At 44.6% G+C, this 288,358-nt stretch overlaps 7 protein-coding genes across 8 annotated transcripts; 4 read left to right on the top strand and 3 right to left on the bottom strand.

Moving 5' to 3' along the window:
• Positions 1 to 58,703: 58,703 nt before the first annotated feature.
• IL20RB (interleukin 20 receptor subunit beta) lies at positions 58,704 to 72,081 on the top strand (the record flags this gene model as incomplete). Its single annotated transcript, XM_084270950.1, has 7 exons — positions 58,704 to 58,761; positions 64,152 to 64,278; positions 64,993 to 65,183; positions 67,893 to 68,017; positions 70,773 to 70,923; positions 71,231 to 71,376; positions 71,956 to 72,081. The coding sequence occupies 7 exons, from the start codon at positions 58,704 to 58,706 to the stop codon at positions 72,079 to 72,081; spliced, it is 924 nt and encodes a 307-aa protein (XP_084127076.1).
• A 13,756-nt stretch (positions 72,082 to 85,837) lies between these two features.
• GSG1L (GSG1 like) lies at positions 85,838 to 143,542 on the top strand (the record flags this gene model as incomplete). Its single annotated transcript, XM_084270949.1, has 6 exons — positions 85,838 to 86,138; positions 104,775 to 104,822; positions 120,615 to 120,767; positions 125,099 to 125,210; positions 129,737 to 129,904; positions 143,119 to 143,542. The coding sequence occupies 6 exons, from the start codon at positions 85,838 to 85,840 to the stop codon at positions 143,540 to 143,542; spliced, it is 1,206 nt and encodes a 401-aa protein (XP_084127075.1).
• A 9,064-nt stretch (positions 143,543 to 152,606) lies between these two features.
• Positions 152,607 to 210,533, bottom strand: KATNIP (katanin interacting protein; the record flags this gene model as incomplete). The annotated part of the gene is made up of 25 exons (XM_084270970.1): positions 152,607 to 152,848; positions 154,243 to 154,331; positions 156,648 to 156,808; positions 157,451 to 157,552; positions 160,056 to 160,195; positions 162,038 to 162,148; positions 163,072 to 163,136; positions 163,456 to 163,613; positions 167,912 to 168,077; positions 170,547 to 170,724; positions 174,244 to 174,307; positions 178,167 to 178,375; positions 178,971 to 179,705; positions 184,028 to 184,925; positions 189,460 to 189,600; positions 193,484 to 193,690; positions 194,046 to 194,160; positions 194,611 to 194,723; positions 196,735 to 196,898; positions 199,007 to 199,156; positions 200,460 to 200,721; positions 202,726 to 202,860; positions 205,662 to 205,744; positions 208,662 to 208,825; positions 210,472 to 210,533. The coding sequence occupies 25 exons, from the start codon at positions 210,531 to 210,533 to the stop codon at positions 152,793 to 152,795; spliced, it is 4,728 nt and encodes a 1,575-aa protein (XP_084127096.1). The 3' UTR covers positions 152,607 to 152,792.
• Positions 210,534 to 211,490: 957 nt separating this feature from the next.
• On the top strand, positions 211,491 to 253,741 carry GTF3C1 (general transcription factor IIIC subunit 1; the record flags this gene model as incomplete). Its single annotated transcript, XM_084270774.1, has 37 exons — positions 211,491 to 211,711; positions 212,902 to 213,111; positions 213,270 to 213,446; positions 214,550 to 214,693; positions 215,256 to 215,352; positions 215,833 to 215,956; positions 220,302 to 220,460; positions 221,096 to 221,211; positions 222,325 to 222,649; positions 224,403 to 224,614; positions 225,308 to 225,447; positions 227,335 to 227,488; positions 228,452 to 228,555; positions 228,780 to 228,964; positions 229,324 to 229,599; positions 229,839 to 229,984; positions 230,369 to 230,466; positions 231,954 to 232,050; positions 232,821 to 232,998; positions 234,184 to 234,319; positions 235,088 to 235,223; positions 237,153 to 237,234; positions 237,856 to 238,041; positions 238,544 to 238,701; positions 238,827 to 238,969; positions 239,160 to 239,241; positions 240,399 to 240,511; positions 241,444 to 241,506; positions 242,020 to 242,113; positions 242,959 to 243,131; positions 243,438 to 243,722; positions 245,572 to 245,825; positions 247,198 to 247,484; positions 247,969 to 248,626; positions 250,098 to 250,137; positions 250,866 to 251,058; positions 253,520 to 253,741. The coding sequence occupies 37 exons, from the start codon at positions 211,491 to 211,493 to the stop codon at positions 253,739 to 253,741; spliced, it is 6,468 nt and encodes a 2,155-aa protein (XP_084126900.1).
• Positions 253,742 to 253,812: 71 nt separating this feature from the next.
• On the bottom strand, positions 253,813 to 254,829 carry POLR3K (RNA polymerase III subunit K). The gene is made up of 3 exons (XM_084270779.1): positions 254,707 to 254,829; positions 254,520 to 254,607; positions 253,813 to 254,439 (listed from the first exon to the last, which is right to left on the bottom strand). Exons 1-3 carry the CDS (start codon positions 254,815 to 254,817, stop codon positions 254,312 to 254,314), a joined length of 327 nt encoding a protein of 108 aa, XP_084126905.1. The 5' UTR covers positions 254,818 to 254,829; the 3' UTR covers positions 253,813 to 254,311.
• A 10-nt stretch (positions 254,830 to 254,839) lies between these two features.
• Positions 254,840 to 257,203, top strand: SNRNP25 (small nuclear ribonucleoprotein U11/U12 subunit 25). 2 transcript variants are annotated; one of them, XM_084270777.1, is made up of 6 exons: positions 254,840 to 254,965; positions 255,054 to 255,144; positions 255,313 to 255,418; positions 255,529 to 255,603; positions 255,772 to 255,834; positions 257,009 to 257,203. In XM_084270777.1, the coding sequence occupies exons 1-5, from the start codon at positions 254,858 to 254,860 to the stop codon at positions 255,824 to 255,826; spliced, it is 435 nt and encodes a 144-aa protein (XP_084126903.1). In that variant the 5' UTR covers positions 254,840 to 254,857; the 3' UTR covers positions 255,827 to 255,834; positions 257,009 to 257,203. The 2 variants fall into 2 exon arrangements, with proteins under 2 accessions (XP_084126903.1, XP_084126902.1); XM_084270776.1 differs by having other exon boundaries at positions 256,905 to 257,203.
• Positions 257,204 to 257,329: 126 nt separating this feature from the next.
• On the bottom strand, positions 257,330 to 276,030 carry RHBDF1 (rhomboid 5 homolog 1; the record flags this gene model as incomplete). The annotated part of the gene is made up of 17 exons (XM_084270775.1): positions 257,330 to 258,079; positions 258,842 to 258,995; positions 259,224 to 259,324; positions 259,793 to 259,868; positions 260,530 to 260,624; positions 260,998 to 261,061; positions 261,446 to 261,546; positions 261,653 to 261,814; positions 262,409 to 262,483; positions 263,286 to 263,397; positions 264,006 to 264,257; positions 265,325 to 265,485; positions 265,637 to 265,759; positions 266,463 to 266,669; positions 268,363 to 268,576; positions 273,741 to 273,871; positions 275,911 to 276,030. 17 exons carry the CDS (start codon positions 276,028 to 276,030, stop codon positions 257,660 to 257,662), a joined length of 2,568 nt encoding a protein of 855 aa, XP_084126901.1. The 3' UTR covers positions 257,330 to 257,659.
• Between the last annotated feature and the right edge of the window lie 12,328 nt (positions 276,031 to 288,358).

The following is a 288,358-nucleotide window of genomic DNA, read 5'->3' as shown; positions in this document are numbered from 1 at the left end:
GATTGTGATTCAAATGCAACATCAGTTTTTCAGAAGTTTACCTATGTTAAGATTTTCCCCAAAGCTAAATAGCTAGGAGGACTCAACTTTAGATATCAAGATGGAAGAAAACCTGCAAGCAGCATTGACAGAAAACCTTTATAAAGCTAATATTCACAGGCACCACCCCCTGCAAATACCACTCACATCAGCCACTACTCCAAATATTTTCTTTGACTTCTCATTTTTCAGTGTTTTTGTTCTCATTACAGACTGTGTTAAGACAGCTGACCCTCACCTTTCTGCTTTACTCAGTATTCATCTTTAGCATCCTTTAGTGCGAAAACTTTTAGCAGGTACAGGTACGTGTTAGATCAGTTCCGTAAGCCTGCAGAGCACTGGGCAAAACACTCAGCATTTCTTTTTCAGATTTTCTCCCATTATGTTCTCATGGATGTTTTCAGGAAGACAGCTTGCACTCAAATCTGAGAAATAAATGCAATGCTGTAGACGACAAAACAGACTGGACTGTGCAAAAGGAATAAAGATATGGCACTCAAAAAACCCCACTATAAATGACTCTGTAGTGGTTTTACTGGTTTGATCAAAACAAGCAATCTAGTACCCAGAGGAAAAGAAAAACAAACCATTCTTGTTCTCTCCCCCTTCACCACAAAGTATGAGCTCTCGCCTCGTAGCTAAGTGAAGGAATAGGTGGCAGGGATTCATGGTTGTACAGACCTTCCCTAGTTTCTGTTTAGCTCTCTGAATAACTGCACTCCCACAGCCGGGATCCCTCATGTCAGGCGTGTGCTCCACGTCACCAGTAACGTTTTCAGAAAGGACCAAGTTGTGGAAGTGCCTCCTCACTGCTGGTCCAGAGAATCAGGGTCTGACTCAGTTTTCATGTGACGCCCTACTGACAGAGAGAAAGGTTTTAGGATTTGACGCAAGTATTCATCCTGAATGCATCTGAGAGGGTTTGCAACATATTGCTCTGCCATCAGCTACACGTTTTCTCTGGTTCCTTGATTTTGTTTCCCTGTCTAAATCCCATCCACTGGAAGAAAACAAAATCTTGACTGTTTATGACTTTTTTTTTGTTTAGTCATTCAGTTACTCTGTAGACAAATTATAAATTAGCCTGATGATTTAGGCAGAAAAACTCTACAGAATTTTTACCTGCATGTAACACAGAGAGTATCTTTGATCAAGGTTTATAAGCAAAGAAGCAATGGGATGGATGCCAGCTCCTTAAAGAAAAATCAATGCATTCTGGGAGAGAGCATCTGGAGGATTAGCCTTTTGATTTAACAAAGCATCCCTCACTCAGGGACTTAGGTCTGTTTGAAGCTTGCAGATCTTATATCACACTTCAAAGTTAAGACTCAGCTTAACTGTTTCGCTACACAGAAGTCCTAGAAAAGCATTTTTGCATTTGTAACCCAGGAAAACAAAGTCAGAAGAGTCAACACCCTTCAGATCTTCTGTTTTATGTCCAGATCCAACTGAATTATTTACTCTTTCCATACAACACAGAATGCTTTCACAGTAAAAAAGCTCACAGAATTAAAATATTTCCCTGCACCAACAGTATTAAAGTACTTTGTTAACTAAAAGTCATTTGCCAATATTGAAATGGCTAGTGCTTGCTTTCCAGTGGTTTGACTGGAACCTTGCGTGTAATCCTACTTTTCTAAGGCATCCACAGAAGCACTCACTGTCCCTTTTCTTTCCAGAAGGGCACCAACTTGATGTGGCACTGAGGAAGCATAAAGGGAACAAAATTACGTAACATCCACTGAAACCTTGGTGTTAAATTCCCTTCCACTGGGGCTGTCGAAAAAAAGCAATTTTTATTGAGCTATGGAATCCAATAAAACTCCAACACTGCAAAGGCTCTGGGACTGCCTTAAGTAATAACGTATGACTAGCAAGTCAGGTCTTACACCATATAGGCTAATATGTATAATTTTTTTTCTTTTCAATCTAGACTTTAACTTATCTTTTCTTCAGGTAAAAAATAGAAAGATTATTACCTAATTAGAAATCAAAACCATGTCTTACTATCAAGGGCAATAAGGCGCTCAGATACACCTGAAGATCTGGAGCAGCCAAACTTCCCCTGAGATTTAAACCTTTAAACCTTACATATCAAAATCGCTTTTGAAAAGATGGCTGAAGTTTACAAAAGGTACAGATTTTATGGTTTTATTCTGTAAGTGAAACACAAAATACATTATTGTTAACTGTTGGCTTATAAAAAACCCCAACCATTTTATCTCCTCTCACCAAATACAAAGCCTACATACTGTCTCTGAATACTTTTACAGAAGGACTAATTTATGGAGACAGACTGAGTGGCTTACAACTACTTGTGTCAGACTGTTTCTGATGAAACACAGCAACTTTCCTGTGCTCTCTGTCAATAATACCTGTAACAACTGGACTTCTTGCTGCTGACTTAAAGTACTTCTGCTACAAAAAATTACATGACCAAGTTACATAGTAATGAGTATGCCCCTAAAAAAAAAAAAAAAAAGACTCAATTTCAGCAGCTATGCAGAGCAACAAGGGCTGGAAAATAGTCCTGGTAGGAATCTACCAAAATGGCAAAACCCATTCATCCCATTTTCTCAGCAACAACAGTTTCTAAGAGAAGAAAGAAATGTTATTGATGGCTTTTTGAGGAATTCCAAATTAAGTTGTTTTAGTACCTTCTCCACTGTGACACCACACTAAGTACCTGGGAAGCATGAAATAGGGAACTGTATTACACTGAACTGTTCCTGAAGTTCAGTGTTAGAGTGTTAGAGAAGTTTGCATGGTGCAGGATCACACAGCCAGGCAGATTTGGCTCACATCAGCCTCATCCATGTCTGAGTTCTACGTCTAACAGAACTCCTGCACTGACAACTCAGACCCTTCAGTAAAAGGCCACAACTTTCTGTAGTCATTCATGACATTTAGTCACCATTTCATTCTGATTTTAGTCTTTTTAATATTTTTTCTCCTGAGGCATGAGTTCCTTCACCTCTTTGAGAGAAATGATCTGCCAAGGGCACCCAGGGCTCTTAGATAAGGCCCCAGCACAGTGCTTGTGTTTTACACCTACCCCTCCATTCCATTCTACTTGACTTTTTCCAGTACCATGCAGAGCAAAAAGCAATTTCAGATACTGTAACTCAGGAGGGAGTAATGTGAAGCAGCATGCAGCTCTAGCAAAGTTAAAAGGGATATTAATTCTGATCTTAGAAATCCCAGTCTTTTGACAGTTTTGACTTCTGGATGAGTATGCCTTGAGCTTGGTGTTTATTGAATACATCTTAATAGAACCAGAGTGCCAGCGGAAAATACTACCTCTCTCTTCACTGAGCTAATTGGGAGGTGATAAACTCAAGCTATTATCACAACGCTTGGGCTTGTGCTAATTACATTGCTCAGAACTAAGCAACTTATAACAGGAGAGCCAAAGAAGCACTGCTTAAGAATAGTGTCTTCAGCTGAAAATGAAATTTCGAGACTAAATAGGAGCCTCCAGTGTTTCTTTCTTGTCCAGAATAGGTGAGAGCCAGACTCAGACCTTTTTTCAGCCTGCCACAAGTTCAATTATTTATGTGATGCATGACAATTCCAGCACAAGAAAGCAAAATCAACAATAGCCAATTTGGTGGCACGGCTTGGTGTAGAGATGTGTTCCAGTACCTCATAGGAATCAAATGACACACTAAACATGCAAGTTCAAGTTACTGACTAGTCTGAAACACACCTGTCTTTTTTTTTTTTATTATTTTGGAGGAATACTGGCAGTAACATTTATTACTACTACAAACTGAAACAAATCTGGAAGCTTAGCATTCATTAGCAACTGTATTCTAGCCAGCCCAAATTTCTAGGATCTCCACAGCCTTAAACCAGAAGACCTGTGAGAACTGGGATGGAAGCATTCACTGATTACTTCCACATACTGGAGGTTTTAATTGGAATAATTAAGGATTATTCAGTAAATTTTTCACTGAGACAGGACAAGTTATGTCACAGAACAGCCTGTGGCTCCACCACTCAGCAACACCACCTCTGTCTAAGTTCAAGCAGACTTCAGGGGGAAAGAAGAATTATTTTATTTTTACAGAATAGAAACCCATTTCCCATCTAACTTAAGTGTCAAATTTGACATTCAGAAATCAGTAGACACTCTTGCTTATTTAATCCCAAGTGATTTGGCAGCATATGCTCACTCTCCTGATCACCACTCCAAAAATTGTTTTAAGAGCTGAAGATTTACAGTGGCAGATCCTGCCCACGTATTTTAAGAAAGTCAGGCAGCAGAATACAGTTCAAACAATCACAGCAGGAAAGACAGCAACACAGAAAAAATACTAGGATTCTTTAAAAGGCACGCTTTTCCAAAACCAAGAAGCATTAGGTGTTTTAAAGGCAATTTATGCATTGTGATGGATCCAAGTGAAACCTGCACTACCACAGTGTATTCAAAAGCCACTCTCACACGTATTTGTAACTACAAATATTGTGTACTCTGGATATACTAAGCGTGGTAGTGTTACTTGGATTACCATACTGCTGAAGTTCCAGTATTTAGAGGTTAGGGAGAAGTTCATTTTTCTCTTTCCATGTATTTTTAAGAGTTGTCATTAGAATCACAGAACTTCTAAGAGCAATACAACATAGCAGACGTTATTTCAGCTAACTCAACAACATCAGAAGCATTTGCTAAGTGCCAGTTACATGTCCAAGAGGACACCAACCAAGCAAATAAGCATCAACCAGGCTACCCTGGAAATGGAGTTTATCCAACATGCATTCCAGGTAAGGCCACTGAAGTTTCAGGCATGAACGGATTAGATTAGCAATTGTATTTCCATGAGGCGATGAACCATTTGTGACTTCTCATAATTAAATTCCTTTCAAGCCACCATATCTTTGAATTCCTTTTACAAGTCTCAGGGAGTCATCTTTCTAATGTAGCAGACATCCATTAAGACACACTCCATAGTGAAAACAAGTGGTTAATGCTTAAAGCCATTAGTTGATGAAATATTCTTGAAATAGGGATCACAATTCAAGTCTATTCTCTACTTCTGTTGCCCACTATGAACCAAGAGAAAAATCATGCTACACCTTCTTTCCTTTCACCCTATGTCCCTTCCTTTCTTTGCTGCAAAGCCATGCAGATTAAATCAGAAATGTTGCACACTCATATCCCCTCAACCAAATGATAGCCTCACCTTCGGCCTGCTGATTAGAGTAGCCATGTGTGTCTAGATAAGACTGCCTCAGTGACACCCTTCAGAATGGTATTTTATCTCAAGTCTTCATATGGTCACAAGATTTTCCTTCTCTCCCCTTCTCAAGGTAAAAAACTCTGAAACAGCCTACTGATTAGAACTCCATGAACTCTGTGATACGGATGAACAAATGATTCTGGCTATAATTTTTTCTGGTTTTATATCCTAGAATCAGAGAATCTTTAAGGTTGGAAAAGACCTCTAAGATCATCAAGTCCAACCGTCTGTCCAACACCATAATGTCAACTAAACTGTGTCCTGGAGTGCCACATCCACACATTTTTTATAACCCCTCCAGGGATGGTGATTCCACCACCCTTCTGGGCAGCCTGGTCCAGTGCCTGACCATTCTCAGTGAAGAGATTTTTTCCTATTATCCAACCTAAACCTCCCTTGACACAACTTGAGACCATTTCCTCTCATCTTTTTTTGATGTATATACAAGCCCATTACCAAGAATATCACAACTATAGGCAGCTCCTTCTGTACTTCAGAATGAAAGACGATTTTCACCCCAGGAAAACATTGACTGTAGGGTAAGTTGAGTGCAACCCCAAAATGTACCAAAGTGCTTCTAAAGGAAGTCAGTGTTACCAGTGTGTTGCTAGCACAAAGAGTTTTGCTCTAACTGGGTGTACTGGTTTGATAATGAAGATGGAGGCAAAGAAAATAGTTGTTTTCTGTTTCTAATCACACTAGGACTCATTGCAGCAGAACAGGAGTTTCCTTCTGCTTACGTAGGCTCAAATGCAGCCCAAGCAAAAATGTCTGACTTAATAACTAGAACTTAGCTTGAGACAGGTTTAACGAATGTAAAATGTAAGAACTGCACAGAGGATATAGAGCACCTCACATAAAGAAGATTGTTTGGTTAGATGCAGCAGCTTCATTCCAGGATGCTTCACGGCACTGAAAAAACACATACGGAAACCTTGAATGCTGTTAGTTATAAAGCAAGATGAGATGATGGCTTGCCTCTATGGCGTGCTGGCATCATGTACATGCAATAGAACTTAACAGTCACTAATACAGTCAGTAGTGTCTGTTACTGCTTAATTATTACCTTTATATTGACTAATTAAGCAGCACTTGAAATGCAGGTGTAGCATAGTAAGATAGTTGCTATGAATTTTGTGCAGGTGAAATACAGTTAAGTTCAGCTTCTAGATCACAGTACAGAGCATTACATGAGCAGCAATTACTTTTTGGATCACACATTCTCTGTCATAGCACTTCAATCACATTTAATTATTTGGTAGTTGCATACCAATGAGTCAAAGCACGATTTATGATGTTGAAAATATATTTCTATACGTACTTTAACATTTTCCAGTTCTTTTGTACTAGACATGTAAAATTTGGGCTTTTGCAGCATTTACTGAAACACTTACGCTTGTTTCTGTTTAGCTATCTGTAGACCCATGCCCTAAAAACACCCTTAATTCAATATCCAAGTTCAACACATTCAGCATTAGTCATAATTTATCATGATCTGTAACTGAAAAAATACTAGGTGTTAACAACATGCCTAGTTTTGTACAGAAAAATTAAACAAGAATCAACACCCAGCACAGCTTAGAAGCCAGTGACACTCAGAAACCAGCACCTTCCCAGTGCTACACCACACAACAGAAACTCTTAACATCGTTAGCTCTATGAAGATGTGTTCATAGGAGGATCTCTTCGCATCACTGCAAAGTAGCAGTAGTAAGTATAACACAAATAAATGAGCCCAAGAATGCTTCTTTCAATTATTTACTCAAATGAGCAACAATGGATGTAGAAAAGCAACAGGAATCTCACTGGTGATTCGATCTGAGGTGCCTGTTGCCGTACAAGACCCATGTTTAATTTCTGAGGGAATATTTCAGACCCCACCCCTGAATGGAGATTATGTAACAAGGACCTAACCTGACTGTCCTATTCAACAGCAGAAAAGAACCCTAAAGAATATTGAATCCAGAGGGTTTATTTGCACTGAGTTTTGAAAGGAAGTACGGTCACGTCACTCAAAGAAAAAATAAATTGTGCTTCATACTGGAACATTTGCTTAATAACATGGTGAATGTCAGCTAAAGATTTCTGCTGCAATATTAAACCCATGAAAAGAAAACAGTAAATCTCTGAGCATTTTGACTCTGTGATGAAACTATACAGACTGAAAAATAAAAATTCCAAAAGCAAAGCTGATTCACCGTATGGCAACTGCAGTGATATTACACACAGCTTAATTGGGCAGCCATCAGCCTTCCACTTAGCAGTGGATGACCTTAACATTCCAGGAAGACAGAATATCCATGAGAGCCAAATCTGCTTTGAGCCTCGAGAAAGAGCATTTGAACCACACTAACCAAATCAGATTCGATGTTGCTTTTATTTTTCTGGCCCACAAGGAAGTTTCAGTGCCACTGAATACACACCATTTTCCAAAGCAGCATTTTGATAAATTGCTTCTGCTAAGAATGCTGCAGTTGCTTTCCAGAAATCAGCTCTTCTGCGTTTTGCCTCCCCAGGGAGCAAACTACAGCAAAGGGCAGGATGTTGATGACAATGCCTGTCATTCCACATGCAGCATTGACCTTAATTTTCCAAGGCTTGAATGTTAGATCTGATAAGCCAATAACTCTCAGTTTATAAATCTGGACCATTTATGCTGTCTTGTAGGTTGAAAAAAAAAACCTGGATTCAAAGAACTGATCAAAGATGTTATTAATCTCCAGTTATCTCTGAATAATAGGTCAAACTCACAAGCATGTTCACTTTCATGGCGTCTGCTGAATGCCAATCTTAGCAAAGAGATCCAAACAGCATCAAGCACACAGTCATTGATTTGCAGTCTTGTTTTCCAACAGCACAGGTTGCTACCTAGATTCTACAGGCTCCATCAACTACAAAATTATGAATTTGGTATTTGTATATGATCGAGAAACCATTAATACACATATATGGACATTGTTAGACACCTGAGTATTAAGCTGGCTTCACAGATGAGGAAATATTGAAAGTAGGTGGCATCCCTGTGATCATCTCCTGTCTCCTGCAATGATTCCTGTACCTGTGTGAGCACACTACACTCAGTATCCACCTCATTCAGTCAAGTGATTTTTAGCACATAAAATGGTCTCTTGTTGACTTAATAAGTAACTACAGATTAATTTTAACTTGCTAAGAGATGCACACTAAACCTGAAGCAGTCGTGGTCTTAGACAGGAGACATTGTTCAATGTAACAAAGAGAACATCCCTCTCAGCAAAAACCTGCAGGGACTTGGACATGAAGACCAAAAGGTCCAGAAAGCAACCACTTAGCACAGTAAGTGGTTTTGTAACTACGGTTTGAATGCCAGATGCAATTGCATTGCTCTTTAAATGGTGGAGTGCCAGAAATCACCTCACCAGGAGCCTGTGTAAGTTTACCAGCACACAGAGTCAAATCCCTCTCCGTGTCTCTCCGTGTCGTTTTTCTCATGCACTAAACAGATGCATACGGGATTCAAGATACAATTCTTTGGAATTGTATTCTGAAGCTGCAGCTTTAGACTGTTATATTACCTTCCTCACCATGCTCATGACCCCAGGAGGCAAAACGTGATTCTGTTGCAGTGTACATGAGATCCTCTCGACGCTTCAGCAAGGCGATGAAACAGAACCGGATCACATCCACCCTGCTTTGAGGTATGTCTTCAGTACCACTGATTTAAGTGGAACTTACACAGTAGTGAAAAGCATGTGCAAGTGCTTTCCTAGACCAAATCAAAGCCTCAGTTTGAAGAAGGCTGTCCTTAGTGTTTTGATCTTGACAGGCTGGAGAGATGGGCCATGAGAACTGCATGAAGATGATCTTTGAGGTCCCTTCCAACCCAAAGCATTCTGTGATTCTATGATTCTAAGAGTATTCCCTTCTCATTGCAACCTTACAAACGTGCCCTCATTAGATATGGAGAGCAAAGTTAAACAATGTGACCATGTGGAAAAACAAAAGAAAGCAAGAAAAACAACTTAGAAGTGTTACTGTAAGTAGCACAGAAACAGAAAACAAACATAAATTAGCAACAACAGCAGCAACTATAGGAATTATTTACAGTTTAAAACTTTCCAGAGCCTCTGGGAACAATGGGGGGGGGGGTGTTCTAAATACATTTCCTTTTAGTATTCCAAAAGTACAGAAATATTCAGAACAGGGTAGGGCAATATCTGTAAGCAAGGTGCTATTGTGGAAGACCTGGAGAGAACAACTGCAGAAGCTGTGCTTGGCTCACTGCAGGAGGGGACCACAGCTCACAGCTTTAACCTCTCACTGCAACACACAGCATGACCAAATTGGCAGAAGATGGGCAACCGCAATCTAAGGAGTTATGTTTCTTCATTTTACCCAATTTATCCTTTCTTTTATTTTTTTAAAAGGCTTCTACCTACATTTTATTCCAAGAATAGCTTTTTCAAAGGGCTTTGTTTTTATTTGTACAGCATATTCATTTTTCCTTTGATAAATGGAAGTGTTGCACTTGTACAGCAGATTCTTCTAAAAAAATGTGAAGAGGTTAGCCACTTTGTTCCTCAAAAATCTGCTATTACTGTGAATTATTTTTAAAAATGCTGATTGGTGGAGCCTTCTTTTCTGAAGATGAGGCCTCTGCATAGTGAACCCAGTAAAGGTTGCGTGCAGGTAGACTGCTGTCTACAAGATCAGGCACAGAATGGTAATTCACTGTTGAATGAATTATGTCAAGATTGTCTTGCTACAATAGCTCCAAGTATTTAATGGTGCTTTTCAAACCATCAAAATCTTTTATAAGTAACAAAGGAAGAACAAAATTAAGGACTTTCATACCTAATGGTGAATCTTCATCTCTGTAAGAACAAAACATTTGTCTTCAAAGAACATTTAAAGTAGCAACAACAGCATTTTAGCAGTTGTCCTCACTGCCTTCTGAAAAAAAGGAATGAAGTCACCTTTCTAGAAAGTGCCTCAAACATTCCTCAAGTTTCTAAAACTATTATGGAAGACCACAGAAATGACCTGCTCCTACCAGCTGCACTGTGCATCCTGCGTTTTGCTGAAACAGGAGGTGAGACTGCAGCGCTGTGAGCTCATCTGCCTGGGAAGCCAGAACTTGGAAGGTTATTAATGAAGATGACACACAAAATCATCTCTCACAGCAAAGCTTGATCTGGCAATCCATTTAAAGCTGCCATTGATTTAAAATAATTTTCTTTCAAGCAAGTGTGAACGCTTCTAAATTTCCGGTTTTTAAATCAAGACGCTCAAAACATTTTGGTTTATTCTTGAAATTCCATACTGCTGAAGGGATGGAAGTATTTCAGAAACTCAGCTTTACTGAAAAGTCAGCTTTTAATTTACACTCTTTTGTAGCAGCTCACATTCCTCTTTGCCGTCTTAAAGATAAATGTGTCACTAAAATATCACCCAAACAGCTTAAAACGTAGAAGGGAACAGAAAAACTGAATTCTAAAATTACAACTCCTAAAATATCATGATTGAAGGCAGATTCATGATTTGAGAAGAGCTTTACTTATGGTATTTAAAACTTGGAGTTGGTAATCCAAGAGTAGCTTTGTCATAAATCCTACATGTTTGTTAGAAGATTTAAAGAGTTTTCCATATATATGCACCACACACACATACACACACTCTCTCTCTCTAACACTTGTCTCATATTAATTGCAGAATTTCTTGCATTTCTTCATGTTAAACTGTTGGTATGTTTTGTAATGCTTAAGGTGAGATACGGCAGTTCAGTCCCTACAGATACAACTGTCCTGATTCCTACAGAAACCAATTATGGCTTTTTTCTTCCACAAAACGTGTAGCCCAAAGAACATGACAAATGGTTGAAATAACAGCTTTAGGATTATTTACTTTCTTTATTCTTCAAAACATGTAGTGTTGGATACTTTCCTACTGCAGTTTCCAGCACTGGCACTGGAAAGTTAAAATATCTATCTGCCTTATTTTCAGAAATACTAAAGCAGAAGAAAGCAAACTGACACTAACAATATAACTACAACAAGCTCTAAGTTCAGCTTCCTTTATCACTCAAGGAGATGAAAACATATGCATCTTGCAGATGAACCTGCCACCGAGGCAAGCAAGGCAGTGCTCTAATCAGCTTTTTCTTTCCAGCTACCACAGTCTCGGAGATGAAAACCAAAACCCTGGAGAACTGTGCTGGCTACTGCATACCTTGTATGCCCTGCTAAAAAGGGAGACAAAAGGGCAGGGGAACACTGAGAAGAAGCAAGCAGGAATGAAGACTTAGTCATAGGGGATTCCTAAATACCAAGACTCTAAAAACAACTTCAGGAAGGACAGTCAGGCTAAAGCATTGATTTGTTCCCTAACCGAAGGCAATGTGATAATGGCCTCAGCACTTCGGGTTTCAAAGATCCTCATGTTATTTTGGGCTATGACCTATCTCTGTATATGCACGGTGAGATGTCTTTCACCAGCGTTCAGCTCCACTGTGAGTTGCTCTCAACTTCTCAGGTCAGCACCCTCCAACAGCATCCAGGATTGCATCTGAACTTATAAGATACTGGGACACAGAACTTACTGAGAGAGTTGGAGTTTTCAGCCTGGAGAAGGCTCCAGGGAGATCCTAGAGTGGCCTGACAGTCCCTGAAGGGGCCTGCAAGGAAGCCGGGGAGGGATGTTTTAGAAGGGTGTGTAGTGATAGGATAAGGGGAAATGGTTTTAAATTGAAAGGGGATAGATTTAGATTGGGTGTTAGGAAGAAATTCTTCACTCCGAGGGTGGTGAGGCCCTGGCACAGGTTGCCCAGGGAAGTGGTGGCTGCCCCCTCCCTGGAGGTGTTCAAGCCCTTGAGCAGCCTGGGCTGGTGAGAGGTGTCCCTGCCCATGGCAGGGGGTTGGGACTTGATGATCCCCTCCAAGCCTGGTCATTCTGTGATTCTGTGATAAAGCTCCTTTGCAAAGAGCACCTGCCCACAAACAGAGTTTGCATGTACAGATACATGTCAAAGTCAGCAATAACAACTCAGTCACCTGCAGCTTCCCAGTATTCCAGGGAACTACTTGTTTATCCAACCCACCTTTAGGACTTGTTGGGAAATGTTTACTTGGAAATATCTCATCATATCCTGCTTCAGGTCACTCCTTATGCTGTACAGTGCCTGGCCATATTCTACAAGGCACCTGACATGCAACAAGGAGTAAAGGACATGGCACCCTGAAGTGATGATTTCTTCCCCCAGATATCCTGTTCCAACTACAGGTACCCTAACCAAATAAAGAACTTGGAGAACAGCTGTTGACATCTCTCTGTAGGTTACAAACATTGTTCCTGCTCCAGCACAGCAACATTTTACACTGGCTGGATGAGAGACAGGTCATTGAAGTGTTTTAAGGACAATTCCACTCAGTCTGCATGGCTTCTCAATTTCATCCTTCCTCCAGCATCTGTAATTTTTGCAAGATCTTTGCATAAAACCTGAGAGGTTTTAAGTACTCATCAGCTCCTGCTGCTCCCCCTCCACCCAAAAGCATAGTATCAACTCTGACACTGCAGTAATTTGCGCAGTAACTATTTGCAAACCAGAGCAAAGATTGTGCCTCCAGGTGAGGAATGAACAGCAGGAACAGATGAAATCTTCAAGATCCCATTTTCATGCAAATACCCCACACAGCAAAGGAAAAAAAAAAAAGAAAAAAAAAAACCAACCACAATTTGTTTAATTAAATATTTGGGTCAGTTCCACAGGAGATGTCAAGGCTCTTTTAAGGCTAGTACACCTTTACTCCAGCCTTAGGGTGTGTAACATGCATAAAGACCAGATCCTGCCTCAGGTCTTGGGAGATTTAGGAGCATCCCAACATCATCTAAGATGTTTTTACCATCTCCTTCAGTTTAAGTGAAATCAGAATGTGTTTAGTTAGTGTTATACAGACAGCAGCCACCTCCCTTAGGCCTAAACTAAAAGAAATTAGTTACTGTGTTTGCAAATCAAACGCTGCTGCAGTCATACAGAAAAATTCATTTTGATGGTGGGGGAGTCTGCCTGGCCTTCAGAGGGCTTCCTGGTCCTGAATGCAGACAAAGATTGTATTGAATATGACCCCAAGTCACCTTCAAGCTGGAGCTTACAAATAAGCCCTTCGGAAGAAACCAGGCTTTATTATCAGTAATAATAAACACACTTCTCAAATTTACATAAAGCCTTTCATCACAGAAACTCCTGATGCTTTTCAAACTTTAATTAAGTTCTAGTTGAACCAAATGGAGACATGCATGTTAAAGTGTAATTGTTGTCGTTTATAAAATGGATAATCCTAGAATATGACAATTACTTGTTTTATGTGATACAACCAATTCTTGATAAAATATGCTAAGAAAGCCACTTTGGGAGCCAGGGGACCCTTGACTGAATTAATGTAAGTACAGCTAAATGCAAGGAAATTTTAACTTCTTTCCAAGTTAAAGATGTAGGAGGAAAACTGACACACAAAGGGAGAAAACAAAAAATTAGTTGATGCAGCTGTATTTTTTTCTTTGATTCCTAAAAAATAATGGGTCTCAGGACACTAGACACCAAAGCATTGGCTCCCACGATCCATCTGCATAACAGCATCCAAGGCCAACAAGGTAGGCAAAACCATGAAACTCTAGACACAACAAACACTAAAACATTGTGATGAGTACCAAATATTTTGAACATTGTGGAAGACAGAGCTAGGCTGTTAAACAGAACCTGACATCACTCTCCAGTGAGACACAGTCTTAGCAGGTCCCATCCTCTCTTGCTATGACTTTAATGACTGATTTTGTTGGGTTTTAATAGGAGCACAAAGACTACCTTTAGATTCTGAGGAATAAACCTGAAGACCAGTGAAGTACCTTGGGAGCTTCATGACAATTCCCTGCATTAGTTCCTTCTCTTCTTGACACCTTTGAGAAAAGCAGATTGTTTCCAGTGTTTATTCCCTTACTTTTTATCCATATACCCCCCACCAACCAACTTCATCTCTTCAGCTGAGAGGCTTTACTTCAGTAGAATAAAATTCCTTTGCTAGACGAAAGCAATGAAGTCCCAGCCCCCTGCCTCCAAATCCCCTTTAGAGACTCTGTAAATAATAACACGTCTTCATAAAGAAGACTATTCAGATGATTTTATGTAACGTTATTACAGATGAAACTTTTTGACACTTGAAACTGTTGGGACACTTTTTTCACACTTGAAGCACTTCACACCAGAAGGAATTACTTGGCTCAAAGGTACTATATAGTAAGTGCGTATTTAGGTGATGCTTTGATTGCTTGTTTTTCTGAGGAGAATGGGCTAGATACTGAAGTCTACGAATTTCAGCATCATCCAAGACAGCTGCTATTACCTGACAGCAAACCTCACTGACTTCAGATTCACAGCAAGGGTTACCCACATCTCCATTTCTCTGAAACCATTCTCTGTCCTGTTGCTGACTAAATGGACACCGTGCTAACAGTGTATTAGAACAGCCTTATGACAAATGGCCTCTCTCCCACCTGCCCCCAGGAACCACGCTCTGCATCCCCAGACGTATCCTGCTCCCAACAGATGAGCATACAGAATCAAATTTCTAAAGTTCAAATTAGAGGCCCAGAAAGAAAAAAATAGTGAATTTTCAGAGTTCTGTAGAAAACATGCACTTTCTTGAGATGACAGGTGACAGTTCTTACACCCTGAAAGTCATTGTTTTCTTCAGACAATTCCTTACCCCAAGGAGTAAGGAGTAGGGTCAGTAATTTAAAGAGCTAAAAGCTTTTGTTTAGAGGTTTGGTTTTGTTTAAAGCATCCTTGCTAAGAGTAATCCACACTGCCCCCCGGAGAACAGCTTTAGCAGCTACCTTAAACACAGTTATGGACATTAAGTCCTGAGACACAAAGCAGTAGATTAAGAATCTTAGAAAGTAATCTTTGGGGCAAAATTCACTTGTCAACGGATAACAAGGTTTAATTCAGTTTAGACTTCTTGGATCTATTATATAATGGGGGAGGGGGAGATCACCATTCAGCATATTTTAAGGGTAGGAAGTGGCTGCCCGTTGCTGCACTGATTTAAGACAATGAGGGAAATCAAAATACAGGTCAGGGCTACGTAACAGAATGACCACTGACAACTGATGGTGGGTTACAGAAAATAAGCATGGTCCAACTTGAAGTGATTTTTGAATGAAGCTTTGGCATTCCATACACAAAACCAATTATTTGTGATATACATCAACCACTCGGGAGTACTAACATATGTATCCAGATTGGTTTAACTGCACAGGCACACAGCACACTTTAAATACAATTAAAACCAATCACATAGGAGAAAAACAAGGGAGCAAAGTCATTCCAATTAAGATCCTTCTACAGCTACATCCCACAAGGACCTGCTCTTCCATTAATATTATTCAGTGATTTTATCAATGAACTGGGGAAAGTGAGTTAGGTATAAATCAAGTCACTGGTAATTTTCAGACAACTTAAAAGAAATTAAACAGCAGTGATAAACTCTGGGCTTCTCTGACAGAAATGAGCTTCCATACGGACAAACACAGAATCGTTCGTGACAAAAGCAGGATAAGGACAGAGTTCTGCTCAGCAGCAGCGTCCCAACAGTTCAGGGTCCCATCTCCAGTTGGTAAATGAATCTGAAATCCAAGGCAGAGCAGTACCTGAACCACTGAAATATTAACAGGGGACCATCCAGCAGAATCAGCTTCCTTCAACGGTGCTGAACTTACAGAGGGCCCGAAAGAGTGGAAATAAATTATTGCAGATGAAGGGGACAGATGTCCAGGATAGAAATCAAAGTACATGGACACAGTTACTTGGGTGATGACTTTATTCCCATCATAGGAATCAGTAAGATCTTGTGCAACAGATCTATGCAGGGATGGACAGTTGGGAAATTCCCACTACAAGAAAGTTTTTTGAGGTGGTTTCCAGTTGGTTGGGGTTTTGGTGGGGAATTTTTTCCAGGGGGGTTTCTTCTTTTCATTTGGCTTAGGTTTTTTGTTTGCTTGCTTTTAACAGTGAGAATAATTAGCTTCTGCAAGAAATTTATCTGAGGGGATTTGATAAATTGTCTCTGACTTGAGGCATTTAATCAACAGAGGTTGCTTTTTAAAAATGATGTGTTCTGGCTCAAAGAGAAGTTATGGTTTTAACAGAAATCAGGGTCTGACAGTCAGTTCTGGCCTTGAAATCTAATAGTAGTCAGATATTAGTGGCCAAGAGCAACATGCCTTTGTGTAACATGCTTATTGTCACATATCCAAAAACTATTGTGCCTGAAACATTTGAAAAACAACCTGTAGTGGGAGGACGAAATTTTGTTCTGCTGCTTTTCCAAGAATCAGTCTTTTTTTAAGTCCAATGCAGCTGCTTTCTACAATGTCATTATTTATTTTAAATTAGGTAAAAAGTGATTAATTGCTCAAGCAGCATTCTTTCCATTTTATATAGACCCTTTTAATTCACAGACAGTTTCGTTTCTAAACACAACAGTCAATGATTTTGCCCTCTGGAGACAGCGCAAATATTAGGCTTTTCAGCTGAAATATATATTTAAGTTAAAGCAAAAACCTCTCAGCATCTGAGTAGTTATTTCACCCATCTATTACTGATCAGAATGCTTACGTTCCATTTAGTTATGGCCCAACTCAAGGAACTAACAATCTCAGTCTGGTGACAGTTTGGAATTGTATATACTAAATCCTTCTTTGGGGTTTTTTTTTGTGATTAGCCTTCATTTTTTGGAAAAGAATAGTCACTTAACACACCATGTGTTGAGCACACACTCCATCTCAAGCAGGAAAACAAACATTCACACTCTGACAGAAGTTTCTATACATTGTATCAATTCAATAACAGAAGGCGGTTTCAAAGCACACACATAATTAAATAAGAAGTGGTTGTGCAGACTGTCTCACTGTGCCTTTCTTCCACCCTTCCTCACGGTACTTCAGCTGGGGTCTGTTTCTCCCCCACCATTCTAATTCTGTACAAGCAAAAAGCCCATCAGCACCAGCTACAGCTGCTCTTCCTATGAGCCTTACTCAGCTCCAACACAATTTTTTTACCCTGATTAACCACAAAAATACTATTATCAGAGCTTACCAGGAGCCAACAAATACCACTTATTCTTGCTAAGACTCTAAAGAAGGCTGGCCTCTCACAAAGCAGTGACTTTGGGTGTCAAAACATGGGCACTAGAATAACGAATATAAAATACTTGGATTTTTTTTGACCCACACAAAGCATGTAAGTAGTGCTTACTGAATAGGAGGGCAAAAGAAAGCAACTGTGACCCACGGTGCTGTGGACAAGTACAAATTTATTGGATGAAATTCAATGTTTTGAACAAGTTTGTACAAGTTTTACTCTTCCATGTGTTCACCTTAGGCTATGCATCTTTATATAGCATTTGCACTGCTAGGGCTTAGCCCCAGTTCAGAGCAATTAATGTTGAACAGAAAGCGTTAAATCAGATTTCAATATCAAAAAATATCAGTAAGAAAGATGCAACTGGCCTTAAAAATCACCAGTCTTTACCAGAGTGGTATTTGACAATCCATCACGTTTCTGACCTTCAGATCTTCCCACAATGGTCCATGCTATACAGCCCTCCAATATCTGCAGTCACTCTGACTTCCAGCAAACGCAGAAAGGAGGATTTTGACTGGCTGTGAGCTGACATGTGTTATTCGAAATTCTCATCTCAAGGAAAACTTGAAATACTGCTTTACTCAAATCCCCAATCATTAAGTTCAGAAGAAGGACACCGAATGGGTAACGCTTCTCCTCTGCAACAGGAGTTCACCACACTATTCATTGACACTCACAATAATAGAAATTATATGAAAACGTTAAAATTGTTGACAAGATCTCCTTACTACCAAAGGTAACCAAGACCATGGAATAATTGGAGGTGCTGCAGAAATACAGAGCTACGTATGTATATGTTGTTAATGACTGAGCCTATGCTGTCTTTGCTCAGCTCTTCAAGGTCATTATGACCTTGGGAAAACATAAAGCCCTTTATGTCTATGCCAGCGATGGCTGATTCTATGGTGTCCCTGCTCAATTATTAAAGGCCATGATGACTCTGCACAATTCTTGCTGGCCTTCAAGCAACAACGCTGAGCAAGTAATACACCACAGATACTCAACTTTGCTCTCCCTCAGCAGCCTTTACTGCCTTACAGCAATGAAGAAGAATAACTAAAGGTTTCAGACGTTATCTTGGAGTCACAGCTTGGGGATCTAAACAGCAGAGGCCTGGAACCCCAGCAGCTAGAGCATGTACCTCGGACAAGGACATGCTCCTTTCCCTTCATTGTCTGACTTGCCTGACTAGTTACCAACTGGTTAAAGATTTTCATTTTTTTAATGATGTGAAGGACCAGAGTTGTGTTATTTCCTAGGGATCTAAACTACCTGTCATACACAGTAACATCTGCAGCACAATGGTCCACAACACAGTGCACACTTCCCCACAAGTACCCAAGACAGCGCAGAAACACAAGCGTCCTGTAGCACCATCATCAGCCGCAACTCTGTGGGATGGCTGGTGTAGTGTGGCTGAAATGCACTGTACTGTAAACATGCAGAAAGAAATAACAGGTAAATGAAAGACAGTTTTATAAGAATTATTGGGCTTTTGAAATCTTTTTTTACTTTCAACAAGTTTTGCTTTTAGGAAAACAAAAAAGCATCCTTTCCAAGGACTGCAGCTAACATGACCTCTCCTGCCACTTCTCATTGATTGGTAAATCTTTGATGGACCCTCATTATTTCTCAGTACAAGTAAAATGAAAATTACATCATTATCTACCACTGTCAGTCACTGACAGTATGTTAAGTTCCGCAACTGTTGCTTTTCCTGTACCGAGCTATTCGAAGATTCCTGCTGGTAACCAGCTTGCTTCACAACTGTTGACAAAGTAGAGTCTGCTTTAATAATGGCTTAGGATCCCAGAAGGGTTCAGGACACAAGACAACTATCAAAAGTAGATGATCTGTATTCTTGGTTTCAAGAGTAAGTTCCTTTCTAGTCTAGAGAAGACTGAGTAACTCCTAGGGCTGTTTAAGAACTGCACAGCAGACAAAGCACTAGAGGACATTAAGTGCATTCTCTGGGGAGAAACAACCTGGGTGGCAGCACTCCTTAGTAGTAATGCACTCACAAATGAGCCTGAGCATCAAGTACCCCACAGGAAGGGGAAGGCTGGTGAAGCACCGTGCTGCTTCCATGTTCAATTTCTGTATAGCTTCTATGGCACATTCCCCATTGTTTCAGTCCAGGTTAATGATAGACTGCAGACATTAAAAAAAAATCCAAAACATCCAGAAAGTAAATCATTTATTCACATCCAAATCATAAAGACTTGAAATAAAAATATTTTCATAATGACCGGGGGATTATTCAACACACACCAACCTGTATGGGGTTACAGAAGGAACAAGACAGTAGTAAATAAAAGCAAAGCATAAATACCTTAGTATCTCTACTAACTCAACTCTGTAGACCAGAAATTTCTTCTTTAGCACTTCTTTAGATTTTAATGCATTTTCATTGTAATTTCAATCAAAAGTAATATTCCTGTTGCTCTACAAAAGTTATAGCATTAGGTGATTGATTACTCAAATTGAGACAGAAATGCCCCATGAATGTTCCCTATCAGTGAAATTAAACTCCCCATGGGTCAGTAAAAAGGGCTAATGCTGCCCTCAGTTGCAATGGTGTGTTAAAAATGGGCAGTCATTCCCTGAATAAAATTACATTTTCCCTTTGTGAAAAACATCAGGCAGCCCACATGAAGCCTTTAGTTTTGTACACTTACCCCCTGCCACCTAGTGATCTGTCCTAATAACTACAGTAAAAAATTTGAAAGTTAGGTCATCCATAAGGGTCTATTTCTGATGCCTTTCATTGTCTCAACCAACTCCTTCTTGCTCAAGTCTAAGACACTGTTTGCTGATGTGGACATTAACCAGCAGAAGGTTAACAGGAGGATGAATCCGTTTCAGAGAGAACATTTGCCACAGACTTACTCTTGGACTCAGAATCAAGTCCACACCATTATTTGCAGATCAATTATCCACACCTTTGCACAAGGCTCCATTACTAGCATTTAGCAAATGTTCCTGTCGAAGTAACACCACCAGCAGCCACTCATGTCAACACTACCACTGACTTCTAAAGAATTCTTATCTCCTTTCTTTCAGTTTCTAAAGACAAATAATTATGTCTCTGTCCTGGATCAGGGAATTTGATTGCACTCCACGTCAAAACAACAAAAACATTCATTCCACCATATAACAAAGTTTGCCTAATAAGTCACTAGACTGAATCTTTAAGTTATTCTCTAAACTAGGACCCAGAAGTAGTCAAGTGAGGAATGGCAAATATAGATGTCATGCTATGCCAAGCATTTCAAATCTATGACGTCCTCCTAGAGGAGGTTCATTCCCTTCCATGACTTCTGAGGACAAAATAGATTAGATTAATAGATTAAAAAATAGAATAGATTAATTAAATAAATAGATTTAAACAATATTGGAGGAGGGGGGCACACCTAAACCACAGTCTTGACAGTAGAGTGCTTTGATCTGCTTAGGACCCTAAAATTCAGAAGTCAGCACCTTAAATTGGACTGTCAACCCAGTATGGACCCGCCAACCCAGGCTCTCCCTCTCTAAACATGATTCCTCTTCAAAGTAATACTCATAAATATGATAAATAGCACAAAGCCATGTACACACAAGTCTTCTTAATAAACCAATTCAAAGGAGCAAAGAAATTCCCTAAAGCAAAGAAATCTGCACGAGAAACAGCATTCACAGGGTGAAGCTGCATAGCAACACACAGCAAGGTCGAACTTCGAGGCTTCAGATCCACACAGAGTTGACTCCATGCAGATGCATGTATTTAATAACACTCGAGTTATTTAGCCAAAAGTTACTTTTCATACAACCTGAGCTAAACATGAACTGTAAATGTGCATTTCCTTTGGCTAGATTAACATCATGTTCATATTCAAGGCCTCCTTATCTCATTGCTATTTACCTCATGTACCACTCAGACACACCAATGAAGGCACATGCTAAAGCTTCTGCAGTGAATCCAGACGTGGGGTTCAGTTCTGATATCCTCACCTGATCTTTACACAGCCTTAATTCAATGCAGTGAACCCAGACCTGTCCCTCACAGGAGGGAACTGTACCTCAAACTGAATCTTTGTTCTCAATGTCTCATGCAGGCAGTGATGAGTGTGGGGCAAAGCATGCTAAAAATTTAATCTGAGATGAAAGGTAGCTTCCCCATATTTCAACTGACCCAAAATTCCCAATGAATTACTCCCTGCTGGTAAAGATTAAGTATTTTTAAGGAGTGGATCTCCCAGCACTTTTCAAAGAAGCAGTGACAAGATTCAATTTGTTCCATATGCAAAGCTGAGGACATCACAGAGCACACCACATCCTCCCATCCACACTGTAAGTATTAAGTCTGGGTATTCAGAAGGCTGGATTTGCCACGTGTTATGAGTTCTGTGTCATCGGTTCTGAAGAACTGATCAGCAAAATCAGTTTTCTCCTGCTAAGAAGGTATGAAAGATCAAGTTCTCATATACTTCTCTCAAATTTTCTTTTAGAGTTGCAACTTGTCCTCATGTGCTTCTACACTTTCCTCTTTCCCAAGTCTTCACAAAAGCATTTTTTACAAAAATTCAAACCAGCCCTTTACTGCCCAACTGCTTGAAGTCCTTCTGGAAGTTCTTCAGAGGGATAAAAGTTCCTGCACAGGTGACGTTACAGATGAAGACATGGGTAAGACTGCCAGATGCTATCTGAACACTGGCAAAGTCAAAACTAACCCAGGAATTTGGTCTTATTCCTTAAATTTTGCACTAATGTTTAAGGGAGGATAAAAGCACAGTTTGTAACTAAGCAGCCATGAATGAACACAGAAATGGTTCATTGCTGGTTAAAGAGAGACCAAACAAGACTCTGGGTACAAGGATACATGGATTACACTCCTCATGATCATAACTCATGGATAAATCATAACCTGATAAGCTAGGCAAGGGAAGAACATGTCTACCAGTCCAGAAAAACAAATCATCACTTGCAAGCTTTCCTCATCATATGCTTTGTATTTCATCAAATACTATTTTACACTAAATTATTTATTATCAGTGTGTGCTGGAGCATTGATAGGGTGTAGAGTGACACTCAACCATAGGACACCACGTAGCTGACAGTCACCATCATCCTCCAGGCATACCAGAGGTGTGCTGAATTCCAGAGAGACTGTGCCTAAATACTTCTCATGAAACAGAGTGACTCACCAGCTCTCCCAAATGCTAATTTCCCACCATCTGTACCAAATGAGAAATTTTTAAGTTGAACTTCACTACAAAGATTGCATTCCATTCCATTTGAACCAAATCCCTCGTTCTGATGCTACGCCGAAAAGAAACATTAGAGAGGCAAGAATTGCATGGCCTCAGCCTCTGTGATTCACACCTGCTGTGAGCGGCTTCCTCGCTATAAATGAAAGCAATAAAAAGAGAAGTCAAGAAGCAAATTATTTTAAGTGATGTCTAAATTAACAATTACAGCTTTACCCCGGGTTACTACATTACCTACTCGTACTAAGGGAAAGAATCCCTCCAGATACCAGACTAGCTGTTGGCAAACACAGACAGCCCTCCATCCCCATGGCAAACCGAAGAGCTCTGTCCAGTAAAGCCAGTGGCAGAGATGTCCTTCTGCACTGCAGCTGCTGTTACAATTACAGTGTCAGGTAAATGCCCAGAAGCATTATGCATCCTTTCACAGGCAAAAAATCTAGATGGTGTTTGCACTGTCTCATAACACGCGACAGCAAGAGGAGCCCTGAGTTATGTCAGATGTCCTACAGAGACTTCATTCTTCTGAACCCAAGAATGGATGTTGAATCAGGCAAATAGCAGTGGAATAAAGAAATAGCATACTTACTGTGCTGATTTTTTATTACTAGTTCAAAAATGAGTCAAAACCTGTACTTTTTTTTTTTAAATGTCCTTCTTTAAAACAGAAGGCATAATGGGCTATTAGGAAATGTTCCTCCAATGCATGCATTGATTACCCATACCACTATGCCCATTATAATAAAGAGTCTTCTAAGCACAGAAACGAAGCCATTCAGTGTTTCCTAAGGGCACACAGTCCATCTTTTCCAGCAGCTCACTCTCTACAAGGCGAGAGACACTTACAGGGATTGTTGAACAAGTTTTTATTGTTTTTAGAAAGGGTTTTATGGTAACAGAATTTCAAGTGTCACACAATGTATTTCTCATAATGTCTCCAGCTCAAATATACTGCTCTAAATGGGAAAAAAAAGAAATACTGGAACTTTATACAAAGTGTAGTGCAACATCCCAAGCAGGGGTCGGTCCACTGAGGTGAGTGGGAAAAGTAGTTTTTGCTGAGCTTTCATGGATTTTGAATCAAACTCAGCTTGATTTAAGAATTATGATGGAACTATTATTATTTTTATACAAGCTCTCTAAGAATAGCTTTTGGGGAGAGACAAACAGTAAAATAATTGCTCAGTATCACATCTGCTTTGTTAATATTTTTAGCAACCCCCTGATGGAAAGTCAGAATACAGTGTTGGAGCAGATATACACAGGACCTCAAACGGACAAAAAAAGGGCAGGTACCCATCATCACAGAACTTTCCTGTAGTGGTAGAAACCTAGTAAGGGAATAAAGCAAGCCTCAGAACTGGGGCAGTGCCCAGTGATTCAGGTATTCATCGTTCTAGTACATTCTACATTCAAAAACTGATCCCTCAAAAGACAAAGTAAACTTACTCAAGGCTTATTTCTCAATAACATCCTAATTTAATATTATAGTAAGATGTACTATCAAAAGCACTTTTACCCCAATCCATAGTGGTATTCAGTTATTGCTGCTTATCGTGAAGTTGAACAGATTTAAACCCTTGTGCTTTCAGGGAGAAAAAGAAATAACAAGAAACCAAACCAAGATGATTTGACCAACTTGCTTGTGCATCTTTGGAGGGATGAATCTCTACCAGAACACAAGTGCTACTTTGGTATCTGGAAGTTAAGAAGAACACGTCCTCATAAGCACCAGAAACTCAAAACGTGGATGCCTACTGGAATGTAACTGTATGAGGGTACACGGACTGGTAAAAGTGATTTTTGCTCGTAGGAACTGACACTCCAAACATGATTTAAATACCTTTGTGAGTCAGGAAGACTGCTGCATTTACAGATGACCTTCCACCAGAATGAACTGAGTAAACGACCTTTCGAATGATATAAAAAGGTAAATCCTACCAAAATGTGGAGCATCTGCTTGACTCCTCATTTGAAGAGGAACAATTCAGAAAATTAATCCCAAGGGAGGAAGGAAAAAATACATTTCAGAAAACTTCTAGATAGAACATGTACCCTAAAACTACCAGCAGCCGTTCAATGGATTCTGGAAGCTATTCTCTCAGCACAGCCAGACCCAAGACACTGCTCCAGCCAACCCACCACACCAGCCCCTTCTGCCTGAGGAAGGCTGCTGATGTCCAGGAGGAAAAGTACCTGGCCCAAACTGCACCTGGAGAGGAAAAGCTTCAGCTGCCTGGGAACCCATGTTTGCCCCCTACCCCTCGCTCCTCCCTGGGCTTTCTGCTCTGCACAGGGCCCGGCTGAGGGGCACAGCACCTGACCACTTAGGAGCCCCTGACAAAGTTACCCTTTGGTATGTCCACAGGCTCTTCACAGCTCTTGTTTGTGAATCTCAAGGGATGCCATCTCTCACCAGCCCGCATCTCGAACCAGCAGTTCCGCTCTCTCCCTGGCGGCTCCCCCCAGCTGCACAACAGCATCCCGCAACACAAACCCAGTTCAAAGTCTGCACGGACAGACCGACCAACAACCCGAGATGCTCAACGTACCAACTGCTACCCATTTCTAAAGAGACTAAAGGACCTGAAAAACAAGCTTTAGCAGGTAATATTCCTTCTCTTGTGACATCCCCCCAGCACAAAAAAAGTCCCTTCTCCGGCAGACAGGCAGTTTGCGGGCGCTGGCCGCGGGACCAGGTGAAGATGCTCAGTCCCGCACCGAAGAGCGTGTGGCCAAGGCAAGAAACTAAAGAGTAACAACAGCTTTACAACCTCGGCGAGGCTGGGCGCGGGAGCGAGCCCGTCCTACACCACCTGCTGCCCCTCTGTGAACTTGAGGGTGGCCGGTAACTCCGGGGGGACGGGGCCCTCCCCCTCCCCTCCAGCCCCCACTTACACTTCTACCTCCGTCGGGCAGGGGCTCCTCTCCGCCCAGACCAGGCGCTGCTGCTTCTGCCACGGCTCCTCCGTCCTTCCCCATGGTTCCTCCTTCATCCCCCAGCTTCAACCTCTTCCCCTCGGGTTGGGAATCATCCACGTCCTCCCGCCTCACCTTCCCGTCCCTGCCTCGCTGCTTCGCCGCGTCTCCCGGGCCGCCGCGGGGGTCTGACATCGTTAAAGCGTCACGCACTTCCGAGCCCGAGGAAGCCGCCTTTCCGAGGGGGACCCGGCTGCCCAGAGCCCCGACGCGCTCTCTCTCCCCGCCCCGATGCGCGCTCTCCCCTCCCCGAGCTCCCCGCGGCGGTCCGAAGCCTCCGCAGGAGCTGCCGGTCGCGCCGGCGTTTCTCTGCCGCCCTCTCCCGCTCGCCGCCCGCACCGGCCGGCACCGTGCGCGGGTCCTCCGCCCCGCGGCCCCGCCGCCGCCCCGGGCCATCCCCCGCCCCACCGCTCACTCCCGGCCCCGCTGCTCGACCCGGAGCCGCGGAGCGCTGGCTGCGCCTCCTGCCAATCCCCGGGGGTTGGCTGCGCGCCGTGGCCGCTCTCGGGACCCCCCCAAACCGCAGCGGCTGCTTCAGCTCCCAACAGCTTCCTTCCTCCCCAATTACTTCATGATACTGGTTTGGGGCTTGGGGGGAGGCTGTCTATTTTTTCCTCTTCCTTTTCCTAACGGGCTCCCTGACTATAATTAGTTCCCGTTTTCTTAGGGATTAGTTCCGCACCAACATGCGGAAGAACTTTCACACAGTGAGGGCGACAGAGCCCTGGAATAGGCTGCCCGGGGAGGTGTGGAGTCTCCATCTCTGGAGATACTCCAGTCCCGTCTGGACACCAACCTGTGCAATACGAGCTGGGGAGCTGCTTTGGCAGGGAGTTGGACCCTTCCAACCCATATGATTCTATGATTCTCTTCCAAAGCTGTTTCCCACATTCTCACATCAATTTTGCACACCGTGTTCTGGCCCCACAGTTGTGGGAATGAGATTACATTGAGATTAGGAGAACCCAGCGTAACAGTTTGATCTCTCTCAGCCAGTTTATGGGAAACACAACCCATAAAGCCAAAGGGTTGGTGTCATACCTGGAAGTGAGGCCTTTTTTTTTTAATTTTCTTTGTTTTATTTTTGGTTGTGTGGTGTTTTTTTTAAGTAGCTGTAACCTGGAGTTTTCCCATACAAGCTACAATATGGTGCTTTGGCTTGTTCCTCCAATACCCAAGGCAATATGGAGTTAGAAAAAGACAGACATAATCTGAGTTCTGTTTTCTCCTGCTTAAGTGCTTGTAGATTTAAGTGAGGGTAAGTAAACACCCACAAAGGCCTCTGCAAATATCTGGAGATGCTCCAGTCAGGGCTTTAGGAATTAGAGACAGAGTCTGTTGTGGATGAAGGTACTTGACCAGACTGCCCAGTAATTCCAGTGCTCGGCAAGGTACGTCTTCCAAGAATCTGTCAGAGCTGGGAGTTAATCACTATCCCAGTGCTGATTTCCCTGATATTGTGGAGCAGGCTTTAGTTTGAGCAGGTAACATTAAGTTAACTATTCAAGAATGAGCAAAGAGCAGAGGAATTTTAACAGGTATCATTCATCCCAGACACCCCAACTACACCTGCGGAAGTGTAAGGGAACAGCCCTGATGGAGAAAGACATGCAAGGCTGGGGCCATCCAGAGCTGGGGCCATCAAACACTATCATAAAATATCTTGCCATGAAGATGTGGGCATGTGCCTTGCTAACTTGCAGCCATTAATACCTCCAGAGCTGGACAAACATATCCCAAGTGGGATCAACAGAGGAAAAATAAAACTACTAGGCTTTTAAATGGTGCTGGATGAACACATGCATTGTAACCTGCAGTGGTGTAGTGCTCCTGGCCTTCTCTTCCGGCCTTCTCTTCCAAATCATGTCTACTTGTGATTAACCACCTCCAGAAGCAACCTGCTTGGTTGATGATTTTGATCTTCTTCAATATCTACAGGAAATTGGCAGCAAGAGGACAGCCAGGCAGCTACTGCAGGAGTTTCACTCTAGGTGGGCACAGGAGAGGACTAACACAGCTCATGCACCGCTTGTCAGATCCATGAGTTCTACACACATACAGCTCAGGAGGAAAGGAAAGCTTAAAACACTGCTCAGTGCCCTCATCGACAGCAGCAGTGAGCAACAACTGGGATTTAGTACAGAAATTACACGCCCTCTACAGAACTGCTGACTTACAAACAGCCTTCACCCCTCTTTCCCTGCTTCCCCAAGCCCTCCCCTCCATCCTTTTCCACCTTTCCCTCTGGCTTGGAGCTCTTGGAAGAATTCTGCAACTATTCTGATCATCTCTCCCATACTAGAAGGTGCAGCCCAAAACAGCAAGAGCAAAGACCACAAAACCCCGAGTCTGTCTTCTTCCTTGTGCTCATTCACCAGTTGCACCTGCTTATTCCATCCCACTTGTCCCACCACATCCTTTAATCCTGTTTTCTATCTCTGCTTAGTTTATTCTTTCTATACACTCCCCCACCTTACCTAAAATACCAAGTGACAGAAATAATCCTGAAACTAAAACGCTGTTTTAACACCCATACAGCTCAGGCTTGTTTGTACAGCAAACCCCATTAGTTTTGGTTGGAACAGTTTTCCATCCAAAAGCTTTGATTTCACAGAATCCAAGTGCTTCACAAGAACTTGCCAGCTCTACCAGTATTTTATTGGCCTTTGAAGTGGAAGCAGAGAGCTACACAGGCTGTTGCCATGCCCAGTCCAGCCCCATCCCTGCCAGTGCACTTGCCAGGCAGCTGCCTGGCTCCTTGCATCCTTGTGTCTCCAGGCTGTCTTGGTCATAGGCAGGGTCTGCCTCTTCCAAATTAAAACCCAGAGTGCTCAGTACTTTGCTTTTGAAATATTGCTTCTATAAATTTTCATTTCTTCAAACCCAGAGACAGACAGCATGCTTTGATTTGTGATCCGAACCAAACATTTTTGAATTGTCAACATTTTCCTGCAAAGAAAAGCAGAAATGGCAAGGCAAGAAATAACCCCCCCAACTTCCTCTCCCCAAATACCAATTTTCAGGCCTTTGCTGTGTTACTGAGCACACAAATAGTGTAGGGCCAGAAGAGTTAGGTGTTACATTTTGTGTTTCTACAGCATGTGGCACTAAAAGGGTCCCCAATGTCAGGCAGTTCTCCAGTCCATCAGCCTGTAAGTTTAAACTTGGAGGAGCAGGCTTTATGCATGGCACTCCCTTCAGGAACAGGGTACAAATCTTGTGGATCACTCTTCACTTTATCCTCTTCTGAAATGTACAACCTGGGAGAAGAGGCAGTGCTACAGATGAGTCTTTTGACAGAAGTCACTTTTTACCTAATGAGCATTTTCACATTTTAAGTCCCATGTTGGCTCCTTACAGAACCCTTCACAAAACTGATCATGACCCAAGTAGAGCAATTAGCCCAAGCCACTAAAATCAAAGAGGCCATTAGCCAAGAAGGTGTGCCAAACTGAGCAACAAAGTTCTTTGAGTCCTTGGGAATTCCCACACAACCTGTTTCCAAGGCATTTCTGCTTGGAATCATTGCTAAAAATATGCGATAATACCATCAGCAAAAGAGAATAGCCAGACTTCCTGAGGTATGAGATGCAATACCATTCTCAGCAGTCTGTCAGGCTCTAGTCAGCATGTTTTCTTGGACTGTAAGGTATGCTAAGGATAACATGCAGGCACATTGAGCATCCTAGGGCCCTGTATTGAGGTGGCAGTGCTCAACCTGAGTAAGATACAAATGCATCCTGGGACAGGGGTTACCAAAAGTCACCACAGAATTCCCTCTGATCTTTGTCTCTCCCATGTTTACCTTGTCACAGAGGTGTCCTGTCTAACAGAGAGGAAAACACAACATCAGTGCTGTCCTGGAACCGAACGGGGAGCAGTAACTGGGAGGGACACAGGGGATAGAGGTACAGCTCTGTTCACCTATGCTCTGGATACCTGTGCACATGGTGTACCTAGGCAAAGAGACTTCATTTCCACCTGTTGTGCAACAGCAAAGCGTGCTGAGCCATGATGCAGCTGGCAAGCCTGGCCTCCACCAAGTGCTACCCAGGGTCCGGGAACAGACAGAGGCTTGAGCTGTTGGAAAGGGAAAGGAACCCTGCTGCCTGAGTCTCACAGCACTCAGATGTAAAGGTTTAATTTATTGTACCCATCCTACAAATAAGCACTTGAATTATTGAGGACATTTGTTTCAATTCAGGGAGGGAACTTCACCTCCTGGAGAGTGCCAGGGCAGCGCCTGTGCATTACTGGCATCCTACGTAATCTCTCAGAGTTTAAACTTGGCAATGATCCCTTTATTTGGCTCTTCTAGGAACACAATACCCATATTGAATTTCATCCAAGAGATGATGTTGTGACCCAGCCGTGCTCCCCCAGCAAGCAGGCAGGTTCAGTGGGCGAGGAGTTAGGCTGTTCCCAAGTGTCTGCGCAATTCAGCTCAACCCGTTCCCAACCACCACAACAGCCATTTGCTACATGCATAGACTTTAGTGTCTTAATGAGTAAAGTGATGGGAGTTACCTCAGAATGACATCAGAGCTCTCCGATGTGTGATTTAAGGGAATACCTGGTGCATTCCCGTAGCTCGCCTTAGTTTGCAAGCCAGTGTAAGATTGATGAAAAGCCCTCTAATGTATCCCTTCTTCACTGTGAAAACACAGGCTCTGTAAGTCTGTTCATGGTGCAAGAAAACATAAAATGCCTGTCCTGCCCGTCCTGCTGGTGAAAGGCAATATAATCAGCAGGAAAAGCCCGGATCGCTTTCCATAGATGCTCTGACAAAAAGAAAAGGAACAACAGACAAGTTACCCACTTGTAAAATTACCTTACCAGGACGAAAATGGAATTGAAAGTTTACCTTAATCAGGTAATTTGGAACATCTTATTGCCACGAGGACAGGTTATTTTTTAATAAGTCTTAATATGAACCAATAAGTACGGAAAATTAATATTTCATTTATTTTGCTGCTGCTTCCAAGTTAAACTCTGCATCTCACCCTTGTGATTACTTCTAAAAGCTTATAAATATTTCACTGTTCTTTATTATTGTTTTATGTTCTCTGACAAACATTGGAGGCACCGACTCCATTGTTTATAGCACATGGTTTATGGCTTCAGGTTTCCCTATAAACACACTCTGTGCTATGAACAGAGAGAGAAATAGCCTTTTTACATGGGCCCTTCTGTACCGCCTATATTTCAAAACATAATTGCTAGCAACATGTCATCACATAAACCAAAGTAATATCTTTATCTAGAACTGTTGAGACTTTTGGGTTTCTAGGGGTATGAGCACAGAGCTTCACAAAGTTCTTCACAAAGTACTGTAACAGGCTATAGGAGCTGGCAAGGGCCTCTGCAGCTCCCCTGAGTGTTTGGACCTAGATTGGTGACACCATGTGGACCTTCAAAGTAGCCCTTTGGAGGTGACATGTAATAAATAAGATTTGGCACAAAGCAGAACTGCGGAAATTCTCCTTCCCACCAGCAGCACTGTGATACATCATCCCTGCATGCTGTGTGTACCTAACAGCAGGACCGCCGCTGAGGAAGAACCCTTGGATGCAAGTTACATCTATGATGGCCATACCAAAAACCATAATAGGACATGTTGCTGACTACTACATCCTTCAAAACCAATCAGACATCAAAATACACCCATGAAATTCTACCACAAATGTGTTAGGACTCCAGTAAGCATGAACAATCCATGGCTACCCAGCCAATGGAAAGGTTTGCTCCTCCAGTCTAGGTTCAAATTTGTTTTGACCATCTGCCTTGGAGGGTCAGAAACCGCCCAATGTTTACACCCAAAGCTACAAGTTGCATTCTGCACAGGGTAACACACCTGTTCCCATTCCAGCTGCCACCATACCTGGGTGATGACAGGACAACGTCCTACTTGCAGGATCACAGAATCAGAGAATGTTAGGGGTTGGAAGGGACCTTGAAAGATAATCTAGTCTGCCCCCAAATTCCCCACCCCTCCCACCCCTCGCCACCCTCACCCCCCACCATCCCTAGACATGTTCTAAGTCACACAGGAACATGTCCAGGTAGGTTTGAATGTCTCCAGAGAAGGAGACTCCTCAACCTCTCTGGACAGTCTGTCCCAGGGCTCTGTCACCCTCACAAGGAAAAAGTTTGTCCTTCTGTCTGGTTTCACACCTGCTGAGTGCAAAGCAGATGATGCCATCGTCAGCATTATTCTCCCTCCCATGTCTGTAACCCTTGCAAACCAGAGCAAGTTTCTAAAGAGAAGCTATTGAAGAGAAGCTATTACTACAGGCTTTATATACACAACCTATCACATTTAAAATCACATAGAATGCCTCAGAATCTCAGCTCTTTCCTATCTTTTCTTTAAAGAGAATCTTAAATGGGCAGCAAGTAACAAATGACTACTGAAGTCTGCAAGCACTACAGGGGAAAATAACAAATCTTAAAACCAGTATCTTTCGTTATGGAAAAAATGTTGTGTAGCATAAAGGTTTAAAAAAAAGGTTATAAGTAGCAATTGTTTCAAAAGCTCAGAATCATAAAAGTCAGGGGAGAAAATATTATGCAGTGGTGAACAAAATCTTACAGCTACCAGGACAAACCCGTATTCCAGCGGCATCCGGGACTCTCACAGATCAGAAGGTCAGAATCCCTTTCAGCACAACCACACCCGTAAACCCAGTGCCTGGATTTAGTCTCCCAGGGGCCAGGCTGGGTTACCCAGCACCATCCTGTGTTGGTGCAGCATGCATCAACACCATCGTTTTCTCCCCACCTCCATCTCCCCCAGCAAAACCTACACAATCCAAGGGACGGAACTACACACAAAGCCTGAAAACACTGCCCCCGACTAATTCGAACCCATACACAAATGGAAGACTCCTAAGCAGATAACAAACAGCTTATGATTTCTCTCATGCTGCTTCAAGTCCTCTGGAGGAAAGCTTTTCTTAGTCATTTGCGCCAGCCGAAGTGCTTTGATGTCAGCTTACTGAAAGGACCCTGGCTGCGATGGAATACTGCTACACAGTCACATTAAACACACCTAAACACAACGTTAGCTTTCAGTTTATGTGCCCTTCAGCTGTAGTAGCTCCCTCATGACAATAGTATTTTGAAGCAGTTGTACTACTTATTTGAAAACAAAGAGAGCAGACGTGCGTTGGGAGCCTGAGAAGCCTCTCTGGCATTCTCATTTATGTTTGTGCTGGCTACTCCTGTGCTTTGGGTGTGTGCTTAGCACTGGACAAGGGCACAGGAGACTTTCAGGGTTGGATAAAGGCTTCCTAATGTGGAAGGAGCTTGGTCCTGGGTACATCAGAAAGCCAGCAGTTCAAGTTTCAGAGTAACCTTCGTATGGCAGCTGTAATGACATGTCTGCTGAGGGTGGCTTTCATCAGTTCTGTGCAGATCAGTCAAAGCTACTGAAAACATTTTCATACAGGTTTAGTTCTTGAATGATGCTGACAGCGTTTGCTAGGCATGCTGAAGGGTGCTCAGGGCTAAGGTCAGCTGCTGCCCATGGCTAGCTTGGTAGGGCAAACACAACCAGCTGAAAAACTTAAGTCTATGACATATCAGCTGCCCAAGATGATTAGAGTAAAATACTATTTGCACTGTTGCACAAGACTTGTTCATGGCATTAAAATACATAATGCATGGTTATTTCAAAAGGTATACTGTATATTACCTCACTATATATGAAAGCAACAAGAAATTGAAGTAATTTAAACCCTCTTTGTATACTTAGAAGTGTGTTTATTTATATTTTAAAAGGCATTAAGCCCTCTTAAAAGGGCCAGGTTTTAGTTTAACAGCTTTAAAATTTAATATTTGGATTAGGAGCTCCTGTTAGAGCATTTTCAGCAGACCACAAACATTAAGACCCACTCAGCTTGCATTCTGGATTGCAGTGAAAAGTTTGAAGCTGGTTCACGCTTTTCTTCAGCAAGCTCTTGCTGCTAGGAAAATCGAATTACCACAAAACCTGCCCAAATCCAATTCAAGGAAAGCAGTACTGGTTTTCTATATGTAACAGGGAGAAAGTTCCAGCACTGCCATGCTACAAAGCTGCTCGACGCAACATCCCTTCAGCAGGATTCATGCAGACCTCAGCAACAGCTGACATATTGAACACACTCTGCAACACAAGCTCTTGATGACAGCAGTCTCAGAGATGGACAATCTAGGATAGATCATCCAGGAGATCCTTTGGGATAGAGACACTGGGCAAAAGGTACCTCAGCCACAGAACGCTGAGTAATGGTACCTGTTGGTCACAGAGCTTGCCACTTTCAAATGCTCTCACTTAAAGAAGAAATATTATGCTAAATGTTCTGTAAACATTAGAGGGAACTATTTGTAATGGAAAAATTTCTGGAATCTCTCTATGATCTTGACAAAGCATTGGGCCTTGCTCAGAATCCCAATCCAGGACCCAGCAGGGGCAGGAGGCTGTGCTATGCAATGAGTTAGTGCTCTCAGGGCCCTGATGATTCCCCTCTGGAGGCAAACCAGGGAGGATGGGAGAAAGGAGGACAAGGATATATTTACATCTAGTTTATAGACTTCAGGGGTTTTTTTTATAATAATATAACCAGTACAAGATGCTTCCTTCAGCATCTTTGATCATAAAATAAACGCCCTCCACTGAAACTCCTGGTAGATAGTGTAGTTAATATTACATATCTGCTTGTCTGACCAAAAGACTAAGCCTCAGGCAAGAGGACAACTAAGTTTTCCTTTCTTCACCCTTTTCTCTTCCCACATGTTTCAGACTGACTTCCAACTAAGCATCCCCTACCCCAACCAAGCAAGTACAAACCAAGAAAGAGAAAATACCTAAAGGCCCTTTCTTCCACTTGAGCATCCTTGTAAATTTTGAGTAAGCGGAATAAGTAGGAACAAAAATACACACCAGCAGACATCAGCCTCGTGAACCTCCTCTTTCTAAATGTTAAAAATCTAGTTCAGTCCGTTTCTTTTTTGAAAAAAAAAAAAAAAACGAAAAAACAAACATCAAAAAAACACAGAAAAATTCTTTAGAGCAACCTGTAATGTCTACATCTGCAAGGACACTGAAATCTCCTTTCCGGGTTGAAACGTCAGGTTTTCCTACACAGTGCTACTAAGAAAACTATTTTCCACAAGTTGGTTTTTTTTTTTTCTTTTTCCTTAAATGTCTCTGGTTTGAAGTGTTTTCCATCCCACCACCTGTGTTGGGAGGCTGAATAACGCACTGGCAGTTCTGAAGCCTTAACTTCATTCATCATGAGGTTTCATGCTAGGACCAGACTTCAGAGTTTTGTCAGCAACAGCTGCCATGTGTGGAAATACGCTTATTTGTAGTACCAAGGCATGTGTCTGAAGGAGCTCAGACTTAGAACACTCCCTTTGCTCTCTCCAACTTGGCCCTTGAACAAAAAATTCTCTTTGCAACTCTTGGGTATGTCCCAAAGTCAGGGGCAGGGCAATGACAAAGCAGCGGGCTGGGAGCGGGGAGCTGCCAAATCCAGCCAAGCAGCTTGAAAAACGCAGCAATTGGCTCGCACTAAATTCGTCGTGGGGGTTTTGTTCCTCTTCCCAGTGCTATTCCAGTTTACAATAAGATCTTGATCAGTGAAGTCAAGAGGAACATTATCAGTGATTTCAGAGATAGTCAGCTCAAAAGGTATCATTAGCATCATAATACTGGAAACCTACTTGCTAAAGGAGCAGGAGAAGACACAAAGGCAGGAATCAGATGGCTGGAAGGGGCGAGGGAGCTGCTCCAACATTCTGCCACCATTCAGGCACCCTGGCTGTCATCTGAATATTCTTCCAGTCCACACAGCATCTTCATCTTGCAGCCTCTGCTGTGCTCAGGGCTTCCTCATCTCTCTCCTTCAGCACAGCCTTATTAAACCCTCCCTGGAAAGCTTTGTTCTGCTCACACACTTGGTAGCTCTCGCTTTGCTTCCATAGCACATCCTTTTTCTTTGTGTCTTTCTGAGGGAGCGGTGTCATGCTTCACTCTTTAAAAAAGCTTACTGCAGCAGATTCTTGATCATAGCTAGGACCAACAAATACCACCATATTGTAAGATCAGTGGAGCAATGTTTGGGGTTTTTTGTCTGTACTGCAGACACACTACTGTCAGAACCACACATGTAAATGTCCAGATAAACAGAGAACCAAGCGAGTAGCTCAAAGAGTCTGAAATAAAGGTTTAGGTCAACCTGGAAGCAACAGAAGTAGAAATAACTGAGCCACAGCATTCGTCCATCAAAGAGGATAACAATCTCCTCATCGTAGCCAAAGGAAGAAAATAAAATGTAACTCTGGGTGTCTATTACTACCTGAGCCACAAAGGAGACCATGATCCAAAGCAGGAGGTGAAGCGTACCGCCTTCAAGGCAATCAAGTTATTGTCACAGATACTCCAGTGGAAATAAAGCCTGTGATCCCAACTGGTTTTCAGCAAGTTCATTTTCCTGCAAGTGTCAGCCCTGAAAGGAAGGCATCCCATTTCTTCAGTCATGAGGCAAAAATAAGCTCTCTCTGCCTTTTGTGAGGGTCTCGGGATTGATGAGGGTTCAGCTTTACACGAGATTGAAAGGTATGTCATGGTCAATCAAAGCCTTTTATGACACAATTCTAGAAACTGTCAGTGTTAGCTAGGTTATTTGCCTCCTCTGTTCCTGTTAGAAACAGCAAAGGCTGCTACTAGCTCTGTTTACGTGTTATATCAGGTGCCCAAGTGCTGCATGAGCAAGTTACATTAGAGCAAGCAGAAGTTTCAAGGAAGTATTACAGGCGGTCTCCAATCTAAGGAATGCAGTACAGATTTTGGAGCCACAACTCATGCCTGACTTCTTGCCATTATGCAAAGCAGGCTGTGGGTTTGTAGTTTTAAACCTTCCTGAGGACAACAGAAGGGATTAATGCGTTTCTGCCTGTAACAGCCTCAAAATGAGACCCATATTTCAGGTAAAAGACTCCTAACCCCTTAAGTGTCCATTGTTCATTCTTAGTATCACTTATTTCATTGATGTGTTATGCTCAGAATGTAGCTGTGCTGAAATAAATATTTTTAACACACTGAAGAGACCAATCCTGGAATCAAAGACATTTCCCATCTCACACTGCTTTCCCCTCTCATTCCAGCACTGGACCTGTGTAGCCCCTAACCTTCACTTAGTGCCCTCAGCTTCCAGACTCTGTTTTTCTAAGCAACAGAACTATAATCTCTTACATGCATCTTTATGGAAATAGAACCATAGAAACACAGAACATGTTAGGTTGGAAGGGACCTTCAAAGTCCATCTAGTCCTATCCCCTGCAGTGAGCAGGGACATCTTCACTACATCAGGTCACTCAGAGCCCTATCGAGCCTGACCTTGAATGTCTCCAGGGATGGGGCCTCCACCACTTCTCTGGGCAAACTGTGCCAGGGATCTAGCACCCTCAGAGTGAAGAACTTTTTCATAACACCCAACCTAAATCTTCCCTTTTCTAGTTTAAAATTATCCCTAGTGCTATCACTCCATGCCCTCAGAACAGTTCTTTCCCAGCTTCCCTATGGGCACCTTTCAGGGACACGAAGGTCGCTATAAGGTCCCCCCAGAGCCTGCTCTTCTCCAGGCTGAAATAAAACAGCGTAGCATCCTCTACAGAGCAGGACCAAGGGAAACAGTGCCTTATTTGTTCTCCCAAAAGCAAGAAGGGGAAAAAAAAAAGCCTGCTGTACTTCCACAGGCCTGTCAGCCGCACTACAGGGAGCATTTGTAACACACCAGCTGCATGTGGTGCACCGATAACAAGGAGCTGGAGAAACCACCAGGCTAGTTCGACTGCTCCCCTCCACTCTTTGGTGGAGACATGGGGAGAGATGGGCCCCATCTGTGGAAAAGGAGGAGACCCTTTGCTGGATGGAGCCCCTTTGCTGGCTGATTGGCTGATGTGGCAAATCATGCCTTAAACTAATGAACCAGTGTGGCAGACTCCAAAGCCCTCACTTGTGTGCTCAGAAGTGATGGGATAGATGAGCACAGCTGCCAGAGTAGTGACTGATGTCCCCCCAGAAGAACCCTTCCCAGTGCTCTGAGCAGCCACAGTGTCCAGGTTTCGCAGTGCAGAAGGATGCGTTGCTGGCCCGTGCCAGCATGCTCTGCAGTGAGGGCAGTCACACTTAGTGTATTTTTATTGGGCCTGAATTATCTGTTTAAAAGCAAGGTATAGCCTCTGCATCTCACAGTTTTAAAGGCCTCCCCTTTATCAACAGTGCTTTAACAGCTGTACCTTTGTGGTACGAACCACACAAGGAAGTAATTAAATGCCACAGAATTTGAAGTCCTGGAGGAAAGCCAGTAAATTTAATAATAATGCTGACTTCTACAGCAGCTAGAATAACACACACACAGCATTAGCTGCGATGCTTTGATTGAGCATTTCTGCACCACCTAGGCAAGCCATTAAGTTTAGGTATTGAGCTGAAAGCTATTATTCAAAATCTGTTAATGGAGAATGAATGCTCCACATTCCAGCTTTGACAAATAGGGTTTTTCATTAAAGTATTTCATACAAATATAACATATAAGTGCTTAAAGAGACAGATCCTGCCATACTTGCTCTCATTATATAACACCTTGCCTGATGAAAAACATCTGTTCTGAGAGACTATAGATGCATATAGCCACTGTAACTTAACTCTGCCTCCAGCATCGCAGAGGATGTGGCCCAGCAGATCTGCCAAGCCAGATGAAAAGATTTCGATATCATGTGCTGGTGGTTCAAGTCATTAAAATCCATCTCAATATCACAGTTGTGTACAAATACAGTTCACCAAATTATACTACAATGTATTCACTTCTGGATAATTTTTGTGAATTCCTGGTTGTATTTTTATCTATGATTTTCTTACATTCTTATATAGTAGTCTTTGCTTGGAACTCTTTCAATGCCTGTTTTTGTGCATCAATAGAAAATGGACCCTTGAAACCCCCCTACAGTTATTCTAGATGTTTGTATGTAGAAAAACTGAGATATAAGATAAAGAGCTGACCTTCCAGTCACTCCAGGCAAATACCAAGGCGAAGCACAGAATCTAAGTCTCAAACCACAGTTTTCTACATACACAACGAAGTACTATGTGAGCTTATATTAAATAAATACTAAATTTTATCTCCCTATCAAATGTTTTCATAGGTCTGCTGCTTTTCCCCCATTTTAAACATTATTTTATTATAGATACTCATAAGTATTACAACCTTGAATGATGCCATTTTAAGACATTTTGATTTAAAACAAAAAACATGGAAAAAGGTTGTTTAAAAGGAGCCTTTGAGGTTGCCTAATCCCATCTCTCACTTAAAGAAGAACTATTTCAGTAGTCAATATCATATCACCCTGTCATGAGAAGAGATTTCTGAAGTTTTGCAAGAGTGGAAAATGGTGACTATCCAGAAGTTCAAGTCCTTCCACTACAAAAAGTGTACTTTTCTTTTAGCTCGTGGCATTAAATCATTGTCTTGCAGTCCTTTTCCAGAGCACAGTAAAAAATAACAACAAAGCAGTTAGTGGTCCCTCTCCCAGAGCACAATGCCAGCTGCTGAGATTTTTACCAGGGAAAAACAAGTGAAAAATAATGAAAGGCCATCAGGTAGTTGCTGAACCTAGCCAGCATTAGGGCTAAGAAAAAGCTCAGCCAGAGAGCTTGAAAGCTAGCCTGTTGATTTAGAGCTTGTTTACCTAGCAGTAACAGCATCCGTTTGTATGGAAGATGCACTTTGGTCAATAAGCACAAATACTTAAACCACAAATTGGGCTAAAGGGATTTCTTCAGAAGAAACAATTAAAGACTTAATGTGTAATACCTTGACTAAATAATCACAGAGGGGAACAATAACCTTCTTGAAATACATGGAGGATGAACACACCAAGGAGGGAGATGACTCTTCAGGGACTAAGCTAATAGGATTAAAATTTAGAGTGTCAGAGACTTTAATAGCGTAACCTATTAGGCCATGGAATAATTGGTATCACCAGAGCAAAGAGGCATTTTATTAATACTGTATAGACCAAGTATTCACAGTGAGACTGGAGAAAAGCAGTGAGACCTCAAGGTTTTTTGTAGCATCATTTTTAAACAGACCTATGAAGTCTATTAAGGGTTTCTTTTATATATTTAGAATAATTATTTTGAAATAAGTGGTAAGGTTTTCAAATGATAGTAAGAGAAGATTTTTTTCTACCAATCCTTCTATAGGAAACTACTATTTCAGCAGAATGTTTTCCTTGCTCCAGTTCATAGTCTTTAGGCAAAGAAACTTTGGCCCTTGAAGGCAACTATAGTTTCCTCCCACTCAAAAGCTAAACTTCAAGCTTCATCAAACTCTGGCAGCATCCCCTTTCATTTCTCAACAAACAGTAACATCTGCATCATTTCCAGCACATATCCAGCTCCGTACAGGGCTGGTAATGCTAAACTGACTTTTGTTAAGATCAACATCTTTGCTGCTACATGAAACTTCGCAACTGAGAGATTCCAGTAAGATGAAGCAGAGTTGAGGCTTGAATTCCTAGCTCCAGGGGACATATCGATTGTTCCACACTCAAATTCTACTCCTAATATATAGATGCCCTGCATGAGATTTATATACCTCAAATTCAGGCAAACTAAATAAAGTTATCTGTTCTCATCACACTCGATTAAACTCAGTACACAATTTACCCAAATCAATAGTTAATTAAAAAGGGGTGGCAATTTCTACATACTAAATTAGCTCATATCTAGCATTCTACATACCCTGTTCCAGGTTGTCCTGGTTCTGGCCAGGCCAGAGTTAACCTCCCCAGCCAGCCCAGGTGAGCTGAGTCAGCCTGGGCTGTTTTCACACCACCTGACATCACTTCCCCATAAAAGGGGCTGCTTGGGGAAGAGTAGGGGCTGGTTGCCTCTAGAGCAGTCTGAGTGTGGTTGGGGTTTTGGGTCAGGTAGGTCATTCTGTCAGTTGGTCTGTTCTTGCCGTTGGGCAGTGCTCTGTAATCTTTGGGTCAGTAAGGTACTCTGTGTTAGCACTGGGTGTGGGTGTAACTGGCTGTTGTTGTTCTATGTTCACAGTGGGTGATTTTTGTCAGTGAACTGTCCTTATCCTAACCCATGGAGGCTCTGTCTGTCCTGTGGGAGTGAATGAGTGGCATGTGGTGCTCAACCACCACACAGATATGCATATGCTAGAAGAAAGCTAGTTCTCTTGGAAGCAAGTTATCTATTACACTTTATTAGGCTGCCAAAGAAAACCCCAAAAACCTCAAACCCCACAGAAAACTGTTTAATAATGCTGAATTTGGAAAAACAGATCACTGCTGGTTATATCAAGACTGACCATAGGAGGGCATTGCAAACTTCTGCAAGGCTTGGCAAGCCTACACCAAGTAAACATGAGACTGTAAAAAAACTCCAAACCACCAACAAAACCAAAACCAACAACAACAAAAGGGGGGAAAAAAACCCTTCACCAAAGTGTAAACTTCTGTCCAGTTTGCTGCCATCTGTTGGTTTCCTACAGAACATGGATATGGTAGGGATTTTATGAGCCAAAATAAGACTCTGGTGTACAGCCTGGATGTATGATAGAGATAAGAAAAGCTGCCCTGAAGCCTTTCTCTGTGTAGCAGGTTCTTGGTAGACTCAGGAGCTGCTCTTTAGGTCTTAAAAACATGAGAATTCAAGACTTTTCTGGTTTTTGCTGCATCTGAAATCCAAGTACAATGCAGCCAGCTATGAGAACTTGGCAGTAGCAGAATGCTTTCATCTGCTGCTTGATGATGGCATCTGCTGCTGCTGACATTATCGATGCCATCAAATAGGATTTTTTGCAACTTTCTTGGTTTTTTTTATATATATGTGTTTGTGAAGCTAAAGAAAATATTTATCATGTATACCCATCTGGAGCTGGCAGATGTGGGGTAGAACTTGTTGTTTGTATTATGCTGATGTAACTTGCTTCAAAACATACAGTCACAGAATGTTAGGAGTTGGAAGGGACCCTAACAGGTCACCTAGTCCTGCGCTCTGCCAGAGCAGGATCACCCAGACTAAATCACACAGGAACACACCCAGGAAGCATTTGAGAAGGAGACTTCACAACCTTTCTGGGCAGCCTGTCCTAGGGCTCTGTCACCCTCACAGTCAAAAAGTTTCTCCTTATATTCACATGGAACTTCCTCTGCTCCAACTCACACCCGTACCGTCCCTGAGCAGAGCCTGGCTCCGGCCTCCTGACTCTTGCCCTTTACATATTTATAAGCATTAATAAGTCTCCTCTTCTCCAGGCTAAAGAGCCCCAGCTCCCTCAGCCTCTTCTCATAAAGAAGGTGTTCCTTCATCTCAGTGGCCCTGCACTGGACTCTTTCAAGGAGTCCTTCTGGAGCTGAGGGGCCCATAATGACACTATGAAATCAGTAGGCATCTTGGGCTTGGATATGCTACCTACCCCATGGGTGTCTCATGCCCAATGAAGCTTCAGGAATGTTTGTAATTCAAAAACAAATGCCCTCTGCTTCCTTCAGTATGTCATCTAATATGAAGAAGGGCAACACCTGAGTAAGACAAAGGAATGAAAGCAAAGGGCAGGACTGTTCCCATGTTACCTCCATCAACATGTTTCCTGATAAGGAAGTACAAAATCAGTGGAGTTTATGTACTCTGCAAAAATCCTGAGCTGTTAGGTTCCTGCACAATCCTTCACTGCAAACAAATATTTAGATTGGAACATGTGTAAAGGTGCACCTGAAATATGCCCTATTTACAGCCCAGAAATGACCTAGCAGCCTTCTTCACAGAAGGTTTTGTAGCTCTCCTTACAATGCCCCTCTTCAAACTAAAGCTCTGCTCAGTGTTTCAGTATTTTTTCTCTTGAGGAGGGAGTGTTTTAGTGTGGGGGGCAGGTTTCTTGTTTGTTGATTATTTGGGTTTGTTTTTACCTGTACCTAGGGTGCAGCATATAGCCCCTTCAATCTGTTCTTGACTATTTACAACATCTCGAGCCAAGTCTGGCTTCGTTCCCCTACAAACCAACAGTGCTGTGACTAATTCCCAACAGATGTTCCCCCAGCTTAGCTACTCCTCCAAAGAAGCATCCTTTTTCATGGGGCCTTTTCCAGTCTTTGCACGTACTCACCAGTCACATCCCCTGGTGTGGTATCTCCCCCACAGCACATAGGTACCGTGTTACTCTGGGAGCAGGCTTGACTTGGACACTTTTCTGCCGTGATCTCTTGCAATCTTGAGACAAGAAAGGGAAGGAAATCATGGTTGGAACAATATGATTTTTATTCCCTTCGCTTATACCAGCAATGCTACCAGTCATCCCAGAGCCAGATGTTATAACGTGGTGCTGTCTGCTCTCACTCACATTTGTGCACCTTTGGATTACGTATTTCTCTGATACATTCATGAAATCTCTTTAAGGTATCAAGGACCATGTTTTGCATCAAAGTGCAGGAAATAAGCAAGAGGAATTCTTTTGTTTCTCTCTCTCTTTGAATTGATCTTGCATGGTAAGGACAAGGAGAAAGTGGCAGACTGATTTGTCTAGGCAGATTGGTAATAGTTTGAGTTTCTGCAGTTTTTCTTGCAATATGAACCCTTGTTTCACAAACACACTTCACAATGCATTTCTATTTGTTTTGTGTTGCTTTGGTTTTAAATTGCCATGGCAGGTGTATTTGTAGATGCATAGATAAAAGTATTTCAACACTGAATTGAAAAGAAAAATATTTAATTGCTCTGAGGTAAATGTACTTCTAAAATTAAGGAATGTAAAACAATATAGACAACCATCTGCTATTAAACTGTGACATCCATAAGCTATAATTTTTTTTCATGTCACTGAAAGGACATAAGGAATTAATACTAAAAATAGTTCATTTAATGGTTATTTCTCATTTCTTTTTGCCTTTGCTTGAAGAAAGACTTTAATTATTAAAGTTATCCCAAATAAATTCACACACCATTTTGACCATCAGGAAAAATTCTCTCAAGGGAGCATCACTCAGCTATCGTGAAGCTGTTGCACTTGTGAGTGGGGAGGGTTTGTAAGAAACTTGCACTGATCTGAAACCTTCACATGGCAAAGCAGGGAAATGCTGTTACATGGCCTGGTGGCAATTTGTATGAGAGCTTAAACCTTACATTGGTCAGAGCCTTTAGCAATGTTTATCCCCCCCTCACGTAACTGGGAATGGAGGCACAGAGTGAGAGAAGTTCACAGTAAGGACAGGAACAGATCTGTTTCCCAAAGCTAACTTTAATATTTTATACTTACTTAAATAGAAGAATTCTTAGCCTGTTTCCAAAGTCAAGATTTAACATATGGTTGAGTTGCTTTCATTGTTTTTCATTGCTTCTTTCTTGCTTCTTTCTCCACCTTCCAGCACTGCCAGAGATCCCTCAGATTCTTTGGGGGGGGGGGGGTGGGGTGTTCCTTTGAAAGCCTTAATTCTCCAAAGAACTGATAGGAAACAGAAAGATGGGGAGACAATAGAGGATCTTACTTTTCCTCTTCCTGTGCTGATTTATAGTGCCTGGAGGACAGTTACATGATGCAAATTATCACTGATGGGAATTATGGGTCTGTAGTCTTCCACAAGCTTGGGAGTTTAATGCTTAGCATATATTTTATCATAAGTTCAGGTGCTTATTTTTTATTACTCCATGTTTTCCCTTGACATCAAAGCTCAGATAATGCAAATCTAGAAAAACAAGTAGATAATGATGGCTTACCTCAGTTTTACAGACTAACTACCATAAAGTGTATACACCCCATAGTGGAAAAGGGAATGTGCAGATAGCAGAGAAATGTAACAATTCTCTCATGATAAGCCAAGGGAAGGAGGAATACTTTTCCCAGTAGCAGCAAAATAAAGCAACCCAATGAAGTGTTTGATCATTACAAAACAGGCTTAAATTTTTTTACCAATGAATGTGTAGCCTCAACTAGCTCCACTGAAACTAAAACCCTCTTTTCAAAACGCTCAGTTCTGTCAGATTCTTTCTGACTGTGTGTAAACCCATCAGACATGACATAGAAATCCTGCCATTCCCTCCATTTCCTAGGTGAATGCTCTTGGAGTTGAGATTATTAGAGACCAAGGCATCTCAAAGGTGGTCTTGGGAACAGCAAGAGAAGCCTGCCAGAGGGAAGGGACCCAAGGGATTCAGCACAGTAGCACAACTGAGTCAGTTGCTGCAATGACATGTTTAAAGAAAATGAGGTTTCCCAATGCTTCACAAGGTCACCTAACAGCGAGTATGAATAATCCTAAGGAAGAGACTAATTATTTGTTCAGACTGTGTCTCTGGGCACCTGAAACAAGTAGCTTGACACCTAGCTTAAATGACTGCAAATCCCCAAATTCCAGCCCCAGAGTTTGTTGGCCACGAGATGCTCTCGCTGAAGTGTCATGTGCCCAGGAACAGTTAGATACAGGGAATTTCTTACAGTAATTTAAACAGTTTGACTCAAGGAGACATGTAGTTCCTTTGATCATCCTCATACACCTTTTAGTCTAAAATGTACTGAAACGGTGTTTGAGACAGATTACCATGGCTTAGCGGACAAATGGCGCTATGGAAGAAGTCCTACAGGAGTGCTGTGTTTGTGTAGCTACTGTGAATGGTGAAAGAAAGAAAAACATTTTGGCAGAAGGTCGTGTGAACAGAACAGTAGCAAAACACAAATTGAACTGTACAACCCTGTACTGGCGTGGGTGGGAAGGGCCCTCAGACTGCCCTCATGCCCCGTGCCATGGGCAGGGACAACCTCCACCAGCCCAGAGTGTCCCAAGCCCCATCCAACCCAGCCTTGAACCCTTCCAGGGGCAGCCCCAGCTGCTCTGGGCACCCTGTGCCAGGGTGTCCCCCATCCCTGGGAAGGATTTCTGCCTCTCAGCCCCTCTCCAGCTGCCCTCCTGCAGCTGAAGGCCGTTCCTCTGGGCCTGGACCTCCCTGCCCTTGGCACCAGCCCCGCTCCTGCTTTCAAATACAACTCACAAATCTTAGGTCTTGATTTTAGAGGCTTATGCCAGCATTGCTATACAAGGCTCATCTTAAAAATGGGGGTTTACCATCTGCTACAAGTAACCTCCAGCCTTCTCAGGACAACCCTTTTCCACAACACATTACTAACTCTCAGTGACATGCCACCTTTTGCTGCCATTTGCTCTATTTTTATCAGGGAATCAAGCTTTCCAATCAAAATGGCAAATGTAATTCCTCTGCTCCAATGCAAATCATTAGATAAGGAAATGGCACTGACCTCTCAGCGTGTTTTGGGATGACTTTACTTTTGAGAAGCAGGATTGTTGTGTCCAGAGCCATACATGTGTATCTATCAATGGAATTATTCTGCTCCAGGAGGCCTTACATAACAGAATAATCAAAATATTTCTAGGTGAAGAAAAGGGAACTACACACCATAATTTATGGAGAAGCAGCAAGTTTGTTTCATCACTGTAAATTTTTTAAGTCATTACATGTCTTGCGATCCGCTGAGCAAACCTATTTGCATAACTAGGTTTTAAATGCAAATCAGAAAGAATTTTACTAAGTGGATGATTTGTACAATACAGCCTCTAGGTCTCTTGCAGAATTACTTTGATGAGGGAATGTTTCTTTAATTACGCTGAAGGCCGATTACCCCATTACAGCCACATTGTTTTGTGGATTGCATATAATTTTGCTGTTTCCGAAGATTCCCTGCCATAATTCTGAAGGAAATGCAAACAGCAAGCAGACACTTGAGACGCATTAGGCAAGAGATGAAGATGCTTTAGTGAATTCAATTTAAGCTGCAACATTAAAGTGATTTTGTTGAATAAAACATAATGCAATAATGAGCCTGTGTATGTCAACTCCGCAGAGAAGATAATAGCTGGAGAGCTAGATTCCCTTTCCTCTTTTCTAGACTCTTCTTACACTCATTAGTCAGAGACAACGCTGCAAACAGAAACCTGCCCTAGCCCCTGCTTTATTTCAGTGTAAGTATATTCCCTACAGTTGTGTTTCACAGTTGAATAAAGTGTTAAAGAAATTAGTTGTCTGCTTCACAGCAGCACTAATGAGATTGCACACTAATATTTTTTTACCCATTTATAGCTGATGTTAAAGATAACATGATGTAGAGATCGCTCTTGATCACTTGGTGATGTTTGCCTCTATAGAGAAGGAATATTTACAATTTTATGCAATTACAGGATAATAATAATCTCAGTTATACTCTGCAAAGTTTTTCCTCAGTCTACTTCTGACATCTTTCTCTCTATAGATAACAACACTGAATGTGACAAGGCCATGAGCCTGTTGTGTCCAGAGTCAGGGTTACTCATGACACTGATGAGCGCTGACGTTTGGAGCTCATGGGTTCTTACCTCTTGGAGGTGCTCAACTCCTTGATGGCTTACAAGGAGGATTACATACAACTTGATTACATACAAGCAGGTCTTTTGTGGCTGCAGAAACTCATCTTGACCAGAAACAAACAATAAAAAGTTAATATTAAATAAACCAAAACCCAACAGGGTTCTTTACTTTAGCTTCCACCAGACCTGTTCTAATTTCTGTAGAGAGTTAACCTGCCACTCCAGCTAAGTACAGCTCAGCTGTCAGGTTTTTCTCTTAAGATCTACCAAAATATCTGTAGTCTGGTTTGCAGATGGAGAGGTGACTCCCAACATTTGTATCTGCACAGTTTTTCAGTTATTTCTCCCTTGGGCTTCATGGTATTAGAACAACTGCTTGCTTTGGTGACACAGCCCCCCCTTGCCCCAGGTTCTATGATTGTAGTGTCCTGGCAGCATTTCAGCTTTAAGGAAACTCCTTTCAGGTATTCATGGAGCCATCATCTTATACAGAAAAGAAAGGTAATAAATCAAAATCTCAGCCATTTATCATTTAGAGGAGTGCCTTACCTTGTAAATTCAAGTTGCTTTAATGGATTTGCACCATTTTATTTAGTCTTCATTGAATGATGAATCGCTCGGAACAGTCAAGCTTTACATCACTACGTACATGAATCAAAGGAAAAACCAAGAATGAAATGTTTCATAAAGCAGCAACAGGAGGCAAAGTAAAGCATTGTTTGTAGGGAAAAGGAGGCAGGCAACCTTTTGTGTTTGTTTGAATTTAGGTATTCAAAAATACTGTGCCTTTGGAAGGTAATACAAGTCTTTCAGTTTGGAAGTTGAGGGCACCCCAGGGGTCTCTGGCACATGTGTTGTGACAGAGCAGAATTATCTGTTCACCTTTGGGGTAAGGTCAATGAATTTGGTTCCACTGGAGATATGAACAGTGTCTTTCCCACTGCTGTAGTATGGTAGCCAGACACATTCAAACCTGTTCCCACATTCCTGTAAAAAGTGTGCAGGGACTCTGGGGCAGCATTGATTACAGAAGAGCTTTAGTCCTGATGAAAGCTGTCCTTGCAGTCTTCTTTGCTCTTATCTCCAGTTCCATTCTCCTCTCAAGCCTCTGTTCTTTGTTGTGTGGGTCTGCAGAGTTCAATTTTAAAAAAATTAAAAGGAATCATTTAAATTCTGAGTTACTGAAAACAACTTTTAAACTTAGATGGGGCAATAGGAGAAAGATTATGGATTCCAGGTTGTGTTCATTAAAAAAAAATGAAGGACAACACAAATTATTCGTGCCAGTAAGTGAAGCTTGTAGGAAATACAAATGATAGCAGATATGTTAATTCAGTAGAGGGATAAATGAGTGAGTCTGCATTCTCCTGTCTCTGTACCTTACTGCTCAATCCTTAATGGTGAACTGATGCTAGATTGTGGAGTCAGTTTGAAAACATCAGTTCCCTTATCTTGAGTCAGAAGCATACTACATTTTCAAAGGGTAAAGAAAGAAGAAACCATTTTCCCACAGATGTGTTTAGCATGGGAAAGTTAACTCTAAACTACTGACTCTGTCATCAGATGCAGGCTGAGAGAATTGGGGTGGTTCAGCCTGGAGAAAAGAAGGCTCAGGGAGACCTCTGAGCCCCTATCAGTCCCTGGAGTGACCTACAGGAAAGCTGGGAAGGACTGTTTGTAAGGTCATGGAGCTATAGGATGAGATATGATGGTTTTACTACAGCAGGGCATGTTTAGATGAGACCTTAGGCAGAAGATCTTCACACTGAGGGTGGTGAGACACTGGCACATGTTTACCATAGAGGTGGTGGAGGTCCCATCCTTGGAGACATTCAAGGTCAGGCTTGATGAAGCTCAGAGCAACATGATCTAGTTATAGGTGTTCCTGCTCACTGCAGGGAGTGGGACTAGATGGCCTTTGAAGGTCCCTTCCAACCTAACACATCCTATGATTCTATCATCTCCTATGTTTGTTACCTCAGATGGTAGCAGAAGGGAAACTTCAGCAATGGCATAATAATGGCTCAAGGCCTGGGCATTAACCCCTTTGTAATGAAACATTGGAAGTGTCACTCTGTTTCCTGCCCTGTATTGGGTTTTGTCCCCTGACTCTCTCTTAGTTACCTGTTCTGAAACTCCTCCTCATGTTCTTGGCCTCCAGAACAGTGAATTTGTGCTTATCACACACACAGTGGCTACAGCTGTATTCAGAAACTGTATCTGGACATAGAGATGGCTCAGTAGCTGCAGGACAGGACAGCTATGCAATCCATAATTAACTTTTTGTTTGTGTGTGACCGTTGTTAGTTGGGTTGCTCCTGAACTTGATTTGTTGTGGTAGCCCCAGGTCAAGGATTATGGCTTGACCTGTGGTAACTGATGGTGTAGATCTAGTGGGGAGTTACAAGGTCATGTTTTTTCCATCTTCTAGCTGTGCAACTGACTGATCTAATAGTGCCTTTTATCTCATACATGCCCTTGCTTCATTTTATCATTTCTCCAATACTCATGACAGTTCTGAACTGCTCTCCAGAATCTTTGCAGCTTTACTGAACATTTCTGATATTGAAGTTCTGACAGATAGACCAGAAATGAAATGCGATGATATGCAGTATTTTTGAGTGGGCATCCTTCTGACGAAAGAAATACAGAATGGAATCTGTACTGATAAAGTAACATCAGCACCCTGGAGTACTTTCTCACAACATCCACAAATCTGCATTTTTTGAGCTTTCTCCTGATTCATTCACCCTACTGAAAATGCAGTAGCGATGGCATCAGTGTGCGTGCGTCACTGAAGCTTTTGTGTGCTTTGCTGTTCCCCCAGTGTTTCAAACTGTCAATTATTCATCAGTAACAAAAGAATTAAGCTGTTGTTGAGATTTTAAAATCTAATGTTAAAGTACAACCACACCACCACCCCCCCTCCCCCCCCAAAACAAAACCAAAAAATAGAAACCCTGCTTCCAAAAGGAACCTGTCACATCTAGGAAGGTGAAAAATAAGCTGCAGTTTGTTAAATAATATGGGGTTTTGTCAAGGTGAACCTTCAAACTAGGGAGATCCAGTGGTTGTCAGCGTTCTACAGCAGTGTGCAGGACTTGGCAGAATATAAAGGATGTTTAGAGACTTTTTAGGCATTCTTTTTTTGTTGGGGCGATGTTTGTAATTTTTTTTGTCCCTGGCTGATGCCACAGTAGGTGGTGTAAAAAGATGGGTAAATAATTTATAAAAGAACTCAGTAGTCATCAAACAGCATTGCTCTGATGATGTAGTCTGCATCAAGGCCTTGGATAATAGATTACAGTGGAAGACACTGGAAGGTTACATTTTGGTCTGTGGTTTTTATTGCAATTCTAGAAGTCTGGGCACTTTAAACATCTGAAGATGCAAAAAGGAGTTTTCTAACTAAAAGCATTTTGAAGATCTATAGATTCACCAAGTCCTTAAAACAACGAACCTTATGATGAAGTAAGACCACTGAATTTATATATAGTTTTAGCAGGTTCACCTAGATATCACCTGAGGCCTTTCATGAGAAAGATGCACATTCTGTTTCCAAGTCACTATAATCTGTGGATAAGTGTTTATTCATAATGGGCAGGATTATATTTTTGTTAATCCACGTTAACAGCCGAATTTGAAAAGGTAAATCAAATATCAAGGTGGTTTCAGTTCTGCATCTCCACAGTGGAGTTTCAGAGAACCAAGTGCTGCTGTTGTTCAGCACAGTAAAAATGTGGGTTTTGCTTTTTGAGCATCGAATGCAATGGAGCTGAGATGAGAGTCTGGCTGCGCATAAAACATCTGTTGGAAGAAAAGCTGAAGCTGCCTGGAGGGGGAGGTTCATGGGAGCTGCCTCTGTGGTTCTTTCCGTTGTGAATGCCAGGAAGAGGTGTGCCACAATCAAAGGCAGTAGTTCAGGACTGAGATAAGTTCAGCATAAGATGACCCTAGAAATCATAAAATGTTAGATTCTATATCTAACCTAAGTTTACTGAGTGGTTGGCTGTTCAAAAGTTTCTCTGTGCCAGCACTGTTCCCTGCTCCTTCAGAGAAGAAAATGTGATGTGTTTATTAACAATTCAGAGCCTCTGAGGCTATTTTGAAATAGACTGATGATCTGTGAAAGCTGACACTTTGGCCCTTACAGAGTCAGGCTTTGCTCAGAGTTAAGTTAAGGTTGCCTCAACTTTTTTCTCCCATGAAAATGTTAAGAAAAATGGCAGGTTCCTTGAGCAGAAGCATGAGACACAAATATATTTTAAATTTGTTGAGATTATTTCCGCTGACTTGAAGAAAATAATTCAATATATTTTGCCTACTCTCATTCACTTTCTCTTGCTCACAGGTGGTAGTAATAAGAAGCCACAAAGTTTACACCAAGAGTATGTTAACTGTTTCCAAAGTATGTCCTTGTAGCACAGGGTTCAAACAGAGGGTAGTGTACTCTGTCTCCCTTATTCTTCCTATTCCAATTCTCCAATTTTTTTAATCCAAAGGGATTATTCTCACTGGTCACAGCTATGCTGTCTGACATATTTCTTTTATTCCTGAAGACATTTTTAGCAGAAACAGGATTCTCTTCTTTAAAAATTCTTACAGTCTCATCCTCGGTCCCAATGGCAGGCTAAGAAGTGTTCTCTGATTTTACTTCCATGTTTAGCTGCTGATACCCAACCATCAGACCAAACACTGAACTTTGACAATAATGGAAGGTCTCTCTTCTAGACCTACAAGTGTGAAGAAGAGTCAGACAGCCATAGGCACTCTTGGGCATCCGTCCAGTATGGATGATGCTACAGACTTCTACAGGCAGTTACCAGGACCATGTAGAGATGGCTTCAGGGCTTTTCTTTCTAAATTACTTCATAAAATAACAATCCCTTCTCACCCATGGAATGCCAGTATATATCGTGTATTGTATGTAATCTTGAAATGTATACCACTTTTATCTTCTGAAAATCAGAGAAGCAAATCTCTCTTTATGAGCACATTTTGTGGTTGCAGAAGGCATTCAAGTGCCATCGTGCTGCATATAATAGGAGACTTGAGAATAAAAGAATTAGTATTAGTGAGCTCACAATGATTTCTTTAGCCACAGGCTGTAACCTTGTATGTGGAAGAATTTCTCCCTAGAGTGACTCCACTGCAACTCCACTGAATTTGGCTTGGTTTGTAAAGGAGAGTGGAAGATCATGCTTTGGAAATGACAGTAATTGGAGATGAACTTCAGAAAAAAAAAATGCTATTCCCATGCTTGTGTCCTGAGAAACAAAAGGTTCATAAAAGAGATGAGTAAGAAAAGAAAGATGGCTTATAGTAAGAATTATCCCTTAGCCGAATGGTTGCAATTTGGCCTCTACACCTGCATAAGTATTTCAAAGCATGTTTACTTCTTTCCAGTTAACTCAGTTTTTCTTAAAATACTTCTATATTCCATTTCTTCTAACCTTCAGACACCGTTAATTCCTTACTTCTGGAAAATCTTAGATGAAATTAATGAAAAGCAATTTCTATATACACAGCAAAACCCTGGAACATCCTACCCTAAAGAAGGTATCTTTGATGTTAATTGTAGCTCTCTTGTGTCTTTTGCAAGACGCACCATGCTTGGGATTCTTGGACCAGTCTGAATTATTTAAACATTCATCCAACCCAGAGACACTTTTTTCAAAGAGGAAAAGATTAATCCTCACTAGCATATACACTGGGTTCATTCCCAAAATCAAGACTCCTGGATTATCTTTCAGCACTGAATTGCTGGATGTATCTCAGAGATTTCCCTATTTTTTTCCTTACATGAGGTGCCTTATATTGCATCTGTTACTTCTACTGAATTCTCTAAAAATAAATAATACTTTAGGTCTGCTGTAGTTATGATTCTTGAAAACGTACCAGAAATCAAGGGGGGTTAAGGAGAGAAAAAAGCTGTTTTTTAAAAAATCTTGTGGACGAGGTTATCAAAGTGCCTGTTTTTGTAAAACTAATATCTTAGCTGGATTAGCTGGGAATAGGTGTCATGGAGAAGTAACAGAAATACATTCACAAGCGCGTCTTAGAGCTTCCAGAGGTATTTTTGTCTTAAAAAGACAAGTTATCTTTGACAAAATAAGGTGCCTGCAGACATTTTGTGGAGCAACAGTGACATTTAGTGGCCACTGTAGCAATTCTTAAAGCCTCTTGACCTCAGGAACATTTAGCATAGACTGTCACCCTCTCTGAGATTCACATTTAATTTCCCCTTCCTTTTGTCCCCATTCGTTTGTAAAAGGGTAAAGAGCTGTTTTCCATAGGAGATTGACAGCCATTTTAACAACATATTTTTTTCTTTTGGGGGTCTTCCTTGAAAGTCATCTCTTCTGCATATTGTGATAAACCAGCAACAATTAAATAAATTCCAACCAGCCAGAGAATTAGACCAAAGCAGTGCATTGTGCAAATCAAGTCCCAACCCCCTGTCATGGGCAGGGACACCTCTCACCAGCCCAGGCTGTTCAAGGCCCCATCCAACCCAGCCTTGAACACCTCCAGGGAGGGGGCATCCACCACTTCTCTGGGCACCCTGTGCCAGGGGCTCACCAGCCCCATAGGGAAGAATTTTTCCCTAACATCCAATCTAAATCTACCCCCTGAATTGGTTCAGCCTGATGCTTAGCCTGTCCCCAAGCAGCCATCCCTTCTTCCCAGCCATCTCCTTCCCTTATATACCGAGTACGACATCAGATGGTATTGAATATTCCTTTAGCCAGCTTGGTTAAGCTGCCCTGGCTTTCTCCCCATTTCTTGTGAAAATAAACTCTATCCCAGCCAAAATCCAGGACAACTAATTATGGGAAAACAGGACATGGCTACCTCTTCCCAAGTCTATTTATTTCATAGAGCACTGAATTCCATATTTTCCCACTCAGAGTAATATTTGCCATTAGTGTCCCAGTTTGGAGAAAGCTTCATGTTACCTGTATGCTAAGACCATGAGTGGCTTTTAAAGAATGGCACTGCAGTATTTCCAGTCACATGCTAAAGTTCTCCTTCAAGACTCCTGAATTTAAAGGGCTATTCCAGGGATGTATTGTCTGTCCTGGCCAAACTTCTTCCCCATAAAGAGCTTGGAAAATGTTTTACAGTTTTAACCACAGCCAGGAGTTTCTTTCAGGTAGCACTATAATTTCTCTTTGAAGAACTTAAAATTGTGTTTTAATATAGTGTTTCTCCCTCCAGTCATTTATTTCTTCCCACCAGCCTTGTTCCCAACTTGTAAAAAACAGTGGTTGCTGATGTGCCACAAGTGCAGTGTAGAGACACCTGATCCAGCCAGGTGAATGCAGCTCACTGACCAGTCTGTCTGTAAATGTCTTTCTGGGTTTTGAGCTGTACTTCCTTACTTTTAGAATAGTAGCAAATAATGGAACCTTTTTCCTCACATTTTGCATCACTGCTGATTTCCTCTGTTTTACAAACTCTGAATGATCATTGTTGCAAATTAGTTTGGCAAATGTCATGACCTGTTTTAGAATTCTCCTGTTCAGTCAAGCTCCTTGGAAGCAGAACTACACTCTCAGGCCCTGGGGCAGGCAATATTTCCTTCTCCCTGGTAGTGGCAGCTTTTTCCTCATGAACTGCAATAAAAGTTGTTAAAATTCTTTGGCAAATTCCAGAGTTTCTCAAGTTTCTCAGTATATCTTAGACTTTCTTTTGCTGGTCTTAATTTGCATGCCAAGTCTACCCAAGTATTAATTAATCAGTTTATTGGCAGTTCATTTTAGGAGTCCTTATGTGTATCAAACATACCAAAAGCCCAAGTCTGTTTATATATTCTGCCAATTTCCTTTGTATTCAGCTCTCCATTATTTCCTGGCACAGTTAAGCTAGTGGCTGACTTGAAACAACATGTCAAGGGCTGTATAGTCTATTTTTTTTTCTGGATGGAGATTTTGAGTATCATTGAAATTATATTAGTTCAAATCCAATGCAGCAGAATCCCATTTCTGTTGATGGTGATGCTGATCATAACCAGTGCTAAACTGACCATCCAAATAGTTTTGAAACATTTTGTATTGAGTTGTGTGACCAAAATAATTCAGAATACAGCCAAAAAAGCAACTGTTGGGAATTACCTGTAATTTCTTACTGATCCAGTTCCAGTTCCAACTGACTTCTACTTATTTGTGAATTATTAATCTTTTTCTTCATGTTTTTTTTTCCTAGCACCTTAAGTTGTTAATTAAGTTCAGTGCTCTGTTTTCTGATGAAATATTAGGTTGTTTGTCCAAGACCACATATCTGCAAGTGAGAAAAGACCTGAACTGATTTCTACATCCAGGCTTACTGATGTAACTGCTGGTCTGAATGACTTGAAAGACAAAAACAAACCAGAGTTTTTCAGACAAAAGTTTATCTTCAGAAACACGTGCTTAATAATGTCAGAATATTTCACAGAAACATGAATGTAACCATAACCCTACAGTGCGTTAAGCTGGAAGGGACCTTTAAAGCTCATCTAGTCCAACCCCCCTGCAGTGAGCAGGGACATCTTCACTGGATTAGGTCACTCAGAGCCCCATCAAGCCCAATCTTGAATGTGTCCAGGGATGGGGCCTCCATCATCTCTCTGGGCAACCTGTGCCGGGGATCTCCCATTGAAGGGATCTCATATTGCAAAACTTTCTCCTAATACCCAACCTAAATCTCCCCTTTTCTAGTCTAAAACCATTACCCCTTGTCCTATCGCTCCACACCCTCAGGAAAAATTCTTCCCAGCTTTCTCGTAGGCACCTTTTAGGGACAAGAAGGTCGCTATAATGTCCCCCCAGAGCCTTCTCTTCTCCAGGCTGAACCAGCCCAGCTCTCTCAGCCTGGTTTCACAGGCTGGCTTCTCCAGCCCTTGGATCGTTTTTGTGACCCTCCTCTGGACCCATTCCAACAGGTCCATGTCCTTCTTGTGCTGAGGGCTCCAAAGCTGGACACAGCACTGCAGGTGAGGTTTCCCCAGAGCAGAGGGGCAGAATCCTCTCTCTCAATCTACTGGCAACACTAGTGATGCAGCCCAGGATGCAGTTGCCTTTCTGGGCTGCAGATGCACATTGGTGGCATGATGAAGAAAAAACATCTAACCATTTGCTTCATCAGCTCAGAATGACTTGTAAAACTGATAAAATTCTAAAAGCAGAACACTAAATCAAAAGAGCACTTCTATCTCTTTCCAGCCCAATATTTACATACAGAGTTTCAAAATAAAGGAAAAACCCAGAAGGTATTTTGCCACCTTGATTCTGTTGTTGTTGCAATGCCTTCTATTCCCAGCCTCCTGTGGTGCACAACTTCACCCTGTATATGAATTACCTTCAGCTTCCACCTCAAGTGTTCATTAGATGCCTCAAAAATACCTTCCCATGCCTATGTTGTGCCTTTTGTGGCTATAATCAAGAAGGAAATACAGTACAACATTATTAAAAATTTTATTTTAGTCTTGTGGATAACTCAGGGCAGTTGCAACCATTATTTTCCCAGCAGGCTCACTCTGCCTCTTTTATTGCTCGTAACTGATTCACTCTGAGATGGGGCTGTGTTTATTTTCCCCACCTTTCACGAGGAGGCTGACCAGCTCCCAGGCAATGAGAAATCTCAGGAAAGGAAAACTTGTAGTCATGTACCTGATTCCAATAAATTTCTTGCAAACTGCATGCAAACTCTTTTTCTGTGCATCTGTTTTAGTAATAAAGTGAATGGTGTGAGGCATAATTCATTACCGATCATGTGGGCTTTTTAGACCCTTCTCAGCTCATGTCTGAATCACTGTGTATATATCCACACATTTATGGCACCACAAGCTATAAACCAGGGAAGAATCAGATGTACTACCCAGGCCTAACTTAATGATAGCTCAAAACTCAGGATTGCCTTATTTGCACCTTCTTGATACAAAAAGAGAACAGATTATTTTCACTAGATGATTAAATTTTGCCTTTCTTCTTATTTTGCTTCCCAGAAAAAGCGTATTATCTCATTGCTATTACTGTCAAACCCATCCATGTTTTCCTCTTGGGCATCGCATGCATTTCACAGTGATAATGAGGTCACTCACCACAATACCCACCTTTTGGTTGTCACCACAGACAAATGATAAAAATAGTAGAAGATTGGGATAATGAAGAGCAAGAAGATAAAAGTTTGCCTGAAAGCTATGAAATACTTTCAGAGAACATTCTCCCATGGAGGGAAAACACTTCCAAGATTGGGAAACATACAGAAGCATATACTTTTTTCAGTGTGTTCCAAGGATGGAGGGAAGGTGGAAAAGGAATGATAAAAGGGATGAAGGAAGGGAGGTGGGAATGAGGAAGAAGGGGGTGGAAGAAAAGAGGACAGAGAAGGGAGGGAGGAGAAAATGAAAGGGAAACTAAGGAAGTAAAGGAAGGAGGAAATAAAAGAAAGGTAAGGAAGAGAGAGGATGGAAGGAAGGAGCAAACTTTGCTGTGTAGCTGCTTGTGCTGATCCTGCATGTCCAAAAGTCTGGAGACCTGTGATTAATGGAATAGCTTGCTTTCCCCAGAAGATATGGGTTAATTGTGTTTTAACAGATTACTGTCGCTCACCACTCAAAACAGTAGGCATGTATTTCCTATTAAAAGATACCAGAAAGGATTTTGTAAAGAAACAAAAGCTCTTTCTAGGGTGACAAACTGTAAGGAGTTAAGAACTGTTAGAGGGTGGGTTTTAATACATTCATCAGAGCTAAAACCGTTCGGTAGGATTTGGCTCTCCCCCCCGTTATCTATACATCTAGAATTTAATTTAAACAACTTTCTGCAGAACATCAACATTTCTACCTAAATTTTGTCTCTAAAGAAACCAGCCCCACTGGCACAAAGCAGCCTTGGAGCCAGCAGGCTGTTTGGGTTCCTGAGGAGGTCTCAGAGCCACATACACCTGAAAAGCCTGCCTTTGCTTGAGAGATGGAGAGCAATGGGCCTTGGAAGATGAGAACACCTTGGTGTAAATGTGCCTGCACCGAGTCCAATGTGAAAACAGAATGTCATCCTGGGTACACAGCCAACACAGCTGCCATAAAAATAGTATTTGAAGATAAATTGGAGCACATAACTCCCTTCTGCCAGCCCAGAGGCGCAGTGCTTCAGCAGTCCTTGGTGCAAGGTCCATGGTTACAGACATGCCTCAATAATACCAGGGAACATTCCTGATGCTTGGAAACATTTCCTAATTTGGGGTCCGAGCAGAAAAATGAGCATTTACAGCTATATAAACTACATGGAAATACCCAACGCTTCCTCCTTAGAATGCCTTTCTTTAACATGTATAATTGCTAATTAGGTGAAACAGAGTTATGTCATCTAGCCAAGCAGTTGCACAGACCTGTAAAGAAATGCTGGCACCACATTACCGGGCACTCCCTGTAACTACACCCTGACAAACAACGTACGTACGTCTCTGGCACTGGCGCAGACAGGTGGAGAAGTGGCACTTGCAATATTCCCCTGGAGTCACCACCTTGCCCGCACCATGGCTGGCTCACACAGGGCTCCCTGTCTAGGAAGGGAACCTTCTGAGCCGCGTAGCAGGGCCTGAACATGGGAAAAGGCGACAAGCAAAATGTCTCTAAAGCTCGTCTGCTTCTTCCTCTGCACTCTGATTGCACCAAATCTCACAGGTAAATGGCTAAAATATTTTCACTTGGCTTAAGTCAGGAGACGCAGAGCTTCTGAGAAACAAAAACTCTTTAGTCCTTTTGATAAATAGGTCTCTGCAAAAGTTAAGCCTAAGTGTGTGAGGTCAGGTGATCTTGAATTTTAATTCTTTGTCTAAAAGTAACACTAGAATAAGGAAATGAAAAAGACAATCCATAAATTCTAAATTCTGCAAGTCATTTCCGAAATCTAAAGGGGAGGTTTGGTTTGAAGGAAATTACCTTGCTAACACTGTGTTTGTCTCTGCTGTTCTGCTCTTCTGTGAGAAGCTGAGCTTTCAAGTCCTCTTTCAATGATGATCTCTGAGCACACGGTGTGCCTTGCCTGTGGAGTGGGTGCAGGGTCAGAGAGGAAGGATACAAAGTAGCTCAAAAGTTGTTGACTGAGGGTCTCCTTTACCCTGAGAGGAAGTCATGCTATTTGTACCAGAGTTTGCTCAGTTCTGTCTCTCTAACTGTGCCATCCTAGCTCCTGAATTCACGTTGTGTCTTGCTCCAGTTTGTTCTCTGCCTCAGAAAGAATAAATTTATAGCCTCTCTGGCCAGAAAAACACTTTGGATCATTATTTATAGTTCTTAGTTGCTAGGTATGGAAACCACTGACTCAGCGTCAAGTCGTATAAACTCTGACAGTTTACCCTGTGGAATAGGGAAGATCACAACAAATGTGGTTTTTTAAAGATGATAAAACTGGGCAACTAATATTTAGAGAAATTTGGTTTTTACTGGTTTTTTGTTTAAGACCTGACTACTTGTGTGATGTTTCTGCACAGGAGCCATGTCGCCTGTGTGTGTAGTGAGTGGCAGCCTCGCTCAGCGACATACTCATCCAATTCTGTCTTCCACACTGTGAGAGATAGTAGGGGAGAAAGGTGGATAACTTAGACTGTCCCCCCCCGTTCTCTTGGCCTTGACCTGAAAAATGAAAAGGTGTGTTCTACTCTCCTTTTAGAGCAAAGAAAGTTTTTTGGTTTAATGTTTATGTCTGAATCTATGCCCATGGTTACACAGAGCAGAGACACCAGGTTGGAAGACAGTGTGGTTCCTGTTTGGCCCAGGCTTTGTATCCTGGGTGCTGGACAGAAAAACAGGCAAGGGGAATATGTACCAGGGTCTTGCCTTTTGCAGTTGGTAATTGAAGGTGGAGATGTTCTCACAGACTTCGGGTTGGAGTTAGAGCTGAAGAGATTGTTCAGCGTAATTGATTATTGTGGTTTAAAACACTATGTTATTAGGAGCTAAAGATGTATGGCATTCATTTTCACCATTAACTTTACAGAGAAATTTCTTTAGCTTTTTGGGGTGTTGTAGAAATTGCTCTATTTTCTTGTCACTGATATTCAGAGTTCCCTTGTCAGGTTCCCCTCCACTGAAATGTCCTCAAATGCAGAGAGGCAGACCATGCTGAAAGTTACTAGAAGCTCAAAGATACCAGAAGACATTGTTGTCCTCCAGATTAGAAAAAGGAGATTGAATGGTACAGTGCTTAGAAGGTAAAAGCCAGTGCTTATTAGCACAGCAGTAAGGAAGGATTTCTCAGCTGTGTATATAGAAGTTTAAGAGACATGCCAGAAAACACACAGATGAGGGAAAGCACCTCTGAACACTGTGTAGCACTAACTCGGGAGTTACTGATTCTTCTTGTGTCTGTTGAGACCCTGAAAGGAGAGGCTATTGTGAATAATAAGGAAATGTTAGTAGTATTTTTTCAGAGTTCACTTATATGTAATGGTGATAGTAGTGATGGAGTAACAGCAAGTAATGATGGTAGTAGTAGCTATGAAATACCATTTTGTTCTATATTCACAGAGAAAGAAGGGAATCAAAATCTATCCTGGAGCAATGGAATTTTGTCTGGGTTTATTTAAGGCATTTTAAACTGAAGAGGAAGGCAGACAAGTGTTCTGGGCCTGATATTAAAATATTGTGGGTTTGGGGTTTTTTTAATTGTAGATTCTTTGACACAAAGAGGAGAAAATTGTTAAACAAGAGAAGTCATAATCATTCTGAATGGAAATCTATTCTCTGTGTAACATCTGAAGGGGAACAGAGTGCCAATAGGGCAGGATGCAAAAATGCTATTTATAGAGAAAATCTGGACATGGTTTTCTTTGGCATGACTGGAGATGGTAGGGTAAGTCAGTACCCTGGCTGGAAAGACTGCAGTTCAGCTTTTTTAGTTAGGCTATTAGCATACTGCTTGTGAATCCAAGATCAAATAGAAGTGGTACGGAGCCCCAGGCTAACAGCATCCTGCATCCAGTTGTCTCTTGCACTTTGTATGATTCTTGTTTCTTTGCCCTTCAAAACACACAGACCAGAGTTAATCGAGTATCTCAGCACCAAAACAACACACTTCACTGTTTACACTTGACATGTTCCCCCTTTATATTACCTAGAATTGTCCTTTCTCCCAGTGTTAAATACGTATTTGCTGACAATTGTTTTGTGGGTTGTTGCGACAGATGGCTTGAAGAAACCATGAATCTAATTCATTTGGATATGATAAGGGATATGTTACATCTAGATCAACAGGGTTTTAGAAAAGCATGAACCTCTCTTCCATACCACAGCTTTCTGCATGGCTCTGGGTCCCAGGCAGAAAGCAGGGAAGTGCGTCATCATTCTGTCGCCCAGGGACGCGTTTAACGTGTGTGCCAGATGAGATGGTCTCAGGTCTTTGCTTTATGCCTTCTTGATCCAGTCCTGAGGGCTGCCCACTGTGCTTGCAGTAGGGCACGATGATACAGTTACAGTTATCTCTGTACATGCAACCAAGTGAGACAGGCTAAAACTGAATCATGAGTTTCACTTTGGTGTATTTGTTATTTAATTATTTACCCTTACAAACACAAAATCATACAATTTTTATATGAAACAGCTGTACACATAAGTACATATATATATATACATATAAAGTATATGTGTGTGTATATATATACACACACATGCCCACACAGATATCTTTGATTATGAAAAGTAAGGAATATCTTTCTCCAGGGATGCTGTTCCCTTTATCTGAAGGCTGATGTCCAGACCAGTAGGAACTATGTGTCTGTAATGCTATACCCTATCACCACCACCTTACCTGCAGTGCTGGAGACTGAATTTTTTTACACTAAGGTGCAAATACTCCACAAATACACTGAATTAATAGCTGCTGGGTGCTATGGCTTTGCCACAGAAGGCATGTGGCCCTGTAAAAATCAGCAAATATGCTTTGTAGATAACAGATATGAGTATTAGGTTTTTACAGAGCTCCTTTTTCTGGGAAAAGAGTTCTTAGGAATAGCAGATTTTCTGCCCATCCCAAATCTATTAATACCAAGTAGAAGCTTAAATCAGTCAGCATTTCTATAGACTGTTGTTAGGCCCAGAGTTTTTCCTCATGAAAGGCAGAAAGAAGCCTTAGTGCCTGTATACAAACTTTTGTGGTTCAGCTGAAGTGAGGGGACAGGTCTCACCATGCCAACAGAAGTGTCACTGGTTTTGCCAGCAAAACAGGAAAACAGCATCCTAAATTAAGGAAATGAAGATTGGTCTCAATCAGGTACAAAATAATCTTTGGGCCATTAAAAGAGATGTAGTCTAGCTCAGAACTTCTTTTCTTGTCTTTCTAGACAGTTTAATAAGATAGGGTTCAGTACTGTTCAACACAAGACCATATATGTCCAAAAAGGCCTAAAGTCAAGGACTTAAAAAGTTAGGAAACACTCCAGTGCAGTTCACCCCTGTTCAGACCTGGAACATCATTGTGTGCGTGAGTCATGCGGAAAAACTAGATCATGTAACTGAAGTTTGTTATGAAATTCGCACACTGAGGTCTGCCAACTCCCCAAATCAACGTGGGAACAGAGAGAACAAGGAGAAGTAGTAGCTAACAGTCTAAATGTTGAGAAGCACGGAAGATACAAGAGTATCTTCTCACAACAATGGGTGGTTGAGATGCAGAGTGAAGGTTAATAAAGACTTTTTTGTTTTTAAAGAAAGGCAAAAAGTGCCTTGACAGTGTTATGGACTCCCAACTGGACAGAAGCAATGGACCTGCCATTATGGCAGACAGTGACTCTCCTGATATCTAAATGGAAGAAAGCTTCTCATCCCAGAGATATCTGACTTGTAGTTTAAGGGATGGCCAAGCATTGTGTCAAGGGATCCCTACAACTTATGCCAAAAAATTGCAGGAGTTGGCATCACAGTTCTCCACGTTATTAGTGATTTTATAAAGACATGAATACAGGGAATGTTCTATGGGCAGAACAATGACTGGTGTTGTTCCAATACTTTAAAAGAATATCACCATGAAAACATTGCTCAGGGACTTCTCGACCTGGTTTTGATCCTGGGTAGAACAACTGACATTAACTGGTTAACATAGCTTAAAAGAAGACACACTCTTTCAACAACAGTTAAAGACCAATGGAAGATAGGCCTTTTTAAGTGAACTAGATGTAATGAAAAACAATACTTAGGAAATAATCTTCAGATAATGTAGATATATTGTGATAGAACAGTTACCTTGTTTCTGGGAAGGTGTTGAAATGACCACTGCAGTGCTGAGTTGGTTGAAACCACTCCCTCTATTTCCCCCTCCCAGTGGCTCCTTGGGATCCATTCCCTGCTGAGCAGAGAGAACATGATTTTCTTGGAATGTAGCAGAACAGCAATAAGTCTGTTCCCATCTCGTAGTGTGGGATGTGCCCATGGGGAATCCTGCCTTCTGTGCTCTGGTCCAAACACTGCTAAGGATTTTGCATTAACACAGCACATGATAAGACTATTTACACTGTAGGTATTGTCCCAGATTTATGGTTTGATAATCTCAGAGTAATGTAAGAACTTCATTTATAGCCTATTGTATAGTTTATTCCACTAAGAAGTACTTGACTACAAGCTCATTATTAGAATCCTGCAACATGAAAAAAAGCCATACCAGAGCTAGGATGTCCCATTCCATCAAGCTTGGAAAGAAACTGCAGATTTCTAACCATGAAATCCATTGGAATGCTCTGGAGAGTGCAATAAAGTATCTGTTACTTGATTCATTAAGTCTAATTGGATGGCTTTATAAAAGCTTGGCCCTTTCTCACTGTTTTACTGATACAGTGAAAAACTCTGAAATAACGAACACGTGTGTGTGCCTTTCTGTGAGTGGTGCCAGTGGAACTGCTGTGTCGTTTGCCTCTTGGTTGTCATTTCTTCTTCTCTGTAAAACACTTTCAAACACTGAAGTGACAGTGGTGAACTGCAGAGTGTGTATTTCTGATGCAAAACAGTTTTGAACTGTTCTTCTAAGGTTTTTTTCCTTGTACATTCATATATCTTTTTTCTTTTCTTTTCTCTGGGAATTTTAGGTGAAGATGCTTCTTTGCCAGCACCTCAGAATATCTCTATTCTTTCTACCAACATGAAACACTACTTAACTTGGAGTCCAGTGTCCATCCAGGGTGAAACTGTGAGATACTCTGTTGAGTTTCAGGGGTAACTTCTGTTTTTTTCTTCTTTGCTCTTTGAACACTGCTTACTTAGACTTGACATCCCACAGTCTCAGTGTATTGAGCACTACTCAGTTTACAGGCATATGAGAATTTCGATACTCTTGCACTGTTGATCATAAATGGAGGAAAAAAATCCTTCTGCTCCAATTATGAGACTGACTGCAGGTTAATAGATACCCGAGTAATCCAAGTCATGCAATTAAGCACAAAAAACTGCCTCTGTAGGAAGAAATAAAAAGTTAGGGAAATTATCAGCATTTTATTTAGAAGAGGGAAGAGAAGACATTTGAGATCTATTCATTGTTGATTCTTTAAACGTTTAACACAATTTACAGGAGTTTTCTGATATACCTTGAGCTATGACTTGTATCAGAGCATGGCTTTAGGAATGCTGGTTTGCCAGGGATGATCAAGTCAGGTGAGTGGGCAGAATTTGTTGCATCAACACTGCGTTGGCCATCTCCACCTCCTACAATACCATGTTACAGTTGGCTCATGAACAAGCTGGCTCTGGGAGATTTTCTCTAGATAAGATCTGAAGCACACCCATACTGGTTTGATATGCTCTGGGTATTCCAGCCCCAGTGTATCCCAGTACTGGTTTTACCTGGAAAGAACCAGCTAGCAGCTGTAGCCCCTGTCACAGATGTATCTCCTATTAGACTGTGGCCTGTCTGCTTTCTTTTCCTCTCCTCAGGGAGTATGAACGAGAGTATGCCAACGAGAGCTGGATTCCCACCTATGAATGTTCCCTCATCACCGCCACTGTGTGTAACATCACAGAGGATATCTCAGCCACTGTGGCCTATAACTTGCGTGTCAGGGCAGATGTTGGGGCCAGAAGATCAGCGTGGGGCACCCTCAACGGTTTCTTCAATCGCATCACAAGTGAGTCCTGCTATTTGGCTTAAGCTAATTGGTTGTGCTAATTTCCTGGAGCTCAGTGCTGAGGGAGTGCTCACGAGCATGTTTGTGTTCTGTGCGTGTCACGCAAAGCCCAGGTAGGCACCTCCCACTTCTCAGCTACTCGCACGCCAGGTTGGGATGTCTCATCCTCACTGTGTTCTTGGTCCTGAGGCAGGGACAAATTTACCAGGGCTTGAATTTTAAGGGCTTCAGAGATAGGTAAGAAGTCTCCAAACATTTCTTTTGGACAGTTGGCCACTCTTTCCCCTGATTTTGAAGAGTTCTGATTGATCAGGGGTGTGCTCAATGCTCCATCTAATCTATGTCATCTAGTCACTTCCAAGGGTCCAGAACTTGATCCTACAGAAGGACTTATGCTAGAAAACAGCCACATCATCCTCCATGTGCCTCATGCTGTCCTGGACATCCCATTCCTTTCCTGACATGATTCCCTCCTCCCATGTTGTCAGATGAATGAAGTCATCTCAGAAGAGCAAAGAAAAATGGAAACTGTGGCATTGCTGCCATCCCAGCAATGCAGGGAATTTTCTCCATATTCTTTCACCTTCTGCAACACTTGAGACCCAGGGACCATGTTGCAACCTAAAATTAGACTATTTCCACTGTTTGCCTGGAATCATTATCTCTGTTCTCTGCCATGTATTCAACTGCCTTCAGCAATAAAAACTGTGGTAGAAAACTTCTGTGGAGGTCAATATGAGAGGTCAGCTCTGGGATGGGCAGCAGTCAGCAGTTTTAGCCAAGGAACAAACTGCCTGTCCAATACCAGAGTTGACCTGATCTTAAACCTTCATCAGTCATTCGAAGTTGTCTACTACTTCAAGAGTCATCAGTCCTCGCTCAGACAGCAGCAAGTGACAGCAGCACCACGAGAAGTGCCACCTAAGTCAATGAGTGTGCCTCTTGATGTGGAAGTGTTTTCTACATAGTGCTTTAGATGAAAGATTCCTCCTGAGAGTTGAGCCACAGACCACGCTGTCAGGCAGAGTTAAAGGGAGCATATTCCTTAGCTTGACCCTCTTCGTGAAGAAAAGCAGCAACTTTCTTGTGATATGGTAATTGACAGCTTGGTCCTGGGTCTTAGAGACCTCAGCACAATCCTCTGGCCACACTGAAAGTTCAGAGGATGCAGCATGCAGTAGGCAGCAGTGTGAACACACTTACACAGACAAATGTTTAACGGAGAAAGAAAAGTCACTCTAAGTTCTGGTCCTTCTGCATTTTTACTACACAGTGTCTCTTGTCTCTGCTTTCACACCTCCGAAGAAACCTGGTGTTGAATCTGAGTTAAGGGATTCAAAGCAACCCGCAGCTTCTGAGTGTGGTTCATAGACTGCCAGGGCATCAGCAGACCCCAGAGTATATCTAGACTAAAAAACCTCCGGTGTCAAAGCTTTATGTGTACACATACAGTAAGATAAGACATGGAAAACACTTTTAAAAGATCTTCCTAAAATTAACAACTTAGGCAGTCTAATTTCTTCATTTATCAAAATGCAGATAGTTGGTACCCAGTTAGATAGTTGTGTGCCAGCACAGGGATAAATATAAATGGTCCTGTTTGCTTAGCAGTTGTATCTTGTAATGTCTGCTCATATTTGGTTTTAACCTCCAAATTATGTGGTTGGTTTGGTTTGGTTTGGTTTGGTTTTTGTGGCATCATGTTAAGAAGATTCTCAGTTTTTAATTTCAAAGTATAAAGTACCTTTCCATGCTGCCCATTTCTGGCACGCTCATCATGAACAGACTTGGATTTATGTTTTCATATTGCTCAGTATAGTTGGCAATTCACTGGACATAAGGGTTCATTTAAGAACATCTCGCCTGTATGTTCCCCTTCCTGAAAGCAAGGAGGCTGAAACCAGTTCCAGTGACAGCAGTGTGGTAAATACCAGCACAGATAAGGGATGTAAATGTGACCTCTGCGCTGCCTCTGTTCTCAGCTCACAGAGCTACAGCGGGGCGTTTCCTCCAGGCTTCACTGATTCGGATCGGGTCACTAATATTCATCACAGCAGAACCCCAGATCAAACCCAGCTTTGAATATCAAAGTAAGCATGAAGCAAATCAGATTTACTTGCATGCATTTACAAAAACTTGAGTCACAGCAGGTCATCAGCCCAAGTCTATCTCAAATCACGTAGATAATAAGAGAAAATCAGGATTCATGCGAACTGCCAGAGTTATCCTGAGGCTTGTATTGCTTTTTCCTTCACCTTTGAATATCTGCCAAAATTCCCATGGAGAAGCAGTGGCTTCACAGCTCCTGCTCTGGATGGCGATGCCTGGGGGCAGAAGAACTGGCCTAATCTGGTGTCTCAACTTCTGGTAACCCAGCTGGTTCTGCTGCTGCTGAGGACTCTCAGGCCAGACACATCCTCCCCCAGGCAAAACACAAAACCTTTCAAGTTCTGTGCAACTCAGCTATTGCCAAGCTCCTGTTTGCAACACCAGTCATGGTCCTCCTCCTGCTGAAGGTCTGCTGCAGCACCTAGGTATAGTGGGAGTAGGGCAGAGGCAAGTTTCTGCTCCACTGAATCAAGCAGCTGTTACTCCAGATCAGTGTTACTGTGCTCACGCCGGCTGCTTCTCCTCCTCTCCTTTCTGGGAATGGGAAGACAGTTTGTAAGGTTACCTCTGATGTGACTGTGGTGCTCTCTCTGTTGGCAGCTTCCCTGACCCCACCTCTGATGAAGGTCATAGCAGATGGGTATCATTTACTAGTGGAGCTGGAAGACATGGGGCCTGCCTTTCAGTTCTGTGTTCTCTATTGGAAGAAGGGCCAGGAGAGTAGGGTGAGTTTTTACCCTGGGGTTTGGGGCAAAACCAGAAAGCACACGTACTTAGAGCAAATGCATGCCCAGGACCTGACTGCCAAGCTCCTGCCACAAGGCTGGAGGGCCACCCTGGAGTCAGCGTGCCATGTTCTCCTACACAACCTGTGGATTACTTTTACCCGTGGAGAAGCTTGTCTGTTCTTTCCACATTTCTTCCTCTGGCAAGAGGAATCAGGGGAATCCCCTCAGGGACCTTAACTGTGGAAAGAAACCACATTCTTTCCACAGGAGTCAGGAACTGAAGGTGTTTATGCTTACCACCTTTTCTGAACATCATTTGGCTCACTTAGACCAAGATCAAGGTATCACACTGAGGTGTTGACAAAGTTCTCTCAAGAGCTTCATGTAAAACTGACTCAGCTGAGGGCATCACTTACACATGATAACACTGAAGCAGTGACAATTTGTGGTCCATTTGGGTATTTCTGCTTTCACTAGACATCAATTTTGTCCTTTTTCTCCATAGCACTACAGAACATAAGAGCATGAAAGCAGCAATAGAAAGTCAGACCAGTATATTCTCTCATCCAGTGGTCAATGGAGATGACCAAGTTAGATAATAAGGAGAGGGCCTGTGTGTAATTAAGTTGAGATTATTTTCTGAAACTTCTGGGACACAGCTGGAGGAAATTCCTGAGCCAGAACTGCTATCAGTATTCATTGATGAATTTCTGTTCAAGCCATGTAAACCTTAAAACGTGCAGCTTCCTGTAGGCAGTTCTGCAGCTGAACTGCTGCACAGGCCGAATCGTGGTTTCTTTTCCCAGCAATTGTTAGATGTGTGACTACCACAGAGCTGACTATTCATGACACCTAAACCCAAGTTCCTGTTTCTGGTGGAGGATGCTCGACTTAAGATCAAGTCATTGACTGCAAAATTGAAAGGGAAAAATTCTCAGGAGCATCATTTCCTAAGTACCTGTGTTGAATTTCATTTGTGGGTTTATTACAATGCCCTCCTGCAGTTCTTCACATTTGGCTCTCATCCTTTTCAGTATCATTAGCATGCATCAGTTTTCTTTTTTTCTTCCAGAAGCTCTGTGGTGATATTGTGGTGTACACAGATCTGCATGGGTCTCCACCACGGCCACTCTGAGAAAGAATTAGGAATTTAACCATACAAAAGTCTTCCTTTTATCAGGAAGCAGCAGGAGCAGGGCTGCCCACTGTGAGCAGGCAAGCCAGGAGCCAAGATGCCCTCCCCAGGGAAGCACAGACCCATGGGGTCTGACCACAGTGGGCAGAGCCAGGTACCAGAGCCAGGTACAGAGCTCATCACCAGCCAAGACACAGGATGAATCAGGCCCAGGGTCTGTACAGGGACACCAGCCAGGAGCAGAAAGGACATGGGACCAGAGACAGGGGTGGAGGACAAGGCTGGATGTATCTAACAAGAGGCCATCCAGAACACATGCTACACACAATGTAGGTCCAAGGTCCATCCTGGAGGCAGGTCTGGAGACAGGCATACCTCCAGCATAGCTCATACTGGGACTGAAGGTCCTGGGCAGAGCTTAAATGGAGCTCCTGGGCCATGAACAGGAGGATGAAGACAGGGGGCCAGGCAGGGCTGGTCAGTGCCATTGTAGCCTGCTTAGTACCCTCAGAGCTCCAATGACTTTCTATCCCATGGCTGTTAGCTTAACAGGTTTTTGAAACAGATCTTCTTGACTACTATTGGAAATCCAAGTAAACAAGATCAGCCTTGTCTATGAGCTTTCTGACACCTTAGAATAATGTTGGGTTTTATCTGATTACTTTAATGAAACATTAACTCTTCTTCAGTATATTGTCTTAATCACCTAAACATTAACCCCAAACCTCAGAATAGCTGATGGCCGTGGTTCAACCCCAGCTGGCAATAAAGCACCACCCAGCCCCTCAGTCGTTCCTCCCACCCCGGTGGGATGGAGAGGACAATCAGAAGAGTAAAAATGAAAAACTCATGGGTTGAGATAAAGACAGTTTAATAGGTGAAGCAAAAGCTATGCCCACAAGCCAAGCAATCTGAGGACTTCATTCCCACTTCCCATGGCAGGCAGGTGCTCAGCCAGGAGCCCACTTGCAGGTGGGATGGGGTGAGGAGCAGGAAAGCCCTCTGCTCTGTGTGAGTGCTGCTCTGCAGGGATGAAAACATCCCTGTGTGACCAGCATGGTTCCCAGCACAAACCCAAGCCACAGCCCACACAAGCTACGGTGAGAACATGAACTCTGTCCTAGCCAAATCCAGCACATTCCTACCAACTGGACTGTCGCAAGTGCCAGGTTGCTGGTCAGTACATGTACAGTTCTCTGCTGGGAACCTCATTTTTTTTAAAATAATCATCACGTTTGACATGTCTGATCTGAGGTTTTTGCAAGAAGTTACACACCCCAGGTGGCCATTGACCTGATTTTGTCCTTGAAATCTTTTAAAATGAATGCCCCTTGAGATCACATTTCTGTGGAGAAGGATATTTTGATGGAGAAGGACTTGCCCTGCCAGGACACCTTCACTGGCTTCTTAGAGGGTCTGTGTGTGTGTGTGATGCTGGATGCTGCTCAGATCTCATCCTGCACTCCATTGTTCTTCCTCATGTGCTGCTTTTCTCCCCCACTTCCCTTGTTGACACAATCCTCCCACTCCTTCCTTTTCTCCTAGTACAGTCTGTTAGGACTCTTGCCCTCAGCAAGGTCCTTGCCCCATGTTCTGATGTTCTCTCTCCTGTGGCAGATGCAACAGAAAGTGGTGAAAGAGGCCAGTTCTGTGGTTCACCTGGACACCATGGAGGCAGGACCTGATTATTGTGTAAAAGCTCAGACATATGTTGTGGCAATCAACAGAAGCAGCAACTTCAGCGAGACACAGTGTGTGAGGGTACAAGGTAACATCCAGCTTTCCTTCCCGCTTCCCTCATGGAGTCATGCCCAAGAAGAACAGCGTGCAGCTCTTCTTTCTGTCTCCAGCCAATATCTGCTGTCTTGTTTGCAAATGTGCTCCCCATTTGTTCCCTGGGAGAGGTGAAAAAAGAAAGACTCGGGTGTGCAGCTCCTGCGCTGGCACTGGTGTCCTTCTCTGGAGTGTGCCAACCCAGCACCTCACCAGGATGGGTGCAGAGGGTGCAGGCTGACTGCTGAGTGCCTTGTCCTCACCATCTCTCTGAGAGGTTTTGCTGCTTCTGTTATTCCCAGGTGGCAGATCCTTGTGGCTGGTCACTGCCCTCATCTCCTCTGCTGGCTTTGCTGTGGCTGCTTTGACCCTGCCCTTCCTTACCTGGAAAACAAGGAAAATCTTGCAGTATTCCTGCTGCCCTGTTGCTGTCCTGCCAGAAACACTGGTAACATTTTTTACTGGGATTTAATGATTTTTAGGGTGCTGGGTGTTCACAGGAACATGGGGCAGGCAGGAAAAAATGGACACATGCATAGGAAGCCTTGCTCATTCCAGTGGGCTGAGCTGAGCTGCAGCGTCAAGCAGCCCACCCCCATGAGTTGGCTGCCACCACCTTTGGCTTAGTGCCTGGGACAGGGTTGATGCTCCTGGTGCTTGTGGGGAAGCAGCTTGGGAGGGATGGACAGACCCTGCCTGCCCAGCTGCTCCCTGCCTAGAGCAGCTGTGGCTTCAGCAATGCTGCTTCATGTCCCTTCGTACCAGCACTGAGCTTCTCGGCTCTGTGGTAAGGAGAAACCAGCCATCAGAAGCAGCCTCTTTCCTTGCTCACTTAGGAGAAGTACTTTAAATGTGCTGCCCTGTTCATGCAAGGGTGCAGGTGGCAGCTTTCAGGACTGTGGGTTCTTGAGCACCAGGACCTGGGTAGTTGTGGCAGGAAGGAGACAGGAAAGGTTTGTGGGGCAAAGTAGTGGGCAGAGTGGCTCCTCAGCTGGAGGGTGTTTGAGTGAGTGTGTTTGTTTTGCAGAAAGTATCAGATCCCCCAACCCAGCTCATACTGTGCAGCAGTGAAGAAGCTGAGCGATGCGATCTGATGGTGCGTGTGATGCCCTCAGAAGAGGTTCTCCGACTGTGGATTCAAGAAACACTTTAGACCACCCTGGAGAAAACCAGCCTGTGAGAGCAGATCCAAGCAGGGCTGGCACACTGTGCCCCAGCCACCTTCCTCAGAGGGCCAAGCAGTAACGTGGTTTCCTTTGTGTCCAGAAGCTGCTGCAAACCAAAGGTGGTGTGTATGATGAGCATGTGGCCTGGTCTGCTCCTCTTCATAGTGTCATCATCCCTCTGCACACAAAGCAAGGGAAGATCACAGGTGATGATTCTTGCCCTTCACATCCATAGCCACGACTAGATTTAGCTCGTTCCCTTTATGTCTGTCAGCTACATTGATGGTTGCAGGGCAGAGCCCACTACCTTTCAGTCACTGGGATTTCACCAGAGGAATAAGCATAGAGCCCAGTCCCTCAGTTCCAAACCACTTCAGTTTCAGCACTTTAAAAATAATTTAACCAGCCAGTAAAGAGCTTCTTAGGTGGCTAAACCAGCTGGAAAAGGATCATTTTTAGGGCTGCAGGCCTTAACCTGTGGTCACGCTCATTGACAAGGAGGTTGACAGAGACTGGGCACATTATAACGTTCTGCATGTGGCAAATGACAATGTGTGGTGCCATCAAAACTTACAGACAGCACCATGAGGGCTGTCCAGCACTTAGTAGGGAGTGATGTGAGAAACAGCCAGGCTTCAAGGTTGGAGGGAGCATTGGGGACCTTTTGGGAAGCAGAGCTTTGCAAGACCAGCAGCATCACTAGTACTATGTAGGTCCAAGACTGCCTAGGCAAGGGTGTCAAAAAATACAAGAGCTGGATATGGATGAAGGAAATCTAGGATCATTAGGGGAAAAAAACAATTAAGGGGTGAATTGTTTATATGAGAGGGTATCAAAGTGGAGAACGGTAAGGAAAGGACAGCGAAAGGTAGGCTTCAGAAGTGGGAAAAGGGGAAAAAAAGCTGTGCAAATGATGTGGTGAGGATGCCTGCTGGGCACCCTTGTGGTTCAGCACCACACCTGAAGCAGGACATATTGACTACATCACACAAGGCAAACCTGCTTCTGCTGTCTGGAGGCCCAGAGTGAGGGGCAGCTGGAGTGGTTATCGTGGCTAGCAGAGAAATATCAGGATAGATCATAGAATCAGAGAATCATTGAAAAGATGCCTAACATTAAGTCCAATTGTCTGTCCAATACCACCATGTCAACTAAACCATGCCCTGGAGTGCCATGTCACAGGTATAGTGACACCTCACCTCTCTGGGCAGCCTGGTCCAGTGCCTGACTTTTGATGAAGAAATGTTTTGTAATATCCAATCTAAACCTCCCCTGATGCAACTTGAGACCATTTCCTCTCATCCTATTGCTAGTTACCTGGGAGAAGAGACCAACCCCCACCTTGCTACACCCTCCTTTCAGGGAGTTGTAGAGAATGATCAGGTCTGCCCTCAGCCTCCTCTTCTCCAGGATAAACAACCCTAGTTCCTTCAGCCACTCCTCATCAGACTCATGCTCCAAATTGTTCATCAGCCTCATTGCCCTTCTGGGACACGCTCCAGAGATGCTTCTGGATGGGCTCACTCCAGATGTCTCAAGCACCCCAGCACTACCATGTCAGCGGCCATTCCAGGCCTGATCTTCCAGATATCTTGTCATCATCTTAAGGAAGGAAATTGCAAAAGATGAAGAGGAATTCCTGCTAAATACAAGTAAAATAGTGCTGTCCTGTGTCCTTCGCAGTCATGGCTGAAGAACAGCAGTTTGCTACCTGCGGAGCAGCACTTGCATTAGCAGGGCACGAAAAGACTTTGGGCTGAAAAGCTTCTTTTTATTATTTTTTTTTTTTTTAAAGAGCTATCGGTGGATGTAATGAAATGTAAGCCATCCTCTCTGAAAGAATGCTCCCCAATTTAACTCTCGCAATCTCACATCGGGCCATCGGGTGGCAACAAAGCGCCGCGGAAAAGGCAGCAGTGAGTCAGCCCCACGCTACCCCGTGCTCGGGCGGCCCCTGGCTGGCACCTCGCTTCGGGTCGTAGCCCCCGTTGGTGGTTTTAGTTCTGTCGGGACAATATCGGATACAGTGCTTTGGCGTTACTGTTAATTACACAGCCCAAAAATCTGTGCAAGCCCCAGTGCTGAACACTCAGGGCTGAGTTTTGCCGTCATTGATGACCAAGAAATGCCTACCTGCAAACACCTGTATGGTGGTGGGCCCCAAAAGGAGAAGGTTCGGGAGCAAGGAGAAGGGCATGTGCATGGGCTGACGTGACAAGCACTGAGGGGCTGGGCAGGTCTCACACATAGCTCCCCGTTTCAGAGGCCTTGGTGGTAAAGCTGACTGAGAGGGCTCTTTGCCTCCTGTTTGTCCTTCCTTTGTTCAACATCCATTGTGATGAGTGTGGTGTCATGGTACAGGACTTGTTCATCCCACGCGTATAGGTCTGAAGGGCGTTAGCAGTGCCTCTGATCTCTTCCCCCGATGCTGTTGCATTATGACAGTACCAGCAATTGTTTAGAGATAAAAAAAGAAAAGGGGAGGTGGGGGGTGCTTGCTAATTGGAATGTGAAGGGCTTTAAAAATATTTAGTTTCCAGCTGCATATTAGGCATATGTTTATTTCCCACTTCCAATAATAGATTTTATGCCCTTCCTCTTTGCCAACAAAGTGGTTGAATGGTTGAACAAAACTGCCCAGACAATGTTAACCAGAAACACCTGAATAAAGTTCTTATACAAGGGAGATGGAAAGGAATTGTTTAAGTGCCGCTGACAGCAAGACCATGTTATATTTCTATCAGGATATTCCATTTTGTATCTGTAGAGACTTGAAGCCTTCCAGTTCCTAAAGGGGCCTATGAGAAAGCTGGGGAGGGACTTTTTAGAAGGGCCTCGAGTGACAGGATGAGGGAGAATGGTTTAAATTGAAAGGAATAGATTTAGATTGGGTGTTAGGAAGAAATTCTTCACTCCAAGGGTGGTAAAGCCATGGCACAGGTTGCCCAGGGAAGTGGTGGCTGCCCGCTCCCTGGAGGTGTTCAAGGCCAGGTTGGATGGGGCTTTGAGCAGCCTGGGCTGGTGAGAGGTGTCCCTGCCCATGCCAGGGGGTTGGGACTTGATAATCTTTAAAGTCCCTTCCAGCCCTGGCCATTCCATGATTCTGTGATTCCATGAATTTGAGGTACTGATGGGAAGTCCCTGGAAAGCTGCTCATTTTGACGTACGTGCTGCATTTTGTGAAGCCTGAAAACTGTGGTACAGAGCATGAGCAGTTCCTGTGCATGTCCATAGACCTGTAGCGGGGTGCCACTGATGCAGGCAGCTGCCATCGGTCATTCTCTTGGGTCCATTTCCGTGCACTGTGAGAGTTAATCGTGCCTTAGCAGTCATGGCAACCGTAGCCTTTGATACCTGATTTTGCTCCCACAGCTGAGATACCACATTTCAAAGAAACACCAGGCGAGTAATTGGAGTGAAGAGCAGCAGGCGCTGGGTAACTTTGCTCAGTTTCTTTCTGGTGATGTGGCAGTGAGTGGCTCCCTTTCTTTTGAAATACACTTTTTTGCTTTCCTCAAATAAGGTTGCACGAAAATGAAACACAAACCTCTGGGTGAGTTTTGATTCTATGCTGTGTGAAACCTGTGGGATATGATTCCCAAAAAAGCCCCAACTTCCTCCCAAAGACTGTAAGAACAGAAGAAATGCTGATAAGACTGGTTTTCAAAGAAAAGGATTATTTGATCTATTAAATGCAGACCAGTATAAAGACTATTGATTGCACAAACATTGAAGAAGAGTTATGTGATATTACTGGGTGGACAAGAGAGCAAGGAATTCAATTATCTGTTCCATGACACTAACTGAATAGCCTGAATTTTCCTGTGAGATATATTTCCTTAGATGTATAGTAGTGTTTACAGGTTTTTAAGGGCTGATATTAATACACAGTGCAGCGTTTCCCTGTCTAATCAAACTGAGATATCTAACATGATAAATTACCATTTTAAGTATTGTTTTGTCTGCATTATCACAGTATGTTGTTAAGTTTTTCCCCTTGCAAAGTTAAGAAGTAACCCAAATCACTGCTCTGACTACAAATCGATGCCATTTCTTGTGAAGGTGGTACTGTGTCCTGCAAATGAAGGGCTACAAAGATAACAGACATCTAAACCACTCCAGATAAAGATGTTTATTGTTTAAGGAGTTTATGTAGAGATTATTCTGTTGCTATTAAAGCACAGAACTGCAGAAACAGAAGATTACTCAGTTCAGGTCTCTTGTGGTCTTCTCAATAAACAGAACTATAAAAAAATTTAAGAAATTACTAAATCGAGGTATAAAAGGAATTAAAAGATGGCAAGGTTAAGTGAAATTGCCCAAGTAAATACTGTACATGGAGCCTTAATTCGGTTTCACTCAGCATATGAGCTGTAATTTAGCTGTTCCTATAGAAATGGCTATTTCTGAGGAGCTTAATGTGCATGATTCGCTTGGGATCAGAGAGAAACCTTCGTTAGCAGCCAAGGACATGCTGCCACGTGTTCCTGCCCTGCAGCCATCCTGCTCCTCCACAGCCCTCAGTCCCAGCGTGGGGTTTGGCAGGAGCTCGCACTTGCTGTAGAGATCTTCAGCACTGGAGCAGAATAAAGAGGAAATGCCAGCCTGAACTTCCCTGATGCAGCTGCATTTAACCATGTGAACGGCTCTGCCCACGCCGGGTTTGGTGTGCCACCCCAGTGTCTGTCATTCCTCTCCATGACCCCAGGAGGAAAGCCATTGCAATGGCCAATGCAAGTCTTCAGGGGTGAGGCTGGTGGGGCAGGACCAGGACATCAAGGCACATGGGAGGGCACATGGAGTGGCAGTAGGGCTCTGGCAAGGACCAAGGGCCAGGCCTGGAGGTCGGGGCAGCTCCTGGTAAGGGTTTTCATAGTCCTCTCCCACAGCAGTCTGGTTCCAGGTGACATGGGTGCACCACACTAGAGTTGTCCTTGGGCACAGCCCCTCCAGTCACTGACCCCAGCGGGTTTATAAACCTCCTTGACAAGCAAGCTGAAGGACCTGTGTCTTCATTATTCCTTGGGACATTAACAGCATTTGATTTTTTTTTCAGTTTCTGTGGATCAAGAGCATGAGGCTTATTTAAAGACATAGCAGAGGCTTAAAATAAATGCATTCCACCTGTCAAAAAAGGCTTTGGGAAGAGCAGAGAAATGTTGGCATGGTGGAATCGCAAGGTGACAAATGATAGTACAAGCAATACGGCATCCTTCAAAAACTTGCAGTCATGTCCAAACGAGAAAAAAAGGAGGGATCACAATTTCTGTCTGGTTAAATGTAAACAAACGATAAATCAGGACAAAAAGAACTTGAGATACAACTTCCTATCCCTAACTGGGATACTTGCCAGGGAGTCTACAGGGCCAACAGATGATCGTGTAGCAAAGGAACACTTAGGGAAGTTAGAGCAATCGCAGAAAAACAAACTAAACTTGTAACAAGTTGCTTATTGTGAAGGAGATCACGAAGGTTCTCATGCTGAATCTTTATGCCTGGAAGCACAGAATTACCTTCCACAAGCAGATGTGCTTGGAGTGTCTGTTCATTAGGAAGAAAATGGATTAATTATTCCAATATTCAGCCTGGAGTTCCTCCTGCAGGTGGGTGGGAGATGTGAATGCTAGCTGTGCTGCACAGCTTCTCATATGATTCCAGGATAATCCAGTCTGGAAGAGCCCTCAGGAGGTCTCTAGCCCAACCTCTTGCTCCAGGCAGGGTCAGCTCTTGGGTCAAACCAGGCTTTATCCAGTATGGGATTGGAAATCTCCAAAACCAGACACTGCACAACCTCGCTCAACAGCCTGTTCACCTTCCTGATGGTCCTCAAGGTGAAAAAAAAATCTCCTTAAGTCTGGACAGAAACACTCTGCATAACACTGAACTTGTCTAGGTTTGAAGTTGTCTTGGAGTAGGGGGGTTGGATCAAAACACCTCCAGACAGCCCTTCCAACCACAAATACTCTACAATTCACATCTGACAGAACTCTTTTAACTGTGTGCTTTGTATCTGTATCATATTATGCACTCCATTTTGTGTTATGGGTGTTGCATTAACATATGCAGAATAACAGATATCTGTGAAACCTGAATGGTTTGGAGACTCCCAGTAGAGCACACAGTGAAAAAATGGGGATCTCTTCAAAGATGCACACAGCCTCCGAGGCCAATTGGAGAGGTGAACTGTTCCCTACCCAAGACCTTGCAGGAAACAGAATAAAAAGGACTTTTCCCCATTCAAAACTCAGTTGAGGAAGGGGTTAGATAGAGTAAATATTCATGATCAGCTGTGAGCATGGAAATGCCACCCCAAGTTCCCAAGCTGAGCAGGCAGTCCTTATGCTACCGCTGACCTTTTTGCCTCCTGCAACTTCATTCCCATCTAAGTTCCCAGAAGATTTATCTAATTTTCCCTTTGAACAATTGCTCTTTCATTTTGCCCCCCTGCTGAGGCCAAAGAGTTCATGTAGTCCAGTGAAAGTGGCCTTTGATACAAACCAGCTGCAGCTCTCTACACTCCTTAACATATTCTGGTCTTCAAACCAACTACCTACTTTTTAGATGTATAATCCCTATCTGTTCACTGCTGTACTTTCATTCTGCTAAATAGTGTGCTGCCCGCCCTCCAGGTTGCTCATCTATCTCATCCCTCCTGCTGCTATCCGGACAGGCTGATGGCTAACATTTTCCCTCTGTTTGCCAAGTCCTGGCCTTGACTCCCTCTTCTGCCATCTGGTACAACTTCATTGTTAATTTTGACATTGTTCCCATCAGTCTGATGAGTTCTGTGCTACCTCAAATGTCCTGTGGTTCAAAGGATGTCTCTCACCATCACTGTGTGACATTATGGGATAGAGTTACCCAGGCCTTCTCAGGTTCTCATATTGCCCATGCAGGCTGGCATTTTCTTAGTGACTTCTGCATAATCATTCATTTTCCTTCCAACACACTGTGAAATATTGTCCCCTGCCAGGCACAAGCTTTCTGTGCTCCATCTTGTCATCTGCCTGTTGACCTTTTCTCTTCCACTTGGAATGGCTGGAATGGTTATACAATTACCTATCTTTGCCATGAAGAGATACCTTTTCCTCACTGTTCTGCTGTTACTACCAATCTCTTGGTTTTTCCTTTCGTTGCTGTGTCTTCTACTGTCTTCCCAGGGGAAAAGACTTCTGCTCAAATTGAGGTTTGCTACCAAAATGTTTAAAATCTGCTTGCTGTATGTATGAATTTGCTATGTTCTGTAGTTTCTGTCTCAACATAGACTGAATGCAGTATCTTGCAAAATTCAGCTTCAGCTTCTAGAGCCAACCTGACCATACGGCCTTTTGCGGCTGCCAAACTTTGCACTCACCTTCAGGATCACTACCCTGCTTCCATTTGTCTTCAAGCCAGCAGCACTACTTGGGATCACGAGCACAGCCCAGGGCCTCTTGATCCGTTGGCTTGGACTACACAATCGGTGACAGAATGTGTGCTCCTCTCTGCACATCATACTGGTGCCATCCAAAAGCCATCCCTGTACATACACAGCCTCTTCCTGCTCCATTCTCACCTGCTTTCCCCAAATGCTTTTCATACAGGGTACGATCTCTGCAGAGAATATACAGAAACATGAACCCCAGGATATGATCTCTGCAGAGAATATACAGAAACATGAACCCCAGGATACAGATCTTGCTTAAACAAATCTGCCTGGCTACCCCTGTTTGAACTAAAATCTCATGGTCTAATCCTACCATTCAGAATGCCTGGGCATATGGATGAATCCCAATTATGGGAATAAAATACATGGACATGCAAGTTAGCAACATTATTCATCACAAAGATGTCAGGGAATATACAGAGCTTACAACTTTTCCAGGCAGAAACTGAAAACTACAATCATTTAAATATTCTAGCTTCTGTCTTTCAAAATATATTGAAAAAGTCTTTAAGAACAAAAAAAGAAAAAAAAGAAGGGCAAGGTGATACCTGTGAGGATTTACAATGCTATTTCAGAGTCTGAGTCTATGCTGAGGAAGAAGTCAAATTTTCATTGAATCCATCTCAAATTTAGTTATTTTTATTACAATGTTTCTGACATTTATACAATTTCAAAAGATTTTGATCAACTATTGTGGCATCAGTGTAACCATGGGAAATGTTTCAAAAAATGGGAGTGATATAAATGAATTCATCGTAGATATTGGGTCAGACACCTCCAAGGGCACAGTGGGATATGACAATACCTAACTTTATATGAACATGGCTGGGCTATAGAAGGACAGGTTTGCGTGATGGGCCCTTTAACATTTCTCAGCGTTGCTATGTTTATTGTGGCTACCTTTGTTTGGGGACTACAAATACTGAAAGGCTTGCACATTGCCATTAAGGCAGGGGTGCGCAAGAATGGTTCAAGTGCGGTGATAAATAACATGAATTCTGCTTCTACAGTTCTTAAGAGAACCTGCAACTTCTGGTAATAATGTCAGTGTATCTGAGCAATGTTAGCCTTTACAAAATTTATGAATATTAATTAATCTTTCATCTTAATCCAACCCAACAGTGTGCACTTTGATTGTGAGGAAATAGTTCTTGTAACTACATGACAGAACAGTTTCTAATTCAGGGTCATACATAGGATACTGTTATGTTTTATCACAGAATCTCCTGAGCTGGAAGGGACCCATAAGGATCATTGAGTCCAACTCCTGGCTCCACACAGGACCCGCCAAATCAATTATTCACTCCCAGAATAAGCAGACGTGTAAATGGCCTATTGGGAATGGTCCCAGGAATATCTTATGTGCTCTCCCATGACCTTTTGGACTGCCTTTTCAGGCAACATCACCAGTCAACTCTTCTAGACATGATTTACAACACAGCTCAGGCTTGCCACTTCTTTTCATCTCCCTTCCTCTCCATCAGCTGCTGGAAGAATTAAATGCAGATAGCAGATCAGTACAAATTTCTCAGCATCCCAGTCCTGTTCCAAATATATGGACAACACAATTTTTACGCAGAAGCCAGTGCTGAATGATTAATCTAATTTGGTTTGGGACAGACTGCAAATCAGAGACCCTAATTATTATCAGGAGGAGGAATGCCTACAGACCTGCCCTTTGAATGGCATGGTCTTGGCATCCAAGGAAAGATGGACAACACTGACAACTCACTTAAACCAGCTACTCTGCAGGATACTTCACAATGTCTTGTCTACTAAGCAGTGACACTAGGCCAAGGAAATTGTAGCTTTATTTAGAGGCTGGAGCAGTCTGGGCCTGAAGGTCTACACCCCACTCTGGGGCAGTTGGTGAGGAACTGAAGCCCCGTGGGAAAGGATTCACTTTGGAGAAGTTTGTGAAGGACTGTTTGCCGTGGGTGGCACCCCGGGGTGCAGCAGGGGAAGGGGGTGAGGAATGCCACCCCCACCCTCCCCCCTGCTAAGAAGGAAAGCAGCTGAGAAGCGGAGTGATAGAACGTCTTTGGTGGGCATCTGGGCTCCAGCAAGGGTCAAACCACCACAACAGGGAAAGGAGAATCAACAATTTGTTTTATGGCCTTCCTTTCTGTCAAGACTCCTAAAGGTCTTTGCCACAGCACTCAGAAACCATTGTTTGCCTGGTCAGTTAAGGAACAGGAAAAATTTCCCGAGCCATTTTCTTGTCCTTGATGCAATGCCCACAAACAAATGAAAGTCTCACTTCAAAAGTTAAACTGAAGTCCAGCTTTTCATATGGTATCAATATACAGCCCACCTTCAAATATGCCCCAGTAGGACTGTCCATTTGTGGCAGGCTTTAATTTCTGTTAAAAAATCAGCAATATCCCTCAGATCAACAGGATTGAGCCGGTGGGCTCGAAGTGCTAAGCATCACTGCTGAACATAGACCACTTTGGGTCAGAGTTCTGAGAGAAAAGTGAAAAATAAGATGAACACAGCAAAAGGAAGCCTAGATATGGAATGGAAAGAAGTCAAACTGCGTGTAGTTTGCCAATACACACAGGAGTGGTCTGGAGGAAGTATGAAGAGCATTTCCATCCTAACCTTCAAATGGAAAAGTCTGTCCTGTTGAATAAACAAAAATATACAGAAAATGAGATTTGGAACCATTTACAAGACTAATTAATTGAAGAAATGGATTCTGTAGCTCTGTGATGCTGAGAAAAAGCAAAGATGAGCCACTAGAAGGGGTCCAACCCAAGGTGGAAGGAGAAACTGGGAATCCCAGTCCAGTGACAACAGAAAAAGGCAATACAAACTCAGGAGGAAGCCTAGGACAGACCTGTAAGAAATGAGAACTTAAAGAAAATCTATAGGATTTTAAAAATATTGATTCAATAACTGCATATAATTCCATGCAGTTGGCACTGCTGGTATCGAATTAACAACCAGGCTAAGCCCAACCTCCCCCCCTGCCATCACCAGGGAACCCAAAATGCTTCTCATTTTAGTGAATGCTGCATCTGGTTGCCACTAGTGAAAACCACAGCCTGATTGAAAGGGTTCCTTTGCAAATGCTATCATTATTTTAAATCCTCTGGGTCAAATTCTTTTTGTACTTGAGTAAATACTGAGTAATAACAATTTACACTGATCCTGTAAGAAATAGTAAAGGAAAAGGGATTTAGCTACCACTCAGGAAGGTAGTTTTTCTCACAACATCGGAGAAAAGCTATTGCTGAAAAAGGGATTTTAAAGGTTCTTGTAGCCACAATATGAAACCTACTTCTCTATAGCATTCAAACCCTTCTGCTTTACTATTAAAGATAATACCATGTAAATACAACTTAATCCAGGCATCTGAACCGCCTTCTGCAACATATGTATGATCTTTCCATTTTTATACACAACAAATCTGATAAACAGAGATTATATAAAAAGAAATCGTTGGAGCATTACAGCATGACTATAGCACAGGCGAGTTTCCTTCTTTTAAGTAATCCCAACATATACAGCCAGAGGAGTCTAATAATTAGAAAAAGCCTCACTTTGGTTAATAAAAGGAAAAAATGCAAGTTAAAAACATTCCCTGACGTTGAGCACACTTTACCTTGTGCTGCATATTTTTAAATGCTTAAGATCCTGAAAGTTCTATATCACAAAAGGAACCTAATATCTGCTTTATTGGTTTTTTTAATATACTACCATCCTCTCTGTTCTCGACATCCCTGCCAGCCTGGAAACCAAGAATAAAGAAGATAAGGAGGAACAGAAATAGAAATATCTGTTAGGATTAGGAGTAAAAACAGAATCTTGAAAGTATTTTGGAGCGAATTATCACAGATAACCAAACTCTGAGATGCTCAAATCTCAGGGAGATGGGCACAGGGAGAAACATAATGTGCAGAACTTGGGGCTGGGGCCAGAAAACACAAGCCACAGAGCAGTAGGTAGAAAAGATATGTGAGAAAAGACTGTAAAGACCTGTATTCACACCTGGGAAAGTGTGATGATTCAGAGGCTGACAGCCACTCGAAAGATAATCCTGAAGAAGAGTGCTGGTGTAAAAGGGTGCCTTGTGAAGGCATTCTGTCATAGTTCAAATCCCGTGGTTTATTCCCCATAGCAGGTAACTAAGCCTGAGGAACACAGGGACATACAAATGCATTTCTGAGTGGAATGTCCTGCAACATAGAAATAATGGAAGCAATAATAATCCTGTGGTGCTCTAAACAGCTATCATCTGGATTTCTTGCATACAGAGAAAACCAACATAATAATGCTGAATATTTGGCTTCAAGATGAAATGCTGAAAGGCTTGGGCCATGGAGAGGCGGGGTGTGATTCCCGTGGGATGAGGAAGACTCTGCACAGAGGCACTGCGCTAGCACAGGCCACTTCAAAAAGCTGGCACCGAGGAGGTAAGTAGCCGTCTGGTACAGGCTGGAGTGAGCAAAAGGAGGGGCACTTGGTTAGGGAAGTATCAGCAGTACAAAGCTACATCACAGGTGATTCTATGATTCTGTGATCACTAATCTTGCAGAGCTGCCATCACACAGAGCAGCATTTTCCAGTAGCTTTCTAGTTTGTTTATAAACCACGGTGGCTAAAGACAAGTCTGCCTGTATAAATGATGGAAAATCTCATAAACAATTGGAACCAGGTGTGTAGGGCAGGCACCAAGAGGCAGAATAGAGAATCCTGCAGCCACCTGTGAATGGGCATCAGAGAGCAGGAATGGGTCTCTGAAGTCTTGTGTGCTGGTTTTCTCAGAAGAACCTCTGCCTGGTCTTTCCTGGCTTTCTTCAAGTTGCTGGAGAAGCTACCACCAATTTCACATGGTGCAGGATGAGCTTCACATGAATCAAAGTGCTGACTAAACAGAGGTCAGGGTGTGAGATGAGAACATGTCCTGTCCATTAGTCTGAGCCTGTGTGGCTGCATGGCTGTTTCCAGGGCTTGCTGGAAACCCATTGCTGGACTGCTCTGAGAGGACACAAGCATCCCCAAGGCCCTTGCAGGGCATCCAGGAAAGGCTGGAAGGAAACTTCACTCACTCCAAAGCCCAGGCAACTTCTTCCCCATGGAAAATTGCATTCATCTAATAAGGCCACAGAACTGTTGTGTGACAAATGTGGCCAACCTCAGTGCTTGAGTACAAAGTCTTACAAATACTACCACCATCAGGTGCCCTGATCTTCTCACAGTACTCAGAGGTCACCAGGTAGCTCTGAGCCATGTGGAAAGAGGTCAGAATCTCTACAAGTCAGCCAACAAACAAGATAGGATGATACACTTCTCTCTGGAAATGGGATATTTTGCAGTGCCCCGAGGTCTCACAGCATTGCCTTCTGGTGAGTAAAGCCAGGATTTGCTCTAATTGTCTCAGTCTGTATAAACCAGGACCTACAAAATGTCCCACAGACCCACATCAAACAGAACATCCGCATGGGCTGTGTCTGGAAATGAAAACCTGAGCAAGGGGATCCACTTGGTCTTGTGGGAGACATGGGTTTGTCTCACTGCACACTTCCAAATCTGAATTCCTCGGGGGCTTGCTCTGACTGACAGAGAATTACACCAGTACTCTGCGAGCAGAATCGGACCCCCGACATACTACTCACTAGCTCAGCACAGACAAGCTGAAGCATCGCTCCATCCCTCCTCCTGGACAAGTCTCTGCCCCCTGGTATATGGAAAATGTATTTCACAGCTCCAAATAATGATTCTTTCTGGGAGTAATAAGTGACGCCTCCCCCCAGTCCGACTCGGCCATCGGCGCGCCGCAGTGGTCCCCGAGGTCTGACGAGGACGGTGGCAGCAGGCAGCAGCTGTCCCTGCCGCCCGCCTCCCGCTGAGTTCCTCCTGCCTCCCTCTCCCGGAGCAGAGGACAGCGAGTCCCGCAGCCTGCAGGTGTCTCCCAGTGGAGGAGGCTGCGGAGCCCCTTGGGATCATGTGTGGTACCGGAGCAGATGTTCACTCGCTCTTGGTGCTCTCTGTGATACAGACCCTCTCCGATCCTGCCCGCGCACTGAAGCACACTGGCTACGAGAGGACGGCCGCACTCCCGCGCCTGCAGCTGCTCCTCTAACGTACAAAGGCAGGATTTCAAGTGAGGAGAAGAATGGGAGTCTGGCTGCAGCGTTTCCTTCGTGGCTACAACAATAGATTGGAAGAAGCCAAGAGTTTTGATGCCTGGAAAACTGGATTCTGAATCGTGAGAGGCTTTGAACCTCCCCCCCCCTCCTCCCCCCCAAATAAAACAAACCCCTCTGACTTCTTCTCTCAGCAGGAGGGGGAGGGAGGGCGGATTTACCATGAAGACAAATCGAAGATGCAGAGCCCTGCTAGCAGTGAGTCTGAACCTGATGGCTCTCCTCTTCTCTACAACAGCTTTTATCACGACCCACTGGTGTGAGGGCACACAGAGGGTCCCTAAGCCGAGCTGTGGGAAAGAGAAGAAGACAAACTGCCTCAACTACAGCGGGAATGAGACTGCAAACGAGACAAACCAGAATGTGGTTCATTACAGCTGGGAGACGGGAGATGACCGCTTCCTTTTCAGGTATTTCCACACTGGGATCTGGTACTCCTGTGAGGAAAATATCAATGCTGCTGGTAAGTATAAAACAACTTCCTTCCAGCTCGTGTTGCTTTGTGTTTGGCTCAGTGTGATAAACACACAGGCAAGCTGTTCTGTGCTGTATCTTAAAGCAGATTCGCCCTGCAGAGAGAGGCAGGATTTTAACAGTTCTCTGTTGAAAAGCAACCTGTTTCCAGCGAGAGCAAGGATTTGCTTGTTTACCTGCTGCCTGATGCAGGATCTGTGCTCTAAAGGCGGCCGAACCTCCAACAGGCAATACGTGCTGCCCTCCGGGGCACTGCAGCCAGGGACTGGGCAGCACTCCCCTGCCTGCGAGCTGCTCCCTGGAGCGCACAAGCGGCGGTGGATGGTAGCTGTTAAGGATGTTCTGATACATAATTATAACTGCCCCTGAAATAACCCCCTGGGCAGCAGTCTTTGTGGCAGGGAAAGCACAAAGGTCACCGTTTTTATCAGGCTGTAGCCCAGACTTCCTCTCTTCTGTCAGTCCTTAAGTAAATGACCACCCACCAGCCCTTCCTGGTGGCTGGACTCTATGTTTATTGAAGCGGAGTAGAGAAATGGCAGTTAAAGGGCACGACTGGGCACAAGAAAGCTCATTTCTGTTCCCCACTCAGCCATTTACTTGCTGAGAACCACTCAAGAAGACATCCCTCCAGCTTATCAGTGCATTCATTTCCTCTGCTGTGCCCTGGCACTCGCTGAGAAATAAACCACTGGAAGGTGGAGGGAAGGAAGCGGCCATGGGACTGATTTAAGTCTCAACAGATGCAAACCGACAGCCCCTTCTCCCAGAGCTGTCTGGCAGAACTAACATCCAAACTGCTTTTGAAAGAGTTTTTTTTCTGGATTATGTGTCTGGAAAATAAAGTTTAGAAATGCAACACAGTGTGAGAAGGATGATGATGGCTCGTGGATGCTGGTTGCTGCTTGCCGGGCTGTTTCCATGCTCTCCTGCCATCACCCAAGGAGTAGACTCAGGAGTTGGTTCTTCACCACTGTTGGAGGCAAGGGACATTTTCCTACATGTTGTGTCTCTGAGGACACAACCTCCCTCATAATGGAAAGTTTATGGGGCCTTAGTAAAACTGTGCTGTAGGAACGTAATACAAAGTGTGGCATACTGGCAGAGCAGCTCACAGTTCATCTCACCCTGAGGTGCCCTGTATACTCACCCAGATTTTTGAGGATGGTGTTTCAAGAGCTGTTTGATCATTAAAACTTAGTTTAATGTATGAAAAGGAAAGTTTGTGAACTCCAGCTTCAGGACTGGCATAAACAACTCCATGCTGAAGGGAGTAACACCTAAGAAACCCATTACAGGTGTTACATTAGGGGAAAAGTATAGGAAAAAGATGCTGTGTCTGGTCTGGAAATTAACTTAGGCCACAGCAGCCCGAGTGAGCAGCTTGAGACACTCTGACTCTTTGAGCATCTTAGCTGGGATTGGGATAATGAAGCATGCCCACATTTCTGGCAGAGATTGAAAGCTTTCCAAGCCAAGATTTATGTGTGAGAAAACTTGTAACTGTGTGACTCTAGCCCACTCAGAAAACTGAGTTATCTGTGGGAGAAGAGAAATACAGTGATCTATTCTGTACTGGGTAAACAAAGCTGTGCTGTAGTGGGTGATTTCAGGAGATAGCTGGGAGCCAGCTTTAGAAAGTTATGGTGAAAACAGGAGAGAGAGGATTGTTTCTCCCTTCCCCACACATGCCACAGCAGCCACATGTGTGTTTCCTTTTATTTCAGTCACTAACTCAGTGAAAAGTCCTCAGCAGTCAGCAGACCAACCATTAGAAAGAGCCCGGCCAGGTACAGGGATATATTGGCTCAGACAGCTGCCCCGTCCAGTATTTACCACGGGTTTCTTCTGGTGAGGACAGGAATGGTGTAGTGCACATGGGTGTAAGTTTGTCCCAGAGTGCCAATGTAAGATAAGCATGAAAGGTCTTCATTCAGATTTACTGGTTAGCGACAGTGAGCTGTCAGGATGTTGTCATGGCCTTTGTCAGCCTGGCCGGTGACCGTTTTGTCTGAGCTCCGGGGCACATACACCCACAAAGCTCAATATATCTGCAGGTAATCAATGCCTTGTGCTCCTCAGCCTTCCCACAGCACGCCAACTGACCGCAGTCCTGTAGGTATTACAAGACACACAGTCATCATGCTGTTAAAAAACACCCTTGGATAGCAGGAGAACATCAAGAAAACACCACTAAGCCCACAAATCCCCATCTTGAATGCTCTCCACACTTTCAGTAACACCTTTCTGAAAGGTTTAGCAACAGCACACTGGAAAGGACTGCAACAACAGCCTTCCTCCGGCTAAAGTCCTTCCACTCCAAAGCCCCAGACCTCTGCCAGCCAAACATTTGGCCACAGCCTACGGTCAGCACCATTCCCACAGCTCCTGACCCGTCCCTAATTCCTCACTGCTGATGTATGAATCCCACCAGGAACAAACCAATGCCAGTAATAGTCCACAGTTGTGATGCTGTCAAAACACTCCAGAGACTCCAGACATTCCCCATATGCTTCAGCTAGCCACGGGACTTTTGATTTCTGTCTCCCTACAGTCACAGCATTGTCAAAACCTTCTGCTCCCTGCACTGGTGCAGCTGGAACCCAGCAGATCGTGCCGTGCAGACACAACCGGACCGGTTCCCAGGAGGACGATACTGCGAGGGACGGGATGGCAGGGCTCCCAGCTGGCTGAAGGGCTGGCTCTCAGTCACACCTTGAAACAACATTTAGGCTGCCATCAAACAAAATTTTGGAGTGTCTTCTCCTCCCATCATTTCTCTGAAATGCCCATTTAGATTCCAGAGGCAGAGGTGCAAGAAGCATGCCGTGCACTCTCTGTATAGAGCCTGGTGAAGCAGGCCTTCATCCTGCTGCAGGTTTCTAGTTTTCACTGACATCTCTAACAGAGATTGAGTGCTGTGATTATTTCTGAAATAATTTGTGAATCTAGAGTTTATTTTTATCCAGTATGTCTAGGACAGCTAAAGAATCTGGAAAGCATTTAGTATCTGAAAAATATAACTGTGAATCCCCTCTGGGAACAGAGGGACTGGAGCATACATATTTCATTGGTGGGTTAGTCCTGTAATTATCTAGCACAATCTCCGAACTCAAAAGTATGCTGAATCCCAGCCTACCAGAAAGAGGATGAAGTCTTTTGTTTCAGAGTGGGTTATGTAGATATGGCACTCCAGGACATGGCACTAACATGGTGGTGTTGGACAGGTGGTTGGACTTGATGATGTTAGACATCTTTTCCAACTTTAAAGGTTCTCTGATCTGTGATTCTAAGCTAATGCATGCCCTGTGAGCTTGCATTGTCCTGTTGCACACTCACACCCTGCACAGGATGCTTGGTGCCTCCTTCTGGGCCATGAATCCCTTGGCTGTGCCCAGGTGTCTTAAAGCTGAGTTCTTTATCATTTTATGTTTTTTTACTATGACTTTGAGTACTTATTTCACAGACTTATAGGTCTGTGCTTGTGTCAGTACTCACAAGTACCTCACAAGATACCAGACAAGTGATGTGCTGATAGCAGCAGCTGACAGATTCCGTGACTGAAGAACATACATGCCGTGAAAAAATGAACACTTGGAGTAGACAAGGCAGCATACCTTATCCTAACAGGTAGAGGAGTTTGAGAGCTGCAAGGCAATGGCAAGTTAACTGATGCTGCTCAATACAGTGTTTGCTTTGATTTTAATAGAAACAAAGCCATGATCTCAGATCTTGTTTTAGTTGGTCATGAACAGACAATTTCAGTAATAACATCTGAATTCAGAGGGAAAAGCAGCTGCCTAGGTGCCTTCTAATATATGTCTCATTAAATAAACAAGAAGCCTTTCCATGTTCCAGGCTCAACAATGGTCAGGGATGGGAATGTGTAGGCTTGTTTTGTCTTCTGGGAATGAGACTTTTAGGGCAAGTGGTCTGTAGCTCCTTGTCTGCTCTGTACCACGTATTCCTCAGTAGTCTTTGAGGGATACATAGTAGAGTGAAACTTACATGGTCTGTAAGGATGCATCAAAATGGGCTATAAATATGGACATTAAACGCACATTTGAGAGGGAGCCAGGGAACAAGAGAGGTGGATCCTGCAGAAATGAGTAAAACTGTAGCACATAACAACAAGAACTTGCCATACACATACAGACCCGGAGCAGTACCGCATCGCCCTTCTCCCCTGCCACCCTGTGTTAATAAGCATACGTGATTCACCATAGGCGGTGGTCCAGAGAGAGGGACCAGGGACAAGCACCTCGTGAGTGTATAATTAAAAGCAAGAGGAATTGGGAATTCTTGCTGGATTATGAGAAATATAATATAATTGGCATGACTGAAACCTGGTGGGTTTGTTCGCATGACTGGAATGTTAAAATTGCCAGCTATAAATTGTTTAGGAAGGAAAGAACGGTAAAAGAAATTGAGGAGGTAGAGCTCTATATTAAAGATAAAATTTCCAGCGACAGAGGAACTGAACCCCGGGGGCCTGGATAATCTGCATCTGAGGATGTCGAAATAATTGGCACATGAAAATGCAGGTTTTGTAGCAAGAATCTCCATGTTGCTGTATCCAAATAAGACTGGAAACAAATGATGCAGGCCACTTGACCCAGCAGCCTTAGGACAGTTTTCAGGGAAAGCTGAAAAAAGTTGCCTGGAGGCATGGCAACAAACAGGCTTTGTCAAAAGTCAGGTTTTGTTAAAGGTAAATCTTTTGACAAGATGAGTCACTTCTTAGACAATGTTAATGCATTAGACCCAGTCTCTGCGGCTTTACAAAAAAAATATTTAATGGAATGTCCCACTGAAAATATTTTACAGAAGAACTACAGAGAGAGGTAAGAGTGGTAATGATGTAGTGAGAGATGTAGACATCCTTCCTGGCTTGGGAATGCTGAGCCTCTTCAGGCCGGGATGAAGGCACACTGTACAGAGACCTATGGTGTTGGTGGGGATCAGCCAGGAATGACAGAGATCAGACAAGAAGTATCATCGACTGCTTCTGTGAGTTAAGAACAAGGCATGGCAGACAAAAAGAAATACTCCTTCCTGCAGAAGGAACAACATTCCCCTGCCAGGGAATGTTGTGAAGGCCAAAACTGGGGGTCACGTGGATACAGGGAGAAAACATCCATTCCTGTTACTCATGATGATTTGAGAGCAACTTCAGAACATGAAGTCCCCAAACTACTGATGCAGTAATGCTATCACAAGGGAGGTACATGAGCAGCATCATCCTACATCCACCCCTTTGTTCTTCCCTAAATATCTAGTATTGGATGACAATACAATATGCGGAAGAACTTCTTCACGGTGAGGGTGAGGGAGCCCTGGGACAGGATGCCCAGGGGGGTGTGGAGTCTCTTTCTCTGGAGATATTCCAGACCTGTCTGGACACCAACCTGTGTGACCTGTCCTAGGGACCCTGCTTTGGCAGAGGGTTGGACTCGGTGATCTCTGGAGGTCCCTTCCAACCCCTACGATTCCGTGCATATGGGAATACAAAGATAATGAAGAAGATAGACCTTCTCCTTGAGTTGGGGGTGCAGAGTTTATTATTCATTATGATGGGGATGAATAGAGAGATTGTAAACTGTTAAAGAACAGTTACTTGCTGCGGCAAGTAACATCACCAGGGAAATTACCACGATGGAGATCAGATATTTCTAGTTGTCCTCAAATTTGGTTTTGGGACTGATTCTGTTATTGCTGAGATAAGCAGTGTAGGAAAAAGAACTAGGAATACAAATCATGTCACCTAATTAATTAAAAAAAAAAAAGCAAGGTGAATCCCACAGCAAACCTGTGGACATCAGCAAATGCAGGTATCCATGCCTAAACTAATCAACATCATCATTACAGACAGTAGAGAGCAGTGAGCACTTCCTGGGGAGATTAAATTCCTCCTCATATGGAATGAACTGAGCTCTAGGATTATGTGTTTTCCTCACTGGCCAAAAAGGAATCTAAGAAGTTGCCTTTTCTAACACAAAGTCTTAATTTGAAGAGAATAATCCTACTTTAAATGCATTCCTTGCATACACTGTGATCCAAAGCCTGGGAATACTGGTATTACAGAGGTGAGATTTTTCTTCATAACTAAAAATGTGACTGAGCCGGTCTGATTGGGTTGTAAGAAGAGTACTAAAATAATTAAAACAACAACAAAAAAAGTAAACTAGAAGCACCAAATGCTAAGTCATAAGATTCTGTGGTGTCATGAGCAAAAGATAAGAAACAAGTTGTGGGCCAGTCAGTGTTTGACTGTGTAGTGATTGTGAGCTGCAGAGTGCTGTGCTGTAAAGGGAAAGTGTTACTCCAGGGAAGAGTCAGCGCCATTGTGCGAGGCAGAGGTAACACCAGAGTGTTTTGTTGATGCCATCATGCATGGTTGTGGTAAGAAAAAGGGGGAGGTGAAAGAGATCCAGAGTGGGCTTTCCAAGGTAGTTAAGGAAAAGAATGATTCTTCAAGGAAAGAAAAGAAAAAATGGTCCTTTTCAGTATAACAAATTGAAGCTCTAGAGGGGATATGATGGTATGTTATATAGGTATGGATAAATATCAAGAAAATAATTTAAGTAACTTGTCATTGAGGAAAAAACTGAAAATTCAAGGCGGGGTTCCCAGAAAGCACCTCTGGACCTCACCCCTGGAGAGGGCAGTGTGAAACCCACGGCTGAAGTGGGTACTTCTTCGGTTCACACACGGGCTGTATTTGGAAAGAGGAAAGTTCCTGGTCTGAGGGAGCTTGGAGCGAGTCCTGCATAGCTGATGTGGTGGTATCTTAAGGAGGTCTGAAAGGAGCCATTGTGGTTTGACTGCCTTGCTCGCACCCTGTCTATACTTTTACGTGATTTTGGTGCTTCAGGGGTGCCACTGGCCACCAGCGGGAGCCAAGGAAAAAGTAGTTCCTGACTCGATGCCTATCTCATTTTCTGGAGGGTTTTATGCCTTCTCTAAAGCATCAGAAATTGGCTACAGGTGGAGACAGTATGTGAGGAGGTTGCTTTGCTGCCGTTGACATTATTACAGCTTCTCAGTATCTAATTGGTATGTCTGCTCATGCACTGAACATTAAACCGATGATCTAATTTGGGATCAGAAAAGAAGTCTCCCTCAGGCTAGATAACAGGGATAGTAACATTTTTTTGCCTTCCTTTACAACACAGGAAGGGTCCATTTCAGAAAAGCACTTGTGAATTCCTCCTAACAAATCCCTGGATTTGTTAGACCTGGCCATAGGAATTTAAGCTACATGACAAAGAGTGTTCAGCTCTGTTCATGTTCTTCATGATGTCTCCTGCTCTCTTCCTGTGGTATGCCATAGCTGTGGTTTCTGTGGCAGTGGTTGCATATTCCAGACCTTCGGATTTTTATAGGTTGTTTGGGATATTTTCTGCCTGCCATGCACTGGTAATTTTGGATTTTAGGTCCTCCCAAACCTGCTAGACAGACTACCTGTATGAACATCTATCATCTAAAACTCCTAGAGGCTGAGGGACTAGGCAGTGAAATGCTCCTTATTTCATAAGTTACTCTCTATCTCATGAGCAAAATCTGTGTTGTTTTTCTCTTTGGATGTGTCTAACCTCAGCCATTTAACCCAGTCGTTTTAAAGGAGGTATCTGACAGATCCTTGTAAATGGAATAAACACCGAAGTACTGGAAGGCACAGACCCTGTATTTCAAAGAGAACCAAGGTGCTTACCCTGCTGGCAGCTAGTGCAAAATATGAGCAGATGCTACAGAAATAAATATGGGATGGAATATCAATCATCAGGGTATCCCCAAGGTTTCTAAATTATACCAAACTCAATCCTGATTTTAAAACTTTCCTTATGTGGGACGAACAGAACTGGCTTCCTGACAGACCTCAAAATGGGGACTTACCAGGGAATAGGCTGCAAGACCCTCTGTTAGTCGTGGTGTAATGTTATTCACTGTTCTTGCTGGTAAACAAAATGGTAATATAAATCTATGCTGATCTGACTTACAAAAGACACAAGGACTAGAGAAAGCAGTAAATAGAGAGAAGCAGCAGCTCTTTTTTCTATAGAATGACACGGCTTGCAGAACGGTCACAGGCAAACAAAATTCACTTTAAAGTGAATTCCCCTTGCATTTGGCTGGGATTAATCAGGGAAAGGGACAAACTATGGCCACAATCTGGGAGATTCACTGGGAAACAGAGCCACTCCATCATGCCTAGACTCTCTACATTTGGAGACACCAAAAAGCAGATCACAGAATCATCCAGCCTGATTTCACTGCATCACCTAGCCAAGCAACAGTAAAAAGGACTGTATGGCAAAGGTACAAGCTTGGAAATCAGGTTCACAGAAAAAAATGCAAGCACAACTTTTCTTCACTTGATTTTAACACCTGGAGATCCATTTGCAGTATACTGCATGTGAATGTCTTACCACCCATCTTGCTAACCTCCTTTAAAATCTGTGGCTGAAAGGTTGAGGTTATGTCAGTTTCCATACTTTGAGTCAGGTGTGACTGCCTAGAAAAACAGGACACCTCAATCCAAAAAGCAACCAGGCATCTATTGGTAGGGAAGGTGGGGACAAGTTTCTGGAGTGTGTTTTAAGAAGGCAGCTTAAACTGCAATGGCCAAGAAGAATAGAGAGTGGGCAGATGGGTGATCCAGGAAAGGAATACTGTTATGGTGCTGACAGTGGAGAAGTACAGGGTGATGTGGACCTCTGGCATCCATGGTCCCTGCACCTCCAGCAACCCCTTTGCCTCTTACCTACAGGCACTTGCACATCTTTCAAGCTGCAGCCTCAGGACCTGTGTTCACAGCAACATGCCATCCCATCAGATCAGTGCTCTGTCTCAAGTCCGTCTTCCCCTCCATTTTGGCAGATGTCAGCTTTTGATGTTTTGATTTTCTGGAGTGATCCCATCCATGAAAAGGAGTTTCCTTCTTTGCTGTCAGTGACTTTCTGCCTGCCCTGCTTATGGAGCTCTGGAGTGAGGGCACAGATCCAATGCATCATCTGGAGAGAAGTGCTGGCATGGTTAAAAGATAATCCACATTCATCCACAGCTAATAACTGTAAAAGTGGGACCTCCTGAACCAGGTTTCTTCTACAACCAGGGCTTTAGGGTCTTACTGCTTACTTATTCCTTTGATCTTTGTTTATCACCAGCCTGAATAGAACTGCTACTGCAGTCATGTGGGAGACTGGAGAAGGCACGTCAGACTTCATACAATGAGGCATATCTATCAGCTACATCTTCTGTGAAGAGCATTGTTTGCAGCCTTTCACAGTTTCCTCTAGAGACCTCACTGTCCCACAGATACTGGACCCCCAATAACTAGTTTATTTTGGCATATTTACATTAGCACAGAGTAAGCACAGTGTGGTAGACGGTTGCTCTGGGATGACCAGATGAAAACCCTCATCTTCCCATTCCATGCTTTGAAATGCTTAAAGCAACTCAGAATACTGATTTATTGTTTTCCAGATTACAAAGTTAGGTCTAATTTGACACCAGAACCATCGAAAGCCTCTCTCAGCACCATTGTTTCCTTGATTCTCCCAATCATTTAAAAATCTGAGCTATTTTCCAGCTCTTCAAATGATAGATGTGTGTACACATCTGTCAGGTCTTACCAAGATAATCAGATGAGTCTTGTGACTTGGCCGTGTTTCAATTAGACATGATTTGAGAGCAGCCTGTGGAGATGTTTGCTTTCAGATGCTGTGCAGGATTTTTCACATCAGGGAGAGTTTTGGTGCAGAAAACGCAGTTGCCATGGCACGTAGTCCCTGTTAGCACAAACACACTGGGGTATTCCCTGCTCTGCCCGCACCCTCTGCCCCCTGCACAGCTATCTACTGCTCCAGTGAACCAAAGGGGAAGCTCCAGAGTGTGGATGATACCTCTCTGATAAAATGATTACAATTTCTCTGTGAATACATCAATTGAAGGGCAAAAAAACCCGTGCCTGAAATAAAATACTGGGAAGCTTTAAGGTTTTCTGCTTTAAAAGGTAGAAAGTTTTAAGAGCTTGAGTTTGCTGAGAGAACAGTAGTATAGCATTCAGATTTTAAAACAACCCCAAAAGGGGGAAAAACTGTGAGTTATCTCAGCAGAGGCTGAGAAACAGAGCAAATTCTTGTGTTACTTGGAAGTAAGAGAAATGTAGATGGGCAGCAGCCATGAATGGCAGCTGTCAGAGTGAGCGAAAGCAATTGTTTTCCTAGTCCACAACATATTTTAGTGTAATTCTGAGTGAACTGGTTTATTTTCCACAAAAAATATCAGTCAAATAAAATCAACATGGTCAACTGGAAAATCTTGACTTTGCAGATGAATACTTGATTTTTTATTAGGAAAAAAATCAATTAAATACTCTGTCTGCAATCAGTTTAATCAAAAGCAGAATATTTCACTTGTTAATTAACCTGATACAACTCCATTTGAGAGAGCTCATTAAACTTGTATTTTCTTGAATGTAGTACTTTATTTCACTGTGTGTTGCAGTCCTCATCCTTGTCTAGGCTGGGATCCCTTGAGGGTTATACCTTTTTTTAGACACATACAATGATTTTACTCTCAGTAGATGATGTGGGATCTCATCAGAATCACATGACTCCAGATATAATTGGAGAGATAAAGATTTGTTAGGGCCTATTGGGAAAAAAAAGGGGACCTTGTCTTTCGTAGGCTGGGAGCCAGAGTGTTGCTAAAAGGGAATGCTGTTTAAGTGAAATTTAATCATTCGAATTTCCATCAGAACTGTACTTTTGAACTCATAACATTTTACATAGAGCAAGTGAATACAGACAGCTTTCTCTTTTTTTTTTTCTTTCAAGATGAAAACCAGAGTTGTAACAGAGATCCTTCTTTCAGTCAGGTCTATCAGATTTCTTTTAAGTCAAATAAGCTAGAATATTTTGAAGCTGTGAGGTTGGAAGACATACAAACTAGGATTTTTCAGAGTTGTTGCTATTTTGCTGCCCTGGTTATTAATGAGGCATTTATCAGTGGCCCAGAGAAGAAAGAACATAGGAACATAAAGCCAGTAAGTATGATCCAGGACATCAGGTTCAGGTCCTTGCTATTGCAACAACCATGTTATAATCTTAGAATAGAATCATAGCATTATTTAAGTTGGAAAAGACCAAGATCATTGAGTCCAACCATTAACCCAGCACTGCCAAGTCCAGCCACCAAACCATGTCCCCAGGCACCACATGCACACATCTTTTAAATCTCTGCAGGGATGGTGACTCCACCACTCCCCTGGGCAGCCTGTTCCACTGACTGACAACCCTTTGGGTGAAGACATTTTTCCTAATATCCCTAAACCTCACTGCTGCAACTTGAGGCCATTTCCTTTTGTCCAGTCATTTGTTACCTGGGAGAATTTACTGACTCCCCCTGTCTGCACCCTCCTTTCAGGCAGCTGTAGAGAGCAATTAGATCTCCCCTCAGCCTCCTCTTCTCCAGGCTGATCCACCCCAGTGCCATCAGCTGCTCCCCATCAGACTTGTGCTCCAGACCATTCACCAGCTTTGCTGCCCTTCTCTGGACCCACTCCAGCACCTCCATGTCCTTCTTGTAGTGAGGGGCCCAAACCTGAATGCAGCACTTGAAGTGCAGCCTCACCAGTGCCCACTACAGAGGATGGTCCCTGCCCTGGTCCTTCTGGCCACACTATTGCTAACACAAGCCAGGATACCATAGGCTGCCTTGGCCACCTGGGCACATTGCTGGCTCATACCAACACCCCCAGGTCCTTTTCTGCAGGGAAGCTCTCCAGCCACTCTTCCCCCAGCCTGTAGCATTGCCTGGGGCTGTTGTGACTGAGCCTTGTTGAGCCTTATTGACAGTTGCCTCAGCCCATGGATTCAGCCTGTCCAAATCCCTCCACAAAGTCTTCCTACCCTCCAGCAGATCAACATTCCTGCTCAACTTGTTGTCTGCAAATTTACCAGGGGTGCACTCCATCCCATTCTCCAGATCACTGATAAAGACACTACCCAGACCTGGCCCCAGTACTGAACCCTGTGGAACACCACTTGAGACCAGGCACCAACTGGATTTAGCTCCATTCACCCCAACTCTTTGGGCTCAGCCATCCAGGCAGTTTTTTACCCAAAGAAGAGTACAACGTCCAAGCTGAGAGCAGCCAGTTTCTCCAGGAGAATGCTGTGGGAAACGGTGTCCAAGGCTTTAATAAAGTCAAGGTAGACAACATCCACAGCCTTTCCCTCATCCACTAAGTGAGCCACCTTGTCATAGCAGGAGATCAGGTTGGTCAAGCAGGACCTGTGCTGACTGGGCCTGATGGCCTGATTGTCCTGTATGCGCCACATGACGGCACTCAACCTGGTCTGCTCTGTAACAATGTGAATATTTAGAAAGCCTGCACTTTTTTGACGTGTTCTCTGCACTCGTCCTGACTTCCAGGCTAAGCCACCAGTATATTCAGATATACTCTGGACAAATCCAGCCACTGTTGCACAGTCTGGGGTCCTGAAGACAGCAGCAAACATACCATACACTTTATGCAATGGGTGGAAGAAGCAATAGAATAGATGTGGGTGTCCCAAAAGCCTGAAGTCAGAGTGATTCCAGTGTCCACGGCGAGTTTGGAAGTACATCTGTGTGCTATAGCTTAGACACACCTAGGTCTGCCTTTCCAGCTGCCCTGCACAGAGCTCTAGTTGCTCCTGAGTGTCTCCCACAGACCCACAGAAGAATGTCAGCCTGCGGCCACTTTGGGAGCTGCAGCCAGGCACCTCTGATCTGTCGCAATGCAGTGTCAGTGTGCACACAGCAAGGTGTGCAGACCATAAGGGGGAGAGCAGCCCAGAGCCCTGGAGCCAGCGTATTGTGCAGACCTGGTGGTTCTATGGGACCTGTTCCTATTAGTTCTCTGGCAGCATTGGATCTGGGGGATGTGGAAAAGCCACTTCTCTTTCTTAGCTTTTCCTTTCAAATTATTGTCCAGGCTAGGGAGGTAGAGATGTCTCTGAACTCTGCCTGGGGAATAAGCATTTGCCTCCAACACAGAGTCCCTGCTGTCCAAAGCACATGAGATGCTCTGAAGTAGAACCTTTCAGTGGAGAAGGTAAGAGAGCAGCCCCACTCCCTCCATGTGCCAGAGCAAGGGGGACTGGTCTGGGTATCTGAGGTGACAGGACACGTAGTGACCCCTCTGCCACGTGCCACTTCGTGGCAGCGGTGTCCTGCAGTGCCTCCTTCCCATCCCTCCAGCAGTCCTGCTCTTTACCAGCTCATTCCCTTCCCGTAGAAGGCAGCTCTGCCAGCACAGCCCCTTCCCACACCGCCTTCTACTTTTTCCTGAAATGATTTGATTTTGCAGACATGACAAGTTCGTGCCACAGACTTGGAGGGGTTGGAAAGCTCAGGACTTCCCACATTGTGAGCAGCAGAAGGAAAAGAAAGGACATGGGCCTCATGCTGGAAGCAAGACAGAGAAATCATTTTGTTATGCAACCACAACTTTCTCCCTGTGTCCCTGGGACTGATGCAGTGATAAGATCCACATCTTCCTCTAGACTGGTTCTGACAAACTCGCAGAAGCTCAAAGCTTCTTCCATAGAAACTCCTGAGGAGCTGGAAACACTTGACCACAGCTGCAGAGTCTCGAAACCAGAAAACTCTCATTGAACCTGTCCGAGGAAATGCTCTGTGTGCTCCAGGGAGCTGTGCCCAGGGCACTTTCAGACACAGGGAATTTCTCCTTCCTTGCTGGTTTGCTGATGATGTCCTTCCCCATTCAGGCTCGGCACATGTTCAAGGTTCAAATGCACACACGTGTGTGCAAGCATAAATGACAGTAATGTGGCTGGCCACACAGACCAAGTTAGAGAGAGCTGTGCCTTTGCCAGCACCTACAGACACAACATCATCACTCCCATCAACACGCTCACTCCTCTGGTTGAGCAGGTCTGAAGATCAGTAGTGACACTTTCACACTCCTTCCCTGCGTGCACACACACATCACAGAAGTGGTCCCTCAGATATTATCATGGGCACTAAGTCCCATACCATGACCTTTACCTAGCCACCAGCCCAGACCTTGGGTCTTTCCAGATGTGTCTCTTCCCACTCTCTGCTGGTTCAGTTTGAAGTTCCCTAGTGAATCACAAACGCACCAGGACATGCACATATGCAGGATTAGCTCAATTAGGATTAATTAGCAAAAAACATACTCAAATTTGTGGCTGATAGCCAGACCTACAGGCCCCCATGACCCACTCCCTCTTCTCAGGAAGTCCAGCAGAGACACAGCTGAGCCCATGCTGAGCCCATGGGTCAATACATTCACAAGGGCTTGCCAGAGGTGTGATGTTGCACCTGGCCCTTGGGAAGCCATAGAAGAAGCCAAGTGCTTTGCTCTTGTTGATGTTTAGGTGGTTGTTCTGTCCTCTCTCCTCACCTGCAGCAACAACCCAACACTGCTGAGCTCCAGAGAGCTTCACGTGCACTGTATGTGGCCACTGCTCCTCTATGGAAGCAGCAAACATTCATGCCAGGTCACACCTCTTCCTTCTATGGGAGTTATGTGCAGGAGAGATCACTCCTTGGCTTTCTGTTCTGTCAGAATCACTGCCGCAACTGGGTGAAGGCAGGACTATCTGGGGGATGAATCCTAGACACTGTTCTTGTTGCTTCTCTAAACAGCCTGTTCTGTATTCTCTAAAGGCTCTCCAGGAGCCTGGTTATGAGGAGAAGATGCATCTGGAAAAGGGCAGCACAGCAGGATAAACTCTGCCAAGTCTAAAATTAAACTTAAGAGGGCTTAAGAGATCAGTTATACAAGATACCCAAAAATAACTTAGAATAAATCCTAAGAGGAACAGTGAAAGCACTGCTGACATCTTCAGTTCTCAGTGAGATGCATGTCTGCATGTTGAAGTATGAATGTGGTCTATAAATACCACCAGTTGTTACCATTGAAAATAGAGGAGGGGTTTCCAGTGCTCCAGCAACAGGGACAATGAAGGGAAGTCCTTCATCAGGAACTGCTTGTGCAGTTCCTACTACAACCTCTAGCAGTAAGCCAGGTGCACTTTAGACATCAGCCACTGAAAGTGACCTCCCTCCATACTTATCTTATTCTCTGTCTCCAGTGTACGATTACTTGTGCTATGGCTCCAAAAGGCCTTTTTCCAGACACTTCACCATCTTCTGTCCAGATTATTTAAACTGGAGACCTCAGCCAGCTCTCCTGGGAGAGATGGTGTTCTGGACAAGCTGATCTGAGGGAAGACAAGGATGCTGCAAATAGCCTGCGATCACCCTCTGTATATCTGTAGAGAACGAACCTGCAGCCAAACACTGTGGTACCATCAGCTTCCTCGGAAGCCACGTGTGTCAGAAAGACTGTGTACCATGCTGTCTACCTGAAGGCAGCATGTGTCTGCAGCTCTCAGGGTGTCCTGTGCATTTTCTGCAGTAGCAAATGCTATTCCCCTTTGACTGTCTCAGGATAACATGCAAAGAGTCAGATATCTGTTAAAGATTTCCAGTAATATGGCTTCAGATCCACTTCAACCACAGGTGAGAGATGACTCAGTGCTAGTCAGTTAGCTTGAAGTCAGGGGAAGATAGATGTGCAATGAAAGTAAAAGCTTACATCTGAACAGAAGCCCACACAGCACAACTACAGGCTGGGCAGAGAATGGATGGAGAGCAGCCCTGAGGAGAAGGACTTGGGGGTGCTGATAGATAACAAGCTCAACATGAGCTGGCAGTGTGCACTTTCAGCCCAGAAGGCCAACTGTGCCCTGAGCCACATCAAGAACAGAGTGGCCAGCAGGTTGCGTGAGGGCATTCTGCCCCTCTATTCTGCTCTCATGAGACCCCACGTGCAGTGCTGCATCCAGCTCTGGGGTCCCCAGCACAGGAAAGACATGGAACTGCTGCAGTCAGTCCAGAGGAGGCCACAAAGATGATCAAGGGGCTGGAGTACCTCTCCTCTGAAGACAGGCTGCGAGAGTTGGGCTTGTTCAGCCTGGAGAAGGCTCCAGGGTGACCTAATTGCAGTGTGCCAATACTTAAAGGGGTCCTACAGGAAAGAGGGAGAGGGGCTGTTCACCAGGGAACGTAGTGATAGGACAAGGAGCAATGGCTTCAAGCTGAAAGAGGGCAGGGTTAAGTTAGATGTTAGGAAGAAATTCTTTACTCTGAGGCTGAGAAGGCACTGTCACAGGGTGCTCAGAGAGGCTGTGGAAGCCCCATCCCTGGAAGTGTTCAAGGTCAGGTTGGATGGGGCTTTGGGCAACCTGGTCTAGTGAGGGTGTCCCTGCCCATGGCAGGGGGTTGGAACTAGACGAACTTTAAGGTCCCTTCCAACTCAGAGCATTTTGTGAGTCTATGATTCTATGAAAATCCAAACTACCAATCCATGTGGCTAAAAAGAAAAGTGCTCCTTAATCAGCTTATACCAAGTTCAGATCTAAGGGTCACTGTCCCCATATTCGCTTGACTTTATGTCAATGCATTTCTGACATTCCTCATGCCCTAAAACTCAGTGTCTGGGTGAGAGTGATTCCTACTGACAGCACAGTATCTTTCATAGTCTACCTATTTAGCTTGGTCAGGCACCTAAAGTACACCCTGTGTGAAAAGACGTTGAGAGAGATGGGCTTGTTCACATCACTTTCAATAGAGGAAGGATGACTGCAAAGTTGACAGAGCAGCTAGAGTGGTCCAGGTTGGGCAAGGGTGGTGCAGCCCTGGGGCCAGAGCAGAGGAGAAACTCCATCCTTGGAGTCTCTAAAGAGTGGGCATCATCATCCTCGATGTATTTCAAGATTTGGCTAGGCAAAGTCACTGCTGGCCTGGTCGGGCATTAGCCATAGTCCTGCTCTGAACAGGAGACTGGACAACAGACCTGCAAGGCACCATCAACACAACGTTTCTGAGGTGATGTGATACCTGGAAAGATACTATTCCAGGTATCTTTCAGTCTGTCTGTCCTGAACCTTAATAACTTTCACATCTGGCATTCCTTCCACTCAGATATGGACTGCCCTACCTACCCCTTGTTAACAGAGCTGGCACTCTGATAAGTCGTGTCACTTCCACTCAATGACTGTCCTCTGGATTCACAGAGCAGAAGTCCTTCCCCCTGCTATGGAGATATTGAAATGTTCATTTCAATGTCAAGTGAATCTTTGGTTTTATAGCAACTTACACAGTCAGACTATAGACTATGGACACAACCCTTTTTAGCATACTTGGCATAGGTTTAAAGCTGCAAAAAGTAAGCAAAATGTGGTAATTATAGCATTACAATAATAGATTGTTATTTCAGCACAACTATCATTTGAATGGTTGCTTTTATCTTAATCTTTCCCCCCAAAATCCCCATAAAGATCAACATTTTATATTGGTTTGTACATATAATTAATTACAACTCAGAAAAAATTACACATGGACTACAACATCACTACAGCATTTCACTGTTTATTCTTTTTTAATGGCTCACATTTCCTAAATCAGTCTTTGCACTGTGCAATTAAAATTTAGCAAAATGAATAAAAATACCTAGTCCTGAAGCTGACTGTGCATCAATTAAAGTCTTAGAGGGCAAAATGGATTCTTCCATTAGCTCTGGCAGGCATGCTGTGCTCCAGTTCCTGGAGGTGGACAGGCTGTTGGTGACCTTAGAATGTTGTGTGTGGATGGAAACATGTACAATTGGTGGATGGATGCATCTAGAGCAGAGGAATTATTTTATAATCTCTGATTATATTATTTTATATTATTATATAAAATATAATTTTTAATAAAATATAATAAAATAATATAATAATATTATTATATTATTTTATAATCTCTGATTGCCTGAAGAAGTAAAAAGAAAGGTCAAAACATCCACCCTTAAGACACATTTCCTGCTCTGAAGCAATAATGCTGCTCAAGAATGCCTGCAAAAACGGAGGTGGAGTCCTAAAGAGAGAAAATTTAATTTACAATGATAAATGGATGCAGCAGCCACGAAGCAGAGGGAATGTCACAGGGTGTGATGGTCAAGGCATTTGCCTGCTTTTATAAACTTTTTTTTTAAATGCTATCAATTGCTTAGCTTGCTTTGTGCTTCAGGTTTTGTCTGTCCTAGTCATACATGTCATAAATGTCTATTGAGACATCTGTGCCCATGGCAATGCTTCCTGGCACTGGGAGGTTTGGTCAGACCCTGGTGGGGCACAGGCAGTGTCCTGGTGATAAGAAGGAGGAGGGTGAATGTGTAGTTGAAGTAGGCCTGTGCTTTCCCAGTGCTCCTCCAGCTGGAGTGCAACACTGTTCCCAGGCTTGGGAAAGAGCAGAACTGACCCAACAGGGACCCGACCATCAGCAAGAGGGGTTTTTTGTCATTAACTGTATTTCCTGCTCCTGATCAAGGGACATTAATCCTCAGGGAGAGTCCAGCCATGTGAGCATAGTGCCTTTGTTCCAGGCTGGAGGTGCAGGAGAAGGTCTGCTCGCCATGTCAGACAACCTGTAGTGCCATAGAGTCTCAGGTGGGAGCGGTGGCAGGATCACCAGTCAGAAAGAGGAGGCAGAGGAAAATCTATCAACTTCTGTCTCCTAAAATAATCCTTTTCTTTTAAAGGTGAAAAATGTCGAAGTTTTATTGACCTTGCCCCGGCTTCTGAGAAAGGTAAGACAATACAGTCAAGGCTCCTTTCCATTGTACAAATTGCATCCGTGTTGTTTCTTGTCGTACTTCAGGGCCAGGGGAAACATTACTCCCTAAGCAGACAAGACCTACGTGTCATGCAGATTACATACAGCCAGGTGAAACAAATGCCAAGGGTTTAAGACAGCTGTTCGCTCAGTTTATGCAGATGTGTCATTTCTCTGATGCATTTTCTCCTCACTTAGATGATTTTTTTTCAAGAAAGTGAAGATTTATATTGCACTACAGACATTTCCCTTCTTCCTTGAGTGAGGAAGGACATGCTACGTGGTTTCCTCAGGCCATGAAGACATTTTTGGTCAGAAAACTGCAGTCACAGTACCAAACATCTCTCTGCAAGAGGGAATCATGTAGATGCTTGTTTGTTTGATTCACCTTCACAAAAAAAGTAATGAATAACTTCAAGAGGCAGGCTGCAAAGGGCCTTCCTTCCTCTCATACTGGAGTTGTAAATTCTCAATAGCAATTCAACCCGTATTTCAAAACACTATTTATCAGGAAAATAATGGGTAGAGTTCAATTAGCAAACTGGGCAGCTGAGCCCATCCCACTCCCTGCTCAAGACAAGAGCATTGTTGTGCAGAGTTCTTCATGCTGATGTGGGCTCTGGAGAACCCACAGGACAGGTGAAAATGCGTGTTTGCCCAAAGAAGCCATAGATTGTGTGCCTTCGCCAGGTCTGACAGAGAGGCAGTATGTGGTGTGAGGAGCCGTTGTTCTTAGTTTGTCTAAGCTGCTGATCAGCTGGACAAATTGAAAGACAAGGGCAATTACCATTAATAAAGCAATGGGGTAGTTCAGTGAGAAAAGTAGCAACAGAGACAGCCTGTGAAATCCATTGTGTGTAAACCTGAATAAATGATGCACGTCGGGGCAGAGCAATCCTGGGATTACTGACACTAATGGGCTCTGGGCTGGATCTCACACACAGAGTGCACCTTGGGGCACCACCGTTCATATGGAATCACTAGCTCAATACTCTGCAGCGCTCAACCAGCCAACGATCAGCTAGAAAGCATGAGGAAAGGACTTGAGAACAGAGCAGAGACCATCCTGTTGCACGAGGACTGTATGTATCTGAGAGCTTCGATTTATATAAAATACAGTGTAGTAATTTGTCCTTTTTAGTCCAGTGCACAGAATGGCCCACAGATTCTGTACGAGGATGAGACTGAGAGTCTTGAGCCCAAAGGAGACACACATGACAGGAGAAATGATGGACATTGATAAAGATGAAAGAGGAACTGAAAGGCAACCTGGGGTAGTTCGCTGCCTTTCCCAGTGCAAGGACTAGTGGGCTTTGCATGGTGCCTTCAGCAGACAGACTCAAAACAAGCCCAATGTTTCTGTTGTAAAGGCAACGGGATGTTTCTGTGCTTTAACCATTTTCCATGAAAGTTCATTGCGGTGCATAATGCCTGGTTGCATCACCCACACACTTTCCAAAACAGCATTCAGTGCTTTACATTAAGTATTTCTCCTGGTTGTGTGAAATGCTGTCAGCAATTTTTTTAAAAAATTGAATTTTAGAGTTGCTGCATGATGTCAGTGTGTGTGTGTTTCTAGACTATTCCGTTTTCCTCCAACAGGAAGAAAGGTTCTTTTGGTCTGGTGGCATAAAGAAACTTTTAACAGTTTCTGAAGTCTTGCCATGGAGTTGTATGTCATATTGACAGAGAGAGAGAGGATGCTCAGTCAGAGCTGAGAAGTGCTGACCTTCTGACTCAGAGACAACTCTGGGTCAAGTTGGACACTGCAACATAGTTGATCTGAATTTTTCACCATCAGCCTTGTACTGTGCTGAGATACCTTCATCATATGCAAAGGAAAATTGTCTGCCAGCGATGCCCAACTTACTTTCAGGGCAGAATTTAACTTCTCTTTTCCAGATAGAAAGTACTTCCTACTCCTTTAATTTCTTCATCCCCTCACTCAATATTGACTTTAATGGTCATAGGCTTGTCAAGTGCTCAGTTACACCCAGTGATGGGACAGATTCTTGATTCTTCTTCCAAATAAATGATATATGATAAAATACACTGAAATAAAAAGTAGAGCTCAGTTATACAAATATATTGTGGTTTTCTCTGTCCATTGTGTAACTGGGAATTTTTGGACTAAACTTGTCTGCACAGCAAGACTTCAGCTTACCCAGTTCCTGTGCACATTCTTAGCATCGCCTACCACTAAAAAGTGGTTCAAGTTTTCCATTATCTAAAACCTCTTCATGTGTACATGTTCTGTTACTGCAACTGAGCACTCAGGCTTTCTAACGTTTTGCTTTCAGTTCTTTTTCCCTGATCCAAAGACAACCTCTATCTAACCAACTTCCAAGCTAAATACAGGCTGTTGAAATACCTCTGAGCACGTATCTTCTACTTTTAAGGCATGCTAAAAGGAACTCTGAGAACAAGTTGTGTTCTCCTCTGGAGTCCCTCACCAATTAGCAGCAAGTCAGTATAAAACCTCTGCATAGTACTAAAAAAACTTCTTGGCATAGAAAAGGTAATCACTGAAACATTCACAGTAAAATAAATCATCTATGGTACCAACATTCTTACTTCAAATCTTGCATTCATAAATGAAAAGGTTTCTTATTCTTACTGTAAAAAAGGAATAACTTAAGCTTGAGCTTCCTATCTTTAATCAATTTGTGTTGATCTCTAGTGTAGCTGGATATTATATTTCTGACCAGCTCTTATACCCTTTCCATATATCACACCAATGACATCCACTAAAAGGAGGCAGCGAAATTTGGGGCAAACAGACCCACAGTGTGGTATAAATAAGCATTTCCAACCCACACTAGGAGAGCTCTTCCCTGCATTTAAGGCAGCTGCCAACAATCTGTCAGTACCTTGTAAGCCTAACATTGAATTTATTAGCTATTGCTGGTTGCTAGTGCCAAATCTGCTTAACAAAATCAGCTTGGTGATGGTAGATAATAACTAGGAAAAAATAAATAAATTCTGTGTCCACAAATATTTCTTATGACAGTTTCCATTTGTTATCAATAAAGAATGACAGGGCAATAGCTGGCTACGTTGGCCAGGACTTTTAATGAGCTCTCACAGAGCAGATGTTGTTGGGTCCCGTGAAGTGTGCTGTTTTCTAACTTTCATTACAAGTATTTCCAAAAGGAGTTGGAAGGGAACTGCCACAGTAGGCTGGTCCTGATCTTTCAGTTCTGGATTGTTTCTGGGATCTTCTTCATAAAACATAATCTGAGGTTTGTTCCTGCTGAGTATTTTGTTGACTGAAGGGGAAAAGGGAAACCTGTTTAGTGAGGGACACTTAATGCACTACACTGTGAAGTACATGTGGTTTTCAGCTACTTGGTCCATTTGTGAATGCAGCTTGCAGCCATTCCTCCCTGTGCTGTTGAAAACCTTGCTACATCAGCTTTCTGTCAAGCTTCTGGATGCACTGCCCAGTGGACACACTCTGCTGCCTTCCTCCTCTCATCACATGGCTTGGGTTCACCTTCTAGCTCCCCTTTCCTATTACTTAAAATCTGTGCCTGAGAGGACATCCAAGCATCCTTCTGCAAATGCATAGCTGTCAACTATCAACCACAGTGACACAGAGACCTGCAAGATGAAGAGTCATCACCAGCCAAACTCCCTGTGCAAGTGGAGGCTGGGATATACACAATGGAGATCAGTTGGAGGTGAACCATTTGTGCTGGAAGGACTTTGCTGGGGAAGAACAAGGTCTTGAAGGAAATGTGGTGCCCCATGAGTTTTGGGGATGCTGCTCACTGGGGCTGTAGCTTAGGCACTTTCCAAACACCTGCAGTGACTGCAGCATTTGCTGAAATGAGGTGCTCCAGCCTGAGGAGTCCTGCTGGGAGGTTGCTTCAGGAGCAGGCTCAAAAGTCAGCATTGGCTCAAAGTTTAGAGATGGCCACACCAACATAGGGCAGGATTCACAGGACAAGCTCCTTCGAAGTAGGACACAATCTGGTCTAAGTTACTCCAGTGCTCTTCAGGACCCCACTTGCTTCAGCAGTGCTATCTCTGGAACAATTCCCACAGTGAAGGGCAAAGCAGTCGGTCATCAGCCACTGCCTGCAGCGCATTGCTTTCTGCTCATAACGTAAGCAAGCTTTTGGAGACCGTGGAGGTTAAAGCAAGGCAAAACCTTGCAGAAGGAAAATTTTCATTGCCAGTGAGCATTTAACAGTCCAAAATGTTACAGGGGACTTTTAAAATCAGATACGGTACTGGCAGAGGTCGGAGACACCTTCTGCTTGTCCTTTACACAGCCCATGATGATGCAGACTGTAGAGATGAAGCAATAAAAATTCTGTGTTGTTGAAAAAGGAGCTGGCAAAACCAAGGTAGCACATGGCAAACAGCAAATAAACAAATAAAGTCTCACCTAAACACAGCATGGAAAAAGAGGAAGCTGAGCCAAATCTATACGTGCTTCTAAGTCAGCACTACAACAGCAATTAATGAGAAGAGAAACTAGATGCCTGATTTTAATGGATCCTGACATAATAGGTGTACCAGAAATTTGATGGGAGAAAGATAATTAGTGGGACAATAATGTCTTGATACTGATTACAGTGAAAGACAAAGCAGATGTCGTGTAGTAAAGCTGAATCAGAATAACAAGGTAATGTCATTAATGAGCAACACAATCTCCATGGATGATGCCATGCTCACATAAAAAATACAGATTTATATCAGCAATCACCCACAGGGGTGGCTTACAGTAGAGAGGTTAAACTTGATCTCAGAAAAGATACAAGGACAGAAACCAGAGCAGCAGGAGCAGACTTCAAAACGCCATGCACAGACTGAGAAAATGCCACGCTTGGTATGATGTAGAGACTCGAATCTGAATAACCTTCCTGAGCATGGAGAAATTACTTGGGAAACCTGTAACTCTTGACTTATTCCTGAGTGGTGTGGGGACTTGGTTCAAAATATTAGTAAGAGATACCCCACGACTGTGAGTCACACAGACAAATTCAGCATCACTTCAGAAGCAATAAAAAGTTTTTTTTTAAAGTAGTGAAGTGGGGAACACAAGAAAAACAAGAGCTGATTAAAAGAAATTAAAAGGTTCTGCCAAAAGGACAAATGGAGCGTGAAAAATTTAGATACTAGTTATACTACAGGCATCTAAACTACTCACAAATCTCTCAGTCTGAGAGTCCGAGTGACTGAAAGTGGCAGATAATACTGTGTTGATAAACGCGAAGTGGTGAACATGAAGAGTAATCCTACCTTTACATATAGAGTGGTGGATTCTGAATTAGCTTTTACCCCTCAGGATAAAGTTCTTGGAGCGATGACAGACACTTCTATGAAAACATTAATTCACTGCTCTGCAGAGATTAAGAAAAGATGAAAAGAACTATCAGGATCATCGTAGGAAATCAAGAGCAAAACAAAAAAGTCACCATGCCACCAGATGTATTCACCACGAGCCCACCCGCAGCACTCTGTGGGCACACCTCATCCCTCCCTTGCCAGCCCTACCTCAAAAATGCTATGATAAAATTTAAAGCAATAGAGAGGAGGGTTTGGCAGTTAATGGTCAAAGACAGGGAATACTTTCTTTGTATGAGAAGGGCAACACGGAACAGATTTCAAGCTGGAAAGGAGACAAATGAAACTCATAATAGCCAAGTTAAGAAAACAAACCGCCTTCTTTGTCTACTGGGTAGCTGTTCCTGAGAAGAAGAGGAGGATAGATTTTTCTATAAGGACCACTTAAAGACCTGCATCCAGAGAAAAGAAATGTAACTGGGTCTCCCACAAGAATCGTACACTTTCCAAACCAGTCCCCAGTGTCCCCTTGAACATTATTCTTAATATATCTGCAATCAGGTATATACATACCCACACAGACAAGTCCTTGTGCACTTGTATTAGCAGAGTTATGATTAAGTGTGCAGGGGAAAAAAAAAAGTGTTACTAACATTTTATCTCTGTTTTCTTACACATTTATTATGAATCACTGGAGTTATTTTTACAAGCTAGTCAGATATACAAAGATGAAGCCATGCTTAATAGCAGAACTCAAGCTAAGTTCCTAATTCCTGAAAGGAAGCAACAGCCTTGCTTTTCATGCTGGTGATGCCGAAGGCATGGAGAGCACTGGTTCTCTGCTGTGGGGGAAGCTAGCCACGAAGCCTGAACATAATTAATTTCTCAGCCCAGTGCTGAGGATGGAAGTCCACCAGACACTGCACTGTAGCTCTATTTCCAAATATATCTATTAAGTCATATAGGATAGTCATGCTTTAGAATGTTTTTCATGCTTTCTACCATGCTGCTCCACTGTTTTCACACCAGGAAAACAAGAATACAGGCCTAAAGATACACCACAGCCTGCTTGGTGCCATTTCACAGGATAAAGTTCAGAACCAGGCTCAGTGTCAGAGAAAACATCATCATATAGAAGAGAATCATTTTATTTAGCCCATTGCTCCACCCCATCTTTTGAAATAAAGAAACCAGTGAAGAACTAAAGTGAAAGAGGACCAAAGCAGCTTGTATTTCTTCTCTCACCTAAGCAGCTTCTGGATTTATCAGACGGTGTCTCACATTTTGCAGGCTGTCTGGGTGGTGGCCCTTTACATATCTTCAATTCCTTCAGTGTTTTACAATAACAGATAGTTTTAGGTATCTCTGAGGGCTTTTACATTCATGAAGCTTACATAGTTTTGGAAGAATGTCTCTCATAGCTTTGTGGTCTCCTTCTCCCAGTTTTTTTACGCCACAGCACAAGAGGAGCAGGCAGATGGTCTGATATTATGAGACTGCATTAACCAACAGATGGGCTGACTGCTCAGAACTGAGTCCCTACGCCAGCCACAACAGCATGCTCAATGTTTATTTGTTTCACCATTTTTTATTGATCACTCCAGTATTTCTGGCTAGTAATTCCCAGCATAGGAGCAGCAGACACAAGCAAAGGTCTAAAACCATCAGAATGCCTCTGGAAGAGAAAGCATGAGATTTGCATGGCCCATTGAAGTGCAATTTAATGATTCCCCAAGCAAGATGCACAGCATTTCTCAGTGTGTACCTGTCTGGATCCCTTTTCCTCTCTTTTCCTGCACTGAATGTGAAGAGGAGAGATTAAAGTGAGATCCAGGTGTCAGTGGATAAGTCTGGAGAAGCAGAGCAATGATAGCCTGAGACAAGAAACACAGGGACAGCAAATATAGACCAGGAGGAACCAAGCACATGGAACCAAAAATGCAGAGAAAATGCCATTCTATGTAGATAAAGAGAATATCTTAAAAATCATTACTGCAAGAACAACAAACACCCATTTGGTCTACAGAGCACTCACCATAAAAAATTGGCACCTCCTATGTGTTTTGCAGCTGCCAGTATGCTCACACCATCATGCTACTAGCACTGGAATTGAGTATCAAAGAGAGAATTTCCCTTGGTGTTGCAGACCACAGGCTATGGATGGTCAGCATCTTTCTGAGAACTAATCTCCATAAAGAGTAGGGAAGTGCAAGAGGACCATTACATTCACTCTTTCCGCAGCAACCTCTGCTCCCTTTCGCAGAAGGGGACAGGGGCTGACCCCAGTCTTTCAGTCTAAGATACGTTCTGGGTCCCTCACACACTGTTTAGGTCTAACACAGTGTCTCATGGAGAGGACTGAGAGTTTCATCATCAAAAGCCAAACCCGGAAGAAGGAACCATTCCCATTCAGCACACAGGTGCTCCCCCTGCCATCACCAGTGCAAGAGTTATGTTCATAAACCAGGACATACAGACCTGAGGCTGTCAAAGGCAAGCAAGCTTAACTTCTTGTTGCTGGTAACATGAACAAGGGTGACAGCTCCTCCATCTTCCTGGCAGCTGCAGCTTGCATGCAGAGCAAGAAGAATAATGAAATATTTTTGCACAAAGAAGGAGCAACACCTGCACCGTGGCTTCCTCCACCACCCACAACAAGCTTGGCCCTCACGCACAGTTATTTCCCTCCCATGTTGGATGACATCTGCCTGGTTGACTGTCACAGCCTCTTGTGGTTCCCCATGTTGTTCAGCAGTTCATGATCTTGGGGACAATGACTGTCAACCATGAGCTAATGGGAGCCCTTTCTTCCCCAACAGCATTGGTGTCTAAGGCTATCAGCAATGCCAATGAGGAGGTAATAAGGGTGCACACCGTCCAGGACAGTGTTCTTGGACACTAATATCTCTTCAGCAGCTCAGCAATGCAGCACCTGGCTTGTCCTTTGAGTGCAGTGCTCTGAACGGTGCGATAATCTCAATAGTTACTTAGGAGTACACATTGCTCAGCTCCATTGTTTCCAGCATAGCAAGGGCTTTTGTTTAACAACAAAGTGTGATGTAGAAAAAAAACCCCAAAGCCTCTACTTGCCTCTAGTCAGAATTTCTCAGCTTGATCAAGGTTGAATTGATGGAGACTTGACTTGAGATGATGTCTCATCATAGCTTAGACATCATAGCTTAGACAGCTCCTTGTAACGTGAAGTTACAAGGAACCTGGCAAGTACAAACCTCTTCAAGATCTCTTTGGCTCTCTGCACCATTATCCACTCTGATTATTTGCTCAGAGACAGCACAGCATGGTATGACATTCAAATGAAGCTGCTTTGGTCAGATCCATCATTGGCCAGGAGGACAGTTCTGCTGTTAGAAAGGCTAGTAGGCAGCAACCCCAGACCATCTGCAGCAGTGGGTGTTTCTAAGGAGTATGAAACCACCCAGAGGCATTCTGAATATGAGTTTATCCCAATTAAGAAGCTAATTTTCTGTCTGAAAGGGTCCTCAGAAATAAAAACAGACTCTGGACAATCGCTTGTTGGTCACTGCTCAGGGAATGCTGGGCTTTCAGCAGGCAGTGTCAGATACCTTGGCAGGTAATGCATTCAGTTATGGTTCTTTGCTATGTTTTCCAAGCCACTAGCCAAAATGCATGACTAACATATTCATGCACACAATTCCTGCCTGAGCTGCACATAACATAGTTAACATGACTCAGCAAACTCCTTCAGGAATAGCAATAGGATTTTCCCAGAAGAGATCCTTCACGAGCAAACAGCTCATGTTTATGGATTAAAAATGCTTTGAACTCTAACAGCAATTTCTCTGTTGGCCACCTCTTCAGTGTTGCCTTGAGAACATGCACTAATATTGGATCTTTGACAGTCATTTTGATGACCTGACCAGCCTGGAGGAGCAGCCAGGAGGGGATTTCAATATCGTTATTTCATCTGGAGATAGAACCTCACAATCTGGCATCAGAAACTCTTGGAATACTAAGCTGGCACCAAAAAAAATAACTTTTCTGATTTGCCAACAAATTTACAATCCTACATATTTAGCATAAACCTCCATGGTTGCATGTGACTGTAGGTGGTAGGAGGTATAGATGTGTATTTCAACTTTCCAGAACTGGTTTGTTGGCTGTATTAATCTCAGAAACACAGTAGAAATTGGAATTATGAAACACTGTGGTTCTAGAAACAGCAGCAAATGCTTGTTTATCATCCTTCTCATAACCTCATTCAGGTGTTCTTGGTATTTCAGTCTGAATGGCTAATGAATCTGAGAACAACTTTACTAATGCAGCAAGAATTGTCTTTGCATGTGATGGTGAAAGAGGAAATAAGCATGTGTCAGGAATCCCTTTACATTCTTGAGGCCAGTTTAACCAGAGCCCTCTCAACAGAAACATTGGAGTTAGCAGCTGTTGCTTTTTTTGGACAGGAAATTGCAGTGGATTTGAACAAAGAATACTTGATGTTTTGATATGCATTTTGCTCAGGGTATTCTGAATGGTCCTTACTTTTTTGTACTCCAAAGAAAAATGCCAGATGCAAACCAACAGTAACAGCAGCAACCCCAGCTTCAGATTTATAATTAATTAGATATCAAACAGTGAAAATCAACACAAAACTCCTGGAAGTCATTAATCAAAATGTACTTTGGGTTCCTCAATCAGGAACTTGCCAAAAGAAATGCGGCATGATGCCTCAAGTTCTTCTAAGCAGAACTTCCACGACTCCTCAGATTTCCTGTTTCAAAGGGAAGTCACCACTGGAGATTTCTGACAATAGTGTCTCCATTTACATTGCCTTCCCTGGTGACCAAGGCTGGTCAAGTTTTATGAAGAACTTTTGAGCCCTGGGACTCATTGTAGGCTGAGGTAAAGCTTCCTTACCTCACTGTCAAAAAAAAGATTCAGTTTGTCTCATTAATTCAGAATTGCCTGCAACATCCTTTTGTGTCTCTGGCAGATGCCCTTAACACCATCACCAGCTTTGCAGAAACCCACTCAGTATCCACGAATCTTCTTTCACAATGTTGATGCTGCCCTCCACTGTCTGACAGAAATGCAAGGGACTCATCTTGTTAGATGGTTCGTGATGTCCTTGAGTTCCTAAAATTTCAGCAATCATGTGGGTAACAGTTATCTTTTCAGCCACAATGAAGAGTTCATTCACTTCACATTCATTTCTCTAGCATGTAGCAGTACTGATGGCTGAGTCCATGAGGAGGTGGCACCAATGCTTTTCACTACCAACTCCACAGGGAAAACAATCCTTGAACGCACTGTTGAGGAAATAACAACAGCTCAGAGACATATAGTTCAGCGATGTCCCGGCTAGTTCACTGACCTTCTTACACAATCAGAAGCTCTGGACAATGACAGAAGCAGAGATGAAAAATAAGCTTTCAGCTGGTCTGTGTTTTCACATTTTAGGCAGAGCTGGTGATCATACAGAGTACGATCTGTCTTGAGATCGGAGGATATGAAGGTGATAGGACTCTGTCTGAGGTAGGACTCCCATATGTAAGCTGACTTACGTGACATTTTCCAGTGAATCCCAGCTTTACCACCTTGAGTTCTCGGACAGCAGCTCAGCCTGTACTTCCAGTGCTTGCACTTCCTCAAGATGGTGACTCCTTTACCTTCAGGAGCAGCACCACAGTCTGTGACGTTCAGCTTCAAAGCAATCCCCCCTGGGATACACAGCACAATACCTGTGGGGAAGGAGCAAAGATCCAAAGCAGCCCACAACAAGCAAAAGCATCTCTGTTGTTATCAGGAACACTGTCAAGGGCGTGACAGACTGGTGTAAAAGCTGGCAGGATAAGGCTTGTGTGAATAGCAGCGTTGATAGTATCAAGGTTAGCGAGTCATCAAGATCCTTGTGCCCATCTACCTGCAGCTGCTCAGACACCAGGCTGGGAGATACAGGTCAGTAAGTAAAACACGATGTGCAACAGAGACATGGCAGAACAGCAAGGCAAATCACTGTCAGCTCCTAGCCAGGACAAAAAATGAACATGCAAACCTAACACCTTTTTACTAATCTACAAAAAGCCCATAAGACATACAGAGGACTTGACAACTGGCACCTTCTATATTATTTTTGGGAATCCTGGAAAGAATGACCACATATGTGTGTCTTGGTGCTTGCATGCTGGACAGACTCCTTGTACATACTCCTGCTTGTGAGAATGTGTGCACAGGAGTGTAAGAGAAATTGGTTTTGATTTAATTTTGCTTTAAAGCAAAGATTCTCCTTTCCTAGGAGGTCTCACATGGCCACCACGATGCTGCAGCATTATTTCCTACAAGGTGAGCTGGGATGACACACCTTCTGACAAATGCTGCACAGAGTGAGGAGGAGGCAGGTCAGAACCTGGAATCTGTCTGCATTAACAAAGAATGCCCTTGGCATAACAGGCACATCCCAGCTGAGCTCCGTGCACAGACCCACAGCACTTTCTTTTCACATGTAACAGACAGTCTGATGAACAGGCAAGGGAGAAAAGACAAACAGCGTGAAAACAACAAAAAAAATGAGGCAAAGCTGGTGATTTATAAGAATACAGGTGCTCAGATACAGGCCATCAAGGTAGGACTCTCCAAATTAATCAAGTGCTGACTCTTCTGAAGAAGAGGATTTTTCAGAAAAGACGAGTTAGGCCAGACAGACCTCTGGAGCAGAGGACACAGGCTGGTGGGAGCTCACACAGACAGAAACGGTGACAGCAGAGAAGATAGGGAATGGGATAACTCCTCTGGAGAGCTTCTTCCCTGTCACCTGGAATGACTGAGGTCTTCTCAAGAGAAGGAGCTCTCTGCTTTGCAGGAAGGAGGCTGTTAGAGATTGTAAGTGGAAGTAAATGATGCCAAGTGACTGCCTCATGAATCTCATGTTGAGAGAAGAGCAGTGGGAGATCACTTCACCATCAGCACAGAACAGAAAGACACTGTCTCCTGAATTAATAACCTGAATCAACTATTCTGCTTCTGGCAGCCACAGGAAGATGACAAATCCCAATATGTCTTGCATTTTCTGGATGTTATTATTTCAGATTAAATTCAAAATCAAAACGAGCAGGACAGGACATAGGGAAAACTATGAAAGCACTGCACGTGTGACTCCCCCATACATTAAAAGTATTTCAAAAAGACACAAAGCAGATATTCAGTGTGCACCATGAAATAAGACATACGAGTTAGACACAGAATTCATTTGCAGATAGTAACAGGGCCCAAAAAAGGAAGAAAAAAGTTAACTATGCCTTGCCTGGGGAACTCACCCAGTCTTTGTGTCTCATTGGCGAAAGGTTTCACAGCACAAAACTCACATCTCATTGAGCTGTTCATCAGGGCCATAGCTCAACTCTGTTTCTACTCCAGTTATCCCTACCTCATACATCTTCCTCCTCCAGCACATTAAATCTAGCAACTGTGCAATTAAAAAAATCAGCCCCTGCTGAAAGCACGCCCATTAGATCCACCAACACATCCAGTGGAGGTTTGAATGTCTGCAAGGACAGAGATCCCACAGCCAAAGCAGAACCCTCTTCCAGTGTTTGACAACCTTTTTGCTTAGTGTGGTCTGTAATTTCTGACATTGCAAATTCTGTCTTACCTGACCCCTGTTCAGCTCTGAGAGTCTGACTCTTATATCTATATGCTTTTGTTAGGTAACTGTAGACAGCAAGACCTTTGCCTTCTCTCTAGAGCATGAGGAGGCAATGCTCTCCCCACCTCACCTTGTACTTCATGTGCTTCAGCCCCCTGGCATTGCCTCACTGCCCTCCATGCCCTTACAGCTCTTCAAATTACAACAAGCTTTCTCCAGCATATCAGGTTTGAAGACCTTCTTGCAAGGTTATCCTGTTGGCAAACCCACTACCGTCCCATTCGACCAGGTGGATCCCATTCCTCTCAGCAGTCCTTGCTCTTCCAAGAGGACCCGTTGGTTAGAGAAGCCAAAGCTCTCCCTGTGGCACCAGCCACACAGTCAGGCACTCCTTCCTCCTGTTCATCTCTCTTTTGCCAGCGGGATAGAGAACATGTCCTCCACCCTCACCCCCCCAGCCCTCCTGTCACTCTGAATGTGCAGAAGGCTGCCTCTAGCAGTATCTCCCCATCTGCCTTCTAGACTCATTAACCTGGAACCTCCTACAGAGACTTATGTGCATCTCTTCAGGGTCCCACTATTTCTCAAGCACACTGTAGTCGTGTCCACAGCTTCTAGTGCTGGTTCATGGGAGGGCAGTAGATACAACTGGGACACAGATGATGTACATCAACTGGACATCCAAGCCATTGTCCCCTGGTCTGTAAGCACATCCAGGATAACACTCCCTCAGGAGCAGAATCCAGTGTTTGTCCTTGTTAAGTTTCATACCATTGCTGGTTTCCATGCACTCAAATCTACCAAGGCCTCTCTAAGGCCCCTCTGCTCTCAAGACACTCAGTGTCTCCTCCTAGTTCAGAATCATCTGCAAACTTCATCAGTGTGCACTCAACTCCTGTGTCTGGGTCACTGATAAAAACATTCAGGAGAACTGGCCCTAAAATGGAGCCCTGGGGACCACCACTGGTCAGCAGCCAGATGTTACCCCACTGACCACAACTCTGACCCTGCAGCCAGTTGTTCACCCAAAGCAGCAGAGGACAGTGCTACGCCACTGCTGCCACCACTACAGCACTGCTCTTGGGTGTAGGTACCAGCAGTGAGTCTCCTCAAGAGTTGAAAGAGGGTATAACTAACCGGGCAGATAGGCTGTATATTGCTCTTTCAAATTTGGGCTGAGAAATTTATGAATTGGGACGCTCTGTTTTCTCAATTTGTATGTCAGGTTTACATAGTCTAATTCTCTTGTTATAGAAACTTCTGTTTGTGAGAAAATGAGGCAAAATTCCTTCTTAACCCTGCTGTGTCACAGAACAACACCCTTGCTGTCTCTCACTCGTATTTCTTTTTGAAGAGTCTGCTGATTGCTCTGATAACAAATTGGCTAATGGGGTGAGATAAACCGCTGTGTGCTGCTCACAGAGGCAATATTACACAGAAAGCCACCATGAGGATTCAAAGGGTTTATTACTGTGGTATTGTCGTAAAGTGTTGGATATGGTACTAAGAACTAATAGCAGGTATTAATTAGTTGTGACGAAACAGCCAAATTCCCAGACACAATGTGAGCTGTGGCCATCCTGGTCACCAAGAGGACACTCAAATATTTGATAAAAGTGAGACTTCATATCTGTTTTGATAAGCTCAACTGTAGGCATTATCACACATACGTTCTTAGCACGAGGAGTGAATGTATTAATGTAAGTGAAGCCTGTGGCAGTCTCTATGGTTACAGCTAACAATTTCTAATATAAGCCATTGTCTTCAGATCCTTAACTTTCAATGTTTCAACTGCTTAGGCTGAAATTTTCCATCACGGCTCATTGTTTCCAGGTGAACACTCCTGCAATCAGGTTAGCAAATGTACCGAAGGATTCAGCAGGTTCTCCTGCTGAAACGGCGATCGGCCGTCTGGCAGGGACTCAGTGTTATTATCATCTGCTACCATCCTCTCACATTTATCCCATGGCTTGGTGACTTGAAAAGGCTCCGCAGATCCTGCTAGAGGCTGTGTGCTGAAAATTCCAAATGTAACTTCTACAGCGGAGGGTTCAGCTGCCCCCTCCCAAACGCTGCCAGAACCTCTTACCTGTGCACCACCCCGAGTCCTGCAGAACGTGCGAGTCAGGCGAGGTGCATCTGCTCTGCCCTCACCGGGGAGGCTGTACCCAGGGGCTGAGAAAGCAGAAGGCAGCCTGAGTTTTGTAGCTGTAGCTCTTGGTCTGAGTACGCTGTAAATAGCTGGTTCCACCCCACAGGTACTCTGGCAGGTTTTGTGTACAGTCTGTGCAGGGGATCCAGAGACTCCAGGTCAGAACAGTCGTTCTGCAGGACACGGGTTTCTGTGATAAAAGGGTTTGTAATAGCAGCCCCCAGCACAAGAACTTTAAATCCTGGACCAAAAACATTTTCTTTGAACAGTCTTGTGAAAAAGAAGCATGCGAGCCTGTTCATCTCCCACCAGCCCATGTGTATAAGGTAATAGGTGCCATCTCCACGTGTAAGCTGTGCCCATCTAAACCACACCATGGGGAGGGAATATGGATTCTGCATCCTGTGTTTTGGGTCCCAGGGTCTTTGTGCCAGAGAGGTCCTGTACCCAAGCCAGGATCTTAGGAAACAGCTCCCCGTTTCTGCAGTATCTTTACCACCCTGATGTTCTTTGTAGCCTCATCCACTACCTGTTCTACTTTTCAGTCTTTGGGTGGTGGTTTCCTAAATTTAAACTTTCTGACTACCCAATTACTTCTAAATGTTCCTGATTTCCTACTTTTTTTTTTTTTTAACCAACTTTACCTCTTATTATTTACCAAACAAGTGACCAGCTGCTGCTCTTGTGCATTGCAGGTGTCCTGTGGTTATCAGTAGTATCCGAGGTGTTATACATCATGCTGTTAGTCGTCGGATTCAGCCTTATGTGCCTCGAGCTCTTTCATTCAAGCAGTGTGATAGATGGGCTCAAGTTAAATGCCTTTGCTGCTGTCTTCACTGTGCTTTCAGGTATGAACCTTCCCTTTCCCTTTTGCCAGAGGGGCCACAACAAAAAAAGAAAAAATTCTAAAACTGAAAGAATAAAAACTGAGGACTACAAGTTTTTATCCCCCTTTAGCAACTGCATATTTCAATACAATTTTTTGTTCCTTTGGACCAAGGGCTGCACGACAAATTTGCCTCTTCCCAGGGAGAAGTGAAAATATGGTCCTGATCTCACAACAGCAACACAGTAACTAGCCTTCCCCCCCAGCCCACACTGTCATTGCCAGTGCCATAGCCTGAGCCTCTGTTTTCAGCATCATCACACTGATAAACCAACAGAAAATGAAAAACATGCAGCCTTCAAAATTCTTGTTTTAATCATAAGAGTCGATGGAGGCTTTATACTTCAAACTAAAGAAAGAAGCCCAACTTTTTCTTTAGCAAAATTGAGACTGAAAAGGGTTCTGGTAGCCTCACTTAGGAGCAACCCCACCAGTTATTTGGGGACATGTGTATCTCTCAACAACCATTTCAGGCTGTTTTCATGCTCGGCCTGTACTTGGAGCCCTTCAGCGAATGAACTTGAAGAATCCTCTTCTCCAAAAGAAGTTATCAAACCTAACCATGCAACTAAGTGTCCCTGCACTCCTGTGCTGGCTGAAAACTCCCCTTCCCAGGATTTATCCAAGCAGCCAGCCGCAGCTGCCTTTTCTGAGCACTCCTGCACCAGCCTCTTTGCAGAAGGAACTTCTGCAATAAAAGTGCTTTTTATTCTGCTGTATTTCAAGCTGAATGAGATTATAACAGCGGTGTACATTTCTGTGAAGGAGTTTCTATCTTCAGGGATAGCTTTGTATTTGTAAAATACAGTTAGTGGTATAAAACTCAGATCAGAAGTGGAGTAAAATACAGTTTGTGGTATAAAACTCAGATCAGATTTGGAGTAAAATACAGTTAGTGGTATAAAACTCAGATCAGAAGTGGAGCTGAAAGGACCAAAAAAAAAAAAAAAAAAAGGTAAAAACTTCCAAAGCATATTTCTCAGCTTTGGATGCAATTCAGATTTAAAAAAAACCAAAAAACCAAACAAACAAAAAAAAACCCAAACCCAAAACCCCAAACCAACCAGAGTCCAATTTTCAGAATCAAACTATGTGGAACTCTTCAGCATTCAAACAGTTATTTCCATGCTGCTTCTCTTCATCATTAACTGCAGGTTTAAGTTTTGTAAGAGTTATGAAGTTTTCTTTCCTACACATCTTTCTATTTTTATTTTTCCTTCAATTTTTATAAGTACATTGCCATGATGTTCCAAACCTAAACTTGAACATTTTACAGAGAAAAAGGATAGAAAAATAGGAAGAAGCAAAAAAAACCCCAAACCCCACCCCCAAAACACTGCTGGCTGTTTTTTTTCAGTGACAGATCTCAGAGGAAAGAAGAAAAGCATATTTATTTAATCCTATCATAGTTATAATGACACAGCTTTACAGAAATCAGATAAAAAAGAGATTTTTGCCTTGGAGCAACACACCTCCATTCACACTAGAATTCCCTCCTAAAAGTGCAATGGGATCTTCATATTCTCAAAGCTCAACATCTAAAGGTTAGGAAAAATTATCCTAACAGTGTGGCCACTTAATGCTATTTCTGAACTGCTTATGAGTCATTAAACACCCCCCTAACACTGACATTTTGGTGTTCCTCTTAACCTTATATAAATTAAACAACTTATATGCACCTCATGTAATATTTATAATAAAGCATTTTAATTCATGTGATAACTTCCATAAATAATATTTTTAGTAAAGATATCTGAAAATGCTTTAAAGTATGTTCTCTCTACCACACTTAGTTCCCCAAGCTCTCCTAGAAATAGCTCTGGTCCCGCAAGGCTGATGATCTCAAGCCAGCTAAGAACAGTCAGTGTTTCTGCATCCCCATCCACTCCAATCACTCCAGTCCACCATATAATCATAGAATCACAGGGTTGGAAAGGACTTCAAGAGCTCATTGGGTCCAACCCCCCCTGCCAAAGCAGGGTCCCTAGCTCATATTGCACAGACAGGCATCCAGACGGGTCTTGAATCTCTCCAGAGATAATAATAATCAGGATGTTTAACCTGTAAGTGCTCACTGCCCTGGGCCCCAGGGTGGGCATCCAGGCCTCTTTGTCCAGCCTTAGGAAGCCAGCTGGAGGACAAGATGATGTCATAAATACAGCATTTGCTGTATTCAGGCAGGTCATTTTATCCACCATGTGACCAGTAAGCATACAGATCAGGTACTGTAGGGTATTGCCATGGAGCACTTGGCAAAGTGTAACTAAAATAGACAAAACCGCAAGTGTCTGAAGCAGCAGGATGAAAGAAAGTCTCCTCCTGCTTTGTGATAGCTTATCCATGGCACAATGCCCCTGACAGCACAGCCAGGTACGTGTCCGCCCCCGGCCCTCCCCGCCATGAGGCAGATAAAGCAATAAATGCCACGTTTTCACTGTGGTCGCTGTGCTACAGCAGGACGTGCTGATGACCTCCTACTCACCCGTATCAGTGGACTGTCATCCTGAGCCTCCCACGCAGCCACAGGGCTGAGCGTAGCTGAAACCCTGATAAGGTTTTGCACGGCAGAAGGGAGCGGGATGGCCTTGCTGAAGCTAGTCCTGGTGCGGCAAGTGTGCCGGCAGCTCCGAGGGACTAGGCCATGTGTCAGGGCAGCCTGCAGTAATTCGTTAAGGTTGGAACGTTACTGACAGTACGGGAACAGCAAGGCCCAAGGTTTAAGATCAACCCCGTAGCTGTCAGCTGGAGAGAAACCCAATGATTTAAAAAGTACAGCAAGCTCGGGGTGATTCTGGAAACTAAATACAGCCAGAAACAGGCAAGGTGTGTACCAGTTTGCTGTGCTCCCATTAGGCCGCCCACCCTGCTGAAATATCATTCCTTCGGATGTGAATTGCTCTTTCCACCTCCTGACTTTCCAGTGTGTCACACCAACATGAAGCAGCTGAGCAAATCACTGCAGCTTCTTGTAATAAAATGTCTTCTTTCAGCCTCTGCAGCTGTTTGTATCAAATATGACATTTCTCTTGCTGAAGGTCCTGCTTAACGTACCCACAACACAAACATGACATTCCCTGACTTCCCTCCCCCACAATTGCCTTGAATCATCCATATGTCTGACTAACAAAGTGCTTTAGGCTCTGAAAGTAAGCAGGAAAGAAGAGCCAAAATTTGGGTCTGGGGAGGGAAAATCAGGATCTTCCACATGGAGGAAGTGCAACCATGGAAAAAAGCAGATGGTCAGAGATAATGATGACTTTGGTGAGGAGCAGAGTGCAACGTAGAGGACCGCCCTGCACCCCATGATGGAGGAACATCAGCACTTCAAAGTGCCTGGGACTGTCATTGCAGCACAGGGGGCTTGTGACATCCGCAGGCCTGAGATGTATTTGGAAAGTGATGACCCTGCCCCACAGTTTGCTGCCTGAACCCGTGTTGTCCCTGAGCTCTGCTGGGAGCATGTCCCTGCGCTGCCTAGGTACTAAAGCAGACACATCCCAGACTAAAGTTCTCCAAGCATCAGAGCTGCTACTGGCCACCCCTTCTTGAAAAGTGGATTTTGATTTTCCTCAGAGAGATGTTTAAATGCAGAAATATGGGTTGGCCAGCTAAGTGGCAGTGCAAACTCAGTGATCTAACTACAGCCCTGTTCTTTCACATCAATGAGTCAACTCTCTAACACGTGGCCTGATCTTCACCCAGTTGTATTTACCTCAGCAGAGTATCACAGTATCACTAAAGCAAGCATCAACACTGAACCTTTGAAAGTATTCCTGTGGCATCCTCTCACCACACATCATAAGGAATACAGAGTTCATGTAACTTCCTTCTGCAACTTCCCAGTGTTTTATAAGTGCTGAGATTTATAAAACTTAGCAGCTGTTCAGATAAAACCTCACTGTTTGGCATTGACACGCTCCATCTTGCATTGCCTACAGAAGCCTCTCTCCTTATTCTCTTACCTGAGGCCTGTCTGTGATGGGCTAAGTGAGATAACTTGTGGGTGGCTTCCCCCTGTTTTTAGGCAGCAAGATGCTAACTGTGCAACATTTTCTTCAACGGTTTTCTTTCTTTAACTCTTCTCTTAATTGAGAATTCAGTATGATGTAAAATAATGAGCTCTCAGTCACACCTTTCCCCTGCCCATGCAGCTCCCTCCTCCACAGTAGAATAGAAGGCATAGAAGTGCAACAGAGACTTTTTTTGAGCTTACAAAGCACTTCAGCAGTATCTATCTCACGAATTATAGAAGATGTTAGCACAAAAACTCCTGTTATAATCCCTGCTTCTCAGGTCTCTTGGGGATGGTGGCACACATGATGTATACTCAAGTTTTCCAAGTGACAGTCAGCCTTGGGCCAGAGGACTGGCGACCGCACTCGTGGGACTATGGATGGTCCTTCTGGTAAGTGTCACCACCGGTTCATATCTTTTAATTTTTTAATTGTTTCATCGGTCTGTTGGGAGATTGTACATATCATCTCACATTTGCAGGAACATGTATGTGAATTTCCAGCTGCCAAAATGCTGGAAGCAAAAACCCACCATGGCCATACAATGGCTGAGGTGCTAGGGGATGTCTATCAGTGACTGTGCAGCAGCAGCTGCACCTATCAGCAGGTACTCAGCATTTGTAAATAAACAGCAGCCACAATTACCAACACAGATTGAGCACTCTCATTAAAGTTCAATTTAGGTACATAATTGCCATGGCATTTCAGAGACTTTTAGCTTTTTTGTTGTTGTTGGTTTTAATTAATGTCTCAGTTGAACCTTACAGTGCAACTTAACACAGCTGCAGAGGAAGGCATAGTGCTCCTGGCACTGTGCTACTTCCCTGTGGATCATGGTGAGAAGTCTTGGGAAAGGTATTTTGGAGACTGTTTGGGGTTTCTGGGGGCATTTAAGTTTAGATTTTTACCTTTCCCATTTATCTTCTAAAAAAAAATCCACATAAAAATAATTTGGCCAAGATGATACATCAATTGTGTTGTATTGCTTACAAGTTTTAAGCAGCTTAGCAAAAACAGGAGGCTGTGAAGAATAAAAATACCTGCTAACATTCACATCTCTCCCAGAGGCATCAGCCTCTTCGGATGACTAGGGAAAATACTTTCCTTTTTTTCATTTAAAGATAGCATATTATTTTAATTCCATCCCAAAGCAGAAACAACATCCTTTGCTAACACCAATAAACAAACACAAATACTTCTTATGCACAGCACCGCAGGAGGTTATTAGTCTTTCTTGCTCCCCTCACTATACTGTGTGTCATGGAAGGAGTTATTAACATTTTAGTAACGTGTTGCAAAATATAAATCTTATTATATTTAAAATAGAGCTGATTTTGTATACCAATAACAAATATTTGTTGCATAGGATGATGAACTTATAAACCTAATGGATTAATATATGTATATAAATACTACTATTTTGCAATAATAATTTATGTAGATATTTAAATAATAATGCATAAGCTCTATTAATTTGTCTTCAGTAATCTATAATTTACTGCAATACTCAAAATTCAGAACGCTGTTAAGTGTCTAGCATGATAAAGCACCCATCAGATTATTCTCCTTCACCTTGTGCAAGACCAGAATCCCCTTGTCTCACCACAGGCATCAGAGGTCCGTGGGTCCCATCGGGCACTATGAGCCCGCCTCAGGCCCACTCATCCTGCCCATGCTGCGATGGCAGCTCACAGCGCTGCTGTCTGACCTGTCCAAGCCTTTGTTCCAGAGCTGACATGGCAATCCCTGCCTGCAGCTCTTTCCATCAGCTGGGGTGCAGTGGGCTTTGGTTAAAGACTGGGACTGAGCTTGTGTTGAGCCCCACTGTGGCGGATGCTGGTGATACCCAAGAGCAGGCCAACACTCAGGAGTGATCTCAGGCCCTTCCCATGTTCCTGAAGTGGGACCTCTGCTCCATCCTGTCCAGTGACTGCTGGTTCACCCCAGTGAAAGCTGAGCTTGGCTGAATCTATTGCTCTTATAGACCAACTTCTCGCATTTGATACTCTCCCCCTCCCCTAATACCTGCTCGTGCAGGGCACTGGGCAAGGTGCAAGCATCAGCTCAGTCACAGCTCCCCTGGGACAGACATGAGCCACAGCAGCCTATTCACAGCAGCCTGAGGAAGGTCATGGGGTTCCTGATGCCATAGTGAAGACTGGTAGCAGATCTGGCAAAGGTGGCTCTGGCAGTCAAACAGCAACAACAAGGATTCTTCCTTCCAGCTAACGCTGCACCACCACTGCTGTGCTGACTGAAGAATGACCACCTTCCCTGGCACCACTTAGCCTTCAACCCCTACTTGAAGAAGGATTAAAAACAGTCTGGCAGAGTTTGGGAATCTGTAGGAATTTCTTTCTGCTCCATCTGGGTCCTGGTGATGGCCCAAAGCAGGAGCTTTAAATACACCTGAGCCAGTAGTGCAAACTTCAGGTGGCTTATAGCCTTCTGTAAAAAGTACGACCACAGAGCCCTGCGAGACACCCCATGAGAGCACAGAGTTGTACCCCTGCTGAAGTGCAAGGACAGCCAGAGCTTCCCCATGGCCAAGAGCTGAAGGGCATGGGTGAAGATCTAGACCATCATTTGTTTCCCAAGTGCCAGTGAGAAAACTATTTTTTTCTGTGGCTCTATTTTCCCTCTACTGACTGGGAATGATAAACTGAGGAAAGGCTGCTTGTGTTCTCAGATTCCCCAGGATTCAAAACATACGTCTCAGTCCCCGTTCCCAAGTTGTTGGCAAAGCCAGGAGTAGGCCAGGGGATTCTCCAGGCAGGGTGTTTTTACAGCCCTGAGCATCACTGAATGTTCAATCTCAGCCCCTCTAGAAAGCAACTACAAAAGCCTGAGTCATTTGAGCCACAGAGGAACCTGAGAGCTCAGCTGCCAGAGGTGGTACACGTACTGTCCCATCACATCTGGGGCACAGCTGGCACAGAGGGTCATTGCTGTGAAAGAGATCTGCACCTAAGGTAGGATGCAGCTCTTGCAGGTAGGAGACCTGCTCTTTACACCTGAGAATAAGGAGCATTTATCCGAGGCCCACAAAAACTAAACCGTATCGATTGGAATTTAGCAGACACTGGGGGTCGTCATCCTGTATTTCTGCCTTTCACCCCTCCAGCTTTTCAGAATTAATGATCAGAAACTATCAGAGACTTCCAAGAGGAATTTTTCTCCACATGTCATTCCCCAGGCGCCAGATGGGCCTGGTGAAGCATGAGGTCTCTGCTGGCTTCTTCCTCAATATGGCTTCAGAGTCCGTCTGGAAAGGTTCGGAGCGGTTAGAGGCTTCCCTCCCACTCCGTGTAGGCAGTCATTTCCCAGGCTTCCCTCTGCCTGGACACATGTAGCACAAGTTTCCTTCCCACTTCTCCACCCAACCACAGGCAACCTCAGGGAACTTCATCACACCAGGCTCACTGCGCTTCCCTCTCATTCAACCGCATCTGGCAAACACGCTTGAAAATGGCTAGGAAGGGGCTGCCTCCACGCTCTTCATCGCCATGGGAGTCCCTAAAGGACTTGTTATGCACTGAAATTTGAAATCACTGAAATGAGCCATTTCTATTTACTAGAACCATTTTTTCCCTGGATTTTTCAGTCCATGACTATGTGTTCTTTTTCAAGCTTTGTCTAATTTGAAATGAGAAACTGTTTCCCTGTGTGCAGATCCTCTGCAGAATGGGAAAACAGCTCATGCTGAGGGCTCTGTCGGTAACGTGTATTTATAAGGTAACGCTGCCACAGCTGTATTCCTTCTGCTCTGCATAATTTACATCGATGTTCAGTTTGCTTGTGGGAAAGGTGAGAGGAAGGAAAGCATGTAGCTGGCACAGGGGATTAAGTTAGTCTGAGTTAGGAAACCACTGTGAACTCTATGGACCTGGAGCTGACGGGCAGAACATGAAGTCCAGCAGAGCCTGGACACAGACGAGCTCTGCAGACAAAAGGAGGGATTCGGTGCCTTTTGTTTGAGACCCATTTCATGCTCAAAAAGCATCTAACCTCCCTGAGGCCATGAGGTCCCCCCCAACCACATCGGAACTCGAGATCAGTGAAGTAAAGGCTGTAGGAGATGTGCATGGAAGGCAGAAGACACCCAGGAGGGAAACCCAGTCTGAGCAGGGAGCAGAACTACTCCCAGCTGGGCTCTGATTGCCCGGAGCCCCAGGACAACACTTGCTGCTGTTCCAGCTGGGCAGTGGGGAAGTCACTGTTTTACTTCCACGTCCCATCTCCCTCTGTCTCCCCATGGTCCTGGTCGGTACTTGTAGGTGTCCTGCCACTGGCTGACCAATGTGGGTTAACCCTGCCCGCACACTTGGGGCACTGCCCTCAGATTGAATCCCTCCACAGAATGGAAGGGCTGTCTTCTACTCTGGTCAGGCTCTCAGAGACCAGACATGGGCCAGGAATGCTAGAAACAGCCATGAAAAAAAGGCAATGCAGTAGTCTGATGAAGGCATTAAGAAAAAGGGTAGAAACCAACTCTGTGGTAGCATTGTGCAGTCTCTAATGGATGCTGGAGAACTTCCACTGCTCCAAAAGCCATGCTCCCTGGGGCATTACTCCTTCCATTACTGCTCTCTAAATTTTAGCACTTGTCTGCAAGGCTCTGGAACATTTCAAAGGGAAATCAGGAGGCATTCGACTCTTGTGCTGGAGTGCTCAGAGTGTTCCTGTGGGCACTCTGCCGCACGGTTCTCCATGGCGTGGAAGCTGTGCCCAGCCCCTAGCCCAGCGCCCTGCCTGCATGCCTGAGCATGTGTCACTGAGGTAAGGTGAGGGTAACGGGTTTGTCACCACTGACTTACCTGCCTAGCCGCATCCGGGGTGTGTGTGTCTCTTGGCGTCAGAAATATAACATGAGCTGCTGTCTTAACCCAGCTCTGTCTGCTGGTTTCTCTCTCCACAGTCTGGCATGGGGCTCTTTCACCTGCTGCATGGCGGCCTCCGTTACTACCTTGAACTCTTACACTAAGACTGTCATTGAGTTCAGACACAAGCGCAAAATCTTTGAGCAGGGCTTTCGAGAAGAGCAGAACTTCCTAGACCAGGAAGCCATCAAGTACTTCAGAGAAAGGTCAGTGCAGTCAGTCGCTCGAGCAGTGGAGGTTTTCATGGACTCTGCTCGTCTCAGAAAATCCAGGCTCTCACCCATTTCAGCACGAGTGGGTGAAGCCTCTGAGATACTTGGAGATGTGTGTCGAAGACAAACACAAAAGATCCTACTTGGTTTGTTTCTCTTAAGTTTTGTGATGTCCCAGCCCCTGCCTTTTCTCATGCACTCATTAAAACACAAGACTGACAAGTCCTTACAGTGTGCATCTGATTCATAGGAGGCCATAAGAAGCTGTCCTGCCAATGCAAGCTGGTTTTCCCTCTCTGGAAAGGTAAAACTGTGGGCATATCACAAATATCACAGCCACATTTTCTCAGCAGGTGTAATAGGCACTTCCCAACACTCCTGACAGCTGCTGAGACATTTTCCAGCCTCCCTTAGGCCACTTTGGAGTTGCCATCTTCCATAATCACATGCCTACAACCCACCCTAGGCTCCTCCACGCAATCCATCCTCCTGAGCTCCTCCACACAAACATAGCACATACATCATATTGCACTGCAATGTTTCTCTGCAGAAACACCCACATGATGCCACCCACGCTGCTACCAGGGTCTGACTGATTCTAAGTCCTGTCTGAGCCCTGAAGGCCCAGAGATGCTCCTTCACTCTGCCTACAGACATAGCCCATTACTGCACTGTCCACCCAGCACACTGCTGACCTCATGCGCTCTGGGCTGGGATACTTGCTGCCCTCATCCTTCTGTAAGGCTTCACATAACACTGCAGAAACATGAAGGACACACTGATATGGACCTCACACAGCTGTGAAGGTGTGATGGGCCCCATAATGTACCTTCATTGAATGAGGAGCTGATAAATGCTGAGAATCCTCACCAAAAACCTGTTGTTGGAAGAAATGTAAGGATATTTAGGTGACAGAAAACATAAGGAGGATGCATTCTTGTTCTTCTGACCAATGCAGCAGTTTCTCAGTGATAGAGTGGTTGGGAAGGTCTGAGGAGTCAGAAGATTAAAAATGATCAGGCACTTCAGTAGCGAAGAGAGGAGCTCTACTGAGCAGAAAGAACTAGAGACATTCCATGTTTATTACCTTGTGCAGGTGATCCAATCTTAACTAACACTCTCTGGTTTTCACTCTGCCTTCCAGCCTGGGAGGATGAGCAAAATCATTCAGAGGACAATGATTTTCCTAATTTTGCATTGAGAGATTACAGTGATTTTTGTTAATCGTTGCCTGAAAAAACCCAATCCCCGTGCAGGGGAGGTGGTCAGCATGGGCCTCGTGTCAGTGAGGGAAAACGGTACTGAAGTGAGAACTGCAGGTGAGAGACCAGCAGAACTGTAAGACCAGGGTATGCCAAGCTACACCAGGAAATATAACCTGATAAAGTACCACTGCTGCCCTTTCTGGGACAGTAAACAGTAAAAAGCCATGAGTGGCATAGAAGACAGTAACCCTCGTTATCTCACACCCGTACTGTGAGGACTTTGAGTCCTCTTGCAGTTGCATATTACACAGTTCCCCCCACCCCGTGCTTTACACACATGTGAACCAACTCCACCTGAGGCTTTATGATCAAACTCGTGTTGGACTTGTTTCATCCTGGGACCTTCACCCAACACACTGGGTGGACAGGTGAAGGGCCTAAAGGATGACAACAAGCCGAATGCGGCATCAAGCCTTCCTCAGGTCTTGCTCTTGCCAACACGACTGGCAGGACATTGAACACGCACATGCCCAAGACAGGTAACAAGTCCCACCTTGGCCAGTACAAACCAATGTGGTTTTTATGTCTTCTTTTACACAGATCATTCAAAACAAGCTCAGTTCTAGGCAGCATGCCTGCAGAAGGCCTGCCTCTTGTGCCTGCCCTGGTCAGAGCCACCCTGACCAGGCCACAGACACAACACGTTGTCTCTACTACTCGCTTTATGACTGGACTGTATATTCTGTTCTGTCCTTCCAGCTTCCTTTCTCATTTTGTCTTCGTGTGAACAATTAGCTTATCCCTCACCCCCTCCAATCCCCCTCACACACACTTGGCCCAGGCAGCTCAAGCCTGCAGTGTTCCCAAACTTCACCATCACGACTTTCTTTTTTCACATCACGTTATTTTAATTATTGTAGCTGAATACATAATAAGAAGCCCAGAGACAGTGTTACCATGGGATCACTCCAGAGACGTAAAGCTGTGCAGCATGACATGTTTTCTGTTTGTTTTTAAGCTAGTATTTGCATGGTCAGCTTCGCTATTGTGACCTGAGAATGCTCTGAGACTGAGGGGCTTCCAGGGATCATCAGTCAGCAGCAGTGTGTTGCTAGGTGCCACGGGTGCCAGCAGTCCCAGCAAGCACACCTCCCCTCCCTCCAACCTTCCTCTGCACAAACAACAGAATTCAGATTCTCCCTCCCGTGCATATACCCAGGGATACTTCACATTCCCTCCCACTCCTACACCTCCATGTTCCTTTTCATATCTCATAAATAAAGCCCTCCAGCCTTTCTTCCTTCCAGTTACTTTGCACATCTCGCTGCCCTCCTCTCTGCATGCTCCTCTGTCTCAGCACGCATCCGGCACCCACCATACACACTCATCTACCTCTGTGCAGAACAGACCGAGTGCAACAGGCAGGTTTCTAAGTGAAATACATTTCTAGTGAAATTTAAAGCTTCCTCATTATTCTCCACAGCTGCAGTTTATCTCCTGGGAGGCAGGGAAGAAAAGTCTTAGCCCCATTTCTTCTGATAAAAGTGTTTAGTTGGGATATACTTCAACAGGGCCCTGCTCCCAGATAAGAAATTTCCTTTATGAAAAATACTGACATTGAAATACTGCTAATCTTGCAAGTACTTTGTCAAACATAATATCCCTGTATCTCATTTAGTTTTAATCACACATAGCTGCATATAACAACAGAAAATGTACTGGGTACCTATTAGATGAAAGAGTTGAAATGTTCCCTTGAGAGCTCTCAATGCAAAAAGTGTGCCCCATGTTCAGCACCCACTGCAGGAGACACCAGGGATGAGTCAAATCAGTACATGGCTTGTGGCCCTGACCCCCTCCCTCCCACCAGCACACCCCTTCCCCTCCCCATGCACCTCAGTTCTCCATTACCATTGCTTGTTAACTAGTCCCTACACCCTAAGAACTGCCTCAGCTCTGAAGAGCACAGGAAAGACCTTGAGCACCCACATGAATATGTGTGTACAGCCTGAATGCTGCTCCACAGCCTGTTTTCACCCTACCCCAGACAGTGCTCAGTGATCCAACCCTGAGTGCACACATAGCACGACGGAGATGCAGAGCACGCTCACGCAGAGACAGGCGCGTCCTCTGACCCCTGCCGCTGCAGGGACAGACCTGGAGGTCTCTCAACAGCAGAGCGTCTCACTGGTTCTGTCACTAGGAAAACATCTCAACAGCTGCTTACAAGTCACAGATTCATGGTGTTGTACTCAACAATTGTCCCCTTCCCAGGCCTGGTTATTTTGAAAACTCCAGACCGGATAGACCCTGCAGTTCATGCTACAAAATGAAGAGATAGTGTAGCCCTTCAGATATAAAACATATGAGTAATGCTAAGCAGAACAAGTACATGATAGAGGGTTGGAGGTATTATTCATGCAATGTGTTCTATAAAATTATCAGTAGAGTTACCTGCAACATGTCACTTCTCAGTCTTCATCCTTTTATTGTCTGTACTCCCTTTCCCTCCAGCTTTCCTTTAAACTGAATATGTGTCTATAACTTCTGCTCATCTTTGCCAGTGTGTTAGTTTACTAGGTGTCAATTCAGCATAAGTATTTCTCTTTCTTTCCACTCTGTTTTATATGAATGCTCTTGCCCCATATTATCTTGATCATGGTCTGTTGTCTTCAGTCCATCCCAGCTAGCCAAGGAGGAACCCTCCACACACCTTTCTTCTTCCTTTGCTCTGAGGATCCTTCCAGACAAGCCAAAGGGATGGGGACTCTGTGCTCTTCCCTGTAGTCTGATGCATGTGACAGTCAGCTGAAGGACTGTCAATGTGCCAGGACCTTCTCCTACCATCTTCCAAGAGTGGTCCTGGGACCACTGTCCCTCTGCCACTGCCTGCTGCAACTGAGCCCAGAGCAGGGTCTTGCCATGCCATCTCACATGTTGCCATCTCACCCTGCACAAGTGTACCTGTAAGGCCATGAGAAAATAATGCCCACAAGGAGGGTCTGGGGTGGCCCTTCCAGCACAGCACTAACGTCAGATTGTTAGAGCTTCACCTTTCTTAGTGGAACACCTAACAGATTTGCAGCTGTCTGGTTTGGGGCTGCTAAAAGGCAGTGAGAGGAAGGCAAGATGGGAATTAGATGTAGCTGTTGTTGCAGCTTTGCCCATGTGGCTGTGCAATAATAAGGACACAGTCACAAGGTTTGCACTCATTTAGACAACCAGCTACAGCAATGCAATCACCACATCCACTGTGGCAAGGGGCAGTGCGGCTAGGTTATTTACATGGAGTGTCTTTCCCATGCTCGTCCCCCTTGCTCTCCATTATTTCTATACCAAAATATTCCCCTTTCAGCCACTCACCACCACCTTTCCTGGCTCCCAAAGCTCTTGTGGACTTTGCTTTCAGATGAAGAACCAAAACCCTTCCTCTCTGCTTCTTCGATACACTGGGGGAAAGGCAGAAGGTTGTTAGAGGGGGTGGATGGCGACCCTGGGCCAATTGTCACAGCTGCTGGAACAAGGAGGATGGTGGCTCTGGGGAGGAAGCTCTGGGGCACAGGAATGTAGAGGCTTACACAGAGAGTGTGTATGGATTGAGGCTTGGGGTCAGGGATAGGGGGTCTGAAAGTGTAGAAATGTAATCCAGGTGAGCTCTTCTTCTCCCCTCTGCAAAACCAGCCCAGCACCAGGCAGATGCTGCAGGTGAAATTCCCGAACGAGCTGCGTTCAGACTGACGTTGATACCAGTGCAGACAAAAACGTCTCTGCAGGGATAGAAAATGTGTTTTTGAGGTGCCAGGAGCAGTGTGAAACAGGCAGCAGGCCCAAAGCTATTGCAGAGGTAGTAAATCAGGGCTACTCCCAACGCTGTGAGAATCAGAACTTCCAAATCATCATTCCCATGTGCTATTTTTTCCCTTTTACATTTCTCTAATGCATCTTGATCACAGTTTTCTTTCTCTAACCCCATTGTACTCATATAAGGTGTTGTGCAGATCATATCAATGCTTTCCAAAGACATGCCAACCTTTTGCTCTGATTTTCTCCTTGGTCACTGAGATACCCGAGCAGGTTTTGAGCTGTTGACCTGTAGCACCTCCCATTTACAGAGCCAGTATCTTTTCATATGGACATCAGTAAGAATTCCAGAGCTGACTACCCAGCTTTCATCAGCACACAAGGATGTGTAACGTTCTGCCTTGGATTTATTCTGTACTTTATTCTGCAGCACAGGGAGGTTTATCTGCAGAGCTGTTCCTTCTGGAAAATTACACGGACTGGCACTTAAATGCACTAGCAACACACCCACTTGCAACACACATGTTCTGTACAATGCTGTTAGTCCCCGACGCTTAGATTCATCCTGAAGAGTGAAAGAGTGGGAGAGACGCAGCCCTGAGCCCCTCATTTCTATTCCCCATGGCCTCTTTACTTGAGCTTTCCCCCTGAGAGGGGCAAAGCCAGTGGAACCGAGTCCGTTACGATCTCCATAGTGGGCCTGGCTGGCTATAGATGGAGGAGCCCAGGTATGTTGTACTCTTATTGATTCTGACCCTCCCATTTCTGTACATTTGGGAGCAGCCTTTGTTTCTGTTAAAGGTGCTACTTCTATATTCTCTTTTCCAGGACTGAGGAGGAGAGGGCTGAGGCTGGGGACCTGAGGTTACAGTGCCTCCATAGCTGCTCCCCAAATAGTAAGTGACCATGGCTCAAATGTGTCCGATACACAATGGCTTGTACCGTCCCCACGCTGGCTCCTCGGGGTTAAGAATAAGGTTTGGAGTAGGAAGCTATGGAAATGGAGGTTTGTAACTCTCTCAGACAGCGTTGCCCAAACGATAATCAACGAGCATACGAACAGTACACAAATTCCCCAGGATTCAATTGAGGATGTGCACATATCCTGTAATTTTGTGTTACCTCAAGAATCTGTGACTTCACAGTAGTTTAAAAATATGCTCTAATTTACACCTGTATAACTTTCGTTATTACTACCTTTTTTTGTCTATATTTATCACCAATTCCTGATGATGCATGCTGTTGAATATAAAAATGATTGAAAGCAGCTCTGGTAGACAGTAACGTTCGTATAATTAATGCCATTTCTTGCACGTCTATTAGTCCTTACTCAGAAAATTGCTGTGCTCTTTTATTCAGCGTTTGCAAAAAATCTTACTTTAAGTGATGGGAATCAGTAGTTCAATGTATGGAGCAATATTGGAGCATGGCTCCTGCCCTGCTTGGAGCACTCTACCTTCCCTTTACTCTCCAAGAAAGATAGGAGCTGTTTCTTGCATCTAATTTTTTTGCCAAGAAAGCAAACAATTCTTCATTCAGCAGGAGGGAGATCTGGGAAAGTGACTTGCTGACTCTGTGCTATTAAAATTTGGAAACGTCACAGCATTTTGCTGCCTCTGTCTTGCTGAGATGCACACCTCAGCCAATACTCAAGGAATCTTGGTGTCCATCACCCTAATAACTGAGGACACTGATGAGACTTGCTGGCAGAGCTCTCCAGCCTCATGTCACCACAGGCACGGCAGCACTGTCACTGCACTCCAGCTTGGTTTGTCATCAGCTCACTCAGTAACTCCTGCTCCTTGGCAATGCCACAATATTATGGACCTTTGCACCAGCAGATCCCCATCCTTCACTTTCACAGACCTGAAAGTGCATGAAATTGATCTGGGTTGTATTTCCCAAGAAAATTCCCTACTGCCAAGCTCCAGGCCAGTGCTCGAATGTGCTGAGTTCATCATGAAGATCGTCTGAAGGTCTTTCTTTCAAAGAACAAATATCAGTTCTTGACATTAAGTGTTCTAAGGAATAGAAACAAGGCTCTATCAGTTCTGTGCCAAGCCCTAACCAGTACCTCAATGCAAAGGACACATAGCTTACCTCCAGAGATGTGTCGACAGGTCTATAGAATCAAACTGCCAATGAGAGGTCAGGTGTGAGGTCAAACAACAGTGGCCACTCTTCAATATCCCATCAGCTGTGGGTGTACATCAGTTGGTTACCTACTGGAATGAAAGCAGATCAATTTTAATAGAGTGACATGAGCAAAGCTCTGCTCTCAGTTCACAGTTTACTTATGCAAGCTTCAGAATCTTCATTAGTCATGCTCGTTAGGGAGGGAAACACAGGTTACTGCTGCTCAGGATGGCACAAACCCTCGCAACCTTCAAGGGAAAATCTCCTCCCTAGAAGAAGCCCTGTCCCACACCAACTCCTACCTGGCCTCAGAGGATTCTCCTTAATGCTGTTTCTATCACATGCTCCCACCCGTCCCTGTCCCATTGCCCATTTCTAGTCACAGTAATTACAGTATTTGCTCTGCATGATGTGCACCACCAGGTGTTGGAGCTGCATTGTGGTAGGGATAGGGCACAGCCCACATGAGAAAGTCACAAAGCAGCCTGGACTCAGCCCTGCTATCACTGCAGCTCTGTGCAGTCCCCCACATAGCAGGAGCAGTTACCCGGAGTTTGTTTCAAAACTGACTGATGACCATCCCTTTCCACCTCACTGTGACACTGTCTGCCGTGGGGCCTTACGCCCTGCCAGGGCCCCAGGCTCCTTCATTAGCAAGGCTAAACTGTCCATGTTGGAACGTAGCTTCAAATTATAAATGTCAGCAGCAGCTTGATTCCAGAGGAGTCTTGATCCAATACTTGCTCTTGATAACTCTGCATTACACCATCTAATGTCCATCACTAAACTCTAGTTTTCCTTTAAGAAGTTTAGCCTTGCCGGAGCTGGGCCAAGAGCAGCACCAGGGAGCTCGAGCTATAAACTGGCATCTTCTTCCCTCACTGAGCTGCCTTCCTGTGCAAACATATGGCACTGGCCCCGTGTATCTAATATCCCCAGTCACATTTTGTTCATACCAAACGGCTTTTACATTGCAGAGCCCTGAACTCCTGTAATAACCTATTTGCTGACTTTTTGTGACCTTGAAGGTCTCAGTTTGTTCACTCAGGAGTGCAGGGCTGGGAGATCTCAATGCACCAGTGTTGCTACACAAAAACGATAAGAGGTTTTACGTCAGGATTTGTTGTTGCTGTTGTTGTTGTACAGCTCTTTATCACCAACAAATTCTCACTGTTATTAGGCTCCAGACAGCAGTTGTACCTGATTTCAGACATCTGCATGCTCATGCCTCTTCCACCTTCTCCTCCGGTCTTCTCCCACCACTGGGCATTAATTTGATGAGCCCACTGCTTACCTCAACGTATCTGGGACCCATGGGGAATGATGGGAGAGGTACAGATGGTAGATGTTTAACAAGGGGTAAGAGAGAGGTAGGAAAGATGTCACAAAGGACAAGGAGGGACAGGTATGGTGGTAAAGACAGAGAGGAGACAAGTAGCTCAGAAATGCCAAGCAGGAACCAGCACGTTCATACTGCCTGCAGCTGAGCCATGGTTGTTAGCCAAGGCAGATACACCAGGGGCCAGGATACAGCTTTTCCTGAAGAAAACGGAAAGACTATTAAAAATTAATTCAGCATTAAAAAAATAAAATTACAGTCACTGTTTTGGCAGTGTGGGCATTCTAGGTGGGTCACCTGATGAAGAGGAGGCCCTAAAAAAATAATTTTATTCTCATGTGATCACCCTGCAGGCATTTCCCATGGGCCCATCCCACAGCTCTTCTACCATCCTCCCACCCCTGGCTGTCTACAGCAGGGTTTATGCAACCAGCCCCTCAGCACTTCATTGCACAGCATATTGTCCTTTATTCTTTTCCTGTTCAAACAAGATTATCAGAACAACTCTAGATTTAACACATGGTGGAAACGATTCATTAAAAAAAGGAATATCCACTGGGTTCTTTCCCTGCCCTTAAGTGCCACCGAAGGGAAAGCAGTGTTGGATTTGCAGGCAACTTTCAAATGTCTCCAAATCCAGTGCTACTAAAAGCCTATTGCACAAGCTCAGCTGGAGAGGGCACGGCACAGACGGCAGACAAGGTCACTCTGACAACGGGGAACGTGCTTTATATGCTGAGCAGCACCGGGCTGGAAGGAGGCAGACAACAAGGGCTTGACGCATGTGAAGTGTCGCTCAAAGTTGAGTCAAGGTTTCTCCTTGTGGAGATTCCTGACAGCTGCCATCACCTCCCTGTTTCATGTCAGCGGTGATTGCAACTCCAGCTCTTGCAATTCCTCCTGCAATTTATTCCGTTCATGGTGATTCACTACACAAAACTGAGGGGGGTGTGTGTGTGTGTGGAAATCCACTCTGATAAAGCCCATGGTTACAGATCTAAGACACAGCCTGCCTACGTTGGAAGCAAGGAGAATTTCATTCCTGTCTTCAGGCAAACCCTTGCCCACCAGGAAACTCCAAAGTTACAGGTCTCGGTTCTGTCCTCATTCACCTCTGCTCAAATCCAGGCTGACGTTTGGCTCTAACAAGCTTCAGATTGCTCCTTAAACACCCAGCTCCTGAGATAAGTGTAACAATGAACATACACTCAGCACTGAGCACTGCAGCCAATGAAAACTAAAGGGTAGGAAAGAAAAGGAAAAGCAAGTGATAGCTTGTAATACTTCTTTGTTTCCTCCAGCACACAGGTGAATTGGAAATGTTTCTTACATAAATTTCAGCGAGGTTAGTTATGAAACATGTTTTATGTCACTCTTTTAAATAGCATCTTTCAATAAACGTTCCATCTCCTACAGCTAACCCTGGATTTATGCAAAAAACCCCAGCAAACCACCCCTCACAAAACCCCCAACCGCATCCAACACTGCTAAGGATGCAAAGTGAAGTATTTCAGCTTGCACGAACACCCAAGTAGCCTTTCAGTCACCCTGCCTGTTGTATCTCCCCCAGGATGTAGGTAGGGATTGTTTGTTCACTTAATGCTCAGATAGTTTTAGACTGTAAGGTGTTCGCAGACAAATACATGTATTTTGAACAAGGAAGATACAACGTGCACTTTGGTTTGGGCTGCCTTAAAATGGGGTTTGCTCTTGTCAGAAGATGTTTTTTATTATTACAATTTCCTACAGAAACACAAATTTACTGAATGTGAGGTTTTGTAGAGAAAATTAAGGAACGCCTGCGTTTCAGTTGGCACTTAAATAAGGGGTAATTCTGATTAGTATTCATGGTGCTAGAAGATCACTTCTTCCCACTCCTCCTGGAGCAGTCCCTGAATCACCAGACAGCTCTGACCCCATCTGCCTTGTCCCTGCGGCATGGGGATGCGCTCCTTTGGCCAGAAGGTCTGGCTTGAGGCCCTCACAACTTCGCTGGGTTTCTTAGCTCCTCCTTGCCCACTTGAGCTCTGAACATCTCCAAGGATGGAGATCCCAACTCTTGGCCTCTGTCCCAGTCTTGGAGCACCCCTCAGGGTGAAAAAGCTTTTCCTTGTATCTAGTTGGCAATCCTTGTCTTTCATCTAGCTCAGGCAGCTCACAAAACGAGGCACTGCTGGGGAAGAGTGCTCCATCTGACATGTGTGCTCTTGTTTTCTCTCCTGCCTTTCACATAACTCATTTTATGCTTCTTTTTTGGCTCTGTTTATATGCAGTAGCTCTGTTACTGTCTGCTTTTCCAATTATAAAAACTCTAAATTTGATTTCAACCTGATAATTACACTGTGACCTAGCAAAGGCCTTAATTAACCCTACTGAAGCCAACAGGAGGGAGGCGTGCTCTTTAGGACCTTAAAAATTTGGCACATAATTGCACCCTACACGGAGAAACATGCTGAGAGGTGAAGTGAGTATGTGGCTAATTCAAGCCACTGGTACTGACAGGACTTTGTGCGCTTGGATGCTGCATAACCATCAGACCAGGGTTCTCTGCTGTCTGCCACTGCAAGAGGAATACGAATATACCAGATGCCCAAGAAGACTCAGTTGAGCACTGGTATTGCTACAAAAGTTTGTCATGTCCTTTGGCTGTTAGACATCCCGAACCATGATCTGCACAGTGGGTATGTCTGCTATCCCCTTCAAGGTCAGAGGATTTCTAACTGCCCTTGCTACCCATCAGGTAATTCCAGTCTACAGGGGCACATCTTCCTCTCTGGACATCAGTCTTGCCAAACTAAGGAAAATTTAGCCATAGGGAACAAACACACACACACACACACCCCACACACACCCACACACCCCTAAAAAATGCCATCCCAAAACACCCAAAAAAACAACCAACAAAAAAAAAAGGAAGAGAAAGCATTGGGATCTCAAAAACCACATGAAACAATATTTAGGAGCAGTGGTCTGGCATCCCACACAGTTGGCATCCCCAACCTCAAATAGCTGGTCAGCCCCGCACACAGTCTATCCTGAGCTGTATTAAAGAAACGTCCTATACTGTCACTGCAGGAACAGTGATGTCATTCTGTGCTGCCCTTCCGTTCTTAACTCTCCTGTTTATTCATCCCATAACTCACCGGGTACACGGGCAGAGCCACAGGAAGATGAAAGCGTGTGGGTCCATGGTGAAGGCAGCTCTTCACACTTTGCAGGGATGATCAAGGGCAGATGCTGAGGTGACCTACAAGCCAGGTTTTATCCATTGGCATCTGACTGGAATTTGTCACAGTCAATACACCAGCAGCTTTCTTCCCTTCCTGTCCTTCCCCAGCACCAAAACCTTGGTTCTTGCAGAGCAGTGTGACATCTGGAAAGGAGAACACTGACGTGCCAGTGACTGTCACACTGATGATAGCTGACCAAGGCTCAGTTGGCACCAGGGAGGAACCAGTCCTGAATTTATGTGCCTTGTTCTCAAAACACTTTGTTCTTGGTCATGAGAAGTGGAGGGTTTATACAGGGAAGCAAATCAGCCCATGGGGAAATGCAGTTATGGGAAATGGGCTTAAAATCGTCCCAAAATTGTGTTATAAGCCTTTAACCCAGTCCAAAAGTGTGTGTTTGTCTTTCCTTAGGGCTTCACAACACCCAGCTCTAAATGTCACTAGCACGCAGAGGAACAGGAGTGACCATAATGCTCAGAAAATATCCCCATTCGCTATGTCAAGCTCTTCCAGCGACACATCAAGCAGCTCTTCACTTTCATCAGAACTGACCAGCCAGATCTCCATGGTTCAGGATCAAACCCTGCTGGACATTGCCTCCATCGCTAGATTGGCCCCAGGAGAATCACCAAGCCCTCAAACTTATCAAAGAGAGAAAAATTTAGCACTGTCATGTTCCAACCCACTCGGAGCAAGGACTACTCCAGCATCTTGCCCAGCCAGCCCCAGGCTCAGCCTAACACCCAGCTCAGCCAAGCCACAGCAATACTCTGACTCCTCTCCAGTCAGCCCAGGGATCGACGCAGCTTCCTTCTATGCCTTTTGTCCTCACACAGCACAAAACGTACAAGCTTCAGCATCAGATCACACACTGACCCCAACCAGGAAAAGCACAAGGCCTCCAGCAACAATGACTCCTGAAGATAGTTCCCAGTCTCCTGGCTGTTCTAAGACTGGATTAAAGAATACAGGAAAGGGTTTTGAATCGGATCCGGAAGATCCTGATCATGACAGGTACGTATCTGGGCCATACACGTGTGTGTTCTCAAATGGGCATAAGAGCCCCTCATAAAAAAATAAATCATTAAATATCTTTTACAATGTAAATGTTCCCTGTGCTTGTTTTCCAGTAACTACCCTATGCACCCACTAAACCCTGTTACCCAAGAAGCAAAACACCCTGTTTTCCATGCATGCATTTAGCCCTCCAGAGCTTATGGCAGGACTGTCCCTGTCCAGGTCCTCAACCTTAGCCTCCCCACAAGGCGGCTTCAGGGGGCTTCATTTCCCTTCCAGTGGGAAAGCACACCTCTGCCTGTGCTAGCAGAGAGAAACTCCGCTCTTCCTGGAAGCCTGAGGGATAAGAGCTGGGGATAGCGGGCAGTGGCACAGCCGGCAGCTCCCTTCCCAAACCTGCGGGCCCCAGGCACGCCGGGCTGACTTCACCCTCTGAACCCCTGAGCCCCACACTGTGTCTGCCGCTTCTTTCCTTGGCAGGTTTGTAACCGCGAAGGAATTCCAAGCCATGGAGAAAGAACTAGAGGATGTGAAAGAAGAACTGAAATGCCTGAAGTGGAAAGTGAGACACATCGGTGAGACTGTGCAGCCCCTGGCCGAGGACAGCAAGCGCTACAACGGCTACACCCTGACGGAGCTCAAGGCCATGGTGCAGTTTGAAGACGACCCTTACAAGGCTGCACACAAGATCCTAACCGCGCTCTTCAGCGACGTCTACTTGCTACAGCACTCAGTCGCTGAACAGGCCTGCAACTCCCGATCTCTGCCCAAGCCCAACATCGACCCAGAGCTGTACACGGTGTACTGTGACATTCTGAAAAGCATATTCCCTGGGATTAGCAGCCAGACCTTGAGGGAAGAGACCCAACACGTGCAGAGAAGCATCCAGAAAGAAGTGCAATAGCACCAGAGCCCACAAGACGTGCTGCAAAGTCTCCAGTGAGGTTAGAGGACTGAACTATGGGTATGTACCGCTGGTTGAGTCTGTCCCTGTTAGGTACCAACTGTCTGCAAAGGTACTGGTGAGCTATGAGCCCTTCATGCCACTCGCCCGGTGAGACAGATGGGAAGGTGTTCTCCGTACTTCCCACATTTTAGAAAAAAATTGCCCTCTTAGTGTCTCTTTCTATCTTTGGATGTTTCCTTGTCTCCAGCAACTACAAAACGCTGGCAGAAGAATCCAGGGAAGGCATTGTGTGTCCAAGCAATGGCCTTCCCCAGCCCCAAGCAGACCGACCAACCAACCAGCATCTGGGTAGTTTCTATTTTCTAGAGTATACCATTCATTAAATGACATTACTTGTTAGAAAAATTGTGCCTGTTCTTTTTTCTTACTTATTTTTATCTAAAACTGCTTTGAACGTCAAATCAATCCATGATCCAAACTTGAGCACACACAGGAATGGGACCTGGGCATGCAGCAAACCAGGTTTCCCTCCCTACCCTCCTGCATCTTAGGTTACAGGGGAAGAAAACCAGGGCACAGAGCCACAGAAAACTGGTCAGCGCGTTTCCATGGCCAGTAACTGGGGGCCAGGGCATAAGAGTGGGCAACATGCCCCTAAATCATCCCCACCCCATTCAGAGTCACTGACCTGGTCTCAGTATGACAAACGCAGCAAAGCCCAGAGCAGGTTTGAGGGGGGTCAGAGGGGGTCTGTCTGGCACACAGAGGGGTCTGTTTGGCACACAGGGGAGTCTATCCGGCACCCTGCTGCTGCTCCCTGCCAGGTCGCAGAGCATGGCAAGGGGAGTGAAAGGTGGGCTGGGAATTCACTCTTCCCTTCCCAGCATGAGGATACAATGTGCTTCTTAAGGGTATTCCAAAAACATCAGGAAGAGGGGAAAGAATACTAAAAAGAGAATTAATACTAAAAGCATCTGGATGTCAACTGGTCCAAGCACTCTCATCAGGCAGTATTCTAGGAAAAGAAACCAAATAATAAAATCTATGCAGCAAAAACTAAACAACACGGTGCAACAAACATCAGACAATAGCAGCCACACAAGGAACCTGTCCTGAGATCATTTGTGGATGCGATCCACAGGATCCAATGTGATCCACAGGACAATCTGGGGAGTTTTCTCCTCCCAGAAGCACTGTGCTGGGAGAGCATCCAGACAGGAGCTAATCAGCCTGTAGAAACCTCATTTACACCCACAGCAGAGGATAAGGAAGATGAAGGGCAAAGTTTCTGTGGCAGTTTCAGAGGGCCCTTTGCTATGGTTGGATCCATGTGCATAGCCAATTCCTTTTTCAGACTTCTCATTAGTATCTCCAATGCATAATTGCAGTCAAAACCAGTCTCTGAATCACACATTTTATGACCTTATTCTTACCCCTTCCTACTGTTAATAACAATATTGCTGCATAATATGAATGTTTTCTGCAAAACAGCTCCACCAGCCCTGCTGGTTTACAGCTTAAAATATAGCAGAATGTGTCTGAGGCAACTGTCAACATCTTCATATTAATTATCCGCATCATCTGGACATCATCGTCTGAGTCCCAAGTGTTTGGGCAGTACCATTAATTACCATTAACCCCTCCCCCATTCCTCCTACCTGGATTCCTGCTCCTCCTGATGTGTTCTCTATACATTTATATACCGAGTTCCTCTTGTGTGCTCCAATTCAACTTGACTTCAGTAATTCTCACATTACATCTACAATCTTTTGTTTCCCAAGGTGAAAAAGCCTCCGGAGACCCTTTTCCATTTCCATATCCATACGCCTCTATAGGTGACTCCTTTTTCTCTGGGAGCCAGAGCCCTTCCCTATGGACTGCTCCTGCCCTGGGAGTCCAAACGAGTGTCCAACAACTCGTCCCCCAACACTTCTCAAACCATGAGCAGATGGCCAAGGTGCAGATCTCCCTGGAGCCCTAATGCTACTCCCCCCAGAAAAAGAGTGACAGTGGGGGATCCCACAGCACTTCAGACCAGGACAGAGTACACAATGGTCTGCCCAAGTACTGCACTGAGTAAGGCAGCCCTTAGCTCCACGCAGATGTAGTGTGGTGAGTAGATTTTCTCAATGCCCTGGAGAGTGATTAAAATACATATCAATGTCTTGCTGGGTCAGTGGGTTTTGATCAGATCTCCTATTTTGTGTTAATATTCAGACATGTTACCATCCCAGAGAGATGAATAATAGGAGCTATTTCATTTCTCTGACAATGTTAAACATAATGAAAAGTCTTACTATCATTCCACATCCTTCTCCATGAATTCTGGCCACAGACAGATCTCCTGTTGGTAATGGAAATGTCAGTTTGATTCATCTGTTCACCAACTAATCCTTACCAAACAATTTCCAGTATACAGCAAGACATCCAAAAACATTCCTTTGGAAACAAGCCAGAGCCAACACTGATTGTAGATTAGTTTTTATCACTGTTTAGGCTTACACCATTTCAGGTAGATTTGCCATGTTATTTTTAGCAGTGCCTCCAGCAGACCAGGAAAGAGGCGGATCATAAGACTTCTGCTAATCTGCAAATCTGAAATTATAGTTGGGAGACCGAGTTTATTATTATAAAGCTAGATGACGACAGCAGAGATGACCTTTCTGCAATGCCAGAAGTCTTATCCACGCTGATCTAGGCCTTTAATCAGTAGGGGAAAATATAGATTATTACACGTCAAGCGAAAAACTTCTTCCCTGTTAGGACAGCCAAGTATTAAAACAGATTGTCCAGAGAGGTTGTGCAGCCTCCATCCATGGAGGTTTTCCAGGCCAAACTGGATGAATCCCTGTGTAACCTGCTCTGGCTTTTTTAATGTTAAAAAAAAAGGGGGGGGGGGGGAGGCATGAGATTGCAGAGAGGGGCCAGGAAAATCTGATGAATGGGAGACAGAGCCACGAATGTCCAGCAGGTCCGGCCCCCATCCATGTTTTACACTTGCCATGGCATAGCTGGGAGCAAGTGGGCTGCCAGCTGTCAGGGCCTGCGCTGGCTGACTCCTGTTCCTGCCGACCCAGCAACGCTCCTGTGCCGGTGCTGCCTCAGTCCTCCCCCTTTTTGATGAAAGATGAAAGCTCTCTCTTGCTCAAGATGAAAGTCCTTCCCCCAGCTCGTTACAGTCAGAAATGTCTATGCTGGCAGCCACCTTATGCTGCCACTGGGCAGAAGAGAATTCCTCCTGGGGAAGATAACAGGGCTCCGCTGCTCCTGGTTCATTATTGTTACCGCTGGGACCATCCTTCTCCCACATACAGTACCCTTGGGTGAAGAGTCATTCCCCTGAGAAACCTTCACAGCCAAGGATGTTTTTTCTGCATCCCCCCCCTCACACCTCCCACACTTGCTTTCTGCCCGAGCCTTTGCCTTTGACCAACCTCTGTGTCAGCTCCAGCGGCACTGACTGGGAGACCAGCTCCAGTTGTGAGACCCAGCAGGGCTCAGATGAGGGCCAGGCTCCTCCTGGTCCTACAACGGGATGAGAGGCAGCCTCCACATCTAATGCTTCTCCTCAGCACTGCACCCACGCCCTGCCCTCTCCACCCAGGACCAGATTTTCAGGCTTTGCTGAGGGGATGGAGAGGTGGCGATTTCTGAGTGCCTTCAGCAGTCTCTGATACTCACCTCCCCATGTTTAGCCCAGCATGATGAACTTTCAAAAATCACTGTGAAGCTCCTTTTCCAGTCAGATCCAAATAAGCTAAGGCACACAAGCAACTGAGCTCTGAAACAAGAGAGCACATCTGTCTGATGTGATGTCTCCTTAGGTTTGTGGCTCCCCAGAATGCCCATCCTCTTGGGAACACTGCACAACACCTCTGTGTGCTGACGCGTTTGGAAGTCCCATGAGCAACAGAGCAGAAACACAAAGAATTTGTGAGTCACCTTGATTTTAGTCACACCAAAGAGACCTTGAGCGAGCTGAACACTAAAGGCAGCAGTTCACTGTGGTCTCACCGTCTAATTGGGTCCTTCCAGAAATAAACAGCATACCTGGGGAAGGCTGCCAGCAGATTGTGAGCTGGGGGTGTTCCTCTCTTAATTAGGGCCAAAGCAGTGAGCTATAGGTGGAAGAATGTACAGCATTGGAAGCAATAGTCCAGACTGGGAAACTCCCACCCTGCTGATCATTGAGATGGTCAGTACTGTACTTCAACCAGGAGCTAGGAAAGGGGACACCAGAGAGCCAGCAGACAGAAGGTCTGTAGCCTTGTTTTCCCATTTTCCGGTAATTTCTAGGTCAGTAAGAAAGAAGCCACAAATTGCAAATGTTTCCTTTTACACCTAGCTCTCACACAGCAGAACTTCACAGGGTCCTGAGCCAGGGTGACTGGAGCTGATGCTATTAGACAAGGGTGGAAAATTGATCTGTTCCCAGCAAGATTTAGAGGCCAGTTGGACAGGAAATTACTCCAGCTGGGCACTCCGTCCACATCTCTCAGCTCTTCCTGCAGCTAGGAGATTCACTCTATAATTGCTTTCTTAGTCCACATTTTATCCTCAGCTGACAGAATTCCATTAGGGTGATACAAGCTGCGTGATAAAGGGATGTTTGTGTCTCACATGGGCTGTAAGTCATTTCTCAGCAAACAAGCAAATAGTCACAGAAATGGGCAGAGAGACCACTGAGCCAGGAACCGTCCTTCTCATGCTCTGAGGACCAGGACCTCAGCACTCAAATGGAAGCAAACATTCTTCCAGTGTGTTGTACTCCTCCCTGCTTCCCACTCTGCTCTGCAGATGAGACATCTTCAAAGTTGGACTAGATTATCTCCAGAGGTCCCTTCCAACCCCTATGAATCTGTGAAACTCTCTCTGCAGCATGTTTGAACAATCATCAAGCAGGGCAGACATGCTGCACAGCACCCCTAGAAACAAGGGCCCTGTGCAAAGGGGGGGTCGGTGACACCCCACGTGTGGGAAATGATGAAAGAAAACTGCTGTTGTAACACATCCCAGCACGCACACCTGAGGAGCAAAACAGGCTGGACACACCTGCCAGAGAGTAGTTCTGAGCAGGACCCTCAGGACTGATTTGGAAGATGAAAGGACTGACCTAAGCATAATGGTGCAGCCAAAAACCAGACACGATGAAGGTGCCTCAACTGCTGCAGCGTGTGCAGTTCCAGTGCCTACAGCACCGGTGAAGAAGCCATTACTAGGCAGCATGTTCTGGAGTTCTTAACTCTTTGAAGCATATTGGAAGAGATTTGGCTACATCAGTGAGCCATCCCAAAGAGCAGCTCCTGGGTGAGCAGCCCCAGAACATGGGGACCAGCCTGAGGTGTCCCTGCACAATGTGTCTGCTCATATCAGTGCTGGTCTGGACTCGAATCACTTGCTATATTCCCCAGGAGGGAACTGAAGAGCTGAAGCAGGAGGGAACAGGAGAGTAAAAGCCACTCACTCGGTCAAAGGGAAAGCAGCCCCATCCCCTGCACCAGCCAGAATTCAGATGTCGATGTCGCACTTGATGTTTGCTCTTACCTGTCTTAGCTGAGAAGCGAGCTCTTCCTGGTAACGTACGAGGGGTTAAAGACTCCACATTCAACTTCCTTCCCCACTGCTCTCATCCTCACATCTCAGTGGCAGTGAGCTGGATCTCTGGCCATTCCAGTGTGCTACCTTGTACACCAGACCTCTGCCCGATCTCACAGCACCCAGCCCCCCGTTGGCACCGCCAGGTTCTTGTGGGTGTTACCAGCCTGCCCTGCACCCCTGAAAGGGTTGAACATCATCATGGGCAATGACCAACACACTGGCAATATGGGAAAAGCCCAGCAGGACCAGGAAATCTTATAGCAAACAGCATCACCTAAGCAGGATGCTGTGGTGCAATTTATGTCCAGGTCCTGCCTAAACCATGAGAAGGGCTTAGTTTAATTTAACTGCTGTATGTAGCTCCTCTTGTAGCTCTTATGGGTTCATCCTCCAAAATGCAGATGTCTCCTGGCTCAGTAATACACAGTCTTCTATATCATGCTCACTGTCTTTTACACTGTCTGCATCACTGCTCGGTCCCTTGTCCACATACTGGTGCTTCTCACTGCTGTTCAAATTCGACAGGATTAAAACTGCAGAGAAGCAGACACTGAAAACCAAAGTTGTGGGTTTTCAGATGATATTGAGAAGGCTGATAAAAATAGCTTTTTAAAGATCAAAAAGTTGGCAGCATGACATGTACATCCTCACAGATTATTTCTTTATCCTCTGCCCTTCTCAGTGTCATTGTGGGACAAACCAACTCATCTCTGTTATCTTGATCCAACCTACACTACAGGTGAAGGTGAACAACGATAACATTAAGGTTTTAGAGTGGCCCAGAAGTTGGAACTGGGTGGAAGTTAAAAAATTTCCATCAAAGGCTTCAGCAAGAATTCATATCAATCCCTCCTGCTCCTTTGTCACACTTTCAATGTCGAATGCGGTGTTCCCAGGCACGTTCCTGCTGGGTTCCTCTGGCTGAAACCGTGCCTGCCACTGCCTGAAGTGCTCTGCTGGGATTTTCTTGATTGCATGTTTACTCTTCCTCTTCTCCCTCCTGTAAATGCTAGTCTGACACGAATGTACTTGTGACTAGTTAGTTAAGAAAAGGTGAAAAATTGAATAAGACTTTTTTCACCCCTGATTCACTGTGGAAATGAGTCAAGTGTCTATGTTTGAGTACATAGGGTTGACTAGGACACTTAATTACCTTTCGTTATATAAAGGGCCATTAGATCTCAGCTCTAATTAGGAGGGCAAACACTGATAACTTCTACCCCACAGAGTAGTAGGGTACTTAATGAAGTATTTTCTAAATATTATGCTGCTTTCCACATCTGAGTGGCTAGAATCAAGGACTTCATTAGTGGCATATGTCATCCCAGAGCAGACAGCAGGCCAACAAACCCTTCCTTCAGAAAGGGACATGACAAGGAAGGATGTTAACCAACTTCACAATTTTTTAGATATATTTAACAGACTTTCATGGTCTCTCCACAGTGTGGGAATTGTGGCGAATCTCTCAAAGGGGTAAAAGGAGCTGCTGAGAGAGACTGGCAGAAGGTACAATCTGCACTGCACAGAGATGTCCAGAGGCAAAAGGTGTGATAACTGGCTGCAGTGACCTACCTGACCGGTGACAAACACTCGGTGGCAGAGGAACAGAGAATAGAGAGAGTTGCAACCCATTTAAGCTTAAGCAAGTATTTTGCAGTAATTCACAAAATTTGGAGTTACCTCAAAGGATTACAGTTGAAAAGTTCTTAGTCCATCACACAAGACTTGAGCTGCTTCAGACAAATACAGGCAAGACAGATGAACATCGAAAGTCCTCTTCCCCTCACACCTTTTCTGATCAATAAGGGTGCTATTCTGTGCCAAGAAACATGACATTTCATTTCTCTTCACGATCAATGTAATTTTCTCCAAAGAATAGACAATGCAACAGGTCTCATCTGGAGATATGCCTATACAACAAAGCTGTGATTGTGCCTTAAGTCTTAAGCACCTTGCCATAGCCTCTCCTCTTCCAAACACATAGATTTGTATCTGTTCTTAGCCCTACCAGTAACCCTACTTTCTGCTCCTCCTCTTTTCCTTTTGACTTGCATGCAATGGTTATCCGATTTGGAGCAAAAATTAAAACTGCATTCCTGACAGAGACACAGTGGTAAACACATGAGGGGAGATAGTTCTCATAACAGCAGAAGGGTTCTTTTGTCAGTGTAGCTTGGGAAGACCCTTTAAACAAAGTACAATATAATCACATGAACTATTTTACATTTAGAAGTGGTTTGTATTTAATAGAAAACATATTTTGTTGCTCCATCAATACACAGAAACGTGGGAAATGCATTGCCACCTTGAGTCTTTTCAGTTTAGCCAACAACAACTAAGAAGAATGCTTTTTATAAGCAAATAAACAAGATATTGCATTCCTGACTTAGTACAGAAAAGGAAGCAGTGCATTTTGGTTCAGTATCAGGAGCTGCAATAGTCTAGCCCTTGTCTATAAGCATATACTGACCTCAGAGCATTCAGTTCTCTCTGGAAACAATGAGCAAGTTCTAAATCAGAAAGAATCTTCTGTGGAAGAGATTTACAAGTTGTCACCACTGACAGTTTTTCAGTGGTAAGTACATTTGCATAGCTCCAAACCCTGCAGCGTAATTATTTGGTTAGAGCTTCTGTTTAAAGGAGTACATGTGCAGGGTATTTTGTGTTAATGAATGCAGTTCACTCCTTACCCTCTGCTAGTGAAAGGCGTTTACCATTTCTCAGAAGTGAGGATGTGTTGCTGGCAACAGATCTGGTGGGTGCAGCCCAGAGAAATGGGCTCTCTGCTCATACAACCACGCTCTGGAAAACAGGAGAACAGAGCACTGCTCTGCTGCAAGAGGACTGTGAAGAACAGAGAGGTGGCCTGTCAGTGGCCCTTCAGGCAGAACACCTATTTTGCTTTTGTTATGGTAGTGAAATAACTACAGAAAAAGATAATTATTTCACTGTAAAAGATGAAAGAAGCGACGGCTGAAACCTCCTCATCAACCCGTGATGAACCCACTGCCTGATCTCCACTTCCTAAAAGCATTCACCGCACTTCTGCGTGCCCAGGAGAACCTCTCCACATGTCAGGACCACGTCCGCCCCTAGAGAAAGCCATGGCATCCAAACATACAGTGGCAGCCCAGAAACAGGGAGGTGAAGAATATTTCCTCTAAAAAGTGCGTTTCCCAAAGACCTATTTACAGGCATCAGAAACAAAGCAGACACTTCCTTCTAAAGAGATGCTGCATGATCATCCAGCTAGGATTTAGGAATTAGAGCTGCAGAAATGCTCTGAAAGCCACTTGCTACGACCATCCTGCTTCACCCAATTTCTTTGTATTTGGCAGGAACACTTGTCAATGAGCAATAAGGTTCTTACTACTTTAAGTTCACGGATTTTCAAATAAGGGAGGGTGGAATTCATACAAATGATGACAATTAATAAAAACAAAACCAGAAAACTGAATTCATGTTTTAAATTTCATTACTGAAGAAAATTCCCTGTAGTGGATTGAACTTCCTCTCGTGGGACAGGAGGTGGTTTAGCAGCAGCAGCAGACACAGAAAATCTTTCATTTGGATGACAGGTATCTTGAAGAGCTAGACTGCAGGCATTCGGGGCTGGATGTATTCAGAACTTCCCAATCACAATCCCTTGTTATCTTTTCCTCCTCTGCAATCCTTTTTCACAGAGGCAGGTCTTTGGGCGCAAAGCTGTTAAGAAAAAGTGAGCAATGTTTCAAGACTAAGTATCTGAATTAACAGTGAAGCCCTAGACTAAAATGAGGAAGAAAAATGCCCATTTCCCTTTCCATCCCAGAATGAAAGCTAAGGCAGTCTTCTCAGTAACGCTTCTTATATCAACAGAGAGTCATGCCAGTTTTTTCAGTCCTCTGGAATCGCTTTCCTATGGAACCTGGTATGAATTCACTGATGACACTGTTCTGAGCAGGAGGTTGGATCCTCCCTCAGGAGGGAACCCCCTCAAGTCTCCTCCAACCCAAATCACTCTACAAATCTACTTTATCAACCACTGTGGATGATATCAGTAAGTACTGCAGAGGCAGCGTGGGACAGATGGCGATGGGCAATCCTCAACTGATGACTTCACAGGCATTCTGTGTCCTTAACGCTTGGACAATGGATATGATGGCCATGGTCACAACAGCTATTCTTTACTGGCCATAGGATACATCTGGACTGGAACCCAGGAGGTCATTACAACAGGCACAAGTGGATGCTCAAATACCTCTGAAGCAGCTAGTGCTAATATACTAACAACTCTGAAGCTGTATTTGTACAAGCAATGGCACTTCAAATCCTTCTCCTACAGAACTGTTACTAACAGCCATCAAATATTTTCTGTTACACTTCCTAGAGAAACTAATTGGAGAAAGTGTCATGCTCAGGAGAGAAAACCAATCATGAACATACCAGCTTGGCTGAGAATTTGTAATGTATTTAGGGAGCTATTCTGAGTAATATACAATGAATGACTGGGACTCTTCAGACTATAAATACAATCTGCTCTTTCTCCTTGGGAAAGAAAAAAAAAAAAAAAAGAGGTTGTCTTTTTAATTATCACTTTGTAAGAGAAAAGACCAACCAGAAAGACAGTGGGAGGGATAGAGTCAACATGTTTTCCCCCTTGTTACACTTATCGTGATTTTGGATTTGCTTGAGGAGTAACAAGCAGCTAGTTCTGAGACACATATGTATCATCACTAAAGCTGCTTAAAAGGCCAGTGGGGATGCAATGAGCCTACTGTTCCAAAAGTTATCTGGACAAATAGCACCCATATTCAGTTTATCTTAAGCCAGTTTATTTCCTGAGGACTTCTGTGTATGTGTGGGTATAAGCTATGACTACATGCCACATATGTTTTTGGTTTATTTCATCCACTTTCAGATTTAGATATAGAAGAAAAATTCACCAGAGAATGACATTCCAGGTTTGCCTTCCTAGGGCAGAAAAAAGAAGAGCTAAATGTATACAGAAGAGGTGTGAATCTCCCCATTTTCCCCTGTTTTGGTCTATAACAATGTTCATTACCCACACTGCCTCTATACAAAGTGAGCAGAAGAAAACTGCAGAAGACAGAACTAACCTGGATCAGCCACGACTTGCTTCTTTTTGCTGTTTGTGACAATCTCATTTTCATTCATCATTCGTACATCCTGATCTCCCACATGATTGCTGGAAAGATTAAAATAGCCAAAATAATCAACAGTGTGAAAAGTTACGAGAGGCATGGAAAAGGTTACTGAGTAAGTTATTTACGTCCTGGAGGATAAACAAAGCTCTGAGCACAGCTGCATTATACCAGACTATCTAGAAAGAAAAGCATTCTGTCAGCATCCACCTGAAGGATTCCTTGCCAGTTTTAATTAGCAGCATTCATTCAGCAATGCATTCAAATATAAATATTGTATTCACTCTACAATTTTCTTGCCTGCCTACACAGCTTGAACCACATTATCCAAAGTGAGATTTTAAATCAGCGCTGTACGAAGAGGGTATAAAAATCCCAATATGGAATTTAAGGCTCTTTTGTAATGTTGATATAACATTACTTGAAATTTTTCTGAACTAAACAAAATTCATTTACTGTGACAGGTTTTCTTTACAGGCTCCTGCAAAATTTTAACAATTTCTTTTTGGGAAAGAAGTAATAACTTCAAAGTTAAATTCAATTAAACATATTATAGGAAAAAAAATGTGAGCTGGATTGAAAGTTAAAGAAAACATCACTAATAACATTTCCCTTTCACACAGACCAAAACAAAATATCCATGCCTTTGGTAAAAAAGAAGACTGCTTTTCTTTTCTCTATAAATACTGCACAAAATAGGTTTCTATTTTGGGAGAAAAATGTAATGTCTCAAACTGTCAGAGTGAAACAGTGGAACCAATGATGAACTAAATCAGAACTTAATGTTGTTAATATCAGGCTCAAATTCAAGGTTCATAAAATATTGAACACTGAGATAGGAAAGAGAATAGGCCATAATCAGAAGTAACAATATATTGAAAGCTCCAGAGTATTTTTTAAATGGAGAGGTGTAACACGCCATGCAGTAAAGGGATTTGTCTTCTGCTGCTGAAGAACCCTGTGTTTTCCTTGGGTAGTAGGTGGGAAAAAGGACTAGAACATTGCAAAACAGGCTAAGACAAAAGACCAAGAAAAGTCCTGCCCAGGAAGTCCAGGAGAGAAGCAGCTCAGCTTGTTCTCTCCTGGCAAACAGATCATGCAGTTTCTATGACCCAAAAACTATACCCCTCTTAACAGTAAATCAAAGGATGTGTGTCTTACAAATATGTGCAAAGGAAGCGATGGGAAAAAGATCTATGACTGCAGCTGGCTCTGCTCTGCCTTCAACACAATAACTTCACTCACAGAAAGATGTTACGCTGTAGAAACTAAAGGTCCATTTCTCCTCCTCCTTTCTATATCCCACTGAAAATGTTCTCAAAACTCGTATTTCCTCAAGACATTTTCATTTCAGTAACTTTTTCACTTGAAAAATTGTTTACCTCCAAATTTTACCATGACAACACAGCCACTTGTAAAAAAAACCCCTGAGTCTAGCACAATACATGCAAACAAATATAATTTATTTCAACATCTGACAGCACCAGTGACCAAGAGCCAACATTTAGAGAAGAACAGGAGAAAACCCCACAGGCAAACGTTCTTAAACAGGACAGCTTATGCTCCTTCCACTTATTTATAAATATTTCAATATTCTTCTGAACAAATCATTCTGTTTTGAAATGCACAACTATCCCCTTTTTTTCCAAATGATGAATGAGCAAGACATTTTATGTTAGCTGTGCAATGTATAAGAAAGTGTTTATTTCTATAAGCTTTTGATTTTTCACTTTTCAATCTCATTTAAAATAAATTTTTCTTTCAATCTTTATTTTCCTTACTAGGGACTGGTTTTTAGACCCTATCAATCTTGACCTTCTAAATATAAGTGCATTTTCCCCTGTATTTCATCATATTTTCTGTGAGATTGCCAACTTAGTGGTTTCAAAGTGTCATTCCTCTGAATGAAAGTAATTTCTCATTTTAAAAGTTCATTATTTTAGAATGTTTATAAAACAGTAGAATTCTGTTTCCTTAATTAGTATTTGTGCTAATCAGAGGCCTTTCTTTACTTTTGTTGTTTGGTTCTATTCTTCTTCCTCTGTGTAGTATCATTGGGATTTATTATTTCTCCTCTAAGGAAGCCCAACTTCTTCTTTTGTGTTTATTTCTACAGGCTTCCATGAAAACATATGTAAATATGAATCATGAATCCCAGTATGTATTAAAGAATGCTTGCAAATAAAGCTGGTAAGTTGTTCCTAGTAGCTAAAAAACTAATTATTATTTCTCATTAAGTGAGGCTGAGTATCCTTTGGAAAGGAATTTTCTACAGCAATATACAGATTGCTGACATTAGTCACATAGAAACATTTTTTGAAAACAAGATTCTTTCTTCCAGTCAAGATCCACCCACATACCTAATAACAGTTCTCTTCTCCTGATGGCAAATCTTCTCATCATCTGTAAAGAGAATGGTATGATACGGGACCACCGGATCACAGGTTGGTAGGATGCCTGACACTACGTGGGTCACCATATCCAGAATCCCATTGTACACCAGCAAGTCATCCACCAGAAGCTAAAGATATTTAAGAAACAAATAAAACATCAAGAAATCAGACAAGGCTTTCAGCAGTTGTGTCTTATCAATTAACTGGAAAACATTTTGCCCTCTTTGTTTCACAAGTTATTAGTTTAGGTTTTGTTCTTTCAAACTTCCATTTTTCTCTACTGGCTGCTGGGTTTTGATTTTTTCCTCCAAGTTTTTGTCTTCTCACTGATGTTTCTAATGTGGCTTTCAAGTAGATAATTAAAAATGTATTTCATGTTTTACATAATTGCCATTCTATTAACTGGAGTGAATCACTCTTAAATCTAGGAATTAATGAATCTCACTTCACTTCAGCTGTCTAAAATTTGGATTTGTAGTTTAAACTAGTCTTCCAGGCCTGCTCTATAGTCAGTGGAAAAAGGAAAGTATTAACCTAAGACAACTATCTAAGAAAAAAAATCATATAAAGTGTTCTTTCTCCGGACAAGAAAAGGAGGACAGGTGACTGGCATACATTAGTCATTTTCATACTAAATGCAGAGTTAAATGAGATGAATCCCATCTCTTGAGATTATATGGAATCACACTTCAGTAAACTGTGAAAATATGTACAGAAATCAGGCAAGCTGACTCACCAGAACATAGAAAATGCATACAAGAATTACTTACACCAAATTCTTTCACACCTCTCTGAGGTGTTTTGGCATAATTCCATAACTTGATCATTGACACAGTAGTAGGTACATCAAAAATGACATATACCCTATTCACCTGTGAAAGAGAATTCATTTATATTTAACAGCACAAATTCCCCAAAGAAATTACATTCTCATGCATGTTCCATCAAAAAAGGTCTGCATTTAAAGAGATAGCTAGAGGACTGATAACTGATGCTAAGGATTAAATTCAGCTATCACTGCTGTTGGTAATTCAGGGATGTTGTCTCTACCCCAGGGCTGCCCTCTCAGATGTTGGTACATCTCATCACAAGATGGCATCTACACCTGAACCTGTCACCCCAAACTGCTAGTCAATTGGGGGAGGGGTAGACAGACACTTTATTTCATCAAACAAACACAGGATAAGACAAGCTTAGTGTCTATTCCAGTCCATTCAATATGAATGGAATCCATCTTTCATTTGGCAAGACTAAAATTTCTCCTGTATCCCCTGACTTTGAAAGCTCTTGCAGAAATTTGGCAACCTGTGTGTGCAGTACAATATTAGGAATGTAGAGACAACTCTCCAGATGCTTGCTAAACAATTATTGCTTGAGGTATTGTTCATTTTACTTTCAGTGACATTAACATCAAGATGTTAGGACTGAAGATTGGGCTGTGGGGAACCAATCATGCCTGTTACAGTTAACACTATGGGATTCCTTTTATGAGCTACTCTATCAACTTAGGGCCAACATTTCTTAAACTTCATCTCTAGCAGCCTCTGAGGTTTTAATCCTCTGATGCACTGGAGAAGATATTGTTTGCTGAATTAAACCATTATGCTTTTTTTTTTTTTTAAACTGGAGCAAGGTAGATGTGATCAATAGAAATGTTTATATCTTTTCCAGAAGACAATTGGGTCATAGTCTCCAATAGCAACTGTTAGCCCCACAGCAAATGACAAATTTGATGGAAAATACATTCAAATAAAGAAATACAATGTCAATCAGTAACAGGGGAACTGAGAATTCAAATTCACGTTAGCAATAAATTTGCAAAAGATAAAATCACTTTCATAGCTTGAAAGGAAAAGAAAGGCTATAGTATAAAGTTTCCTTAATGCTTTTGAACCTCCCAATATAGCAAAGAGTTAATTCTGCTTTCCAGGCAACCAGCCCATTTCAAAGCAGCCTAGCAATGGGGATGTAAGTATACACAAGCTTTGGTTCAGCATCCCAGCTACAGAGGATGATCATGAATAGGCTGAGTGCTTAATCCATTTGCACTTCCTGGCTGTACAACCATACCATGGAAGATGGAAAAGTACTGTGTGGATCTTGAAAAGGTATAATTTGCTACAGTTTAAGAATAGAAAGCACCATTAAATTGCTTACTCTCCCTCCTGCATATCACACTTTACCGTTTTAGCCTTTTAGCACTAATATCTTATGTTCTTGTACAGTACTTTGGTGTCAGACATAACACCACAAAACAGTGTAATCATCTGTGCCAGAACGCCAGGTACTGCTATTTTCCTTTTGCCAGAATGAAATAGCCTCTGCAGGCATGTCTTTTATCAGGACATGGGCAAACTCAGATGGCTGTAAAATCAATCATTCATGTTGTTATAATGGATATCTAAGCAATCCATCAAATTAATTACTAGGATTCAAGATGTAGGATCTACACAGCAGGAGCCTCAAGCACTACACAGACCTTCCATTTCCCCAAGAAATGCAAGTGATTGGTATTCCCAAGCATACTTGAAAGCTTTATGTTAATTAAACCCACCACATTACAACATATAATGATAAATGAAGTACCTTCAAAATTTACTTAATTCTTTGCTAATTTTAATATTTTACTTAATAACTGTAACCTACGGATTAAGGTTTTTTCCAGCACATTAAATTATAACATATCATGCATCAGGTTTACATTTGGTTACTTTAGAAATCCATCATCTTCCAAGAAATAAAGACATCTTAATTGATGTCCATAACAGGACCATAAAAAATGTCTTCTCACAAAACAAAGTCAGAACCCATCTAAGTTTACCTACTTTTCCTGTCTGGGTATTTGATACATCACATTTTAAACATGGGGTTTCTACCAGGGCTGAATGACCTGGGGCCTTAGGACATGAAATACTAAGTCTGTCATCTCTAATTTATGAATCTGAAGTCAACGCAGATAATGAGATTTTTAAAAATCTCACTGCTGGAACAACTTCCATCGCTTTTGGTAAAAATGAGTTTAAGATCCCAGTCTGCTCCCATCTGAAAGGTGTTTACTGCACTAAACATGCATATTAAACTCCTTTGTCAGTATCTTTATCAAAGCAACAGAAAAAAACCCCTCTGTGCTAGCCTTGGAAATTCTTCTGCTATTGCACCATGGAGACAGAAGATTACAAACCTGGGAAATCTATACTGCTGCTGTCTGTGCAGTGAAGAGAAACCGAAATGGAAAAAAAACTTCTACAAGGCAGAGATTTAGCATCATTTAGTAACAGCAAATTTACCTAAAAATTATGTATTCTTCCCCTTTCCTTTACACTTCTAGCTACATCTGTGCACATCACTAAAATGGAATGAAAAGGGAAAACGTACCAAGCCAGGAAGAACTGGTGCAAGCCACATATGTCTGCCATCAGTTGTGTCATTGACTCTGTCAATTAGTTTGTCAGGAGTTCGGACATCTCCAGATACATCTTCTAAAATGTTGACACTGTCTGGAAAAGCAGCAATATCTGAAAAAACACTTCAAGTGGAAATAACCAAAAAGTGCATTTCAGAAACACCGCACTTCAAAACTCATACTTGCTCTTCCAGGCTCCACAAGTGAGTACTCACCACCACGGCAGTAAAACTTACTCCAAGTACTTCACAGGTAGGTGAGGAACTGGGGGCCACATTTTTAAAAGCAGGACAAGCCTTACAGATTCTGGCATTCAAAATTATTTTAAAAATAGGAATAAATTGACTATCTGCTTTTAATTTATTTTCAAATACGCTTTTATGACTTCACTGATAAAGTTCCTTTATTGGGAATAGGCACTTCCCAGCTTTTTTTATGACAAGCTTCATTTTTTTAGCACAAACTTGTGAAAGCTTCTCTCAAGAAAAGTATCCTTGCAGGAGCTAGTCATTGGTCAGACTACGTCTTGCTTGAGATCCTCAAGGTTTGCAATAAAAATCAGTAACTGCCTAAAAAGGCCTTCTTTCAGTTCTTTCAGAGGGAAAGATTCAGCCTTCAACTGAACAGGCTTTCTAGGTAACCAAAAATTTTCCATAAGAGAATGTTAATGTTAAAAACATATATATATTAAAGACATGCAAAGAAACATGGATGGATGACTCTGTCCTCAGAATTATAAATCCCTAGCAATTCAGTTTGAGGGACATTAATTTTCCTCTTGTCTTGCTTCCTAAAAAGAGTAAGCCTGTAAGTATTTATAAAGAATTTAAGGAGTAAGACAGCAATGCCTCAACTGTTTAAGAAAGACTAGCTCCACATTCAGTACTGAGTCCATTTAGTACTGTGCTAAGACAAATCAGCTCTTTGTGGAATCCTAATACACCCAAGCAACACTACTGTAGAGCCAGAACCAGGCAATCACTCAAAACAAGCTGAGGTATCTTTACCTGGCAGTGTATCGTACTGGAAAGACTTACTGCTGAAAAGCCAATTTAAAGATCCCCTGTTCCTAAAAACAATTTGCTACCACTTTTCAATTTCCAAACACTTCCTCTCCATTGCAGATGTTTCTAGTTCATAATGTATCATACCAGATACAAATAAAAACAGCACCCAGGAAAAAGCCTTTATTACCTTTTTCATTGTATCCTCAATTTATTAGGCAATGAGGATTCTTAAAGACATACCATTCATGCAGCATCTGTGCTTTTTATCCTTTCTAGTTGGCTAAGAAACTGCTTCTTCCATGTGACTGAACTGCATGAATTATATGTTGGGGTACGAAGCTTTCAGCTCTTAAGAGACTTTAGCTGATACAGAGCACTGAAGTGTAACCTTGACGACTATGAATCTTTCAAACATGTCCTTCATTCCCTCTGTTGGCTACTCAGGGAACACTGAATCAAATTCAAAGTCTCAGCCCTTATCTGCACAACTGGGTTGGGTGTCTAGAATAGCCTAAAGCTCCAGAAGAAGAGTTATGAAAAATTTCTTTCTTGTGGCACAGTGAAAGATTCCATAACAAAGAACCAAGCTCCACTTTTTCTCATGAATTTACAGCTCATCAAACTTTCTGGTCCTTCTGTACCACAGAAGAAAGAAATGTTGAAAGCAAAAAATACCATATCCTTCTTCAGCCTTCCCTTCTTTAACCTTGTCCTGCTTTGTTGGTGTATCCTATTCAGAGGAGAAAAGTTCTGAAAGCTTACAGAATACACTAAAACAGATGGAAACAAGTATCACGTAAGCATAAAGAAATACAAGCAGAGTAATCACATGGGGTAAACTGGCAATTTGGAAGAAGTAGCAAGTGATGCCATAGGACCATTTGCCAGGGAACAAATGGTGTATCTCTACACCATGTATCTGTATCGCTCGGTCCGTAGAAGGATACTGTTTTCTGTTAGTAAGATTTGGTCTCCATGTTCATTGAACAACTCAAGTCCATTCAAACCAATGTAGTATGGATCACCCCAGCTTGTCAGCAGCTGAAACTGGAAAACGACTACAAAGCAAAAATTTATTAAGGAAAATTTTGATACTGATACTTTTTCCTAACAGACTACTCAATTCACAGTTTAAAAAAAAATACTGTGTAGCCCAGATGTTGATGTCAGACACTCCAATTTCCAATTCAGAAGAGAGGAGAAAAAATTCAACTTTTGCTTCTGACTTCACTATGTCTTAAACCTCTCTGAATAAACTGCTTTCTTTTATGGCAAGAAGTCTGCCTTTTCTATCACTGATAAAACACAAGCAGTACAACTAGGGAAAAGTCTATCAACATGTGTCTACATATATGCATATTCATACACACCCATGTCCATATATGCTCTTCCATCAGATGAAGCACTACTGCATTTTTGTTGTGTGCCTCACCTTCTTGTACACCGCACCGTATGAACACCACAGCTCCTACCTGGAGCTTTTGCTGCCTTCCTGTGTTTCCCAGAAACACACCTTTGCCTGGTTTTGACTTAGATGGGTGATAACTGGTCAGCAAATATATCCCTGAAGCAAATGGCAGGAATTTTAATAATGGGAGCCTGTGCTGCCTGTTCTCTCATGGAGCACTCATCTGTAGCTCTTTGCTCTATCCAAACACTGATTTTCATGAACCCTGCCAGACCTTAGTATTGCTGAGACCTCACTGTCTTCAAACTTGGTTAGAATAGCCTAACAGGCTCAAAAGGCCCATCAAAGACATGGATAGCATGACAGTAAGTATAGTCACAGAAGGCTGTGTGGGTTGGGGTTTTTTTATTTATTCTTAATTCATACTTAATCAAAGTCTGTCTCGTATACTTGCTATCTTGTTTATTTCTTAAAGCACCAGAAACTGTTGGATTCAGAAAGGTTGGGACTCATAACCATAGTATGTAAGTCTCAGATAGTCTACACAATTAAGAAAATGACAGAGAAGGATACAACCACATGGCATCAGCGGTGCTTCATAGTCCATACTAGCTTGTTCCATTCTCTTTGAAACAGTCCTGCCAAAAAAAACCCAAGACAAAATCGTTTCTTGATGTACCCTTGGCTCCTTCAGAAAAGACGAGAACAAAACCAAAGAACTAAACCACTACATACAACACTCCTGACCCCATCCCTGCAATTATGAACTAGATTGTCCTCTGATCTCTGTAAAATCTGGTTAACAGTATATAATTAAACCCAATGAAGCATCTTGCTCTAAGCACTTCATGTTCTCATCCAGTGCCTCACACAATTGACTTCAGCAGAGAATATGAAAGAATAACAAACAGTTAAAAGACATTGTGTAGTTCAGATAGCAAAAACATCCTACTTTACCTCCTTTGTACTTTATTAATCAGCTGAGGCTGTAGGTAGTCAAGAAAGAGAATTTCTTGGGCAAAGTCAAAATGGCAGTTGCCTGGTCCCTTGCGGATAAGAAAACCCTCTGGTGGGGAGATGTTGTGACCATCCAGCAGCACATGGACTACCTTAGCCTTGTTTAAAATAATGTAACAGAACATGACATGACGTGACATTGCATTAAAAAAACCCAGATCCAAACCAACTGCATTCAACAATTGCAATGATTTTTTAGGTATTTCATTCTGCTATAGTATGACATCCTTTGGCAAAAGAAAGCCTAAACCAGCAAACACCAGTTGCAACCCACAGTCTGCAATTCCAGAGCATCGTAGTTGACAGTGATGGGGATGGGAGAGACTAGAATTTAGGGGCGGGGGGAGGGGGGAGGAAGAAATAAGTAAGTAAATAAATAAAGCATGGAGGAGATCCTCCAATTACTGCACATCACTAGATCTCAGCACACTAAGGCTTCCTTTCTTCACCCAAAGGGTTGTCAAGCACTGGAGCAGGCTGCCCAGGGAAGTGTTGGAGTCCCCATCCCAGACGTATTTGAAAGACAGGTAGATGTGGCACTTAGGGACATGGTTTAGTGGGATTTGGCAGTGTTAGCTTAATGGTTGGACTTGATGATCTTTATGGTCTTTGCCAACCTAAATGATTCTATGATTCCTGAGACTGCAGCAATACAGCAAACACATTGACAGAACGGAGAGACTCAGCTGTCAAGCCAGCATATGTCACAAAGGTGATTTGAAGACAGTTAAGAGTCATCATGCATCTGAACACTCTGCTAGATGAGGCCTGATTGCTCAGCACTGGCTGCAAGTAGCCTTTAATGAATCACACAACCTGGTGCTCTCTGGAGAGCAAACCCTTTGGTATCTCTGCTGCACTCACAGAAGGCCCGCATCTCACCGCTTCTATTTATCCTTGTAGCAGGTGGTACTTGGACTTTTCCAGCATCATGCAAACTCATTTATGAAGCAGTACTGTATGTAACCCAAGGGCATGGGAATAAAGAGGTACCTGTACCAGGCAGAAATCTGTCCACATCACAGGTGTTTGCATGTCTTAATCTCTGAAGGTTAAACTAAATAATTCAGGCATACTTATTCAGTGATGCAGGAGTCCTGGCCCCTTCACCCTCCTTCATGGTGCTAATCATGATCCCAGACATATAACAATTCAATCAGGCAGCAACAATTAACACCACATCTTGCCCTGAAATACTTTAATATAAATTAATGTTAACCAGAAGCAGCTTTTATTGCACAGACTTTCAGTAACTACTGTTTAAGGAAGGAATGAGACATGTAAACTATAAGAAGATGGTCATGTGACTGGCACTAACATTAAACTTTGCTGATTAATAGATTCAGTTAGTTAACAAAAGAATTCAATCTAAAGGCAATGTCAGTCAATTTTCTAATCATTGGATTTCATATTGATGTATATCTGATAACCTGAGATTAATTTAGCTTTGTTTGCAAATGTTTTGTTTCCCCTATTAGGATTTCTGCTAAAATATATATACAATATTTATAGTTGAAATTCCCATTTCAGGTGTCTAAGAAGAACTTAAAAACATTCCGAATTTTTTGCAAAGCCTGTGTATTTATCACTGACTGATACTCATAACAGCTTTCACCATTTATCCTTCTGTAAACATTTTTTTATTCATTTTCAGTAAGTTACACATGTAATATCCCAAAAGCAAGTAATTTTCAGGAAGATTTTTTTTAAACAGTTCTTTATTTGAAAGCCTTGAATATTATACTAGACTGAGGGTGCTCAGATTATTTCCAAAACAGCAATGAAGATTAATGAGGAGGGAATACTTGTATAGGTACAAAGTATGGGGAAGTAACTAACTTTTATAAATAAGCTTAGGAGCAAAGGAAGGAAATACCATTTTCATGTCAGAAACTCTTCTGCATGCTAGTTCCCAGCTGAATCAGCCTTCCTGGCTAAGGGGAGGAAGTGAAACATCCACTGAAATACACTTTGCTTTAGGAAACACGTACTGAACGGGAAGACTACAGACTTAGAAATGAAATCTTACCTATTATACCACAGCTGCTTATATTTATGTGCCCTTTACAGCCCTCATTTCTAAGTAATTTTCATCATCTGAGAAGGCACTCAACCGTCACACATAGCATTTTACAAATCACATAACAAAGCTTTCACGAGGTAATTTTTCACCGAGCTGGGAATAGCACACAAGCCTTCATTCTGACAGGCCGCTGCCATTACCCTCCTGCCCAAGCTGCGAATAGAATCCACCAGTCTAAGGCTGCCTAGCAAATCATTCTGCCTCATACCTGGGGACTGTTTCTTAGAAGGAACAGCAATCCTTCAAGAGACAGATGTCACAGTGCCCTAGGTTTACAGTGGAGAGCCTCTTCACACACCTTGCATCTTCAGTTTTCCAAGTAATTTACTTCATCCTTTTACAGGAGTGTGAGTATGAACTGCTCGTTTGAGTTGCACCCGCCAAGTGTACAGGACTTTGAGCTGTGCCACCTGCACACGTGCTTCATTAGACCCACCCAGCAAAGTAAACTGTGAAAATACACCTTTCATAGGATCCCAGAATCCTAGAATCTCCTGAGTTGGAAGGGATCCATAAGTACCATCGAGTCCAACCCCTGGCTCCACACAAGTCCAGCCAAGCCAGAGCATGGGACTGAGCGCATCGGACAGAAGCTTCTTGACCTCAGTCAAGCTCAGTGCTGTGACCACTTCCCTGACAAGTTCTTTCTTTCTTTCTTTCTTGGTTTGGCCTCCGAAGACCAAATTGCATATTAGATTTTTAGGGATTTGGCTGTTTCCCTCCATTAATAACTGACCACAGAAACAGGGAGTTGATTTGATATGAAAATTCACATTCAAACGTTCTGCCCCTGCTCTGCCTCGGAGAAGCTTAGGCATACAAGGGTAGTGAAAAACATTCCACATCACCACTTAAACACAGTTCTTCATATTGCATTTTGTACACAGAATCACAGAAAGATTTAGGTTGGAAGGGACTTTGACATACCTCCAGTCGCAGCTCCTGCTCCAAACAGAGAAGCTACATCAGGTTGCTCTGGGCCATGTCAAATTTAGTTTTGAAAGTCTCCCATCACCGCATACTTTCCCAAAGCCATACCACTCTCTTCAGGAAGAATACTTTCTTTATGCCAATTCATATTAACTAACAGATTTTATTAAACCCCCCCTTGTTGTTATACAAGTGTTACATTTAATTGGTGAGCTCAACATGCTGCTGAAGCCTGCCATGTATCAAACACGTGGGGTTAATACACTGCATTACAGAATCAGGTGCCATATGTTAAGATCATACAAACTGTGGTCTAAATGAAAGATCTCTGGCCCTCTGGGAGTCTCTGGCACTCAACAACAGGCCGTGCTGACACTAGAAGAAGCCAGGGCTCTGTTGTGGAGAGGGAACACCTCCTGTTTATGCAGTGTTCATACTAAACCCATTCCTGGAAGGTAAATTTACAGAAAAAAGCAATTCTGCAACTTTTGCCACTATCTTGCCCAGTCCTATGAAGGATCCGTGCCCCCAGCTCCAGTTTTGGATTTTTTTCCCAGAACTTTGCTGAATCTTTCTGTCCTGTCTCTCTCTATTTAACATATGCCAACAATTTTCTACTTATTTATTTACTGAGTTTGGACATCAAGAATGCAACAGTTCTATGCAAAGGGGGAGACCTGAAAATAAATGTGTTCATAACATTTTTGTTCCATGAACAGCAACTATTTATTCATTCTCATGACAAGTGTGTGTAGAGCTTCTGAGAAAACCCAGGGAGATGGGGAACGTGCAAGATGTAACATGATGGCCAACAGGTGTCAATCACCAGTCAATTCCAAGAATTCAGTATGAAAACAAATATAAAACAAGCAATTTGGAAAAAGAGGAGAGGAGGCTAAACTACTTCAGCCAGATGTTTGAAGATGTCAGCTGTCCTAATCAATGTTAGGGTTCTAGAGACTCTTCTTGCTTCCTGGAAAAGGCACTACCAATTGACTGGTCTTCTGTACCTTACATAAACAGGACTTGTGTTCTACCATTCCTGGTGTTTCAGGAAACAAAGAATCATATGGTAGGCCTAAATACTAGATACTGAGAGGATACCACTTTAGAATCACACATCTTGAAAATAATATGTGCTATTGTATGCATCTCTTAGAAAAATCAGCTGGGAAGATTTCTTTAAACTATCTCTGGCTTTTTTTCAATAGTTGCTGTTTGTGGAGGTAGAAATGCATTATACCTGCCACAAAATTCAGACTCAGACAATCTAGAAAGATTTATGGTGTTCCATTAAGGCAGCTATATTCATTCATCACAGTACCAATTTTCCAATGCGCTGCTGTATATTTTTGCTGGCAGTGCTCCTTTTCTTTTACTTACCCCTCTATAGGTATCCTCTGGAGATTTATTATAGTTCCAAAAGCGAAGCCCTGCAATACTTTCACTTTTATCAAAATGGATTGTGAGCAGATGATCTTCTCCAAAAGAGAAGGGAATGAGCCACATATGGTTATCCTCTACTGTGATATTAGTCCCATCTATTAACCTACAAAGAGAAAGATCCATTAGCTGCAAAAAAAGGAAAAGCTTGCTTTTCTTAGGAAGATCAGGTACTTCACTAGTGCCATTTTTCTTCTAGATGCTACTTCCAGGTTCCAGAGCTTATTGTGCCCATGTGCATGCAATTAAAAACACGGTAAACATAAAAAATAATATGCAATTGTTGAATTAAAGACAATGGGGGGAGGGAAAAAAAAAGTAGTATTTCCTTTATTTGGGTCTGTTAGAGGGAAACCAGAAAAATCCTTCTGCTTTCCCAGGGGCAGGCAGAGGAAAACAATTATCTTTGTACCAAAATGGCTGAAGGCAAAACTCTAAGGCCCAAACAAAATATAATTTATTAATATAGTTCCATACTTAAACTAGTTTATCTGGCACTCTGCAGTGTCACTATACCAATGCACCTACAGTGAACCCGATGGGGAGCCAGATGGCAGCTGGATAACCCAGATAGAAGTGAAGTTTGTTCACGTCCTTCCTCATGCACACAGTTAGATGCAGACCTACTCCTTTAGAACCCTTGCTACCAGGGTCTTTTCATAGGAGCACAGACTTCAGGCTGACAAGATAAAGTTAATTCCACTATTTCCTCCTTCTGAAATCCTGACTTTAGATATTTCTACCACAAACTACAGCATACAAAGACAGAGTAAATGAGAATATGAACTAATTGTCCACTGTAATTACTTCGGTACTCTGTCCTATGTACTTACAGTTTATTTAAAAGTTTAACAGAAGATTGAGTGCCAGACTTGGCAGTTCCTTAAAGAAAAAGATTTGAATAATGACTCTTTCACAGAGGAACTGATTAGGGAGCCCACGAGAGAAGGTACAATCCTTGACTTGGTCCTGAATAGTGCATAGGACTTGCTCCAAATGCTACAGTTGAAGAGCACTTGAGTGTACTCAGCTTCACCATGCTTGCAGAAATATCAAAAGCCAAAAGAGAAAGAGCCCCTATTTCTCATGCCCAATAAGGTTCTTAACCAAAATTGATGAAGTCTGTTGGGAAAAAAAAAAAAAAAAAAAAAAAAGGACCAATAAAATAAAATTTCACAGAGAGAATATTACATGGTATCTTAGTGGAAATACAGAACAAATGTATCCCACTTATTAAGAAAGACATTAGAAAGAGAAAAGACTTGAAAAATCCAAGTGAGCCTTGCTCAGTGGCAGGATAAAGAAAGTTATTACAAGCCATCTTTCAACAAAATTCATGACCAAGTAACCCTAAATTGATAGGATCATAAACTCTGGAAGGCTAAAGGCGTATGCACAGACCAAAAAAGACTATGAAGGCTAGCAAGCAAAAGGTACCATAAATAAAATTCCTCAAATACATCAGGAGCAGAAAGCATGCCAGATATTCTGTAGGATCAAGACATGACTAGGCTGTAAAAGAAGCATGCAGAGAAGATAAGATGTCAACAGAAAAAAGCTAAATGAATTCTTTGCATCTGGCTCCATCATGGTGAAGTATAGAGTGTCTCCACCATCGGAATCTTTCAGCACAGGGGATTTCATGGGAAGGTTTCTTAGATCTTTATGTCTACAGAAGAGATTTTCATAGAAATAGGCAGAACTGAGAAATTACATACAAGCAAGCTTGCGATCTGTATTAGGTTATCATAAGTTACAAAGAACAGTTATGCTATACATGCGTTACACAGCATTCTAAGGAAGGCTCAGCAAAGACTTTGAAAAGAGAAGTCATAATTCATAAACCTATTTGCAGACCATAAACATGCCAAAGGACAGAATTACAACTGAAAATACCCTTTGAAATAGAGATATAACTTGGAAACAACAGGATACAGCTTCAATAGCAACCAAACACCAAGTCCTTTCCAGACTTTAGCCTATGACTTCTATACTCCTACAATTTAGGAAGCTGAAGTTAATTTGAAGAAGTACACCTGTCAATCAGTAAAATTTCTCTGGAAAAAAAAGAAAAGCTGCAGAATTGCCAAAAGAATGGCAGCTATTCATGCAATTCCCTAATACATCCTCATCCTTTGCAAACTTGAACATCTTCCTTGAAATTATCCAGAAATCCTGCATAATTACCACTGCATATGCATAGACAGATGCTACAGAACACCCACATTTCTGCCTAGAAAGTCCTTAGCAAAGAACCAACCAGGCACGTTATCATCTCCTAGCTCAGACACCATCTTTTGGAAACATCTCATTCATGTATCTACAACAAGCTGTTCTTGGGTAGCTACAGAAATCCAAGAATGAGCAGTGATGGTATGAAAATCATGTCTGCATTAACATGTGTTAACTTAATACAAGTTTAAGTAATTCTGACACTTTATAAAGTCCGATGCAAAATGCATCTGAAATTGATAAACTCCAAAATTGTTGGTGGAAACAGGCACAAAAGAAAAAAAAAAAAAAAGAAAAAGCCCTGTGGAAAACATTTGGAAAATCCAACTCTTTCACTACTTACTTTTCTAATGTTCTGGAATCTCCTGTATACTCTGGAAGGTCGTTTAAGTCTTGGGGTGAAGCAGAAATCTGTTCTGTGCCTATTTTTAATGCGTGACCATTCTTTCCTATCACTTCAAGTCCTGTCAGTCCAAGGTAATTAGAGTCTCCCCAGGTCATGGTAAAATTCAGTTGTAGACCTATATAGAAGAACACACATATATAATATATCTATATCCATAAATTAGCTGTTTACATTAAGGAGCCAGTATGAGGACGCATGCAAGCCCCAAGGATGAGCAGTGTGTGTATTTTGTTTACATTAAATAAGGGTGCATTCTGTATTTGGGTGCTTCCTGGCCTGCACGCCTACCTCCATGTAACAGCACAGTGACCTCTGTAAATCAGTGTTAGACACCTTTAGTGGGCTACCAACATCTTGTTCCCTTGTAACTATACCACTCCTGCTCAAGCATGTTAGCAACTGTCTCATTACTTAACCTATAGACTGACAGAGTCAACAATACATTTAAGCAGTTACATGACAGACTTTGTGATTACACAGACATGGAGAAGACGTATTAGTCTGAAGTCTATCTATCATCTTTTGCCAGCTCAATGGCTATATAGATTCATATAAAGTATCTCATAAATCCATGAACAAAACCCAGATTTGGTTTACTGATGTGTTTAAGTTATCTTTGTGTCAGAACAGGACACACAGACTGGGAGAGCATTAGGGAAAAGCAGCAATGTTGATTAGCCTGTACCTCCAGACACAAGAAAGAAAAATCTGTGCAGACTAAAGATTGTACATGTGTCTCCACATTCACCTGTATCATGCCTTACTGAAAATATAAATAGCATATACAGTTATAACAAGCCATATCCTAATCTGATCAGGTTCCATAAAAATCCATCACTGTAAATTAAAGATATCTTTCATTTCACACATTACAGAAGCCCAGAATCCATCAGGCTGGATAACATCTAAGGAAGCACCCATAGTCATGATACCCTGTAAAACAAACAAGCATTAAACCTATTAAGCCATCCAGCCCAATTACCTCTAAATAGCCGTAGCAATTTACATGAGACTAAGTCTTGATATACACATAAATTCACTTGGGTGTAAGATTTCATTAGCATTTGCAAGGACACTAAGAAATAAATAGTTCTATTAGCTGACAAGTTTGGAGCTACGGCGATGTTGATATTAGAAGCTATTCCCAAGGCCATTGCTAAGACTGAACTTGCTTAGTGTACATGCAAGATTCTCAGGCAAAACCAGAGTATATTCTCAAACAAAAGGGACAGGATATGGTGAAGCAGCTATCCACACAAGGATTCATATTCGCATCACCATGACAATGCTTTCATGGAACCTCAGAACGATGCCATGCAAAAAGGACCTCTGGAGGTCTTGCCTGACTTCAAGCTCAGAGCACGTCCACTAGATCAGATCTCTCAGGAGCTTATCCAGTGGAGTTTCAATGTCCCCAAGGCAGGCAGACTTCAAAACGTCTCTCAACCCCTGTTCCAGTGCTTGATTGCCCCTGGGGTGAAACAGATTGCCTAATATCCAGTTGGAAAGTATTGTCTTCTACCTCATCATTTCTGCTGCCCCTCAGCCCAGTCCTATGTCCATCCCTGGGAACTGCTTGGATGTGTCCTTTCTATGCCCTCCCTATAGCAACAGACCGCAAGAGGTCCCCTTCACCTTCTCTTTTCCAGGGTAAGCAAAGCAACCCAACTCTCTCATGCTTTCCTCACATGTCAGGTGCTCCAGCTGCCTGATTGTCTTTGTCACCCTCCTCACACCAGTATGCCAATTTTCTTCTTGTCCTAGGGAGCTCCACACTTAACCCAGTACTACACATACAGTCTCACAAGCATCACACACAGGGAAAGAAGTCCCTTCCTTGCCCTGCTGGCTGCACTCTTATGTCTGCATGCCAGGAGGCAGCTGGCCACCGTTACTGCAAGGCCACACTGCTGACTCATGCTGCTATGTAATGCAACCTCATGAAGGGCAAATGCAAAGACATGTGTGTGGGAAGTAATAACCCATGCCACAGGACAGGCTGGGGACCACTTGTTCAACTTGCAGTCTTAGAAGGACTGCAGGCCCTTCAGTGCAAAGCCACTCTCTTTGCTAGCTGGTGCCCAGTCTGTTGAGGTCCCTCTGAAGAACAGGCTTGCCCTCCAGCATATCAGCCACTCCCCTGTGTTTGGTATCATCCACAGCTTTGCTGACATTGCACTTTATCCTATCATCCAAGTTCTTTAAAAGAAAAAAAAAAAAGACATTAATGTGTGTACACTGTAGTAGCATTGATTTCTGAGGGACACTGATAGTAACTAGCCATTAGCTGGACTTCATACCAGTGCCCACTTTGAGGCTCTATTTCTCCTTAACATCATAACTGGTAGCAGGATGAGAGATGAGAACTACCTGCAACAGGTCAAGGATTCCGTGACTCAGTGACTCCATGCACAGTTTATTAGCAGGAGTCCCAAGTGAAAAAGGCAGTACTGACCCTAAGTTCTGCACAATTCCCAGTGATTTCCCAAAACAAGATGAAGCAAGTGGACTCTCACTCCAGAATAAGAGAACAAGGACCAGTGTACATAGGACACAGTATACAGGAATCACTGGCAAAAATGAGGTTGTAGCTTCTAGTTGGTTTTTTGCTTTTGTGCAAGGTCATTTGCAAAGACAGTCCCTTGTAGCAATTAATGGCTTTTTTTTTTCCTGTGTAAGACTAAATTAGGAGTTCCTTTTGCATTTCATAAGACATAGAAAGCCTCCCTTAAATACAACTAGCTTTCTCCTGCTCATTGCCTGCCAGAATTCATGGAAATCAGGACCTCTTTGTCTGGTAGAGACAACTTAGTCCAATCAGTTGATTTATCATTATCTTGTCAGTGTGAAAGACTGCATCAGATGAGCTCTGAATCACACCCTCACTATCGTTTTCACCCTCTTTGAGAAATGGGAGGAGGGAAAGGCACTGAAAGTTCACAGACATGAATTCATTGTAGACGTTTGTAGTTAAAGGTTCACAGATCTAGATACAGTTCATATGTCACAGATCACAGACCACAGGTAGAGTTTACAGCTAGATGGCTGACTGAGCCATGGCACTGTGTGTGTGTTTTCAGAGAGCCCATCACAGGTTGCTCAAGACTTCACAGCAGGCCCAAGAACCCAATTTCTCTTGTGCTGGTCGAAGGACCAGGAACTGATAATGAAACTTCTGGGCCATCCAGAAGCTCTCTGGTCAATAATTTACAGGCCCACAGAGAGTTGGTTTTGTACAGGATAAAGAAATCAAGTAATTTAAGTATGGATATAACATTCTTGCCTAGCTTTACTGTAGGGCTTCTATTATCAATCCGATCTGAAAAATTAAGTCTACATAAATACATAGGATTGGGAGAGAATTATTGGGTAAGAGACACAACTATTACAAATCCCATTCAGGGACTAGGCAAATGGCTGGTGGTGTTTTTCTGAGATTAACAGCCAACTGCTACAGTACAATGTTCTAAATGCCATAGTAAACAAAGCTTCTGCCTCAAATATTCAATTACTCGTCTTTATTCTAGTCTTGACATCTGTCATGAAGTTCTGTACAGCTCTCACAAATCAGATCCTCCTTGATAACATGTGAAGGGGGAGGGTGGTTAAGCAAGAAGTAAATGTAAGAACTCACATTTTCCAGTAAATATTCCCGATTCCTTGGGTGTACATTCAAAGAGAGAGTCTGGCTCTTGAACCTAAAAAGCAAACCAACAGCTGCAATGAAGGTGTACATCGTATATACATTACAGACATACTGTTTATAAAGTGGGGAGGTTTGGGTGTGGGCTTTTTGTCTGGTTCACTGGTTGCTTTTTTCACATCTAGTCTTTTATATATCAATCTGCCCTGGGCCTCAGCATCCAGGCTGTCCTGGAAATAATGGAAAACCATGCCTCTAAATGTAGATAATGATATAGCTCCTTAGAAAGTGGAGACTATTAGGTTAGTTGGGATATTTTGATAGTGCCTATAGGAGTGTTAAATGGGAGGCTCCCTAGTGTGGGCTATCCATTCCCAAAGAGGCTATAATTCTTAAGTGACTCTTATTTACCAGCAGACTGTCATTAGCAACTGTATATGCAACATGTTGAAGAGATGAAGTCTGGAATGAAGTTAAGACCTCAGAGGCTGCCACAATTTCTTCTGAAGAATTAAGTGGCAGAAAAAAGAAGCGACCTTGTCTAAAAGCTTGGATTTCTTCTTTGACAGTACTAATTAATAATAACTATTCAAATGCTATTCAACATAGCAAACTAGAAAGTGAATAAACAGATGTCTAAATTTCCTGGTCATCCCAGGGCAATTAGGGTAGTCAAGAGAAAGGACAATTGCAAAGCATTGAAGATAGACTTCATTTCATTGAGTGAGCAGGATAAAATGGCTAATTACATTTACTGTATGAAACTGTAAAAATGCTACACATGAAGAAAACAATCCTAACTTTATGTACACAGTATTGGGCTCCAAACAAAACAACAGCAGATTAGAGTGAAATCTTGGCGTTATTTTAAGTAGTTCTACAGAAACATCAGCCAATCCTCATTAGTAGTCAAAAAGCCAAATAGGGCATTAGGAGTTCAGACTCCTTCTCTATAGTTTCATTCATTGCTAGACTTCCTGTCATTCAGAATACATCAGATGGACCTACATTGTGCTTAAAAAAAAGAACAAACCAAAAGACTTGTCAAGACTTTTTTCCTACTGTTATATCAGATCTCGGCTGTATAACCACTGAAATCCCTGATCTCACACGGGTACGTTCCCAGACTGCAACACGCTCCATGGAGTAGCAAATGTCCTTCTGGTAATGAAGTTAAGTAAAGCTGAACACAAACTGTGCACTGAAATGAACACGCACCCATAACCCACAGAAGGTGGAAAAACTCCTCCTATTTGGGATACCTTTCTCAAAACAGTGACTCTGTCTTTGATGTCTGATGCTTTTTCCTCAGAAGAACTTTAAAAGACAAGCCTAGGAATTAACATGTGGAAGTCTAATTAATATCAAAACCCATGGACACAATAAAGCTACTGGTTTTACAGAATACAGAATAATACCCTCACTCGCAGGCCATAAACCAGCTGTGCCAAGGCACCTTATCACCTCTATTCTCCCTCATCCTCCTTTGTTGTCTACTCAGATCCCTTCGTTCTACTCGTTCCCAGTACCTTTTCTTTCAGACACGGGCAATTTTCTATTATTTAAAGTACTTCTGCTTGTGAACATTTCCTTCCTGTGTTCTTAGATCCTTATGGCTGGAACAAAATACCACCATAGTAGAGGAGTTATTGGAAAAGCATTATTATGCTCTTACAGCTCACCACACTGCATAGTACCTCCCATGTGTGGAATAACTGCAGTAGGACTAACCATTCTGGAAAAGAGAGATTTAGAAGAGATTGTAACAGAGGGGCATGAATCTCTTGAGAGGCCTGAAGAAGGGAACAGGGAACAATTGTTTAGCTTCTTCCAACACAAAAATTAGGGGACATTAAATGAGCCTAGAGACAAGCAGAAAGAGGCTCTTTGTGCAATGCAAATTAAGCTGGGATAATTACCACAGAGCATTGTAAGTAGTAAAAGTACACACGGGTTCAAAAAGCTAGTGGATGAATTAAGACAGGAAAAATCCATGGCAGGATACTAAATATAAAGGTTAAGTCAAAAAGTCCTTATGAGACAAATTTCTAAGGGCTGGATGAGTGTTTCAGAGAAACACCACAGCACGTCTGCTCTGTTCTTACCTCCTCCCTAGGTCTCCATTATCAGCACCAGTTACGGGTTTGACCTGCTACAGAAGTTGCTGTGTTAAGGATTACTGAACTAATATGAACGACAGACAACGTGGATAATATTGACAAGAAAGTAAGACACTTCCACAAGAGCTTTTGAAAAGCTCTGTAGTCAGTGCAAGAAAACTGTTTTCATACACTGAACATGCTACAGGTGAATGATAACAGGCAGGGATGGCTCAAACCCAACACTAGTCTGAATGACAACGTTATGCTGGGAAGACAGATCACCTAGTAGATCTGTATCGTTCTGATAGCATAAGCATCCATCCTATACAATCTTGATGGCACCAACAAATACAGTATGACAGGGAGATCAATGGCTTGGTCACAATAGCTTTTGTTACTCCATGCCTGATAAAATATGTTTCAGAGTTAGAAAAGGCGTATGAAGAGTATCACAGACAAACAGCAAAATAAAAGGCTCTGAGTAAGGACCAGTGACATCACATTCCAACATCATGACATTTCCCTTTGCCTTATAAGTCACCAGGAGAAGAGAACAGACAGAGCAGGAGGGCTTGACTACAGCACAAAGCTCATTAAGAGTCATGTATCACTGGGAGCACTTTAGCTGAACCAGCAGGAACTTGGATTGACTCAGCTTTGGATCTCATCACAAAAGGAGGAGTAAGGCTGTGCCCCTTTGTCCTGGTTCTGGCCAGGCCACACAGTCAACCCCCTCAAGCAGCCAGCCCAGGTGAGCTGAGTTAGCCTGGGCTGTTTTCCACAGCACCTGACATCACTTCCCCATCAAAGGGGCTTGTTGGAGAAAGGCTATTTGGTGCAGCTCCAGGACAACAACAATCCTCATTGCAGCGCCCAACTTAAGGCTCAAACCCACCCTTAGGCTTAACAGTCCTGTGCTCTACCGCTACCCCAGCCCTTCGAGCCCCCATGTAAGTGTAATTTGTTTCATGGGGCAGTGATGTCAGGTGGTGTGGAAGCAGCCCAGGCTGACTCAGCTCATGTGAGCTGGTTGCTTGGGGAGGTTGACTCAGCAAAACATGACCTCACTGAAGCAAAAGTAAGTGCTCATGAAGATTCTGAGGTAGATCTGATGGAAATCAGGTCAAAGTCTGCCCCACACCATCTTGAGTAGAAAATCTTGCAGAATCTTTGCTTAGACACTGGACTGTTAGGCTGGAACAGTATGAGGCAATAGTCTACTGTTTGAAAACACAGCTTACCTCCAGGTAGTAAAAAACCTACTGTACGTAATAGTAAAGGGACATATTTGTGCCACAAAATGCACACAGACATGTTGAGATGCTAGGCAAAAAAGAAAGAGGAAAAAAATAAGGGGAGAGTTGAGAGAGGGAGATCCTTGTCAGGTAAGACACTTAATTTGTGATGAAGAAAGAAGCAAGAATATTCTCTGTGTGGAAAATATGGAAAAATCTTTGTGTTAGAGTGACAGGGAACACAGCCACTCATTATGTGAATAACTGCATGGTAAAAATCAGTGACAGTGGCATACACCTTCATGGGTACCTAACTAAGAAAGAACTCCACCTAATTTCTGTCTATAGTTTTCCAAGCAGTCCTTTTAATTAATGAGGGAAACCAAAAGCTGCAGGACCTTTTAGACTTTAAAGAATCACAGAAATAATTGAGGGGAGAAAGAAAAGTCTTCAATATAGACAATAACTGTATTAGTTGTTCTGCAGAGCTTTACTACATCACGGAAATCAGTGTCTATTCCTTACATGTCATGCTTCAGAAAGATATTTACACAGGTCTGAGAGTAGAGGCCCCTACCTGTTGATCCTCTGTTCTTAACCCGGCTTGTGTAAAAGGCCTTTCATCTCCCTCCCTATCAGCAGTTGTTGGCCTCTTTAGCTCTTCCTCGTATCTCAAGGAGCTGGCATTTTCCATTTCTCCAACATATGTCTCATCATAGCAGTATATAGCTTCAAGGATATCATCATCAGTAGTGAACAATATAGTATCCCCAAAGTTCTCTGGAGCTGAAGGCAACATGCAGAATGAAATGGAGAAATCACACAAAGGAATATATAAATAAGCCACACAAAGGAATAAACGGAGCAATAGAAACTATTTCTGGTCCTTCTTTACATATAGTTTGCAGGAATGTTTAAAGATAATATATGGTAAATTGATAGTGACTACTGATATAATTAGTATGTTCATTCTCAAACTTATGCTGCACAGCAAAAAAACCTAGAGAACTGTCAAATTTCGTATGCAAATAAAAGAAAATGGGGAAAAAGCTTTTCCATTGCCATTTCTAAAAGACTGTATCTGTGAAAATCAGTAAATTCTGCAACTTTTAAAAGACTACTGACTATCTGATGTTACAAAAATATGGTTTTGTTGCTAAGACATCGTTAAGAACAGAGGTTATTTCTATATGCTGCTAAAATTCACAATATTATTGAAGAATGCCTTAGTGGGTTTTGTATTCCTTTTTGAAATTAAAAGAACTAAATATTATACAAAGTTCCAGTTTCTTTGAAGTGGAAAGCAATAACAAATAAGCAAAATATATTTGTTTGTATTGTAGTGCTGTTTCCACAAAGAAAATTATAAATTAGAGCATACCTCCAGACAAGGTTCCTGAAGCTTTTGCAATTTCTCCTTTAAAGATGCACTGTTCATCTAATACCATTATTATGTCTTTCACACCCCTGAAAGAGTGTATGCGAGATTTATTATAATTCCAAATCCTAATCATAGCTACTTGACAGGAATTCACAAAGTCAATAAAGATAAAGTGAGGTTTTCCAGGGGTAAATGGTGCTAGCCAGAGATGCATATCATCCTGCGTCCGATTTACCCCATCAATTAGGTTGGTTATTATTCTGGGATCGTTGCCATAAGCTGGTAAAATATTTATATCAGGTGGTTCAGCTGTTATTTTTGAAATCTGAACAGGCTCTCCTTTAGAACTGAAAACTTCAATTCCATTAAGACCAACATAATGTCTGTCTCCCCATGTTGTCCGAATGTCTATCACTAAGTGCTGCCCATAGGGCAAAACAGGAATTTGAAAATCATTGCCATCAGGTGCCTCCACAGAATTTTCTTCTTCTTGCCTTTTTGGTAGTGTTTGTAGTCCCTCTTTTCTCATTTGCTGATGTTCTCCAGGACGGTTGATCTTGTGTTGATGGAGAAACTCATCAAGTATATCTCCTTGAAAATCCATGTTAGAGATTCGGCCACGATGGGAGTAATTGAACTTTACCAAGGAATTCCAGGACTCCTGCAGAGTGTGTTCTCGTTCACTGTGCCACTTTGGTCTAAAGGTTGCCACATCCTTGGCAGAAAAGGCTTCATCTGAAAACAACATCACACAGGCATTTAATGTGCAAACAGGACTGGAAGCAAACCACTACAACTCGGGCTCTCCAGAATTATGCTGGTCATACTCACGTTTCCTTACTGTGAAATTCTGTTATAGTAGCACTTCTATTTTGCTTCCCTACATGTTCCAATTTCCCTTCCCCATTTAGACATAATGAAAACAATCACTTTTAAAAGCGTAGCACATGCCAGGATACAAAATGCAACTTAGTTTGAGACTGTGAATTCTTGACTCACTCACACATTCAGGATTTTGTCCAGCAATACTCATTGTGCAGCTGTCACAATAGTTTAAATCATATTCCTGCAGAAGATCTTTCACACAGTTGGAAATGGCTGAACTAGAAGTACAGAGAAAAGCCAGTGTTTCCTGTCAAAATCAGTCATGTATATAAAGAACACCACTGAGAAAAGAGGAGGAAGGATGAGGTGAATGTGGCTTTCTAGGCAGGTAATGTCCAAGTATTTTTCTCCCATTTCAGTAAGTGTGAGATGCAGAAAGGGAATAATGACAAAGTACCTAAAGGGAATGCAGCGGGAACAACAAATTAGAGGGGCACAGTGGGAGCAAAGCTTACTCTCCTTGTGAGTGCACTGGGGAGATGCTTAATTTCCATCTCAAAACAATTAAGAGCAGATAATAATGAAGATTTTCAATAAAACTGTCACTTATGTATTTTCTTCAAATAAATGAAGAAATGCAAGTGGAGTACTAAACAATTACAGGCCCATGGGCTAGATTTGATTTCTGTACAATGTTCTTGAGTGGATACTAAACCAAATGGTTATCAAGAATAAATGCCAATTACCATTAAATGCAGAATAATGTTTTCCCAAAAGGCTGCTCAGGACTAACTTTTAACTTTGTTTTTGGAAAGACTGGGAAAGAAGCAATGTTCCTAATCTATCTATGGCCAATAATAATTTACACTAGGGGCCAGTAAGATAAAAATAAGAATTTTCAAGCAGATGGGGAAACTACCTGAAAGAGGGCTGTCTTCCAGAATGAAGGCTGGAGACCAAGCTTACCCCACAAGAGATATGGCTGAGAAGAGAGCAGAGAACATCATTTTATAAGTCACTTTCTGGTTCAAACTACTGCCCACATGGATACTCATGGGGTGGGTGATCCCAAATAGTAATTCCCAGAGCCTCACAATTTACCTGAAGAAAATACTATATATATATCCACCACTTTAAAATGTCAAAGCTTTGAAATTTCAGGATGAGCATGTACAGAAGAATATTTGCCATCCACTGGCTTTCCTTGTTTTGGAGGTTTTTTCCCTGTTTAAATTTTTTTTTTGCAACATGAAGTACTTCAAGCAGTACAGTGATCACAGCTCTGAAGCACTTCTGCACCAGTTCAACAGGAGTGGCTTTCACTGGGAGGTTAACAGGTTTGTTACCTATATTGAGGAGTGACAACAGGAGAAGTGGGGCTCTGAAAGGGAAGCAGAGAATAGCCCAAAAGCAGAAGTCAATGGCTGAAGGCTTACAGGGCTTGGCAGGGTTTTTTTTAGAATCTAAAATGTATTACTTTTATTGGAGCTATGCGAACAATACACTCTGCAGGTAGATAAAGAGTTTCCCGCTTGCAGATGTTAGAGACACATTCCCAGCCTTCTGGATGCCTGAGAGGATTGTGTGATGAATGCTATCCCAGAGTCCAGAAATAACAACAGCTCAAACACACATCTCACCTCCGGATTTACAAGGGCTGTCTTAAATCAAGTCCCTTGTCCTGCTTTTGTACACACACCATACAACTCCTCTCAAAACTTTAGTAAACTACATTTTGGGGCAACGCTAGCTTCCAAAAGCCACCTTTCTTCTCCCTCTGTTGTGTTAATCTCACTTTTACTCCCTGCAGTTATAAATAGCAACCATATTTCCATCCTGCAATCACATGCTTCATTTCCCAAATCATTCTAAAAGCTCTCTTCTGTATCTGTTCCACTTTGTAATCAGCTTTCCTGAAAATGGATGATCAGAACTGCAGTTTTCCAACTGACGTCTCACGAGTGCCTGGGCTGAGACATTAACATTTCCCTAACAGAAATGCCTCTGCCGATACAGCCTCGGAGCGCATTGCTCTAATCACGCCTGCGTCACACCAGCATCTCATAGTCAATCTGTTATCAACTACTCAACCGTGATCCTTCTCTTCCTCGGTCATTTGCAATTGATGATTACTCACCTTACAACTTAATTTTTGTTATTAGTCCCCAAATGACCCTGCAAGCAGTACATTTGAATTGCATTCCATCGCTATTACTCCAGTCCTCAAGTTCATCTTCCTGTGCAGTTCTTCAATCTTCTTAACTCATAATACTCCAAATTGTACATTATTTGCAAATTTGATCAGCATATTACCATCCTTTCCTCTGCACATTAAACCAGTTATCAAAGAAAAATTGTATGTCTTTATAGCAACATTAACTGGAGCCAAGGATGCATGGCTGTGCTGTTTCTAATTTCTGTTGTTCTCTTTATCCTGCATTTAGTGATCAAAGGCGTGCTGTGACACTGCACATGAGCTCGTGCTGCCTCCCCTTTGTCACACTCTGCTACTGGGAAACCACAGTTCCCCGTGCCCTGTGCCAAACAAAATTCCCCACTCTGAGGGAAACAGAAACTGTTGTTAATGCTCTCTCAGCTCTACTTTGAAGACAGCTTTACCCTGCACAGTACAGTATGGAGAGAAAAAAAGCTGGTAGATGGCATGCAATGTTCCCAGGGACAAACATGTATTGGGAGTTTTAAGCACAAGAAGACAAAACCTGCTCAGAGCAAAATTAGAGGACGTGAAAATTAGAATCATGGTAATCTTCATTTTATGGATTACATTAAAACTTTACATTAAAACTGTTACTGTTTTTACAATTGAACAGAAATTACTACGGTGGGATTTACTTATAGTTTCCAGTGTCGACAAGTTTTTAATCTAACATAGATACTGTGAAATGTGAGAAACTGCAAATGAGCTGTGGTGAGTGGGTGGGTGAAGGGAAGATGACAGTTATTCCAACTACTTCCACACTTTGTCTTCTTTGAGGTATAATTGCAGATATCCTCACAAAATTGCTGTTTTCTTTGCAGAGGGGCAGAGAAGAAAAAATTCAGACTCACCACTTTCTTCACCTTGGTCTGAAAACATCACACACTGCCAAAGGCAGAACTTGAAGCGGCATTTCTGCAGTTAGGCATACTCTCCTGTCCCTTACAGCAACAACACTAAACCCCCAAACGTATAGCCAGCTACACTTTCACATAAATTATTGGTCAATTTTACTAAATAACACCCAAACTTTCAATTTGCATTTTTTGTAACCTCTTCTTCCAGTTCTCTGAGCTTTGCTGTCTTTGTTCTCCCAGACTCTCTGCTGAAGAATTACAGAAAGCCAAAGAACTTCAGAACTGTTGGCTGCTGCCAGATGCAGAACCCAACTCCAGAGATCTGGATCCCCCCCACCTCCAACAAGAGGTAAGTAAGAAGAGATGACAAGGAGGAGAAGGATGACAAGGATAATTAAAAGCATGGACCAAGCAACAGCTAAATTTACTGGAAAAATTTTCCTAGAGTGAACAGAGATGTCTGAGGGGGAGGTTTGAAAGGGGTATGTGATGTCATGAGTGGTGAAGGGAAAAGAACGGCAGCTTTCCATTCACTCTGAATATTCTCACTGAGTGAGCCACAAGCCTACTACCCAAACTGTGCACATTTATTCACTGCCTCTGGGTTCTTCATTCTTTTTCATCTTTTTGCAGACTTTCATTGACATTAGCAAGCATTTGCTGTTTGCAGGATTGACAATATTTAGAATATAATTTCATAGAACCCCAGACTGGTTTGTGTGGGAAGGGCCCTCAGACACCCCTCCCAGTGACCTCCCTTCCCAGGGAAGATTATTTTCCTTGTATCTAATCTGAATCTACTCTCTTGTATTTAAAACCATTACCCCTTTTCCTATCACTACATGCCCTTATAAATTTACTGAATTTACTAATTTACTGAAATATAGTCTTCAGTCTTCTCCAAATGAATTAAAACCCACTAAATCAGAATGTAAATTTTGCAGGTAAAGAGCATTTCATGTCAGGTGTAGGAGAAGGGGAGAGACCCTGGCCATTTCACTGTATGAATGAGAGAAATTAAACACTGCCAACAGCACAAACAAATCCCACTGTTTGTACCTCCAGGGACTTCAACTTTCAACCCAAACGATTCTGTGCTTCTGCTAAATGCAGAACGTGTCAGTGCTTGCATTGAAGTTGCTACTGTGAGCTCTTACCTTTGAGTGCAGAATCATTTTCTCCAAGATTTGGAGTGTTTAAACCCTCCTTTTTTACATATCTGACGTTTCTCCTTCCACTTGTAGGGTACTGTAAGCTGCAGCAATTTTTGTTAGAAAGCTGCTCCGAAATGCCCAAGCCCACACCACCATCCCGTCTGCTTAGCGGTTGTGATCGCTCACCCACATTTGCATTTCTACTGCTGGATCTTCCCAGCTCATTTCTCTGACATTTGATATCCTCGTTAGTCAGATCTAAAAGGTTTTTCATGAGTCCATCTGACCGTGTTTGAGGTCTCAAGCCTGAACACTGCTCTGTAGCAAGCCAGGGAGGCTTCTGCTTATTGGAAGTAATGTTATTGCCCTCCGTTCCTTGGGAAGATGACTGTAACCAAGAAGGAATTGCACCTGTAGAATCAGAGAGTTTTCTTCCTGTCAGCTTTTCCATTTGCTCGCTCAAAGTAAGTTCATCATCAGATTGAACATGCTCTGTAACTGCTTGTACTGTTGCATTCTCTTTGGCCTCTTCTACACAAAGTTGAGATAGTGATGCTTTTAGATCATCCTCTAACTCAGACAATTGTTTCTTTGCAAAGCTGACTGAGTTCATCTTATCTTCAAGAAGATTTGCTTCTGGCAGAGATTTCCAGTTTGGGGAAGTACTGTTTGCCTGTAAGCATGTAAAAGGTAGGTGTGCTTTCCTCTCTGTGACTGCATGTGCATTTAAGTCTTCCTTTTCATTTGAAGCACAGGCAGTGATGGCTTGCTTGGTATTTGTAAGGTCAACTGTAGTGCTGTGGTCAGCGAGGAGATCTCCAGAGGGTCTCTCTAATTCACCTTCAAATACAAGGTTCTCATCAACATATAACTTCACTTTCTTTACTCCAATGTCAAGATCCTACAAAAATAAGAGTAGGAAGACTTCAATTAAGCTGTTTGAGTGTTGGATATTATTGTTCCAGAACTGTGACATCTGAAGACTTAATCAATGAAGATGAGTAAGATTAAAACCCTGTATCAGTAACATGCTTTTGACTGCTTTTTAATCAAAAGCTCAAACAATTGAAAAACACCGTGGAATATTTAAAATGATATTTAAAAGGACTAAACACCCTGCCAGACAGTACTATGAACCACTTTGGCTGATAATGCTTTAGAAAAACTTAGGCGAAGAAGCCTAGATTAAGTATAAATGTATTTGATCAGGTATAAATTCCAGAGGCACATTTTGCTTCAGCATCTTTAGGATTCATCACTTTCACAACATTTTCCAGAGCAAACAACCACCCAGATTAAAGCCACTAGAGTTAAAAAGAGTTATAAAGAGTTATAGAAATACAGGGCTGGAAAGGACATTAAAAAAATATTATCTGGATCATCTCTTTCAACTGAATAAAGCAAAATGACCCATATCATTGCGAAAGAAAACTGGTTTTAACAATTCTCAAATAATCTGCCTCGATGGCTTATTCCAGCACTTAACTAGCCTTTTAAATTGAAGGCCTTTATCATCTCAGACACAACTCTGCCACTCACAACTTTCTCTCTATGTTCTCCTTTCCTGTGGCACCCACTAAAACCTGTTTTTTTCATTCCATTGAAGTTAGAAGTTCCTTCTATTCTCTTTGTCATTTCCATCTAACGTTTTCACCTCCTCAACAAAAATACCGGTATCTTCAAAGAAAATACAGAGGATGAGACGGAATCAATCTCCTTTCTGCCCTCTAAATTTCAGTAACATGTCCATCACATGGAGTCTTTAAAGACTTTCTGTTCTTTCCTTATTTTCATGAAAACTGAGCAGCTTTACATGAAAGTAAGAAGGTTCAGTTTCATCCCTCTTGCTCATCTCCTGGATATCAGTTCTCTTTGAACACTGGTTTCAGTTTTTCACCGCTCCTAGCCTAAACCAGTTACTCCTTCTCCTTCAAGTACAAGTGTCTCTTCACTCCTCCATGCACTCTTCACAGCTTCCATTCTACTACTTTCTAAATAATAACGTTTATGAGGCAAAAAATGTAACATAGACCAACACGGGGGGAAAACCAGAAGATACAGGTGTAACATGAAAGCTTCAGTTCAGGGAGGGAAATAGGTATAGAAATACAAGACACCAAGACACATTCCAGACACATTCCTGACACAAAAAGGTAACCTTCACCAACTTCTCAGAGAACAGCTGTAAACCCACTTTAATTGTCATTGCTACCCGTGTTACTCCTGGAGTACCATAAAGGGCTCTATGTACTGATGCATTTGGCCATAAACCATATTTTTTTCCCCTTGAACAAGGACACTGCTAGATTAATCTAACTTGGGATCAAAACACTTCTATAATTATATATTAAAACCTAACTACTTGGCTTTCCCTGAAATTCTGATGAAGAGCAAAACTCTCAGGATGCCCCAGAAATGTTACTTTTTGAATCTTTGTGTGTCTGGAAAGTTAATGTCTCTCTTAAATCCTAGAGATATTGGATATTCACTGTAGGATTTGGGATAACTGAAACTTTTCTACATGGTGCCCTAGCCTTTACTGCTGTTAGAAATATTCAAATCTTAGTTCTGTGGTTTTACCTGGGAAAAGTCATAAACTGCAAGAAAACACAGAAATATACACATGTACATTTTGAAAAGTATTTTTCAATGTAATCTTTTTAAATGAAAACCAACAATTTCTTAAGAACAAAATGTTTTTAAAATTAATCCCACTCCACCCACAGGTACTGAAGGAGGACAGGCAGACAGAGAAAACATTAAAAAACAGGATGGTGGAGTTTATTCTCCCTGAAAGAGGGCCAGTCACTTCAGAATTACTATTCCAGTCAGTGAGAAATTACTTCCTTTCTCTGAAGTTTTGAAGGTACCACAGGAAGCTTCTGCAAAACTGCTGTCTGGTTGGTTCATCCTGATACGGTCCAAAGCTGCAGACACTTATAAGACAACAGAAACAGACTGAACTGGGGCATGCATTAATAGTGGCCAATAGCTCAGGAGATCGAGGCAGTAATGAAGAACCAGTAAAAGAACTAATGAAAAACAACTGCACAACAATTCTAAGCAGTCTGAGGCTCAGGGAGGAAAAATATGAACAGATCTTAGGGACTCCAAAAGAAACATGTGCAGACACAAGACTAAGAACTGCTCCTTTTCATTCCCTCCTACCCCCTGCAGAGCTTCCAGTTGTGTGGTGATCAGCTGTGGTGGGAAAGATGGACAGAGCAGTTAGCTTCTTTTCATACCACTGCTTAACTATCCTCGAGCACGAAGAGTTGGAGAAAAAGCCTTCCTCATGTGCAATTCCATCACGAAGCCACCTTGTAAACACTCACTATTTCATCCAAGGCAGTTATTTTCTCTTCCTAGAACTCTAATTACAGTAGCACAATGTCTCAGAACAAGCAAGTAGGTGTAATCAATGTCAGAGAGAAAAAAATTAAATATTTTGGGAAAATAGTCCTACAGTTTCTTCTGATGTTCCACCTCAGCTTGCCCCTTCAGCCCTCAAAGTGCCTGCTGGGATGGGGCTTTCCAGTGAAGCACCAGGGATGGTATTTCTGGCCATCTCAGTGGTATTTGCACATGAAGGACAAAGCTTAAAACCAGAGGCACTTTTCTGTGAATTAGCCTGGACAGAGGACTTGAAGCTGCCTCTGCCTGACCTCACAGAAGATGAAAAAGAAGCAGCAATAGAAAAGAAGTCAAGAGCAAACCCAACTATTCTTCTATAAACCTAACTCTGCTGGAACTATGCCTCTGCACCCTTACAGACAAAGCACTGAAAGAAATCTCCAACATGGACATGAATATATGCCCAGGAGGAACATGTGTATGGGCAATCGCTTCAAGGAGAAAATGATCCAACTGCAGAGTAACCAAGACATTCATGCTTTTAAACATCTATCCCATTCATGGTTTTGTGAAGACAAACAACAGACATTACACTGGATCCAATGAAAAGTTTTAATAGCTTCAAGTAACGATGCCATTTCAAGGCTGCAGCAAGTATTTACAAAATGCCTGAACATCTCACACAAACTTGAAGAGAACTTTTACTGCTTCCTTCAGGCACATTTTTACTTCTTTCAAAATTCAAGTTCTAAACTCAAACATTTTCAACAATCCCAAAGGACCAGCCTGAATTACTTTTTTGAAGAAGTGCTCGGGCACCTCTCACTTAGGTGGTTTTTGAGGGAAAGAAGGAGGTTAGACTGATTACCAAAAAACAGCACAGAAATCTGGCTCCAGATTTACATTACCAGGAGGAAGATTGTTAGCTAATGATATTTTTGGGTTTTATACTTCTCAGACAAAACTTTCTCGTGATAAATTACAGAATTAGGCAGAACTGCTTTGTATTATTCTTTCATCTTAAGGATAATGAGACATTTCTTTAGTCAGTGTACATGGCTGCACTGCCACCTAAATCCATGGGATTATACTCCTAATGGATTTTGCAGCTTGCCTCACAGTAGTTTATGAAAAAACACAACAGTGCCTTGAAACACAGAAATACATTTATGTGTATTTCCTGCATTATATTCAATAGGTTTGGTAACAAATCATACCATTACCTCCAAAACCAGCTGTTCCTTTCACACTCTCTAATGATAATGGAACATTCTGTAGCAGACATTTTAATAGAAAAAGCTATTAGAATTCCAGAAAATAAACATAAATCATGGTAGAGTAAATTTATTTGGGCTGCCCGTTCCATGACCATTTCCATAGTATAAATTACCATATGTGCTTATATAAGAACATGGATGAGAGCAAAACCAGAGGGATAAAGCCTCTTATTTATAATCCAGGACAGCAAATCCTCTTTGATGCAGTACCTGGGATTTTTTCTTAACATTGAAGTGTACAAACAAGAATAATTTCCATGGTGACATTCAAACACACAAACAAGAGACCATCTGCCATGAGATGTCTCTCATAACACTAGATTACTTGTTTCATTATGAACGGTGAGTATACTTTTTAATTAAAGTGAAAGGATCAAGCAACAGTCAGCCTATTTTTATCTATATACATGAGAAAACACTTAAACACATATTTATTTATATTGTGATAAAATAATTGAAAGTCCTGAATAGTAAGATGCACTTACACTTGTATCTTTATTTCCCACCACGGTAAAGGATTAACTGACAGAATATGCAAGCCTTTTATTAGGTCTTTAGAGATCTTTAATAGCTTTGAAAGAAAATGTTAATTGTGCCTATGAAACCGTTAATACCTACAGTGCTACCACTTACAATTAAGACAAAATCAAATTTCACAGTAGACAGGGTTCCCCTCCTAGGTCCCTATTTTATTAGAGAATATAGTATCTTCTTTTACTTCATACTTTTGGAAAGAAGATCAAATTGAGTTTCCCTAGGCAAGGTAAAGCATACATACAGAGGAGTTGAGAAAAGACTACTTACACAGGGAGCTGTTGTGTTGTAATTCCAAATCTTGATCTTGGATATACCAAAGTCATGTGACCGGGTGGGATTGCGGATAACAAAGTAAAGTTGGATGGGCGGATGGAAAGGGCACATCCATAGGAAGCCTTCCTTCGTGGTCTAAAAACACATACAAGCAGACTGTCACTAATACTCTTTCTCCTAAAGCAGCATATTTTAATTAAGCCACCATTGCACAGAACAATACGTAACAAACAGAAAAATAACTGTTCTTCATAAAATCCGCTACGTTACAAGCAAAACGTTAACCTCATTTCCCAACGGTAAATCCGGCTCTCCTGCCGGAAAAACAGCTGACGACAACCTGACAATTAGATAAAGGTCAGCTGCTTGCTGTCCCAGTAAGACATCTGCACGCTCACAAATGACAGGCAGTCTGCCATGCTTTGTAACTGCAGGGTCAAAGCAAGCCCAGTTTATTTTAATCAAATTAATCAGCTTTGCAGGCAGCAGAGGGGATCACTGAGCACAATAGACACTGTATAATCATTTTACGATTTCTTAAAGTGCTTACACTTCTGGTTTGTCCTCTAAAGAGGGGAATCTTACAGAATTTTATTTCACTGCCTCTATTCTAATCAGGCTTTCTGGAGAACTAATTTCACTTACAGATCTATTTCTCAGAGCTATATCTAGGACTCCATACTTGAAATTTTATAAGAAATTTTCTAAGACATCCAGAAACTCTCAACATTAATTTTACAGACAACTGACATCCAAGGCATTTTAAAGCCCCAAAGAACGCCTAATGCTGGACGTCATTCAGAACTGCTACCTCTACATCTTCAGAATGTAGGAAAAAGATGTGTGGCAGCTCAGGAAGAAGCAAGAAGTAAAGATTTTCAACATCAAAATACTGAATATTAATATACTTGATGTCAGATGTTACCCCAATCCACCCCAATCCAGAGATGAACGAGGGCACAAAGCAAACACACATGCAGACGTTTCAGTGACTGGAGATTAGCAGATACATCAGCTGCCTTTCTACTTTTAAGGATACATGTACGTAGAGTCACACAGTAGGTACAGAGTCAGTGGTTTTCCACACCCTCACACTTTGAAGTGAACCTCCCTGCTTTCCTGAAGGCAGTAACCACTAAACTTTCATGGCAAGTACTTCAGATGTGTGCCTGTAAGGACAGAGCTCTGCCAGTCTGTTCAAAGACATCACAAGCAGAGCCACTTCTCAGAGTGGTCTGCATATTCCCAGCTCTGGTGGTTCAAGAGGTCTTTGCCTCAGAGGTCTCCCAAAAGGTTCTGGGAGACTCCTGTTGCTTTGAGTGTCAGATTTGGGCATAAACAGCCATGAGTTTAATCCTTTCTATATATATTAAAATAGAAAAGAAAAAGAAAGAAGAAACAAAGCAGCCTCTTAACATCAAAGAAAGAGGGCTAGCCCTCAAACAAGTGTAAGCTCAATTCCAGAATCCACTTCAAAGGTAGATCATGTTATTAAAGTCATACTATGAACAAGGATGACCAAAAAAATGATTTCCTAACAGCAGACAACATCTGATGAGCAATCCATCTCTAAACCTCTCAAGTCAGGACCTGAAGCCCTGGAAATCAATAGGTTCTGATGTGTAACTACGATAGTGCCTGAGTTGCCTTCACAGAAGGTACCAGATTCAGCACCAAAATGGACTCTGAAGAGTCCTTGTTCATGCTTCTCACTAGTTTCTCTGTAAGGTTGCACATGATCTTCCAAACAACAGAAGGCATATCAGAACTAGGCCGAGTGTTGCAGCTAGAGTGAGAGGCAGCTGTAGAGATTATTGTAACTAGCTCACAGGTATGTCCTTCATGAATCCATGACAAGACAATGAGACCATGGAGGACTCTCATGTTTTATTACCGAGTGATGGTGATGTCTTTGCCTTCACATGGTGTACCCTTGACTGGAGTTACTCTTTTTGCAATTAGCACTGAAGAATCTACCCAAAAGTTATTTGAACCATCATGTTTAGCCTGATATGTCAGAAGTAGGAACTACATTTGAACTGGATCAAGGGAAAAAATTAAGAGTGGGAACCTTTTGTTACAGATTTTGTGGGAGACTGGCCCAAGCCACCACTTTTCTGTGGGTGCTGAAGGTATACCTGATGGGGAGAAAAGGAAAGCTTGACCACTGTGAAGAGGAATGACATGGACCTGAGGGTTCACTTTTGTGAAGAAACATCTTTGTTAGATAATTTTTATATCAGTTACCTCAGAATCACAAGGACAGGTTTAAAAGACCTACAGGTACGTATAAGAATCAAAAAGATTTACAGAAACAATTGAAAAAGCCTAAACTATGTCTTATTAAGCATAAATCCCATCAGGCTACTGAGCTTCTGCCAGACCCTTTTACTTTTACAGCATATCACAGAGTACAAGGGGAGATGCAATTTAAGTGTTCTTCTTAAAAGTCTGCAAGGGTAAAAAATAAAATAAAAAAATAAAGAAAATATGTGATTTCAATAATAGTGTGTCTATTCTAAAGGACAAATGATCACCTAAGTGGTGAAAGTATTAGTTGCTTAGAGGTTCATTAATTTGTTGTTTATTCTGATGAACCCAAAAGCTTTCCTAAAATGTACACAAACTGGAGATGCTACTCTGACTTCTGAAGGAATCTGCAGTTCATTTATCACATACTCACATTCTAAGACCATATTCCCTGCCCAGACTACATCTTCTCTGATGCAACACCTCCCAGCTTCAAGAGAGATTGCAAAGGAAATATCAAAGGAATATACTAAGCAATGAAATATAAAGCCTCATTATTTAGGAATAACGGGATATAGAAATATATGAGAAGTGCTGGGAATAACAGGTTTATAATGGATTAATGAATGTGTTACTACATAATTTATAATTATCTAGAAAGTCTGAGAGCTACTACTACTGTCATCTGCCAGAGAGCACAGCCTATAAAGGAGAATGGCTATTTCTGACACAAAATCACAATTTCAGGAGACAGTAAGAAAGATATTTCAAGTAAAAATATTTGGCTGGAAATAATACTCCATGCTGAGTTTTGATTCCATTTCAAAATACTGGATATTTGCCCTCTTGCATATTCACCCTGCAAGCAGGAAAACATCACTGGCATGAAATGAGGTAGAATTTGTATTTTTAATAGACTAAGTCCTTTAGTACCCTCATCCTCTAAATTCATACTGTGTTACTAGAAACCTAGCTCTGAAGGCCCATAGAGACAAAGGACACACAGTGAACATGCAGCACAGATGAAATGATGGCTGTATGAAGGATTAGAGAAATTCGCAAAATCTCTTCAGTACCATCAGAATTTCATACCAGCTACTGCCTTTTGTCTGTTGTCTTTAGAATGCAAGCACTTCATGCCTCCTTCACCATCTCACAGAAGAGCCACAAAATACTTTTGCCATGCCACATATTTTTCTTAATCTTCTGTTCAAAACTACCTACCTATGAGTTCTTAGTCTTCCCTAGGTAAAAGGATAACAAGGGAACAGGAGAAGTTACACATGCTTCCGTCTTAATAAGCACCTGGAAGAAGTTAGCAGTGAAGCTCCTATACCTTCAGATCACAAGAATTACTTGTTTATCAGCAATATACTGTAAATGTGAAATCCTCAGTCGTTAAGGGCTGTAATCTTGTCCTATGTTTACAATACTTGAAAAACTGAATGTGTTCTTTCATCCGAGACAATACCACAGATTTAATATACAAGGAGGCAGAGTTAAAGCTGCCTCCCTCCATCTGGTCAGTTAAGTAAGTCAGGCAAATGAATCAAATTCTGTTCTAAAACAAAATTGTAACTGAATACAAACATCTTAGACAAGCTGGATTTGTTAATAAACAATATTTGTATTCCTTTTTCATTATCAGACAGTTGTCATGCAAGTCAGGTTCAAACTGTAATTATGTTTCTAAAGAAAATCTAGCGATGGGCTATTAAAGAAATATTATAATGAAATTTTTCACATCCAGGACTATAAGCTGCCTTACATTTAAGTTCTTATTGACCAAGCAGCACAAATCCCCTGGGTTGTCAGCGTTTCGGATGTCCACATCATGAGGAGACACAAATATCTTTTCATTATATAAATCAAAGAATTCCACCTCGCTCAGGCCCACGTTTACTGGATTTCCCCAGTTGGAAAGAAGTTCCATAGTGACATAAATGGCATCCCGTACTTCCGTACTGGCTGTCACCTGCACCGAAACGAAACACAGTGTAAGTGACAAAACAGTAAAAGGTGGAACAATATAAAGACCTTTAAAACTACAACACTTACAAGTCAGAAGCATAAAGGTTGCAAACTCAAAGCTGTCTGGATTGAACATCAAAGCTATTCAGTCATTCAGGGTTTCACCAATCCCCACTAATAAGTCTACAGCAGGTTAAGAGAACTTATCTCCCTCTTACAAAGCTTAAGGAGAAAACAGCTCTCTGCTCTTCTGCTGATTCTTTGCCATCCTGATGAACAGTGGTAAATTCTCATTAGGATCATTCAATGTATTTCAGTAATAATGGGAAGCACTGGTTATAGTGCATATATACACAGACCTTCTCCCTCAACGTGGAATCTACTTCAGATTTGTAATCACACAGGACTATGCTGTCATCACAGGCAGAATGGCTCTCAGGCTCCGGGACAGCTTTCAGAAGTCTCTTCTGTTGTCTGAAATGCAACATATTTTGTTATATCTTATTTCCTCATAATTCTTGCATGTTTAAGGAATAATTTTGCTGGTGTGAAGGTGAAGAGATAATAGCATGAAGTCACACAGCCCATGGAAGAAACCCATATCCCCTCATGCTGAAGGACACTGTTGCAGCATCCCACATTAGGTACACAGTTTAGTTAAAAGACTGGGCTCCAGATCTCAGATGGGTCTGAGGCAGTTTGAGAAAGTATCACACAGATAATACAAACAGAGGGAGACGTTGGCAGTTCCCTGACCCACAGAGACCTGCCAAGGCTGGAAACTTCTCTCTGATTTATTACTACTTGTATGATGTCTCAGGCATCTAAAGATTAGCAGGTGTAGTGGTACTGCACTAGATCTGCTGGCATGCTGAAATATCTCTCCTCAAAAAAGGAAGCTAGCCTTAAAGGAAATATATGTACCTGCTTCCAAGAGGACAAATTCTCTCAACAGCTTTTGTGAGCGCAGTCCTCATCTGGCTTTTTTCTGGAGGCTCAGCCATTGCAGAAACAGCAGATGAAACAGACAATTTCTTCTAAGTAAGAAACAGATGAGCATGTTTCATTCACATTGTTCCCTCCATACCAACAAGTATCAGTCTGTACTTCCAGAACATGTAAGAGTCTGGGCACAGCTCACCTGAGCTAATCTCTAACTCTACAGAGAGTTAAAGCACATTTAACAGCACTGGTTTTGACTTGCAAAGAAAGAGCTGAGCTTAGAGCTTGATCTTCTCTGTGGAAGAAAAGTAATATACAAGGATTCTCTGATGATTATTAAATATATATATGTCTGGAATCTCATTGAATATATTTGGTAGGAGTTGACAACGCTTGGCAAAGGTCTGCCTAGACTTTCTCCTTCTCCAAGGAGGATCATAAAAACTTTCAAACCCCCAACAGCTCAGTTTTATTAGAATTAAATCTTCATTTATTTTCTTAAGTATAGAACTATCAGTAGTAACTATCTAAAATTAAAATAGTCCTGCGGTTCTTACCATGCTATGGGCTCTTTCTCTGCCTGCACCCCCTTTTGTAGGCATACACTGCTCCCTTTATTATTTTTCCTAAAGTTTTGTTGGCAGCTTCTGTCAGAGACAGAATACTCAGCAGTTAACAACTAATCAGATGAAGAACAGCAGTCCTTCTGTTCTTAGGTCACTTCTATTTATATAATTTTTAAAGAGTAAGAGAACTTTAAAATGCTTAGAAGTTAATTACTTTTTTAGCATTAAAAATCCTGCGTTGTTATATATTTAAATATCAAAGGCCAAGTTCCATAATCCCTTAATTGCGTAAGCAAAATTAAATTACTGCTGGAGAATCATTTAGGTCAGCTTTAAGACTGAGAACTCACAGCAGGTTTTTGAAACTCTATCTCAATTTTCAGGCTAAAATTAAGTCTATTTTAAATATTGTTTCATTATTATTCATTTAAGCACAACAATATTAAAATGAGTCCTAATGTTAGCAGGAAGATACGTTATGTGAGAATATTAAATGGAATTTATTCTCTCAATTACAAAACTATAAATATCTCAAAACCAAGAGGAATGAGATTGAAAAGATGGATCTGGATGGTGAAATTATATGTAAAGTATTTCCCTATATTTAAAGAACATTTTAACCTTTGCTCCTAACCACAACTCCCCAGAAACCTAATGCTGGCTCAGTGATGACAGTGGATATGTATTTGTTGTAGCATCAACTCACAACTTCAAAGAGCAGCAGCTTAGGTTGAAGTAGTCAGATGTCTGGAAACTCTAAGAATTCAAATAAGCAACTCCACAAACGTCTAGGGACGTCTCTTTTCCTTCCTATAAAAATGAGTCTCCTAAAAACCAAGCTGGAACCAGACTTTGAATGTACAAACACTGGCCATAACCAAGAGGGTTTTTTAATTTCCATTTATGCTCAAATTTCTGTAGGTATTTTCTTACTGTTCAGATAACTGAACCACTGGTTATGCTCAAACTTTAACTGGGATTGTCAACACAAACCTCCTTATTCTTTAACTTCATATTATTGTTCTTTTTCTTGTTTATAAGATGAGGTTTTAATTGCTTTTAAACATGGGTGTTGGAGATGGGAGATCTCTCCCCATAGTAGCTCCTCCTAAGAGCCAGCAGCACACACAACAGCTCTGCTCCAAAAGCAGAACCTGTTTTAACAGGCAACAATGCCCATATTAATGAGTCGAGTAGGAAGGTAGGATTTATTGATATGGAAATCACACGTTATCTTGTTTAAGAAGCTTCCAGAATGAAAATGGTTCAACCAGGCCTGCAGCTGTGCATTTGACTGTACAGACATATCATGTGACTGGTCTATCAGTTGCTCAGTGATCCCTGAAATCGAGTGAGAGCTGTGGGATGCTATCCTGAGGAAGCAGATTAAAGAAAACCACCCTATGGAAGAATAATACAAATTCAATTACACTTAAGAGGCATCACCATTCATTCATACATAATCTTAATGTATAAGAGATTGGAATTCATGGGGGGTTTGCTACTTGATCAAACAGCCCTTTCCTGTACCTTGCCATACCTTTTGGGGGCTCGTGGAAACTGCCAGCCTTTGCAGATCTCTCTGCAAGGCTTCATTTTCAATTTGCATTGCTTTAACCACAGCTGAAACAGAGAGATCAGGATCCCTTTCGCACACAGTCTTTCGCGTTGCTGAAAGCGGCCTTTCTGGTCGGCTTAATGGTCCTGCCATGAAAAGAAGGAAGGAACATTCATTTGTCCAGGCATGTAAGTGTGGAACATCACAACAGAGCATATGTGAAACATCCAATTCAGCTACTGACACAGGGCTTAGCTAGCAGTCTGCGACCATCCCAAGGAGGGCTGATGCTCCAAGTCGGTTTTAGATTAACATTTCAGGTCACAGCTACTACTACAGCTGAAGCAGTTTCAGAAGAGGAGAAAAACTGACAAATGAGAAACACAATTTTTATACTTTAAGGGTTTTTTTTTGTACTTGCTTTGTTCAGGTATTTAATGGAAATGCCTTCTAACATTTCACTGAAAAGGAAGTATAGACAATTTCAGCAAACCAGGATCTTTCTATGTAATGGGGTATTCAGCTATTCTGGAGGAATCCCCAGAGTCTTGTAGCAAAACAAGGGGTGTCAGGATTGCTATTTGCAAGGCAATATAAATGACCTTATCACTTAAGTAGTCAGCAAAATGCCCATACGCATCTCAATCTTCCGAAACATCATGGAGAAATGGAAACGTCAGAGCCTATAAACAGGTTTAAAAGAAAGGAAATAAAATTTAACAATAGAGGAGCTGAGATTGGACTAGAAGAGCAGCACAGTGGTTATACGCAAAAGAGAAGCACAGTGAGAATATTCAAGGACATCAAAAGTCAAGGGAGGAAAAAGAGACCAAAATTGTACAGACATCAAGATCAAGGGGAAATACTGAAGAACAGGCTGATGTGCAGGCATGCTCACAGTGCTGCAGGGAGGTTGACTAAGCAGGAGAATAAAATGGCAGTGGATGTGAGTAACATGAAGTCTACCTTGAAAAGGCAGGAAGCCAACACTGAATTGAGATTTGCATGCTTTGACACTCTTAAGCCCTATACCATCTTCACTCACAAAACCTTCCAACAAGCATTAGTCATCTCTGCAAACAGAGGGACAGAGTAAAGTCCTTTTTCTTTTTCTATTCTATACCATCCCTGTGAAATGAAATTGAGTCAAGGATGTAAAGTGACAGTTGGGCAGAAGCAGTTCTATGAAGCACCATTATAACCTGAGAAAATGCTATGCATATCTTTGGAAAATGGTCAAAGCAAGCATCTGCTCAGACAGATGGGGAGTGAGGGTCTCAGAAGCTACAAAGAGGATTTATTCTGAAGCCAAAACGAATTAGCTTCTTTTCCTCAATTTGGTTTTCTGCCAATTAAGAAACTAATATTTTCACTTTTCAAAACTGCTAGCTTTATTGCTTTTTTGGGACATACCTGGCTTTTGCTTGTTTGAAAAGAGTGTCTTATCTATAGAGTATGGTAAGTCTGAAGGCTTTCCTTCAGACCTTTCACAACTCAAGTTTATCAGACTTATTTAATTAAGGACTGAGATGAAATGACACCCGCAGCCATGATTTCAGCCCCTAGATTTGGGGCCGGTTTTGGTTTGAGGGTTTTTTTAGCCCAGGTAAAGACAAGACCTTAGCAGCATTCTAGAATAAGCAGCAGAGTCTTCAAAATGGTGTTCTCCAGTCCTGGAAAACCATTTTCCAGCAGGGTACTAGATGCTGGCATAGCTACCCAGCACTGGAGACTGACCTACAGTGTTCAAGGTGTAATTCAAGCGCAATCCCAAGAAGCAGCAGAGCTAATTTCGCTGTGCTGTGGAAAACGATACCTTTGTTGCTATCAACACACTGTGTTAAACCTTCCACCAAAGCATCAGTCACTGATTTTGAGCAGACACACCTCTGTTAATACCACAGGGAACAGATCTGCATGAGGAAAGTGGGAAACACAGAGCAGGCACAAGGACTGAAAGGGAGAGGAAAAAGCTTATGGAAGTTTATTTGCCGTGGAAGCAAAAACTGAAATTAGGTAGAAAAGACACAGCAGAAGACTAAAGTATACAAAGTGTACAGGCTCTGGACTTTCTCACAATTTTACTTAAGACAAAACACTCCAGGTGGTAAAACCAACAACAAATCCACCAAAAAAAAAAAAAAAGAAAGCAACACCTAAGAAACTGCCAGATGTGTGCTGAAATTACATCTAAGCCAGAGGGAAAAAAGCGTGAGAACTCCACTTATTGACATTATGTATTTTTATTTCTTACTGGAAGAAATTCTTTCATGTCTTTCCTGCTGCAAGAACTCAGCAGAGAGCGGCCGAGTGATTTTATTTTTTACCACCACTGGTCTGACAGGAATGTACATTTCAGCATTATCTTTTCTTTTCGCTGAGAGAACTCGTTGTGGCTTCACCTCTGCAAGATAATAAGGGAACAGAAATAATCAACTTCAGAGACACTTAGGAGCAGCCAGCCAGGGAAAACTTATTGGATCTTAACTGCCAAAATTTTACTGCTTTAATTATGATGGTGCAGTTAAAGTGATAACCTGCATCCTGCCTGCCTTCCACTGATTCTGACTATGTGAAACAAAATAAAAGATATACTTTTATATACATTATATATATTATATATACCTCATCTGTACCAGATATTTGCCTGCATTACTGCCAAGAAAAGCAAAAGTAAAATAGAAGTCCTGAGTCAGGGATTAACATAGTTACACCAAAATGAATTACTAAAAGGTTGCCTTATTTAGAAGTTTCAGAGGGGGGAGGGTTGCCTAATGCAGTTCAATGAGTACTTCTTTGCTTTTAATCTGAGAATTATTAGTGTCTCTTCTGTTTGCATCACAGCTTTGAAACCTCTCTCTGGGAAAAAAAAAAAACAAATCCCATACTCTCCCAAAGACAGATCTGGTCATTGCTGCTCCATTCCCTGTTCCTATCTCACCTTCTGTCTCCTCTCCCCAATTTCATTCACCTCACCTCTGTGATAATGAGGAACCTGTTCAAAGTTTCTTCCTCCTAAGTTAAGGAACTAACTATAGATAAAGAAAAAAACCAAACCAAAACCCCCAAACAAACCACAAACCCATGAATGTACATGAAATGGAGGGAATTTGAGAAATATTGAATGTAGGTCAAGATCTGGTTTCTGCCTGAATTCTCTACCTTTAACAAGGTAAACATCTTTGAAGCCTAGTGATTGGATTTGGGTTCAAAGGAGAAAACCTGACAAAAAGAAGTAGTTCATAGCCAAATAGATTGCTGTTCTTGAATTAGTACATCTTTCATCAGGGATGAAGAGGAAGCATGTGCTATGATGACAGGTATCCAGCACTCAGGATGTGAAATGGAGGAAGCTGAAGGCCTGGATTACTGCATAAACAGTTAAATATATTTAAAAAAAAAATTAAAAATCTTTTGAGAAGTCTCACAAACTATCTGATACAATCTTAATTCCAGTGTCTAGGCCTGGTGATCCAATGCATTAAGCAAGACTATCTTTGTCTTTCCAAAAAAATTCTTAACATACTAGTAAGAGAATGCATGTCTCCCACACCAGGGGATTAAAACAACAGGTTTGCTGAAGAGCATGAAAATTCAAGTGAGTATGGAGTAACCATTAACAATTAACCAGCAGTAATTCCCTTAATGTTAACACTCTCAAAGAATTATTACAGCACTGTAGCAGTGCATGAAACTGAGAGACTTACTGCTTTGATCCTGGTTGAACTCCAACACAGTAAGGGCACCAGAATCAAGACCAGAGTATCTCCCAGAATCCTGATGTTCAGAAGCTTCTTTCTGCAGTGATTGACTGCCACACAACTCAAGGCCTTCAAAGCTTGTAGTTGTTTCCTCAGTGGGAGATGATTCTGAAAACACATCCTCTTCAACAGAGTCATCATCATCACTAGGAGAATCATCTTCCATCCTCTTCTCTTCCATACTGAGTTGCAAACTCCCTCTCAATATCTGGTATGATTCAAACAGATTTGTCAGTACAGTTTAAACATGTATTTAAAAAAAAAAATAAATGTGGCTGCCTCTTCCTCCCCTAGGAGAAAGAAAAATCTTCTCATGAACTCAGAGCCATGATGCAGCTAAAAATACTCACAGACCTACCTCGTGTATTCACTCTTTTGAGGAGAACCTGTAAAGAAAAGTCATCCTACAACACCTCTGTTCCTTCTCATCAGAATCCTTGCAGGCAAAGGAAGTTTTTGGTACAAACCTACCTTTTAGGAATAAGCTATGAACAGGAGGTACATAATAGAAAGGGCAAAGGCAGACATTTTTCAAGTCTCACACAGTTAGATTACCCTACCTTTTGGTCTGCTGTTCAAAGACTAGCTACAATCCAGGTTTTCCAGATGCCTTCACAAGAGTATTAAACTAATGTAACAGAAAGTTCTTTCTAAGGCATTTGACAGATGATAATAGTCCTGTCTCATACACATCTGTACTTCAAAAAACAGTAGAAAACACTTGTGGTCTTATCTAGTGGACTAAGATTCCAGTTTGCAGAGATTTTAAAAATTTTTGGTTTAATTGGACTCTCTGTAACAGGATTTTATGCAAAAATTAATCTATTTTGAAATATACTGTTGAAAAAACACCCTGCCCAGTCAGCATATGCCACAAACAGCACAGACAATGCTGGAGAGCCTTCTGCTTTTATAAACATAAAAGGAAAAGACTTTGCGCATCTTAAACATATTGTTGGTATTAAAGATTTGAGATAAGTACAGGTAAACAAATTATATGAGCAAAATGAAAACATGAAGTTACCTTAGGTACAAGTGAACTGTGACAGTGTATGTTCAGTTTGCAATGAAAGCTTCAAGCTGCTCTTCTACTACAGATGACACTTGTTAGGAAATCCACGTTGACAGAAACATATTACAAAGAGCAGGCAAACAGGTTCAAAAGGGGATCTATAAACCACCTGAGGTTTGATATTGATCCTATCTTTATGACAGTCAAGACTAATATTTCTAGCTATCAGGCAGTGAATTGTGCAAACTCACTTTTATTTGAAACCTCATATCATCTGCATTCAGGAAAACACATTATAGCCCTGGAAAACCAAAACTATTTCCAATGTTTTAACTCTATTAGCTCACTACTTACACATAAATTCCTGTAAATATCCATCATTGTAAATGAGTTAGTCGTTTGTAGAGCAAAAAAAATCATAAGCTCAAAAGCAATAAAAGGTGGAAAGATGCAAGCCAGGAAAATACGCTTGGGAAGTTTGTCTAATGTCAGTGGCGAGATCTCTAGACAGCTTCCAATACACTCACTATTCCACTACTCAGAAAAGCTTTATTGATCTCATTAATTGGCTAGGCAGAAAAACACTCACAAGTTTTTATTTATTAATTTTTTGAAAGAACAGAGTATTTGTGAAGTGTGCTAGAACAAACTGCAGTTAGTAAGGAATGGAAAGCAGAACCGTCCAACACCAGCATCCATACATTACCAGCCCTTGGTGCAAAGCAACTGTATTGACTATAATATTTTAAAAATTTTACTCTGACTTCTGCTAGGTAAGAAACTGAGATGTGACAGTTTTAGCATAATTATTCAAAAACTAACCCAAACCCTCAAAAAGTTGTTATTTAAGCTTTCTTTAACCTGATAGCTCAGAGTGACACTCATGTGGACAACCATTCAGTGACCTGGAAGAATCTACTTGCAGGGAATACCTCGTGTCTATCCAACAGAGACCATATTCTGCCTCTTTAAATTAGGTTTTAACATGTTACAGCATTGCTGACTGAGATTATTATTTTCAAAGTGGTTTTATGTTTTCATTTTTTTTCCTTCTTTATGTTACATCTCATCAGTGTGAAATCATCTAGTGAAAGACACACAACACACTGGCTTGCACGCTCTAGCCAAGGCTGATGCCTGGGCCCATTCACATTTCAGTTGACACTGCCATGTGTGATAGAAGGCAACTGCCAATTGTACCTGGGAGCAACGGAGAGGATCATCACTGTCTGTCTCCACGTTCAAGCTTTCATAAGGTTCAAAATCCTCAGAGTACTCTAGAGGAGGTTCAATGTAGAGTTTAACCCCCCTTTCTGTTTTAATCTCCACAGTTTTCTGTTAAAAGAAGCATTCAAAGAAATTATACATCCTTTGTGCTATCAGCAGTGCAGTAAGAATAATCATCACATTTTACATAACAATATCTAGCTGAGCTACCTTTCCCCCCCTCTGTTTCAAAGAAGGTTTCTGAGCTCACCTTTGGGCCCCCAAACTTCCCACCTGCTGCTATCCTGCAGTGGTTTGGCCCTGACTGGAGGCCAGACATGCACCAAAGCTGCTCTATCACTCTCCCCTTTTCAGCTTGACAGGGGAGAAAATATTTATTGAGAGGCTCAGGAGTAGAGATAAGGCCAGGGAGAGATCATTCCACAATCAGTGTCATGGGCAGAACAGACTCAACACAGAATAAAGGAAAGGAAATTCTTGCCCTGCACCCTCAGTGACACCAGAGTCGGGTGATGAGAAGTGTGACCAGATCTTAAAGCACCTCTCCTCACCCCTCCCTTCTCAGCAGACTGCACTTTAGTCAGGATTTCACTCCCTTCTTCCCGCCATTGTCACACAGGGAGGGGCAGGGACTGGGGGAATGGGGGTTTCAGACAGTTCCTCATGAGCTGTTCTCCTTCTTGGCCAGGGGAGGCATTCATTCCACATCCCCTTCCCCTGTTGCACTGTGGGGTCCCACCCACAGCAGACTGTCCTTCACAAACTTCTCCAAGACGAGTCTTTTCCCACGGGGCTTCAGCTCTTCCCCAGCTGCCCCAGTGTGGGTCACTGCTATGGATGCAGTCATAAATCAGAATGTCTCTCAGTCTCTTAGGCCCAGACTGCTCCAGCCTGGTCCTCCATGGGGTCTCAAGCCCTGTGTGCCTGAGCACACAGATTGGATGAGATGATCTCAAGAGTCCTTTTTCAACCACAATAATTCTGTGATTCTGCAATGTCTATGGATGAAAATGACTACTTGAAGTAACTGCATTTTTTTGAAGATGTATTACTCTTGTGCATAATATAATGAGGGGGAAATGTTATGCCATAAACATTCGAGCACAAAGAGATTTCTTTGCCTTTGTAAATGTCAGACATGGCTGTGAAAGTGATTCAAATTAATTTGTTTTACTTCATAATTAGGATACAATCAAAGTATGTACACTGTCAGTTACTCGAGCATAGCTAAAGAGGGGTAGAAGATCTGAGAATTCATCTTTCCAAACCACAGCATTTCAGTACTTCAAAACATGACAAAGAGAAAGCAGGCCATGCAGATACCTCTCCCAAGGAACAAAGTCATCTGCAAGTAACTTTTTTCTCCGCTTTTGAACTCCTGCACAGGGAGAAGCCTCACAAGGGAACAATAGGACTGCTTCATTAAAGGTAACGTGATCCAGAAGTCTGTGCAATAATATTAAACATAGTTATCTGGTGTTCATACACTCCTCTAATGCTGTGTAAATGCCAGGAGCAGAGATGTCCCAAAGAGAAGATCCTAACGCAACCTGGCTTTTGATAGAACGTGTTCTTTCAGTACGTCTATCTTCCTGCCTCACAGCATACCTTAGCCTAAATTTGACAGCTTTGAGCATGAATTACTAGGTCCTCTAGCTCTCCAAAAAACCCACAGGGAAAATTACTGGGAAAGTAAACTGCTGCCTGGCACAACCTGCATCTTAATCAGTGGTTGCACATTTCCTTAGCAAAATGATTCCAGTTGTTCATTAAGATGTTACTATAATTCTGTTGTGCTCCAATCCAATTGGATAAAAGACTCGAGGTACCACTCTAAGCTAGCTTCAAGTAGGAGCTAGTTTTAGTACAGCTACCTGTATTTGGCTAACTTTCTGGTCCAGTCAGAGGAGATACCTTCTTCCTCATTTGCCTCTTGTGATTAAAAAGATGCAGGTTATGACTAGCCACACATGTAGCAAATCTAGTAAGCAAGTTCTGAGAGGCCGGTATGGAAGCAGTGATGTCCTGAGAGAAACAGCAGCAGACAAAATGAATTCTGCTAAGCAGTAAGGGTGACAGACAAATAAAGCAGTGCAACCTTAAAACATGAACATTTGCTGAAAGAATAGCAGCATGACACAAACACTTGTTGTGCAGCAACACAGACCCTTGGTCCCTCCTCACTCAAGCATGGACTGGACATCCAACCAGAGCAATTGCTAATCAAGTAGGGTAATTATTTGGGTGACATGTCCCAGTTGTTCAGAATCCACATTTATTCTGTTAATTAAGTCATTCTCCTTGACAGAATAAGCCAGGCCCTTCATTAGGCCAAAAGAAAAAAAAGACAATTGAGTTTTCTCCACAGCTACGTAGCTAACAGCTCCAGATTTCTTACAGGCAGAGTGGTTTCATTATCTATATGCATTTTCCTCTTTTCTGATCTACAAGTATCTGTCAGAAATTACAACTCAAGCTATACAAATTACACCTCTGTGACCCTGCTATTGCAGGGTGGAAAACAGCAGTGACAGGCAGGGATGTATCTCCAAAATTAGATTCTCCATTCTTCACGAGAGATAAGCTCTCCAGGCTTGCCATCAGAGATGTCAAGTAACAGCTACTCTGCTAGAGGATAGATAGAGCTAATCATGTCAAGGCTACAAAAGTTACTGTGATGGATGTCACTGCAACCAGACCTTTTCAATGTGATTTGCCTCTTTAGGCTTCAAAGCAGACACAAAACTGGCCAGGGTTTCATTTCCCATTGGCACACAGTATCCAGAACAAAACAAGATTCAGATTCTACAAGAGACACAACTGCTCACTTGGTTGAAACTGATTTCCCCTAAAGCTAATTGCAATCTAGGAATTAGTTCAAAGATGCATCCTTTCAGATTGTTTCTTACCTGAAGCCAGCCTCTGCGCTGTATTTTGCTTGGTGCAGTCTGTGTGCTGCGTTCTTGCAGCTCACTCTTTTCTAACTGGGCTGCTTCTTCAGAACATGGAGACAAGAGTTAGTAAGACAGGAAACAGAAATATGGAAATACAGTATCAGACAATATACACCTTAGCTTGCATTCTTTTTTCTTTTCAGATGAGGACAGAAGAGTAAGTCTTTAACATGTGAATGGTATCAACAACTGAAAAGGCATTCCACTGCAGACACCGGCTGGCTGTGGACTAGTAGAAGGAATTTTGAACCTTTTGGGGGACAGTCTTCATTATGTGCATTCAAGAGAATAAATTGTTTAAAACACAGCAATAAAATAACAATTTTGCTGTTTAAAATAACAACAAGTGAAGCCCCATATTCATTGCTATGAAAGTAGAGAAATACGTTCTACAATAGGGGTGCACATCATTCTCACTCCTAGCTGGGTAGCCAGTAGGCAACCAACTGAGCCAGAACCTGTGCTACTGAAGGTCCCAACTTATAGTGGAACAATGGATGTTTTGAAGATGCTTTGCTTGAGACAAAGAGACAAACATCTTGCAGGTCACATCAGTATCCTCAACGGAGCAAGGACATCACCAACACTCTCAACAGCATCCTAAGTAAAGGCATCTCATTTCCTATGTCCAAGACAGATTTACAGCTTTCATTTCTTCTCAGTGGAGAAAAACAGCTGATGCAAAATCTTTTTTCTTTAAGCCATAATTTAATGGTCATCCTAAGCCAGTAGAAACTGGCACTACCAATAAACAAAGCAGTTGTCCTACAAAGGTCATAGAACCACAGAAAGATTTAGTTTGGGTGGAACCTCTGGAGGTCACCTAGTCCAACTTTCCATTCAAAGCAGGGCTGACTTCAAAATTAGATCAGGTTAAAACTCTCAACACCACATTTTCTTTTTGGGTTGGTTAACCCTACACACACCTCTGCAGAAATCTGTTTTCCTAGTTCCAGCCAGGCTGGAATTTACTTCCCCAAGCAGCCAGCCCAGCTGAGCTGAGTTAGCCAAGGTGAGCTGAGTTAGCCTGGGCTGTTTTCCTCGCCACCTGACATCACTGCCCCATAAAAGGGGCTGGTTGGGGAGGGGTGCTCCTGGGTGTCTCCAGGGCAGGTTGAGTGTGGCTGGGGTGTTTGTTGGTCCTTGCCTTGTGCAGCACTCTGTGTTGTCACTGGGTGTGAGTGTAATTGGCTGTTACAAAAACTCAGTGCTGTGTCTCAGCTAGAAATGATTTCTGTAAGTAAAGTCACATTCAGTCATTGAGAAGAAAAGCCTAGAAAGGAAACAGGCCACAAAACTGCCCAGGAACTGTTGCCAGGCAAGAGGTTTATATGGATCACCAGTGACTTCTCCTCTGGACTCTAGTGGCAAAATCAAATGCAAAATAGAAGAACTACAGGCTGATGATCTGGTTGGTATCTTTCACTGCAGCTGCCCATTTAAAATAACATTGCTGGATAGCTAAGAAACAGCAAAGTGCTGAAGAAAGGAACAGGGGCTGCCACTGAAGACTTCAAAGGTCCCAAAGACAAGCTAAGTATCCTACCTGAATTGAATCAAATGGCATTAAATGACCATAAAAACAAACAACTTGGGTTAAGCTTAGAGGTGACAGCTGCACTGCAGAACTGTAAGAAATTTCTCCTGATGGAGTTCTATTACAGTTGCTGCCATAACATCCCTGTACAGGTTTTGGACTAAAAAGTCAAATATGCCATTTTACACCCTCTTTAGCTACCTAATGATATAGCAGAGCAAAACATTTCCTTCTTTTTCCAATATCCAAGAACATGAGCTTTTTGTATCATTGCGCACACACTTTTACTTTCATATAAAACAGTGAAACTAGATGACTGATTCCCCATCACCATCCCATATAACCAGCAAGAAATTACAGAGAGCTAGGTCTGAACACACCTGAACTTGAACACAAATACTATGTACCCTGTGCAGCAGAAAAACAAAGGAAAAGAGATCAAGGTTAGAACAGTTACCAAAAGAAAAGTTTCCAGTATTGTTGAGATTAGTCGGCTTTCAATCAAAATAATTATCACATTTGATAACTTTTTAAATTCTCTGTCTTAATTTTGAAGTTAAAATAAAGCTTAAGCAGACGCTGTCAATACAGCAACTGATTCAAAAGATGAACTCCAAAATCATAGTTGCAGCCAGTGAAGACTAAGGTTGGTAAACTGCTTTATGCAGGGATTTAGTGAAGTCAACTTTATTTTCATTATGCTAAATAGACTAGCAGGCCAGTAAGCTCACACTTTATACCTTCATACTTGCAAAATTACTCTTCTCACTACATGCTCTCTATGACTGACAGACTTAGATTGGAAATAAGGTACACATTTTAAGTAAGGCTAGCTAATCACGGGCACAAAGTGGTAGATTTTCTTCACTTCAAATATTTAAATAAAGATTAGCTGTCTTTTTAAGATGACTGTTACAGCTTAAACATAATTTATGAGTTTAATGCACCTATTACAGGATATAATTTGATCACAGTCTATGTCATCAAATGCCATTTGTCTACATGACACCAGACTTAGATAACCAGATGACTGTAGTCCATCAGATCTTAAAGTCTACAAACGTCTTATGTATCAGACAAAAAGTGTATAACTATTTTACACTGGCAATTATATACATTTATAATCTTCTAGGTTTAGTTATTGCTGTTTAACAAATGCAGAGGCAAAGAAATTAAACTTAGGAATTAGTTAGAATTTGAGAAATTGATGGGGTGTTGCAGAGACTGGTTCTTACATACAACCAGTTTAAGTGCTCTGATGAAAGAATCCCATGGGATTTCGCTCCATCAAGTTCAAACACTGCTGTCTCTTTATCACGGCCTGACCAGGAACTTCACCAGCTGAATTACAGCTCCGACAGGTAAACATCTAAACCAGTTCTGGGCTGTGACCTCTGTACAACTCTCATGTAACTCACTGTTTGTCCTGGTGGTCTCATTTTTAAGGTAGCCATGGGAGTTGATTTTTCTGCGGTAGTTTCTCCGCTCTGAATTGGCTCCGTTCAGGTACAGAGAAAATCCTTGTTCTAACTGCTGCAGTTTGATTTGTACAGGATCCTTCCTTTTTAAACGTCTCAGTAGCCTGCGGTAGAAAGGATAATAATTTATCCTTCCACAGTGCACATGCAGATGGTCAGATTAGCAATAAATATAAAAACATGTCACAAAGCTAAAAAATATGTTCATATTTCAAATAATTTTAGAATACAGCTTCCAGGGCCTGCTCCTGCTCTGTAATGCTTGTATGGGTACCCACATGTGATGTTTGACCAAGCCTCTCCTGAGATTTTTTTCTGTTGTTTCTCATTTCACATTATTTTCTCCCTTTGGCATTCAGTATATTTAACTTTTCTTCTGGGGAATTTACTTAGGAAAAAAAAAAAAGCCTTTCAAGAAAAATAAATGAGAAAAAAAAAGATTGTGTTTTGAAACTTGAGAGAGAAAGCCCAAAATCAATAGAGTGGTTGGAGATATCAGACACTTAGTCTGCTTAAAATAGTATTAAAAAAACACCCTTCCCCAGGCCCAGTTTCAGTGAAAGGCCTACCCTCCCTCTTCCAAGTCCCATCTCCCTTGCTTGCACTACGGGCTATACATCCTAATTCCTTCAGTGAGTTGACATGCATGCCAGGAGGTTGAGGCTGGGAAGGTAACAATTTCCACCTGTCCCTGGTCCTGCTTTCCCTCTGACTCCAGGCTGAGTCAATCCACAAGCCCAAGTCCCACTGGGGTGCATGCATCTGTTGTGACATGAGCCACCCATTTCCAATGGTGCATATCCAGCCATGTGCCCAGCAGTCCTCTGCAGGGGCACCTTACCCCCTGCAGCCTCCCCTCTCCTAAATCCACCCCTGGCTGCTCCGCCTGGCTGACATTTGGGCTCCTGTAGTTTGGGATCCAGCAGGAACCACCCAAGACAGTCCCTGACCTCCCCCCTGCTACTCCACAGCTCCTGCTATCCAAAACTGTCGGATAGGCCCGATACATGAATGTCACCAGTGTGCCTCTTCTGCAAGGTACTCCTGCCACCTGCTTCTTGTGTGGCAATTGAGTGGCATCTATCCCCACCAAAATTCAGAATCAGAGCTGTGATAATAAGGACACGAGTTGTTTCAGTGATTAAATAACTTGGTTTTATCCTTTCCTAAAACTGCTTTGGGAGACCACAAACAACAGGGCCCATGTTCCCCAGAATCAGCTGTTCTCCTAACACAGCTGGGGCTTTTGCAAGATTTTCTTTTGGTCTTTTCACCAAACAATTCAGTTTGTCCTTATCTCCCACATTAGTGGAGCTTGACTGCACATTTAACTAGCAACTTCTGCATGCAGTTTTCTGTATTTCTGACTGCATATAAACCTTGCCTCACAACATCCTCAACAGAGTGGGCTGCCAGTTACTTCTGACTCTAGAACCTCTGGGACCTGTAAACAAAAAGTCTTCCCTGTAAGCCAGGGAAATTAAAACTATTTTATTAATAAATTTATCTATATTTTGAATTCTGCTGAAGAAATATTGTGATCCCCTCTAAAATACAAATTTATGTCCTTCACAAACAAAGGACAGAAAAGAGAATTGCCTGAATGGTTTCACACACAGCAAGTCAGACTTTGCATCACAAGGTAAACCCCAAGCTTTTAAACTGATATCCACAACTCCTTGCTTTAGACACTCTGCTAGTGCACAGCAGATATTACGTACTCAAGGGTGGTGATGATTCTGTATCTTACCGGTTTCTCTGCTGAAGGGATATTAAGTATTCATCATGCTTCTCATCAAAGTCAGTCACCATGTCCTTAATGAACAGCTGAAATGAGAATGTAATTGCCAGGCTGAAGTACCAAAATGAGTTAGGTCGGAGTACGACCGGCTCTGCACCCTCAACAGACCAGGATGCTATGAACCGAAAGAAGTTCCTCCCTCAACAAAGCACAGGACTGCCAGGACAGTAAACAGCGTTCCCGAGGAGAGGGGGAAACGTGACTTGTTTTACTTATTTCTCAGAACCCTCCACAATCTACCGAAGAGCCCCAAAACGCTAAGAGCAGGAGGTATTTGCTACGCTGTGCTCGTAACCCAAGGGCCGAGAAGCCAGGTCGGGGCACAAGCCGAAAGGGCCGTGCCCAAAGCCCGGCTCTGAGGCGATTTTCCCGAGCCGCGGCCGCCGGTGGGGTCGGTGAACTCGCGGACGCGCCCGGCGCGGGACTGGGCGCGCCCCACGCGTTTCGTTACCGACCTCCCCCCGCCTGCCCTTCCGGAAACGCGCGCTCTCCCCGCGATCCCCGCCCCAGGCCGCCACCGGTTGCGGCAGGGGACCCTCCCGTGCGCTCAGAGACCGGGCTCGCCCCGAAACACTCCGTCGGCTCCGTGACCGACAGACAGACGAGCCCGCCGCGCGCCCCTTCCTTACCCGCCGCGCGCCCCTTCCTTACCCGCCGCGCGCCCCTTCCTTACCCGCCGCGCGCCCCTTCCTTGCCCGCCGCGCCGCCGCCAAGCGCTCCCGCCCCCCGCGGGACCGAGCTGACGCCTCTCCCGAGAGACAGGGCGCGCCGCCGCGCTGTGCCCCGACAGAGCCGGCGGGCTCCGGAGAGACCCGGCGCGGAGCCGCCACCGGCCGCAGCCCCGCCAGCAGCTCGGGGGGAAAAAGGCCGCGCCGCCACTGCCCTGTTTATGCGTCTCCTTGGTTACCGTCGCGGCCGGTGACGTTGTTTCCGGCGCGCCGGCCCGTTCCCGGAAGCGGCGGCAGGGGATGGAGGCGCTGTGGGTGCTGCTGGATGAGGTGGCCCTGGAGGGGCTGGACGGCATCACGCCGGGCGCGCTGTGGCACCGCCTGGGTGTCCGCTCGCCGCCCTTCCCGCTGCCGCTGGAGCCCGCCACGCAGCAGCTGCTCTGGGCCGCGCTCAGCGCCCAGCCGGACCTCAGCTTCTACCTGCTGCCGCGGGCGCGCCCGCCGCTCCGCCTGCACGACCGGTGAGGGTAACTCGGGCGGGAGCGGCCGCGCCGCGCCGCCTCCTCTCGCAGGCCGCCGGGTGGGGTACCCCGCAGGCCCTGCCGGAGGCTCGGTGCGGGGGCTTGCTTGCTCTGCCGGGGACACCCCGGGCCTGGCTGTCCGGAGCCCCGGTGCTGCCCCCGCCGCCTCTCGGAGGCGTTCCGGTGCGAAAGAACGCTCACGGCGGCAGCAGGCGCGGCGGAGTGAGGGTCTGGAGTCTTGGCCGGGTCTCCGTTCTGCTGGCTGCTTGCCGCTTCGGTACAGGCAGACAGACGTTACCCGGCCCGGGGCGGTGTCCAAGTTTGGGCCCCGCACTACAGGAAGGACGTTGAGATGCTGGGTTGCGTCCAGAGGAGGGGGACGAAGATGAGGAAGGGGCTGGAGCACAAGTCCTGTGAGGAGCGGCTGAGGGAGCTGGGGGTGTTTAGTCTGGAGAAAAGGAAGCTGAGGGGAGACCTTGTCGCTCTCTCCAGCTACCCACAAGGTGGCTGCAGAGATATCAGGGTCAGTCTCTTCTCTTGGGTGACAACCGACAGGACGGGAGGGAATGGCTTCAGGTTGAACTGGGGGAGATGTAGGTCAGATGTCAGGAAGAATTTCTGTGTGGAAAGGGCTGTGAGACATTGGGACAGGCTGCCCAGGGAGGTAGTGGGGTCACTATCCTTGGGTGGATTTAAAAGGCATCTGGATGAAGTCTGGACATGATCTAGAGGTGGGCTGGGCAGGGTGAGGCTGTGGTTGGACTCAGTGATCTTAAAGGTATCTTCCAACCAAAGTGATTCTGTGCCACAACCCTGTTGTGTTTCTTGTCTGTAAACTAGTATTTATATATGCTTATAGGAGTTGGACTTGATCATCCATATGGGTCCCCTGCAAGTCAATATATGCTGTGATTGTGTTTCCTTTATTCCTACCACTTCAATTCCCTTGAATTTTTGAAGATGAAATAACGTGTCCCACTCCTGTCTCATACGCTCTGCGTGCTGATACAGTTTGGTGGTACTCAAGGACCACAACTCTGCTCTTTGTGTTTTTCCAGCTTTGAGGTTTCAAAAAAAAGTTTCATTTTTTCTGAGATATTTGCTAGAGAGATCAGCCCTGTTTGTGGTGGGTTTATACTTCAGGTCCCAGTTCCCCTTGGTTAAACGCTGGCTCTCCGCTTCTGTTTCAGCTATGAAGAAATAGACCTTGAAACAGGAATACTGGAAACCAAAAGAGATACTGTTCCTTCAGATGATATTTATCCTGTCCATATGATTTTGGATAATAAAGATGGCATACAAGGTTCCTGCCAGTATTTTAAAGAGAGAGTAGATATCACTGATCAGATAAGGAGGAAGGATTTGCAGCCGTGTTACACTTACTCAGAAGCTGTGGAAAAGTGAGTTAAATCTTTGTACCTGACTTTTAAGTTTTAGAATGTAGTTCTTTCACCTGGCTTATATAGATTATGTCAAGAATGGTGTTGGGGGAGGGCAATCGATCTCACTGTTTTCATGTATCTAATAGTACTTCATTATTTTCCCTTCTCTGTCATAGATGGGGGGAGAAGCTTGTCATTGTGGCTTCCCAGGACCAGCGTTACAGAGCTTTGATAGGCTGGGAGGGGGACCCTGACTTAAAACTCCCTGACTTCTCCTACTGCATACTGGAACGTTTAGGCCGTGCTAGGTGGCAAGGAGAGCTTCAGAGGGACCTTCACAGTGGGGCTTTCAAGTAAGTTGGTCTTGCTATACAAATTAAACCAAAGCTAATGAGTTTCTGCTGGTTACTTGCAAAATCCTGTCCCCTTAAGTGTTCCTGTATATTGGTTTAAACTCACATCTGTATTGGATGTGTGTCACCCTTACTGCCAGGAGCACTCAGTTCTTAGAGCCTGTACTGCTGCGATCATCCTGGTCTCTTCCTTGACCTAATTCTGCTTCCTGAGGTGTTTTTGTGGAACTAGAGATTGTCTGTGGGGTCAGTACACAGATAGCTAATCCATGGAATTTCTTGCTTTCTCTCAATCACTTTTTCTTCAAATTTGGGATAGAACAATGATTTTAGTTTCCTGCTGAGTAAGTTACCCTGTTAACTGCCTGAGTTCCAAAGAGATTCTCAGATGCCTGGCACTTGCCCTGTGTGACATCTTTAACTACAGACCTGAGTGGGAGCCTGAGTTCCCAGCTCCCAAGCTAGACTGTGTATTTGTCGATGGTGGAGCCTCACACAGCCTCTTGCAGAGCTCTGGTTCTGTGTTGCAGTGCAGGAGGGTGTTAGCATTGCTGTTAAGGATTCACTGCTTCAGGGAGGTGAAGTGTATGCCTTGCAGGTCATGCTGGCACTGTTTTTTGACATCCTGGAAGCTCTTTTAGGTAACTAAGATGATAGGGGTGGAAGGGAAATCTTTTGTAGATACTTTTCTTCTTGTTCAGTGGCCTGAATCCGCTCACCAAGGAGTGAGCTGAGTACCAGAGCTATCCTAAGAAGGGCAGTGGCTGTCATGTAGACAAGAGTTAGAGAAGAAGGAGAGAGAGGGCATGGGGATACTGTGCTGGGTCAGGTGCCTCATCAGACCACGATGGACACAGTGATTGGGCATAAAGGCTGTAGGCTAACATCAGAGGTATTTCTCTCTGTTTAATTGAGTTAACTATGAAAATCATTTTCACAGGTTATCTTAATTTTGGCACTTTGTAATTTTGTGATTGTCACTTTGAAAATTAACCTATTTTGCCAAGACCATAAGTAATTTAGGTTAAATGTGCTGGGATACTGGGTAATGATAATTTATTCACAAAAGTTGCTGTGAGTGAGATATCTTGCCACCTCTGTAGAGTGGATGCTGGAAAAATTCATTACCACCGAAGAGTATTGGACAGAAATGGTCTCATAACAATGCAGTCCCATGTCACAAGACTACCAAGTGGAACACAGCAACACTCAATTCTTCTACTTCTGACTCGCTTTCATGTTGATAGGTATGTGCCATGCAGATGTTTTTAAGATCTCCTGGGTAGACTGTGACCTTTTACTATGACAGAAGTTCGCTCTGTTGTCACAGAACTGTCAAAGTTTCCTGGTATTGACTCTTCTCAACTTCTATATTAACTCCTCTCCCAGGTGCTGGACAGCTTAAAGCTTGCTTCCTTGGAGCTATAAGCAATAGGGGACTGTAGTGCCTGTCACCTGCCTACATAAGTCTAACTCTTCTTGTAGCATTAATCATTCTGTTAATTTTGTGTATTCTCACTTCAAACACATTCCTAATACATTTTTTGGTTATGATTAGAACTTTGCTTCTATGGGACTGGCAGGAACAGCCTGGGCTTAGTCACTGGTCCTTTAGTTGGGGTCTCTTCTTGGTGACAGATTCTCATGTGCTAGTCACAAAAGGAAAAGAAAATTATAATTCCTAAACCAGTCTGAGAATGCTTCAGCATGCTTTCTCCAGTGACTAAGGCTTTGTAAAGGTGCAGCTCCTGTTTATGTATAGAGCTATATGCATGCTTATAGCTCAGATGATTTTCTTCTCTCGGTTAGGAGGAGCAAATATGATATTCTGATGGAGAAGCTCTCAGGTATGCTGAGTGCTCGTCCAAACCACATGGAAACATTAGGAAACTTAAGGGAAGAGTTGGTGAGTTTCATTATTCTTTCAAATTCTTACTCATATAGAATTTAGGCAGTATCAAAGGCAGTCATTCATACTGCCTGTTTTTTTTAAAGTTGCATGATATTTTGGGTTAGGACATAAAAAGAAGACTTTTAAAAGGCTACTAGATCAACTCACTCCTTCTGTTTGTCATAAGGCAGGAATTCTGTTTGATCCCCAGCTCCAGAAAAGTTTTGTTAATGGCTGTCATCAGGCAGTTCTTGTGCAGTGCTGCAGCTGCTGGTTGCTGCTGCTTGTTGTTAGGAGTTGGAGGGATACAACACACAGCAGAACAATCTCACTTCTGCCTGGTGTCTGTGCCAGCCAGCTTTTAAGATCCTTCTTCAATCTCCTACCCAAAATGACTGTGTTTTCAGAGCAAGCAGTACAAGTCTCTTTGATGCTGGTCACCCAGAGGTGAGGACTTGGGGCTACAGTGACTTTTGCCCTTTGCCTTTGCACCAGGGTCTTTGTGAGAAAACTTTCAAGCGCCTCTATCAGTACATGATGAACGCTGGACTCGCCAAGGTGATGTCCATCCCACTGCAAGACATACACCCCGGTGGAGGGCCCTACAAGACAAAGAAAGGTAACTGGGAACCAGAACCATGGGTTTGCTTTCTTTTTGTGTGATTACATTGATGCCATTCTATCTACAAGAACCAAATCTGAAATTAAAAGGCCTGTAAGTGAAAATCTGTCTGTGCATTACGTGGAGAGATGTGTTGTTAAAGCTAGAGCGCTGCAGCCCACCTGAATTAAGCATTTCTTCTAGGGCTTTAAGAAATGGATGCAGGCAAACCTGTTGTATGTCAGTGTAAGCTGGTCAGTGGTTTGTGACTCCTAGTAGGGCTGCTCGCACCAATACAGGGGGTAGGGACAAGGAGCAGTCTGCTGACTGGTTGGAGTTAAATGGCAAGTCAGGGAACTTGGCAAAAGTATCTAAAAAGCTTTATGAAACAAGAAGATAAAGAAACAGAGTTTTTTAGTGAGGACTTTTGCTCAAAGTCATGAGAATGGGAAGTTTCATATCAAATGATGACAATAAGCTTCTGCATTCTTTAAGCAAGCAAGGTAGTCAACAGCTAATAATGGTGTAGTCTACTGAGGGGTAGTTCAATGAATAACTGTCCTGGTTTTGGTCAGGATGGAGTTAACTTCTTTTGTAGCAGCGGATGCAATGCTGTGTTTGGGTGTTAAAATGGGAGCAGTGCTGATAACACCCTGATGGTTTTAGTTGCTGTCAGACAGTCAAGGACTTTCTCAGCTCTTCATACTTCTCTACTCATGAGAAAGGAGGGGCGAAGCCAGGACAGGTGACCCAAACTGCCCAAAGAGAGTATTCCATGCCAATTACGTCCTGCTCAGTATAACAGGGGCTGATGGGAGGAGGAGCGGGGCGGCTCCAGGACGTGCGGTTTTTGGGGGGCGGTCGGGTTCTGGGACGGCTCTGGGTGGCACGGCCTGAGCTGTGGGTTCGGTGAGAAACTGCATCCTGTAGCAACAGCTTCATAGATTTTTGCTCTAAAGTCCTGTTAGCATTGTTATATTTTATCTTTCTGCTATTTTAGTAAACTGTCCTTATCCCAACCCATAGGCTTTTGGTTTCTAGGTTTTGGGATTGTTATTTGCCTCTTCCTTTTCCCTTCCCTTGCCTCACACCCCCCTTCCCCACACACACCACTTCCCCTGCTCTTTTCCTTTAAAGAGCAGGCAGCTGTGTGGATCTCAGCTCTCAGCCGGGGTAAAACCACAACATCCTTGGTTTGCAAGGACTGCTGATAACTCCCAAGCTTGTAGACAAAGAGCAGAACTGCATGAAGAAAGGGAACAAAAGAAAGCAGCTGCTCTCAGGAGAAGATGCAGATGAAGCTCGTGCAGGGGGAAAAGAACTGCAAGAAGTAATAATACAAAGTGTGAGGAGGGATGGTAAAACCAGTGGAATAAATGCAACCACTTAAGGGAACCTAAATCAAGTCTTCAACCACAGAATGTCCTGAGAGGTAGATTTGCTTAGGTTAAAAAGGAAATATCTCTAAAAGATGAATGGTGTGGGTTTCAGAAACCGTTTGGGGGAGAAGTCTGATATGAAATAAAACGTTGCAAATGATATAATCTTTGTGAGTTACCATGGAGGGAAGAGGTGAAAGAGAGAGAACTTTGAGTAGCCAAAAGTCATCGCCCGTTACATGGAGTTGAATTAAGATTCTTGATAAGACAACAAATTCCTTCAAATCTTTTTAAGTCTAGGGGAAGGAAATGTCTCTCAGAGAAATGGTGTTATGAACAAAGAGAGGATGGCTGAAAATAGGTACAGCATCTAGCACGGTTCAAAGAAAAGTCTCCCACGTCGTACTGGATACGTAACAGTGTGCTTGAATGAGTTATTTGCCATGAAATACACAGGTCTGCCTCCTTTCCCTAAGGATATCACAGGGAGCGTTACACAGTAGAGCCCAAATGAGTTCAGAGTTTGAAAAAGGCAGTGGAGATCCTCAAAAATATTCTAAGAACAAATCAGTATACCATAAAACATATGGGAAAATTATCATCAAACTTCTACAAAACACACATTGTCTGTAGTAAATGTATTTCTGGTTTGAGCAGGTCTCTCCACACAGTGGTTTGTATGAGAGGGATGCCTTTAGTCACACCGTTCAGCATTGTCACTGATAAAACCCTGGATTCTCCCTTATACTGTCTTTGAGTTGAGTTACACCAGGTTATATTTCTTTATACTTACTCACTGAATAATTTGCAGAGAGATGTTCTAACAGGCTGAAGACATTTGCAAATAAACTCCAAAAGACTATAGATAATATCCCTAGAGTTTATAATTGGTAGCAAAAACCTTCCAATTATAGTATTCTCTTAGACAAGAAAATACAAGTCCATTTATAAACCTGGTGGCAACTGTCAAGGCAAAGCTGTTATGTCACAGATTGGCACAGTGGCAGCTACATTTGATACTTGTTTGCCATGAGAAATGCCACCTGATGAGTCTTTCACCTGAATAATTCTGTCTAATAGACAAAAAAGCTGAAAATCCACAAAAATGTTAGGTATTAAACTAGGCTGAATTAGTAATGGCTGATTTTCTTCAGAGTTTGAGACATTTTAATCTTGGGAGTTATACAGGAAAGCAGATAAAAATATGTGGGACACATCGAGGATGAAGCCAGAGCATCTGCTGTGGGAAGAAGGTTATTAGGGCAGCAGGAGCTAAAATAAAACAAAAGTGGAGTTTGTTTATTTTTTTCCAAAATACCACTTTAAGTGAAAATTAATGGGCTGCAGAAATGCAGAGGATGTGATAGCAGTGTGTTCTACCAAAATACCAGCACTTAATTACTGTCCTAAACAATATCTTAGGGCACTGGCAGGGAAAGGATTCAGACTGAGGGAAAATAATGGAATCATCTGGCCTGGAGCTTAGTCCCATGATGAAGACACTGTGGACTGACTTCATGTCAGCTAGGCTCCAGTAACTATATATACACACATGCATACACACAAGAGAAAAATCATTAACTGAAACCTTAGTGATCTCAGCTAAAGCTTTTGCCTGGTGTTTTTCACAGCTGGGCTCTGCAGGAGGAGTAGAGATGGCTGTAGATGTTCCCACCCACTGCTACGGGATGAAGTGCTGAATCACTGCAACTCAGTAAGCTGGCAGTGTACAGTAACCTACCTCCAGCTTGCTGCTGGTGTCTTACAGTGTTCAGCAGGAGCTGAATGGTGCTGGTGGTAGCAGGTCATCCTTATATCAGGGAGCAGGGTGGCTCCCCTGGAGTCACCTGTCCCTACTCTTCCGTGAGACCCCAGAAGAACAAAGTAGGTGGAGAGTTACTGCAGCACAGCCAGTGCTCAGTAACTTGTTAAGATGTGGAATTGAATCACGTGTGAGATTCTTAAGGCTGGTGGGCAGCAAGATGTTCTGTCCTGGTATATGACAGCCTTAGATTTTCTGCCTCCAATTTTGTCATGCATAATTATAGTACACCAAACGTGCTAACCACTCCCTACGTGCAGAGAGTAGGATCAGCCTTTGAACAAGAACTCTAGAAGCCTAGCTGCTCCTATGTGGTTGCACGTAAAACTGCTGTAATACAACTGACACCCTGTGTTGTGGAATCAGCAGACAGAGGCTGAGAGGAACCTCTTCTCATAGGGATGTTGGAATGGTGCAACGTAACTGTATGTTTTAGTTCAGCTGTCAGAGCATTCTGCATGGGATAGCACTCTTCTGGTTGATCCTTCAGGATGCTACTTGTGTGGTGTATGTGTCCTCCAACCGGTGTGCAAACAGCTGTAGAAGGTGCTAGGACATGTGATAAATGGACAGTTCTTTTGGGTCCTGGGATTTTTAAATAGTGGAACTCTTGGCAGCACCTAACGGGGCCCATCAAGTGCTGTCTGCTTTGCCTGTCCTCAGCAAGTGATCAGTCCTGTGCCGAGGAACGGTTTTGGAACCTGGTAGCTTGTTGTAGGAGTTCTGTATCTTCAAATCCATGGTCTCTCTCTAGCCATGCAAATCAGGTACTGAAAAGGAGGGCTTTTGTACCCAGTGAGTGATCTCACTGTCAGATGCCTGTTCCAACAAGTGGTACCACAGATCAGCCCTGACTCCTTCCAGTGATTTATTTGGAAGTACTCTAGTGCATTGTTTTCCACTCTGCTTGTAAATCCCTATGGGGCAATGCTGGTGCTGGTACAGACCTGAAGGTTTGGAGCACCTCAGAAATTCAGCTCATTGGTATTTTGACAGGTGGGCACATAGGGAAAAGCCATTGCAAACCTTTCCTAGGAGTAAACAGTTCTCCTTGGTCTTTTGTGTTCCCCATTGTGCTGCTCCCTGCTGCTGGAAGAAATGGAGAGGTTTAAACATGCACACCCCCCAGTGTTTTGTTAATTGCTGACACTCCTGTTCTCAGGGACTGATGTCATGGTCCGTTGCCTTAAACTGCTGAAGGAATTTCGGAAGAAAATGGAAGATTATCATGATGATGATGAAGAAGAGATCATCACAAAAGCTGTTCAGCCTGTGGACATAGTTTGTGAAAGAGATATGCTCACCCAGGCTTACGAGCTAAGTAAGTGATGTAGTGAGATGTACTAAAGATTTTTTTCTATGGCATTCTTACTCCTTTGTATGTATAAAAGAGAAATATGTAGTCCAGGGGGACAATTAAGTTCTGATCTCTTAATGTATCTAAAAGCATCCATTTTTCCTGGAAAAGATGTGCTTTATGTTCACATTAGGCTGGAATTACAGGTGCTGTCACCTATTCTTCCCTCCCTGGAAGCTTATCAACTACTCAGTGCCACCTGTAAGGCAGCGTGGTAGAAATAGGACACTGTGGTGGGATGAGAAAAGGTGATGAAGAAAATGCTGTTCAGTCTTCTGCTACCTCTTTTCCTTTCATAATGGGGAAACGAAAGCCTGACTCTTGAAAGCTGTCAGGGATAAACTCACCCCTGCTCTCAGTCTGACGCTGTCACTGTGAACCCTCATTCTGCTGGGGCACTGCTTCACATCACACTGTGGTTATGACAGTAGGTGACTGTGTGTGTCTGCGAAAATGTCCTTAGTCATTAGGGCTGAACTTTATATTCTGCCACATACAGTTATTCAGAGCGAATACAAACGTACCTACAAGAGTGTGTGTATTATTCAGTCAGATTACTTCCCTGAGAGATTTTCTGTTTGTTTTTCTTTCTGAAACAGTTGAAAGTAGGGGGACCAAAGGTATTTCTCAGGCGGAAATTCGCTTGGCTATGAATGTGGGGAAGCTAGAAGCAAGGATGCTCTGTCGCCTTCTGGAGAGGTACAAAGTCGTCAAGGTGAGGCTGAAATAAAAGTAGTTAGGTACTGCTCAAACTGGAGCTACAGCTGTAGTACTGTGCTAGTCTGTGGTAACATTGTTCCCCTCAGCCTCAGGCAAGTGTTGGTTGGTGACTGGGTGCTTAATTAATAAAGCTTGGGTCAAAAATGCCTTACCCAGGTCACTTGCTGTAGCCAGTGGTAACTTGTGTGACCCAGGGGGTTGGTGCTTCATGGAGATGAGTGTAAATGACTCTCAACTCAAAATAGCTGCTTGTCTTCAGTTAAAAAATGAAGCAAAATTCTATTTTGCAAGATCTGCTGTTGTAGGATCTTGTCAGAGCCCCTCTGTGTGTTTAAAATCATGAATCTACTTTGAAAAGACTGGTAAATTTCAAGGGAAAAATGTTACTTTTATGGAGGTTATGGTGATTAAACTCCTTGTTCCAGATATTTCATTCAGTTTTTTTTTATTTCAACGAGACAAATTCAGCTGTCATTTCTCATATGCACTCACCCACCCCTTTCCAAGAGGCAGGATTGTCATCTTCCCCCAACAGAGACTTTTTTTTTACTAAGATCTGTGGTAAAGAATTTTTCTGTTGAATTAAACCCAAGCAAACTATAAACCAGTGCAATATCCAAACATATTTTTTCCTAAATCAGCTGAGATTAAATCTTCCTTTACTGATGGGCAGTCGGAGTTTCCAGGTGCTTGAAAGCACCTCTTGCAGGAGTCAGGGCAGCAGCAGTTCCACTTCAGTCTGATTCACTCTGGTAATTTCTACACTGCACTTCACAGAAATATTTTTTCTGAATAAAAATTGATTTCCAGCCTGAACACTGATTTCCAGTCTGTTCTTCCTTAGACCTTTCTACATCCCACATACTGCAGGTGTTTCATTCTGGTGTGCAGGCAATGCTGATGTGTTTATTTTTCAAGCATGGTATTTAATTTGATTTCTATATGTTAAGGTTAGTTGACAGTTCTGTTGTTTAGAAAATAAGAATAATGTGGCATCCTTCAAGCAAAGGGAGAACAGTTAGAAAATCTTCCCACTGTTCACACTAGAGAACAAACCACAAGAATGGAGAAGGAAGGTGGTAAACTAACATTCCAATTATTTCTTTAGGGTTTTATGGAAGATGAAGGACGGCAGAGGACAACAAAGTATATTTCATACATTTTTGCAGAAGAGAGTGATTTAAACCGCCAGTTTGAGAGAGAGAAGGCTAGGAGTGAGCAGTTAGCTACGGTTACTTTGGCTCTAGTGCCAGAAGATTCCCCTGCTGTGGAAGATGTGTCACCTGGGGAAGATGACGCTTTGGTCTCGGAGTCTGACAATGAAGAGGAAGGGAAAGATGGCAAGAAGAAAGGAAAAGGTCAGAAGGCCACCTCTGGTTCCCTGTTGAAATTAAGTTTCCAAGATGATACTCATCAGTCAACACCAGTTAAAGGTAGGTCTTGCCTTTGGAATTTGGAAAGACCCTTGCATTTTTCATATGGAGCCTTTTATCAAAGGGGAAAAAATCATATTCTGCTCCCTTTCACTAAAGTTTTTTGATCGTACAGTTATTTTTACACTTGAGTATTTCCATGCTTTCTTTTGATGTCCTTTTTCCACCAGAAGTGTTATGTTTTGGAATAGTGTAGATGTGGTAAATAATCTCTGGAGATTCCCAGGTGACACACAGAAGTGTGCTCTGATATTTGTGTTTCTGACCAGCACTAATCACCAGGAACGTCTGCTTCTCCTTATCCCTGTTGTTTCTCCCCTTTCCCCATGCGATCACATGGGCTCTTGCACCTTGATCCTTGGATATTTGGTTGTTTTTATGGTGGCTTGAAGAGCTGAAATGATTCTGCAGAGGGTCAGACAAATTTCCCTGCTGATGCAAAGAAGAAAGCAGGACTGTGTGGCTAAAACCAAGCATAGTGGGGAGGCATGGTAGCTAGCAGTCAGGTTGGCTAGAGAGAGAGCACCCTTGGGTAAATTTTGTATCTGCCTTGGATGCTGATAAGGTAACTGTCAGGGACTCTGTTTTTGAGAGCGTCTTGCAGCTCAGGCTGTGCCCATCAGAGCACCACAACCCTGGTAGAGATTCAGCTGTTAAAGTCCTATAAGTCTGCACACACTTTGTATTCTTGAAATGTTTTCTTTCTTCCTCAGTAAGGAAACTGGCAGGCTCTGCCTCTCATTAAAACATAGCCTTTCATCCCATTGGATATGTAAATATCATCTTGGGTGTGGGAAACAGCACAGGAGCTGATAGACCAGCCAGTTCATTTTCTATACTTTTTTAAAAATTGTAACATATAAAAATTCTTCCCTTTTTAGCAGTGGGTTTTTTCAGTTGGAAATGTCTGGTATTGAGCCTTGGAGTCTGTGCCAAATGTGTGTGTTTGTGTGCTGATGCAAACCTCCAGGTGGGATGAATATACATAAAGTAACACTGACTTCTTGTCCAAGATGTTACCTGTCTCATTTCAAGCAGCCATAGGCTTGGGATGACTTGACCCACAGCTGTACCTACCTGAGCATAATGTAACAGGGTTGTCTTATCTCCTGAAACTAATTGCTTCATCATTTTCTGTAGTTATTAGGAACATCTTAATGTAAAACCTACCAGCCTTCTGGGGACATGCTTTAAAGAGGATATGGTGGTTTACTACTTTGTTTTATTAAAATTTTATTGATTAATTTTTATTTTAACTATTTGAACATTCCTACAAGTTTGCTGATAAACCCCAAGTGGAAGAGAGGAGACCAGATCTCCATTTCTTATGTAGATGGTCTTTGGAGTAATATGAAATCCTTGTTCTGCTTTGAGTCAGAAATGTCAGGTTTCTGGCAGAGCTTGAGAATCTTTGTGACAGAAACTCTCCTTCCTTCAGACAGCGGTTTCTGGATTATCCAGTCTGGCCCTTCACGGTCTTTTAAGGCTGCCTACGAGGAGGTTTCTGCATGGAGAGCATGATGTGATGACAGAGAGCTCACTCTTTTTTAACCATACTTTTGGAGGCTGAAGGCAGCCATTCATGATCAAACTGCTGCTTCCAGCAGGGGAGAAGAATATGGGAAAAATGTAGTGGAATGCTTTTAAGAATGGTTACCTGGGGAGTGGGGGGAGGCCTTTACAGAGGGGGAATCTGAAGATTTACAGGGAACTGGGAGCAGAACAACGACAAGGCTGTTTGCTCTTGATCCAGGCTCAAAGCCAACAGCTGTGAAGTCTCAGGGGAAGAAGCTGCCTTCCCCTCAAATTGTTGAAGAACCTGATGAGCTCCCAGACAGCATTTCAGGGGAGAGTTCTACTTTGGAGACTTTAAAGCAGGAGTCCAATCTTTCCACGGGTGTTCATTCCACTGATAAAGACGGGGATGTGGCTGTGGTGGAGGAGGTCAGACTTGAAGAACCAAAGGTAAGATCACGTGTCTTAGTATTTCCTTCTTGGTATGGCTGCCTAAGCTAAGTTTTTGTATTAGTTCATGGGATTGTTTTAGTATTCTAAATTTAATTTCAAATTACATTCATATTTTGGCTTTCTTGTGGTTATAAGTGAAAATTATTCCAGGAGAAAGGAAGGTAGATGCCCAAAATACAGTTCTGGATTAGCTCCTTCATGCTCCACAAATTCCCTGCATTGCTTTAAGGTGTGTCATCACTTGTGCCTGCAGACAAGTGCTGCATATCATCTGGTCTATTGATTCTAAACCAGGAGGGAACAAAAAGGGGCTTCAGCATGAAAGTTGTGTAGCCTCGCTGCTGCAGGACTGAGCCTGGGGCGAGAAGCCTTTCTGAGAGACAGGATATGTTGGCTTGGGCTCAGCACAAAGTTAAGCAGTTACCAGCTTTCTAGGCTAAAACCCCCAAGTCCGAATGGTTCAGAGTGCAGAACAGGCAGAGAAAGTACATAAATCTCTGTACCTAACTGCCTGGAAATGTTGGTTCCCTGCCTGTGAAGGGGAGATGGAAGCGAATCTGTCTAGTTTGTTATAAATAAATACCTGAAAACTCTGAATTCCTCAGCTGGTACTGCATGGGGAGCCAACAGCAAGCTGAAGGCATTGAAGAGTTTGTGTAAAACTTTTATTTTGTCCCTACTGTGCACTAGAAGACCTGTGGCCAAAAGAAGGAAAAGCGCTCCAAGGCTACAGCAGTGGAGAGATCTCACGAAACGTACAGGCTGCTGAAGCGCCGAAACCTCATTGTGGAAGCTGTTCGGAACCTCCGGCTGATCGAAAGCCTCTTCACGTGAGTCCCTCTGAGACCAGCGCACGGGGACACCTCAGCAATGCTGTGTGGCTTGCTTTGTCCCAGCCAGCACTCAGAATCACAGAATCACAAGCTTGGGAAAGACCTTTGGAGATCATCAAGTCCAACCGTTCCCATCCTATGCTAAACCAGATCCCGAAGCACCTTATCTACCCTTTTTTTGAACACATCCAGGGAAGGTGACTCAACCCCCTCCCTGGGCAGCCTGTTCCAGGCCCTGACAACTCTTTCAGTAAAAATTTTTTTTCTAATATCCAATCTAAACCTGCCCTGGCAAAGCTTCATGCCATTGCCCCTTGTTCTATCTTCTGTCACCTGGCTGAAGAGACCATCACCCACCACTCTACAACCTCCCTTTAGGTAGTTGTAGGTGGTGATGAGGTCTCCCCTCAGCCTCCTCTTCTCCAAGCTAAACAGCCCCAGCTCCCTCAGCCTCTCCTCATAGGATTTGCCCTCCAGCCCCTTCCCCAGCCTGGTTGCCCGTCTCTGGACTTGCTAGAGGACCTAAATGTCCTTTTTATGGTGAGGAGCCCAGAACTGCACACAGTACTCGAGGTGTGGCCTCATCAATGCCGAGTACAGGGGCACAATTACCTCCCTAGACCTACTGGCCACACTGTTTTTGATACAAGCCAAGATGCCATTGGCTTTCTTGGCCGCCTTGGCACACTGCTGGCTCATATTCAGCCTGCAAGCTCTGTACCAGACAGTGGGAAGAGGCTGCAGTTGTACTGGCTCTTAAAAATCAATCACCTGTTTGGAAGTAGTAGTGGTTCTTCTGAATGTTATAATGTCTTTCAGAATTTTAAGATTCATCTTAATAGAGAAATGGAAATTCTGGTGCTCTCCTGGAGTCCCAAATTAGCAGGATTGTGTTGTGGCACTGTCCATCTGCGATGCTAGCACATAAGATCCTGGCACGTAAATACATACAGGGCTGCTTGATAGAGCGATCACGGCCTCATTCTCCTCCAGTTTGAGAGTTTTGAAACTTCCTATCACCTAGCTCAGCTGCAGAGTGTGGTGAAGCTAGAGCCCTATCAGGTTCATCACTGATTGATCTAGTCATGTCCCAGTGCAGACTTGGAAGATACTTCAAGTCTCAGCTATCCCCTTCAGTAGTTTACAGGTTCCCCCAGCACCTGTGAAAATTCTGCCCCTCCCCAGTCTCTGCCAAGGGAATCTGATGGTGGTATCACTCCAACTACATCAGTTACTGGGATGTGGTGTTTTGAAAATGCTGAAGTCCACGTGCACATTCATTTATTGCCTCATTCCCTTAATACCCTTCCATATCTTTTTCTGATTAAGTCAGTCCTTCTCCAGGGTTGAGAGGGTCAGAAATGGGATGTGAGGCATTTGTGAAACACTGCCTGAAAAAAGGCGTTAGGAGAGTGAGCTGGCTTTGAGTGATGGGATGTCTGTATCTATACAGCTATCTGTATTGTGAATGCATGCGAGGTTCTGAGCTCAGAACAGCACTAAGTAAACTCTTTCTGCCCCAAGATGAGCTGAACCCACAAGTGGAAATGTAAACTGTGTGTTTCCTCACCGCTGACAAAAAGCTGTGGATTTTCCTCACCTTAGGGAGGCTACAGTCATAACTGCACCACAGCCATATGCAGAGAAATCTGGCATCAGAACTTGCTGTCATCGGAACAGCAGTGCTCACATACAAAGAATAAGCTTGATTACAAAGAAAATAAAGCTGAAATGTAAAGCTAAGTTACTGGTTATCTGCCCCAGAAGGGTAAAGAGAGCAGCAATTTCTGGAAGTAGGGAAATACTATTCACCCCGCATCCTCTAACAAAATGCTCAAGCCCAGCAAACTGCCTAATACACAGGGTACTTTTTACATCTTTTAGGCTCCAGAAAATGGTCATGGATCAAGAGAAGCAAGAAGGTGTCTCCACAAAATGCTGCAAAAAGTCCATCATACGACTGGTGCAGAAGCTCGCGCAAGAAGGGCTCCTCAGACTCTATCGTACTACGGTCATTCAAGATGGCATTAGTAAAAAGGTGACTGTACAAACAGAAACAGAACCAGAAACAGCTTTTCTCACAACCTGCTGATTTGTCAAAAAGTTTTGGGCCTTTTTACTGAAGTATATGGATGACTTGACTTTTTGTAGCAGAACCCACAGTCGAGCTGCCCAGAAGCTAAATGTCCCAAACTAAACTAGTGTGAAAACCAGATTAGTGCTTTCAGTTACTGCACTGCAGATAACTGTGGGACCAAGGAATAGCCCAGAGATCAAAGCCTCTGAACCTTCCTTCTGAGAGGTTCTGCTGCTTATCAGTTATGGAGCTTGTGGGTCTCTTCCTGCAGGCTCATGCTGCAGCAGAATTCTGTTTAATCGCCTTTGAAAGCCAGGAGTGTATGAGAAATTCTAAATTAGATTGAGTTGAAATTTATTGGACGTGATCTACTTTTTTTAAAAACAAAACTCTACTATTATTGATGTAAAATGTCTGTAGTTATAAAGCTGAGATGTCATTGCAACTCTGCTGTGAAACATTCGTAAGAGTCTGTTGGTGATTACCTGCTGCACAGTTACTGTAGAGCACATGAAACCTTCCTAATCTGGATTGTGTGTGTACTTTCAGTAACAACACGCATGAGTGTGATCTGCTGAGGTATGGCTTTTCATTTCTCTCTTCCAGCCTAATACCTGCAAACTGAAGCATTTTTTTCCCCTAAATATTTCAGACTTTAAAAACAAAAAAAAGTGAGGACTGTAGAAATGACATGAACTGCTTGTTGGTACAGGGACATGTGGTCTGGCCGCCTGCGTAATGCAAATTGGCAACAGGAGTTTTGATCCAAAAGTGTTCATATTCTGTGAGATATTAAACCTTTGAAGGAGTCATCCTTTGTGGCCACTGTTAATTAACTTTCTGTTAATCTCTTGACAATTTATGCAGCTGGGTAAGAGCCAATATCTTCGTAAATACCTTTTGTTTGCCTTCTGCTCTGAACAGGTAGAGTTTGTTGTGCATCCTTCGGTGAGTCCTAGTGATGCCCTTGTGAAAAGTGCCATCGAGCAGGTGCGTTTCCGAATCTCCAACTCCAGCACAGCAAACAGGCAAGTTGCAGGGATGGTTTGGGTGGCTCATGGGGAATGGGACTGGTCTAGTACATGCAAAAATACACAGAGGAAATAGACACAAAGTAAAGAAAAGAAAAAATCTGTTCTTGAGTGATAGAGCAATGGAAGCACAAAGGTGAAGCAAGATGCTTGAAGTCAGGAGGGAAGAGGAATTGCACTCTGCTTAGTTTTTACCAAAGTGCTGTGTGGTTTCAATACAGGATTAAAGTTCCCCAGACACCAACGTCCCAGGACAATGCTGAGGAAGAAAACATGGGGCAAGAGGCAGTTCCTGATTCAGGAGAAACACAAGAAAACTCATCTAAAGCTGATAGTAACAGTCGGGCAAAAAAAACTGATGAAAAAATGGGCATAACACAGCTGAAAAACTATCACCCTGTTACAGGTACAGCTGACTTTGGTTTTCCTCCCAGCTTTCCCATTTGTTATTAATAATCACTTTCAGGTGTTGGGCTCTCCTAAGATACAAGTGGGTTTTTCTTCTTTCATGGAAGAAAAATTTGGTTTACGTTAACAGTCTCACGATCCAGTGTTTTCTTAGCTGCTTGTTTACAGTGGAGAACTGGGGTATTTGTATTCACTACTACTACTTTACTACTTGTAACTTAATATTTGTACTTGTATTTACTTTCATCTGCCCATCTTTCCTTCTAGTTTTCTTCACACCAGTTTTGCAGAGGTTAACTATTTCTCCTGTTCTAATGCTCTTTTTATTTCTGTTTGGTGCTTAACCTTCCCTCCCAGTTCCAGGACTTGGGCGTTCCCTTGGCTTTCTTCCCAAAATGCCCCGTTTAAGGATGGTCCACATGTTCCTCTGGTACTTAATTTATGGGCACCCTTTAAATGGAGCACAGGAAAAAGGAGGTAGTGACGGTGAGAAAAAAGGCAGCAAACAAGGGCTGGATGTGGATGAAGCTATATTTGAAGCACAACCAGATGGGACCTTAGAAATTATGACAACTGCCATGAATCCTGAAATCTCTTCACAGGAGACTGAAGTAGAGGTGTCTAATCAAACAGGTAAGAAGTAGACACATCCTGACTCTACTACAGGTTTTGCCATGGTTCAACACGGAAGAAGAGGTAAAAGTCTGCTTCAGCAAAGAGTGCAAATGAATGGTTGAGCTAGTTTTTAGATTAGTTTAGATTTCCAGACTATGAACTGCCAAATGGATTCTGCTTGCATGCTCACAGTAAAGCTCTTAGCATAACTATTCAGTTTGTCCTGTCTAAATCTAAGCTGGTTTTCTTGTCCCTAGTGTACATGGATGATGTGTCATGGATGCGTTATGTCCCTCCTCTCCCAGTTCACAGAGAGTTTGGATTTGGATGGGCTCTTGTCAGTGACATCCTCCTCTGCTTGCCTCTCTCACTCTTTGTTCAGATAGTGCAAGTCAGCTACAAGGTATAGTGCTTTTTTTTGTTTACCATCAACTGAATCTATAAGCAGATCCCTGGATCTACTTTACCAGACCTAGCCCTTGGAGAGTAGAAACTTTAGTTCTTGGTACTTTTCTTTATAGAAAAGTTAGTCACTTTTAGAGCCACACTGAGGAAAAAAAAAAGTATAGCCCTGTAATACTGCAAATTCTTAACCTAGTATTTTGCAAGGAGCTTTTTATAATCTCCCTGAATCTCCTGTCTTGTTGATTAACAAGAACAATGTTTAAACATTTTAGAAAAGCAGTAATATCTGCTTAGAAAATATTTCAGCAGGCAGTTCCAGTACTAAAGCTTGATACTTTAGAGGATAGCTATATTTCACATTTTAATTCTAAAATAATTCTAGGTGGATGGTCTGGAAGATTTTTTAAATGATCCCCTTAAAAAACACACTCTGATCAGATTTCTTCCAAGGTCAGTCCGACAGCAGCTCCTCTACAAAAGGTAAGCAGCCGAGTCAAAGTAAATGACTCTTGGGAGGAAACAGCAGCAGCTGGCTGTTTCCTGGGTTAGTTCCTGTTGGTGTCAACAAGAACTTTGTTACTTAAGACAAGGATCATCAATCTTCTGAGGGAAGTGTGCCAGATTGTATTTTTCTCTCCCAAATAGAAGGTAATAAGAAACTAATAAACAATATTCATGCGTGCTGTCAGGCAGTGTTTGAGAGCTGGGAGGTTCTGTCCTTCATAACTCATCAGCAGGATGTTACTTCTGTACAAAACACTCCTGGCTGCTGCTAAATTCAGAATTTAATAAGAGTCTAAATGCTGCTGTCCTCCTTCATAAATCTGCCAGAAGATGCCATGTTTCCAAGTTCCTCCTCTCATACATACCATGCAATTTCTACTTATGTTCCCAGTGGCGTGTCTGCCGTTGTTTGTCATCCCTCATCCAAGGAGTTTAAAAATTGAGATTGGACTGAAATAGGAGGGGAAAGCAGCATTAGAGGAAAGTGATTTGAATTTGTGGAATCAACTGCCCCCTGTTAGTTCCACAGAAAGCTATTTGCTGGTGCTGTGGATTTGGATGGCCGGAGGCTTATATGACATTGGTGAGGGAGCAGTGGAAATGCTTGTGGCCAGCTTGGGTTTGCAGTTCTGAGCCTGTCACCTGCTAAAACAAGAAGGAAAGTGGATTTACAGTATTTTCTGAAATCCACAGGCTCCATCTGATAGCAAAACAGTATGATGAGTTGCCTCACTGCCTCCCCCAAGTCACTCAGCCGAACAGGCTTTGATATTTCCAGGCTTGTTGAATGATCTTCCTGAGCCCCAGAGAAGAGTCCAGCCAAAACACAATTCCTGTTTAACTGCACAGATCTTAGTGAGTTAAACGTAGGCAAAGCTGAATTTTTGGATGAATGCTCTATTGGAAACTGTGTTTTTTGCAAAATTTTCCTGAAACTTCCAGAATTTTACCCTGTAAGTCACATTCAGCATGGGACATGCTCCTCCTTTTGCTCTACCAGAGCTGTGAGCAACTGCGAGCAGTTTCTTTGAGCAGTGATTCTAAACCACCTTAACAAGGATTGTTGAGTGGTTCTTTGTATGTACCCATGTGAAGGCTTATCAGCCCGTATTTAGCAGTCAGGTTTTCTTCCTCCTGTTGTCTTTTCATGATGCAAAATTGTCTGCAGATCTGTTAATGTTCTGACTTTGGTTTTATATATGATGTTTCTGGCTAATTTTGTTCTTTGCTAGCTAAATTTTAGCTAGCATTTGGCTAAAATACTGTGTTTGTGATTTGAGGAAAGGAAATTTGGAGCCTTTCTTTTCCACAGGCTGACAATTCAAGCGAAAATACCATTTTAGAAATCCTAAAGCTTGGTATTTTCTGAAACTTCAGGCTGCTGCAAGAAAACAGCCTGTCTTCTGATGTCATTTTTGCTGTTTTCATGACCACTAATTGTAATAATCTGAATACTACTGCAGGAGGTACATCTTCTCGGTGGTAGAAAACCTTCAAAGATTATGTTATATGGGATTGATACAGTTTGGCCCAACAGAGAAGTTTCAAGATAAAGACCAGGTAATTATTTTTTTATTATTGTTATTTTTAATTTAGCCATTATTCTAGCTTCTGTCCAGTGAAATAACTGCAAGATTGGGGCTTTGTAATAACCTTACCCAAGTAAAATACTGGTGTTTCCAGTGTATATGCAAACCTCCAGATCCAAATGACATACTGCAAGTTGGGCAGATAATTTTTGCCGCTTTCTCTGGAAAGACACTGCTGAGATGTGTAACACTGAGATGTACAGTGCTGAGCATTGCACACAGTAATGATCTGGGAGGTTCCAGACCGGCAGCAGTTTATTGAAAAGGAACAAGCCGCATCCTGTCCCATGGAGGCGTTAGGCATTGGCTGTCTGACAATGAATAAGATCACTGATCAGAGTAAAATAATGACATTTGCACACATCTCTCTATCAATTGAGAGCACATGCAAAAGAGAAGGCAGTTCCAACGTGAGGATAAGAGATAACTGGGCCCCAAAACACAGCTATTTGAATCCTGAATGAGATCTTGTAGGAAATAGTCTCTCTCTGTGGGAACGTGGAATATCCTGTGCACAAGGGGAAAGGAAACTGTTCTAAATCTAGAAACGACATTTCTGGATGGCTGACAAAGGAAACTTGGGAATACAGTGCAGTAGGGTGGGGGCATCTGCTGTCAGAGTACTGGCTCAAAGCAGCAGAGACTGAGATGTTAAGCACTCCTAAGTGAGATTAAGTTGTGTGTCTTGTAAATTAGGCAATTTCAATGATTTAACAGCCTGAATCATCCTGTATTTGACAGGTCTTTGTGTATATGAGGAGAAATGCTGTGATTGTTGACACCACCATCTGTGACCCCCACTATAACCTGGCTCAGAGTAGCCGCCCGTTTGAGAGACGCTTGTATGTCCTGAATACCATGCAGGACGTGGAGAACTTCTGGTTTGATTTGCAGTGTGTCTGTCTCAACACGCCATTAGGTACAGTATGATCATGTGTTCTTCTTGCATTTGCTGCTCCTTCTGTTCATACCACAACTCCTCCTTTCCTAAAGCTTGTGGCAGGCTCTCTTCTGTCACTGCCCATGTTTTGTTCTCTTGGCTGGTCACCTTGCACATCAAAAGAAGCTGGAGGTTTCGTCTGTATAATTCTGTGAAGTTGAGAGCCATTTGAAATTTTCAGAGCACAGTGCTAAAGGAAAAACACTGCTGTCATGTTCAAAGTATCAAATGCCCTGTAAGATTTTAATCCAGCTGTGAAAAAGCTCTTGGGCAGAGATCCCTTTTCCATAGAAACACATTGCTAAGCCTTCTAATCACCTGGGTTAGATGAGAAGTGGAAGTTAAGGGAGTTCACGTACTCCAGTTTTCTGGGGTTTGTTTTTGTGTTTTGCCCTTTGACATTTTTAATAAGACCTACAGTTACAAGAAGCATACATTTAAAAAAATAAATTTGGAGGGAAGAGATTGCTTCTGAAACCATGGACAACACTGTTCTGTAGCTCTGTAATTGTCAAACAGGTAGAGGGACGTATTTCTATTTCTAGCTAACTTTGCATCAAAGCAGCTCCATGCAAAAGGCTCCTTAACATGATTTTCAAACAGTAGTGTGTTTGTGACTCCTGCAGCTCCTGTGGGCTAGCCAGAAGGTGATCACCCCTGGCCCCCAAATCACGGGAGTGGTATTGTTTCACTAGCTGGCATGTTTGTGGAGACTCAGTCCTGCATTTAAACTTACATTGAGCCTCTGGATCCAATTCTCATCTAAAAGCGTGTCATGACCTATTGTCTTTGTAGCATGGGCAGCAGAAAAGCATTAGTAAGCTGAAAACCAGGGGGGAGCCGGGAAGTGGCTCTGCCTTTCAGTTATATAAAACCATGCCTTGGCTCCCTGCTATATCCTAAATGAACCTCCAGCATGAAGGTGGCAGACATGAAGAATGTTCACACTGTGTATGAGCAGTTACAGTTGTGGATAAGGTCCCATCTTGTGCTGGAAACTAACTGGGACACAATTAGTCTCCATAAGAAGGTGGCATGTTTTATCAAGAAGTAGCAAAAACGTTGGTACTGTTTGGGAGCAGGAGTTTGCCATAGCAGGGTGGACTGAAAATGGGTTGCAGTCTTACCTCCCATGCTGATAGTCAAAACCATTTGTTTGTCTAGGAGTTGTCCGCTGTCCTCGTTCCAAGAGAAGTAATCTTCAAGGGGAGGAGACTCCACTGGATGTAGAAATGGAACAGGAGTCAGCAGTGGATAAACACAATCTGGAGCGGAAGTGTGCGATGTTGGAATATACCACGTATGTCATCTTTGTCCTTGTTTTGTCCCTCACATGGAGTGGGCAAAAAGTACTGTTCTGGTTTGAGAATGTGACTTGATAGCAAAGGTAGTTATGATTTGAGCATTTCCATTGGGTGTTGAGAATTTGGGGTTTGGGGTTTTTTGGCAATCCAGAGGTGATCTGATTAAAAGGACCTGTAGTTACCTATCCTGTTTACAAGTAACTTGTCTGCCAAGCAGGTTTTTTGCACTAGAGGAAGAGAATAACCAGATTTGGATTTCCTTCAAAGGAGCACAGGTGTGTGTTGCAAGAATCTTGGGGAAGGCAGAGCTGAGGGAAGGAATGCTTCCTAAGTACAGTTTGTACGTGGTTTTAAACAGGCTCTAATGTGTGTGTGAAGAAACTGGAGACACCAGGGCTTGATGTGTCAGTTACACTGACAGCCTCCTTTTCCTGTGGGAGACTCCCCACACTCCTTCTGAGAGGGTTTCCATTGCAGCAGGTATTCTCCCTGGTTCTGTGGGGGGGATAGTGTCAAGAACCGTGATTACCGTGGGCACTGGGACGTGGCTAACAACAAAGTCACTCTGGGTGCCACCTCTGGACTGAAACCTCAGTCGTTCAATATTAGGGATTAATCACTTTTTCTCCTTTTCTTTCCCAGCCTTAGCTGAATTTGGAGAGCAAGAGGGGAGTAGTGCACGTTGCACACATACTGCTCAGGGAGGGCCTCGTCAGCTGCTCTTACTGAACAGTTACTCGATATTTTGTTGTTCCTCCCTTTAGAGGCAGCCGCGAGGTGGTTGACAACGGAACTATCCCCGGAGATGGATTAGGAGCTGCAGGTCTGGATTCCAGCTTCTATGGGCACCTCAAGCGCAATTGGATCTGGACAAGCTACATCATCAATAAGACCAGGAAGGTGGGTATCTTAAAATCTGTACACTGCAGTGACTTACCCATGCTTCAGTATTCTTTAGGTTGAGATACTAGTAACGCAGTCGTGCCTCTTGCATGCTTTCGCAGTCATGTGTCTGAGGCTTTGCATCCCTGGGAAGAAGGGAGTGCCAGATGTGGTAAATCTTGGTGCTGATGAAGTGAATGAAACAGTTGGATGTAAATTTGAAATAGTCCATCAGAATTGGGCAGTGTATTCAGCCAAAGGAGAAATTCTTTATTAAGCAAACAGTTCAGATTACTTGGTGGTGCCTCTTGCCTTTCTGAAATGGAGAATTTAATAGAATCACAGTATGGCCACATCTGGAAGGGACCTCAAAGATCACCAAGTCCCAACCCCCTGCCATGGACAGGGACACCTCTTACCAGCCCAGGCTACTCAAGGCCCCATCCAACCCGGCCTTGAACACCTCCAGGAAGGGGGCAGCCACCACTTCCCTGGGCACCCTGTGCCAGAGCCTCACCACCCTCAGAGTGAAAAATTTCTTCCTAATACCAAATCTAAATCTCCCCCCTTCCAATTTAAACCATTCTCCCTCGTCCTGTCATTCCAGGCCCTTCTAAAAAGTCCCTCCCCAGCTTTCCTGTAGGCTTTGTAGGGAAGGCTGTATAAAAGCCAGGTAGACATACAGCAGTACTTTCTCAGAATATTCTCCCAGCTGTCTGCAAGCTTGGCTCAAGGCCATTCTAAACCTGGGGCTGGTGTTTCAAAGCTACTAATAGCTTTTTCTTTTAGCAGTAATTCATTTAACTGTTTTGAACACCTGTAAATCTACAGCTTCATGTAGCAAAGTGTTTCAAAGTCCTGTTGATGCTCCCTAATAATTTCAGTAAGGAAAGCTGTGAAAATTGCCATTCTCCATTACCCTTTATGTTTCACTGGAGGTTGTAAACATCTCTCACATTCCCTGTTATCTCCTTTTAAAGACTGGCATCTACTAGATTTGACTGTTCCCAGCATGGAACATTCTGCCCTTTACCATCCTTGTTGCCCTTCCTTTTAACCTGTTCTAGTCCTCCTATAACCTTTTTAAGGTTAAAACAGAATCACACAGTACATTCCAGCTGTGGCCAAGATAGTTGCATAGTGTTGCTCTCCTTCCCTAAGAATTCCTTACAGCTTGTTTGGTTGTTGGCCATTGCCAAGCAGTGAACAGGTGTTCTCACAGAAAGGTCCGTAATTACCCTCCCCGAAGTGGCGGTCAAATTAGAGCCCATCGGTGTATACGTGAAATTAGAGTGGCTTGGTTTTGGCCTCAAGCAGGATCATTTCACCCTGAATCTCATTTGCTGCTCTGTCTCTTAGTTGTTCAGCTCTAGCAGGACCTCCCACAGTTCTTCAGTCTTGGCTTTCCTCGCCACGGCTGCGACCAACTTCTGTCTCCAGTGAGTTCCACACGAGAAATGGGCTTTGGCAAGAGTGGCACAAAGCATGCACACTCCTAACACACTGCAATCGGTTTGGGCTCAGATTTAAGAGGGGTAGAAGATGCTGTAGGAGGCATTGAGTCAGTATTTGTATTTGCATTGTGGGTTTGAGCTTTTTAGAAGTCCCTTTGGAATGTAAAATGTTAACAGAAAATTCTGCTCAGCCTCTGTAGCAGTGGGAGAATCAAGGATTTCTTTTCCAGTGCTGATTTCTTTTAAACTTGAGATTTGCTGAAGTTCTAACCTTCCTAATCTGGCAGTCATGACAGTGTGATTTAAGAGGAGCCCTAGAGCCATTCAAATATGCAGCAGTAATAAGGCAAATTAATTCTTCGTTGTATTCAGGGATCTTTTCCTTTGTACTGAAAATGTGTTTCTGAGCCTACTCAAAGGATATCCTGTATAGTGATGTTAAAACCAGTCCACTTCTTTTGCAATTGCCTTTTTGAAAGCTCTGTTGTCTTAGGAAAGTACGGTTTCTGAAAACGGACTGATGGTGAGACTCCAGACCTTCCTAACAAAGCACCCCCTGCCACTCAGTACTGCAGGTAAGGTGACGCTGCTGCCGGGGTCTGTAACTGCTTTAGTGCTGTTACTGCCTTTGCCAAACACAGTGTGGGTAATGTGGGTTGTTCTTCTCTGCTTATGGTAGTCTAGGGTACTCCTGAGGCAGTAAAATAGATAAGTCATTTCCTTCCCTATTTCTGGATATACAGAACAGTAGTTTAATATCCATTATTGATGACATGAGTTGTTCCTGTCGCCTTACAATGATCTAGGATGCTTCTGGGGCAGCAAAATAGATACCTAAATAATTTCCTTTCCTACAGAACAATAATTTCTGTCCTTTGTAACTTCTGACGTGCAGTTTTGTACACTAGGCACTGTTAAAATTGTGTAGCCTAATGTTTATGCTGAGGAGGAGGAAATGCTTCAGGTTGAAGATAACACCTCAACTCTGTGCCTTTGTGTTTCTGACTGTACACTGAGCTTAGTAATTACTTGATGCTTCCCCTTTTATGTGGGACTTTATTTTGCATGAGCCACTGAGAAGGGGTATAAAGTGACACCACTGATAGACTGAAACTTTGGCAATTGCTCTTTATACCTTACTGTTAGAAAAGGTAACTGCTACCAAGCTCTGCTCCTGTAAATATCTGTCATTTTAGGGAACAACATTCATATTTTGGGGGAAGGAAAGGTAGGATCTGAGTCACTTGTCCAGAGAAAGGAAAGTATTGAAATAAGTAAAGAACCAACCCAGGATCGAACGAAACGAGTGAGAGGTGGAAAAAGCCAAAAGAGGAAGAGACTGAAAAAAGACACTGGAAAGAAGATGAAGAAGAAAAAGAAAGGTGAGTGACTAACACATGAGGAGGCAGCAGCAGCATTCTCTGTAAGGTATACACCTGCTGTAACTTGCTTTAGAAAAGCTGACGTATGGGAAATGGGAGCAAACTGACCATCTCTTTGAGGGGCAGAGGTTCAGATGTCGGGGTGAGCTCTGGGGAGACACAGCAGAGTGCTCTGAGTGCTGCCTCTGGGCGAATCCTGCTCCTGCAAACTAAAGAAACCATCAATTCCTTGCAATTCGCATTTGATCCTTTGATAGGTGGCTTAAAGATTCTCTGTGGTATGATGCTGTAGGTGGCCAGTTTGCTAATTACAGTGCTTGTTCTCTCATTCCTGAGAGGTGCTGATGCATTTTACTTTCCAAACTGCTACTTCCTTCTCTGCTTTTGTCTTTCACTCTTACAAACTCAAACTGGTGCTGATGCTGCCTGTGATGGGAGTTTGAACTAACCTGAATACATAGTGCTGAGATAACTGTCTGGGGTTTTTATCTGGATTTGTTAGAAGAGGATTCTGTAGAAAAAACGAAAAGACTCCGCTACCACGACGAAGCTGACCAGAGTGCCCTGCAGAGAATGACACGCCTGCGTGTCACCTGGACAGTGCAAGAAGACAGTCTGCTCATGCTGTGCCGAATTGCTAGTCACGTGCTGAATGCAAAGGTATTGAATGGGCCTGTGTACTGAACACCCATTTCGCCAGTCCTAGGCATTCATCCTGGTTCCGACCATCATTGGTGTGCGTAAAAGCTGAAGTTTAACACCAAATGCATTTGTTGTTCTTGCAGGTAAAAGGCCCCTTTGTGCCCTGGCAAGTGGTTCGGGATATCATGCACGCCAGCTTTGAGGAGTCCCTCGACAAAACTTCTCATTCCGTTGGACGGAGAGCTCGTTACATTGTCAGAAACCCACAGACCTATCTTAATTATAAGTAAGGAGCTTTCTCTCTGTTGTACACACCAGCTACGTTCTCCTGAAATTAAGTGATGGGATGAGTCCTCCTGTGGTTTTTGTCTTGATTCATATAACATAAATTCCAACTTCTTGGCGGTGCTATCTGATCCATTTTGACTTGGGAAAGTTGCAGGTGTGTACAGCACCTTTGCTTGTATCTGTTGCAGAGTTTGCCTGGCTGAGGTTTACCAAGATAAAGCCCTCATTGAAGATATCATGAACAGAGAAAATAATTATGAAGACCCGCAGGTAGGGGGGGAAGTATTCTGAAAGGTCACAGAGTACGTTACGTTGTTTGGATTGCTAAGTACTTGCACTGTTTCAACTACTGTGATTTTGTCTCTTATGTCTCCCTTGTACCTTTAGCAGGTTTAAAAATAGCATCGTTGTAAAACTGCAGCATCACTGCTGGCTCAGGAGCGCACTGGGCACAGGCAGCTTTCCAAAGGCACATAAACAGCCCTGCTGTGCTACAAAAAATTGGGCTTCTCAGCATGCTGGTTTAGAAGCATCCATGACTGGGCATCTATTTTTTTTTTTTAATCCTCTCAGCCTCCTCATTATCTGAGCAAGAAAACATTTCTGCTCTGTAACTTCTTAGTTTTTATTCTGGTTACATGTCAAAATACTGCCTTAGCTTCTGTGGGTGAGTGCAGGAATGCAAGCAAAGTTCATGAGAGAAGCCCAGTCAAAAGGGTTTGTTTAAATGTTGAGCTTTTTATGGTTTAAATCAACCACAGTTTCAAACTGAAAATTTTTTACGCTTCCAGTGCAAATAATTCCTCTTTGAATCTCACAGTTTTTTCATAACTGGGACAGTGTCACGGCAGGATTTTTGGTTTTATCCAGGAATGACAATTCATATTATTGTCAGAAAATCCCAACCAGTTCTGTTGTTAGCTTCATTTTTGTTCAAATGAAGAATAGTTTTTCACTGTTGAAAGGCTGCTGAAATAAATACATGTGTCCCTATCCCTGAGGTCTGCTTTGGGAAGCAAATCAAATCTTGTTGCCAGTGAGACACAAGACTCTTCTTCTTGTGTAACTGGTGTCCTCCAAGCCATGACTGTGCAGACTTGGAGAACGTGGTAAAGTGTGAAGGGTGTGAAGAGAGAAAAAGACTTAAGCAGAAGCTTAAACACAGCTCTAGCAAGAGATTTTCTGCTGTTAATTCAGTGTGATGGGTTTTAATATGTTCACGGTGGGTTGCTTGTAGCTGTGAGCTTGGTTGCAGAACCTGCAGCCGTTAAGTAGATCGGCAAACACAGCCACCACCGAGCTCTCCTGAGGCATTCCCCTACCTGTCATACTGTTTCCCACCCAGTAATTGAAGCCCAGCAATTCCTACTAGAATTTCCCACAAACACTCTACAAGTTGGTAACGTTTCTGTTGCTTGTTTTCAAAGGTTTGTGCAAAGGAGTTTAAAGAGTTTGTGGAAAGGTTGAAAGAGAAATTCAGTTCAACCCTGGGGAATCCCAAACTTGAGATTCCTGACACTCTGCAGGAACTCTTTTCCAGGTATGTTACTTATGGTGCTTGTGACTCTGCACATGGGCTGAGACGGTGCGAGTGGAGGGCGGTTCAGAGTAGGCCCTTGCTCTGCTGTGCATGCTTTGCACACTCTGTTACTCCTTGTATCAAAAGAGGTTTTGGCAAATACAACAAGCAAAGCTCCTTTCAAATCCATACTTCCTAAATACATGGAACGGATTTCCAGTGACTCACCCAGGGTTCCTTATTTGAATCCATTCCCGTTTTGCTAAATAAGACTTTTTATACACCAGATCTTCACAATGGCAACTTTCATAAATCCTCAGATCCTCAGCTGCACTATGAGCGATGTTGGCACCCAAGTGTAAGGTTTTAATGCAATAGAAGACTTCCCCTCAGGATTTCCCACATTAACTGGCCTCAGTTTATATCTCAGTTTGTGGCTGGTTGCTCAGCTAAATCATCCCAGTGCTGGTTACGCTGTTGATGCGGAAGAGCACTCAGCTTTATTAGCACTCTCCAGCCCCAGATCATCAAGCTTTTTTTTTTTTGTGATGAATAACAGTTGGAGAGAAGTGTGGCAATTCAGGTCTCAAACCATTTTAGGATAAAATAGTTATAACTGTTGTAGATTTCTTCATTTGTGCAGAGCTGTACATTACAGCAAAAGTGCTGTCGATGGCATCTGGAAGTCCAGAATGGCAAATCCATACAAATCCATACTGTCTCCTGCCAGTGCCTCATCTCCTGGTCAGCAGATAGCTTTGTGGAGTGAGGGAGACTGATGTGGGCAGTTCTTCTAATTCTTGACACTTGTGCTGAGGGCTGCAGAGCAGATGGTTCTTTCAGCGCTTGCCTCGTTAGCAGTCATGCTTGTCAGCCTCCGGGTTTCACAGCTGATAGAAAATCACAGGGCATCACTCCTGTTCCAGTGTTTTCCTTTCCCTTCCCTTAACTAGGTTTCAAGTTCTGGCTATTGGAGAAGACACAAGTCAAAACACCAAAGAGGACAGTCTAAGCAGGTGAGTGCCAGCACCAGTTTTTCCATTAGGACACAAGGTCATATCAGCCCTCCCATCTCTGGAAGTCATGTAGCCTCCTAATTCAGTACGTTCTGCGTCTGTTGCAGTTCTGTTTGTTAACAGAGAGATGCTTTCACAAGACTGTAGGCCTCTAACAGGGATTTGGTGAATAAAATGACAGCAGTGATGCCCTTCTCCAGAAGGTGGGCCATTATCATTAGGACAAGAGTGTGTTTCCTGTGCGGGTGCTATACATTGAGAGAGGAGATGTTAAGAAGGAGAACCTTTTTTTGTGTTAGATTGTTGGGACTGATCCAAAACTCCAGGGTGGAAGGTCAGGGAGAGTGTAACAGGCCCCTTTAGTGGCTGATCCTCAGCTGTAGTGATCTCGTGCCTTTGTGCATCCATTGCAGAAGCAGATGGCTGAGTTTGTGCGGTTTGGTGGTAGTTTAATAGGTACCTCATGCTCCAAAGTGATCACAAATAAAATCTTTCTGTCTTTTTTTCTTTCAGTGTCTATGATATCCATTTCCTAGTACTCCAGAACTTGATTCAGAGCACTCTGGCACTCTCGGATAACCAGATGAAATCTTGCCAGTCGTTTCAGGTACAGAATCTGGACCAAGCTTTACTGGTCATCAAACTATACCTCTCTCCTTTGACACATGCTTTCTTCAAACAGGAGAGAAGAAACCCAGACACTTAGATTTGTGTCCATCCTGGGGGGATTATTCTCTCCCGCTTTCAGGAAATTCTGTATTCCAGGCAGAATTTCCATATGTTGCTTTTTTCTCTGAGGATGAGATTGCAAGTTGTGAGGTTGAAGCAGTCCCCAAAACCATATGAAATAAACCCTACATCCCCTCCACTGGGTCAGACTGTATCATGATTTAGTGTCCACTTGTGTAATTGGAATTACGCTCCGGAGGAGACAGCATGAAGCCAGGTCCAGTATGCAGCAGACACTGGTGTTGGGAAGCCTCTCCTTCAGCATTGGGGACCCCAAAACTGTATCATCTGTCACTCAGACACTTTAAAAAAAATGAAGTTAGGAGTTCAAAGGGAGTTTAATATCTCAGCAGCAGGAAAGAGCAGAGTCTAGAAAGCCAAGCTCATGGAAGCAAATGTTCCCGGTAAAACGATGGGAAGAATATACCAAACTGTGCTGCAGAGGAGCGTTCTTTTCCCATATATAACTGCAGTGGGAGCCTGACCTCATTCTGAACATCAAATGTTCTGTAGCATTTAGTTAATTCAACTGACATTTACTGTGGAAAGCCTGGAGAATCCAATAAAAGTAATAAATAGTGTAGTAGTGAGGTGCATTTATATGTATCATTTACAGTCTGGCCTGTAGCTCCATATTCCTGTAGCTAATATACACCTCAGGTAGGTGAGTAGCAGTGGATTCGGAGCGAACGCTGCCTGGTGCATTGAACGGGCCTTTTGCAGACGTTCCGCTTGTACCGGGAGTACCAGGATGACATCCTTGTGAAGGCTTTCCTGGAGTGCCAGAAGAGAAGCTTGGTCAATCGCCGGCGAGTAAACCACACCCTGGGACCAAAGAAAAGCCGGGCTTTGCCTTTTGTACCCATGTCATATCAGCTGTCTCAGAGTTACTACAGGTGAGTGTCAGAAAGGTTACTGTTTGAGCAAATAAAAGAACCTACCTGTGTGTGTGTGTGTGGCACGGAGGAGAGAAGTATCTAGAGCAAAGCACCTGACCATCGTGGCTGACGCTGGAGAGGTGAAGGCAGCATCTGCATATGAAAGTCTGAGTTCACCCTGTATTCAGCCAAGTTTGCTGGGCCAGCCTTTATGTAGACAGGAGGAGAGAGGGAGGAGTAGCCCATCGGCTACCCTGGGTCTAAAATTCATATACAGAAAAACCAGATTATCAAAGTTCTGTGGTGCTTTGTCTTTTTGGCCAGAGTTTTTACATGGCGGTTTCCCAGCACAATCTGTACAGAGTCCTTTCAGTTCCTCGAGAAGCTCAAGGATGCTGAAAGATCAGACCAGCCAGACAGCTTCTCATTTAAAGACCAAGAAAACCAACCATCAGAAGGAATGATCGCATTTCCTATGGATGGGCCTGGAGGCCAGTGTGTGGCGATGCTTTCCCTCTTCTCCCTGGGACTGGTGTCTGTGAATGTGAGGATCCCAGAGCAGATAGTTGTGGTGGACAGCACTATGGTGGAAAATGAAGTGATAAAAAGGTAAGCACTGTTATTTATACTGGTAAAAATGGGTTGGGGGTAGCTTGAATGAAGTTTGACTGGTATTAGCTTTTTTTGCACTGAGTTGTAGCATGTTTTAGTGTGATACGTTTAAATTGCTGGGCTGTCCGCTGCCACCAGAGCTCATGCAGGAGGTGGAGCAGTGTGTGCTAGATGAGTGTTTTCATCAACACCACACTTCCCTGTTTCAAGAACTAAGAAGGATTAGTGACAAGGTTTCAGCTTTATCAGTGAAACTTGTCTCCACAATACTGGCTCTATGTATTGTCTGCTCTTTGATTTATTTTTTTTAAAGCTTTCAGTAATTTCATACCGCTGAGTTTGAAGCTCTCTCCCTAGGCAGCCTAATCCCATAAATAGTTATCCTTACAATCATGTGTTTTCCTAGAGTGCAGCTGGAATATCTCTCTGTAGTTCAACTTGTTGCTTCATGTTGTGTTATATATGCATGGAAAATACTTTGTGTTCTTTCTGCTTAGAACAGCTTATTACCTATTTGAAGCCTGTTAATCACAGTACCCATAATACGCTATTCTTTAAAGTGAGCAGCCTCAGTTCCTTTACTTCTGGTTTTGGTATGTTACTTATGTTACCCACATCTCTGTCTTGCTCATTATGTGATGCCAAAACCCAAATGCCATACTCTGCTGGCAGGTCTGTGCCAGTTACGTCACGTGTTACAGGTGATCCGCCTGCTAGTGCATCCTGAGCACAGGAATGGCCATGGGCTGGTCATAAAAAAAAGCAGAAAGCACCCCTAATAGGTTATGATTTGGGGGATTCACTATAAGAAGTTTCTTTTCCTTTTACCTAGTTAATTGTTTCCTTTTAAAGAGGTGGGAGAGAGGTGTAGAGCTATACTATAAGTATAGTGCATTTCTCCCTGTGAAGCTGCTTCCTGTTCTTTTTCAGGCTGTTGATTCAGTTCACTGGAAATGTTCTGAACACAAATCCATCTTTTCATAAACTTGCAGCCTCTCCAGTGTGGTGATCCCACACAAACTTAATAAGCTGTCTTACCACCCTGGGCCTTGGCAAAGATACATGGAGCCCGGCACTAGTCCCATTCCCAAGCACAGTTTTCCAACTGTTATTTTTCCTAATGATGTGTTCTCTTTTATATTTTAAGAGACAGTACATAAGGTCTAACTCATCTTGGAAAAGGTTGGAAGGAGCCTGTGGTTGTCTCTGGCATAACCCGCTTAAAATAGAGGCAGCTTCAGAGTTCAGTCAGGTTGTTCAGAGCCTTCACCTTCATCCATAATGGCTCTTGTCACATCCTGGGAAGAAATAGCATTGGTTTGGCTAAGTTTATTTCTCAGAAACTGATTCTGGCTGCTACTGCTCCTGTTGTTTCTTTACTTTGAGGCCATCTGCAGTTTGTGTCACATTGGGGTTTTGGGTTTGTGGGTTTTTTCTCCCTTTTTTAAAATAACTGCAGTGTTTGCTCTGTAATTTTTTTTTTTCTCCTTTTCTCCCTCAAAAATAAACTCTGTCTGCTCTGCACTGCAGTGTCCCCTACGGTCTCAGCCTTTGTGCTCTGACAGATGATGAAGTGTCTGCTGAACCAGAAGTTCAGCACTGTAGGCTCAGATATTTTGGGTTCAACTTTTTTGCAAAAAGAGTTTCCTTTTCCAGGGACCTGGAGTGTCTTTTCTGTAGTTGCTTGTTCTGGGCACTTTTTAAATCTGCCTGCTATGGCCGTGCCCACAGCTGTTTATCACCAAGTGCTAGAATGCAGAAGAGCATGTGTTCTGGCCCTGCTCAGTGGGATGAGTCACTTCTTGTTTGGGAAAACAAACAAACAAAACACCTCTCTCTGCTTTAGCTTGGGAAAAGAAGGACTTGAGGATGAAGATGATGATGATGATGACTTAGACGACAGCTCTGGAGGCAAAAGGAGAATAGAAGTAAAAGCTCGTCAAGCATCTCATACCAATTACTTACTGATGAGAGGCTACTATGCCCCTGGCATTGTCAGCATGCGCAATCTGAGCCCCAGCGACAATATTGTGGTCAACTCCTGCCAGGTGAAGGTTAAGCTGCGATGTACACCAGTACCAGGAAGACTCAGCTCTCCAGGTCAGTTCGTTTGGCCTGACTCGCACAGAACTGGGTTGGAGCAGGAGAGAGCCAACTCCTGAGCTCAGGAGCTGCTTTGAACTCAGCCTCTGAATAGGAACGTTCTTTTCTCTTTACACGTGCAGCGTGCCTTGCAGTGCGTCCCCTTCTGGCTTCAGCGGGTAACGAGTCCACCCCCCTATTTCATGTTGTGTAAAACTGTTAATCCAAAGAGGGAGTCTGGCCTCTGCTTTCCTGTACCCTCCCCGGGAGGCTGTTCCATCCCTTCTGCAACTTGGAATTCCATATTATGTCACACCCAGGCTCTCTCTTCTGTAAAGAGAAAAGAAAATCTTTCTGAGCTCCTTGAATGGAAATTCACATTTACTCATCTCATGCCAGTGCCTGAAGTAGTGCTGTCCCATCGCTGGCCCTTTGCCCACAGTAATTTTAATGCTTTGATAATATTTAGAGCTTGAATATCCGAAACCTGTCAGCATGCCCCCTTCTTGAAGAGCAGCTTCCTTTCAGCAGCAACGCAGATGTATCCGGGAAGCCTTTAGCTGGAGGGTCCAGTGCTGACCTTGCCCATTCTTCCTGCCGCTGGGGGAACCTGGAAGCTTTCTCCCATCTCGGCTGCACAGTGCCCTCCAGGTCTGCTAAGCTGATGGCTCACTGCACCTGCTCTGGTTTTGCCTTGGCTGTCAGAGAAGTGCAGCTGCCCTGTGAGTGTCCCCAAGGCACCATGCGAAGGCAGCCTGCAGATGAAGGGGTGGGGAGCCGGCAGGAACGGTGCCAGCCCTCCCCTCTAACCACCCGGGACTGGAAAGAGCCGTTACACTGCTTCAGCTTCTGACTTCCCTGTATGCTGGGGGTCAGTTTTGTGCAGTGATGCCCAGACAGAGGTGCCTTCTCATACTGATTGTACAAAGACCCTGCCAGCTTGTGGTCTAGACCACGTTTGGCCAATAGCTTTTTGCCACGGATCCAGTCTGGATTACGAGGGCCGGGCACAGCACTGCATTGCCCTAGAGTTTTCACATGACCTCCCTCAAGAGAAAGAGGAGATGACTCCCTTGTTAACACAGAGTTAAGCTGACCCAGTGTTAGAGAGAATCACTGTCTTTCAGCGATACTTCATTTTGATATGAGGCTAGGACCTTGTAAACCAGCTTGCTTTTCTTCCATGGGGCTTTTCAGAGGCAGATACCTCAGGCAGAAAGGAAAAAAGGAAACTATGGCATTGAAGAAGGAAAACTGAGCTCTGTTTTAAGTTGGAATATTCTAGAACACCTCTAATCTGTCTGTCTCAGAGTATCTTATCTTTCTGTAGCGTATTGCACAGTAACAACTGCTTCACAGCTTACACACTTGCTTTTTATTTGTTTTGCAGTTTCTTCTCTGCTTGATAACATGGCTGTGGGAGTCTCCTGCCTCCCTGAAACTTTCACCAGGCTGATAAAGGTCCAAGAAGAAAACTATACGGTGGATCGGTTTCTCCATGAGTGTACAGAAGGCTACGGCTACAGTCCCGCAGATGTAGGTGCTGCTCTGGAGATCCGCAGCGCCATAGAGGCCACTTCCCACTTTGGAATTTGCAAAGCTGAGCTCAGCAAACATTTCTGCAGGTATGAAGAGGTGGAACCTGAACGCACCAGGAGCTTGGAGCAATATATTCAGGTGGGTTTACAGCCAGCTGCTTTCCATACAGTAATGTTTCCGTGCTTCATGGTCCCTTTGAATAGGACATTCTTCCAAGCTGTAGGAAGCAAATATAAATTAAACAAAGCTGCATCTCTTAGGTGAGACATCACACACCAGAACCTGGTAGCAACCTTGCCTTAAAGTTAGGCAGGCCAGAAGTCAAAGGGAGGAATGAACTCTTTCAGAAACTGGAGGTACCAACGTTCATCTTTGGAAGCAAAATACTCTTTCCACTTACATATTCAGTTAAGCTGAAGAAAAAGGGCTTGTGCTGTAATTTCAGACAAGTTTAAGGGGTAAAACATCTTTTCAACTTCAGTGCAGCAGGACTGAAAATTGAATATTCTACCAAGCTCTTCCACTTTCTTTGCTGTTCTGGTGGCAGTTCTGTGGTATGTGGTTAAACTGACATTTTCCAGAGAAAGCTCCTGAGAAAACTTTTGTGGTTTTGTTTTTATAGGACCTTCTTGAAATGCAGCAGGTTTTAGAAGTAGGAGGCCACACTGTAAGGCTGGTTGCAATAGTATTTGCCAAGCCATGGCTGTTGCATTCTGTATGTCTGAAAAATAAACCGGACGACGCTGAGCAAGGTGCAGAAGCCGCTCTCACTGACGTCCAGGCAGATTGCCTGCCATCGGAACCAAAGGCAGGGGAGGGAGGTTTGAGAGAGGAGCAGCAGCTGGGAAAAGACACACAATCTGTAGGGGATGACGAACCTCCAAGAAAGAGATGCAGGACTCAAAGTGATGTCCTTCAAGACAGCGATCAACTCTGCGAGGCTTCACGGAGTGGTTTGGAAAGTGCAAATGACAATGACATTGATGCAGATGTTCCTGATCCCGTCACTGTCAAGGAAACTTCGATCAAGGATGAAGAGACAAGCTCCCTGGGAGGACAGACAGACCCAGACCACCGAGCTGAACACCCAGCATGCACTTCAGATGCTGTGGACCCTTACAGGGAGCAAGAGAAATCTTGTTCTGAGGACAAAGAGCCTGAAGATGAGAATGATGAGCTCAGCACTGAGCACAAGCAGCAGATCCCTGTTCTTGAACAATCAGCCAGTGAGCAGTATGATGATCTTTCCTACTTACAGGAGAACCCAGGAGTCTCTAAAGGTATGTAGGAGCACTCTATGTCCAAGAAATACAAACGAGCTCATCATCACTTGATCCCAAACAGGTAGCTCCATTTCATAAGCAAATACTAGATTCTTTATGAAGCTGGACCAGTGATAGAGGTTTTCATTTCTCACCAAGTGGCATTACGCTACTTGATCTTGGAAGGTCTTGGGGGGTTAAATACATCAAAGGTTCCTTCCTATGCACATTGCTGGAATATTCATTACTAGTTTAGGAACGTGTTTTCCTTAGAAACTCACTTCCATGTCTTACTCTCTGCCAAAAACATATTTGGATCTCAGGTTTCTCATCTGTGGCTTCAGTCCAATGGCTAGATGTCCATGCACCTCGGGAACACAGTGCTACTGGTGCATGTTTAACTAGAATGCTCAGGACTGGAAGCTGGAAGGTCATTAAACCATTCACCAGAAAGCAGCACGTGCCAGTGAGATTAATAGCCTTGTTTGTAGCCCAGTTTGACTTCATTTTCATTTTCATTTTCATTTCCTTTTTACTCCCAGCTTTCTAATAGCTAGTACCTCTTGCCAAGCTTTACATTAAGTAGGTTGTTGGGGATTTTATTTTGGTTTTGGTTTTATCAGCTCTGATTTCAGATTGAATCAGGAGCTAACTGCTGTGGTATTCTGCCAAGATGTGCTGCTAGTCACGCTCACAGCTGCAGGCTGCCATGTGGGTTGGAGCAGGCTGACCTTAGAGCTTGGTACCAGGAGCCTTCCTGCAGGAGATGGATTCGGGGCTGTCTAAACAGCAAAGGCTTCAGCAATTACAAAGATGAAACTGTTGAAGTACTGTTTTGGAGTTAACTTCCTCTACTTGTTTCTAACACAGGAGGGAAAAAAATAGTTGTTACCTTACCAAGCATAGACTGGTCTTGCTGATGAGGGCCAGCTGACAGGTTTATGTGTGCTTAAGCCAAAGCTGTTAGCCCCTAGGTGTGCTGTGAGTACCTATAGACTGTAATTGTGTAATTAAACCCATGACATAATGGAAGCTGCAGAGACAACCTTTGCTTGAAAGTAAGCTCTGCTGAAATCCTGAGTTTGCATTCTCAGGTCTGCAGCTGCTCAGACCCCTCCTCAGCTTCCCTATGGTTACCAGGAGCCCGGAACGCTGAGCCCCTGCACAGCGCTCAGTGTGAAACGCAGTTTATGCAGCCCGTAGGATAACTGGCTGTCCTGCCACCTTGTCAGGCTTCTAGGAATAAAACTTCCTGCTGCAATTTGGGGATGGACCCACAGGGAGCCTGGTGGAGTAGGGGTGTGGGAAGGGAAGAGCCAGGGAACAGCAGCTGGAGCAGAAGCCCAGAGCTCCCCACACAGCACACAGTGCCGTTTGCTAGCCTCACTTTCTAGCATAAGCTGCTGGGTTTTCCAGCTGAGCCACCTCTTACTTTCCCTGCACCAGGTGACAGGTTTGGGTTAATTAAGAACTGTTCTTTTCTTTCCAGGAAGCTCCATGACGGATGTATCCCAGGCAGCCAGGGACCAGTGAGTAACTGCAATGCCTGCAGAGTAACCAAACACTTAGTTCTTCCCAAATAATACCCGGAAGCAACTGATTGGGAAACCGGTCGCATTTCTGTGCTCAGATGGATAGTGAGCATTTATGATGGAAACCCCCGTGTTCTCCTCTGTTGTTGTTAATGTGACCCCTGTGCCTGCTGAGAACACTTCTGGGGGGGTTTCCAAAAAAACAACCAGCTCCAAGTCTCAGGGGAACGAAAATAATTTTCTTAAGCAAGTCTGGTGCCAGAAAGTCTCTGCTGCCAGGTGCCCAGGAGAGGGCTGGAGAAGCAGCAGTGTGGGAGATGGGGATTTCCACACAGGGTCTGTCTTATGACCCCAAAACACTAAAAACGAGGAATTTGCTTTCCTACCTGAGCAGATGCTGCTTGCTGCAGATGGAAGCAGGGCTTGGGTAACTTTTGGAGGATGGTAAAGCTGCTAGCTAACAAGTGAAACAAAGCTTTCCCATCCAGACTTGGGGTAATCGGTGGGTGGTGTAATGGTGCCCAAACTTCAGGTCTGTGGAACTGTCCAGCAGATCAGCACCAGTGCCTGCCCGTTCCCAGAGCAGCTGCAGAATTTACACCTAGGATGACAGCAACCACTGGAAACAGAGGTAGCAGGAACCTCTGTTATACAGAAATTATGATGATAGGAAATCCAGCTAGGAGAGCAGTTCCTGACAGAGCTGAATGTAGTGTCTCTTGCAGGGCCTGTGAGAACGTCTGCTTCATTGGGAGGCCATGGAGGATTGTGGACGGGAACCTGAATAAACCTGTGTGTAAGGGGATGATGGAGGCTGTGCTCTACCACATCATGACAAAGCCAGGCATCACGGAAGCCATGCTGTTGCAGCATTACGTGGGGGTACTGCAGCCCGTTGCCGTCTTGGAGATACTGCAGGTACGTGAACTATCAGTTGTGTGGACGTTCACCTGGTTCAGCCTCTGCACTTAGAGGTTGGCAGATGCTTTGCTGGACAGCTGGTTGACCAAGGGAAACCAGCTGATGTTGTTGTTTTTGGATTTCAGCACGGCTTTCTATACTGTGCCTCACAGCATCTTGCTGGACAAACTGTCCATCACACAACTAGACGAAGCCACATTGGGTGGGCAGTTGGCTGAGGGATTGGGACCGGAGGGTGACAGTGGCTGGGGTTCCGGCTGGTGGCCAGTCACTAGTGGGGTTCCCAGGGCTCCATTTCAGGGCCAGCTCTTTTTAATGTTTTCATAAATGACCTGGACTCAGGACTAGAGGGTATGTTAAGTAAATTTGCAGATAACACCAAATTGGGAGGAGCTGTTGACTCCATTGAGGGTGGAGAAGCCTTTCACAGAGAGACCTGGACAGATCAGAGCTGGGCAACCACCAACAGTGTGTGCTGGAGGCTGGCTGTGCCGAGAGGGATTTGGGGGTCTTGGTTGACAGGAAGTTACCCAGGAGCCAGCAGCATGCTCAGGTAGCCAGGAGGGCCAGCTGCATCCTGGGATGCATCCAGCACCGCACGGCTGGTCCAGGGAGGGGATTGTCCCACTCTGCTCTACACTGGGGTGGCCTCACCTGGGTGCAGTTTTGGGTGCCACAGGACAAGGACACAAAACTATTGGAGGGTGTCCAGAGGAGGACAACAAGGATGGGGAAGGGTCTGGAGGGGAAGGCTTACAAAGAGAGGCTGAAGTTGTTTTCTTCAGCCTGGAAAAGACTGAGAGGAGACCTCATCATGGTCTGTGGCTTCCTGACAAGGGGAGCAAAGGGGCAGGTGCTGATCTCTTCTCTTTGGGGACTGGGGATAGAACCCGAGGGAATGGCGTGAAGATGCAACAGGGGAGGTTTATGTTGGATGTTAGGAAGAAACAGGTTCTTTGCTGAGAGGGTGATCAGGCACTGGCACAGGCTCACCAGGTCACAGCCCTGAGCTGGTCTGAGGTCAGGAAGCGTCTGGACAATGACCTCTGTCCCATGCACTGACTGGGATGGGCCTTTGTGGAGCCAGGAGTTGGACTCTATGGGCCTCAAGGGTCCCTTCTAGCTCAGGAGCTTCTAGGATGCCAAGTGCCAGGAAGATGAAAGACAAGCTCCTCCCATTGGGGCGATTAGCTAGGGCAAGATGCTGCTCTCAGCGAGGAAGGCAGGATGCCTCCTTCTCCTGGGATTACCATGCTATGGATGTTAGAATTGGAGCTGGCTTTTGAAACAGATGTAAGTGCAGTGTTGGATTGTCACTGTGAAATACTAAATTGGGTTGTTCATCACCCAGACAGTTTATCCCAAGGTTTCCCTCATATCCCTTTCAGACAGGGAGTGTTTGACACAAGAATCAGCCCCGTGCAGGACAGGGCTGTATGTACACAGTCCTCCCAGGCTCCTGTCCTGACCTTAAAGCTGTGCATCCGTCCTTAACTGTAAAACTATGTGCTGGGAAAACTGAGGCTTCTCATTTCTTTTTCCCATCTTGTCACCATTGCTACTTTGCAAATGAAACCTGGATCTTATTCCCCCTTCCCCTGCCCCGTGACTCAAAATCTGCTGTGGAACAGCAACATCACAGCCCTTCCCCTACCAGTGACTCCCCGTACCAACACTGGAAATTCCAGTGCCTGCATCCACACTGCTGTCCAACGGCTCGAGCACTGTGGTAAGGGTGCAAGCTGTTTGCTCCTGCACTGAGCAACCTCCTGGGTGCTCCCTCACAGCCCTTCCCAACATCCCGTGCCACAGCAATGGGATCAGCAGTGGATGAGTTTAAGACTGCAGGATGGAGTTTATCGTGGTGAGGTGCACCCATGGGAGAGCAGCTTTTATTCAAACCCAGAGAGTCAGGGAATTACCCGAACATGGTACACACTGGAGAGCTTGTCTCTGACTTCTCTAGTGATGAATGTGGTTAGAACTAGCCCGTGTCAGGAATACTCCAACTACTAGTAAATCCAGGTGTGTACTGAGTACGTGAGTGAATATGCACCAGGTGTTTTCAGGGCGTGCAGCACACAGGATCACCTTGCTGGGTGTCGCTGTGGGAGCGAATGCTAACCCACTGGGCAAGAACCGCCCCAGGAGCCTGGGGCTTCCATCCACACCAGCCTCTGATGAGTCAGCGCTGTTCCTCAGTGTGGAGAGCTGCTGCTGCACAGTTGTGTGGCAGTAGCCCAAGGGCAGCCACTGCTGAAACGGCCCAAGGAGCACACACCCAGCCCTGCCAGCGGGCTTTGTTGTGCTGTCTTTGCCATCCCTTTGTCAGTTGAAGGTGTGAAACTGCTTTGAGTATAAATTGCCCAGCGCCTCTGAACGCTGTATGTACAGCAGCATTATGGGCAGTATTTTTTGCTGCCACTGCTCTAGCTGAACCCTGTGAGTTTCTCTGCAGGGCCTGGAAGCTCTTGGCTGCATCAGACGGTTCTACATGAAAAAGCCATCCCTGGTGTCGCTCTTCTCCCAGCCGGTTGTGGAGGAAAACCTGGAGAGTCCCAAACTGAGTGAAAGCCCAACGATATATTATGAGCCTACAATAGACTGTACTCTGAGGCTGGGAAGAGTGTTCCCCAGCGAAGTGAACTGGAATAAATGGGTGCAGATTATCCCCGTATAGAAGAGGGAATTACAGCTGTTTGGAGGAACCGGTTTGGCCCGGAGGGGTGAGGGTGTGGAGTCAGTGTTACACTTTGTGCTTCATCTTGATTTTATTAAATTATTTACTTTTTTTTTTACTTTTGGATGTATTTAAAACGAGAATAAAGCTTAACGCTACGCGGCAGGCGGCATCCGAGGGCGCTCCAAGCCTACTTCCCATACCCGGGTCTGTGCTGGCTGGCGCGGGGCCCGGCGCCCTGCTGCTCCCTTCGCTGCCCCGGCCGGGCTGGGCTGCGGCAGCTGCTCCTCGCCGCCGTTCGCTCAGCTCCAGCCGCTTGCACAGCCGCGGCCCGAGCCCGGGGACGGGCCCTTCTCCCCTCGGCCGAGCGCGGCTGTCCGCGCCGGCCCCGCCGGGCCCTGCGGCAGCCGGTCGCTTACATCCAGCGGCGCGTCTACCGCGGGAGCGCCGGGAGCCGGGCCCGGCCCGCGGCCCCGCGGCGAGAGAGCGCGCAGGGCCCCGGCCGCGGCGCCTCAGGCCCCGGGCGGGGGGTTGGCACCGCCGGGAGCCTCGGCCGCGCCCCCGGGGCCCTCAGTCCCGCCAGCGGTGCCCGCACTGCGCGTTGCAGCACTTGTAGAACGTTGTCATGGGCTCGTCGGCCGAGCGCGTCTGGATCTGCATGAAGTAGGCGCGGGGGTGCTCGCACTTGGGACACGGCTCTGCGGGGAGAGGCGCGGCGCCGTGAGGGGCAGGGAGCGGAGCCGAGGCGAGCCCCGCCCCCGGCCCGGCCCGGCCCTACCTGCGGTGGAGTCCACGTTCTCCCAGGCCGCAGCGCCGCCCAGCACGTCGTCCACCTCCTTCATCCGCGGGTACTTCCTGCTCGTCACCTGCGGGCACCGCGGGTGAGGGGAGGCCCCAAAGGCCGCGCCCGCCCCCCCCCCAGCTCCCTCCCGCCGCCCGCCCCGGGCCCGCGCCCGTCCCGGCACCTTCCGCGTGACGTTGCGCACGTAGGGGCAGGTGGTGCAGGCGAAGCGGTGGCACCGCGGCCCCTCCTCGGCCACCAGCACGTTGCCGCACGCCGGGCAGAAGAGCAGCATCGCCGGTTTCGCGGTTCCGACCGCCTCTTCCGGCGCGACGATGGCGGAGGCCGAGGAGGAGCTGGCGCACGCCGAGGTGCTGGAGCTCTTCCAGGCGGCGCTGGCGCAGCTGGTACAGGACCCGCTGCTCTGTGACCTCCCGCCGCAGGTGGGGCCGAGGCACAGGGGAGGGTGGGCGGTGGAGGCGGGGCCGGGCTCAGGCTCAGGCCCGTCTGACGCGGCCACGCCGCCCGCAGGTGACGGCGGAGGAGATCGGCTCGCAAGTGGCGCTGGAGTACGGGCAGGCCATGACCGTGCGCGTCTGCAAGGCGGACGGCGAGATCATGCGTGCGTCCGGGGCCGGGCGGGGCGGGGCGCGCCGGGAAGGAGCGGGCTGGGGTGGGGGCACCCGGCCGGGGCCGGCGGGGGAAGGGAGGACACGGCCCGGGGTGGGGGCACCCGGCGGGGGGAGGCGGGACACAGGGGCCGGGGCGCTGACGGGCTGTCCTCCCCCAGCCGTGGTGGTGGTGCAGAACGCCTCGGTGCTGGACCTGAAGAAGGCGCTGCGGCGGCACATCCAGCTGCGGCAGGCTCGGCAGGGCGGCGTCCAGCACCTCAGCTGGTGAGCGGCGCCCCGGGGCCGGGGGCTCCGGCTGTCCACTCCCCCCCACTCCCACCACCCTCCCGCGGGCAGCCGCCCCGCAGCCGCCCGCCCTGAGTGTTTCTTCCTAGGAAGTACATCTGGAGGACGTACCACCTAACCTACGCCGGAGAGAAGCTGGCGGATGACCGAAAGAAGCTGAGAGAGTGAGTGACGGAGCCTCGCCTGGCCCTGGGGCGCTCCGCGGGCGCAAGGGAGACCCTCACGTCGTCCTGCGGCGGGGCCAGCGCCCGCGTCCGGCTGCCCGGGGACTGAGGAGGCTGTGGGGCTTCAGTGACTGGGGCTGGGAAACAGCAGCATTGTTCTCTGTGTAGGTACGGCATCCGGAACCGGGACGAGGTCAGCTTCATAAAGAAGCTTCGGAAGTGACCTGTGGGGTAAGTCCCATGTCTCCTTTACGAGCTGTCACTGCAGCTTCCTCCTGCCCGGCCTTGGCGCTGGGGCTCCCATCTGCATAGCAGAGGAGCACAGGTGGCAGCAGTAGGCCTGTCCCCTGGCTCTTGGCCTTTCCCACGTCCTGGCCGTGCTGCTTGTGCTTCTCTCCAGGCAGGGAATGGTAATTTAGCCACCTTGGCTAACACCCCTCAGAGCGGCAGCATCCCAGTGCCGGCAGTGGTGTCTCTAAAACAGGGCTGACCCTGAAACTGCTGCCACGTTGTCCCAAGACTCATGAACGCAGTGTCCCTGCGTTTGCCCTTATGATTGCAGCTAGGATCTTGCTTTCTTTTAAGCCCCTTGAATTGGTAAATCACTGTCAGGCAAGTGGCTGGGCGCTGCCTAAGCCCAAGGAGGATGGAGGCATCTCTGTGCTGCAGGGCATTGCCATCACCAGGTCACCTAGATCCTCCTGTGGGCCTTGGACCCTTGTGGCTGCTCTCCCCTGGCCCCTGCACAGTCTGAGCGCTGCAGCTAGCAGGCAGGGCCTGTGGCTGCGCACAGGCTCCTGCAGAGCCTGTTCTTTGCCACCCTGGGTGTGCTTGAGCCCTTCTCAAGTGGTAAGGAGCTGGGACAAGGCGCCTCAGCTTAGCCTGTACTTTTAGGTGTCTTTTTCCATCATTTGGTTTATGGAAACTTGAGTTCAACCGATGCCCTGTTCTCAGAAGACAAGCCACATCCTTAGCCAGCTCTCAGTCACGGTATTTCTGTGTGGCCCATACACTTACAAACACTTCCAGCACAGGAAGCAGGAGTAGTACCTGTGTTTACCTGTCTGTAACCTGTGTAGACACAATCCTGGCAGTGCACTGCTATTTTTAGAAAGTCATGCACGCAAACACAAGATGTAGCTGAGACTCTTTGAAGTCACATTTGCAGCCCTCCCCCTCTGGTGTCTGGACACAGGGGTACCAGCGGGCTGTCCCAACAGTTGGAGTTCAGTGTTGCTGCTCCAGGTACCTGGGATAACGACTGCTGCTTTGTGACTGCGGTCACTTTTTTCTCCTTTCAGTGTGCCACGCTCACAGTGGAATAAAATGTGCCATGACAGAAGCCATCTGCCCCAGGGACAGCATGCAGGAGCGGCTGTCACAGCCAGCTATTTTCTTTCAACAGACTGGAGAATCCAGCCCCACCAAGACTGTGGATTCAGTGCATTCCTGGAGAAAAAAGGCTGTAGCATTTCCGAAACAGCCTCTGGGTGAATGGCCACTCACACTTTGCTTTTTGCAGTTGCTGTTTGAAGTGTGTGATTGGGAGCTGTACGTGGAACGTGCTTTTGGTAATTAAAGAGACCTCTTAGTTTTCTAAGCCTTGTGAGACCCTTATTTCCAGCTCACACCTGTGTCTGACGTGGCTTGGGTGCCTGGAAAGGACTGGGGAAACAGCACGGGTGAGATGAAGTAACAAACGCAGCCACAGACTACGCAGAACAATTAACAGTAGCTAAAACGCTACCTTGCCATTTAATCACCACCTTAGCAGTAGTAAACAACTCTGGTTAAAAATGTAGTACTGAAACTAGTGTAATAAAAATAATGGCAGCAGAGAAGGTTCAATACAATTGAACAAGGCACAACCGTTCTGTTTTCAGAGTCTTCTGAATAAGGCAACACATGCCTGCCAAGTGCTACGGAGACAGTTTAAATTAACCACGGGCAGGGTTAGAAGTGTCACGGGATTAGAGGCTTTGCCCGCGTGGGGCGGGCGCAGCGGGCGCAAAGACAGTCCCTCTCCAGTGCCTGCTCGAGAAGCTGGTCTTTGCCTTCAGTGGAGCTGAGCATCCAGGTCGTACTTCTCACAGAATTTGTCCGTGAACGGTATGCAAGTGAGGAACTCGCACCACTCGCACTTGATGGGGTAGAAATAGAACAGAATCACGAGTCCTGAGAAGAGTGCAATGAAGATCAGCTGGAAAACTATAATTTGGCATCGCTTCCTATATAAATCAAACTTCCCAAAGCTAATGTAGGGCAGGAAGGCAAAGGAGAGGAAGAAACCACTGATAAATCCTGAAATGTGAGCAAAATTGTCAATCCAAGGCAGGAGGCCAAAGGCAAAAAGAAAGAGCACCACAGCCAGCAGCTTGAAGAAGGCCCTCCATGGGCGTGCCAGGATTTGCCAACTCTGGAAGAGCTCCACAAAGAGACAGGCTAGAATCCCAAACTGGGATCCTGCAGGGCCAACCTGCAGAAAAAGAGTGTCACAGGTAACATCAGGCACATCCCACCTGCCAAGCTTCTGCAGCCAGCTCCAGGCATCACAGCCCCATGCCTGTAACTCCTCATTCGGTGACAACACAGCCTGCAGCTTCCTCCTTGCTACAGGGGCCAAGGTACAGAGGGGCCCAGTTGCATTTAGGATCAAGGTTAGGGGTGAGGCCAGCAATGGCCAGAACAGACTTTCTGTTCCAGGATGACAGAGCTGGGGTGACCCACCCGAGGGGAGAAGCCGTTGCAGGTGGTCTCCTGGCTCCTCCCACCCACCATATGCTTCTCCTTACCAAAGGACCTGGAAGGAGGCCCCTCAGGTCCCCCCATGCAGACTGCTCTAGCTATGGCATGTGGACAGGGACAGTCCCGGCCAGTCTGTGGGGAAGGTGAGCTCTGCTCTTTGCCCCCTCCTGCCTGTCGCTCCCACGGGAGGGTCTGGTGCCAGGTACAGATCCCCATTCCCAGCCTGTCAGGACCTGGACAAGCCCCTGATTCACTACACAGGGCAGCTGCCTCACTGCAGCCGAACCAGGACAGGCCCTCAGACAGCCCAGGGCACGCTTACTGCTCAGCAGCTAGGTGATGGCACAGTGCTGTCTGCTGGCCTCACGGCCATGGAAGCCCCGTGCTGCTGAGCTGACCCAGCTCCAGCGTGTCTGCCTCTGCCAGAGCAGCACAGGCACAAGAGGGCTGGTTCAGGGCAGGTTATCGGGACCCCAGTCTGCAGGAGACCCACCTCTGCTCTGTAGGGTAGAAATATTGCACTGGCAAGGTTCCCAGTGATGCCACTGAGCAGGTAGATGATAGAGATGCGATGCCATCCTGCCAGCTTCTCTAGGTCCCGCAGGATCGTCATTTGGAAACAGATTGAAACCAGACAGTGCAGGATCCTGCCAAGTTCAGAGTACAGGAGCTGAAATAGCAGCCACCGAAAGTCACCCAGGGTGCTGGGAGCTCCTGCTCTGGCCTCGCCCACACCTCTCAACAGCCCTCCTGCCAAATGCGGCATGGTAAACCTCAGTAGGGACGCCAGCTGGGCCCCCCATCTCCCACAGGGCAGGGACTGCTGGAACAGCAAGCCAGAGGTGCAGGGCAGGGAGTTTTACCCCTGTGCTTACCCAGCGTGGAGGAAAAGCGAGAGCCAGAGGCGATAGAACTGGTCAGGGACTTCTGGATTTAGGAAGGGGAGGAGTCCACAGACATCATCCATGCAGTGCACCTAGGGCACAGAAGCGGGGTTGGGAGGGGTGCCTGCCAGCAGAGCTGGTTCCCCAGAGCAGAGATTGCAGCTAGCACTGAAAGGAGGACTCTCCTTGCCCTTCTCCACTGGACCAAGTCCCACGTAACCCCCACTCCCCAGGGCAGCTTTATGTGCTCATTCTTCACCCCAACCTATGCACACAACAGGCACCCGCCTCTGCTCACCCACGGAGCGGGAATGTGGCATCCACTTGCTGCTTGCACAGCAGTGCTGTGTGGGGCTTTGGCAAGCTGCCAGCCTGAATCCTAAAGTGATGTCCTAAGAGGGACTGAGGCCACCAGCTCTGCCGCTGCCCGCATCGGCAGCGTCCCTTGGGCAGTCCCCAGGCTCAGAGGGGAATGGGGTACAGGGCTCCCACCTACGCCACAGCTCAGGTGCTACGGGGAACAGCCGGGTGGCTGTGCAAGCCCCCGGCTCCACTCGTACCTGAGAGCAGAGTGTTGCCTCCTCATGGAAATAGCCCCGCATAAACTCGCAGTACTCCCGGGAGGTTATTTCACACCTGCAGAAAGCACAAGTAATCGGCTGTGAGAGCCCCCAGAGCTCAGGGAAGCTGTGTCTCTGGAGTTGGGGGAGCCTGACAGAGCGGGAAAGGGAGCGAGCGAGGCCGACAGCATCCCAGTCATGACCCTGAGGGACAGAGACACTCCTTGGGGCAGCACCAGCTCTTCTAATAGCAGGAAAAGCCAGGCTCAAGTGCCAGGTAACTTCAAGCTGGGGAGCACCATGTGGAAGAAGAGCATCTTCCTCCTTGGCAAACCCAGAGCAGGTTGTTCCCCAACATCTCCGGGAGGCTCGGGGACATTAGGCTGGGGCCAATGTGGCCTGTCAAGACCAAGCTGGCTGCTCCAAAGGAGAAGTGCAGAACTCCCTGGCAGAAGTGTTTCATCCCTTGGCATCTGAGTCCCTCCAGCCACAGGGCCAGTTGAGGGAGAAACCCCACCACATCAAAGACTATGTCTGGCTGTTCTGTCCCACTCGTCCCAGCGTCCTGCTCCACTTGGGAGATCCGTCACGGCTCCCCATCCAGCTCCCCTCCCCAGCAGGTCTCTGGACTGCAGGGCAGCAGGACAAGAAGGACCAACGGTTGTGACTACAACCTGAGAAGGGCCCCGTGTCTCAGCCAGGCACGCAGCCTCGCTCCGCACAGGGCAGCTCGTTACCTTCCTTTGGTCCCGATGCAGCAGGGCCGGCCCGTAATCACACAGTCCATGTGAAGGTGGTTGGTGTAATTCCCAGCACTGTTTTTGGTGCAGATCTGGAAAATGATGACAGGCTGCAGTCAGACCGGCGCAGCTCTGCTCACTGCAAGGGTAAAGCCAAAGCAGCCCCTTGGGAAGAAGCCGGTGCCACAGACACTCCCTTGTGGTGTCAGCCTCCATCACCCTGTTGCCCAGGCAGGGTGCAGGACTTCAGCAAGGTGTTAGCTGGCACCGGGGAACTGTTGTTGGAGGACTTTGAGCCTCAGGTAGGCAAACCCACGGCTGCTCTGATCTGGTGGTTGTGGCAGCGAGCAGGTGGCTGCACCAGAGACCCCTTCCTTCCACCAAGACAGCCATAGCTCTGCCCGGGGCAGGCAGTTGCCATATTCCACCTGCCCATGCAGGCCCCACGCCAGCGGTGATACTCACCGGCCATTTGGTGATGTCATCCGGCCACTCATGCGGCTCCATTGAAGCTGGCTGCTCACACACCCTGCAGCAACAGAAAGCAGAAATCAGCCCAAGGAGTTCCTTTCCCCAGCACCAAGAGCTGGCAGAACCCCCGAGGAGCCACCCCACTGTCCCTGTCCCCAGGCTGCAGGCACACAGCTCTCCTCTGGGGGCACCCATGCCTCATGACACACCACTGTGCAGGTGGGCAGCCACCAACAGACCAGTGGGTACTGCAATACCCCCAGGCTGCCACCCTGATAGCTATCGGGGTGGGCAGGGACACTATTGCCACCACATCCCTTGGTCTCCAGAGCAGCCACTGTTCCATCCAGCAGCCAGCTGGCCTGGGACTCCACACCTCTCTTGACTCCACTGTCACCACTGGCCTGGCCTCTCGGGCAGCAGTGGGCTAGGCAGGACCTACCTTGGGTCCTGATGACAAACAGACCCGAACTGCCTCTTGTTTCCTGCCAGCATTGGTGTGCTGGGGTGGTGCGGCCACTTCACCCACACGGCCAGCGTGGACTGCAGGAGAGAGGAGAGGTGTCACCATGAAGCCCAGGGCGGGAGAAGCAGGGACAGAAGTAGCCCTGAGCCTGCAGGGACAGCAGGACAGGGGTACTGCACTCACTGAGCACTCCTCCTCCGAGGTCTGCACGCAGCCGGACTTGTCGTTCCGCACACAGCAAGCTGAGTGCTTCTCCTTCTCCCGCTTGGCGCTGATGAAGCTGTGCACTTGCTGGTCCTGCCTCATGCACGGTGAGAACTTGGCCCCAAGGTGGATCAGGGCCTCCTGGCAAGGATGGAAGCACCCAGCTCAGCCAAGGGGCAGGACACAGCTGCCTGGGGTAGGGTTGCAAGGGGTGCCCCTGTCAGGACTCACAGGACCAGGGACTAGTCCTGCATGGTGAAGCCCAACACACGTCAGGCATGATCTCAGTATCTGCTCTGAAGAAGGCAAGCCTTCTTCAGAGATCAGGGATTCTTCAGATCAGGAATTTCCTTGCCTGTGGTTCCAAAAGCCAGCACTCTGGCCAGGAAAGGAAGCTTCAGGACATGACAGCCCTTCCCAGGAGGAATGGCTACAAGCAAGCTGTCACACACCGTACAACTCCCGCGTTTTCTCTAGCCCTGTGCTTGGCTTTGTAGGAACAAGGTGCAAAACAGGAGTGCTGAAGTCCACCCACCCTGCTGGTAGCCAGTACTGCAGGGTGGCTGGGGCTGGGAGCACCACTGCACCCTGCCAGCGGCCACAGGGCTCATGGGATGTCCAGCCAACAGCAGCTGCTGGCACCGAGCTCCCAGCAGCAGAGGGCCCCGGAGCCCGCAGTGGCACGGCTGCAGCACGCAGCCCCCTCTTTGCCCCCCAGCAGTCCCAGCCACTCACTGAGCTGGGGCCAATCCAGAAGTTTTCCTGCTGAACGTACTTGACATTTTCATAAACCCCTCTGTTTCGCAAGACCTGCAAGGAGAGAAAGCGAGAGTGCCCTGAGCTCCTGACCACAGGGTCAGCAGCACAGCACCTGGGAGGGATGGAAATCCCCACAGGGACCGGGCACACGGTTCTCGCAAGCTGGTATTTGGCAGGATCACAGCAAACCCCTGCCAAGGCCTGGGCACCTTCAACTTAGGATTTCATTCAAAATGTCTCTCTCTGGCTACTTCAAGAAACCCCAGGGCTTGAAGACCTTGAGAGCAGCTGGAGAGCCTGCAAAAAGCTCCTCGCAGGCCAGAAGCACAAGCAGCACCTGCAGGCAGCACAGACCCAGGGGCTGGTGACAGCGCTCTGAAAGCTGTCAGACACAGGCGAGAAGCAACCTGGGGCACCCCCTGCATGGAGCGGGGATGTGGCTGCAGCAATGCGTACCCCAGAGACTCCTAACACTGCCTGGAAGCCTACACACAGCTTCAAGGTCAAAGCCAGATGGGTCAAGTTTGCTCCTGGCAGAAGCAAACCCTGCAACTGCTGTAAAACCTTAACTGAGGTTGGGAGCACTTCCTGCCAGGAACATCCTCCTGGTCTCCACCAGGAGGGGAGCAAGCGGCCTTGAAAGGGCTCCCACCACCGGGACACCAGAGCCTGCAAAGAGCCCACCACGCATTTGGGCTCACAGGGATGTTGCAGGCAGCCCCCCTGGGGCTGGACACACAGCCTCTGGCCATCACGGCCTGCAGGCAAGTAGTCACTATGCTGAAGACCACAGGAGCTGGCAGATGAAGGCTGAGACACAATCCCACTCTAGACAAGCCGGGGAGTTACTTACCGAGTCGACAGTTTCGTGTTGTGAGAACCCCACAGGGGCAATGCCGTAGATGCACACTGCCAGGATGGTGATGAGCGAGTGCACAAAGGTCACCCAGTAAGTGAAGAAAGGCCTGGGTGGAAGGGGAGGGAAAAGATCAGAAGCACAAACCCAAGCATGCTGCAGCTACTCACAGAATGCTGGAGAAGAGCTGCCTGTTTTCCCCAGGGGCCTTGGCAGAATCTGGGATACAGGGCCAGGACCACCTAGGGATGCACGGGACTGGAGGCAACAACCCAAGGTCTTGCTGTCAGGCAGACCCGGTTTACTCTGGGTGCCCCATTACACCAGACAAGCCACCCCTTCCCAAGAAAACATCCATGAGAACACATAAACCTGATGCCAAAGCACGCTGCATGTCTGTAATAGTGACTTTCAGGGGATGATCAGAGGCAGGGACACCTGAGCCTTCCTTCTGATCACAGGACAGCAGTGATGGGACTGAGATCCACAGTCCCTCCAGGCAGCACAGACACAGACACCCAGAGCAACGCAAGGAGCAGGGTGAGCACCCAGTGCAGGGTGACGTCAACGCACCGCTGCCTGCTGCGGTTTGCACTACTGGGGGGGCTCAGCAGCAGAATACACCCAACCACCCTGCAGCGGTGACCTGAGTCACCAAGGGCCAGGAGCGCTCACTCGCCAGTTTTGCTGGGATCCTTCCACAACCACGGCTCTCACCTGTGGTCATCCATGTCCTCAATCTGCCGCTTGACATAGCTGTCGATGCGCTTGCGGTATGTGCGGTTTGTCAGCTTCCCCACCATGCCCAGGCCGTACGGCCTCTTCTCCTTGGCAAAGAGCTTCCTGACGGGGACGGCTATGCGCTGGCCACGCTTCTGGGGGCTGACGCTCACCACCTCCTGCCGCAAGCGGACCTTGGGCTGTGCCAGAGCCCCGTCCTTTTGCTTCCTCCAGCCTCGTTCCAGAGGGCTGAAACAGAAAGCGGGATAGCAATGGTTTTCTCTCCACAGCACAGCAATGGGGACCAGTCCCCCCCACTCTCTGGTGGCAGCAGACCCTGCTGGGCTGAGCAGCAGCGGGTGGCAGACAGGCTGCCCTGAAGTGGCCGCTGCATTTCCAAGGGTTACGCAGCGCCTGCACCTGGCTCCCCACAAGGACACCCAGCTCTGACCCTGATAGGAGTTCCCTGAAGCATGAAATGTATTTTCCTCAATAAATAAAACTATTTAAGGAGAACCAAATGGAGCCAAGAAGACTGAGACCATCTCAGAGGAGTGACAACAAACTCCCACCATTTGCTGCTTCCACTTATGTTAAGACTGAGTGAAGTTCTTGGAAGCACTTGAAGGGAAAGCGCCAACACAGCAAGATGGGCCATAAGCGGCAGAACCACAACAAGGACCTCCCTGTCTGCTCCATGCTCACACCCAGCAGAGCTCTCTGATGGGGTGGGTGAGCTGCCAGCTGAGCTTGAGCTGATTCGGAAACGACACAGAGCAATTACTCAGTACCAGTTACTCAGGTGGAAAAAATCCAGGCCTGCAGTACAGTACAGTACCACCCACATATTTGTAGGGCTCTCAGCATCAGTGCCACACCTTTCTCTCCTTTCGAGTGAGGAATGTAGCCCAGCTCGACACTCAGCAATGCTTCACACCGCTCCCTGGAGCAAGAGAGCAGTTCCTGGTGACAGTGGCAATGGAAACTGCCTTCTCCTCTTTGCTATGTTCTCCACAGCCAAAGGCTGGTCCCCGGCATCCTCACAGCTGACTTTAAATGTCCTTTGGTTCCTCAAAGCACAATACAGTATCCAAAACACATCACAAGAGGCTGGAAGCTCCTGGAGAGACTGCAGAGGTGGCCTCCAAGTCACCTTTCACTGCATGGGTAGCTGGGGCAGGAGGTCTTATGCTGGGTTGAAGGAAAACCCATTGCTGCACTGCTCTCTGCACCAAGCACCCACTGCACCCAGACCCTGGCTGCCTCCATGCAAGAGGTCCCATTCTGAACAGGATAGCTTCCAGAAAGATACTCACAGTAGCAAATGGCTTCTTTCAAGCTCATTTTTGTCCAAGGCACCTCCTGTGAGATCTGCCTGATCTGGAGGTTTCACCTCAGCATCTTTGATTGCAGCTTCTGACGGCGACTCGAACACTTCATCTGGGTAAGTAGAGAGCTCCTCGTGAAGGACTCCTTCCTGGGCAGAGAAACAAAAGTCCCATCAGAAGAAACCAGCATCCCATTGGAGACACCACCCCAGCAGAAAGCTCTCTGCAACACAGTCCTGCCAGACCGAGAGCCTCACACTGTTTCTGGGGCCAGCACCACACCAGAGCCCTGCTCCTCACCCGAGCGAAGAAAGAAGTGTCGAGCTCATCCGGAAAATCCACCGTGTCTTCCTCCAGGAAACTGGCTGGGGTGAAGCTGCGCCGCTGGGCTCTCCTCAGGGTGCTGTCCTTCACGGATCGCCCCTGTGGACAGGGAAAGGGGCATTGAGTCATTGCCAGAGACCTGGACCCCAGGCACATGCAGGGCCACCCTGGTCAGCACACAAGAAGCCCAAGTGCTGAGCTGGCTCACACTCGTGTGTGGAGCACAGCAGACCTGCTGGCGTGTGACACCTTCCCGGTGAGACCCAAAGGTGTTACCCCACTTCTCCAGCCACAGTGCCCATCTCCTGTGTGGGTAAGGCTTGCAACACGCTCCTTGACCACGTATTGTACAATGTTTCTGACCAGACCACAGCAATGGGTGGTACTGGGTGCAGCAAAAAGGTCACTGGGCCCGGAAAGGCAGACAGACACGTGGCAAGACGAAGGGACTTGCACAGTAAGAGCCTCAGGTACTTCTGTGACTGCTGACCAGGTGCACACAGAGGTCCAGGCAGGCTGAACTGGATCTGCTGGAACACTCTGAGGCTGTGGGAATGAAAGCCCCCAGGCCAATAAAGGGGAAGCACGATCTGTACCAAACCCTAGCCATGGTCCCTGGGTATTGCAAATCCTACTTCCCAGGCACACGGCTGGAACAGAACAGGAGAGTGCTCCGTTTCTTCTCCTCCACCACCACTCTTCCCCATACCCCCCACTGCACAGCTCCCTCCCCCTCCCCCTTCTCCCGGGGCAGAGCCCCAGCCTGCCACCAGGCCAGGCCCTGCCCTCCCCCAGACAGTACCTTCACCAGAGCTGCAGCTGCTCGGAAACTCATTTTGGCGACAGATTCCCGTTTCCGCCGTCGCGGGAGGCGGTTGAACCCTGAGCGCGAACTGGTGAAGGAGCAGAGCGACGTGGCGCCGGGTGTGATGGGTGTGTGGGGGATGCTGCAGCCGTCGTTGTCGTCAGCCATACGGAAAGCTCGGCCACGCGCCAAGGGGTCTATGATCTTTCCAAGAGAAGCAGCCCATCAGTCGACTCACCCCCAGACCCTTCCCTACCAAGCCCTCCTCCCTCCAAGCAAACACCTTGTGGCCTGGCTCCTGGGACTGACCAAGAGGTAATCTTAGGGTAGCCAGATACAGACTAACCTGTTGCAAGCTAAGCCCTGATTGTAAACCTCAAACCCAAGTCCCCAAACCTCTTCCCCTGCCCTTTTTTTGTTTAAATCCCTTTTGGTTTGTTTTATTGGTACTATTTTCAGCCTGAATGTTCTTGTTCACAGGAGACTCCAAACGTCGTTAGGCCCTTCCTGTGCTCTTGGTTTCAGTTATCTCATGTGTCAGTGAGCTCAGCAGCCAGAGGATGTGCTGTTTGAACGGCAGCTTGCGAAATCCCTCGAAACAGCCGTGCTCTTTCTCCTTCCAGTTTCCTTTCTTGTACTGGACAGCCCAGGCCTTAAACAGTATCCTGTTGAAGTTTAACTGTGTATTTACATCTGCTTCCATTAATTAAGTTGTAACAGCTGGAAAAAGCAGGCAAGCTTCCGGGAGCTGCAAGCCCTTCTCCGGGACTCTACAGACCAAAGCGCTCGCTTCTTCCAAACACACGGATCAACCTAAGGAAAATATTGCCTTCAGCAACAAACCTTGCCTCTGTCCTTACATCACCACAGCTGTGGTTTCCATAAGATGTCTGTGCTTTATCCCAATGTTTTACGAGCTTTTTTTAATCCACAGTGGCATGCTCAACAGGAAGCTTTATGGGCTTACACCTACTGATACTGTGTTCTGCCTTAATGAAGCTGACATGGAGCCCGACAACGTTTCTGAGCCTCCTGTGACCAAAGACTAACTGCAAGACATTTCAGCTAGTAGGCAAACAAGAAAGAGCACAAGAGGATGAAACGTGAGTGAAAGGTGCACAATATTATCCTCTGCTTCAACGATGCAGCCAGGCCTCAGGCCACAGACTACCCTGCTCTGGAAGGAAAGTGTTTCTCCACTAGCCCAGGTTGCAGTGGTGCTCACAGTAATCAACCACATCAATTATTATCACTGGATAGAGCAAAGGGAAGAGCTGGGATATTGTGAGTTAGTTCTTGGAGTGCTGGTGACTGGGCCTTGTCCCCTAGGGACACACTTGAAGGTAGCAAGCAGGAGGCTAACAGATGCCATTTGCAGGCACTCAGAACCATTTCCAAGGACCCATGAGCAGAGCTGTAGTACACTAACACAAAAGATACTCCTCAAAGTCCAAAAACATACCCAGGCTTCTGTGAGGACAGTAGCTGTGCTACTGCATGCATGCTGCTTGGGACAAGGATCCAGTCGGCAGTGTCCTACCAGGCCTGTCACTGTGTTTCTGGGACCAGGACACTGGTCACCCTACGCCCAATGGAATTTTGCCCTTGCAAAATAGCAGCGAAAGGCCTGGACAGGCTGCGCACATCTAACCACTGCCACAGTCCCAACATGACAAACACAGCTCCAAGCCTATCACCAAAACAGCTGAGGGATCCTAGCCAGATCCAGGAGAGAGGGAGGCTGCCAGACTGTGCCTGGAACCTGGGAAGTGTCTGCACACGGAGCCCAGGCATGCCCAGGCCGTACTGCACAGGCAGAGAGGTCACAGCTGTCAACGTGGTAGAGACACTGTGCAGGGAGCTCATAATGGCCTTAACTCTGTCCCAGTTCACTCACCTTCTGCATGCCAAGCTGGCAAGGTCCGACATAGAGTGGAGGAGGAGTCTCTGTGCTTGTCAGAGAAATATTGTCCTGACTGGGCAAGTCCATCTCCCGGATGACCTGAGGTTTCAGCTTCCCATACCGCAGGCTGCAGTGGCGGAGACTCTTTCTCTGCCATTTCTGAGTAGCGTCGCTGTCTTTGCTCACCCCAAACCAGTCCGCTGTGCCTCTGAAAGATGCCAGCATGGAAGTGCAAAGAAGCATTATGTTTGCTTGGACTGTGAACATGAAGAGGCAACACCTCTGGGGGTCACTTCCAGCCCACCCCAATTCAAAGGTAGGCAGGACTCTTCCCCACAAGCATCTCGCAGCCTGTCCTCAGCTGACTTTAGCAACCTGACAGATGCTGGCCAGAAATGTTCAACCATCAGCAACCATCAGCAACTGTCTTTTGAGAGACAGGAAAACTGACAGAAGAGATTCACTGTGTGTAACAGATGGTTCTGAGTTCTTTAGTAAAGGAAAGAAAAAGAGATGGAACAGAAACTGAGAAGGGAATTTGGTGAAAGGATTTTTTTTTTCCTTTAAAAACCATGTAGTGAAAACATTTACCATCTGCAGGCCAGCTCTAGGTCCCCACTGTGGGGGTGTACTGTTTCAGGGCTCTGTAGCTGCTCCTGAAGAGCCACCGGAATGCACGTTTCTCCTCCCCCCCACTCCCAGGATATCCCTAACTTCTCCATCTCACGCTGCAGGATTTCCATCCCCCTCAAAGGCAACATTAATGGCAAGTGTTTGCCATGGTCCTGACCTCTGCTAAGGCTTTAAACTCCTGGTCGCAGGAGGAGCAGAAGGTTGCAGCCACGAGGTAAGTTTTTTGCCAAGTGTCTTCTGTCATGGAAGAGCACTGTGTCAGAAGCAAAATCCCAAGGAAGGTGGAGAGGGATTGGGGTAAATTTGACTAACAACCTCCTTGAATACTGCAGGACACTTAGTGCCCTAAACCAACAAAGATCTTTGCACCCTGCCAAGCCTCCCCCTGCGGTCAGACCTTCCTCAGACATGACAAGCCGTGTCAGCCTACAGCTGTCTGACCCAGGCATCAAAGCTTAAAGTCCTTCCAAGCCAACCCCAAACCCTGGCCCCAGGACCCTGCTCAGGGCAGGATTTCCAGCTGCTGAGAAGTAAGGCCTCACAGATCACACGGGGAGTATTTAAGCACACACAGGAGTAAAGGCCGGGTTACAGCTAGAATTAGGTCACACAGGGGAACAGAGTCAGCGCGCTGGAGGCAGAAAACCAGCCCTGTGTTTTGCACCCTCCAGAGCCAGCGGGTGAAGGTGTCCTGCCATCACACAGACAGATGTGAATTCAAACCCTCCAGCTAAAGCCTCCAGGTGTAAGCCTGCAGGCATTGCCCCCAGCCTTCCCCAGAACAGACCCATCAGAGGTGTGAGGTCACTGCTAGATCTCACCTGACCTCAGGCACCCAAATGTGAGTCACACGAGTCAGCAGGGGCCAGACCTGAAGGACAGGGCTGCACAGGAGCCCGGGAGCACTGCTCTGCTCCCATGGATCCATGTCTTATCAGAGCAATCTCTGTCTCCTGCTCCAGCTCAGAGCAGATGGGCCTGGGGTCGGCACCTGGCCTGACAGACCCAAACCAAGCCCATAGCACAGAGTGTGCAGATGCACAGGCACAACCCATGCCACAAAGCAGCCCTACAGCTCAGAGGGCTTCTCACAGACTGCCAGGACTCTGGTGACCCTGGCCAACAAGCCCACGTGTCTCAGGTTGAGCTAACCAGCTCTGAAAGCCCAAGACCAAACACAAGTAGTCTCTGAAGGTGGACACAGTGCCAGAGTGGCTCCTGGCCAGGGGGAGTGGTGAGGAAGGTTGGATGGGAACTGACTCCTGAGCATTAGCTCCAGTCCTTGCCACGCAAAATCACACTGTCTGGTTTTAAAGTGTACTGAGCTCCAGTCTCAGGGGGTTGTCAATGGGCCATAGTGCCCTGGGCTCCTGGAGAGGTTTGTCTCCTTGGTGCTAAGTAAGCGAAGACCTCCACCTCAAAAAGAAGACAGTCACATTGTAATTAGAAAAAGCCATGATGTCAACAGGGAAAGAGTGGATGCTCTGTTCCACCCACCAGCTTTTCAGCCCCGTCTGGACCAATGTGACTAGCACCTGCTTGGTGCCGCTTCCTCTCCCTCCCCTTCTGCCCCAAGGAGGCTTTGGGGCCACCATATGCATATGCCACGTGTTGCATCGATGCTAGCAAAGGCAGGCTGCACTATGGCCGTCCTGGGGAGGTATTCCAGCTGCGGTGAACACAGGGAGGTTGACAGCTTGTTAGGAAATGCAGGAGGCAGTGAGGCTGGCAGGTGGGCAGCTTGTTAGTCCATGCCACTGACTGACAGCTGCCTGCACATTTAGTAGGAGTGATCACTGCTTGTTAGACGCACACATGAACTTCCTCACTGTGGCTGACTCTCAGGCCTCCTAGCCACCCCGGGAAGGTGGTGTGGTCCCAGCAACAGCCAGAGTCTGTGCGGTTCACAACAGCCCTTGCACACACATGCAGGGGTGGGTTTCACACTCAGTGCTGCCAGTACCTGAAAAACGATCGGGGCAGGGACTGCCGCTTTCTCAGGGAACTCCTGCCCACCCGGCGCCCGTGAACGGGCAGGGTCTGACTCCTCTGAAACCGTACCTGTCTGCTGCAAAGAAAAGAGAGCTGAGGGAAGGAGCCTGCAGGGCTGTGGAGGGGAGCAGCAACCTGCACACCACACCTCCCATCGCCCTCCTTCGCTCCATTGGCAGCAGCTGCACCACGCCGCACAGACAGCAGCCTCCAGCTGACAGCATCACCTAAGAGAAACAACCCAACTCAAGCCACACGACACCATGTCTGAACCCAGGAGGTGCCGACTCCTTCTGCTGCATCTGCTGCTCCGAGGTTTGTCTCCCATTGGCCTTGAAGACACCGTGGATGCTGCAGTCCCCCTGTACCCTCTGACCTCTGTGATCTGCCCACTCTGCTGCAGATCCTGCTGGCTGGCTTTGGACCCTGCAGTGTGGAACCATGGAGGGGGCAGCAGGCAAAGTATCATCTGCTTAGATACAGGTGTCTGATGCCACTGGAAGTGCCCTGCAACCATTCTGTCTGACCCTGGCAGGATCTTTCCTGGTGCACATCTGCTGCCTTGCATGGACATCTCAGACTCCCTGGAAGACTGGAAGCCCTTACTCAGGTACCTGACTCACTTCCATGCCATGTTCTGGACCACACAGGCTTGACCCTCAGCTCACACCTAATCTGTATCCTCCAAACCCTAGGGCAGAGGGTGGTGTGGAGTCCTGCTGCCAGAGCAGAGTGACATTCTGTGCATCCTGGGGGCCGTGTGAAGCAGAAAACCTGGCAGTCAGCCTCCCTGGACCCACAAAAGAAATCCCCAAGATACCTTTATGGATGCACAGCTCTGCAATTCTCCCCTGCTTCCCCAGCTCTGATAAACGGAACACAGGTTTTCAGGCCTTTCCTTGGTACTTTCCAGGTCTCTGTCCTTGTTTCTGATCCATTTACTTCCTGCTTTTATTGCTACTGTCATGTCATGTGTGCACCTCCCACAGTTCAGCCCCCTGGAAGTCCTTTCCAGCGCTGCACCTGCTCTCCTACCCACATCCTGCTGCACCCCCCACCCTGTGCTGCGAAACAGCCTGTGTGGGACAGCTCAGCACTGCCAAACAGCAGTGACCCCACAAACACATACTCTGAATAGGTGACTCCTGGGACTTCCAAAACCATCTGTGCATCTTGGGGCAACTCCCCATGGGGCCATGTGTACTCCTAGGGTATAAAATGCCTACACAGACCGCTCGGAACAGGCAGGGACACTGCCGCCAGCGTGGGTCCCAGCACTGTTGTTAAAGTGTGGGCAGATAAGTAGAAGACACATCACAGGGCCTGTCCAGTGCCCCAGTGCTCAGCAGCACATCAGCACCTCCCTCAGCACGCAGGAGCCTCAGCATCACTGCCCAGACTCCCTCCTTACCCACCACTTCCACAAGCCTTGTCTGTCTCACAGGACAGCAGCACTGGGGCCAAAGCCGTTCCCCCAGCAGCAAACAGTTCACAGTTCCCCAGCCTCCCCACCCCACACCCAAGCTGCATGTTGTGAGGGCTGCTGCAGAAGTCTACCCCAGCTGTCCTGCACAATGCTTCCTGTCAGGGCCTCCGCAGCACCCTCCCAGGACATCCCCTCATCCTTGACATGCTCCTGCCTAACCATTCCAGCAAGGAATGGACCAAGAGCAGGGAGGTGAGGGAAGAGGCAGCCTAGGTGTGCAAGGACAGCCTCAGGCAGGCCCAGATGCTGCCTACAGCCCTCAAAAGAGCAAACGCTGCTTCACAGCTCAGCCCTCCCAACCTCACAAGAAGCAGATCTCTGAGAGCTGCCGCAGGAGAGCTTCACCACCACGGCAGCTGGGGAACATCTGAGGGAAAGGAAAACAGTGAGTGGGAGGTCAGTCCCTCCCAGAGCTGGGAAGTTGCTCCTTTGAGTGGGCGAAGCCTGGCTGGCTAGAAGTGCCCCTGACCTGTGGGGGTCCGGGGATGCTCCTAGGATCCAGGCAGGCCTGACACACTGCCAGGGATACAAGCCAGGCATCTCAGGAGAGCAGCTGGGAAAGCCGCTCCCTTTGGACAAACAGATTAGCCTTTACCATGGGGAGGGAAGGAGCATCCAGCTGTGTGGCCATCTCTCAGAGACCCCTGGATCACAGGGATGAACGATAACCCTCTGTGTAGGCACGGGGACAGGACTGAAGTAGCCTCTCCCTACCCTCCATCACCTCCCATAGCCAGCTCAAGGGCCTGCCAGTGAGCTAATGCCAGGAGCCAAGCTGCTGAGAGCCTTGGGCGGCTCAGGATGGGCTCCTGCCACCCCAGCAATCCCACGCCCTCAGGTATGACACCAAAACAAGCCCCACACACCACATCACAGGGTCTCAGCTAAACATCAGGGCCTGACGCATCCTGGTACTCAGAAGCGGCCAGCTCCCTGCAGCATGGGGGCAGCCAAAATTTGCCTCTACATGGCAAGAACCATTCCTTGGCCTGATCACCACAATCTTACTCCCAGGACTTGTCTCCTCACTTACTAAAGACAGGCTGTATAGCACCACTGGGCTTGCATATTGGTGACATATCTGCACCCACCCTGTTCCCCAACCTCACGACAGGTAACGAGAGACAACCCAGTCCTGCTGTGACAGCATGCCACTGAAGTGCCAGGCGATGGGACGAGCAGAGAACCATAAATTCACAAACAAAGGGAAGAAGCAACGGCAGACCCCACTAACGCAGTCCCCATGAACCCAGAGTCTCACCTCCTGATGGTCTGGGTGATTGAGGTCTGTCGTTGTAGCACCGGTCTCCTCACTTCGTTGGGCAGGGAGGGCACGCGGGTGTTGTCAGCGGGCATGCTCACGCTTCGCAGAAAGGCCTGACGTCTTGTGGGCTGCAAAGAAAAGCAAGAGTGGGGGCCAAGGACAGCAGGGTGTTAAACAGTTGGCAATTCCAACAGCCACCCCCACACCCCAACCAGAAGCAGCCTGATTTTGCTGCCTGACTAACAAGGACTGTGTTCAGGTTAGCCAGGAAAGGCTCTGCACAGCAGAGTGCTCAGCACTATGGACCCAGCGTCTGCGTACTGTGGTGGGTCTCAGTTCAGAGTGGCTCTAGCCTGGCCCACAGACTGATGTCCCTCTGAAGAGGGGATGTATTACATGAGCTCCTGAAACATATCCTCCTGGCTGTTTTCTAGCCAGAAGCAGCCCAGATCGCCTATTCCCAGCCCGCTGCATAAGGTAAAGCACACTAAACAAGATTTGCTCCTTAAGTGTCTCTGGATCTTCACTAAAAGCCTGCAAGAGCTGTGGGTGGGTCTGTGCTTTAGCTACTGCCTGTCAGGAGCTAGGCAAGCTGGGAAAGCCCCATCAGCTGTGTTCATAACCTAACTACCTGGACATACTCAGGTCTGAAAGCTCCTGGCATGTCTCAGCTGAACGTCACCTATGGAATATGACACAACTCACCATACAAATGCCACCCCCAGGTGCTCTGGATTAGCTTTTCATCAGCTTGGCAGAGACTCCACCCCCATTCATGATGTGCAAGCTGACCTGACCATCCCTCTGGCAAACACAGCTCCAATCAACTGCTTCTCTGTCTCAAGACTACTCACGACTCAAGCCCCTTTAGCCCAGCGAGCTAATGATTTCCACTAATCTCAGCATTTTGGGCAGGTTTTACGTGAAAGCAGTGCACAGATACCCAGGCTATTGCACACACTCATCCTGACAGCCCACGCAGTGCCCACTGCACTCCAGAGAACATGACCTCTGCCACTTCCATCCCAAGCACAGAGCGTCTCTCCAGAAGGTACCCAGCTGGATTTTGAGATTTCAGGTAAGAGAACATCCATCAAAGCCTTAAATAAGTGATTCACGAGGTTCCAACCTGCACTGTTAAATCCCTGCATTCCACTTCTAATCCCTGCAGACTGAACCCTGATCACGTTCCTTCCAAGAGGAGCCCAGGACCAAGGTTTATCTGCCAGAAGCTGTCACATAACTGAAGTGCATTTCAGCCCTTGGATCAAGCAGTGACAAAGACACCAGTCCTTGCTGCTCTTCAAAGCACAACCCAAGTCCCCTCTTAAGCTTGCCCTTAACTCCCCCCAGGGAAGCTGTACAAGCCCACATTTCTGTGCCAGCCAAACCATTCCTTTGGGAAAGCAGCTGCACCCAGGCACATGGAGGTGGGCAGGAAGAGCTGCCCAGCTCTGCCTTTGGTGCTGGTCATCTCTGTTCCTGCAGCTAGCAATCATCCTGCCAGGGTCTCACCCCTACAGTGAGTTTTTGCAACCTTGTAGCAGAAATTCCTGCTATTCTTCCTCTTGCCAGGACAAATACAGGTATTTTACTCTCATACTTTGTACAGTTCCTATCAACCTATTACCCCATCTCTACTTGACCACTCTTCAATGACTTAGTTCTCATCCCACACGATTTTCTTATGTTCCTCATGCTGGTAACAGCTTTGTGCTGCCAGTAACTGTTCTTTCTCTGCTGTTGCTGATGAGACCCTGTCATTATCTTGGCTATTCATAAGTCAGATCATTTCAGCATGAGGTCCAGCACTCCCAGGCCCTCCTGTTTCTCTAGGAGTCCTTCACTCCTCCAGGCCCCTCAAGAGATGCTTGTTTGAATACCTCACTCCCATATCCCGCTGCCAGGACACTTTTCACACTCCCCACATCCAAACAGTCACGTCCACTGATCAGAGCACATCAGCAACCCACCCTCATCCCTCCCACACCCCCTTCAAGGGGGAGTTAATTACCAGTCATAAATTCACCCTCTGTCTCTGCCCCTTCTCACGCAGCCCCATGACCTGCCATCACACGCAGCCAGACTGCGGCAGAGCGCAGGCACAGGAGTGCTCTCGGTGCAGGGGGGCTCTGTGCATCTCCCCCACCCCACAGACCTTCCATACCTGCACAGGCTGGGGCTCTTCCAGCACCGACATGGGCCCCGGCACCGGGATGTCCAGTTTTAACCATGGTGGCTTCTTCCGCTGTAAACTGCTCGTGCTATCGTGCCGCGCCTCCGACATCGTCCCACGTTTGTCCTCAGGCCTAGGAGAGGGGAGAGATCACAGTTGGGAGGGGGTCAGGCTCATTCCTGGCACAGTGCATGGCAGCAGGGCCACGCAGCACATTCTCCTCCAGGCTGTGACTGATGGGACCCAAGCCCATGTTGGATGACTTCCCGAACATCTCATGAGGGTTCAGGTGTCAAGGTTCATGTCCGTGCTGGTCAGACACTCTGAGGACACGGCACCGTTCTAAGGTCCGCAGGAGCTCGAGCCAGGTGCTGGAGACTGCAGTCACAAGTTTGAGAGTCACCTCCCATTAAGATTTTTCTGAGACTACTGTGGAATCCAGACTCCTTAAGAACCAGTCATGAATTAAATCTTAATGAGATCTGGATCCAGTCCAACCAGCTAAGTAACTGCAGTACCAAAAGCCACTGACCTCCCTCTAAAAACAGCTTGTGACTCATACAGGCACCCTTGCACACCCAAAGCCAAGCACCACGCTGTCCTATGTAACAATCAGCGGGTGGCCATTTCTCTTTGTTGCTTCTGGTCTCCTTTAAATGCAGTCAATCTCCAGAAACACGACACAGCACACAGAGTATGGCAGGAATATTGGAGAACTGGCATTAATCCTGAACTGAGAGTGGTTTTCATACATAAATGATATGGTATTTAAATAAAGAACGCTGTGTCAGAGGAACACCAAAGGAACCAGGGTGACTCATCACCATCTTGCCTGCTCTTCTGCACTGCATCTTTCTCCCCTTGCTTAGGCTGCAATCACGGACAGGGGCTAAGCAACTCGGGCTGGCAGAGCCCATGCTCACTGTGCAATCGCAGAGAAACAGCCAAGAAAACAGATTTCACTGGAGTGGGGGTTCAGCTCAGAGACCTCCACAAGTACATTCCAACCTAAGTCATTCTACAAGCCCGTATTTCTTCCTCTCCTAGCACACAAGCAATCGCACACTAGTAGTTGGCAGAGTAGGATACAGACCCAACCAACCGATGCCTCGGAAAGCCAGAATCAGAATATATTTCACTGAATCACCCCTCTCAGCCCCCTCCTCACATTGTTCTAGGCCACAGATCCCTCTAGGCACAAAAAGAGAAAAATCTGGAGTCCCAACCTCTTCCCGTCCCCATGGTGGACAGATGGAACCCAGTTAACCTAGCAGGCACACACGATCTGAAAGGGAGCAGGAGGAAAGCTCACTGGATTAAAACTCAACGCTCTCACAGCATTAAACCAGTCAATTTATTTTAAGTGCACAATGGGCTGAATATACAAGGAGTCTTCCTTGACAGCAGCCAAGTCTGAGGACAGGACCAGCAGCAGCACGAGCTCCATCCTTGGAGAAAATTAAACGAGGCCCTGAGCAGCCCGAATTCAGCCTGCCTTGCACAGCGGCTGAGCTGGACAACCTGCAAAGTCCCTTCCAACCTCAATTAGGCACGGGTTCTCCAAACCACACGCTGCCTTCCATGGTGTTTCCAGCGTGTTCCCAGAGCTCACTGCGGCTGCTCTGGAAAGGGAGCTGCACGACTGGTGAGGTTCCCAACTGCGAAAAATATACAGTGGCGGGGGAAGGCAGGGGGGGCAATAGGTCAACAAAAGGGAGTGGGGGATGCCCCGGACTGGGTTAAGGAGAAGAGAATCTCATCTAAAAGGAGCTGAGGACCAGCTGCTGGCTCAGTCCATGAGCCGGGCCAGCTGCCAGGAGCGCCGTGCTCAGCTGAGCCAGAACGACAGAAAGGGAGGACTCAGCTGTAGGTGGATGAAGGTTGGGTTTCAGCAAATACCACAGGCCCCCAAAAGTCTGGGAATTCACAACCCAGCCTGTGCAGGCATGCCCTGCGTACATGCATCCCGGTCCTGTGTGCAGACACTGTGCCGCGCGTTACAGGGATGCTGCCTTACTGCCCTCCAGCCCCAGCCACAGCGGGGACAAAACCCATCTGTCCTGACGTCCTCTGAGAGGGGAATAGTGAGAGTACTGGGGGACTCCCGCCTGCTCTTGGTAAGGGTAAGTCTGCTAAGAGACAGCTTTCAGTCCTGCATACAGTGTGGGCACATTTGTCTTCATGGCGAGGTCAAAAAGACAGGCAGGTTTCTCATACCCCCCTCCCCAGCTCCCTTGGGGGAATGCAGAGCACTCCAGCGTTTACCCCTTGAGGGTCACAAACACCACGTCTTTCTGAGATGCTCTGCTTGGTGACCAGCCACCACTCTGGCGTGACCAGGCACAACCTATTTCACACATGCCCCTTACAACACACCTAAAGAGCCACCACCTCCTCCTCTGAACTAGCACCTCTTCATTTTCCAGCATCTCTTCAACGAGCAGACATGGCCCAGCTTCCTTCCTGCCCCTGACAGAGCTGCCTTGGGAGCAGGTGCATGTGCAAGGGCTGCAGCTTTACCAAACGGCAAGGCCAAGGCAGGTAAGCAGCAGATGGATCACTGCTGCACTGCTCAAGAGATGCTGAGACAATGCTGCACACTGTGACATCCTCATTAAACCTGTTTTCAGTCCCCACTCCTAAACTGCCACAGACAGGGATGTCCGTGCATCCGGATAGCTTCACTGTCACCCACACCTACCATGGGACCTCCAACAGTGTGTCACACATGCCACATGCAAAGAAGAAGACACAGCATGCACACACATGGGGTCAAGCCCACAGCCTTACGATTATCCTCACAGTCAACTCAACTTAGTACCTCAGGCACGAAGATGTCAAGGTGAGATTCATACAGCCGACAGAGGCAATGGTCTGCTTTCTCCCAAGCCTGGGCAGCTGAAGAGCTCTTTCAAGTTTTCTTGAGAAGCCTTAGGGACCCTTTTGCAACATCCTCCTCTGCCTCAAGGTTTTTACCTACTTGTCTCACCCTCCTTTGAGGGCAGAACAGACAGAAACAGATCTTCAAAAGCAGACAATGCACAAATGTTGTGCTGAAAAAGCAAGGCCCGGTATTAGAGAAAGCAGTATCTTGCCTCAGGCTGACGTGAAACAATAAGTACAATGGCATTTGCCATCTACATACAAGTTGTCTCCCTTGTTCTTGGAAAGCCAGCAAGGCATCTGAATGCAGATACACAAACTGCATACATGCACGCAGTGTTTAAAACCAGGTGAGCTTCCAGTGTGGCTGCAAGCAGAGCACGTCACTCAGGAGCACATTCAACCTTTTCACAGGGAAACACATGCTTCTGCCAGTATGAGGAGGGTGGTGAAGGCAGCGCTGTTGAGCACTCCCAGCCACACACATGCATCTGGAGCAGCCAAGGATAAATCTTACAAACACAGGACATGAAACTTGCGGTGCTTGGCCTCGCAGGGCCTGATCCTGCACACACTGAGCACAGGGCCGCAGCACAGGCCAGGCAACCGCCTCTGGCCCTGGGCCTGAGAGGGACTGGCACATGGGCACCGGAGGCAGGAGGTGAGACTGACTGTGGATCTGCTGTGTGCGCAGAGGAACATCAGCTTTGCACGCAGGTTGCATCCCTTGCTACATCCAGTCCTCCCTTGACTGCTCCAGCCACTGACCTCTGTCTCACACTGCACTAAAAGCACATTCCAAGTTCCACACTAACTAACCCCTGGATTATTTCCTGCAGGTAGTATCTCGGGCTTCGTTTCAGAACTGACCGCAGAGACATGCATTTCATGTGAACAGTCACCTACCCTTAAGTAATCCCCGCTTCTCAGTACCGGCCTAACAAGGGTTTTCAGGAGGTAACGACAGCAGCAGGACAGGAACGGGTGCAGCACGGCCAGGCAAGGCCAGGCCAAGCATCCATCTAACGCCAGGATCTCACTTCCAGCAGAGGATGCCTGGCAATGGGTGCAGATCACTCAACAGCAGTATCTCCCAGGACAGAGTCCTGGCATACGCGATGGATAACTCGGGAGCTTTGACTCGTCTTTGCATTTGATGGTTCTCTCTACCCCTCTCCATATCCACCAATGATTTTTCTCCCAGAATTTATCCAACCTATTTTTTAATCCAAACAAACATTTAACTTTCATAAATGCACACACCAAAGAGCTCCACAGCTGAACCATAAGTGGTGTGACAAGCCACCTTCTTCAGTTTGCCCTTAAACCTGCCATTTCCTGGGTTTACTTGATGCCCCTTAGTTCACAGGCTAGAAGAGAGAACAGCTTTTCCCTATCCCCGCTTTCCATGCCAGTCTTGGCTTTCCTTCCTGCCCTTCCTACCATCCTCTCCTCCCACAAACACAGCAGGATCCACATCCAACTGCTCAGCCCCTGGACAGAAGCTGCTCCAGACCTCTGACCTGTGTCTGTGGTTTGTGGCATCTCCCAAAGTCCAGAAGATGCTCCACCAACCAAGCCTTCTGCTAAATATCTTCACCCCAGGTAGGTGGAAATGTTTACACTTCCGAGATTTCGTGAACTGTCACTGGGGCTTGAAACTCAACTTTCGTAAACCATCAGGATAGTGATTCCAACAAGTGGTATCAAGGGAGAAGTTTCCACTGCTACCAAACTCACCCAGGAGCCACTGGAGATGCGGCTAAGCAGACTGACTATGGAGACTGGGATGGGGGGCAACTGCCCAGTGCCTGCCTGGATTTCTCCTCCCAGTGCTGCAGACAGGCTCCCAGTGCCACCACTCCAGCCAGCTCAGAAGCCGTTCCCTCAGCACCACAGAACTGAGGAATCTGGAAATACAAACTCTTCTCCAGCACACAGGCTGAATGCACAGCATCTGCACATCTAGTTGCTGCTAGCTCATCAGCTGCACGTACAAGTGTAGTAGCAGCATGGAAATGATTAACAAAGGCCATTTCAACTCAAACAAACAAAAGAAAAAACTCGTGTACTGCAGACAGCCTGAGAAAGTCATCTTCAAACGCTCCATGCCAAGGCAAGGTCACAGTACCAGAACAAAAGCCAAATACAGCGTGCTGTGGGTCAGGCTATGAAAGAGGGAGAGCGCATTAAATTCCAAAGTTGGCTCATGACCAAGAAAAGCTGCTTAGTGAAATCCTCTGACCCACACGGAGAAGGAGAAGCCTTGTACAGAAGCCTCAGCATGCACCTAAAACTGACAGGCATCTCGAATACCTTTGGAGATCTGCATGGTCATGTCAGACTCCCCCTTCCATTTAAACACACAACTGAAGCTATTCCCATGTTGATTTTTTTTTCTTCCAACATTTCCATTTTTACTATTTTCCCATTTAAAATAAAGCTGGGTTGGTTTTTTCCCCAAAAACATTCCAAATGGGGAAAAAAAAAAAAAAGGCTACTTCATTCAACCCTACCACACAAACACATCATCTGCGTTTTCCAGCAACACCTCTCCTCTCCAGCGCAGCATGTGCCTGTTCTTACAGACACCCCAGGAGGTACCAGGCACCAGGGCGTTCTGCTACGATCCCAACAACGCTCCCATGGTCAGCCTCCAGCTGTTTTCCTCCATTTCCCAAACCCCCAGCACTGCAACAGTTGTATTTGTGGTGGCTGGTACACAGAGTCCCAGGCAAGTCGCGGGTACCTGACAGGGTCTGCTCCAGCAGCTCCTCCAGCCGAGGCACAGCGGTCGGCATCCAGGGCAGCCACAGCAAAGGAGCCGGGATCCTGCACGTGCTCTCCCGACACAGCGAGCCAGGGCAGACAGTGGGCTGCTGGCTGTGCCTCTCTCTCCAGGAGCATTTCTGCTGGCACTGCAGAGGAAAGGCAGGAAGTCCAAGGAGAAGAGGAGCTGTGGGGTCTGAGCCTCACGGCTGCCAATAAAACCATCTAGCATGGATCAGATCCAAGTTACAAATAATATCTGGAATACCAGGCATGAGCCAGACCTTTAAAACAAGCCAGATGGAGGGGCTGAGGGCAGGCAGGGTCGGGGAAGGTGGCACCTTCAACTTTGCTGAGCGGGGACCTGTCAACACACATGCTGTGCATGGAGCCCCTGAACTCCCCTCTGGAGAGGGACTGGACAAGAAGACTGGGGAACACCCAGAAAGACATGAAGGACACAGATTTCCTGCAGGACATGCAGCATCATGGAAAGGGCTGTCCTTACCCAGGCTTTCAAACTCTTATGGCAAAGTTGACCATGGGAGAAGTGGACCTGGGGTAGTGAAAGCCTCTGCACAGGCAGTGAGGGAAGAGGCAGTGAGGGAAGAGGCAGTGCGGGCCGGGAAAGCAGAAGCGCCCTGCACAGGGCCCAGAGTCTTCCTCCTGGCAGTCTTGTTTTCAGCCAGCACTCTAGAAAGAGCTGGAACAGGAACTACATGGTGGAGCAGGTGGCCATAAGACCAGCACACAAGTAGGTCATAGAACCAAGCACACAAGCACCACCACAGCACCGCACCGCAGAGCCCACCAAGGCGGGCTGAGTGCTTGGGGAAGGTCTCCAAGTTCTGCGGCTACCCAAGCCACCAAGGCAGCACTGAGGCATCTCACTGCAAACCACTTAATTTAATTAGCTGAGAAATACCAGTGGAAATTTCCTGGCTTGGAAGATGCCAGGCAGACTCCTAGACAGGAAGCGGGAAGCTATGTTAGGAAAAAATAACAAGGGTTTGGATTTCACAGGAAGCCCTGCAGAACGGCACTAGTATGCAAGAGGCAAAGCTTGGGCTGGGACCCACTGGAGATGGAGAAGGCTCAGCTACATACAGAGCCAGAGAGCCTTAAGTGTAAGTAATACAAACGTCTGCCAGTCAAGTCTGAATACATGTGAGTCAATTCCGCGACCAGGAGAGCAGATCTGGGGTCCCTCTGAGCAATGGATTTTCTTGGTGTTCAGAAAAAGACGCAGGTCATAATGGAAATCAGCTACAAATGAGCTCCCACCGGAATGGCAGCATTACAGGCTTTCACAGCAGCTTCACACAAGGCCCGAAGGGTATCCAGGTCTGGTGCCCTCATAGAGAAGCGAGAGGAAAAACAGGGAGCTCAAAAATCTCTTCTGATTCCTGTTGGTCCTTGGATCTGTAGTTGAACTTCTCCAAATACAGGTTAAAAGATGACCCCAAACTACCGCTTGCAAACACACAGACAACAGGCTCTGATCTTCAAGGTCCTTTTGTTGCAGCAGACAAAAGTAACAAGAATGCAGAAGCCAACACCCAAAATTCAAGCTATGAAGATGCCACAGACATTTGAAGGAGCTGCAAGCCAACAGAAGAAGCTGTGCCCCCAGCCCTCTGTGCTGCCCCCCTCTTCATACTGGCACAAGCATCCCTGCAGCTGTCGGGTGATCCGCACTGGGAACCGACCCACATGAGCTCAGCAGAGAAAACGGTTTGTTCCAGCCCAAGCCCTTCCCCGATCCAAGTCACCACATGGCTCCACAAACACTTGTGCCAGCAGAAGGAAAGGGGAAGAAGAAGGAACAACGGGAGCAGCTGGAGCCAGAGGACGGGACTGCTTCTCAAGGCAGCGCAATTGAGAGCAACCAGGAAAACATGGCCAAAACCTCACGCTTGCAGCACTGTGGGAAGCTAATGATTATCACTTGGGAGGTGGTGGGTTCCACATCTCTTGAGGCTTAAACATTCTGAGAAGTGACCTCAAGGCAGGTGTTGAGTGCAGCAGGAATCTACTGTATCATCAGAGGCAGAGTGAATTTTTGCCAGGGTCATTGGGCAGGAAATCATCCAAACCATCCACAGACTTCTCTGGAGCTGACAGCAAAGCCTCAGGCACAGGCAGCTTCCATCAAGGGACCACCTATGGCCTGTGGAACTCACAAAGCAACTAGGTGGAAGGGAAGGAAGCACAACAGACTGGGCAGAGGTGCTTTCCCTCCCACCTTTCAAGCATGCGCAAGCCAGATGACAGCAGCAGGTTCACAGCCCCAGCCAGTGTGCCTGTGCTCCAGAGCCCACACAGGGTCCAGTCGATGAGCAACCAGCATCCAACTCCACCTTTTAGAGTACAGAGTCATCTACAACCTACCTAGATACCTACAGGGGGAACGGTCTGAGAAAAAAACCCCATGACATAACCAACAAAGAGGAGGGAGCAGTGAGAAACCTTCTGGAGTACACTGGTGTCTTCATCCTGTTTGTGTTTCTCCATGAAGACCCAGCAGCGTTGCACAAAGAATGTCAGTCTGCACCACATGCTATAGCCACATTTCCAGCAGCAGCATCCCAGTCCTCTGGTCACAGCGTGACACTTACAGCTACACCTGAGCACGGGCTGATGACCACCCCAGCTCACAGCTCCAGAGACAGCATGTCAAGCACAAGGGGTGAGAACACAGCACGGAGCAGCACTCCCATTCCTTCAGGAGGCCATCACAGTCAGCACTATGTCAAGAGGAGCTGGTTCCACCTAGACACCCATCACCAGCTACCAGCTGGGTGGTGCATGGCAGCATGCCTCTGCAGGAAGCCAGGATACTCTGTACTCTGCCAGCTGCATGCTCCTCAGCGTCACTAGAGCCCCTTGTTAACAAAGAAGCAGGAAAGAGTGACCACAGAGACTATTTTAGTACACACTTAACTCACTGCAACAATTCAATGGGCTCCAGAAGACCCTGATGCGGATTTATTGTCATTATTAGCAAGATAGATGCACTGTAAAGTACTGGCTGATCCACCAGTACCACAGCCACAGTCACTGCCCCAACTACACGGCAAGGGAAGAGCCACAGAAACCCTTCTGTCAGTGCAGCCAGGGCTCCCACATGAGAGAAGAAAACACAAAACCAGCAAAATCCTACCACTATCTTTTAACAAAGGTATCATTTTCCATTGAAATTCCACGTTTGTAAGTTTTTTTCTGCCAGCTCTCCCATTCATCATGTGCACCATAAGGGTTCAGGAAGGAAGGAGAGCGAGGAACACGGCATTGCTAGGACTCGCAGGCCAGCAGGAACCTGGAATAGCTGCTGCCCGTGCACCCACCTCAGGAGTGAGCTCCTTGGTAATGCTTCTCAGCAATCACAGCACTGTTCCTTTAGAATATACTACATCGATAAACAATGGATGGAAAAGCAACTGCCCAAACTAGCCCCCTCTGCTAGAAAGGTGACAACACCCCAAACAAAGAATTGTGTCAGACCAAAAGCCACCCGACCTCCATGGCAAAGACTGCTCAGTGCTAGCAGCAGCTAAGAGGTGCTGTTTGCTGCTCACTGGTAAATGAGATCAAAACTGCCACAAATGACAACATTTCCTATGGAAAGTTACATAAAACCACGCTGAATAGCAATCTAAAAAAATCTGAGAGGAAATAACAATAACAAACACAGAAGCCACCAAAAGACAGCCTTCATACCCAGCGAGGATGGAGGCTGCGGGATCTGAGCCACTCAGGCCAGCCTTCTGTGTTCTTCTGAAACACAGAGCATTCTCACCCACCATCACTGCCATGGTTTAGCAAAAGCCTGGGATAATCTGCTTTCTCTGTTCTCCTGGATACGAGCGAGAGAAGAAGCCTGCACCCACCAGCAATGCCCACAGCAACGAGGCCCAGTGGGGCTCCTGCAAGAGAACACCTGCGCGGCCAAGGATTCTGAGCAGAGCTGGTTTGGCCAGAGCTGCTGTTCCTAAGCATTAGCTGATACAGGCAGGGACACAGCAGGGCTAGGCTGCCACTCCAGTGCTTTAATTCCTATTCTTCCAGTGCACCACAGCCAGCCGCACGGCATCCCCTGCTGCGTCTCACTGGAAAGCAGTTGCAGGAAGAGCTTGCCTTGTTCTGCAGGGCTGTGTACGTACGTGTATGTTCACACGTGCCCAATGCACCGACTCATTTATAAGGCAAATATTCACAATTCTAGCTTTGCTTCAGCAGCAAATGTTAAAACTCAAAGCAAGCCACACTTCATCCTGAGCAAAAGGCACTTTCACTGCCCTCCCGACACTGCAGCCCCAGAGCAGAGGAAAGGAAGGTGCGCTCACACGTTTTGGCACAGACACGTCCAGCCGCTGTCTTCTCCTTCAAAGCACCGGGCTTTGCATCCAAGGAGAGAGAAGCACACCTCCCATGTGCTGACTGCTGCAGGGCAGTAACTCCTGGAACGCAGAAGCTGGACTCACTGACCCAACTGCCTGAGCCCTCGTGGTTTGTTAAAATTCAAGCTGTTACAGCTTTCACCCAGTCAAAGCCAAGTAAGTGCCGGCCCTGTAGAACAGTAACAGCAGTATCCTGCCCAGCTCTAGGATGACCTCATAGGGATTGTTCCTTTTTAAAGGGAAAAAAAACCCCACAACTTCAAAGCAGGGCTTGCTGCTGACCAGCAAGGCAAGGGGCTGCCTCTCAGCCAAGTGGAAACAGGAAGGGGAGGAGGCGGATAGGTAGGCTTTCCAGAAAAGGCAAGATCGGGCACGTCTTGCTATCTCTTCTCCCCCTGGGAAGACTGTACTGTGCCAGGGAAGTATTTTGCAATGATGCTTCTTGGTTCCCTGAGAAGAAATTACATTTCCTTTAATAATCATTGCGTTTTAGAGATGCTTTGATTACTAAGGCAAGGTCTGTTTGCTGCTAAAGGCCCCAGAATTTGAGAACGTATCTGCTGTCAGGTCTCTATCACGATAGTTCTGACATTCCCATGGTATGCAAAATTATATTTGAACCAAATCATTTCTCTACAACAGCTGAAGAGTGCACCCAAAGGAAACTTCAGCAAGAATGAGCGTTACATCAACCTGGTACTTTCTGTCTCTGCAGCAGAGCACATGACCAATGACACTTGCGCACTACAGCTCTAGGAGATGAAACAGCCACGGCAACCATGCAGAACAAGCTCCCACCTTCTCCAAGCAGCAAACACCTACTGCTCGTTATTCAGAAGGCCTTGACCATAGTTTGAATGATTTGTTCAAAAACGCAGCTACTCATTCGCTCATCGTGGTGGCACCATCCCAACACGCACTCAAACCCCTGCTTCCTCATTCCTGCAGCAGCACGGGCTGGAACAGGTACCAGAGGTGTGACACTGAGCCTGGGGGACGAGCCTTGTCCCCCCACACACTGTGCTGGAGACAGGGGTCTTCACAACTCCGTGCAGGCAGGGCTGGATGGCAAGTGCACCCAGCACACCCCAAATCGGTTTGGGGTTCTCCAAGGACACAGAAACAGGGCTGCCAGCATGACCATGGGAAGTGTGGTCTATCAGATCCGTCTCCTTCTGAGGTTAAATCCCGCCTATTGCCTTCCTAATCTCCTGGAAGCAATAGCTACAAGCTGGGGCTGTCCCTTCCTAAATAGTGTGTTACTTGCGTGGTGGGTGTGACCTCAGAGGGGAGTCACTGGACACTAATGGAGAGAGCAACAGATCCTGGTCTCCATTCAGGATAACTGGTTCATCTGCTAGTACTGAACAAGGCCAAAAAATAAAGAGAAAAAAAATTACCCAACAAACCAACCAACAAGAGAGCTAAAAAACCCAAAACAACCGAACCACTAAGGAGGCAGCTATCTGTACGACCCTGGACACCAGGGCTTCTCCTCGGACCGCAAAAGCCACCCTCTCTGCCTTCCAGCAGCACTAGGACATACCACCTGCAACCCAAACACAAGTCCCACTCAACTCAGGCTGCAGCTCCCACAGTGCAAGCCAAGATGCTGACATACTCTCAGGAGACGGGAGAGCAACAGAGCTCTCCAAGCAAGCAGCCAGCAGACACCTTCTGCAAGTTACTTAAAACTACAGTGGGCAGATAGCCAGCAGCAGGGGGGTAACCTTAAACAACAGCCCCAGACCTGCACACGGCTGTTGTGTTCCAACTAGATGATGATTTAGTCAGACTTGGGGCCCAGTACCTCTTCAGCTGAAAAGGAAGGAAGCTAAACCCACATCTAAACTCAGGCAAAATGTGAGGGATCCAACCCATCCTCAGGTTTTAAGTATTTCTGCTGAAACAGGTAAAATACCAGCAACAGGCAGGTGGCTGCAGCAACAGCAATTAAAACAAGTGTCATGTTGGGTCACAATTAATGCTGGAACCTCCGAGAAGGGCGCATGGTCTCCACGGGATGTCAAAGCCTCCAGAGATAACCAAGGAAGAAAGGCAGCAACCACAAGGGAGGAATCTTATCAAGGACTGTTCTGCTGGATAAAAGCTCTTGAGATACAGAGAGAGAAATGTCAGGCTCTTCAGCTCGCAGCCAGTCCCACCCAGCAAGCAGCATCCCCAGCAGCAACACTGGGTGCTCTGCCAACCTTCTTCCTGGATGCACTGAATGGGAGAGGGAAACAACCCAGAGCTCCCAGTCACGCTGCCCATCTCAGGCCTTTAGCACTACCCGGGCTGTATTTGCACTGCTGAGAGATCTGACACAGTGAATGGAATCAAATCTTTGCTAATTATATCTGAGCACGCGGGCTCTACGCCCAGAA

The sequence above is a fragment of the Gallinula chloropus genome (genome assembly GCF_964237585.1).
Source record: "Gallinula chloropus genome assembly, chromosome: 15".
Lineage (NCBI taxonomy): Eukaryota > Metazoa > Chordata > Aves > Gruiformes > Rallidae > Gallinula > Gallinula chloropus.
Note: the sequence above shows the minus strand (reverse complement) of the source record. Positions and strands in the feature narration are given on the sequence as shown.

Excerpts from the sequence above, each read along its gene's own strand:
- SNRNP25 (XM_084270777.1), top strand. The coding sequence starts at position 254,858 with ATGGCGGAGGCCGAGGAGGAGCTGGCGCACGCCGAGGTGCTGGAGCTC. Across the intron at positions 254,966-255,053 it reads TCTGTGACCTCCCGCCGCAG|GTGACGGCGGAGGAGATCGG; the intron begins GTGGGGCCGAGG and ends CGCCGCCCGCAG. Across the intron at positions 255,145-255,312 it reads GGCGGACGGCGAGATCATGC|CCGTGGTGGTGGTGCAGAAC; the intron begins GTGCGTCCGGGG and ends GTCCTCCCCCAG.
- POLR3K (XM_084270779.1), bottom strand. The coding sequence starts at position 254,817 with ATGCTGCTCTTCTGCCCGGCGTGCGGCAACGTGCTGGTGGCCGAGGAG. Across the intron at positions 254,608-254,706 it reads TGCGCAACGTCACGCGGAAG|GTGACGAGCAGGAAGTACCC; the intron begins GTGCCGGGACGG and ends CGGTGCCCGCAG. Across the intron at positions 254,440-254,519 it reads GAACGTGGACTCCACCGCAG|AGCCGTGTCCCAAGTGCGAG; the intron begins GTAGGGCCGGGC and ends CTCTCCCCGCAG.